General features: G+C 31.8%; 6 protein-coding genes and 2 long non-coding RNA genes across 16 annotated transcripts; 5 read left to right on the forward strand and 3 right to left on the reverse strand.

Annotated features, from left to right (window-relative positions):
* The first annotated feature begins 19,565 nt into the window (after positions 1–19,565).
* LOC143045678 (sodium/calcium exchanger 2-like) lies at positions 19,566–45,549 on the forward strand. Of its 2 annotated transcripts, none has more exons than XM_076218357.1 (10): positions 19,566–20,246; positions 29,866–29,930; positions 30,379–30,546; positions 34,975–35,159; positions 35,456–35,685; positions 41,305–41,540; positions 41,670–41,778; positions 42,373–42,551; positions 43,204–43,533; positions 43,969–45,549. In XM_076218357.1, the coding sequence occupies exons 1-10, from the start codon at positions 19,568–19,570 to the stop codon at positions 44,206–44,208; spliced, it is 2,421 nt and encodes an 806-aa protein (XP_076074472.1). In that variant the 5' UTR covers positions 19,566–19,567; the 3' UTR covers positions 44,209–45,549. The 2 variants fall into 2 exon arrangements, with proteins under 2 accessions (XP_076074472.1, XP_076074473.1); XM_076218358.1 differs by having other exon boundaries at positions 43,204–43,452.
* LOC143045680 (uncharacterized) lies at positions 37,523–40,148 on the forward strand. The gene is made up of 3 exons (XR_012968990.1): positions 37,523–38,015; positions 38,764–38,832; positions 39,598–40,148. It is a non-coding gene; the product is annotated as an uncharacterized LOC143045680 (long non-coding RNA).
* Positions 45,550–48,900: 3,351 nt separating the features above from the next.
* Positions 48,901–49,822, reverse strand: LOC143047025 (uncharacterized). Its single transcript, XR_012969371.1, has 2 exons — positions 49,716–49,822; positions 48,901–49,179 (listed from the first exon to the last, which is right to left on the reverse strand). It is a non-coding gene; the product is annotated as an uncharacterized LOC143047025 (long non-coding RNA).
* Positions 49,823–54,210: 4,388 nt separating this feature from the next.
* Positions 54,211–75,508, forward strand: LOC143045681 (sodium/calcium exchanger 2-like). 2 transcript variants are annotated; one of them, XM_076218359.1, is made up of 12 exons: positions 54,211–54,313; positions 56,276–56,963; positions 57,276–57,302; positions 68,337–68,401; positions 70,091–70,258; positions 70,802–70,986; positions 71,650–71,879; positions 72,449–72,684; positions 72,852–72,960; positions 73,711–73,889; positions 74,586–74,915; positions 75,252–75,508. In XM_076218359.1, the coding sequence occupies exons 2-12, from the start codon at positions 56,285–56,287 to the stop codon at positions 75,489–75,491; spliced, it is 2,448 nt and encodes an 815-aa protein (XP_076074474.1). In that variant the 5' UTR covers positions 54,211–54,313; positions 56,276–56,284; the 3' UTR covers positions 75,492–75,508. The 2 variants fall into 2 exon arrangements, with proteins under 2 accessions (XP_076074474.1, XP_076074475.1); XM_076218360.1 differs by lacking the exon at positions 57,276–57,302.
* Positions 75,509–91,662: 16,154 nt separating this feature from the next.
* LOC143045682 (sodium/calcium exchanger 3-like) lies at positions 91,663–149,703 on the forward strand. Of its 7 annotated transcripts, none has more exons than XM_076218364.1 (13): positions 91,663–91,897; positions 112,762–112,846; positions 125,317–125,991; positions 135,320–135,337; positions 137,083–137,133; positions 140,198–140,430; positions 140,839–141,044; positions 142,128–142,366; positions 143,214–143,446; positions 143,855–143,960; positions 145,155–145,333; positions 146,140–146,469; positions 148,470–149,703. In XM_076218364.1, exons 3-13 carry the CDS (start codon positions 125,334–125,336, stop codon positions 148,707–148,709), a joined length of 2,493 nt encoding a protein of 830 aa, XP_076074479.1. In that variant the 5' UTR covers positions 91,663–91,897; positions 112,762–112,846; positions 125,317–125,333; the 3' UTR covers positions 148,710–149,703. The 7 variants fall into 7 exon arrangements, with proteins under 7 accessions (XP_076074479.1, XP_076074476.1, XP_076074482.1 ...); XM_076218361.1 differs by lacking the exon at positions 91,663–91,897 and adding an exon at positions 107,835–107,957; XM_076218363.1 differs by lacking the exon at positions 91,663–91,897 and adding an exon at positions 109,775–109,904.
* An 8,640-nt stretch (positions 149,704–158,343) lies between these two features.
* Positions 158,344–163,366, reverse strand: LOC143045683 (Ig-like V-type domain-containing protein FAM187A). The gene is made up of 2 exons (XM_076218369.1): positions 162,326–163,366; positions 158,344–158,808 (listed from the first exon to the last, which is right to left on the reverse strand). The coding sequence occupies exons 1-2, from the start codon at positions 163,357–163,359 to the stop codon at positions 158,391–158,393; spliced, it is 1,452 nt and encodes a 483-aa protein (XP_076074484.1). The 5' UTR covers positions 163,360–163,366; the 3' UTR covers positions 158,344–158,390.
* Positions 163,367–165,228: 1,862 nt separating this feature from the next.
* Positions 165,229–194,624, forward strand: LOC143045684 (rhomboid-related protein 3-like). The gene is made up of 10 exons (XM_076218370.1): positions 165,229–165,419; positions 168,350–168,974; positions 169,570–169,593; positions 170,804–170,968; positions 182,956–183,177; positions 183,765–183,907; positions 188,521–188,633; positions 189,331–189,431; positions 190,984–191,038; positions 192,939–194,624. Exons 2-10 carry the CDS (start codon positions 168,450–168,452, stop codon positions 193,169–193,171), a joined length of 1,581 nt encoding a protein of 526 aa, XP_076074485.1. The 5' UTR covers positions 165,229–165,419; positions 168,350–168,449; the 3' UTR covers positions 193,172–194,624.
* A 9,819-nt stretch (positions 194,625–204,443) lies between these two features.
* LOC143045685 (UPF0764 protein C16orf89 homolog) lies at positions 204,444–225,747 on the reverse strand. The gene is made up of 7 exons (XM_076218371.1): positions 224,996–225,747; positions 219,035–219,196; positions 212,772–212,922; positions 209,958–210,075; positions 208,846–209,005; positions 206,925–207,050; positions 204,444–204,912 (listed from the first exon to the last, which is right to left on the reverse strand). Exons 1-7 carry the CDS (start codon positions 225,174–225,176, stop codon positions 204,692–204,694), a joined length of 1,119 nt encoding a protein of 372 aa, XP_076074486.1. The 5' UTR covers positions 225,177–225,747; the 3' UTR covers positions 204,444–204,691.
* Between the last annotated feature and the right edge of the window lie 32,388 nt (positions 225,748–258,135).

The raw sequence follows: 258,135 nt of genomic DNA on the forward strand, positions 1-258,135 counted from the left end.
TCTTGATGATTGCTGAATAAAACTACAATAAGGAACAATTTGACAATGATTGAATTTAGGAATGTCAGTCCTTTGATTATGACCTGTGTATATAGCAAAATCATAAATACACCGTTTGGTGGTGCGCCTGTCAAATGCGGAACGTACAGATAAGGTAATAGGTAACAGGTGAATATGCTATTGGTATCGGTATCGGATTAGACCCGGAACTTGTTAATTATTGGCAATATCAATTATGTGGAACACAAAAGGGTCTGGAGTGGTGTAATTTTTAATCTACACCATTGTCCTATATTAGCTATATATAGAGTCTACATTGAAGACCTGTTGGTGACCTTCTGCTGTTTTTTTTTTCTATGGTCTGGTTGTTGTCTCTTTGGCACATTCCCCATTTCCATTCTCAATTTTTATGAATTCTTTGATTTTTCGTTTTTACCCGATGTCGGCTGACAAATTGGACCTCGTTATTTTAGTATTATAGATAACACAACGCAAACTACATTTTACTATCACGAGATTGGTGCCGTGACCAGGATAAAAAATGGATTCGTCGAGAATCAAGTCTATTCGAGCTGGAAATAGAGTCGCCGTCACGAAATTCTTCAAAAACCTAGATGAGCTTAACACTGATTCGGAGATGGATATTGACATTGCAGGTCCATTTATTGACGCTATAGTGAAAAAAACAAAGTGTAATTCTTAAACTGGATGAACAGATTTTGGAAAATACATCGGATGAAGATATAGAAGTTGAAATCACAGATGCGAATGAGTATAATTTGGATCTTGAAACGCATTTACGCCGTTATAAGAAATTCGCACAAACAGTTACAAGTACATGTACAGAATTATCTCACGAAAGTATCCCAAACACACCACAAACTACTAATAGCACACTGTCAAGTCATAATAACCGCTTGCCGAAGCTAACCCTACCTACTTTTTCCGGGGATATTCTAGAGTGGCAATACTTTTGGAGTCGTTTGAAAACACTATTCATAGCAATCATACACTTACTGATGTCCAGAAATTCACGTACCTACAGTCACTTCTTGATGCAGACGCTATGAATGTCATAAATGGTTTAAACTTGTCCAGCGCAAATTATCACAAAGCCGTGGAGTTATTAGTTAATCGCTATGGAAAAACACACAAAATTGTGAACGCTTATATTAAACCCCTTTTAAATTTGCCAGCACCCTCATACACATAAGATAGTATCCGTAATTTTTCGAATAAATCCGTGGATTAGAATCTTTAGTGCCAAATAGGGGCAACAGTAGTATACCGCTGTTCAAACTCTCAAATCCATGGACAAAAAATAAAACCGGGGTAACAAACTAAAACTGAGGGAAACGCATTAAATATAAGAGGAGAACAACGACACAACACTACAATGTAGCACACACAGAAACGGACCAAGCATCAGACAAAATCCCACGAGAAAAACAAATATAACATCAAAACCAAATACATGAATTTGGGATAGACAAGTACCGTGACACGTCTTATCGCAATGTGAATTGACACTCAAAATTAAGAGAAAACCTACGACGCAACGTTAAAATGTAACACACACAGAAACGAACTATAATATAACAATGGCCATATTCCTGACTTGGTACAGGACATTTTTAAAGAAAAAAATGGCGGGTTGAACCTGGTTTTGTGGCATGCCAAACCTCCCCTTTCATAGCCATGTGAAATATAACATTAAAATGACAACTCAACACCACAGGACTACAATATAAATAAATTGGAGAATACAATTGACAAAGAAACACACGAACAACAGCCAACAAAAGGCAACAAGTTGAAAATTTTAATACGTCAGAAGTGCATTTTATCCACACAAGATCCACCAGTGACGCCCAGATACAAAAGTTTGAAAGCCGAAACAAGCACAAAGTCGAATAGCATCGAGGACCAAAAGATCAAAAAATTTGTGCCAAAAACGGCCAGGGTTTTCTGTTAGTTACCAGAACATCCTTATTATTTAGAATAATTTATACTTTTGCAAACAGTAAATTTATAAAATTATTAAACAGAAGCCGTACACGATAGAACTGAAATATTAACTAATTACAGGAAACAACTGAAATACATTACATAACCAGATATTTGCAACACAAAATGTAGACACATCCGAACAAGCCCAAACCCCAACGCCAAGTGACGTCACATTTGAATTTGTAAAACAGATCATCAAAAAATGAAAAATGACGTCATTTGAATGAATAAGATAGAATTAGGATCGATTTAAGATTATATTAGAACTAAATACTGATATGTATGGTTTTGTGGCATGCCAAACACAGATACGTATGGTTCCCTGTTAATCCCAGTTATGCTTGGTAAGCTCCCTATTACCGTAAAAAGTAATACAACAAGAGAAAACGGAAACGACGACTGGACCCTTGGAAATCTAAGAAAGGCAATACAACGTGAAATATCTATTCAAGAAACCAACACTAATAGGAGTGAGTCTTATGATATACCTACCGCAAGTTTCCATGCCGAAATTGTAAAATCGAAAAATGGGAATAACGTTAATAAATCAAAACCTAAAAACTCTTCTCAAAGTAAAATGTGCATTTATTTAGAAGCAGACTCAGGAAAGAAAATACCTTTACAGGTATTAATTGTACCTACCATAGCAGCGCCGATCAAGAATAATCGCAGGTACATTTCGCAGCAACTACATTATTTGAAAGGACTAAAACTAGCCCACCAGTTATCAGAGGATAATAGCTTTGAAATTTCTTTACTCATTGGAGAAGACCAATTATTATTTACCAGAGAAGCAGTATTGAATCAGTTACTTCATTTAATGCTTGGCTTGAATTTAGCTTCTTTATGTTCTTGAAAGGTGTAATGATGGAATCTGCCTGAAATGTATGCAAGGTATGGGTCGTTTGCTGAAATTCCAATGTAATCTTGGAATATGGTTTACCACAGAAGTTGCTCTAAATCCTACTAATGTAAACATAATGTTTTTGTCTCTGTTGGGAATAAGGCAAGCAAGGCGTTGGCTGCAGAGACAAACAATAAAATCCAGTGTGCACTAACTAGTTCACAATCTTTTATAATCGATTAGAACGTATGTATTATTCATTTACCAAAGATACAAGAAAGATAAAGACTCATCAAAATCGAGTCAGATGACAGAGAAGGTCGTGTGCTGTGTGCAGCTCATCACTACTCTGATTTTCATTTGATTAGTAAAATAAGTCCAGTAAACTTAAAAGATAAAGCATTATACCACAACAGTGTATTGTTAGATATATATATGAGGGATAAAAGAGGTTGACAAAGAATCATGTTCAGAAAATAATACGCACTACCAAACTGCTTTTCATGTTTCATGGAAATAAGGAAAGATTTGACTGAGAATACGAAAGTTTTGTCATTTATCATCATTGTTTGAAATATTCTTCCCTTACTTTCTTGAAGTTGTGGCTTAAAGATTTTCAATTCGACGACTGCAACTCAGGACGGAAAATCATAACGGCATTTCTGTTGTTATACAAAGACAATTTAAGGGTATGTTAAACATTATGTTTAGCAGCTCGATCATAATTGGGGACGCTGTTAAAGCAGCAGGTCCGTTGAACTAAAATGGTCTCAAGAACAAATTAATTTTAGTGAAAATGAGGAGCTAGCAGTAGATCAGCTTATTCATTCCATTACCCAAATCTTTCGTAGTGAGATTTATAATGGTTGAATTTCCGACTGAGCAATATCCTACATCAATTGAGTCCTCTCTAGTCCATTCATAAGGGTCAATGACTTATTCTTTAGTTAATCTTCTCGACTGGCTTGTTGTTAAAATCGTTTAAGAATGGAGATAATACTTCTGCTATACAAACCGACAGCTTAACATTTACAAAATGTATTGTTGCTAGCTATAGGAATTTATTTATATCTTTTTATATTGGATTAGCCAATTGAAATTTAAACGTCCATGGATTTCGTGCGACTTATAAATAACTGCACAGATATCCTAAAAGTGTTGTAAACCATGAGATAAGTCAAATCAATGGTGAACGTTACATTCCAGTGATGCATTCGTTCTATCTTGCTATGAGGTCGTCTGATTCAGGAGGGCTCAGACAACATTTACATAAGAACAGGAACTGGCCAGAAAGGTCCTTCCATGATAGTTTTCAATTGTCTGTCATGTGAAAATAGTACAAATTTGGTAGTTGTAACATATTTTCATATACTAAATGCTTAACTCACAAATATGTCTACAGTATTTACCGCTATGATAAAAGTGTCTTTATATATCGACTGAAGCAGGACAAGAGTATGCCATTAAAACATTGGATCAGCAGCTCTATGCGATTGCACAGCAGGGAAAATTGGTCAAGGCCTGATATTTTTTAATCTCATATTCCTAGAATTAGTGTTCATAATCCATCGTGTCGCATGACATTTATAGGGTAGTTATGGAGAGATGGAGTACTGCGAAACTTGTTGTTTGATTCAGGTGTTTATGCTGGTATACAGCCAAAGAAACGTTGACTCGGAACAAAGTTAACAGGACTGTCAGGGGTTTTACAATAATTTTTGAAGCTTTATTTATGCACTGGCGAGGACCGTTGATAATTTTGATGAAATACCGGATTGTGTTTTTAGGAATGCTTTGTTGAGTTTTACAGTGACATTTTAAACAATTCTAGCCAGCGCCAAAGCCTGGCGTTTAAACTGCAGGATGGTGCAAGTCGTGTGGTAACAAATACTGAATACTCAAACATTTACCTGCCACTTTACTGGGTCTGTACACTATATTTTGCAAAACCCAGAATGTTGTATACCTTCTTCCGTATCGATATGGCAGGCAGTATGTTAGCGAGTCAGAACAAAAATTCAACAAACGCATGAATGGTCATCGAAGTGACTACACCTGCAAGCCCAACCTCCCTATAAGTCGTCATCTGAGATCACCTGGGCACGCACAAGCTGATCTCAAACACCTTACCATCACTGTTATAGAGAACAACGAGAGTTGGTCAAGGACCGACAACTTATTAGGGAAAGGTTTTGGATAAGAGAGCTAAGAACACTTTCTTTCCCCAAAGGCATAAAGGAAAAAAAACATAAAATGAGTCACTCATTTTCCCTACCATCACTCATTTCCTACCATCACTTGCTTCCAGTAACTCAAGCTTCCGTACTGCATTCTTACAGTTTTAAGGAATTTGTTCCTCCTCCAAAACTTCAATATTGAATAAAAAATACCAGCGTAAATGTAATTAAGCATTAACATATTACTACATAGTCTCTGTTGCTATTTCATAACCTTTGTCAACTCTTATTTCCGATGTGTTAATACGCAGCCTCTGTTACTAGTAATTACTCTTCCGTTGTCAAATTTGAAATATTATACCCTGTTAGAACGGTCAGTGCAGTTTATTGGGAATGTATTTCCACGCAATCGTTGTTGTAAAAGCTTAACTGTCATCACCTTAGACATTTTAGAGTTGTACCAGTTCATATCGACATTACTATCTTTATTTGAAGCATTAATTTGCAGTCTCTGTTGTAAATAGCTATATAACCTACCAAGTTTTTTAAATTTCCCTGTTCTGTTTAAACTGTTTTATTGTATAGATTTTAAAATTTAATCAGAATAGATTGATCTACTCACCCTTCCGAAGCACCTAAGATCACCCCAGTTTTTGGTGGGGTTTGTGTTGCTTAGTCTTTAGTTTCCTATGTTGTGTCTTGTTTACTATTTTTTTTCTATTTGTCTTTTTATTTTTTAGCCATGGTGTTGTCAGTTTATTGACTGTCCCTCTGGTATCTTTCGTCCCTCTCTGATACGATTAATTTTACATCATAATCATACTTATGAAGGATATCTGTTATCCGAAATATTTAACATTTGGTCTTTGTCATTAAGACAAGAGCTGGTTGATCCAAAAGTAACTCTTTTCCTTCTCGCCGCGGTGTCCCACTAGGTGTTGACTTCTATGATTTGGAAAGTTACATTACCAAAGGGTGTTTCTATGGGCGAAGATGTCTCGTTAGAGAACATTTTTTGTTGGTTTTGTACCATGTATGACGGTTGTTGTGCCGAATAATAAATTCATCCATTGTTTCTCACTCAAACTGAATGTCACGAGTGTTACATGTTAATATACAAATTGAGTTCTCGGTTTTACAATTGGAATTTGAGTAGATGGTATAACTTTGTTTAGTAACGGAGCTGATGAAAGTAATGCGTGTATTGACAGCTTTACAACATAAGCATTTCCTTCGAACACATTGTTTGTAACAACCGGGAATTGGAGTAGGTTGCTTTATTAATAAATCAAATATTTTTTTTTTTTTTTTTTTTTTTTTTTTTTTTATAAAACATAACACATGTGATCGTTAGAAAGGCACATTTAATAATGATCGTGAGGCGGTAAACAGTAAAGGGAAATAACCCATCAATCATACATGTATAATCATGACACATGGAGTAAGGGAGATAATACAGATTAATACATGTGACAATCAATACAATACATTGGCGGTCATATAAACTTTACAGTTTGTGACCAACATATATTAATACAATAAACACAATAAACATATATACATACATATTAAACATACAAAATATCAACAGCATTAAAATTTATAACAACAAACAAGTTGTTAAGAGTCCCCTGCCCTCAGTTCTAATGACTTTTTCAAGAAGGATCCTAACTTATTTGTTTGTAAAGGCGATGATGGATTTAGTAAATAATGAATTTTTTCTTCTTCATTTAAATTATTAAAGTTATTATTTTCTGTACATATGTGATGAAAAAAGTCATTTCTTAGAGTTTTATTATACTCACAATATAGTAAAAAATGTTTCTCATCCTCTAGTATTTTACATTTATGGCAAAGACGTTCCTCTCTTGGGATTTTAAAATATCTCCCCTTTTCAATCAAGAGGGAGTGATCACTTATTCTAAATTTAGTGATTAATCTCCTTATCTGAAAATTAGATGTATTTAGATAATATTCTAGTTTGTAATCTTTTTAAAGTTTTTTATAGAGAAAAAATTTACTTTTATCATCGATGTTTTGAAATTTATTTTGAATTAAATCTTCATATCTATTTTTCATTTTTAACTTTATATCGTTTTTTATTTTATTTACATCTTTTATGTCCTTACAAGTAGAAAGAATATTAAGGTCAACGTTAGTCTCTTTAACAATATTTTTAGCATATGTATACCATGAGTAAGTTCCTGTCAAATCTAGAGACTGTGCTAGAGAAAAAGCTTCCTTTAACAATGGATTAATATTATTATTATATAGTCTAGCTAAATATAAAAGGGTTTGTGTTTTAATAAAACATTCTATAGGCAATCTTCCTAATTCAACTCTTGCTCCTAAATTGGATGCATTTTTCTTATCCCTAGAGTAGATTTACAAAATTTAAGATGCATATTTTCTATGGGGGTTTTGTCTATAAAATCAAGTTGATTAATTTCTTTTCCTGAAGTTAAGGCTCTGCTTTTGGCTCGATGAAAAGAAATATATGTATCCAAATATGTTACTTCTGAATTATAGGCCATAATTGGTTTTACTAAAGAATCAAAAAGATTATTTGCTACTTTTATAGGTAGATTATTCAATGATTTAGTATATGATTTTATTGCAAAAAATACTTTTTTTTGCTTCTTTTGTCAGCTCTAAAGTACCTTGTGATAAATTTCCATTACATTTTATCAACATTCCCAAAAATGAATATTCTGTTACACTCTCTATGGCTTTATTCTCATAGTAAATATGTGATGTTTCACTTTTATGTTTTGACTGACTAAAAATCATGGATTTAGTTTTGTTTGTATTCAAAGAGAGTTGCCATTTGTTACAATATAATTTAACGTTATTTAAACTGTTTTGTAGACCCTCTTTTGATTCTGACAGGATTAAAAGATCATCCGCAAAAAGAAGGCACCCTACCTTACTATTTATAAGCTTAATGGGACTTGAATCATTTCCCTCAAAAATTTTTACAATATTATTTATAAAGACATTAAATAAAGTGGGACTTAGTGTGTCTCCCTGTTTAACCCCTCTAGCAATATTAAAATATTCTGATACATAATCTTTATATTTTAAAGATGATTTAGTATTTAAGTATTGTTGTTTTATAACTCTATAAAAAGACTTGCCAACTCCCATTTTACATAATTTATAAAGTAAAGCAGTTCTCCATACTGAATCAAAAGCCTTTTTCAGATCTATGAAGCAGGCATAAATCTTTTTTTTCTCTTTATGTAAATATTTATTAATCAAGGACTTTAATAAAAAGATGCTATCAGCTGTTCTGTGATTTTCTCTGAAACCAAACTGACAATCACTTAATTGTTTGTCAACAATCTTGATTAGCCTATTATTTAATATGGCATTAAAATTTTTTGGTAGATTACTTATAAGAGAAATGCCTCTATAATTATTAGGGTCTAACTTGTCACCTTTTTTATGTAAAGGGATCATGAAAGATAATTTCCAAAAATCTGGATAATTACCTGTCTTTAAAATCAAATTAAAAACTTTTACAATAGAATTAATTATCACAGGTTGTGAGTGTTTGAGTATTTCATTCACAATTCTATCTGGACCTGCTGATTTGTTTACTTTAAGGTTTGAAATGACCAGTTTTACTTCAGCAAATGTAATTGGTGCATCAGTTTCCATATTCAATTCAATATTATCTTCTATAATGTTTAGTTCACGTTCCAGTTTATTTACATAGGATTTATCATATGAGGCTGGTGTACCCTGATCCTGAAAATGTTTTATGATTTTATTTTCATTCATTAAAATTTCAGGAATATCTTCTTCAATATTTGGTTTCTTTTTTATTGCCTTTAGAACATTCCAGTATTCTTTTGGATTATTTTTTAAATTATCTGAAAGTGATTTATAAAGTTTTTGGTGATATTCAAATTTTTTCTGTTTAATCATTTTTTTTTAGTTTTTTACATAATTCAAAATATTTAGATTTTAAACTTTTGTCATTTAAGTTATTCTTGATTTTATTTCCTAAATAGTTTATTTGTCTTTTTGTTTCATATACTACATTATCTGACCAAACTTGTTTAATTTTTTTCTTTTTCTTTTTTGTTGGTTTAGATATGACTTTACATGTATTTTCTGCAATAGTTTGTAAAATTTTGGATAGTTTTTCAGTTTAGTTTGTTCATGAAAAAACACATTAGTGTTCATAAAAAAAATTCTATGAGATAGAATTTTGAAAAAAATTGTGAGAAGAAAAGTTTCATAATATGTTTTAAGAAAATAAAAAAAAAACATGGTGTCACCGAACTTGTTTTCTTGCTACAAGTAAAAATAAAAAAATTCCCTATTAGCCCAGTATAAATTTTGTACTAAAAACCATCAACGCCTAGTTTTTTGCTATCAAAATGTTCCATCTCTAAATCTAAAATTTCCTTTTTAACATTTTCTGTTGATAGAACATCAATTAATTTTGAAGATGACAATTCTGTCCATTTGTATGATTTTATCAAATGCCATCTCTTCTCATCTAAACATTTCTTCATCCATGTATCTGATATAATAGAACAATTCATATACAAGTTTATTTGAACATGATCTGATAAATATGTAAAGTCATTTGTTTTAAAGTATTTTACCTCAGGCAGGAGACTCTCACTTGCAATAGCATAACTGTACTGAACCCAGTATTACACATATAAGTAAAATATCCCAGGGAATCTCCCAAAAAAAAAACGACCATTAAGTATACGAAGCCTTGAGGACGAACATAATTCAAGTAATTTATTCCCCAATGCATTCAAAGTGCTATCTTGGTTTACTCTTCTGATATCAATATCAGTTATATAGCTCTCTGGAAGAAGGTCAATACCATCAAAATTATTTATTTCATCTGAGTCATTTTCTATGTAATCTGCTTTCATTGCAGTCCTAGAATTAAAATCCCCTATTAAAATAATTTGTCCTTCAATAGAAAATGAACTAATTTCATTTTCATGATTTTCCAAGTCACTATCATAATGTGCTGATGAAAAAGGGGGAATATAAACAGCACAAAGATATAAATCTTGTTTAAGTCCAAAGAAATACTTGTCAAGCTTTAACCATAATCTATTCTCATAATCTATAATAAAGATGTCACTAATTTGTCCCGGATGTTGTTAGGTCTTCTGAAGGCCATGACTGAGGGTGAGAAAAACACGTTGTTTTTTTTCTTCAAATTTGAGTCATTTTCTATAATTGTCTATTGCTAATGAACAATGGATGACACATTTTCAAAATCAGAAATGTAGGTTACTAGTAGTACACAAGGTGTTCTGTTGACTCCTTTATTCTTATCCTTGTAGACCAGAAGTCATGGCACCAGTCTAGTCATGTTTGGTCTTACGAAAGCTGTATCAATGATTATATTATTAAATCCTCGAAGACCTAAATGTTGACCTAGTAGTCGAAGTTTCTTGATTCGCAATGCCTGGCTGAATGGGATACCACGGGAGCAGTGTTTAGGATTGCTATTTTTAGAAGAAAGAAACTGATGTTTGTCTGTTTTTTCGTATGAAGGTCCGTTATAACGGTTCCTCTCTGGATGTTAACTCGTAGTATCAAGGAAGTTTATTTTCTCGAAAGATGTTTCGTATGTAAATTTCATGGAATGGTGGAAAGATTACAGGGTTCTAGACATTCAATCAGATGGTCTTCCCTTAAAACAATATCGTCCATTAATCAGTTATTACCAGTCAGTACCATCTATATGGAGATAGAGTTTGTCATTGAAGGAGAAGTTGTTGTTCTCCAGCACTAGTTTCGGAAATGTAACAAGATATAGAGTTGGAGGATTTTTGTCAATTCGAGTGTTACATGCCTCTTCGCACGCTGCTATTCATTAGTCTTGTGGAATGTTGTTATATAAAGAAGACACGTCCATGGATGCGAATATAGTATGCTTTGGTAGAGGATTGAGGCTTTCTATATTTTTGTCGTATCCATTCATATAAGAGGGTAGTTTTTTAACATGAGGTCTTAAGTGATGGTCTACAAATTTGAAACTTTTCAGTTGGGTGACTATTCTCTGAAACAATTTGCGACCTTTATTGCCAGTTATATGAAATTTAGGCATATAAAATCGTTCAGCCTTTGCTTGTTCTAAGGAGATCGAAGATAGTTAAAGGTGTCATTATTGATATGCTTTTGTATGAAACGCCAGAACTGCCTTATGTTAAAAACTTTCATTATATGATGGTACTTTGACATTATACGATGGTACTTTGACATTATACGATGGTACTTTGATATTATACGATGGTACTTTGACATTATATGATGGTACTTTGACATTATATGATGGTACGTTGACATTATACGATGGTAATTTGACATTATATAATGGTACTTCGACATTATACGATGGTACTTTGACATTATATGATGGTACTTTGACATTATACGATGGTACTTTGACATTATATGATGGTACTTTGACATTATAAGATGGTACTTTAAGATTATACTTTGCTTTGTCAATTTCGAGTAGCTTGGGTGTCCTCTGCAATTTTGATTTTACATTTTTATATCACCAGATCAACATCAAAATTGGTATACAATATACAAGAATGAAGGACATTTATTATTTTTTTTACATTAATCAGTACAAATGCTATATCATTGATAAATCTTATAAAAAGTTATCATTGATGTAAACGGGAAACACTTATACCCTGTTATAATTTTCAATTAATCTTTTTTTACCTTAAATGTGATAAAAAACAAAATCCATAGCAAGTGAACTTTAAGAAGGATTTCCAAATATCATTCTTCAAAAAAAAAAAAAAAAAAAAATCAGTCAGCGTTTACGGTTGTCAATTACCATTTGAAAATAACTTTCATATTTTCTTTCTTTCCCCCCTATGTTTCTATTGTGGATATTGTACCTTTGACTATGGGTTGATGCTTTAAAAAATCATAAAAATTCTATTTCTCGCCGCAGTTAATTTTTCCATAGCAGATAAGATTAAAAAATTATGACAAATCTAATCATTTAGATTTTTTTAAAGAGTTAGGGCCAATTTGCCGGGAATTTTTTTCACAGAATGGCCAATTTCAACAAGTGCCGAAAGAATAAAATTTACTATAAAAACAAAAAATAAAAATGCTTTTTGATCAATATGTCGATTTACATATATTATAATATGTATGATCAATAGTTAATCTAACCCTCAAAAAGGATGAAAGTCCAATATGCGGATTTTTGGTCGTACATCTCTTGAAGTATGGTGTTGTCCTTTTGAATGGTAGTTTGTGTTAGATCTGTGGTTAATTGCTTATAAAAAATGAAGTTTGATTAAAAACCATTATCGGATAGAAGTGAAATTTTCCGGCAAACATAAAATCATTTAAAATATTGTAATATTGTAACGTAATATAAATTTATTGTTATTAGATATTCACATTCATTTGATATGCAATTGTAATCTTTAGTCTGAAGTTTTGATATAAAGATTATGGATTAATAAAAAAAAAACAATTGAAGATTCCCCTCTTCTTTGTAATCTGTTTTATAAATGGCAAACACAATGCCCCTTTTGACGGCATGTTTTAAACTTAAAGGTATACTTAAACAGGGACAAACGATACCAGAGGGACAGTCAAACTCATAAATCGAAAATAAACTGACATCACATTGGCTAAAAATAAAAAGGCAAACAGACAAACAATAGTACACATGAAATAACATAGAAAACTAAAGAAAAAACAACACGAACCCCACCAAAAACTAGTGGTGATCTCAGGTGCTCCGTAAGGGTACGCAGATCCTGCTCCACATGTTGCAACCGTCGTGTTGCTTATGTGATAACAAATCCGGTAAATAGTCTAATTCGGTAGGTCACATTCATTAAAGGGAATGGGGTTTGTAGTCACGACGTAAAGAACATATCCGATATCATTTGTGAAACGGTTATTCCATAACGGTCAACCAACTTGTGATTGTGTCCGTAAAATTGATGATTTCAACTTCACCATTTGGAACGCTTGGTTTAATAGCTTCATTGTGAGCAGCAACCCTCTATCAAAAAAATCATGATAGGAAATGCAAGCAAGGGAATATCGTATCAATTGGGAGATATATACACCGTATGCAGGTGCTGCTGGAATGTTGCTACTTAGAAATGGAAAGTTCACAATTGGAAAGCTGAAATCATCTCTTTTGTCGTAGTTTTGTTTTCAACCAACCCTCATTGTCAATTTCTAGACGTAAGTCAAGATATTAGACCGACAAAACTGTATCTGTAGTATCCTTTATCTCTAGTTCGATGGGATAGATGCGCTCAACATAGTCACCAAATTTTTAATCAGTTAGTGCAAGAACATCATCTATATAGCGGAAAATAGAGTTAAAGGATATTGCTAACTTATTTTCTTTCTTCCTAAAAAGATACTGTATGAAGTTAGCCTCATAATAATAAAGAAACGAGTCGGCAAGAAGAGGGCACAATTTGTTCCCATTGGAATGCCGACAGTCTGTTGAAAAACACTTCCTCCAAACGTAACAAGTATGTTGTCAATCAAAAAATCAAACATCTTGATAATGTCAGTTTTGATCAGTTTTAGAGAATTTTTTGTTTGAATCATAGTGATCCTTTACAAAGTAGGATTTATCCCTCCCTAAGACAAGATACTTGTATCTACGTTGGTCATTCTTTTTTTTTTTATAAAACAAAGCAATACCAACTCTTTCAATTTATCTTTTAGTTTTGAATGTGGAATACTTGTGTAAAATGTAGAAAAGTCAAATGTTTTAATACTATAACAAGATGAAAGAGAGTTAGATTGTATGTACTCTAAAAGATCTTTCGAATTTATAAGTATCCAGTCCGAGTCAGATAACTATTTTACATCCCAGCTGTTTTAGATAAGACGAAAAACCATATACAATTCATATAATCTAGTTTAGAACGCCACACAACCATTATAATATACTTTATATATTACTTTATGATGTATACCCTTTATGACCCCCGAACACGATGAGTAGATATCAAACAATGTCAACTCCCACTGGCCAATCGCCCCACATTATATCGCCAATTTATAAAACAATCGCCCTCCTCTTGTTTACCGACTCGCCCCACTTTTGAAGAAGTGTAAAATCAAATTGAACAATCAGTCTGACAACTCACTTATTAACGAAAAGGGTTTAAACACCACTGAGTAAAGGTCTGCCAACTCCTCCCACTTATAAAAACATCTTGCTTCCTTCAAGTATGTTTAATTACTGTTAGTTCGTATCCAGTCGTCCTGGTGTAATGGTATGTGTCGTGGCTTGATATGCTAAAGGTCTTGAGTTCGAATCCCAGCCTATACTCGGATATTTTTCTACGTGAATTTTGATAGATAGTCTTTTCCGTATAATTGTATAATTAATTATAAGTTCTATAGTGGATATGACAATCCCGCCAAAATGTTACAGAACAAAGGAAAGCATGCATAACAAAGAAACCCAAACTGGGGTGATCTGGTAGGAACAAAAGGAGCTGGGATGTAATCACCAGTCATGTCAGGTTATAACTAATTGAACACGATGTTTTTAAACGAGTAAAGTATTTATCAGGTGGCCGGTAGTATATAAATTTCCGAAATTTAGGTTGTTCTATTGTGTACCATACATAAATCAATGTATCTGAACTGTGTGATTGGACAAAAAATACCTGCACCAATGAAACGGAGATATAAATCCGGTGTAGAAAAATATAAAAAAAAATTAGGAATTTTTGAGAATTTTATATTCAATGCATGATAAAACACCTGAAAGCTCTAGTGGCTATATGATTATAAAGATAGCAAAAAATGTAACGGTATTCATACATATTCAAATTCGTTTTTGATTACTTAAATAAAAATATTTCAGTTAACTGTGTATGTAGAAATTTGGGTAGTGCTAGAGTGTTGTGAAAATCCTTAAGGGACAGGAAATACTACCGTGCCACCTTAAATTGTATACATATGATGTACACTAAATTATTCAACTACAATTTTATCAATAAAAAGTTGATAAATGCAACTGGATTAAGAACAGCACTTAAACTTCGTTCCAGAAAGTGGAAATTGCTGATTCAATAATATTAGTCTGATCTGTGTGTAATACTATCAAAATTCTTGCATTTGTTTAAACTGTATTTCTATCCCGAAATAGGATTTTAAAAATTGCCATAAGCGGGAGTTTTGGCTAGCCTTAAAACCACGTTTAACCCACTATTTTTCTGAAAATGTCCTATACCAAGTCAGGAATATGGCAATTGTTATCGCATAGTCCATTTCTTTGAATGTTGTCGTTCAATGTTTCTGTTGTTCCGTTTTGTTTTCTCCTATAGTTGATGTGTCCCTCAGTTTTCGATTGTGGTCCGGATTTCTTTTCGGTTATATCGATTTATGACTATTTAACAGCTGTTTACTACCTTACACATCATTAGGCTTTTTGAGAAGTGGCTAAGGGGACTTTAAATAATCTTTTGAATATGAAAGTTTTTGTACAATACAATTGATTTTTAGATAGATGAAGAATAGTAAACCCATCCAAGTGGGTTTATATGAATATTAAGATCGTTTTTAGCATGTTTTTTTTGGATCATTTTCTATTTGACCGTCCGTATTTTCACATCCGAACCGCCCATAGGTCCAGAAATTATTGATGTGTTTTTCAACATAGATTTGACCCTCGATCTTTTCCATTCAGTTTAAACAAAATATTTTATTTCACCATTATAACTACTGGAAATAAAATCTATGGAAGATCTCTTTCCATAAATATACACATGCATAGCACAAATATCAAGCCTTATTTGTGAGAAAGGAAGTGGAAGAGCGTGGTTAAAAATTATGAGTGTCAAAAGATTTTTTGCTATTTGTGTATTGCGACCTTAGGGTTGAAAAGCAAATGTCAAATTCGGAACAAAATTTTTTTTTTTTTATCTAATTAAGATGGTAAATTGTTAACAGCAAAAGTGCAATAAAACTTTGATTAATTCAAAAAATTAAATAAAAATCTAATTAAGATGATTCGCATTTATATATGGATGTATTTAAGAATGTTATTAACTTACAATTATAAATTAAAACTTATTTTCAAAACACCCTGTTTATACAGATATAAATATATATGTGTACCTTTTTCGTGAAAGCTGTAGCAAAAAAGGTAACTGTAACAGCGTCATTAAAAAAAAAAAAAAAAAAAAACGAAAACCCTAATTTTTCTAAAAAGGCTCAGGATTTTTTGTTCATACAGTTTTGATTTAAAAGAAAAATCGACTTGGTTGGAATAAACAAATTAAAAAACAATTCAAACTCAATCCCGATTTTAAATTCGTGTACGTGTGTATGAAATAAAACTGGCCTATTTATTTTACAAATTATCTGCGATAATATAAACGTCACAAAAATGACATGCATGTAACTCTGCGGTTAAAATGTTGCAATATACTATTATTTAGTCTTTCCACTTTTTGGAAAGAGCGTTTGTTTTTCTTCCGACTATTAGGTCTTTCCACTTTTCTTCTGCCGTCTGATATGTTTTTATTTTGTCTTACAACATATCGAATGGATTTTTGGCCAATGATGTTGTACAGTAATGGGGGTTTCAAAAATCACCCTGTGTGACCAAACACTTATTCTTATAGGAGTTATCTCCCCGCGTCCCCTTTTTCTTGTTATCTCTATATCTCTAAAACCGTAAAAGATTTTAGCATTCTGTTTGTACAAAATTGTTCGTCTACTCTTAAGAATGATTTTGTTAATTTTGACTTGAGTGATCGGAGGACATCTTATGGGAGTTATTTCCCTTTGAAAATTTAAGATAGGCGATTAGTTGGATGAATTCCTACATTATTAGTCGTAGAGGCCTACAATCTTTTGGTATGAAGTACTTGGTCCATTTGAAGGAAATTGAGGTCAAGGTCAAAGGTCAAGGTCATGTAATAAATTTTGAATTTTGCTTGTTATCGTTATTCCAAAGAATCTGTGACAGTAATGGATATGATGTGTTTGCCAAATAACTGTTTACAAAAAGGCACAACTTCAACCTATTTAAGTCGAAGAGTTTTGGTTAACCCTTATAGGAGTTTTCTCCCCTTTTGTATTTGAAATCAATATTTCTCCACAACCATACAAGTGATTGACCTCCAGTCTTTCGATTTGAGTTCTATGACCTTGAAATTGAGGTCAAGGTTGAGGGTCAAGGTCATATTTTAAATTTTGATTTTTTCTTGTTATCTATATTCAAAAGAAACTGCAACATTTAATGATATGATGTGTTTTCCAAATACATGTAGTTGTTAACGATAAGGCGCAACTTCAACCCATTTAAGTCAAAGTGTTTTGGTCAACCCTTATAGTTTTCTCCCCTTTTGTATTTGAAATCGGTATTTCTCTACAACAATACAAGTGGTTGACATGGGGTCTTTTGATTTGAGATCAATCACCTATATCCTTTTAATTGAGGTCAAGGTCAAAGGTCAATTTGACGATGTTGATTTTGACCTTTGCTGAAAATTCTTTCTTGTTCAGTATAAAACAATTAAGTCTTCTGCATATACCTATTAATCTAATTATTTTTATATCAATTTGAGGTACCAAATTACATCAACAAAGAGAGACATTTTCTAACATCGTTTTTTAAATTTAATTCTTATTATCGAGGTGGAAAGACCTTCAACTGTTCTCTGAAGAATTGGTTTTTAATTTTTTTTTATATTATTCATTTAATTAATTTCTCTACACTGAGTGTTCTTACATTTTTTTATACTGCCACGTAGTGTTATAATTTTAGCGGTGTTTTAAACAATGCCATTTACGGAGGTGTTTTGACAACAAAAACAAGGTTCAACCCAACGTTGTTTTCTTAAAATGTCCTGTTCAAAGTCAGGAATATAGCAGTTGTTATCAAGTAGTCTGTTTCTATGTTGTTTTTTTTGTGTTTGGTTTTGTTGCAGTTCAGTGAATCTTTTGTTCCGTTATTTTTCTCTTATAGTTGATGTGTTTCCTTAGTTTTAGTTTGTAATCCAGATTTATGTTCGCTCAATTTGGTGTCATTATTATTTTGTGGATACCAATTTTCGTGGGATTCGTGGGTAAAGGTTAACCATGAATTCAGGTATCACTCCAGTTAGAAAATAAAATAAAAAATGAGCCATAAAATGTTTTATCATCTCCTATTCCTGGATTTCTAATACATTAACCTACCTGTTTGTGTTGTACATGTGCATATGTATGTGATCAGTATCTTCGATAGATTTGATTTTCAAAAGTTTAAAGGGTGACAAATGATTCCTTTCATGTGTATCCATGGCAACATTCTGCATTTATTTACCATAAAATATTGCAAAAAAGGGGGGGGGTGGTGGACATGTCACATATCCCCCCAAAATTTGGATCAAACTAGAATTTCAATGCCTTTGAGTGATATATTCCTAATGGTCAAATTAGAAATGGGTGTCTCCACGAAAATAAATGAATACACAGTCATAGATATATGACTATTGAACAGCAGTGTATACTACTGTTGCCTTTACTTATAGCCATGTAGTACGATTAAATCTAAACGAAATGGAGTTTTATCACCGTACTAAATATTAGGTAAAATGTTAAATTCAAAAGTTTATAAAAGAATTATTTGACAACGACAAAATTGTCCATTAAAATTATAAGGAAACTAAAGGTTTTAACTCCGTCAGGCAAAGTTGACCTCAGATGAATTTGGCTTTACCTAAAGGTCCTTTTGATAATATAGCTCTTCAATTCTTTATGTATCCATACATCCTCTGCTTTCAAATATTTGGTTCCTGATCAAGAAATTGTATATTTAAATTTAAATATACAATTCCTTGTCCTGATGGATTCAAAATCAGAAAAGTTTTCGGAAGAATGAAATTCGCAACGTGTTTTTTTTTTAAATTACCAAAGTTTTAGAACAATATACTAAAACAGACCATACTTTTTTCTTTTAACTTCAAAATTGTGTCAACCACAGACTTTTTTGTAGTCCTAAGCTGAATAAATATTATACTTACTGTATCATTAAGCAGAAATGGCCACTGATAATTTTGTAGCATACTTAGGTATTTAATCGTTATCATTTCTTTATATCAAAACAAAAAAATAGTCTGTGAAATTTTAAGACTGGCTTTTTAACCAAAATATCACTACTTGCTAAACCTACTCATTTCTAGAAGACTATTCGCCTGAGTTCCAATTATCTTATAAATCTAGTGTTGTCTTATTGTGTCGTGCATACAAAATCAAATCAGTTATCAATGAGAAAATCTAAAGTTGTAGACAAAATCGTAAATTTTTATGTATCAGATACTTAATTTGTAGCGTGTTTTTATAACAACCTTCATCTATTACATACGATGCCAAACATGACACTAGCGTGTTTATTTCTATTCCTTATATACACTCGATGATTAGAATAAACATTTCTGATCACAGCACTTAATAATTTTTAGGCTATTTAAAAGTATTTAAAACATTTCTTTTACACTTATATTCATTTTTAGGTTCCAGTATGGCGAACTGTACAGCATGTACAGAGTACCTCTGCTCAGACAAAGGGTTGGTAATGCCCTTTGTAAACGAGTATACATGGCCAAAGGAGGCAAGGGCGACAATCTACTTTTTGGGTTTATTATGGAGCTTCATGGGAGTATTAATTATTGGGGACATTTTCATGCAAGGAGTCGAGGCAATCACTGGCAAAACCCAGGCAGTTAAAGTCCCCGATACTGAATCAGAAACTGGCTATACGGTAGTTGATATTAAAATATGGAACGGTACTGTTGCGAATTTGACCCTCATGGCACTGGGGTCAAGTGCACCAGAAATTTATTTGTCAATTATAGAAGTTGTGTTTGATGATTTTAAAGCCGGTGCGCTAGGACCAGGAACAATTTTTGGTTCAGCAGCTTTTAATTTAATGTGCATCACTGGCGTATGCATTTTGTCAATTTCATCAGGAGAAACAAAAAGAATAAAAAAATTCAAAGTTTTCTTAGTGACAGGCGTATTCTCGCTAGTTGCCTATTTATGGCTTTTGATCATATTAGTTGCCATTACACCCGATTATATTGATGTATGGGAAGCAGTTGTAACATTTTTGTTTTTTCCGTTGATGGTATTGGTTGCATACATGGTTGACAAAGAATTCTTCGGGAAAGGAAGTGTACAGGATTCCGGTCTTGAAATGGGTAAGTGATCTTTGAACCTAATATTTAATGAGCTAAATGATATTTTGATATTCACATGTGTTGTGCACGCGGATATGAAATATCTATATCAAACACGTTTCGAAAATAAGAGTATTGTATAAATTAGTTTGTATCGCTCACCTTTGGTTGTTGTAACCACTTTTACATTTACATTAATAACAATTACCATTCAGAGTTCTACATAACTCGTTCCTATAAGAACACTCAGTGCTCACCTGCTCACCTCGAAAGCGAGAGATCGTGGTTTTGAACGAAATATTTTGATATTGTGTTATTTGCTTCCTCTCAGTTTAGTGTGGATTACCTAAAAGTGTGAGAAAACACTTATCAGTTGTGATTAGGAATAATGTGTTTTTGTGAAGTGACTTGCCATTCTGCGGAAGTGTTACCTTGTGTGAATCATGTTTAAAATCAGGCTTAGTTTGAAGGTCTAGTACGAAGAATGATTATTTGTCATATCATACGTTCCCGACACAAATATGCATGTGGTATTTCCCTCCTATTATTTAAAATACTTCATGACACTTTTTGAGTGAGTTCGTGCTGCCCAATCTTTAGTTATCTTTGCAATGTTTTGTTATTGTTGTTTGTCTATAATTCTAATTTTTGGTCATGGTGTTAATTGATTAATTTGGACTTTCGACTTACCTTGGAAATTTCTATCTCTGCACGAAAAGGTTGTTAAACATTTTAAACTGGTCAGTCAAGTCATATTTATGATTTTAAACTTACCAACATTTGCCTGATGTCATTTTCTTAACAAAATACACAAAGTAAGAGTTAAATTAAAAATAAAGACGAAGACATGGTTTGTTAATATAACATAACCACTTATAAGTATGTAATCTTAAGAGTCATGTAACTTCGATGTCGTTTCGCTTTTTTGCATATCAAGGACATTAAAACTGCATGCAATGACACGTGTTGAGCTTTGACTTTGACGGATAAAGAAATTTCAGGAAGCACCCCAATCCCATAAAAGATACAACTTAAGAAAGTACCATAACAAATACATTGGGTCCCCTTACACGAAAAATTGCATATTTGATTCCTGCTATTGCTATTGTCACATCACAAAACCCTTTCCCCCAGATTTATAATACATTACTTTTTTTCAAAACATTTTAGCATACTTGTCTTCGCTGGCAATTCTCGATTCGATCAATGTTGACAATTATATGAGAACATACTAATTAGAAAGTGAAAAATGATTGTGAATTTTGCCGATAATATCATTAAAATGTTATCGTTTGCATAAAAAAGGCGCGAAAGATACCACAGGGAGATTCAAACTCATAGATAAACAATAAACTGACAATGCCATGGCTAAAAATGAAAGACAGACAGCCACACAGTGGTACACAAAAAACAAACCGTACCAACATTTAGTGGTGACCTCAGGTGCTCTGGAAGGGTAGGCAGATCCTGCACCACATGTGACATCTGTCGAGTTGCTCATGTTATTACATACTCGGTATTTTTTTTAATTCGGTAGGTCATATTCGTAAATAAGGAATGTGATTGTAGTTACGACATTAGGAACATATCCGACATCATTTGTAAAACGGATATTCCATAACGGTCAATCATCTCGTAATGGCGTCCGTAAAATTAAAGAAGGTATGATTTCAACTTAACTATTTTGAACTCTTGGTTTAAAAGCTTATTTGTGAGCAGCAATCCTCTATCAAGGAAATCATGATAGGAAATACAAGCTTCGGAAAACTGTATCAATTGGGAGATATATACTATGTATGCAAGTGTTGCTAGAATATTGCTACATAGAAATGGAAAGATCACAATAAGGAAGACGAAATCATCTCTTTTGTCGCAAACCTTTGGTTGCAACCGACCCTATATGTCAATTTTAAAATGTAAGTGAAGATATGAGACAGAGTAAACTGTACCTTTATCTCTAGTTCGAGGGGGGAGAGATGCGTTCAACATAGTCAACAAATTTGTAGTTACGTTGTCAAGTCTTTTTTTTATGAAACAAGGCAATACCAACTCTTTCAATTAGTCTTTTAGTTTGGAATGGGGAATACTTGTGTAAAGTGTAGAAAAGTCAAATGTTTTAATACTATTGCAAGATAAAAGAGTCTTAGATTGTATGCATTTTAAAGATCTTTGGATTTCTTTAGTATCAACATCTGATTCACGCCATCTCTAGAATATGCAGTTTCACAATAACTTTGAAGTCCGGCTTTGATTGCTAATAATATTGATGTTAATAGTTTAGAGAGAGGTTTTGGAGTGTATATTTGAAACTAGTTTTCTTTATTTTCAGATATTAAAAGCGTATTTTATTTGCGAAATGCTTTATTTGTTTTGAATGCGTTTAAATTGAGAAAAAAAAATGTTTTCCTGGATAAAACAGACTAGCAGTGTAATCATGAAAAGGAAACATGCTCCCTTTATGTTCGTCCGTACCTTGCGTCAAATTGTGTGAAAGCTCAAATATAAATATTGTGGTACTGTACTTTCTCTTATACTTTGACATTGTGATCATTAACTCTAAAGTATTAAGTATATGCTGTAGTACATAAAGGACCAAGCAAACTACTGAATAGATATGTAACCTCCGAAAACGATAATACTGGCTTACGAAGTCACAAATGTTAGGTTCATGAATTTGTTGTACGGTCTTTGTAAAGCTAAATTATATCCGGGTAAAAGTTGATCCGGAGGAAAAAATGTCACAGTTGTTGTTGTTATTTGTTATCCGGAGGAAAATATTTCCCTGGGATATTTTTCATTTGCCGTGAAATTCTATCTGGGTTGTGAACTTATTGAATATTAATTAGAATAGAAAAAAATATCCTTTACAAATACTATGAAATAATAATAGTGTATTTGAATTAAGGCTAAATTGTTAAAATAAATGTGTTATAATGGAAAATATTTTCACAAATTCTCTTTGAAAAAGTTTCCTGAAATATTCAAGTAAATATCATTCTTAAAAAGAAAGTTATCATGAAACATAAGAAAGTCATTTCAAATTTCGTAATTGTGAAATAATATCATGATTAAATAAGGTAAATGGCATACATGTAAAAGTGAGTTGTTTTCAGATCTCAGTACAAATATAAATTAAAAAGTAAAGGTAGAAACATAGTTGCATTACTACTGTTAACAGTAATGGAAGAGTTTGATTATGATGATATTTTCAACTATATAAAAAGTTTTGTCTGGGGAAAAAATGTAGTTGTTAATTATATGGAAATCAGATAAATCTTAGCATAACAATATATTGGAACAAAAGCAATTTTAACAGCTGGATAGTATTTATCTGTGAAATGTTATCTGTCTTATTAAATCATGCTGTAGGTTGTCTTTTTAAATAAATGAATATATAAAAAATAAGATTCAAGGAAAAATTTCACTATGAAATAGATTCAGGAATATATTATATTATTATCTTTAAAAGATAAATTGTTCATAATTACCTCCCTTTGATAAATTTGGCAAATTTGTTCTATGAAATATGGGACGGCAAATATATACCGGTACATACTATCCGCATAACACAGATAGATTTTCACTCCTCCGGAAAAAAATCTACCTGTGAAATACAATGTCTGGAAAAGAAATTACTGTGACAAAGTATCCTCAGGATGAAATATCACAAAGGAAGAAATAAACCATTACATATTCATATATTCGAATTCATATTATACATATATCGAAAATTATCACATTGATTATTGGCAACGCTGAAAAGTTCAATATTTGTGGAAAAATAGAAAAACACAAAACATCATAAGTCTAATGAAATGCCGATATAAATTCAATTAAATTTAACTTGAAATAAAGATTGCTTTTTCAAATATCAATTAAATACAATAGAAACATTAATTTATACAAAGCTATATAAAAGCTATAAGTTTACGATTATCTCTCTTTCTGAATATTACAATTCTTAACACTTCTCAAATCAAAATATGAACACAAGAGAAAGTCTTCAAAGTAAACAAAGTAAACATTTGTTTATGAATAATCAATAATGTTTCAATTAGAAATATCATAAATTAACTAAACATAATCATAATATCAATCAGGGACACATAATCACAATTCAATATACATACCTTAAATAAGGAAATGGCAGACAATTTCACTGTAATATTATCATCCTCTTGTAGGAAAAACACATAGATCTACCTGTGAACAATTTACTTTATCAGAACCTTTTATATTTAAAATGTAAAACACATCGTTCATAGTATAAATATTTTTCAACAATGCTTATCAATAAGTTCAATAAAACTATATTTCAAATTCAAATGATTATACAAGAACTCAAAATCATATTTGCATTTGCAAAACTTCAGATAAAAATATAGAATGTTATTTACATGTACAGATCATATTTTTTGTTCTTTTTATATTTTATAAAACTCTTTTATATCAAACAGTCATATTCAAAACCATTATAAATATTTACAAAATACACCAACCTTAAAACTTCAAATATTCTTGTTCACAAAACTTACATCCCAGCTCCTTTGTTCTAACAGGAGTGACCTGAGCCGGATGACCCCTACCAGATCACCCCAGTTTGAGTTTTTTTGTTATGCATGCTTTTCTTTGTTCTGTAACATTTTGGCGGGAATGCCAAATCCACTATAAAACTTATAATTAATGATACGGAAAAGTCTTTCAAAATTCACGTAGAAAACATCCAGTGTATATGCTGGGATTCGAACGCAAGACCTTTAGCATATCAAGCCACGACACATTCCACTACACCAGGACGACTGGATACGAACTATCTGTAATTTAACATAATTAAAGGAAGCAAGATATTTTTATAAGTGGGGCGAGTTGGCAGACCTGTATTCAGTGAGGTTTAAACCCTTTTCCTTAATAAGTGAGTTGTCAGACTGATTGTTCAATTTGATTTTACACTTTTTCAAATTGGGGCGAGTCGGTAAACAAGAGTGGGGGAATTTTTTTTTATAAAGTGGCGATATAGTGTGGGCTGATTAGCCAGTGGGGCGAGTTGACATTATTTGATATCTACTCATCGTGTTCGGGGGTCATTAAGGGTATGCATCATATAGTAATATATAAAGTATATTATAATGGATGTGTGGCGTTCTAAACTAGATTTTATGAATTGTAAATGGTTTATCATCTAATCTTAAACAGCTAGGATGTAAAATAGTTATCCCATTCGGACTTGGTGTGTCAGTGTTAGATCACACTCTGGCTTCCGGCCATCGGGGCGATCTTGCACTGACACACCGTGTCCTCGTGGGATAACTTTTAATGAGACACAACTACACCTGTCGATCAGTTATTTCACTGTGTCTAAAATTTGTTCGGACTAGATGGTATCTAACATCCGGCACTATGACGGAACATCAATGGACAGAAGAAAGATAGGTTTCTCCTTATTTTCTTATTTTTTTCATGATATCGAAGAATATATATACATATACAACTATTTTCTATTGTGATATGGAATATTTTCTACAACCGTTCTATATGGGTTTTCGATGTTTATCAAACATTTTTGATCGCTGCTCCGTCACAGTTTTGATCGATTTACTCGGCGCCCCACCATTCTAATGAAAACGTTTGGATTCATATGTCGTTTTTATTGTTTTATTGGTTCATATATACGTATAGAATGTTTTCATTACCAAACATTGAAGCATAAACGTTTTATAGTAAAACTTGAGTTCATCAAGCGATTTGTTATTGTTACGAATGTCGGAGCCACGCTTGACAGTCTCCCGAATGATGAAAACATTATAAAACCGTACAGTTCCGTTCCCACACTGCGATTTTTGTAAGTTCCTTAGAGTAAATTACGGCAGTATATTAAGAAAATCCTTGATTAATTAACGAAAAAATATCATGCAAGATAACGGTAAGAGTTGTTGTATTTATCAATTAAATGCAATTTAGACGGATCTTTACTGAATTTGGTCATACACGGTGATTCATAAGAGTACAAAACAAGTCTGTTATTATAGGTAATGATATTACAAATAATGCAGCTTTAAAGGATTAAATGTTCAAATCTCCGTCGAAAAGCATATGGACACAAAGGTGGATAATATCTCTACTTGAATGGCATCTGCACGTATTTGTATTATGAGTTGATGAAATAAAGTCAGGAATATGGCAGTTGTTATCCAAAAAGTGAAATCACAAAAATACTGAACTCCGAGGAAATTTCAAAACGGAAAGTCCCTAATCAAATGTCAAAATCAAAACCACCAACACATCGAACAAATGGATGACAACTGTCATATTCCTGACTAGGCACAGGCATTTTCTTATGTAGAAAATGGTGCATTAAGGTAGCACAATACAAAGATTTTATCACTCCAAATCAGACAACTTTAAACTGATGTTATTCATTTCATCCTTCTTTATATTTTATAAATGAGGTACTAAAAGAAAGAAGAAAGATTAATCTTTCAAATTGTGATAATTTCATTATGACATAGTTATTACATAATTAATTATTATGTAATTAGTTGCTATATTGTGATGTCCACACTTGAATGAATTTAGCTTCTTTGTTCTTTATAGCATCCCAAAATATTTTATATATTCTTGTACAACACAGCTTGACCTCCAAAACTGTGTCTCAGATTTCCAAAAACATTAATAGAGCAAATTTTATACCCAATTGAATTTAGTGGTCTCTTATCAATTTATGTTGCAAACTTCATTTTAATGAGAGAATGAAATAAAGTAGGAAAATTCTGAGACACAGTATTGGAGGTCAAACTGTGTTGGGCAAGAATCTATAAAATATTTTTGGATGCTATGAATAACAAAGAAGCTAAATTCATTCAAGTATCATATTATTATCCTATTCAGGACCGATAACTCTGTCGATAGATATTATAGGGTATATAATATTGTTGAAATCAGAGCAATCGTATTATACGACGTCTCTGTTTAAATGTATACAATAAAAATTTTTTACACGAGTTAAACTTAATACCGATTCACTGAATGCAGGGATTTAGCTAAAAATATTGAATTAAAAAAAGATAATAATAAAATCTCGTTGAATTTCCTATAAAATAATAACAAAAAATCCATTTAAATTAAATTAAAATTTGAATCATAATATTTCTTTAAAATAATTATGGAACCATAAATATTTGAATGACTTTTATATGTTCTTGAAGTTTATTTAAACTGTTAGGACCAACATTGTTTGATAGAAATATGTTTGAATATCAAGGATTGATTTGCAAAAGTTTGAAAACGGGTCAGGTTTATGAGAAAATTGAACTTTATTGAAGCATCTATGCATTTTATATGGGGAAATATAATACAAAATGGTGGCTAGTATACGTCACAGAAGTCACGTGATGCCTAACTTAGTTGGATATGAGACATCACAATATGGCAACTAATTACATAACAATTAATGATGTAATAATTATGTCATAATGAAATTATCACAATTTGAAAGATTAATTCTTCTTCTTTCTTTTGGTACCTCATTTATAAAATTTAAAGAAAGATGAGTGGAATTACATCAGTTTAAAGATGTCTGATTTGGGATGAAAAATCTTTGTATTGTGCTACCTGAAACCTGGTTTTATAGCTAGCTAACCTCTCAATTGTATGACAGTCGCATCAAATTCCATTAAATTGAAAACGATGCGCGAACAAAACAAACGGACATAATAGGTAAAAATGACAAAAATATGGGTACAGCAGTCAACATTGTGTTATAATCTTAATCATTAAAAAAACCCAATTACATAACAAAGAAGCACAAAATGGTATATAGATCAAGCATATTAGCAAAAATTAAAGACAAGAATACACAAATTCACCATAGTACAAAAACATAATGACGAGAAGTTTACATCTAGCCACGTCATATATGCATCAAAGAAACATAAAAAGGCATATAGACAAAGCACATAGCAAAAACAAAAGATAAGCATACAAACATGTTTTACAATAACTAATAGTTCGATTCTATGTATGATGGATTTTGTTGCACTTCAGTGTTTCTATTGTTTCGTAGTTTTTTTCTCTTATTGTTGATGTGTTTCCCTCGGTTTTAGTTTGTAACCCGGATTTGTTTTATCTCCATCGATTTATTTGAACAGCGTTTTACTTCTGTTGCCTTTAGTCATTTCAAAGGTACAAGGAACACAAAATTTGAATTCAAATTGATGTTGTAAATTTTTTTTTCAAATGTGAACATTTATAAATAGTCAAGGGAAAGAAGATACTTTGCATATATTTTGGTAGATTGATGTATCTCTTAAGTACCGGTATTGTGAAAAAAATATAATACAATATTTGTTGATGTTTCTTCAAAATTGATCGTGAATCTTATAGCCTATATATATCTAGTACCTAATAACTTTTGACTTTTGTAGAGTTATGAGTCTTGGAATCTGGTGAGATTGTGTTTTTCCAGTGACAATGTGGGGGCATGGGGGTATGTTAGCGTGCTCACAAAGGTTCTTTAATTTTAATTGGAAATAAAACCGCTAACAATGAATCTCCATATCATAATCCAAATGAATGTTTTTGATTGTTTGATAAAGTGTAACGTGTGCATGTTTATTTATAAATTAACGTCAATGAACAAAAATATGTACAACTGCTCTTTGCGTTTTTCTAATAAACTATCAATAAACAATTCTACTTTAAATGTAAACAAGTGGTACAATTTGTCCTGGGTCAGGAACAAACTTGTCCTCCTGGTACAATAATGTACTCTACAAGTTTACACATTTGTCTTTGTTTTGTTGGTACAATTATGTACTTAACAAGTTGGTCACACAGATCCATACTTGTTCAATACGTCACTAGTTCTCTTGGTACAATTATGTACCCTACAAGTTGGTCACACAGATCCATACTTTTCCTCCTTAACATGTTGGTTTCCTTCAAGCTACGACTGGTTTAAATGGTACATTGTGGAACCCTACAAGTGAACACACTTGTCTTATACGATAAACTTTATACTTGACACACTAAAGTTGTACAAGTCTAAAGAACAGGCACCAACCTTGTTCTTTGTTGCATTCCAATCATGAATGCAATTCTATATAAAAGAATATTAACAAGCACCAACCTGTTCTTTATTACACTTAGTAATAGATTTATATAAGAGACAACGATCTCAAATATCCTTTCTCTAAATCATCATGTACTGTACGTAGCATGGCCATCGTCTTCGTAGCATCAGACGAATGACAAAGAGCTAGGAATCGCTCCTGCTTATATACCCTGATGGAAGCTGTACCATTCTTGAAGGAGGGGTGTTGTACCAAAGTGCCTTCTTAACAGTATCTGAGTTTCCTAAGGAACACATCTTTACATTTGACCTGATCTAAAGTTTACCCGAGAAACTTCTTACTCTTTTCTATGTTTATTCAACTTTTATACAAATGTATAAAATAAGGCTTCTGCCGAACTGAAACTAATGTAAACAATCTAACCTAAGATACAAAATCATCACAAAAGCATAGAACACAAATATTAAAATATCAAAAGTGTGGTGTTTGTTTAAAAATATATTTGATTTTTTTTATTTCAAATAATTTGCTTTCTATGCTGTCATTAGCAATGCTTATGCGAATTATTTTAGGAGAAGAACAGAATTTATTGGAGAAACAGAAAGCTGACAGGCAAATTATACAGGAAGTACTAAGAGTATGTATTTATGGCACGATAATTAAAAGGTGTTCTGGTATTTTCTAATGGCTTAAAAATGTTTTGCTTAGTAATATCGCGAATGTCTACTGTTATTTTGTTCCCAAATTTTAGTATGTTGTTTGGTAATAGGCCTGTAAACGTCGTATATGTATTTATATAAGTTCTGTATCCATAGTTTTCCCTTATAAAAAATTGGCTCAATAACTACGGCATTTTACAATATACAACAATCTTTTACAAAGGAACAGCAAACAATAATACAAAACAGAAAAGACGCCAAGTGTCTTCAACATTAAATCTAGACATTGTTCTAAAGCTATAATGATAAACTGTTTCGGTTTTTTTTCTATATTTAAACATTGTTCAAGTTTTTCTTCTTGTTATCAGTTCAAATATAATGTGGAATTAGATAGAAAGTAACAATATTAATGTGATCTTTTTTTAGAGATTGCATAACAAGAATGACGTGAAAGACAAAGACATTGCTTTGCTTACAGCAAAACTGATGGAAGAAAACAAAGAACATAGCAGAGGATGGTACAGAATCAACGCCATACGATCTTTAACTGGGGGTAGTAAACTTACCCCACACATGAACGAAAGGACTGAAGAGGTATATTCACTGATATGATGTGTATAAGCACAATCTGTTAAGAAGATAGGCACACAACTTTATCACATGCTTTCATTTCTGATAACTTGATAGATAATTCTAGATTATAGTTCAGATGACCAATGATAATCTGTTTATCGCTATTTTACCTATGACGACGTTAGTCAATTTCATGTCAATTTCATTAGCAACGCCACGTGCCTCCTTAGTTTCTAGCGATAATTTTCCATCTCAAGCATGTAGCATGATATGAAAAGTTATCACCAAAAAAAAAAGATCAAGGGAAAAATGCACAAAATAGCGATAATGCATGACATAGAAGGAATCTTACCCTTTTGAAATCATAGTCGTCCTTTCTTTCATTTTATACTTTTTAGACCAGACTGATTGTTTTGACTTGTATAAACAAAAATGACATATCATATGAATGCCTACAAGACATATCTCCATTGAAAACCAAAAAGAAAGATATGTAAACAATACAAGTCATAAGCTAGTAAAGGCTTCATGATAACAAAACGTGAAGCAAACATAGGATAAAGAAAGCCGCCGAGCAGGCCTTAGCAAAAACAACACATAGACATCGATTGGATTAGAAACTCATGGTTTTGTTCATATTTGTCTATTGTACCTTGTTTTATTAAGATTTAATCATTTAGCTTTAAATCAATTTAACAAATTGAGAGTTCCGTCTAGTAAACAAGAATTGACTTTTCTTTGATTTTAAATGACTAGAGCGTCTTATATTTTACTAACATAATATCATAATTTGGTTTCACGCTTTTATTTGATATAAAAGTGCATGCTTTTCATGATTTATTTATTGTGTAATTTAAACTGAAGGAACAAGCTTAGCTGAGCAGAACGTTGATGAACCAGGGGTCTCGTTCTTTTTCTAAAGACCTTGATGATAAATATTCCGTATCAATTCACAAATAATACATGATGGTCTTGATGTATAGATTCTGCGTACTGACTTTGTTTACCTTCTTAACAACGTGTTATAATGTTTTTTTCATATATCTTTTTTCTATCGTTTATATTACTTTTATTGTTGGATTGTTTTCTGTGATATCCATTTAACGTGACTGGGTACTTATACATCCCGTCAATGGGTTTGTATTATCTTTCATTTTTGCTCGTGAGTTTTATATATGCGACTTTTTCTGTTTCGTTGGTTCTTATGACGTGACTCTGTACTTTAAAAAATCCTGTCAGTGTGTTATTGTTCTATAATTTGTCATTATGTTATATTTCTATTATAAATTAGAAAATACGTGGAACTACAAACGTCAAAATCATTTAACCACGTAGTGGAATGAACCATTTGTGAATTCTTATAAATTCTATAGAACTTTTGGACTATTTTAAATCTCGGTCTATTTCTGTTATTAATTCTAACAATACTTTTGATTTTTTAACCCTGTTTGCTAACATTGCCCATGTGAAATTTTAAAATTGTTTGTATAAACATTGAACGACAAAAATATGTGACGTATAAATTTTCTAACGTCAGACACGTGAAATTGTTTCCTTTTAAAATTGTAAAACGATGATAACTGTTGTACCTATATTTTATTTATTATGTCTGTTTAGTTCACGCATCATTGTAAATATAACGGAATTTGATGAGACTGTCGTTCAAAGTGAGAGGTTTGGCGCTATAAAACCAGGTTTAATGCTCCATTTTCTATATAGGAAATGCCTGTACCAAGTCAGCAGTATGCCAGTTGTTATCCCTCTGTTTGATGTGTTTGAGCTCTTGATTTTGCAACTTGATTAGGATTTAGATTAGATATTGACTATGAGGGTCGGTTGAATAAAAAACTTTACGACAAAAGAGATGATTTCAGCTTCCCAATAGTGAAGCGTTGGGAAGCTGAAGTCATCACTCTGTGTGCTTTACGGACGCCATCACGTGTTGGTTGACCGTTACGTAATATCTGTAATATAGATGATATCGGATATGTTCCTTATGTCGTATTTACAATCTCGTTCCCTTTACACGAATTTGACCCGGCGAATTAGACTTTTTACCATTATTTTTGACATTTGTTTGTTTTGTTGATGCGACTGTCGTACAAGTGAGAGGTTTAGCGCTATGCATTGTAATTTCAGGTTCCATCCACCATTTTCTACATTTGAAAATGCCTGTACCAAGTCAGGAATATGACAGTTGCTGTGCATTCGTTTTTGATGTGTTTTGTCATTTGATTTTGCCATGTCATAAGGGACTTTATGATGTGATTTTCCTCTGAGTTCAGTATTTTTGTAATTTTACTTTTTACTCAAACATACACTAATTCATAACGTTACCAAGCGACAAATGCAGTTTGAAGGATTGCAACGATAGCCAATTCGGGTTAGGGGCTCATCGGGAATCAGCACAGCAGCCCCAACCAGATGTAGGAAATAAGAAAATGCGTCGTCCTATTGATGTGGATGAAGCACCGATTAAAAAGGGACGGCGGTTTAACCATGAGTTTCTGCGCCCTGAATTAAACATTTAGGTGGATGAACCATAAATAACAGCACATGACATTACTTTCAGATGAATGAGGCACAGTAAGTTGCCTTATGTGAGGTTAATGAACATTTCGATGAACTACAAATGTTACCTGGTTTCAGTGAGGTTGATAAATCAATAAGCCGAACGCTCTAGATAAAATGGAATTTTGAGTATATTGATTTGTGATTTGAACACACACAAACTAGAGCAACTGGCACTGATCTGGGTCAAGATAAATTTGGATAGATTATTAAGGAATGTTATGGCATATGGTTCCTTTGGTAATATCTGCATTGTTTACTCCGAGAGGACAATTTTCGATAATTCTGATTCATTGCAGTGGTAATGATTTGTGTAACATTAAAAAATGGCAAACTTTAATACAGTATTAAGAACACTTTACATCAGTTCATATCATCATTACCAAACATATCAGTTATTTGGTCATACAATTTGCCAAGGTGAGCTTGGAGGAATGCGAGGAATAAAAAAAATTTGAGCGGTCTATAGCCTGTTTAGATCTTACCTACACAAAATTAGGGGCAAGGAAATCAAACATAATGCTTTTGAAGATATAGATATTCATCTAGTTCTTTTTGCCGACGATGGCTTTAATCTGTATATTCATGCTATTCAGTCAGCATTAGAGCTGTTTATTTTATATCAAAACAGAGTTTTATTTTATCCTGATGAATTAAGGAATGTTATGGCATATGGTTCCTTTGGTAATATCTGCATTGTTTACTCCGAGAGGACAATTTTCTATAATTCTGATTCATTGCAGTGGTAATGATTTGTGTAACATTAAAAAATGGCAAACTTTAATACAGTATTAAGAACACTTTACATCAGTTCATATCATCATTACCAAACATATCAGTTATTTGGTCATACAATTTGCCAAGGTGAGCTTGGAGGAATGCGAGGAATAAAAAAAAATTTGAGCGGTCTATAGCCTGTTTAGATCTTACCTACACAAAATTAGGGGCAAGGAAATCAAACATAATGCTTTTGAAGATATAGATATGGCTTTAATCTGTATATTCATGCTATTCAGTCAGCATTAGAGCTGTTTATTTTATATCAAAACAGAGTTTTATTTTATCCTGATGAACTTTATAACATTTATAAAGTTGTAAACAATGATGTATTGGCTGATGATGATGAAAACTTCAGAGATATTTTAGTTAAATAATGTATTCAGCTGACAAACACATGTATTTCGTTGAACAGTTCTATTGAATTTAGTACAATTTTGTTGTAAGTTTTAAATAGATAGTTAAATATATTTTGAGTTGAACATGTTGTTTATAGTTGTACTATTGTATAGTATAGTTGATATACTCCGTTGAAGTGATATGGTCGTGTTGAAACCCTATCTAATTTCAGAATTGGGTTTGTTTGTTGTAATTGTTTTGTCATGGATTGATAAATTATATTTGGTGATTCTATCGAACAATGTTTTCTTGCTTTTGGCTGAATTTATAGCCCAGTTTCCATTTCGAGGAAACATATGATGGTTCAACTTCAACGTTTCGATCTTGGATATTAATAAGACATTGTCAATGAATGAAAATTAGTTGGCCGGTTGATATAAAGTTGAACTGTCATAATAAATTCATGACAAAAAATTGACAACATTAGTTGCCTTTTATTATATTTTTTTTTATAGTTTGACTTACAACTTGCCTATAACGAAATAACCTGGAATCGTTGGACATATACATAGAGATTTCAATGAATTTGGGTTATCTTTTATACATGTATATCGGATCACAACATTTCCATGCGTTGCTTTCTTTCGAAAATTTAATTAAATAATTACCCAATTAACAAAAACAATTGTAGACAAGAACAACGAGAAGGAATACTAGATCCACTAAGAAAACATTACAAATGTATTTAAATATATTTCTCAGCTTCTAAGAACCTTGGTAGCTTGTGATGAGATGGGTTCCCAAGTTTCGTTGACAGAACTAAGTCAAGGTGGAGAAAAGGCTATCATAGAATTTACTGCTCCTTCAACATCTATACTGGAATGTGACAAACGAGTAAAGATCGGTATCGCTCGACATGGCAATATTAAGAGAAGAGTTAGATACAGGTACTGTTCTTATATCATAATGTTTCAATATGATTTTTTTAATTCGTATATGATATTGAGAAAGTGTGCACCGAGTTTTGGCATAATTGTTTTACGTTGTAAATTTGGTTCATTTACAGATTTTATTTTAAATATTTAATGATAGTTGCATATATGATTTTGCTGATATGCAATATAAAAAGCTCGCTCAACTGTCTCAATCGAATCTCGTTTGATCAAAGTCACGTTAATGTAATTTCAAGTTCTTGAAGGGGAAAATGGACAGTTTCAAATAATCAATATCAATTCTTTTAAAGGGTTGAAACTTTCGATGGAACAGCCGTTGCTACAGAGGATTACATTGAGTTCAAACAGTCTTTGGTTTTCGAACCCGGAGAAACTATGAATTATATTGAAATCGACATAGTAGATGATGATATTTGGGAAGAGGATGAAGTTTTCTTTGCCAAGATTTCAATAGATCCAGCTGAACCAGGAGTTGTTGGGAGAAGGGCTATAACTCAGATAATAGTATTGAATGATGATAGTAAGTATAAAAGTAATATATGTAATTATGATATCGAATTACGCATGATTGTATTCTTGATAAAGAACTTAGAAATACTGGACAAGCGTGTATTTATCATTCAAAAGAAAGTTTAAAAAACACAAACAATTACAGCTGTGATCAAGAATTTAATGATTTATTTTATTGAGAATGAAGCGCAAAGAACGAAACGTCTCAGACGGAAAGCAAGCCCTTAGAAATGACCGTTGTTGCTACTTTCTTAAGACAACAATGGGACTAGCATTAAAACCCGCCATTCTGAAATTGCGTTATTTTCGCGGAAAAAATAATTTGGCGGCATTTTGGAAATTTTTTCTTTTTTCAGTTTCTTACTTTCCTTTGGCATGTTTGAGGTCTTCTTCTTCTTCTTCTTCTTCTTCTTCTTCTTCTTCTTCTTCTTCTTCTTCTTCTTCTTCTGATGGTATCCAGTTATCCATCAGATTTTTGATGATTACTAACTGCTGCGCATGCGTAGGATAATAATAAATAAATATTTACAAAAGAAAAGTGCCAAAAATAAACAAATACTAACATGACATGTGGTTAAAACTATTTACATAACTACTAGGTTTACTGTCAGAAATATATTTCTTTCGATTCTCTTAAGCATGTGTCTTATTACTAAAGAAAATTATACTTAAATTGGCCGTCTTTTAACAATTACGTTTAAAAATTATGCGAAATTGTCTGTTCTTTTTTTGTTTTAGATGAACAAAGATTAAACAATATCATATAAAAAATTAATAGTATGTATCTCAAAAAAAATCAAGTGAAATGTTTGACGTTAACCAAAACTAGGTAAGGAAATCTTATACTGTCTGTGCACAACCTTAAGATGACTTAAAAAAAATCATTTATTGATTATTAAATGTCATTTTTAGGTGATAAAGGAATCCTGCAAAAGTCCTCAGAAACTGCTCGGAAATACTTTAATAATATAGATATGCATAATTATTTGTTTTTTAAATAGAAGAAGAAAAATATGAGACCGAGTCTTATTTGTTATTATTTATTTCCAGGTTTATGATTATAAACTATTTAAATGATTATTTATTGGTTTACAGTATTTTTTTATATATAATTTGAGTCCATTCATTAGAACTTGCATGGAATCAATGAGACGTCACGAAATGTATTCATTGTTATATTTAGTGTAATCGTAATAGGATTGCAAACAAATTTCCTTTTATTATGAATAATGAAGAATTTAAATTGATAATACTTTGATTATTATCTCTTTTAAATTTAAATGAAAAGGGTAGGACCATGCAGGTATCAGTAAATTAATGAAAAGGAATACCTGTTTTTGATCATTAGATCCAGTATTCATGCATATTTTGGTTACCCCTTGTATTAATGTAGTAGAAATTTCTTTCTGTGTTGATATAATTTGGTTACAACAGTAAAAATATTTAGCAAAACAAGTTACTCTTTGAATGATAATATTATGGCACAGAGTCAGAGGGCCTATTTCACTGAGTCTGAAAAGTGAAAAAATGTGTTTCTCTATTTGTTTTTTTACATATGTCTTTAGTATCAAAATATATTTAGTAAAATTATTTTATCAACATCTGGGACTTCAAGTGGCACATTTGCGTAATACAGCGTATAAAGTGGCCCAAATTTGACACAGGCTGGTTCATAAAAAGCCTCATCACATATTTTAAATTCAACATAGGTTCCCCAGAAGTTAAGAAAGAAATTTGAACTGGGTTGCGTTCAATATCGTAGCGGCTACGTAGTGCTACGTAGATTTTGACTATTGAACGTGTAGCTATATGGGACAATACCCCTAATGCGCCTTCAAATGAGGAACACAAAAGTCACGTGTAAACTAAAAATCTCTGTGTAGTGATATTTGACACATTTCTATGATAAACAAATGACTGAGCTGAACCATTAGTGTTAATTTAGAAAGTAAGAGAACACAGAATAAATGTGTAAAAACCATGGAGCTATTAAATGTGTTCAAAGTATTAAAATTTCAAAGAACCTATTGTGTTAAAAATGAGATTTTTTACCATGAGGAGCCACATCGCAAAAGGATACTCGGGGTTTGCTAAATTACGGAAAAATGAATCACACTTCGTACCCCGAAAATTTAACCACATATGTAAAAATGTCTCAGCTTCGAAACAAGCCATCATACATACACAAGTTTACGATATGGGCTGAGCAACAGAAGAAAACGTTACCATTACGGCCTATGGAGAAACAATTGCGCATATTGCCCCATCTTCTAAGAAAAGATCCAGAGATATCTTTAGATAATTTCACCTTGTACACCACAGAAAATTGTGAAAATTATGGTTAGTAGTTTTTTATTTATACCTAGTTATCATAAATGATTTAAGATAAATATTATTGATACAGAACAGCAAAAATTCAATGAAATTTTCGCTTTTAAAATGCATTACTGGCACGGGGCTGAACACTTTTTTTAGGCACAATCATAACTTTGTTTACCCCCGAGAGATCCGAAAGGAATTGTTTATTTAATTGAAAAAGACAAGAAAAAACTTACATGTAATATATATAAATTGTAAGTAAACATGACACAATATAGTCTTTGTTATGTAATTATCACTCTGGTCTACAGGAATAGCTGATAATCAAGGGAGATAACACACTTCACACGACTAAAGTGAGATACATTAGCACATGTGCTTTTATCCAATGATTTGACCCTGGTCAGTAGATATCATATGCAAATAAACAGAAAAAAACCATGTACATGTATTAAGTAAATCATGAAATACTACTGTTAATGCACACGAGCAAAACACAAGATATTGTCATTTCTCAGTGAAAAAGGGGGAGGGTCAAACCTTCTTGAAAACAATATTGCTATTCAACTACATGTATTAAGCTAGTTAGCTACTACTCATTGCTTCTAATATAAACAGTTTAAATGAAGGTGGCTAAGCCACAAGGGAGAAGCATTTTTCTTTCTTTGTGATAAAACTTTCAAGAATTAGATTTTTCTCTCTCAATATTACTTATGTATTTAAATTAAATGATAACACAGCCTGAGTAATTTTTTTTGTCTTATTTCAGTTCCAGACATATCATTACTTTTAAACATGAGATGGCAAACTAAAGGTTTTAAAAAGTCCTGAATAACTGGTAAGCATTTTGATTTATTAGGTAAGCTCTAAATTATTTATTTATGGTATTTGTGCAAATGAAATTACAGTCGGAATGTTAGAAATATGCTTATATGAAAACTGTTGCTATGGTCTTGATATTAAATGAAAAGGCTTGGTTACTGATCTTTTCGACTCAACATTTCGAGTTAAATCTTGCGGCAACTGATTCTCATGTAACACTGCAAACTCTATTTAGCACTATTTTGATCTGTCGTTATTTAATGACGCCATAATACGTGTGATGTCACAATGTTTCCTTTAATACCTCATGTGGATTTCTCACCAATAAAGGGTTTTCACTGAAATACATGTAAAAAGCCTTTTTTTCTCAAATAGAATTATGTGAATGGACAAGTTTTGAAAATTTGCACTTTATTGCACTCTAATTACATGATAAGAATGACTTTCCCAGTAGTTTTGAGGGGTTTCCACAGTATTATATACCAGATGTCCACTAGTAAGAATAGTTATTTTTTTTATTTTTTTTTTTATGAAATCTACATTTTTGCATAATTTCTCTGTCAAAATGCACTTTAAGACACAAGAAAATGTTATGGAATGCTTTAATAGGGTCTGTGTATTGTAATTTAAGGTTATCATCAGAAGTTTTGTCCTTGTTTGGACTAGTAAAGGTATACTGGAAGAAATTAATTGTACATACACGTTGTATTAAAAATAAATGAATAAAGCGATAAAAATGTCATTGCCATATAGTGTTGAAACGACTTTATTTTTTTTTCAGAAATGGACAAAAATACACAGATTTATTCAGAATGTCATACCGATGAAGATCACCTAAAAATATTTGGAAAAATCAGAACTAAGGATTTCAATATGGGACAATACCCCTAATGCGCCTTCAAATGAGGAACACAAAAGTCACGTGTAAACTAAAAATCTCTGTGTAGTGATATTTGACACATTTCTATGATAAACAAATGACTGAGCTGAACCATTAGTGTTAATTTAGAAAGTAAGAGAACACAGAATAAATGTGTAAAAACCATGGAGCTATTAAATGTGTTCAAAGTATTAAAATTTCAAAGAACTTATTGTGTTAAAAATGGGATTTTTTACCATGAGGAGCCACATCGCAAAAGGATACTCGGGGTTCGCTAAATTACGGAAAAATGAATCACACTTCGTACCCCGAAAATTTAACCACATATGTAAAAATGTCTCAGCTTCGAAACAAGCCATCATACATACACAAGTTTACGATATGGGCTGAGCAACAGAAGAAAACGTTACCATTACGGCCTATGGAGAAACAATTGCGCATATTGCCCCATATAATAAGTATTACATATATATTGATAGAAGCTACGTAGCCGCTACATAGCTGCTACAATATTGAACTCAACCCTGATATGTTGAAAAATCTTGACGCGCCGAGTGACGACCTTTGGTTTGAAGGCTTCTCATTTTAATTCAATACGATTAGTCAAAACATTTTTTATGTGAGAACTTCTAAAAAGTATATACAATTGGCATTTGTAATGTACAGCATGCTTTGATTTCATTTGATAAGATTTTTTGGAGGAAACAGGGTCGTTTCAATTGAAGAATAAATTACCCAAAAAAATGCCCAAATATGGTAGTCACATGACTTCCATTGTTGCTTTAAGAAATGGGGTCAAACCGAGGTCAGCTTTCCGACTGGTCTGTTTAGAGAATATTCACACTTCGTGATTAGAATGCTTTATTACTTTTTTGTTTATTAAACTGTTCACTTTTTATAAGCTACTGTAATGAATGAAAATTCTGGTCTAGCAGGTTTTTCAACGGTAGATTTTGTAACCTGTTCCGACTAGATATGTATACCGCGTGTTTTTAAAAAAAAATACATTGATGATTTTATTTCTGATCTAACAAACAACAAGCCTAACACTAGTTTTTGCCTTACAATCTGATATCAAATTAATGTTAATTTCTCACTCTCTCTGCACGCTGCACATGTCGTCCCAATTTATAGTAGTTCTACTCCAAATTTAATTGGTTATTAACAATGCAAATTTAGAAATAGGATCAGTTTTTAGCAGTAACATGCATTTTTTTTCTTGCGAATATTGTTTTGAATAATATTTAATTGTATATTTTTACTAATTTAGATAAATACATGTAATAAATACAGCAGCAACTGTATATAGACTAATGTGACTCACTTAATTCGACGGAACTGCGAACAACTTCGTCACTTAAACATTTAATAGCCGAACCTTATATAGTAACATTAATCCCACCCGTAAAAACAGCCAAACTTTTTTCATACATTTTTAACCTAACATCAAACTTTATACTTAGCATTACTGGTGCAGTTCATGTTATACTAGATCCCATCTATATATATATATATGTCCTACAAATAGGTAAACCCTAATTACAAACATAATGAAATATGTCTTTTTTAAGGCAGACCACAGGTAATGATGTATAATATTTTTTACAGTTAGGGACACTATAAGATTCCCGAAGCCAGCCTTTGTATTCAAAGAGAGTGTTGGTACGGCCCTAGTCCCAGTAGAACGAGAAGGAGGTTGCAAGGGCAAGGTCATTGTGAAATATGAGACCAAAGATTTGGTAGCCGTGAAAGGTCGTGATTACTGCATTGATCCAAAACAGGAAATTGTATTTGAAAAGGGAGAAGTTTCCAAAATGATTGAGATCTGTATCTATGATGACATGGTACGTTATAGATTTGGTATTTGTATATTTAACAGATGTCATGTTAGAGAAAGAAAAAAAGAAAGGAAAACAATATGTGATAAAAACGACCTAATTTTTAAGTGACATTGAAATGAATTATTTTTTTAGGAATTTGAAAAGGACGAAAACTTTGAAGTTAGATTGACTGGAGTGGAAGGCAATTGTGAAATGGACAAACGAAAAACCAGATGTGTTGTCACTATTGTGAATGATGACGGTAAGGATCTCAAATAATGCTATCAATTGGATTGAAAATATATTACTATTTAAAGTTCGATAAAATCTCGACTGGCAACTCCTTGATAATGACATAGCAGAAAAAAAATATTATTTAAAGTTATAACCTTTATTTGAGTAAAGAAGTACACAAAAAAAAACAAAAACCAAGGCATGATGGTATGAGTTCCCAAATTCATCCATTGTCTTATTTTAATTCGAGATTATCAATTTTTGATAATAATTATGTCTCATTTCCGATTTAAAGATATAATTCACAATGTTCAACATGCTTTGTGTAGTTGTTGATGCGTTTCCCTCAGTTTTAGTTTGTAACCCGGATTTGTTTTTTTCTCAACCGGTTTTGGAGTTTCGAACAGCGGTATACTACTGTTGCCTTTATTTTTTCACTGAAATCTGTTTCATAATATACCTTACCATATCATTATTCCAAGATATATACAAATTTGCTTTGATTTATATTAATCTTATTAATTTTGCTTATTTAGATAGGTTGAAGGATAATCTTTCTGATCCAAGAATTGCTAATAAAATTATTAAAAAAAAATTATAACTCCTAACATATTCATTACAGAATTTAAAGGATTCGTTGCCAGAGTAACAGATCTAACAAATGCTAACTTGGACTCACTCAGAATGTCATATACATCGTGGGGCAAACAATTCCAAGATGCAATGAACGTCAATGGTGGAGATGTGGAAAATGCAACATTTATAGATTATATCTTGCATTTCTTTACATTTGGTTGGAAGGTAAAAACTTGTATGTTACATTTGATAGTATTTATATACACTGTAAAAGATTATTTTTTTTCTTCTATTACCGAATGTATATACAAACATGCATCATATATTAATTAGGTAAAATGATTTCTAAGAAAATACGTCGCAAAAAAGAGGACACAAATTATTATTGCGAAATGTTTTGTTTGTTTTATATATATAAATGATTTATTATTTTAACTTTTCTATTAAAAGGTAGATTAAACTCACATATCCCACTTTAGTGTTGTCGGTAAAATAGGATACGAAATTTACAAATCTTTATAAAAAATAGTATTTTTTACGGTATATAAGTCAGATAATGCATATTTTAAGTTTTTTCTTGTTGTTGAACAGACTTCGGGGTGTCAGGATTGCTCAAAGAAAGACCTCCCTACGGTCGGTCTTTCATTTGATCAATCCTGACATCCCTCGGTGCATTAAGCCATTATGCGACAAGAAAAACCTTAAAATATGCATTATCTATAACATAAACTACGAAAGTCAATATGTAATGAAAATACATATTTATAGCCCCAAATTGATAGTTTTTCCAATCTCCAATTTATTTGGTTTTGTTTTTAAGTAGAAGTACAAAAATACATACCTTTGCAGTTTTCAAAATACTGGAACTATTTTTCAGGTTATCTTCTCTTTAGTTCCACCAGCAAGTATCCTAGGGGGATGGTTATGCTTTATTTGCGCTTTAATATCTATTGGAGTAATAACTGCGATAATAGGAGATTTAGCTAACATATTTGGATGCCTAGTTGATTTGAAACCGGAAGTCACAGCTATCACGTTCGTTGCTTTAGGAACTAACTTACCTGATATTTTTGCAAGTAGAGCAGCTGCAACATTAGAACGATCGGCTGACAATGCAGTAGGAAAGGTGAATGGAAGTATTGCAGTCAATGTTTTTTTTGGTCTCGGTGTTTCTTGGACGATTGCTGCAATTTATTGGGCGGCACAGGTATTCATATATTGTCATACTTTTCTAAGTGAAACTTCTGAATTCAAAAAGTAATTGACAAATGTAAAATGTTTAACAGAGGGACAGTCAAACTCATAAATCGAAATTAAACTGACAACGCCATGGCTAAAAATGAAAAAAGACAAACAGGCAAACAATAGTACACATGACACAACATAAAAGTGCATAATTTTTTTTGCATTAAACATAATCGAATGCTTTAGATTTACCAAAATTAGTGATTGAATTTCCATATAACTCCACTAAAGAAACAAAATGTTCATATACTAGTAAATAGTTATCAAAGGTACAAGGTTTATCATTTTTAATTCGCCAGACGCGCGTAAGTTTTACTTGAAGCAACATATGTACAGAATATATATGCATGACATACCTTCGTCATGATTTATATTATGGACATCTTTTTCTTTTCAGGGCAAAAACTTTGAAGTACAATCTGGTAGTTTGGTATTCAGTGTAATAGTATATTCAATTTGTGCAGTAATAACATTAGGGCTTTTAATTATACGACGTTTTACTGGTATATTTGGAAATGCGGAACTTGGTGGTCCAACAGGTCCAAAGATGGCATGTGGACTATTTCTCATCTTCCTATGGTTCTTTTATGTTCTTTTGTCATCATTACAAAGTTATGAATATATTTCGGGAATATAAACTTTATTTCAACTACTGACTAGTATATCAAATTGTTGTAGATATTGTTAATATATATTTAGTCGTTGATTTTGTTTTAAAGTTATATATTGATAATGTTCTTTCCATTAACAATCCAAACTTTTCTGATTGGCTTCCATTAATATATCCTCCAGAAGTAGAAATTAAAGAAACGGCTTCCTCCGCCTCATTTTTAGACTTATATTAAAAACTTGATACACATGGTCATATCAGTACCAGAATCTATGACAAACGAGACGAGTTTAATTTTGAAATTATTAAGTTCCCCCACCTTAATCCCACATCGTTGCCAATGTAATGGTATTGTATGTGACTGTCATACAAGGGAAAAGTAACCAAAGAAAGCTTATTGCATATCTTTCGGAATGAGCATACAGTAAAAATATTTGGATTGCATTTCAAAACCTACCTATTTAAATGCAGATTTAGCTTAAAAAAGATAGACGCAGTGGATGTTATTTTTGGTATCGGGGGAAATATCGACAAATATAAGGCAGTTTAACAAATAAGGTTGAATTAAAAAATCATATATAAAAATTAAGGAAAAAAACCTTCTATGAAAGGTATCACTGTATATTTGTACTATTTTTATAAGAATAGAACAACACACGATTATTATTGAATAGATGAGCAAATAAGCCCTAATACACGGATAAATTTGCATGTGAAATACCGATAATATTGCCCTGTCAATATAAATCGAGAGTTAATAATGCTATTCGGACACCGGGGATTGAAATCATCAGAACGCAGACGATCCAAGAGTAAAAATAGTTAAACCGTCTGATTTATTCTTCCCAACTATAGCTAGATGAAATGAATTGTAATAGCATAATATTAAGTACTTGGACGAGAAATCGGAAATGATATCTGACAATGTTGACAAATGTGAAATGTTCAGATGTGAAATTCTGTATCTTATTCACGGTAGATTTCTTAGTTTATTTTTATTAAAAGGATGAAAATCATTTAATATAAGTGTTACGAACTGGCTGTTTCTGTATTGGCCCTGTTATTGCTTCTCGATCAGCTGTGGCCCTAGACTCTTCGAGACTCGTGTCCAATACAGCTAACTGTAAATCTATAACAGGGACAATACGGAAACAGTCAGTTAATAATACTATTTTACTTATCGCCTACACACACACAAAAAATGGTTGCAATTACAATCTGTCTTAGGGGACTTATTGTTATATTATTTTTTTCTTTCGGTAAGTTTTTAGAATTGGTGTAATCTTTTAGGCTTGTAAAGGAAATGTCTTAAAAGACCATAGTTAAACCTGTACATGTGTAAGTTTGATGTATTCTGTCTTTATGTCAAAAATAAAAAATTTACAGAAAAAAAACTATGCCTTTATGAATTGATCGCAAAAACAGCTTATTAAACGCTGGAAACCGTCAGAATTATCAACATTTTGGGTACAAAATGGGAAAATTGAAACTAAAATCTATAAGACGATGTTGAACTTACCAAGACAAACTTTGTTTTTTTGCGATCAAGATGTTTGGCTTATTGCATCCTATCATGGCGTGTACTTATCATAACTTGTAGAGTTCGGTAAAACATGTTTTGATAAAGCCGATAACACCTTGAATACACACAAAACTTTTATAGATTAAATTAATGCAAAAGTAGTATTCTGATGTTCTAGGTCGTAAGTCGAATTAGAAGGAACAAACAAAAACCTGAGGGTATAGCATGGACTGACTGCAAAAGAAGCGAGACCGCGTGGCGACATGTTAAACGTCTCCTGCTATGAATCCATCACCCGCCATGCGAATTCGCACTCAGTTAAAATGCCACAATTGGTAAAATAAAGCTCACATGACTTTATTGGTATATAAAGATCTAAGACCGAGAAAACATGTTTCCGGTGAGTTGAGACGCCGACACATCGAATCAGGCAACCAATTCGTGGTGTTGACCGTAAAACTAATGTTTGCACCTGTCCTAAGTCAGGAATCTAATGCACAGTAGTTGTCGTTTGTTAATGTAATTTATACGTGTTTCTCGTTTCTCGTTTTTTTATATAAATAAGACCGTTGGTTTTCCCGTTTGAATGGTTTTACACTAGTAATTTTGGGGCGCTTTATAGCTTGTTGTTCGGTGTGAGCCAAGGCTCCGTATTGAAGGCCGTACATTAACCTATAATGGTTTACTTTCATAAATTGTTATTTGGATGGAGAGTCATACCACATCTTCCTATATCTGATCATAGTACGTCATATCCGGTGTTATACGAAAGGAGTCGAAAAATAATGATACCTTGAGTTTGAATTAAAACTTATCCGATAATTTATTGCAGTAAAAAGTTCTGAATCATAAACATTAATCTTTGATGTTTCAAAGCAACATTCATTTTATCTATTTGGTGATTCTATTAAATATTTTCAAACCTTGAGGTACAAATGGAAGTTTTTAACGACCTTGACTGGCTATACAGCACTTACACGGTCGGTACTTGAGGTAACATGGTTAATAAAGCTTGTTAACAGGAAGACAAGGGACGAAAATTGATTGGTTATAACTTCCATTAATAGTTATTGATTTATATACAATGAAATATTACGTGAAATTTTGTCTGTTATACTAGACAGGATAAAACTTTACTCATGCCAAATTTTTTTATTTGAAACACAGATAAATTCTGCACATTGTTTTGAAAAGTGCCAATTTAACAAACAAAAATAGGGAAACATCAATGATGGTATTACTCCTGTTTAGGGAAGCTGCACATGCACCTTTGACCTTGTATGTACTCTCATTTGTTAAAATTTTATGCTACCGTGAGTGTAAGTAGGCAGAGTAAGACATATATAGTGTTTTTGGGGAGCTTTACTTTACCTTTCCTTCTTATTTCCTATATTTTGTAATATAAGAAACCCTTTTACTAATTAACACTTAAAGATATATACAGTTATAGTTAAAAATGAAATTATGTTTGAAGCATTAACACCAAACTATTTACTTAAAGGAAAGCATTATGTGTCCCTTTCTGAAGAACGACGAAAACTTAAGATTTACGTAACTACTTATTGAAACATCCATGAAGTCAGTAAAATATAATCTACTAGAACAAACCCGTGATATCGCGGGTCTGTGACTGAATTACAGTATATAAATATGCGTAAGCCTTATTTTAGTATTGGTATTGTCATCTGATAAAGTCATGCCGATTATAAGATGTACAGTTTTCTCTTCTTTCAAAATCTTTCTGTTTGAAGTTTTCGACCTGGAACTTATCAATTATTGGTATTATTAATTATTTGGAAAACAAAAGGGCCTGGAATGGAATATTTTTTAATCAACAGCATTGTCCTGCATTAGTTATAAATAAAGTTGAATTCTTTGATTCGATGTTTACGTCATGCCGGCAAACAAATTGAAAACTATCTATACGCATTATTTTAAGTCCAGATTTTTAGTATTCGTATTGTTATCTTAGAAAGTCATACTTTAATTTAAATACTACAATAGGGGAAAATGTGACAATGATTGAATTTAGTGTCAACCCTGTGATTATGACCCGTGTATATAGCAAAATCCTAAATACACCGTTTGGTGGTGCGCCTGTCAGATGCGAAACGCACAGATAAGGTATAGGTAACATGTGAATATACTATTGGTATCGGTATCGGATTCGACCCGGAACTTGTTAATTATTGGCAATATTAGTTATGTGGAAAACAAAAGGGTCTCGAGTGGTGTAATTTTTAATCAACACCATTGTCCTGTATTAGCTATATATAAAATTAAATTCTTTGATTTGTCGTTTTTACCCCATGACGGCTGACAAATTGGACCTCGTTATTTTAGTATTATAGATATATACTTGATTCAGCTTGAACACTTCAATTCTTTATTTATGATCACGTTTCTTGATAGTTACCTCGTTTGACCTCATCGCAGGCAAAACAACTAGATTTTGAAAATATGCGTTCGTGATTTTGAGGTTCTGACCAAACCTCTCTCTCAGTACTGCTATGGCTTGATATTAATTTTCACTTGTGAGTGGTAATAAGGCAATACATTATGTGGCTATGCCCTGAATTTGATTTTGCAAATACGTTAACGTCTGTTAATGTTTGACTATCATGTATAATATATAAGAAAATAGATTTGGTATGATTGCCAATGAGGTAACTACACAAGAGAGCAATTGACAAAGAAATTAACAACTTAAGGCCACCATATGGCCTTCGAAAATGAGAAAAGCCAATACCGCATAGTCAGATATTAAAGGCCCCGAAATGACAAATGTAAAAGAAATCAATCGAGAAAACTAACGGCCTAATTTATGTGTATGCATCAATTATTGTCAATGATGACTCCCACTGCATACTACGGTTGATACAGTAGCGAATCGGGAAAACTGTAATAAGACCTTATTACGACATACAGACCTCTGTACGCTTCTTCAAATCCTTTCCGATAGTGGTGTCACCAAACGTAACGTCGAATTACGACGTTTTCTACATGGAAAAATGAAACGTTGAAAAACGACGGCATTGAAAGACTGAATTTGATGTTTTTTAATTCGATTGTATGTTTGTTTTGTTTATTTCCCTTTCAGTTTACGTTAATTGTTTCTTTAGTTTGTCTTTTTTTTAATGTTTGTTTGTTTACTTTTTAAGAAATATACAAAATATAAGAGCAATTCAAAGACAAAATAACTTGTTCAATTTTATTCCGAATAGTCTGTTATAAACTGCTTTGCTCTGCCAGTCCAATTATTTCTTCGTGAATGGCCAAGGACAAATCAATTTTTTTTTTGTGTTTTTCCCTTTGTCTTCTCTTTTTTACAGCAGCTATGGAATTTTTGTATTCTTTTATTCTCTCATTTTGTTTCATTTCGTAGTATAATTTATTTCTCTCACTTTTTTGTTGTTTTTTCCTTTCTCTATACATTTTCATTTTGTCAATTTTACCTTTTGATTTCATGATGGAACCTACAGTTGCAAAAATATCTTTAATTTAAAACACATCGCAAATTAAATACGTCGAATTGACGCATAAGAAAGGTGACGTTAAAAAAAGATAAATTTACGTTGAAATACGAAAAAAGACGCAGGGGACATTTTGTTAGTCTCAGAAAGTTAGAAATATTATTAATTAACTAAACGGCTATACCAATACAATGGGTACCATTTTAAAGCTTAATCCATGAGCAATCTGATAAGCATAAAGTACAAAGTGTGAAAGCTTCCCATTCTGAACTGAGATGACACAATCTAAGAAAATGTGTAAGGAAACGTTGAATGTAGAATAAGGGGACATTTTGTAAGACTGAGAAATATGGCTTGTTTGGTTTTCAAAACAAACACGATTTTGAGCAAACTTTTATACGTTGAAGTATAGTTTATGAGCCGTCTTTCTATATTTTTAAATAGTGTTAGTCATTTAAAATATTGCAATTATTTAGAGAAGAAACTTTTATATGCAAATCTAGTGACGTTAAAATCAAATGATTACAATGCTTTAAAACCTTTATTGTTTTCCGCCACCATTTTGCCTATTGACATGACTTTTTCGCCAAAAAAGACGTCACAATTAATTTGTTAGTTATGACGTTGCTGAGTGAAATTTGGCGGAATTTATGCAATGTTTGCAATATTTTTAAGAGATTACTAGAGTGATTACGGTAAAATTTTGTTACATCTTACAAGTTATTTTCATAACAATTTTGGTTTAAACAGGCGGATTGACAAACACACATTTTATAAAACGACTATCTAATTTAATAATAATAAAATATAATTAAAACGGAATATTTTGGTATATAATGATACAGTTTTGTTTTACTAACTGAAGTACATATTCGCCATCCAAATGTTAATACACGTCAAAGTAAGAAGTGACACCAGTATCGTGCGTAACGTCATAATTAATACGATCTCAATACGAGTCGACTACGATCGAACCACGATTCCACTACGTTTTCACTACGCTCTAGAATGAAATGCATCATGAAATAAGTTCTCACCCAAATACGTCGTCACCCAAGATGAAGTTTAGCATATTCAGGTCATCATTAGGTAAGGGGTCTGACTCTGAAAATCCAATAATCTTACCTTTCAAACACTACTTTAATTTTAACTCGTTGTAAATATATTGCATCCACCAAGAAAAGGAGCACTAAAAATAAAAAAAAAAACAAGGACCCAGACGGGCTTCTAATAGCAACATACTTTCAATCGTGCACAATAGACGTGTGGCACGTTTTGTCTTCTCTGAAATACTTTTGTAATAGCTCGCCATTCATTTGATTCTGTTGGACAGGGTATGTGTAAGATCCTGAAAAATATGATAAACCGGTTGTTACGCTAAGGAACTATGTTCTGTTTTAAATGATGCCGTGATATTCAAATTTATGAGACTAGGCCACGAGTATGGAATTCTATTGTTTTAATCAATATGTCACTGGTTTTTTTTTGAAATATGGTCAAACTTACGCATATTTATGAATGAGTCAGAGTTTCTTTAGCTTTTCTAAGTTATGGTAGATTTCAGTTATGTGAGTCGCTCATGTATCCCAACCCGGCAATTATAAACACAGCGTCGCACTTGCATTTCGGCATGTCGCACCTAGCTTCCAAGTTGAACAGAGTGTATTAATAAAAAAAAGACTTCAGTCAACATATCTATCTAGCTAGGTAAAATATGCGTTTATTATTATCTTACCTCTCTATACATTTCAGCATCTTGGAATGTGATCAGTTAAAAGAAACAAAGTGGAGACCGTGCATATTTCATATGCGGTTAGTAGGCGGTGCTTATTTCAATACACGGTTAGTTGTGGTGTTACATATCTTCATAATTGAGGGAAAATGAAGGTTACAAGAGCCCCCTCCCCCCCCTAGATGGTGCTCAGAATAGAATCCTGTACGGCTTCTGATTGGATGATACAGGATCGGAATTACTTTTAATCGAAAGCTTATCCAATTAGATTTAATAAATGCCGAAAATCATATTTACATTTTACAAAGTTTTGAAAATATCTTCCATTTCTGCACGTCGGAGCCATTGGAAATATGCCTTTTTCATTAAGCGGAAAAAATAGACGATCTTTTTCAACTGCATTTAAAGTCTTTTTTGCCGCATGACCATATATATATTTTTGGTTGTAGTGCGGCAAGTTGAACGCTGGCATTTCTAGTAGCAGGAACTTCTACACGTTTTCCCTTATTGTGTGTAGTCTTCGAGGTAAAATAATATGGAACACCAGTGGTACCCGATGGAAAATGCATTACGAATAATTTGCGTTCTTATAACCTGAAAGGTTTCAACAGACGAAGAAATTGATGAATGTTAAGATAGTCGGTCAGAAAAAATAAATCGTTTGTAAAATACAGTTTACCAGCGACTTAATACGATTTATCTTACCTCTTATACATTTCTAGGATTATGATTGGTTAAAATCGTCCGCGTGGAGACCGTGTATATTTCATATTAGGTTAGTAGGGAGGCGGGGCTTATTTCATACACAGTTAGTAGTGGTAAAAACAAAACGGTACAGAGAAAGAATCTTAAAGGTTCCAACAGACGAAGAAATTGATGATTAAGATTGAAATAAATTTATAAAACACATTTAAACCTAACAAGTTGTTATTGTTGGCATCTGTTTTTGTAGAAACAATGGAAGTAGTTTCTTAACTAACAGTATTGAAAACTTGCTCATTTTGATAAGTCACTAGTCTAAATTTCACACGTTAAGATAGTCGGTAAGATAAATTCGTTACATAGTATGCTAGTGAATCAGATGTAATACGGTATATATGGGGTTAGTAAATTCCATATGGGGATTCGATCTTCGCTCTTACCCCGTATGGAATTTACTGACCCATATATACCGTATTAGGTCACCAGCACGCTATGTAACTAATAATTTATGATTATATGTTGAAGTCAACCAATTACATTTAAGAGCAGAGTATCCAGAGGAACACTATCGGTAATCAACACTAAAATATAAGTACACACAACCCCCACTGGCCCGCCTGTATTACTAATGTAGATGGCCCGATGAAAGGAAACTGAACTGAAAAAATATCTCATTTAACTAGTTTTGTGATTTTACTCGTTTTGTTAATGTTCGACAAATAAGTAACGAAGCATTAAAAGCCAATTGGTCAGAAGTATTATTTATTTAATTGAAAATATGATTAGAAAATTTTTTTTTTTACAAAAATTACTCTTCAAAAACTTGAATCATTTTCAAGCAGCCTCGGGTTCATATGCAAAACATTGACCAGTGAAATGTTGATCTTAACATTCTATACATCGAATTATATTTGAAAAAAATATGAACTTTTTTAATTCTTCGGAGATTTATACATCAATTTTAAATTGATGTCATTGATATTTCTTTAATCGAACGACTTATTTCATCTCTTCTAAACTGCTGTATTTTACTTGCCTACCATACGTTTTTCTGATATTTTCATCAAGTTAGCTCGAGATGAAAAAATTGGAAAGCAAATATATATTTTTTTTTTGAAAGAAAAGGACATAGATTGGGCATGTAAGCTAGTCATTGTTCACTTTGTGTGTAAGTGCAGATGTTTAAATCCAATGAGACGATAACATGTATTCAGAGACGATTGAAATTAATCTATTTCTATAGACATGTCGGAATTGAAACACAAATTGTTTAAGACAATTACAACACAAGGTGGTTGAACATGGCAGATTTTCCAAAGCCTCAGTTTTCGGTGAAAAGGGTAAACAAAAAATAGAGCCTTCAACATTGATTACAGTCTACCATTGAACAACAGTTTATTAGTCCGTGAATACAAAAATATATATGATGCACATTGTTGTTTAAAGGCCAGCTGAATCCTACATCGGGTACGGGATGTTTTCGCTGCGTTGAAAACATATGGGTGGCCTTTAAATGTTCTAAGCTCTTTGGTCAAGTTATTGTCGTTTTGGCACATTCCCTTTTTCCATTATCTATTATATAGTATGAGATAAAAGTAATTTTTATAGCCATTTTGTTTTCGTTACAAAAATGTATTGTCCGTCCCCCAATCAACATGTATAGACCTAGTGATTCGTTCTTTTGTACTTTTCTCAGATTTAAGACAGTCGCTATTTCCTGAATCAGAATGATATTTCTGTGTCTCTCACCTTCCCTTTAAGACAATGTTGGGTCTTATATATACTCAGTATTGTATAGGATTATAGAGGTCCATTACCTTAAAGGAAATAAAGAGTTCAACTAAAACTCTACTCTTATGAGTCTATTGGGTTTTCTTTCTTTCTTAGATACTTTCCTCTATTAACAATTATGTCTTTTGCTTAATTTATATACATTAATGAAAATGTGAGGTTAAGCATGGATTTTGACTGACTCGCTGTAGAAATGTAAATCTTAAAATTTATTGGTATTAAAAAAAAACAGGTAACTGTTCATCATTCCATTAAACTTTACATTTATTCTCTGTGTGTTGTGTAATAATACTAGATGTACTTGCTAGTTGTAAAATTATTCCTCGGTACTTAACGGTTATATTTTTTGCTTTTGTTTTGTAGAACTTTAAATACAGTAAAACACTGTTCAATTTTGATCTGCAATAGATTACTGCATATTGTAATGGAGTTCAATATGAATAAATCAATTTTATCTCCAAAATGTTTTAATATGGGATGCAGATTTATAATGATCACTGTCTCAATCAAAACTTGTTTACTCTTCCAGTAGTTCAGAACTCGACATATGCTATAGATCCCTGTCTATCGTTGAAAATCCTTTCTTGATTTTGTTTTGTTTTAGTTTTTTAGTTAATGGTTCGGTTGCTGCCTCATTGCGTCCCACGTCTCCTTTTCATTGATCGGAAAGCATAATGGTTATCAATGGTAAATTTATTTGGTATATCGTGTCACTTTTGATAAAATACAGTTTCTACACTTTAAATCTATATATGCCGATATTTCATCATTTTGAAATAAAAGAATAGAGTTATCTTTCTTACCTGTTCACAACGTCATTGGATTGTGTTTTGACGACAGGTAAACAGACAGCTGGTATGGCTACATAAACACCGAGTCCATCTCATACGATATCAGGTTTAAAATCAAAAGGTAAGAAAATATAAAAAATACACACATCATTTAATTTTATATAAAAACTCATTGTCAAATACAACAGAAATAGCATGGAAAACCTTAAAAGTTGAAAATCTATAGTTTTAGAAAGTTAAAACTTGAAAATATTTTTTTTTCCATCATTTCACGTGTTTAAAATTCGGTCATTAGTTACGCTTAGAGATGCATGATGTATATTCAAAGATGAAGTAAAATAATTAACTGACCAACGAATGATATGTACTTTTTACCATCTTTTTCTGCATTATTATTTGAATTTAATTTATGAAAAGTACTAGCCGCTAACGGCTTGAAATTTGTTCTTAATTAATAATGACAGATGAAATTAACCTGTATGAAAACGAATAAAAGAATCATTTTGTATAGTGTGGAGTCCGTTGATTAATATAAATAGTCATCCTTCACTGAAGATGGCTGCTTTGCATTTATTGATAATTTTAAATAATCCGTAAATTGTATTTTTTTTCCATCTGAAGTAGAGTTCGGATATATGTATGCGTGTAATTCATATTAATTTATTGATTTACTATACATGAAAATAATATACCAACAAGAATCAATTAAGCGTCTTGCTTATTTAAACTACAAAATGCATGTTAATTGTTAATTTGAAAAAACAAACATGTCAAAAGTCACCAATCAACAATACAAAAGAAACACCTATACAGAAATTGTATTCCACACTTTAATACTGGTAATTACATACCATATTCATTATTTATACACACGTGTAATCCTTTATTAGCTATTGATTGTTCTGCTCGTTTGGGTTCTTAATATATAACGTCTTTTTCGGAAACTTTAAAAATCCTTATGTTTAAATACCTATGTCAATATTTATTATAATAGTAGAAACACGAGGTGGTATTAATCCAGTACACATTATTATGAGATGTCTTACGATTGAAATTACTCGTAATTCATGAACATTTCAGGGGGGGGGGCGTCGGCGATTAGAGTACATCGCAACTGTGCTGAGCTGTTCATTAGCTTCGGACGGGGTTTTGTCGCAAGTTTAAACGTTTCGCTGCATATATTACGAAACGTAATAAAAGTAATATTATTGCAAAAAGTATTAATCTATGCAGGGAACGACTGCAAAATAACAAGTTTGATTTATGAGAGAGATAAGGAAGAATATCCTTTTCAAATTTTATAAGTTTATTATTCAAAACTGTATTTATAAGCACAATTGGTCACTAATAAGGACCTTAAACCTTAATATTAAAAAGAAGATGTGGTATGATTACCAACGAAACAACTCCGTCAACTGGTCCCACAAGAGACCAAACGACACAGACATTTTAATAAAAAAACAACTATAGATCACCGTACGGGCCTTCAACAATTCGCAAAGCCCATACCGTATAGTCAGTGATAAAAGGCCCCGAAATGACAATGTAAAAAAATTCAAACGAGAAAACTGACGGCCTTATTTATGTACAAAAGATGAACGAAAAACAAATATGTAACTTATAAACAAACGACAACCACTGAATTACAGGCTCCTGACTTGGGACAGGCACATTCATACATAATTTAGGGTGGTAAACAATTGCTTTTTATCAAAAATATTTATAAACCTATTCGTTTGCAGAAGGCAATTCGCCTGAGATCCATCTTGGATCTTATTGTTTCGTCATACAAAGACAAAGCAGTTACCACTAAAATAACAATCAAAATTTGCAGACGTTCTACGAGAATCCTCTCAAAATCATATATTACTACGCATCAAATACTTAATGTGCATAACTGAAAACAAGTGTTTGTAACATCCTTCATCAGGCACATAAAATTCCCAAAATGACAATGTATTTAATTTCTATTCTGAATATACAAAGAATTATTTATTAACATTTCTGATCACAACCGTGAACCATTGTTATGATATTTAAAAGTATTTAATATATTTATTGTACGGTTATATTATTTTTTAAGGTTACCAGTATGGCGAACTGTACGGCATGTACAGAGTACCTCTGCTCAGACAAAGGGTTGTTAATGCCCTTTGTAAACGAGTATACATGGCCAAAAGAGGCAAGGGCGACAATCTACTTTTTGGGTTTATTATGGAGCTTCATGGGCGTATCAATTATAGCAGACATTTTCATGCAAGGAATCGAGGCAATCACTGGCAAAACCCAGCAAGTTAAAGTCCCCGATCCTGAATCAGAAACTGGCTATACGGTAGTTGATATTAAAGTATGGAACGGTACTGTTGCGAATTTGTCCCTCATGGCACTGGGATCAAGTGCACCAGAAATTTTATTGTCAATTATAGAAGTTGTGTTTAATGATTTTAAAGCCGGTGCGTTAGGACCAGGAACAATTGTTGGTTCAGCAGCTTTTAATTTAATGTGCATCACTGGTGTATGCATTTTGTCAATTTCTGCAGGAGAAACAAAAAGAATTAAAAAGTTCAAAGTTTTCCTAGTGACAGGGGTATTCTCGCTTGTTGCCTATTTATGGCTTTTGATCATATTAGTTGCCATCACACCCGATTATATTGATGTATGGGAAGCAGTTGTAACGTTTTTGTTTTTCCCGTTGATGGTATTGGTTGCATACATGGTTGATAAAGAATTCTTTGGGAAAGGAAGTGTGCAGGATTCTGGTCTTGAAATGGGTAAGTTATGATTAAAGCTTATATTGAACAATGTTAATGATAAGATGTTTCACTAATGAATTGAGATGAATATCGAAAATCTACGTATAATTTACGGTCGAACATTTTGAATGGTAACTTATTTACATTGGTTTGAAGTCTCCTTTCCAAGAAAATTACAATTGCATGACTTTTTTTTTGTATAAAGATCTATAAAGCATGAGTAAAAATCAAAATGTATACGAAGACAAAGATTTTGAAATATAACACAACCACTTGTTAAATAGACAGTTTATGATGGGAATCCATTCACACAGAATCTTATTATTTTAGCACTGGACGGCGATAACCGAGTGAAAGGTTCGAATTTTACACATGTCACTTAATGTTTTTATTTTCATTTTGTGTTTTATGTTCAGTTTTCTACATCTCACTCATTATGTATGCACAAATTTGTCTACAAAGTTAATGTATCTTAGTGGTATAGAGATTTCGTTTTAAAATTTCTTCTAATATGAATGTTGTGGTACACTACTTTCTCTTATACTTTGAAATAGTCATACTCTTAGGACCAAGCTTTTCTAAACATTGTAACTGAAAATTTAAACCGTAACGTGAAAAGGTAACAACAAATAAAGGAGCTTTATAAGTGTTTAAAGGAACATTTTTTCCGACAAATAGCATATGGACACAAAAGTAGAAAGTTTCTCTATTTGAATAGCATCTACATATAATTGTATAAACAGATTTTATTTAAAGCATATTGGTGAAATAAACAAGCTCTTTCAAAAGATACTTGAGACATAAAATTTGAATACGAATTGATGTTATAAATATTTAGTTTAAACGTGAACATTTATCAATTATAGTCAAGGGAAATAAAATAATTTGCATGTATATTATTCTGAAGTAATAAAAGAATTGAATTGAATTGGTAGAACGACGTCTCTCTGAACTATTGTGAAAAAATTAAAAATAATGCTTTCATGATTCATTTAGTTATTGTTTGTTAAAAGAAGTTTCTCCTTCAAAATAACAGTGAGCATGTTAATTGTTTTAAACATCACCCACTTTTCATAATTTCAGTTTAAAAGTTCTGGTGGTATTTTACAAGTGAATCAATATAGAAACTAAATGTGATCATTGAATGAATTATATATACTTTTGAAACGTAAATCATACCAAGATAAACAAAACAAATATATGGCAAAATGATGGTTTAGTAAGTTTAGTGTTGTTTTCCTATACGTTGTAGTGTTTATACTTTACTAGTGAATGTGTTGTTTTGTCCTGTTTTGTCTGTAGTAATTTCAGGAAATGTTCAGTGTTATTGCCAATCAACGTTGTAAATGTTAATTTAAATGATTTCTGCAATTTTTGGACATCAACATATATCTTACTCAGACTTAGAAATCAACCAATCAAAATAATGGATTTCAGTGGTATTTCGCGCATTTTTTGTAAGTGGCGAGTAAAGTTTTGTGAAATAAAGCACAGACTTAATTGTACATGTAATTTGAATATGTTACCTTTTGATTACATCTTTAGTTGGGATTCTGGTTCAGTAGAAACCATAAGCAAACGTTTATGGATAAACTTGATTGTGTTAGATACATCTTTTTAGAAAGTGTCCATAAACACAATCAGGATAGTCTTTTCAAAGACTTATTAATTATTATTTACGCCCTTTTCTCCTCTCTATTTATGTCCATTTAAAATACGATTAATATAATAAAATTAACGGTACCAATTTTCTTGCACCAGATGCGCATTTCGACAATACATGTCTCTTCAGTGATGCTCGTGGCCAAAATATTTGAAATCCAAAGCTTATATAAAAGACGAAGAGCTATAATCCAAAAGGTCCAAAAAGTATAGCCAAATCCGTGAAAGGAATCAGAGCTTTGCATGAGGGAGATACATTCCTTAATTTAAAATAATTTCTAATATTTTGTAACAGCAAATTTTAATAACACAAAAGATCCGTATTTTCATGCCAGTACCGAAGTACTGGCATAATAGTCGATTACAGTACCGTATAAAGACCCTAAACTAATTTGAAATCAAGTCAATCATAAATATTCTGAAACATTATTATTAAACCAGTATTGTTCTTTGTAATATATTTATATAGGTCGATCTTTATATAGCCCGTTGTAAAGAAGTTAATCTCACCATGACGAAAACATATAACACATTACTAATGACGTGTCACAGCTTTAAAAACATGTTAGTGTAATCTGTTGTATGGTCCGACTTTTAAAACTATGAATTCATGTTACCTTTAATTTCAATAGTAATACAATTACCGAATTGCAAAATACCCTCTTCGGAATTCATGGTTCAATCAGCTCGTCAGTTTTAACATTTAAATAGTTCCCCTCCTAGTGAAGGTTGTCACGAGGTTTACAGGACATTTTAGCGAAAAAAGTCGGACGTTTTAGCACCAAATATAACCCATTTTAGCACCAGGTTTTAAATCCATATTAGCCAAAAGTTAAATGGTCAATGCCAATTTCAGCACAAGAACATAGTGGTATGTTTATCCCTTGGAGGACCCTCTTTATATCTAAACAATGTTAGCTATTGAAAAATATTATATTTTCAATTTTTATTCCTTTGAGTTAAAGTGAAGTATTTTTTTAAAGTTAAGAATAACTCTTTACTCCTGTTAATTAATTAAGTTCGATGAAAAGGTTTCATAACTTTAACAAACATCAGACAATTGCATTTTAGAATAGATACATATTTATTGTATAATGGGCTACCTTAAAAATAAAATATGCACGTTATGCAGCTATACAAACAACATTTTAAAGTTCGAATTAAAATTATACGTCAGCATTGTTGAGTGTTTTTATGAAATAAGAATTCGAAGTGCATAACAACTCTCAAAACCCTTTAAGTAGTTTCTTACGATGTCGAAATAACAAATTTGAACAGCAGTTTTAGTTAACTGTCATGTACTACTGATATCAACACAAGACAATATTTCGCAGAGGTGCATTTTGGAGCCCCAACAATGGCTACCAGAACCGTTTCTGTTATTATTCCTCCCCCTTTAAAATACCTCAGACCTTTTAAAAAAAAAACATTTACGAAGTGCAGTTTTGATTACATTCAGAATTGACCTTTAAGTTCAACAAATTATAATAAGAAGATTTTAAGTATGAAACAAGTGTGGACACAGATGAGTGTGGATAGTATGTTTGAATGTTTGACAGTGTTTTATGATAAATGTAGTTCTATGATTTTCCTATATGTGTTATTAACTGTGTTGCACGATGACAACCAACCGGAGCATTAGGAGTATTGTTTATTTTATATGTAGTTTAGTTTTTATGTTCAAGACAGGCATGGAAGAGACACTAATTGCATTAGTTACCAAATGATTATGATAGAATATATTCCACATCTTTGATTTTGGATACATTTTATAGCTAGGAGAGCAACACATAATAGGTTCAATTTTTCGTGATTTTTTTAAATTGGGAGATGATATCTGATAACATGATATAAGGAGCCTGTAATTCAGTGGTTGTCGTTTGTTTCTGCGTTACATATTCGTTTTTTCTTTATTTTTTGTACATAAATAAGCGTTATTTTTCTCCTTTGAATTGTTTCACATTGTCATTTTGAGACCTTTTATAGCCGACTATGCTGCATTAGCTTTGCTCATTGTTGAAGGTTGTGTGGCGACCTGTAATTGTTAATTTCTATGTCATTTTGGTCTGTTGTGGAGAATTGTCTCATTGGCAATCATATCACATCTTTTTTTTATATGTATTTGCTAACTATTTGTATGGTTCTATTTATATATACTGAGTGCCAATGAAAACGCAACACTTGGTTTTTCAAAAATAAAATTTATATTAGAAATCATGATCTTTCAAAATGAATTGTTCTTGAAAATTAACAATTCTAACAATAGATCGATATCAAACAAAAATGTTTCATTGTCATTTTTCGGGCGCAATAGATAAACGAAACATCCAATGTCGAATCATCAAATCACAGTCCTAACAAAAAATGTTACAACCCTGTTGTGCAGCGCAATCTCGACAGCGCCGCGGAATTGATCATTCCGGACGTTTAATGTGATCTCGAGGAATGTTATTCCACTTGTCCCGCAAAGCAAACTCAAGCTGACTTTTTGATATTGGTGGTGGTTTTCATCGTCTAAACCATGTCAAATCTGATGCAAAATTTGCTCTATCGGACCTAAATCTGGCGAAACGCATGACTTTTGGCCAAGGCGGGTGCCAAACGTCTATGTAACCACCACTGACGATTTTTGGTCAACAGAATTCGATGTTTACGCCAGACGGCCATTAAGATGTCGGCTGTGGTGTTCTTTAACTGTTGAATTTCTGCACAAATGGTGCTTTACTGCAATTGCTTCAGAGGATCTACCGTGACTACCATTGAACTCTCGTGACCTTTGGACATCCATCAGAGTCGATATCGGATATGTTAAAGACCAAATGTATCGGTTTTGCTGAGCGTTTCTTGCTTTTTGAACCCCGGGATGTGGCTTATCATTAACTGATCCATTTTTGTTGAATTTGTGGATGATTTGGGTTATTGTAGAGGCTACAGTCTTCTCGAAATTGTATGCTGTGAAAGGCTTCATTGGATCATGCCGGAAACTGCATGTCGCTGGTTGTCAGAAAGTCCTGGCATTTACTCAGATATTTATTGCAGTTTCCTTACAATAAGGGCGGGAAAATTCATGACATTAGCCAAGCTTTAAATGACAAAATCGTGAAAATGGTGCGTATATTGAAAAGCGGTGAACTCAGTTTATGTCCGTTCAAAATAACCCTTACTTCGCATTTGTTCCAAAAATCACCCAACCGTAAAGTTGTCGACAATTGTCTTTAAAGTCATTTTCAACCAACTTTACAAAGTTCTAATATAAAATAAATAAAAATTATCAGACTTTTTTGAAAAACAAAAGTGTTGCGTTTTCATTGGCACTCAGTATATCTTTGTGGTGGCTTGTCAGTATCATTAGTAAAACACTTTAAAATGTTGAATTGATCCTCAGATTAGAAGAAATTTATTGGTTTTTAGTAATGACAATGCCTAACATGATGCTTGGGCCTGATGAGCTAGAAAGTAAGCTTCTGTGCTGTTTTCTATCAATTCTTTGATAATATCTCCTTCAAAGCTGGTGAAAGCAAAACAAATTTGGTCAATGGACAAATAATGTTTGGTTCAAACAAAAAATAAAATGCTTTTATCTCCCTGTTACTTACATTGTACATAGAAATGATAACACATGGAGACATCCTTGTACATGAGAGTTGTCTGTAAAATCTTTACTTCACAAAGAATGAATTGCATAACAATGAACTGAGCTCAAAGCAAAGCACTTTAATAATACACTTAGACAGAGAGCTCAATCCAGTGATATACTTTGTACTACAGGTCCTTCGTGAACATCCATCAACCAGAACCATATCTCAATAACATGCCATTCTACATGGTTGGATCAGAAGTCCTGAAAAAGACATGATTTTTTTTTTATCGTATTTAAAGTATATATGCATAGGTTAAAACTTTCACAAATTTGAGGTATAATTATTCAGTGTCTGGCAACTATCAATCGCTTCATGCACAAACTGATATAGGTTGAGCATGAGTGCCCTCTGTTGGAAATAAAAACATACCTCCACCTAATTTTAGTAAACTGATGAAGAAACATTCAAAACTATAAAATGTTATCCAAGACTTGTCAGTGTCTATATATAGCTATTCACCATCGCCACTGAATCAGTGATATATGTACACATAAATACATGCAAGACTAAAATTAAAGTACATATATAAGACTAAAACTGACATTCAGTCTTTACCTTCATTCCCCAAGTCCTGTTCAAATCTAATTCATGATAAAATAAAATTGCAACCAATGAAATCAAAGGCGAATTAAGTTTTAAATGATGCATATGATTTAAAATTATGCAACAATAATAACCTTCAATAGCAGACATACATAGAAAAGATCCCATGAGTTTAAAATTAATTAATTGAGTGGGGAATCCAGAGCAACCATTCAATCGAAAACCCCTCAAAGTCAAGAAAACTATACGCATGCGCATAATTTCCAAAAAAAACCTGGAGCAAGAACGTATATTAAATGTTTATTAAACGACCTAGATAGTTCTCTATTTCTTTATGGAAGTACAATCTCAAATATCAGTTTCATAAAGGTAAAATATAAGAAAAACTCCACTTCAGTTCTTATATGACAGAAATAGATTTATCGGAATTCAGAGAACTCTCGCATTTTATCAAACTGGGAATTCCCTCTAACGTGTTTCTAAATTTAGAAAAACACTAAATATAAATACTGCGTAATTCTGATTTTCCGTGTTGTTAAAAACACGCATATAAGTCAAGGGAATTATCAAACATGAAGATTATGAAAAGAACATTATAGGAAAGTTGTTAAAGTTCAATCCCTTTGTTTGTTTTTACCTTTAAAGCAAGACAATCATAAGAATCTGAGATGTTCCTTAATGTTTAGAATAAAACGATTGACGTGAGGGCAATGCTCTGAGCCACCAGTATAAGTCTACAGATTGCTTGAAAGCAATCGTATCCCAAAAATTGTTCCAATGAAGATAAAGGCAAGCCTGGAGGGGATTCATTACATTTGGAACAACTTTTCTGAAGGATGGATACGTATAAAAATTAAAATATGTAATAAGATTGCCAATAAGACAACTACCCACAAATGTTCAAATGACAAAGCAATTATAGGCAACCATACAGCCTTCAAAAATGAGGGAAACTGTCCCAACATGAAAAGTATACATTAATACAATTGAGAAGAGAAATGGCCTGATTCACAATTCCATTAATAAACAGGTCGGGAACATCTTCCCTTCAAATAAACCAGATGCTCCACAGGGCGCAGCTTGATACTACAGCAGAGGCCGAACCCTGAACAGTTGGGGCAAGTATGGACACAACATTAAAGCCAGATACAGCTCTGAATTTGGATTGTGATCAAATAGTCAAAACAGAATAGGTTTCTGACACAGAATGAATGTAGTCTAAGAACTTAAAACATTTAATATTAAATTGGACTTTTACCTATTGTGGTCCTTTATCCAAAAATCTTAATACATGGTTTGAGGCACTTGTCGCAGAAAAAAATCCTATATATAGACTTAGGGGTTGACCATTTGATATTCTGGGGGAGGGGGCAGATGGATTTGTTTTTGATCGGTTATTTATTTTTGTAATCTAAGAGGACAAATTATTCATTTTCTGCACTAGTGAAGCAAGATTTTTCATTAAAGCAAGGGACTGATTATTCATTTTCACAACTGTTTTTATGATATTCGAAAAACATACAATTTTCAAATGATTTTTTTATTATAAACAACATATTTGTGTTTCCTTTAAATTTTTATTTTGATATTTTTTTTTTTGCATACTGAATGCTATAAATTTTTATTTTGACATTTTTTTTTGCATGCCGAATGCTATAAATTTTTATTTTGACATTTTTTTTGCATGCTGAATTGATATGCACGCAGTTTCGTGTTGGCATATAAGGAGCTATGCGCCTGAATACAATTTAATTAAATATATTAAATAACTTGGAATCCTCCCCCTTTATAAGTAGAGACAATCCATAACCTCAGAAATATTAATCTTAAATTTATATAAATGAAAAGTAAGCTTCCATAAATAAAATTCAACAATGTTTCTTAAAATTGGTAAAAGTGGTATAGTCATACCCCAACATGTTGACCATAGATAGACAAACAATTCACTTGCATTCGATTCGCATTTGAACTATGTGTTTGTTAATGTAAACCGTTTCAAATGTGAATTAAACTAATTCAAATTAGTTAATGTCAATCCAATTCAAATTAGGTGTGAACTCAGTGGCGGATCCAGAGGGGGGGTTCCGGGGGTCCGCACCCCCCCTTTATTTTGGCCGATCAATGCATTTGAATCGGGACATATGTTTGCACCCCCCCTGCACCCCCCCTTTGCCCTGGGCTAGCACCCCCCTTTCGAAAATTCCTGCATCCGCCACTGGAACTCAGTATGATTGTCAGGTAGTTTCAAACTGAAAGATACTTTTAAGGGAAGGGAAAGAAACGGATAAAACCATGTGTGTTACAAACACTGTTTATTCAAGTCAGAATCCTGGATCTCAATAGTACTTTCATAATGTCAAATAAAAACATGAATATGATAGTTACATACAATGCTACATGTATTTAATACGTATTAAATAACATTTATTTTAGTGATTGGTAATTCAGAAAAATCTGAAATTCAGGCGTAAATTGAGACAAACAATATCACTGAATGCAGTTTCTAGTCAAGTGACCCGCAAACATGGAAATTTACCTTTTGAATGAAAGGAGAACTCTTACATTGAAAATGAATGATGTAAATCTAGATTCTAATAATAGCCGAAGGGAGCTCACATTCACAACAGTTAAAGCATTGCTGAATTAGTGAACAAAGCATTTTTCTCATTAACTTGAAAATCCACCTATTTTTATAATAGAAAAAACCTGAATTTTAAGACATAAATTATAAAATTCCTGATAAAAAGCGGTGCTGAGCATGCATGTAATATGCTTGAAACATATTCAAGAGGGGGAGGACAGGGGTAAGGGAGACAGGGAGAAAGGGGGTAGGAGAAAGGAGAAAAGGGGTAGGAGAAAGGAGAGGAAGGCTGGGAGAAAGGAGAAAAGTTGGAGAAAGGAGAAAAAATAAAATATCTCTACTTTTAAAAAAATTTCTAATATTTCAAGAAAAAATATCTCAAAAGGAGATGTTTTATTCTAATGGGAGAAAGGAGAACGGGGTAGGAGAAAGGAGAAGAGGGGTGGGAGAAGGGAGAAGGGTACCCCCCTGTCCTCCCCCTCATTCAAAGAATAAAGTTTTATAACTTCCTAATGTCATTTCCAAAATTTATCAAAACCTAAATCTTACTGTGGATTCCTATATTTTTCGTGGAAGTCAATTCTCCTGGATTGTTGAAAACTTGCATATTCATCGATATTTGATTTTGTGGTTTTAACAATCCAGACAGACAAATAGCAATAAGGTGTTTAGGAAAACATGACCTAAAACCTCCTTCATATAAGACAAAAATACATGGGAACTCATACTGAATGGTCAAATGTGTTCAATATGAAAATTGCAGTTAAGATGGTAAAATCACAAATCAGCCGTTTCTGTAAATGGACTATGACTTTTGAGCAAATTTAAAAGTAGTCCGAGATTACTCTGACGTCCAACGGCTGTTTTGCCAGACAAGCTGGGGCCGTGGGACGTCAGAGCTCGTCCCATATCAAAAAGTGGATATTTGCCCACCCAAAATAGATGCGCTGCTTCGCCGCTTCTGATGCCGACTGACGGCCATGGAGTTATATAAATCGGGCACCAATCTGTTCATTTTTCATTTATCTCTTCATTTATGTAAGTTTCACCTACCTGCCAACCTTTATTCTTCCATATTTTAACAGTTTTCACAGTGACCCATCGATTTCGGCATTTTGCCGTTGGACGTCAGAGTAATCTCGAACTAATTTAAAGGGAAATGACAGGGAAGGGGCCAAATATTGTTCAAGGGGAGCAAATGCCCTTTCATTTGGTATGCAGGTTTCAAAAATAGAGGGAGAATAAGAGGAAAAGTTGAGTCATCTTATTAGACTTCAGTTAAATAATGTAGACTTATATACCACTAATTTAACCCACAGAACTATGTCTAATTCACTTTGACTACTGATATGCAAACCTAAAAACAGAAAAATATATCATAAAATAGTGATTGAAAGATTCATAACACTTTGAAAGGATAATTCAGACACGTGTTACACGGGGAGCATGTTTGTTTACAAATAATAATGTCACGTGATCACGCAGACCTCACATGTTGCATCGCCCTTACAATCCACTGATACATAACCCATTATCATGCAAACATGCAACGTGGATGTGATTGGTTATCAAATAATACAGAAATAATGCATGCACAGTTTATGAAGAAATTAGTTCATCAAATAGATCGATTTTCACTTTTGACACGAATAGGTCGGGTTGACATTTCTGTCATCGGGGATAATATTGAGATAAATGGGATAAAACTGACCGTCAAAAAGGTCTAGAGAAGCACATCAGTAGAACCTTAACATTAATAAGTAATACTTACCAAAATTTCTCTAATTAATAAACTATATAACTGAAATTTCACAAAGATAACGGGTAAATAATTATGATGGTGGCGGTGATGCTGGTTAAATTGGCGCGAAATAATATTCTTACTCCTATTGCTTTACGTAAAAAAAATTTATAGAATTGAATTTGACTAAAGTTGAACATAAAAAACGTGAATATGCAAAAGCCTGGTAATATATTAATGATAAAAGTGTGTATAAATTTCTGTAAACGAATTTACCCGTATACTTCACTAAGAATTACATTTGAGCGCAAGGAGATCTTTATTGTGAATCGGTTTATTAACTCAGGGTCGAAGTTCAACATGTTTATATTAACGGAATTTTTTTGCGTTGCTTTTTAATAAATCATTGAGGCCATCTATTTTTATTACGGGTTTCCACATCTTTAAATCGGAATTATAGAAAAAATGGAATGTTGTTAGCAGAATCAAAACAGAAATGATGAACACTGCAACATTTTCAGCAAAACATAAATAGGATGGAGGATCTGTGTATTCACATTATTTGTAAAACTCTCCTTATTCATGTGAAGCGTGTGCTTTACATCGAGGCTTGTGCTTTACATCGAGGCTTTCTATGCTTATCATCGACGCCACAGTACTTCAACCAATCAGACAACGTTTATTTGGGGCATTCGACCTGTTTTAACTCAGATTTTGGAATTTCTTAATCGAAATTATAGAAAAATGGAATGTTGTTAATACATATAAAATAGAAAAAGATGAATACTATTAGTTAAAGCAAGTTTGGATGGGGTTCTGTGTATTTACATTGTTTGTACAACTCTCCTTACTGATGCCATATTTTGGAATTTCCGTGACCTAAATGGTTCGCGAAAATTAATATTTTTATATATAGTATAGTAACCATGTTGAAATATTTGATTTAATCATACTTGCCATCTTCTCATAAAATTGAGGTTTTATATTAATATTATTTTAATTGGAAATAAAATCTTAAATGTTACAATAAATCTCATCATCATAATCCAACTGAATGTTTCTCATTTTTTTGTGTTGAAATTGAAAACAAAATAACAAAGATATCAAAAGTTTGGTGCTGTTTAAAAGAGATTTGTGCTGCATGTGGTGATACATCAAATGTAATATGCAAATATTTGACTTCTTGAACTTGAACTAACACTGTTCCTTTCAATCATTTTTAGGAGAAGAACAGAATTTATTGGAGAAACAGAAAGCTGACAGACAAATTATACAGGAAGTGCTTAGAGTACGTATATATTTATGTCACGATATTATTTAAAAGGTGTTCTGGTATTGTCCTCGGAAATAATAACGTGAAAATTGGGTTTGTACTTTGTAGTTACATTGCGAATGTCCTCTCTTATATCACTCCAATTTTGAACCTGTTGCGTCAGTGGTAACAAGTGATTCCAGCAATAATTGTCTATTTCATTAATTCTGGGTCTAACAGTCCTTTGTCCAAGAACTCCAAGAGAGTCATGCATTTGCGACGACTGTCGTGAATTGCTTTGCTTTGTTACATGTTCTTGTGAACTGTCGGTTTGAACGTTCTTCTGTTGAGCGAGTGACAGAATGATAAACTTTGAATTCCAATAAAATATAGAATGGAAATAAGGGAATGTCTCGAAGAAACAACAAACCGATCAAAGAGCAGAAAACAGTTGAAAACTAACAATGGGTCTCCAACACAGCAGGAAAATTCCGAACCAGGAGGCGTGCTTTCAGCTGGCCCCTAAACAAAAAAATACTATACTCCAAAACATAAATAAACTAAAAATAAGAATCATAAAAAACTAACAAAGGCTAGAGGCTGCTGACTTGGCAAAATTGCGGCGGGGGTAAAACATGTTTTGCGAGAGCTCTGAGACAACCCTCTCCCTATACCTCGAGTCAATGTAGAAGGACATACAGAAATACGTACAGTAAAACTCCGTTTAAAGGAAGTCCGAGTCCGATGTCAGAATAGGTAACGAAATGTACTTTAATGTCCAATTCCAGTTGTCCGTGAATCTTTATCACGGAATTTACCACTTTTAATCTTCAAAGTTCTAATGTTGAAATCAATCGTACTAAAAGTTCTCTATGGTGCCAAAAGGTATAACGCTCCTCCTCCGAAGAAACACTTGTTTATAAAGATGTCCATTGGGGCATCAATACATGTAAAGTTGGGTTTAAGAAAAAGTAGTACCTCACAGAACTGCATTTAACATGAATGTTTCTATCTCGCTATTTGGCTTGCCAAGATCTGAAAAAATCGTGTTGCATGTCTGTTAGTCTCTTCAAATCCCTCGATCTTGTATCGGTCAGTTCATTCAACTGTAGAGATAATAAAAATTCAAACTAGGCGATTCCAAAGTTTGCAACACCTACAGTCTTAAAAAATGCGTATAAAAAGAGGCTAATAGAGCTTTTATACTGGGTCTTATGGTATGCAGTCTGGGTTTTTGGTTGTTGTTTTCTTCATGTTAGTGGCAAACATTTCATATATGTTTATTTCAAACATAAAAAAAATCTCCAAAATATTACAATAGGTAGGTTCTGCAATAGGGGATCGATCGGAATAAGTATGGACAATTTTGAATGCCGCTGTAAAATAATGGATTAAATTCACCAGCAAATATAAAGTTATGTATGACTTAAAGGTGATGAAGTGTATACTCGAATGAGACAGCAACATATATATATATACATGATTAATATCTTAGTACGGTTATACGCATGGCCTTTGACAATAACAAGTTAATAATACTAAACAGTGTCATCAATATTAAATCTAGACAATTGTTTCAGATCTTCTATAGTGAGATATTGTTCCAGTTCTTTCAAAGGGAGACATTTCCCCAGTTCTTCTATGTCTCTTTGTTATCAGTGTCATTGTTGAAATAGGTAGTAATCCAAATGATTTATTCAATCATTTTGTCTTGACATTTTTTAGAGATTGCACAACAAGAACGATGTGAAAGACAAAGATATCGCTTTGCTCACGGCAAAACTGATGGAAGAAAACAAAGAACACAGCAGGGGATGGTACCGAATCAATGCCATTAGATCTCTTACCGGGGGTGCCAAACTTACTCCTCAAATGAACGATAGAACAGAAGAGGTATGTATATTCATTGCTATGATGCATCTTAGCATGATATGCTAAGAAGATAACCACACACAGTTATCATATGTTTTTCATTTCTAAAAATTTGATAAACAATGCATGAATTAGCAAAGAAACCATGCCAAAATTTAAGTCTTTCCTTATCAATCATATTGAAACATTTCGACTTGTATTACAATAAAGAATTGTGGTGTGATTGTCAATAAGACATATATCCACTGAAACCAAACGAAAAGGATGTAAACAACTACAATCCATAAGCTATTGAAGGCTTCACGATAACAAAACCTGAAACAATTCGAAAATTAAACCAATGACTCGTGGTTAACGCCAATTGCTTAAAAACAGCAGTGTCTTAGAGCAACGGTAGACATCAACTGGACAGACTTATGGCATGGGTCGTATTTGTCTGTTCGTACTTTGCGCTATGATAAAAATACTATTAACAACAACAACAAACCTACAGCAGAAAATATAAAAAAAAACAAAAAAACTCACTCATAGCACAATATAAATGTCTATAGATATACTTCTCAGCTTCTAAGAACCTTGGTAGCTTGTGATGAGATGGGTTCCCAAGTCTCTTTGACAGAACTAAGTCAAGGTGGAGAAAAGGCTATCATAGAATTTACTGCTCCTTCAACCTCTATTCTGGAATGTGACAAACGTGTAAAGATTGGTATTGCTCGACATGGCAATATTAAGAGAAGAGTTAGATACAGGTACTGTTCTTATGTCATAATATTTAGAATATATTTAATTTTCATTCTTGCTATTAAAGAATGTAAACAGAGTTAAGAAGCTATGCCAGTTTTTCAAGTTTTTATTTTCCGTCATTTGTTTGCTTTTGTTTTTAATATTTCACATGTCAAATTTTATAGACGCCAATAGCATTTGGTTGATATGGAATATTAGTGTTTCAGATGTCCACGGGTATGTCCATCTCATAGCCTCAATCCCACCCGCTTCTCCTCCTTTGTGCATTTACCAGTTTCTACATGTTCTGTATTAATGAGACAGTTACCATAAGGAACAAAGAACTGAGAAACGTATTGGGAATACCATTAGTTCCACTGCAGTATTTATTTGTCTATTTATGCAAGCTTGTGGAGTCTAAACAATTTGTAAATAAATTAATCACATACAATCAAAGATTTGCCGTCAACCTCAAATTCACTTCATAACAAAAACATTAAGATATCGAAAGAGACAACAACTGTCAATGTCCCTGATTTGCTGCAGGCACATACGCATGTAGATGAATAAAAATAATCGTCCTCATCAAATCTTATAGATTAACAAAAGACACAAATAAGTATTACATCTTGTTTACAGTCCGTAGCAAAAATTGACTATTGCAAATAAACAAAATCGTTTTTTTCAAGGGTTGAAACTTTCGATGGAACAGCCGTTGCCACAGAAGATTACATTGAGTTCAAACAGTCTTTGGTTTTCGAACCAGGAGAAACTATGAATTATATTGAGATCGATATAGTGGATGATGACATTTGGGAAGAAGATGAAGTTTTCTTTGCCAAGATTTCAATAGATCCATCTGAACCAGGAGTTGTTGGGAGAAGGGCCATAACTCAGATAATAGTATTGAATGATGATAGTAAGTATAAAAGTCATTTTTATAATTTTCATGATACGGAATCAAGCATGATTATCCTTCATTAAGACCTTCTGCAGACCACACACATATTTGTTAAAAAGCGTGCTATCATTCAAACGAAATTTTAATTAAAAATATAGTTGTGATAAAGGAGAAATAGTTGACGGGCTTTTTTTATTTAGAATTTGGTAATCTAGATTAATGACATTTAATCAGCACAGAAAAAAACAAACTATGAATAATTACAACTAAACAATGTGATTCTGTAAGTCGTGATTATAATTTAAGTTTATGCGATTGTTAGGTTACCACGCATACTTTATAAGCGATCGTAAATTAAGAAAAAAACTGGTCTGACGCAGGTTTTTATTCATCATTTTGTCTCAGGATTTGACAATTGTTTTATTGAGATGAAAAATTTGAAGTTATGATCAATCTAAATTCTAACAAACAGAAAACTTAATATCAGTTTTCCCCTTTTCCACTCATATATATGTTTTTACTAGCTATTATATTCATGTTGAAACTAATGCATGATCATTAGTAACGATGTATATATTTTTTTACAGTTAGGGACACTATAAGATTCCCGAAGCCAGCCTTTGTATTCAAAGAGAGTGTTGGCACTGCTTTAGTCCCAGTAGAACGAGAAGGAGGTTGCAAGGGCAAGGTCACCGTGAAATATGAAACCAAAGATTTGGTAGCCGTCAAGGGTCGTGATTACAGCATTGACCCAAAGCAGGAAATTGTGTTTGAAAAGGGAGAAGTTTCCAAAATGATTGAGATCTGTATCCATGATGACATGGTACGTCAACAATTAATAAAAATTAAAACAAAAATCATAGTTCATGCATAATCAACAGATGTAATATTACAGAAAAATAGGTAAACTATAACATGTGGTAAAACAAAATGCCATTTGATAAAAATGACAACATAACTAAATATTCCTTAAATTATTTTTGTTTTTAGGAATTTGAAAAGGATGAAAATTTTGAAGTCAGATTAACTGGAGTAGAAGGCAATTGTGAAATGGACAAACGAAAAACGAGATGTGTTGTTACTATTGTGAATGATGATGGTGAGTATCCTGAGAGATATTTGTTCGAAAAGATGGATATCTCCCTCTGGTCATTTTTGTAACTCATTGAAAAATATATAATAACAGTTTCTATATAGATATGAGAAGATGTGGTATGAGTTCAATGAGACAACTCTCAATCCTAGTCATAATTTGTAAAAGTAAGCCATTATAGGTCAAAGTACGGTCTTCAACATGGAGCTTTGGATCACACCGTACAGCAAGCTATAAAGGGCTCCAAAAACGACTAGTGTAAAACCATTTAAACGGGTAAAACCAAAGGTGTAATCTATATACAAAACGAGAAACGACAACATTTTATGAACCGCATCAACAAACGACAACCACTGAACATCTGACTTCTTACTTAGGACAGGTGCAAACAAATGCAGCAAATTTAAATCCATCTCGATACAATCAGTGCAATAACCAATGCATGCTAGCATGAATGCAGCCCTAGTCATCACGATACATATCCAAATTCGAAAAGTTAACCTGTGGTACAAATCATATTTCATTTTTGTTTGTTCTTAAACTTAAACCGAGAACAACATACTGTGAACACTGAATCAGTATTATACTTTACCTTACCATCTCATTAACAGATGTGCAAATTTTACATCGATCCCCATTGATACTATAAACTTTCCTTATTTAAATAGATTTATGGTTGTCAAGGGTAATATTTCTGATCAATTGTTCATGAAGTTGTATTTAATTTGGTTTTTGTTTTTAAATTATTCATTACAGAATTTAAAGGGTTCGTCGCCAGGGTAACTGATCTAACAAATGCTAACTTGGACTCACTCAGAATGTCATATACATCATGGGGCAAACAATTCCAGGATGCAATGAATGTCAATGGTGGAGACGTGGAAAATGCAACGTTTATAGATTATATCTTGCATTTCTTTACGTTTGGTTGGAAGGTAAATCATTTTATGTTACTTTTAAAAGTATAACTACACCATCAAAATTTGTTTTACTGACATTTCTGAATTGTGATTTACAAATATGAATTACATATATAATTTATATTAAATGATTTTATGATTTTTGTAAAACAATAATTTCTCTAAAAACCAGGACACAAATTCGAAAATAAGGTTTTTATGCCCGAGCTGTTACCGTAGGGGGTGGTATTAAATGTTATCACTGTCCGTTTGTACATTCACACAGAAGTCTTAAACTCTTGCTTTAGATTGACTACGCTATGCCCCTTTATAACGTGATAGACAAGCGAGGGCCTCATGTGTGCCCAATAGCAGCATTATTCTATGTACTTATTCATCAACCGCTGAAACTGATATTTTTACTTGGCAATTGAAAAGGTAGATTAAACTGATATTAGCTTCGAGAGATAATGTGTGTATTTACTCCAAACTAGTTTTACAGATATGTTTTTCCAATTTCAAATTAAGATTGTGTAGTCAAAATGCTAAAGCACATACCTTCGGAATTTTAAAGATACTCGATAAGGGATATGAAATTATAAACAAAAGCACTGCTCTGGTTTCCTAATTCCAATTTTGGAATTGCTGTTATATTTTGTATTTATTGTAGCCAAACAAAATGAGTTATCTTATTACGTATGTTTACACTAAGATACTCGTTCTATTTTTCAGGTTATCTTCTCTTTAGTTCCACCAGCAAGTATCCTAGGTGGATGGTTATGCTTTATTTGCGCCTTAATAGCTATTGGAATATTAACTGCAATAATAGGAGACTTAGCAAACATATTTGGATGCCTAATTGGTTTGAAACCGGAAGTCACAGCAATCACGTTCGTTGCTTTGGGAACCAGTTTACCTGATTTATTTGCCAGTAGAGCAGCTGCAACATTAGAACGATCGGCTGACAATGCAGTAGGAAATGTGACTGGCAGTAATGCAGTCAATGTTTTCATGGGTCTTGGTGTTTCTTGGACGATTGCTGCAATTTATTGGGCGGCACAGGTATTCTTTTATTGTCATATTTGTCTAAGTGATAATCTTTTGAATTTAAAATAAGTGAATGAAAAATGTAATAAGTTTAAAATTGCATAGTTTTTAATTTAGCCTTGTTTTACAGTAAAACAATCGGAATATTTTGGATGCACCCATATATCTATTATCTGTAGATAGTTCTATGTTTTATGTGTATATCAAGTGATTTTATCTCTTAATTGGTTGAACTTTGACTATGAAATGAAAATGTTCCTATAATAGTAGGTTTTACTTGAAGCAACAAATGTTTATCAATATAACATTCTCTCGACATGTTTCATATTAAGATATCTTTTTTATTTTCAGGGCAAAAACTTTGAAGTACAAGCTGGTAGTTTGGTATTCAGTGTAATAATATATTCTATTTGTGCTGTAATAACATTAGGGCTTTTAATTGTGCGACGTTTTACTGGTATCTTTGGAAATGCGGAACTTGGTGGTCCAACAGGTCCAAAGATGGCATGTGGACTATTTCTCATCTGCCTATGGTTCTTTTATGTTCTTTTGTCATCATTACAAAGTTATGAATATATTTCGGGAGTATAAACTTTATTTCAACTATGTTATATTGTTGTACAATGTGATATTGTTATTTTATATTTAGTTGTTGATTTTGTTTCCGAACTTATACATTTTAATGAAATGAAACTTGAGAGCTGAAATGAATCCATAATTTTGACTTCTAAAAATAAAATTCAATTATCATTTTATATAGCTGATTACTATGTTTTGCAAACATAAAACCACTAGAATCATGTTCCAGTACTTTATGTTTACATCTTGTAGAAAAACAAGCACTGTTTATAAAAACAAATACATACCTCGAAGCATCTATCCACCAGAAAAGTTTAATAACAATCATTTACAATTTAAATCTTGCATTACTATTAATTCTTCGGTAGATAGATATATGATTTAGATAGTTCTATGTGCTTTACAACTATGTATTTTCAATATGATATGCTATCTAATACATGAATTTTATACACAAATCTCCGACTTAAACCATACAGTAATAAGATGGGCGTCGGATGCCTACCATAAATCAAGTGATTTTACATTTTAAATTTAATAAAGTTTTATTTATTGTAAATTCAGAAATTATTGCGTGCATTTATTATTGCGATTTTGTCATACAGATAATCAAATACTTCCATTTATCCTGAGCAAGTGCTATAATATATTCAGTGCTATTTGTATACATTTACAGCATATCATGAATATCTCTTAAATGAAACAATGCTTTTGTTTGATTCTGGATTGTACAAAGACTTGTAAACAAATTTAACTTCACCACGCTTCACTATATTGAATAAATGGAGTACCGTTGTACGGTATTTTGACTATTTTATTTTATGAATAATAGTAGTTATTTTCGATATGTGATTTTTATATTTGACCATGGGTTGGTTTGATTAAATATAACATGTATTTGAAACAAAAAATACAAGTAGACTTCATATGACCGAAAATACTACATAATCCAAACAGTTCTTACTTTTATAGTGATGCCATTGTATTTTAAAAATATTTGTGATCACATTTATGTTTGAAGCACTTGAAAAATACTCCTTGTCACTTATTTCCACTCATAGTTAAATTCTTTTTTGTTGCAAATGTTTTTTTTTATATATAAAGATAGTTAAAATGTGCGATTGAGAGGGACATACATTGTTAACACGAGCGATTGGGTATGCGATTGATGAATTAATACGTTTATTGTTAGTCAATGAGTTGTTACTTTGGTATAAGTATTTCCCGTTAAAGTTCATTTCAATTTTGTACTTGATTTCTTATTTATTTTTTGTGGGACAATAAATATTGCGTGCACACATGTTTTAGAACTTGTCTTATTAGAATATCTGCTTCTGTAGCCCAATAAGTAAAACATTGGATGTTTGTAGAAGTAATGGAATTTTATACAGTTTTATAGAATTATAATCCGGATTCTTCTTGTAGATAGTAAATAAATAGTATACGAAAATATTAATTTACAAGCTAAAAAATATAAATAATTATATTGTGTTGTATCCTGTATATTAAAGGTATCTTTTTCTATATAGAAAATGTAATTAGATTTTATCACATTAAAAAACAATGTTGAGTGTAGAAACAAAAGTCCTTTTTTCTATCTGTTTTTGTATTTGTTTTTCACAAATATAAGCTAACAGATAAATTAATTAATAATGCTTACTTAAGAATATCTAAGATACACATATAAAATACATTCTCTTCAGGAAAATTCATATAAGTGAAACAATAAAATATTCATGTTCTTTAATCTACCAGCATTATTTCCATTTTACCTCTGCTCTTAACAGGAATTGTTAAATACCTGTTTTTTTTTGGTTTAGGTTTTAACTGACGTCCCAAGTTATACATTTCAAACGAAGTTACAAAATGCAACACATATAATAAAATAGAATATAATAGTGCCAAAACCATAATTAAGTCACGGACAGTATTGCATTATAGATAACGTTAGTAAATTATATTTTTTAAGTTGATATATATATATATATATTTTGTAATGTATTTACCACTGTCTTGATTGTCTTTTTCATAGTTGTTACGATTAATAGATTCCTCATTAGTTTTAGTACACGAATCATATATTATGTTTTTTACCTTGTTCATTTTTACCTATAGGTTTTTTCCACAGTCCCCTTTCTATATATATTTATAGACATTTATTACAAATCAATGACACCGAAAACAAATTGGAAACAGATTGATTTGTTTTTCATTGTTTTATTTTTGTCGGTGTGTTTTAAATAAAATATTTTCACGAATAAAACTATTGCTAAAAATTCTTAAAATAAGATTTTTCTGTTTTGTTAATACAAAACAAACACTCTTTAATGCAATGTATGATCACTGAAAAAGGAGACTATGGAGACAAAAAAAGATGGCCCAAAAGATTTATTGTTATAAAATTGTTTGGAAGACTCCAATCTGCAATAAACTTTCAAATAATGTTTCACATTGTATAAAATAGTTTATAATGATATTTTTTGTACAATGGAACAAGCACATGTTCTAACACTTTGTTAGTAAAAGTTTATGTAATTTACCAATAAAACTTTCCTCAAGTTTGTAGAACTGTTTTCTTTATCGTTATCAATTTCCAAATTATCAATTAAAATTATTAGTTTGATACCCGACCCTTAACCTCATTAGTTGCATCCATGGAAATCTTTTTATAGCTTTTACTGAAATATTCTCTATTTATAGGAACTATTGTATGTTACCTTATCTCTAAAAAGGTACGTTAACCCAAAGAAAATTTACACATAATCATTTGCAAAAACATGACCTAAAAACATGAAACATTCACAAACAAAATTCATAATTTAAATCATGCAAATAACAAACAAAAACACCTGGCTTCTTAATGGCATGTTCCCGTGCAGAACTGATATTTCACCAGCAGCATGAAAGTCGAGTGGTAGTTACAGATGTTATTTTTTGTATCACACGTTTCTTGAAAAATCTCCACATGTACGTTATGCCCAAAATTATTGAAGCTCAAGATTCATGTATAAACGTTTGAAAGTTTGCAAACCATATTGATTCGTATTCGATCATTCAGGCCTTGAATTTAAATGTTGTTACAACAACTGTTTTTTTATATAGTTTCGTCATAAAATCAATGGTCCTGAACATGCATAGACACGAATAAGGTTCGAAACAAAATATTTTAGATTATATATCTTACTTTATAGGAATTCCTATTTGTAAAATCTGATCACCTCTTATGGCAGATCTTTTCATTTCAACTATAATGAATATTGTGTGACAGTTCAAATAGGGAAGAAATTCTGACAAATATATTGATTTGTTTTAACAGCAATATTAGATACGTTGATATGTTCTCACTGGTGATAAGTCCGAGTTTATAAACACGCTGAGACGAATTAATCACAAAGGACTTTGGCGTATTTAATGCTGTAAAAGTCAAAATTGTAAACACCTTTAGGAAAAGTTAAAACTCAAATATAACAGAAGTAAAAACAACACGATATACATTTCATGTCATGTGTCCGAAGCACTTTACTGGACCACCTTCATTAGGAACACTCAAAGTCGACTATTTGAAAGCCAATGATGTATAAGAACCGAATCATTTCTTATATGATCAAAAAGGACCTTTAAAAACATCCGAATCCAGGTAAGGTCAACATTGCCTAAGGGAGTTGAAACCTTTGTTTCTTTTTCAAATTCATAAACAGACAGAAGGTTTGATATTAATCATGTTAGTATCGGCTACTGGTTTGATGATACCATCGAGGACTGATAGCCCACCAGCAACAATATCGACCCAGGGCTTTAATTAGTTATCAAAGGTACCAGGATTATAATTTAGTACTCCAAACGCGCGTTTCGCCTACATAAGACTCATCAGTGACGCTCATATCAAAATATTTATAAAGCGAAACAAGTACAAAGTTGAAGAGCATTGAGGATCCCAAATTCCAAAACGTTGTGCCAAATACGGCCAAGGTAATCTATGCCTTGGATACGAAAATCCTTGGTTTTTCGATAAATTCAAAGTTTTGTAAACAGGAAATTTATAAAAATGACCACATTATTGATATTCATGTCAACACCGAAGTGTTGACTACTGGGCTGTTGATACCCTAGTGGACGATACGTCGCCAGCAGTGGCATCGACTCAGTGGTGTAAATAGTTATCAAAGGTACCAGGACAATAATTTAGTACGTCAGACGCGCGTTTCGACTAGAAAAGACTCATCAGTGACGCTCATATCAAAAAAATTATAAAGCAAAACAAGTACAAAGTTGAAGAGCATTGAGGATCCAAAATTAAAACATTAAACAACACGTTAGTAATGTTATACGTTTTCCGGACATATTTTATGATGGACTCTCACAGCCGAATATTTAAAAGCCAAGGATGAACAAAAACCGAAACATATGATAAAAAAAACATACAAATAATCAAAGCTAACTAAGGTCAACTTTGTCTGAGGGACTTTATGATTTCAAAATTTATAAGTTGACAATTTCAGAAAGGTTTGTTATAAATCATGTTAGTACCGAAGTACTGACTAAAAGACGAGATTACAAATACACACTTTCGATGGTCTGAACTCACATAAAAAGCAGGGAATGATCAGCCTGGTTAAAATACTGGAAAACAATGTCAATTACATCATTGTTAATGTCTGGTATACGATCACACGTTTATTAAGCCTTCCTTTAGTTTCACCAACATTACTAATTAACAAAGGATACACTGTAATCGGTAAACGTAATTTGTTGATATACAACTCAAATAACCGTAGCTCAACTATAGTAAACTTGCTGGTAAATTGAACAGCTGCTACAAGAAATTTACAGGTTTTGAAGTTCTTGGTTTAAAATTTAGGAATGGCATAGTATTGATCAATAATGTCAAAAATGTGTGATAGAATTTTACACCGGTCCGATGCGTATATAATTTCTGGTTTTACAAGGAACATGGCCCGAATGTGTCGTTATCTAGGTATCAGTCTTATCTGTTAAAGAACACCTGCCATTTCAGAGGACACCATGTCCATGATCACGTTTGTTTCAGGCAATGTTATACTGGGCGACGTTCTAGTCTATATTCTGTAAGATCTTCGCAGTGATATCATGATTCCTATGATACTGTGTGAATGTTGTCAGTTTGAACAAAATGTCTATCAGATGAGATATCGACCCAGTAGAGATAGGGAAAAGTTAACATTGAAATATTCAAACTAAAGACTTAGTAACACTAACCATACCACAAACCTTGGGTGATCTCAGGTGATCCAGAAGTGTAGGCAGATCCCGTTCAACATGTGACGCCCGTCGTTATACTCCATTAAAATACGTTAATGAGTTATCAAATTGGTAAATAACTCTTATCTAACCCTCATCAAGAAATCTCTAAATCGTAACAATCGGTCATTTAAACGTTTGCATCCCTGGAACCTTACCTAGAGTGAAAAATTGAAATTTAAACTCGTTTTGTGTGACAAAGGATAGACAATGCTGTTTCCCGTTTAAACATAACCGACATTCAAAAATATATTCAAAAACACAAAACAACAGATAAAACTTATATCAAGAGCAAAACAAATCCCTTTAAAAAACAAGGTGAGATCTCAGGTGCTGCGGAATGATAATCACGATCCTGCTCCACATGTATTTAAAATACGTCTATGTAGCTCTGAATAACGTCGTGTGGACAATCGTTTCAGTATATTTAATGAGATTCTTTCGAAATTCAGTTTATTTTATAAACTTTAGATACTGGTCCCAATGTTAAACAAGTGCAAATAGAAAGTTACATATTGATCACGTGGCGTTTTATCCTGATATCTCATTCTTAACATGCATGAAACCTGTTGCAGTGGACAATAAACAATAATTAGAATGTAAAAAAGAGACTTTTGTGCTGAAGACAGGCAAATACTGATAACAAAAATCCTTTAACTTATTGAATAGATTGCCTAAGCTGTATTTGGCAAAACTTTTGGGAATTGTTGGTCCTCGATGCTCTTCGGCTTCGTCCTTTGTTTGGCCTTTTTAACATTTTTTTTGTTCGGGCGTCACTGATGAGTCTTATGGAGACGAAACGCGCGTCTGGCGTAAATATAGAATTTCAACTCTGGTTTCTATGATGAGTTTATTTACCTGCATTGAAGACTGGATACTAGTATGTTAAACATTGAGTTAGGCGTAACGCATTATTTTGGTAAATACAAAATGTGCACTTATTAAAATTTATGTGCTTTCTTGTGCTTTCTTTTTTTCTTAAATGTATAACGGTATTCATGGTATAAATTATGATGTGTCAACACTAAACTAGTATCTATTTTCACCCAATAGTTCTTAATTATTGCGTATTTTATATCTGATACAAAACAAAGGTGTTTCGGAACAAAAACTAAAGGTGAATGAATGAATACTTTATTCTCATAAACGACATGTTACGGTATGTAACTGTTTGTTACAAATATGAACAATATAAGAATAGATCATGCACATGTAAACTAAATACAATCGCATTTTAATTTTGAAAAAAAGTCATTCATATTTAATGAAATCATTTTAAAAAAAGCATAATCAATAAAACCCGTGTTGAATTAAATAAACGATACAAGGTAAAATTGCATAATCGACCCATCATTCAGCGATTTAAAAACATATTATAATTCTTTCAAAAACACATTCACTCCTGACAAAAAAGTACACCTACACCCACTTCAAAATCGTCCATTCATTCACATTAAACATATTACTCTAATGTAAATAATTTTAACACAGATCTCCCCTATAAAAAAAAAACTATCAATACAAATGTATACATGCCTTTTGTCATTGTAAAGTTTAAAAAAATGATTTATGGAGAAGCGAATTGTAATCAGCTATGACGTAGAAGTGCAATCTATGTAATCGTTTTCATGTTTGTTGACCATAGTAACGACGAGAACACATCATGTAATGAAATTAAACGGAACACGTCATATGCCATATAATGGTACAAACAAATAATATAACGACAAAATTACATCATACAAATATGAGTACCCCTTTTGTACAGTAAATAAAGGCAACAGTAGTATACCGGTGTTCAAAAGTCATAAACCGATTGAGAGAAAACAAATACGGATTACAAACTAAAACGCACATCAAATAAGCCACTATGCATATAATATAAAACATGGTGCATATAATATACAGAAGGAAAAAACTCATTAAGTCCTTTTACTAAAACAAATCATTGAGCAGGTAGCCAGAATGAGAATTAGTGTCAACTGTACAAATAATACAACATAGCTATGGATTATAGGTGTTGACGTTGTGCATCCTGCTATTTTTTTCTTATTCCTTTAGGCCTATTTGTCTCATATTATCATTTCTCGTTTGGTCGTATGACTCTTGTCGTCGACCGGTATTTGTGCATCTGATTTTTGAGTACAGTTTGGCTTAAGTATTCCTGATGGTGGTAGGTCGAAAGGACACTTCGGAGGCATGTAATTTTCATAGTGCTATTTTCATGTTGTATACCCTCAGATTTATATTTTTTACTTAATCTGTACTGTATCTTGAAATCGAGTACATGTTATATTGTTACTTCATCATATTTACTATCAACCATAAAAAAAAACTTCTTTTTGCTGGCATTTTTTTTTTTAGATTAAATTGCATGTTTGTTTGTATGATTTAATTTAGTTGTATAAACTTTGATGTATTTTCACAGAGTTTTAATGGCTGGATCCCAAATGTTTAACAAATCACATTTTTTTATTTGAGATTTATTTATTAAATGTTATATCTCGTCTCTCTATTTTAAATGTATACCAGTGTTTAGTATGACTAATAATTTTTACTTCTATTCTCGTACTATAAAAAACAAAATATTTAATTTGTAAAAAGTATTTCTGTTCTCCATTTATACTGTATAACTTACAACAAAAATTAATACAGATTACATTTTTCTACATTTGAAAATGCCTGTACCAAGTCAGGAATATGACAGTTGTTGTCCATTCGTTTGATGTGTTTTATCATTTGATTTGTCATTTGATTAGGGACTTTCTGTTTTGAATTTTTTTTCAGAGTTCAGTATTTTCGTGATTTTACTTTTTAGACCGTTGCTTTTCTCGGTTGAATGGCTTTACACTAGTCATTTTGGGGCCCTTTATAGATTGCTGCTCGGTGTAAGCCAAGGCTCTGTGTTGTAGACCGTACTTTTACCTATAATGATTTACTTTTACAAATTGTGACTAGGATGGATAGTTGTCTCATTGGCACTAATAACACATCATCTTATATCTGTTTAGACAAACAACAGTGCAGATAAAAAAACGTACAAAACCAAAGACTGGGCAAAACGAACCAATGGTAAGCATATCTTGTTTAAAAAAGAAGGGCAAAAGATACTGGAGAGACATTCAAACTCATAAATCAAAAATAAAGTGACAATGCTATGGCTAAAAAAGAAAAACACAAACAATAGTAACAAATACATAACATAGAAAATAAAGACTGAGCAACGCGAACCCCACCAACAACTGGGAATGATCTCAGCTGCTCCAGAAGTGTAAGCAGATCATGTTCAAATGTGGCACCCGTCGTGTTGCACACCACAGTAGCGTGTGTAGTTTCGCATTTTGGCCCCGGTGGATTTTTAAAAATATAAGAATTATAGTGTGCAATACAATTCATTTTTTGGAAATTAAATTAGCCTTCAAATTGGGTTTATAGGAACATCAAGATTATGTAATATATGCATTATGAACTGTTTTCTGTATGACAGTCCATATTTCATATCCATACCAAACATTGGTCCGGAAATATTGTAATGTTTTTTTCGCTCGAACTTTAAATTTAATTTTACGGAAAAATGAGGTGACACCCATTTTTTATTTAATCATTTAGAAGATTAGTGTCAACAGTTTTAGAAATAGGATCACTGAAAGGTATGCAATTCTAGTTTGAACCAAATTTTGGGGGAATATGGGACATTTTCAACCTCATTGTTGCAATGATTTATGCTAAATAGAAGCCGAATTTTACGCAAAAAAAGAAACTATTATTATATATTTCACCATTTTAACTTTTAAAAATCAAATCTATGGAAGTTACAAATACAATGTACATGTATGACACAAACAGTTGGCGTAATGTATTAAAAAAGCCAGTAATAGAAAATGATTGAACATTTTATGGTTGAATTTTAATTTATTTTCTAACTGTGGAGTGCTACCTCGTGTAAGTACAAACCTGGTGATATGTCTAATTCGGTAAGCCACATTTAGGGAAAGGAACGAGATTGTAATAACAACAATTGAAACAAATCCGTCGTCATCTGTGAAACACATATTGAAAGCTGTCAACAAACTAGTGCTGGCATCCGTAAAATTTACAAAAGGAATATTTCAAAATCACAACTTGGAACTCTTGGCTTCATAGCTTCCTTTTGAGCAACACACCTCCATCAAGGTAACCATGATATGAAATACAATCCCTAAAACATCGTATCAAATCGGAGATATATACTCCGTATGCAGACGCAGCTGGAATATTACTACATAGAAATCGAAAGTTAACAATTGGGAAGTTGAAATCATCGCTTCGCATAAAGTTTTGTTTTCAACACTGCCTCATTGTCAATTTCGAGTATCAAATCAAGATTTGATGCATATTTAACTGTGTATTTCTTGTTTCTTTCATCCTGTGTTCAATGTGATAGATTTGTCCAATATAGTTACCATGAGAGAACATCATCGATATAGCGGAAAGTAAATTCAAGGATACTGCTGACTTTTTTTTTCTCTGTATGAAATTAGACTTATATAAATAAAGGAAAAAGTCGACAAGAGGAGGAGCATAGTTGGTTCCCATGGTAATGCCGATCGCTTCTTTTTTCAAAACGCGTCCTCCAAACGCAACAAATGTGTTGTCAATCAAGAAATCAAGTATCTTGATAATGTTTGTTTCTGAGAATGATTCCTAAAAATACGATTGGTGTTTTACATAAAATAGTATTTATCCCTCTCAAAGACAAGGACACTTGTATCAACGTAAGCCATTCTTTTTTTTAAACAAATTTTAATTTGTCTTTTAATTTGAAATGTGGAATACAAAGGTAAGTGTAGAAAGTCAAATTGTTAATGCTATTGCAAGATGAGTCTTATATTGTATGTACTCTAAAAAGAAAAATAACAAAAATACTGAACACCAGTTCAGTGATGATGAACGCCATACCTAATTTCCAAATTGTACACAAGAAACTAAAATTAAAATAATACAAGTCTAACAAATACCAGAGGCTCCTGACTTGGGACAGGAGCGAAAATGCGGCGGGGTTAAACATGTTGATGAGATATCAACCCTCCCCTATACCTCTAGCCAATGTAGAAAAGTAAACGCATAACAATACGTACATTTAAAATTCAATTCAAGAGAAGTCCGAGTCTGATGTCAGAAGATGTAACCAAAGAAAATAAACAAAATTAGACTGTTATGATATTTGAGTCATGGCTATACACTGTATGCCAAATATCATAAGTCAATGTATAAAAACTAAATAAGTGTAGACCGGGACAGTGTGTATGAGAATAAAATTCCAAAAAAGAAGAAGAATAGTTATGTTTTTGAAGTATACTGATATTTCTATATGAAGATAACTTCAAATACAAAACATTCCTAAGCTTGAAAACATGTTTGTTTGAAAATAATCATCTGTAAAGTTAGATTAAAGGGTGCTTGAAATTTCCTGACGTTTTGTCAATGGGGGGCACATATTCGCCGTTTTTACACATCTATTTAAAACCAATTTAAAATATTAAATAAATATCAAATAAATGCAGCTTTTTATAATATTTATCAAATAAATTTCATTATAGATGAACAGCAGACATTTCAAAGGTGTAAAAAAACAGAAATTTAGGCCAATCAGTCAAAAAATTACTAAGAAAAAAATCTTTGAAAATCCTGTTTTTCATTCAGGAAATTGACCGAAAAATTGTTGTCCGTTTTTCGATCTTTTGCAGTTAGTGCCGTAATTTTGTTAAAGTTTAAAAAATAATCATTTTTGTTATAAAATTATAATTTATCGGCATATTTTCTTCCATTTCAGCCATCCTTTGAAGTGTTTATACCTCAAAATCATAAAACAACGAAATTGTGTCCTCGGCGAATATGGGCCTCCCACTCTATGTTGCAAAAGTTATTTCTTTTGGGTGGATATGTGTATGTTTAAGCGCGGATTCATATAAGATGGATTCTTACAGTATGCACCCTTTTATTAATTCATTGTACAATTTAATAAATATAATAAATGAATTAAAACGCCTGATATCGTGGGTTCTGACACCGGCCTGGTCAAACTTAAGACTTAAAAATTGGTATTTGCTGATTTCCGTTAATCAATTGGCATTAAGAGGTAAGAACAAAAACTAGTTGGATCGGAGTGTCAAGTTAGGGTAATATGTCTTCCAACGGACTGTAACCTTTTAAGGTATAGCACAATAAAACTTAATGAAACAAACAACCCATGCAGCAACATGATGTCCAAAAGTTAGCACTTTGTGTAAACATGAATTATTATTGAAATAGTAACTTTTATGAATTAACTGTTAACAAAACTGTATATTGTTTGCAAAAACTACGGATAATATATTCAGGAATAAATAACCTTTATTCACAAAAAAAAAATCGAAATTTTGAGCCTTTTTAATATGGTCATTTGACATTTTTTATTCGACCGTCACTGATGAGTCTTTTGTATGCGAAACACACGTCTTACAAGCAAGATATCTTTAATTATGATGCGTTTTATTCCATTCATATTCAATACTTATTTTATTTTCTTTGACGTGTAAATATCTGATTAAAAAATAAAAGAAGCTTTTATTCTTTTGAATATGTTTAAATTCATTATACATGTAGTGCTGTTATTTTAGAAGATATATGATTGATTGAATGTTGTTTTCTGACGGTCCAGTGACAAATACTTTATGCATGCAAATTTTAACGGAAAGATATGTAGAGAATAATTTGCAAACAAGAAATACGAAGTAGCACGCGTTGTCGTCAAGATAGAACAATGGGAAGGCAGTTGACAATTACAAATAATAAGTCCAATAAATTCAACACCATGACCAAAAAAATAACTCAAGATACATAATTTAGATCATAAAAGTGTTGGATAGTTTTGTTTAATCTTGATTATTGTTACACTTACACAATTAACTAATTAAAATTGTCACATGGTGTCTACTTATGTGATATGAATAACAATGTATGTTATTATTCACAGTTCTGTAGTTTATTTTCGCCATCTGTATTTTTATTAAATGATTGTCTAAAATGTTAACTTGGCATGCCATACTTGGTAGAAATGCGGACGTGAAAGAAAGCACCTTTCACAAAAGTGTCAATGGAGATTAAAACATTCCAGGGCGACGATTTTGTCAATTATGAAACAAAATACGTATATGCACTTTTTGAGTATGAACCAGTTATTATATTCATTCACAATTACGTTCCCAGTATTTCTCTGAAGTTTATCACAGTTCCGTCTAATTTTGGGTCAAATTTCGACGGTCTGCTAAAATGTCACTTTAAATTCAAGAATAATGAGTGGAGGAATATCCTGTTTTCCTGTCTCAAATATGTTTATTTTTCGTCCTAAAGAAACTAGCCATTATTATAGCGTAGCAAGAATACATTTCCGTCGTCGGATCTAGTAAATACCGGAAATCATCTCCGGTCCGCAGTTCGGTTAAAAATTTCGATGATTCAATGAAAACAACGACGATTATTTGTCACTTTTTTGAATTTTTAACTATGAGCGTACTTACGACCCACTAAAATATTTGAACTGCATCAACATTTATGTTCAAGGAATGCCTGGTATAAATATGATCGTGGGTCGTAGGTACGCTCATAGTTTAAAATGCAGAAAAAGGTTTGGAAACTGACATTTTTCTGCCTTTTTCCAGAAGCTTGAGGTCTTTACAGCAACAGAGCATGAATAATATCAACGGAAGTTGAAAAATCTATTGATGTTTACAAAAATATAGGTTTTAAACTTTAAAAATAATGTATTATATTTAATAGCAAGTCACTTTTAATTTGAACGAAATTAGGAGGCCGTTCTCTGATGCTTATCGTACCTTGTCCTTTCAAAACGGAAAGTTCCTAACCATATGGCGAAACCAAAAGCTCAAACACATCAAACGAATGGATAACAACTGTCATATTCCTGACTTGGTACAGGCATTTTTCTATGTAGAAAATTGTGGATTAAACCAGGATTTATAGCTAGATTAACGTCTTACAGTACACAGTATGCAAGTCGCATCAAATTCCATTATATTGACAATGATACATTAACAAAACAGTCAGACACAATAGGTAAAAATAGGAAAAATAACCCAGGGGTACAGCAGTCAACATTGTGTAATCATCTTAATCACTATAAAAACAAACAAATGTAACAAAGAAGCACAAAAAGGCCTACATCAAATTTAACAACCTCATTTTGCTTTTTTATTATACGATTTAATTTATCTCTGTAAAATCCACCGTTAAAGGATTGAAATATTTTAAGGAATTAGACCGAATCCTTACCCCTGACAGACACATGGTTACATTAAATTTGACGTCACACAGGTATATATAAGATAATTGTGTCGTTCAAAGTATGACTGGTTACATAGGTACAGAGTCAAGTCAAATGGATTTCACAAAAAAAAAACCAGACTTAACAGTAAAAGTAATATTAATAAAGACAAATAAAGAATACACGTTATTCAAAAAGAATGCTATAACACGTTATTCACAAATAATATTATAACACGTTATTAACAAAGAAGTACAAAAAAAAGTATATAGACAAAGCACATAAGCAAATATGAAAGACAAGAATACAAAAATTTGTAATAGCACAATTACACAATGACTGGAATATTTTGTACAGAGCCTTGTCATATGTATCAAATAAACACAAAAAGACAAATAAACAAAACTCATAAGTAAATTTAAATGAAAGACAAGAATACAACAATTATCATAGAACAATAACCCAATGACTGGATGGGTAAGTACATAGCCACGTCAAGTATATCAAAGAAACACAAAAAGGCAAAAAGACAAAACACATATCATACGTATCAAATAAACACAAATAGACAAATAAACAAAACTCATAATCAAATTAAAATAAAAGACAAAAACACAACAATTATCATAAAACAATAACCCAATGACTGGATGGGTAAGTACATAGCCACGTCAAATGTATCCAAGAAACACAAATAGGCAAAAAGACAAAACACATTTACTAAAATGAAAGACAAGAATACAACAATTATCATAGAACAATAACACAATGACGGGATGTATAAGTACAGAGTCACATCAAATGAATATCACAAAAACAGACTAGACAGTAAAAGGAATTGTCATAAAGACAAATAAAAGAAAATTATTAATTTTTTTTCATAGACGTTATCAGCAGATATTATGTTTCTCATGAGAAAAATATAATTATACACGTATACATAATATTTCACATCAAACTCTCTAAAATGCAAAATTAGAATAACCCTTTATTAATTTCATGCGTCCTACATAATGAACTTCCAAACTCAAAACAGAGAAAGCCATGCATATATAAAGACTTGAATACATGAAAACATGTATGACCAAATCAGACCCAAAACGAAACAGTCATATATGGTAAACATTCGAAGTAATGTTGAATAATAAAGACGACAGCAGTTCAAAAGTCATAAATCGATTTAAAAAAAAAATGCGGGTTAAAATCTAAAACCGAGGAAGACACATCAACTATAAAAGGAAAACACCGAAACAACAAATACACTGAAGTGCAACAACAAAAAAAAAAAAAAACACGACAATACCACAAACATAGAAACGAACTATTAGATAACAACTGTCATATTCCTGGTTGGGTACAGGAAATTAGAACTAAAACATAAGAAAACGGTATTCTAAGTATTTAACTTATACATTGTATGGCCTGGTGATTTGGATACGTGCAGGTTTCTCACATAATTATCAATCCGAATTAACTATAAGTAAATAAGACATTGTACAATATGATAGGAGTCTTGTTTTTATGTTTGAGACAATATTTACTCGCAAGCTATGACTACCTGAACTCCCTTCTTAAGGTAGCGAACACATTTTGACGCTTATTACCGAATGGTCGAATAGTGTGCAGTCCTTTACTTCCCATTTGTAGTTTGTGGGCGTTTTGGTTTTGTTGATAGCTTGATTGTGCAGGTTTTTTCTTGTGTGTTTTACTATCATGCATTTGGTCTAGATATGCTAAGTTGATTTGTGCGTACGCAAAACTGGTTTAACTGATTGTCACAGTTTTTTGTTAGTCACCTTGATTTGTCTCTTCTTGATCAAGTTACGTTTTTGAACATCGATAAACTACTTTTGCATTTAGACATTGCCTTTATAATATTTGATTTAAATCATGCCAATGCCGAAGAACTTGCTTCTTGGTACCGAAAATACCACCGAGAACTGGCGATTGTACCAGCAGCAGTACCGAAAATACCACCGAGAACTGGCGATTGTACCAGCAGCAGTCCCGAAAATACCACCGAGAACTGGCGATTGTACCAGCAGCAGTACCGAAAATACCACTGAGAACTGGCGATTGTACCAGCAGCACCACCGAGAACTGGCGATTGTACCAGCAGCAGTACCGACTCAGTTGTAGAAGATAATGACATGATTGTTTTCTGCATAATACGTGTTTCTGTATATTCAATTCAGATGTTTTAGGGAAATTTAGTTTTTTTTAACATAAAGCGTACAGAAAATCATTGAATAATAAAATAACCAGAAGTACTAATAAGACTTTGATGATCAATAAGTATAGATGTTCTTCACAATGACATCGTAAAATATCAGCCGCGAGCTACAATGTTATTTTTTTTGGCGAGTGAGCGCAGCATTGTGTCGAGCAGCTGATATTTTACGATATCAATACAATGACAACCCCATTATCAGTTTATCGTTCTGTTACTGATCGTTTCCCCCTCCTCCCCAAGCTTGAGAACGTCTCTTTCACATTGTGATGTCGCTGATAACTTCTCATCTCCAATTGTGACGTCGCTGATATTGCCTGCTCTCGTCTCAAATCCGTGATACGAGAATTGCGTAGCGACTGAGCAGGTTGATATAGGGGTAGGAAATGACGATAAATATGCGAATCTGTCAATTTATTTCTGATTACTGTAATATAAATATCATAACCAATGAATTCAAATGAGGAAAGAGCGAGAATGCGGTCAGAATTTATTAATTTTCAACAGGATATGTTCATGGTGTTGATTAAATCGGAGGCAAGGTTGAAAGTTTTGCGGATTTTCCTGATAATGATCTCAGTAAACATTCAGTTACTTTCTGGATATAAGGTACACATTTTCAGAAATCTTTTCTTTCAGTATATTCAAAGCAAAGACAAGAATCTTTTCATTAGTTTTTGTAAAATTCACTAAGCATAACACTCTTTTACTTGCATTTAAAACTGTCCTTCGTCAAGCATATATCAAATTCTATTGTTATTGTGATGTATATGACCTTTTTTGTACATTGCTGACAGCTTTATCAATTCATTGGGATCGATTGATAACAAAGATCACCATGTTACAAATTGTAAAACAAACACTGGTATGTACAAATGTATTGGTAATATATATATTACTACCTGACGTTAACCTTCATGTTTATGTAAATCAACAAAGATTCAATGCACTGCCTTCGTCCCACCGGTGATAGACCTTTTGCCTTGAAAAATATAAATCATCGATTAAACGTCTTATGACATTGGTATAGATCAAGGTTGAAGATGCTGGCAGTGTTCAAAAAAGATTTGTTCGTTTACATTTTATTTGAATATATATGTTCTTTCATCGTAGTTTTACTTATAGGTGGTAGTGGTATTGATTATATGTGCAGGAACTCTAAGCTAACATTAAGACTACTGAATCAATTTCATAGGCTCTAAACTTAATGCTTAAAATATCACAGCAAGGTACAAAAGTATTGCATTGCGACACTGCAACACTGAAATTAGAGTCGGATATTATACTTCCTTTGGAAATGATAGGGCATACAAAAAATAGGGGTTCTTAAAAAATGCAAAATCAGTTGTTTTAATTCAATTTTCTACCAATTATTCATTTTCACCGTGTAGAACGGCACATGCGGGGTGTCGGCTATGTTTGACATGGGGTGGTAATTTTGAAGCGACGAAAAAGTAACAAGGTAAGTTCAAGCATCAAAATTTTCTATTTTTAGAACTCTCAGTACCATATAATGTATTGCACGGAAGGAACCGCAACATAATCTATTTCCTGAAAGCAGAAGCAGTCTTTTTCAGTGCTCAGTTTTCTCAAACACCTCGCCCTAGTTTTCCGTGTTGCAGATTTTGAGCCTTTATATGCAAATTTCGGTATAAAAAACTACTTTACACAGCTACCCTCCGTATCATTTATATAGAATTGTATTCCTCTCATTGACTTAAACCAAATACCAGTTTCTTAGTTAAAATTAATTGGTTTTAAAACTGTTATTCACCAAAATATAAAGTGTCGCTCGGGGTGTCAGATTTTGCGTCGCAAGGGGTAGAGGCTTGTTATAAAAAAAATACATATTTGCATGTAAATTAGTCTTCATATGATACATTTTATTTCAAACAATTTACTTTACCATGACAAAATAAGGATTTTTCATTTTGCCTGTTTTTGGTCTTATAAAATATATGCTTTTGATTTCATTCACATCTACTTTACCATGACAAAATAAGGGTTTTTTTTCATTTTGCCTGTTTTTGGTCTTATAAAACATGTGATTTATTTTCCTTTTCAGTCACTATATATATCATGGTAAAAAAAAGTCAAGGCTATGGCTCAATAAACCAAAACATGGTGGAAAATCACAAAATACGTTTATGCATTAAATTTTTAATTTTACATAATGTCTAAGCAACAATTAATCTATTTGGGCGTCGATCAGTTTGTGAAAATAAACTGATACAGTTACTAAATAAAAATTATATAAAATCATTTACGATCTCGAATATACATTTGCATTTACGAAATTGAAAAAAATATCATGGAAAGATTAAAGATTTATATGTTCATAGCATTTAATTAAGTATAATCCTATTCAACTCAATTTAAATCATTAATGATTTGATAATTAATCGGGTACACCCTTCTTCATTCATACGTGTAATTTTCATAGTCTTACGTTCATTTGTCAATATTTTTGTATTTCAAAGGTATAATATAAAACAAACAACATTACACTTCTATTCATATCCAATTATTTTTCTACTTTGAGGCTTTATTTGCTATGTTTATCAATAAAAATGCACATTACTTAAAAGACTAAAATATGGACCAAATGACATACCTGAAGTTTGTAATTTGTCATCATAACAGTGTAGGTGTGTATCAGATAGAGATCGATTTATAAGAAAATTTATTCTTTTTTATGACAAGCCTCTGCAACACGGAAAACTAGGGCGAGGTGTTTGAGAAAACTGAGCGCTGAAGACGACTGCTTCTGCTTTCAGGAAATAGATTATGTTGCGGTTCCTTCCGTGCAATACATTATATGGTACTGAGAGATCTAAAAATAAGAAATTTTGATGCTTGAACTTACCTTGTTACTTTTTCGTCGCTTCAAAATTGCCACCCCATGTCAAACATAGCCGACACCCCGCATGTGGCGTTCTACACGGTGATTTTACCGATATGAAGAAATTCTAGATTTTTTTTAATTTTCAAGCATTAATTAAAATTTAAAGTCGCTTTAGGAGCATTATTGGTGTTAAGGACGCAATAAACTACAAACAATTTATAAAAAAATGGCAAATGAAAAAAAAAAAATAACAATCTTCGATTCACATAAAATATGTTTTAGTTTGTTACCCCGATTTTGTTTTTGTCCATGGATTTATGAGTTTGAACATCGGTATACTACTGTTGCCTTTATTTATCATTTGAATTCATTAGTTTAAATATATTTTATTTGTTCAAACACAAATTGGATAAGACACAAGTCAAACAGACTTATGAAGTCTTCTCCATTTAACATTTATTGCAATATAATACAAAAATATATGTATGAGCATGCATGTATAGAATGGTATATCTGTTTAGTATATATATATATATATATATATATATATATATATATATATATATATATATATATATATATATATATATATATATATATATATATATATATATATATATATATATATATATATATATATATATATATATATATATATATATATATATATGGATCAATAGACGGAAAATTGAAGAAAAAATAAAATAATAGTAATAAAAAAAAATAAAAAAAACTAGATTTGCCATTGCAAGCAATAGCGGATGGCACCCTTCCCCCATTGCCAGGTGAACGGCAGTTATTTAAGCATTTCAAAGTCGAAAATCACATTAAGACATGCCAGTTGTCATTACAGTAAAGATTAAGACAATTTAGAGTATTTTGAAAATTTTGGATTTTTTGCTGTTTCCATGGTAACGGCGAACATTTTTAAAATTCCTAAATTATATTTCAACTCTGCACATGCCAGTGAACATTTCTGTAAAGTTTCATCAAGTTTGGTACATTTTCATTTTTTTGTAGTTTCCATGGTAACGGTAGCCATTTTGAAAATTCCAAAGACAGATTCCACTTTAACTCATTACATGTTACTTCCCCATAAAGTTTCTATGGGTTTAATATCATATTCTTTAAGAAAATGCAGGTTTAATGTTTTTTCCCATAGGGCCAATGTTAAACTTTCGCCCTGTTTCCATGACAATGATGGCCATTTTGGAATTTCTAAATGTAGTCGGTACATCAGGGCATACCAAGGAACATTTCCATAAAGTTTCATCCAGTTGGGTCTTACAATGAAAGATTTGGAATTTTGATTTTTTTTTACATTTTTTTAGTTTCCATGGTAACGGTAGCCATCATGCACATGCCAAAGTCCACTGCACAACTTATCATGATGGTCCTTATTATAGTAGAGTTTAACCAACATTGGTCCATTGGATTCCGAGAAATAAGCTGGACAAAATCGGTGGAAGAAAAATAATAAGAACTAGATTTGCCATTGCAAGCAATAGCGGATGGCACCCTTTCCCCATTGCCTGGCCAGCGGCAGCCATTTAGAAAATTTGTGCTGTTTCCATGGCAACGGCAGCCATTTTGAAAATTCGAAACTCAAAGTTAAGTCTACATTAGCTAGGCAAAATTTGTTATAAGTTTCATTAAATTTAAAGCATTTTAAAGTTTTTCATAATTTTGCTGTTCCCATGGTAACGGCAGCCATTTTGAATATTCCAAAGTCAAACCCCCGCTGCAATTTTTGCCCTCCATAATCATATACCATTTAATGTCTCTAGAATAAATTTAACATTGATGTTCTGGAATGTTCTGTGAAAATTCAAAGTTTTGACCTTTTTGCATTGTTTCCATGGTAACAACAGATATTTTGGAAATTCCAACGCCAAATTCCACATCTTCCAATGTTGCTCATCGTTACTGTGAAGTTTCATGAAGTTTGGAGCATTTTAATATTTTTGAAATTTTTGGTGTAGTTTCCATGGCAACATAGTAGTTCCAATGAGTGCCGAAATCATCCAACACCTGTATATGGCCGGCACCTCCATTGTATCAAAATATAATGGTTCTGAGTTTAAGCATATCAAAACAGTTCACCAAAACAAAAAACAGGATTTTTTCACATTTGTTTCGTTTCCATGGTAACGGCAGCCATCTTGATGATGCCATACCCCACTGCACTATACAATGTGGTGGTCAACATTATGGTATAGTTCCATCAATATTGTTCAAGTCAATTCTGAGAAATAGAATGGACAAAAAAGTGTGGAAGAATAAATATAATAATAATAAGCAGAAAAAAAGAATCGAACAATAACAATATGTCACCCCAACTCCGTTGAGGGTGCCATAACTAGATTTGCGATTGCAAGCAATAGCGGATGGCACCCTTCCCCTATTGCCAGGTGAGCGGTAGCTATGGTAACGGCGGCCATTTTGGAAATTCCAAACTCAAAAGTCAAGTCTACATTAGCTGAGCAACATTTGTTATAAGTTTCAATAAATTTGAAGCATTTTGAAGTTTTTGTATTTTTGCTGTTTCCATGGTAACGGCGGCCATTTTGGAAATTCCAAACACAAAAGTCAAGTCTACATTAGCTGAGCAACATTTGTTGTAAGTTTCGGTAAATTTGAAGCATTTTGAAGTTTTTTGTATTTTTGCTGTTTCCATGGTAACGGCGGCCATTTTGAAATTCCAAAGTCAAACTCCCGCTGCAATTTTTGCCCTCCATAATCATATACCATTTAATGTCTCTAGAATAAATTTAACATTGATGTTCTGGAATGTTCTGTGAAAATTCAAAGTTTTGACCTTTTTGCATTGTTTCCATAGTAACAACAGATATTTTGGAAATTCCAACGCCAAATTCCACATCTTCCAATGTTGCTCATCGTTACTGTGAAGTTTCGTGAAGTTTGGAGCATTTTGATATTTTTGAAATATTTGGTGTAGTTTCCATGGCAACATAGTAGTTCCAATGAGTGCCAAAATCATCCAACACCTGTATATGGCCGGCACCTACATTATATCAAAATATAATGTTTCTGAGTTTAAGCATATCAAAACAGTTCACCAAAACAAAAAACAGGATTTTTTCACATTTCTTTCGTTTCCATGGTAACGGCAGCCATCTTGATGATGCCATACCCCACTGCACTATAGAATGTGGTGGTCAACATTATGGTATAGTCCCATCAATATTGTTCAAGCCAATTCTGAGAAATAGTATGGACAAAAAAGTGTGGAAGAATAAATATAATAATAATAAGCAGAAAAAAAGAATCGAACAATAACAATATGTCACCCCAACTCCGTTGAGGGTGCCATAACTAGATTTGCCATTGCAAGCAATAGCGGATGGCACCCTTTCCCCATTGCCTGGCCAGCGTCAGCCATTTAGAAAATTTTTGCTGTTTCCATGGCAACGGCGGCCATTTTGAAAATTCGAAACTCAAAAGTTAAGTCTACATTAGCTAGGCAAAATTTGTTATAAGTTTCATTAAATTTAAAGCATTTTAAAGTTTTTCATAATTTTGCTGTTCCCATGGTAACGGCGGCCATTTTGAATATTCGAAAGTCAAACCCCCGCTGCAATTTTTGCCCTCCATAATCATATACCATTTAATGTCTCTAGAATAAATTTAACATTGATGTTCTGGAATGTTCTGTGAAAATTCAAAGTTTTGATCTTTTTGCATTGTTTCCATGGTAACAACAGATATTTTGGAAATTCCAACGCCAAATTCCACATCTTCCAATGTTGCTCATCGTTACTGTGAAGTGTCATGAAGTTTGGAGCATTTTAATATTTTTGAAATTTTTGGTGTAGTTTCCATGGCAACATAGTAGTTCCAATGAGTGCCAAAATCATCCAACACCTGTATATGGCCGGCACCTACATTGTATCAAAATATAATGTTTCTGAGTTTAAGCATATCAAAACAGTTCACCAAAACAAAAAACAGGATTTTTTCACATTTGTTTCGTTTCCATGGTAACGGCAGCCATCTTGATGATGCCATTCCCCACTGCACTATAGAATGTGGTGGTCAACATTATGGTATAGTTCCATCAATATTGTTGAAGTCAATTCTGAGAAATAGAGTGGACAAAAAAGTGTGGAAGAATAAATATAATAATAATAAGCAGAACTAGATTTGCCATTGCAAGCAATAGCGGATGGCACCCTTCCCCCATTGCCAGGCTAGCGGCAGCCATTTTGAAAACTTCAAAGTCAAAGAGTGCATCTACACATGCAAAACATCATTTTTGTAAAGTTTCATTAAGTTTGGAGCATTTTGAAAATTTTGAATTTTTTGCTGTTTCCATGGTAACGCAGCCATTTTGAAAATTCCAAACTCAAAAGTCAAGTCTACATAAGCTAGGCAACATTTGTTATAAGTTTCATTAAATTTAAAGCATTTTGAAGTTTTTCATATTTTTGCTGTTTCCATGGTAACGGCGGCCATTTTGAATATTCCAATGTCAAACCCCCGCTGCATTTTTTTCCCTCCATAATCATATACCATTTAATGTCTCTAGAATAAATTTAACATTAATGTTCTGGAATGTTCTGTGAAAATTCAAAGTTTTGACCTTTTTGCATTGTTTCCTTGGTAACAAAAGCTATTTTGGAAATTCCAACTCCAAATGCCACATCTTCCAATGTTGCTCATCGTTACTGTGAAGTTTCGTGAAGTTTGGAGCATTTTGAGATTTTTGAAATTTTTGGTGTAGTTCCCATGGCGACATAGTAGTTCCAATGAGTGCCAAAATCATCCAACACCTGTATATAGTGGGCACCTACATTGTATTAAAATATGATGATTCTGAGTTAAAGCATTACCATACAGTTCACCAAAACTAAAAACTGTATTTTTTCACATTTGTTCTGTTTCCATGGTAACGGCAGCCATTTTTTACCATTCCAATGTCTCTTGCACAACTCCACATGGCGGTTCATATTATGGTATAGTTCCATCAACATTGGTCTGCCCAATTCTGAGAAATAGTATGGACAAAATGTGTGGAAGAATAAAAATAATAATAATAATAAAAAGAAAAAAAAGAAACGAACAATAACAAGATGTCACCCCAACTCCGTTGAGGGTGCCATAAAAAAAGAATCGAACAATAACAATATGTCACCCCAACTCCGTTGAGGGTGCCATAAAAAAAAAGAAACGTAGAATAACAATACGTCACCCCAACTCCGTTGAGGGTGCCATAATTAATAAATAGTTAGAAAACAAAAATACAAAAAATTAATTGTAAAAATTAAAAAAAAACGAAAAATAAAAAGGACGAAAAAAGGGGGAAGAATTTTACTTAGATGATGATGTGTGTGCGATCATGGTTTGCTATCTAGACAATTTGAAATCTTTCCGAACCTTTAATGAACTCGAAGACATTTTTGAAAATGGTTTGGTTTTGCTCTAGAGAAAGAAGACAACTAACTACCCGAGGTTAGTAGTTCTATGTTAATTTTACAATCATTTGGAAGCCAGCGCAGACTTTCAAACATTTTATTTCGTATGTCTGAATATAATATACATTTAAAAAAGAAATGATAGGATTAACACCACAGCGGCAAGAAGGGTCAGAAATAATATTGACCCTATATAGATCATAGTTTAAGGATGATGCAAAACATCGAAGTTGGGTGAGAATTATATTCAATTTTCGAACTCCAAATTCATATTGCTTCGGTACAAATATGTTACTCTGAGGATAACGGTTTTTAGTTCAGTTTTAAATTTATTAATTGATTCCACATCACGAGTTGAATCATCATGATTATTCCAAAGACGAATGGTTGATGGAATAAAAGAATCATTAGATAATGCTAGTCTGCAGAATGAAATAATGATGTCATTTCCATTGTGAAGAGGATAGACCGTCATACTTTGTATTTTTTGGGGAATTAAATTTGAAAAATATTCTGGAACATTATTATTTTGAATATTATAAAACATTTGGATTTTTCTTCTCTCTCTTCGTTCAGCTAATGTTTCCCATCCAAGTTCTTCATAAATAACCATTGAGCTTGAGAATATAGGTAACCCCGTAACTATCCTAGCAGCTTGGAGCTGTAATTGCTCCAGTTTATTGACATAACTTACCCCAATATTATTCCAAACTTCACTTGCATACTCAAATAAAAAGGTCTTATAAAAACTAAATAGAGTTTTTCTAAATTTTTCCTGCTCAGTTTATATTTCAACTTCCTTAGCATATCTATATGTTTAGACGTGCTTAAGATAATATTATCAACGTGGGCATTCCATTTAGCATCATTGCTGAATGTAACCCCTAAATGTTTATGAATATTTGTAATAGGTATATTTTTATCATTGAATATAAAGTTCATTTCTGGGGTTTCAACATTAGAAAATAACATAATTTCAGTTTTATCTGGATTAAAAGACATAAACCATTTTTTGGACCATTCGTTCAGCTTTTCCAGATCATGGTTTATCACAGTTTCTATATGAAAAGCATCACGATATGCACAGCTGAACGACGTGTCATCTGCGAAGAGTCTACACAGAGAAATAAGTCTTTCTGCAATATCATTAATATATATTATAAACAGTAATGGTCCAAGGACCGACCCTTGAGGAACTCCAGCTGAAATACTGTAAAGTTTTGAAGAAGATTGCTTGATAACCACGCTTTGTTTTCTATCATTTAGGTAGCTTCTAAACCATTTTAACAGATTTCCATTTATACCATAAGCCTTCATTTTATGTAATAAACCATCATGCCAAACTTTATCAAATGCTCTGGAGAAATCGCAAAATACAAAACAACTTATCTCTTTCTTTTCAAGTGAGTTCAATATGCAATTATATATTTCTAACAGTTGGTGAACCGTTGAACATTTAGGGATAAAGCCCGCTTGATACTCATAAATTTATTTAAATCTTTGTAAGTGGTTGTAAACATATTTATATACAACACGTTTCATGACTTTGCCTATGCAACTAATGATTGATATAGGTCTATAATTGGAAGGTAATGAACTACCCCCTTTTTAAATAAGGCTATAACATTTGCAATTATCCAGCTGGATGGATACTTGAACTGCTGCAAGGATTTATTAAATATAATACATAATGGCATTGCATTTTTTTCGGGAAAAATTTTAAGCATCTTATGACTAATGACATCGGGGCCTGATGCTTTTTTTTAGGATTTAAAGTTTTTATAATGTCAACAATTTCACTAGTACTAATCACTACACTTGAATTCATATCACTTACATTTAAAAAAAAAATGCTAATTGATTTCAGAAATCCTTTATTATAATATATACAAATTATTTCCATTAATTTGTAATTTGATAAGCTAAAGGTTCTACTTTCCTCACTCTCATACAACCTCCTTGGTCTTAGCAACGACTTTTATGAAGGATAATACCTGCAAATCCAAACTATAGATCATTATAAACTGATTGGATTACTGCGCTTTAAACTGCTGAGGGTTTATTTCATATTCAAATTTCATTTTTGTCTGGTCAAGCATTTTATCGATGTAATTAGGATGTGAAAGATATTTTCTCTCATGTTTTTTTTTTTTTAACTCTAATGTATTATGTTGTGTCATTTAGTTTATGTTACAGTTATATTAACTCAGAAAGATATTACTCAACAGAAAATAAGTACGGAAACTTCTGTTGTATTTGCTGATGTTAAACTAGAAATTGGCATCAAACACAATAAAACTGTATCTTAATAATGTTGACTTCATTATTATGGTTTCGAATAGATTATCAAAAACACCAAAATTTACCCGTGTTTACGTGTAAAAATGAATGCGCGCAACTATAATCAAAAGATGCGCGCAAACGTAGAAATGTGTACGCGTAAATTTTATTGTAATGCACCGAAAACAACATTCAAGTCTTGTATTTACAGTAAAGTTTTGAGCACAAAACGTCAGCAAACATTTTGTTTAGATATATGATCGTATATAGAAGCCATTATAATAACACGTGCAATCAACCATTCCTCATCATGGTGTAATTTGATTAATGTAGAAGTTGATTTCAAAGTCGAGTCATAAAATGTATATTAAAAGTCAATAACTACTATATTTTATTGGATAACATTTTATTTTACAACCCTATATAATTACAATAAGATATAATTACATGTTTATGCTACGAGTTATCTCACATTTATCGTTTGTTTTCTATGTGTTGTTGTGACGTTGTCACGGGAAGCACATGTTGTCAGAAAAGTTTAATTCTTTTGGGAAATAAAATCTAAATTTGGAATGATGCCTATCGCTTGGTGTCAGCCAATCAAAAGAACTGATTTTTACGAAACATGTGATTATAATTTGAAAAATAAAATTGGCTAAACACAAATTGGGAAACAAACAACGGATTCGGGTGTTTTTTACTTCCAGAAAAACAATGAGTATCAGTATCTGTATCAATTGTTCACCACTGTGAATAGGATGACAATATTATCAACCTCTTTTGTGTGTGCTAACGTTTCGTAGTTTTGAATCAGACAGGGCTTTGATGCAAACATCTAGTTTAAATTTACTGTCCAACATAATTAGAACAAAAAGAATATTTTAAGATATAATAAAGTCATACGTTTGTCTACTGTATTCCTTCATTAAAAGTGACATTCGGGTTAGTCTAAAGAATATACCACTCTCATAATAGATTTAGACACACATTTTTAGAGGTCATTGTGTGTAATCCTTACAATTCTCAAACCACACATTTGTGTTGCTATTTCTTTTTCAATTCAGTTAAACTTGACAAGAACCTATGTTTATATTACAGTGCTAACGGCAATATGTTCTATAGATGGGAGTGTAAAACCATGCCTAGACCACAACGAAATCATTAACTTTCACAGGCACTTGTCTCAGACAAAAATGTCAATGTTATATCAAGACATATACGAAAGAAAAAAAAATCTGAGACATGTGCCTGTGTTAACGTTGGTTCAATTCAAATTTAATTATATCATTTTTGTTTTGAATTAACCATGCTGAGTCTGTGATATTCTTCTATTAATGTACTATAGCGGATAGAGGAAGCATGTTTTGTCCTAAATTTCTGAATATTATAATTTAATACTAAATCTATAAATAAACTACATGTATTGATGCTTTGACATTTGAATATTATTCAATTAAATGTATGTTTGTGATCTGGTCATTATCAACTAAAAACATTGTACACGATTGTGTGTTCATTTATTTATTATGAAGTTGGTGTATGAAACTTAAGGATGTTTGCTCCTCCACTTTTTGACTTTGTGCCAGATTTTCAGAATCCTCTGGTTTTATCCATGTATTGTCATTAAAAAAATTTGCCCACTAACCCCTACTTTTCTTTTTATAATTGTATTTCATAAAGTTAAAAAAGAGCCATATTTCAAAATTTTACAAAATTCTTGTTATTTTTTCATAATGTTTGAAACAAATAAGGTGCCAATGTTAAATATATGAAAAATCTAGAGAGAATAATTTCCCGCCAAATTTTCAATGGCTTATATCTCGAAAACGAGCACACGGACCCTCCATTTTTTCTACTTTTTTTGTTTCTTTATTTATATACTATCAATCTATAGAAGTCTTTTAAAAAGCTTGTTATTTTTTAACAGAGTAGCGAACATCCTTAACTGTATGTTGCTGCACTGCCATCATTTAGACAGTGTAATGTTAATACGGTAATATGTGTTACTTCTTTTCTGCTTACAATTGCTTTTATCTTTTATTATACATCTAAAAAAGAGTAAATTGATAAACCGTAAAGAAGGAGTAAATCAATTTTCTGTATGTTTTATGGTATGGTCTTTTATGTACCTTTTTGTAAAAATTATAAAAGAAAGATTAGGCTTAAAATTTTAACATAGAACACTTATTTCTGAATTGTCTAACCTCAAAATCAATAAGTTATCCGTTAATTATTAAGAAACTGTTCAAGCCTCGGTCATACCTTAAAGCCTCGGGCTCAATTTAAAGCCTCGGTCACACCTTACCTGATAGCACGAACGGACTCCTAACGGATGAAAATAAACGTTGTTCGTTGGGATTCCGTTGATGTACTGACCAAATAAAAGGACGCGTAACGAATGCATAACGGACACACACCGGATATGCAACATACGAGAAACGGAAACGTAACGGCCAGAACGGATGTCGAACGTTCATCCAACGGACGAGTACCGGATAAAACGGACACCCATCGGAAGCGTACCGGATAAAACGGATGAACAAGATATACAGAAAATTAAAAGGCGACAATAATAATACCTGTAAATTGCACAAATAATCAAAATGTTTCTGTGTAACTGGTTTTGGTTTGTTCTTCAAAAAGTCGCCAAAGGTCTGAATAAGAGCTGCTTGATTGTGAGGACGTGTCCTTACTCTAAGATCGATTATGAATAATAAGAATTCATGAACCTTAAAATATGTAATTGGCAATTTCTGACGCGAAATTTTCAATTGACATTTATCCATTTCAGATCCGTTCATTATCCGTTTTATCCGTTATACGACCGGTAGGAGTCCTTTTCACATTCGTTCAACATCCGTTTTATCCGTTAGAAGTCCGTTGGTGAATTTATCTGCCAGACCTCCAACGGATGTATAATGGACACGTAACGGATACGAAACGGAAACAAAACGGACAAACCAGACGCCTACCAGACGTTCAAAGGACATTTCATCCGTTGGACGTCCGTTCAAAGTTTTGAACATGTTCACCGGACAGAACGGACGTCGACGGATACAACGTACGCTAAACGGACATGCAATGATATGGACGGACGTCTAACGGATAAGAACGGACGTCTAATGGACATGAACGGATTGAAAAAAAAAGTTATTCGTTAAGCCTCGGTCACACCTTAACGGATAGCTCGAACGGATGCCCAACGGATACCTTTTTTTCAATCCGTTCATGTCCGTTAGACGTCCGTTCTTATCCGTAAGACGTCCGTCCATATCCGTTGCATGTCCCTTAAGCGTACGCTTTATCGGTCGATGTCCGTTTTGTCCGGTGGAAATTTTTGAGCATGTTCAAAACTTTGAACGGACGTCCAACGGATGAAATGTCCGTTGAATGTCCGGTAGGCGTCCGTTTTGTACGGTACTCGTCCGTTTCATTTCCGTTTTGTATCCGTTACGTGTCCGTTATACATCCATTGGAGGTCTGTAAGATAAATTAACCAACGGACTTCTACCGGACGTTTAACGGATTAAACGGATGTTGAACGAATGAGAAATAGACTTCTACCGGACGTATAACGGATAAAACGGATGATGAACGGGTCTGAAATGGATAAATGCCAATTGAAATTTTCGCGTCAGAAATGCCAATTATTGGTATGTTAGATTTCTTAAGGTTCATGAATTCTTATTATTTATGATAATCGATCTTAGAGTAAGGTTACCTTTTCACTATCAAGCAGCTCTTATTCAGGCCAGATACTGCCCTTTTGGCGGAATTTTGAAGGACAAACCAAAACCAGTTACACAGAAACTTTTTGAAGATTTATGCGATTTACATGTATTACAATTGTCGCCTTACAATTTTCCGTATATCTTGTTCGTCCGTTTTATCCGGTACGCTTCCGTTAAGTGTCCGTTTTATGCGGTACTCGTCCGTTGGGTGTACGTTCGACATCCGTTCATTCCGGTACGTACCGTTTTTCGTACGTTGCATATCCGGTGTGTCCGTTATGCATTCGTTACGCGTCCGTTTTTTTGGTCAGTACATCAACGGACTCCCAACGGATACCAATTTGTCAACGGACAACTTTCATTGTCATCCGTTACGTAACTGTTTCATCTCCATCAGGCAAATCTGATCTTAAATGATTTTTGCTGCTATTTGGGTCTTTTTTTTTTTGTCATATAACTCTTCAACTGTTTGGCTTTCTTCTACATCCTTGTCTTTAGAATAAAATGTATTCGGCTTTGAGCGTTCCCAATGACAATAGATCTATAAAATCGATTAGAACACATGGAGATTATAAAGTGTTGTTTCATTTGCTTGCCACTATTAAACTTTAAAAACTCTTTAAATACATTAAATACCATTATGATTATTGTTTTACTTAATAAAACTACACTATAAAATTTGAAATATCAATAGAATACAAAAATTTATCAACTTAAAGATAATTTGGTTCAAACCGGGGCAAGCAGCCGCTTTCTGTATCGACTCAAATCACAAATCTTCACAATATGACAAAGAGGAGTATATTTACAAATTAATAACAAAAGTTGTGACTTTGAAACGCAGAACAGTAAGAAAAGCGCTAATCATTAGCTTGATAGTAAACAACTTAGTTCGGCTGACTGCTGTTGGAATGAACTAAGTTAGTGTGACTGCTGTTAGAATGAACAATTTGATGTGAATGCTGTTAGAATTAAATAAATTGGTGTGACTGCTGTCATAATAGACAACTCGATGTGAATGCTTTTGTAATGTACTAAGTTGGTCTGACTGTTGTTAGAATGAACTAAGTTGGTGCGTATGCTGTTAGAGTGAACTAAGTTGGTCTGGTCTAACTGTTCGAATGAGCTAAGTTGGTCTGGTCTAACTGTTGTTAGAAAAAACTAAGTTGGTTTGACTGATGTTAAAATGGACTTAGTTGTTTTGACTGTTGTTAGAATGAACTAAGATGGTGTGAATGTTGTAAGAATGATTTAAGTTGGTGTGAATGCTTGTAAAATGAACTAAATAGTATGAATGCTGTTAGAATGAATTAAGTTGGTGTGAATGCCGTTAAAATTAACTTAATTGGTGTGACTACTGTAAGAATGAAATAAGATGGTGTGACTGTTGTTGGAATGCTGTTGGAATGAACTTTAGTCGAAGAGACTGCTGTCGGAATGAACTTAAGTCTATAAGACTGCTGTCGGGATGACCTTTAGTCGAAGAGACTGCTGTCGGAATGAACTTTAGTCGAAGAGACTGCTGTCGGAATGAACTTTAGTCGATGAGACTGCTGTCGGAATGAACTTTAGTTGATGAGACTGCTGTCGGAATGAACTTATGTCGATGAGACTGTTGTCGAAAAGAACTTTAAGCGATTAGACTGCTGTCGAAAAGAACTTTAGTCGAAGAGACTGCTGTCGGAATGAACTTTAGTCGAAGAGACTGCTGTCGGAATGAACTTTAGTCGATGAGACTGCTGTCGGAATGAACTTTAGTTGATGAGACTGCTGTCGGAATGAACTTATGTCGATGAGACTGTTGTCGAAAAGAACTTTAAGCGATTAGACTGCTGTCGAAAAGAACTTTAAGCGATGAGACTGCTGTCGGAATGAATTTTAGTCGATGGAACATTGTATTGACAAAGTTACCACGTACACAGATTTCCTTCCATCTAAACAAACTAAATGATCAAAAGTTTAACCCTCAAATCTTCAAATCTTGATAGCGGTGAGTTTTACAAAATTTGGCAAACATTACAAACAGAGAAGACTTTTGAAAAAAAATGTTATCATTGAAGAATATACTCAACATAGTAAAATAAATACCGGTACTGTGTTGGTTTTGGTAATTCAATTTGTGAAGCCAATTTGTACATTTCTTTTAATGTCAATTAAGGCGGTGAAAGTGTGAATAATAAAAATCCCAGTATGGACTTATAAAGGATTAAACCTGTGTATTTACCGTGTAAGATGTTTATATTTTTAATTCCATATAGGCTTTTATTACTTGATTAGAATTGGTTGTGTATATTTTTAGGCATTAAACCATTGTTTATCCAAAGTTTTTGAGTCGGAATGTATTTGGACGGTCTGGTATTCAAATCTTTTTAGTAAAGGTAAGCAGATATTTTTCATAATTTTTTAAGATGACTGAATTTCTGGTAATAAACTGTCCATTTAAGTTCAGGGTCAAATTTTTGTAGGCCACGTTGAATTATTAAGTTGTCTTCAGCTGGATGTATAGTATGTAAGAACTCTATAACTCTTCAGAAAACATACTATGAAACATAAAGTTCATTTGTGGAAGCTAATTATATAACCTACGTATTTTCTTTAAGCTAAATGATCTATGACAAATATCTATTTTGCAATCCATAATTTACAAAGGAAGACAAAAATAAAACAATGTGCAGCTTGCATAGCTAGTTGCAAAGTTGTCATATGATATAAATATTTGACTCATCACTAAGGATGTGTGATCAAACGACGTTCGAAGATAATTGTCTCATTCGTTTGATGTGTTTGAGCTTTTAATTTTGCCATTTGATAAGGGAATTTCCGTTTTGAATTTTCCTCGGAGTTCAGTATTTTTGTTATTCTATTTTCTATCTTTGTTTTAGGTGAGTTGGCTATTTATTATTTCATAACTACCGTCAGCAAACTACTTCGATGATCTTACCACATAAGTATCACTTTCATCTGCGTTCATTTTTTTCAGCTTTCTACTTTTCAAAATCACATACGTAATTTTTCAGCAAGCGTTAACTTTATTCATACTCAATTTCAATAGTCATCATTTTATCAACGAGGAGACAACGTCACAAGTTGGTAAAATCTATAGATCTGCAAGTATGATCATATTTGTGTCATTGAAATAATTATAAGTTATGTTTTTCTAAAATAACTGCCTCTATAATGTACAGATTTTTAATCAATTAAGTAAAATAAAGTATTCCAAAACTTAAGTCTAACTTGATTATATTCTGACAGGACATTATCTTACAGTACAAAATCAACACAAATGGAAATGTTTGAATACAAATTATAAATCATTTCGCCAATTTAAATATAATCATGAGAAACACGATAAAAGCGAATAACTGTTGCTTCGAAACAGTGTTGTTATAAAAAGGACGTTTACTTTTTATTAATTCTACTAGCATCTGAAACAATTTGCAGTCTTTTGCACACTTTTGACCTGGAAATATAATTAATAGTATGTCCTAATTCTTACCAACACTAACAGTGACACGTGTATGAGGTTTTGAATAAATTCTTGAAATCTTGACACTGATTGGAATAACGAACACTTGACCCTAATTAGTGAAAGACCATGTTTAATCAAAATTAAGTGTTAAAAATACAGCTCGTTTCTAAGTTTTCATATAACTGGCACTCGTCGATACATGTTCCCCTATATCGATCTTGTCATACAAGCAAGTGTGTAGGAAATCAAAAATAGTGTAATTATATAATTTTAACAAAAGTAAATTAAGCAATAAAAATATAACAATCAACTGTTAATTTCATTTTGTAAATGTAATAGATTGAAACATGATATTAAAGTTAATCGGATTATGTTTTAAAGGAAAAAAATGACATTAAGATTTTTTTAAATACAACATGATGAAACTATAATATTATAAAAACGGTAACTTTCGCTTTATTTCTTCTGCTATAAATGTGATATGAACACATAATGAATGAAATTATATAAAGAAAAATAGAAAACACACACACAAAAAAACTCTTTATGAATATACATTTCTAGCAAAAGCTGCAAGTATTTCTTGTAACAAATCAAGCTTAGTGTGGACACAGATTAGTGTGGATAGTATGGGTGGATGTTTGACAGTGTTTTCTGACAATGTTTCTACGTTAAACTATGACCCACGCAAAAGTGATCGGTGTCGTTTATTCAATATTTGGTTCAAAAATTTAAGACAGTCATGGATGAGACGTTAACTGCGTGGATTACCAATGCTTCTGCTTAATTAAATAGGTTCCTCGACTTTGCTTTTGGGTAGCAGCATAAAATCAAAAGTAGGAAAAGAACACATAAGGTAAATTTCTGCATGACGTGATTCTTATATGCGAAATGGTTGAACCTGCATGAAAGGACATTTTGTAAAACTGTAAATTGATTACATGTATATGTTTATGTTTCTGAGATTAGTGTGATGTCAATTTTTAATGGACAAGTACACACTTATGTTTAGGGGCCAGCTGAAGCCCGCCTTTTGGTGTGATATTTTCTCGCTGTGTTGAAGACCCATTAGTGGCTGTTTTCTGCTCTTTTGTCGGGTTGCTGTCTTTTTGATACAACCCCATTTCCATTCTCAATTTTACAGACCAACGATACAAAAATCAATATATAAAAGACTAGAACAAACGTCAAACTCTAAATCGGAACGAGTATTAACATTTGTTTATGTCACCACCCTTCTGTTTTACTAGTGATGAGTAGAATAGCAAAAGGTGTACAGAAGAATGTTATCAGAAATGCACTTATGCTGTAAAAAAAGATATAGTTAAATGCTGTAAAAAATATAGTTAATAAAAAAACAAGTGTACCATGAAATAAGAATGATACATAATAAAAACATCTTTTGTGTTTATGTAAGTCAACTCCAATTTAATATTCGTCGGTATATTATCAGAAGAACCTAAATGAAACAATATTGCAATAATTATTGTAACAAGTTGCTCAAATCACTGCCGGCTAAAAATAAGGTTAACAATCGCGACAAATTGTTTGCTGACAAAAAGATTTGTCCAGAAATTAAATTTCATGTACAATAACAAACATGTTTATACTTATATATACTTAGGTTGTTGTAATGGAACGATTGTTTCAACCTTATAAAGTTCTTCACCGGTAAACAGTCCAATGTTAGTCGTTTATCTAGCCTTGTAACAATGAACTAAGATAATAAAAAACTTTTTTTAATAGTTTCAGTCAGAGACATAAATACGTCTCTGTTTCAGTGTACTTAAACAATTCATAAATTGCTACAATGCATAACAGGGTTAAACATTTCGTCATAGTTCATACATCCGCATCACCTATAAATCATACTCACATATTCGCGTATCGTCCTGAAAATGCATGTAATACTTGCCACTGGACATTTATCAACCAACACATTTCACGTAAAACATTCCCGCCTGATGTAACGATAATGTTTTCAATCATTCATGCTCGACGACAAACTGAATAGTTCATTGATAGAGTTATTCAAACCACTTTGTGTTTATGTGATTTTTACTGCATGAAAACAAGAAAATATGGTATGATAGCCCATAAGACAATTATCGACTGAAGACAAGAGACAAGGATACAAACAATTTCAAGTCACAATATGATCTTCAACAATGAGCAAAACCAATACCGTATATAGTATGCTATAATGGAAGACAAAGACGGCAATGTTTGTATGTTAAAAGTTTGATATAAAATACAATTAAACATAAGCATAAACTGCTAGTTCGGTCGAACGATGTCAGGCGAATTAAACCGAATTCATTGTCAAATTTTGAACCTCTTGTTGGAATGCAGTTTAACTTCAAACCAGTTAAGATAGTGGGTTAAAGCAGCTGCTTGGAGATGCGTTACTGACATAGTTTTAAACATACTTTTCTTGATTCAATTTTGAAATTTTTCAGCAACAACCTCAGTCAAAAGTTGATTTTATATGAACTTTGCAATAACTTTTTTTTAGGCTATTTTAAAATAATATCGGTCTTCGCATATGCAACTTTACACATCTTTGGCTTTCACAATTCTGTGGATTGAGAGTTCTCTGCGATGAAAATTAAGAACAGAAAAGATGCGTCGAACGAACCAAATTTATAAAATTAATTTCTTTTTTTGAAGACTAATTAAATTGAGAATGGAAATGGGGAATGTATCAAAGAGACAACCCGACCAAAGTGCAGATAACAGCCGAAGTTCACTAATGGGTGTGATAAATAACCTTTTCCTCATCTAAGTTATAATACATAGTCTTTATATTGTACACCTATGCATTTTGTTTTTGGAAAAGCATTAATTATGTATTTGCTAACCGACTCATCTATATTTTTCCGCTATCAATATTAGACGTCAGTCTTTTAAACAACTGTTTGAAAGCAAATAAATAATCAGAAACAATACACCAATCTTCAAATATTGATCTTTTATTTTGTTTTGATTAATGTCAAATAGTCAATTAAATATTTATACTTTTAAACCCGATGTTTTATTTCAGTATAATTTACCGCCGGTTTCAATCCTTGAGTTACTCGCATCGATAAACTGTTTTGTCTTTGTTTTGTTATGTTGCTAACTAGCAACATGCTTTTTATTTTTAATGTTTTGTCAACTATAGATTGCAAACATTTAAATGATGGTTTCGCATTCCAGAAGTAATTAATAATGTAGAATGATCAACAGTATATTTATTTGAATAACTCGTTAAACAGATAAAAAAAAAATAATAACAACAACACCAAATGGGAATGAACACAAGAACGTTAAGTGACCAAGGAAAATTCTATAAATCAATATAAAATTAAATATAAAAATGAATAAAGATTTATCTAGAAGCATGGAACAACAGCACCATCAATAAGCATTTTACATAAAGGTATTCATCCGTATCCAAAAATATCCGATCCAAGAAAATCTAAAATGTACGTGTTGAAGTCATCGATTACCAGTAATCATTGCCAATGAACACGGTAGTGCTATTTAACTATAATTGTTGGATTATCGGCACCATGCCTTTTGTTTATATATATATATAAAATGATTTTGCCTGGAACAGAACATTTATCAATTAGATTTGAATTATTTAGGATACTTTAAACCAGGTTATATTTGAATAATCAATGAACGAATTTAGGATTGATTCAACTAAATAAACATTTTCATTTCAGATGGGAAGTAAGATTTAATGCAGAATAATTCTAGAAGTTCAGTGCTGAGATTATTGTAAAATTATTCTATATCATTATTTTGCAGGTAAGTGGTAACTTAAATGTGATGTTTTGTTATTAAACGTTAGTAAGGGAATGCAATACTATAGATAATGCTCAGAATATTTATAAAACTGCTTAATTCTTTTGCGTTTGTTCATTTTTTGGGGGGTCTCACTTCACATATCATCATAGAAAATTAAAGACGAAACCACGTGCAGATTAAAAAAGATATTTGGTCAGTGTGTTTGTGACTATATGAAAAATGCCTAAGCCTTCCATTTGAAATTTGTTCCCCACATCAATAAGCTAATTTGCCACATTTGTTTTAAACCACGTCTGAAATGAAAGATTATTCAGAACAAACTACATTACTTAGTGGTAACACCAGACATTATTTGGACTTCATATTGGTGTTTCAAAAAGTACTAACCCAAAGAGGGGAGGACATATGAAAGTAGATAGCAACCATCACTGCCGAAAATTTGCGCTTACGAACATAAATTGAATAATCAATACATGTCGAGCATCTCTAAGATGACTGACGACTTATTTACGGTTTCATGTTTCGGTGGTGTGTTTTGCTATGGATTTTGAAACGTATTCCGAGAAAAAATGTCGTTCTGGTATTTCTTTCTCTCTAATTTTAAAACACTAACTACATTTCTAAGACTGGTCTCTCTAATTTTAAAACATTAACCAGATTTTTAAGATTAAATATACCAGAATTAAGTATAACTTACTTGCTGTGCTCCTTTTTACATCTGCTGCAAGCAGAACTGGGGCATATATACATGTATTGAGTTCGTAATACTTAAAGTTCTTTCTCCCTTTCAGTTCTCAATGAATTGTATACAGATATAAATTATAAAAGAGATTTGTATCACACATATCTTGATAAATTTTAAACCAGTGACTGAATCGGAAATTTTAATCGGGGTCATGCCCCTTGGAGGTATAATCGTGTAAAAATAAAGTTTTAAAAAACATATGCTCTCTCACCCATTCAGTTCTTGACATATTTTGATGGGAAAAGTATATGAACAATCGAATTAGAATAACAGTGCTGATTGCCATTTTGTAGGAGTTATGCTCCTTAGAAATATTGTTTTTACAAAAAGCATATAAGCGGTACCCCCATTGAAAGAAAATATAAGACAGGTTTATAGATGTAAAATAACAACATCTGTGGAATAAGTTGAAGGACGCCTCCGGGTGCGGGAATTTCTCGCTGCATTGAAGACCTGTTGGTGACCTTCTGCTGTTGTCTGTTCTATGGTCGGGTTGTTGTCTCTTTGACACATTCCCCATTTCTATTCTAAATTTTATGCTAAACTATTTCCGATGGATAACAGTTTTCAAGAACATCAAAAATATTCAATTATTTGAAAAAATGGCTTTTGAAATGGAACTTGTAAGTGGCCCAATGATAATAGTATGAAGATGGTCATTGAACTATTATATTTGTTTTTCTAAGAAGTTTGACTAAGGATTTTGTTCTAAAGACTTTTTCTTAGGACAAGTTCTAAATTATATCACAATCAATTTCTGTTAAAGGGTTAGACGATTGAAAAATCAGGAAATAAATAATCAACGATTGAAAGTTCGTGCATTGCATTATCTTCTTCTCCTTGCACGAAACAGCATTCTAGTTTTTATATCCCAGTATTGCGTTGCTATGATGTTTGATAATTAATTATTAAACAAAACCATTACCAATTAATGTAGAAAAATGTAAAAAAAGAGGCTCGTTTCCGTATAAATCAGATAATGCAATTGTTACGTAATTTTGATTAAATATCAATTTCATCAACTATTCCATTGGTGCATTTTCCAGAAATAAGTGTTGAGATCTCTCATATCCGTCTTCTAAGCGTCCGTGTTACACAATCAAATGACGTAATCTCCCCAACAATTATAAGATTTCTTGACAAAATTCCATGCTATGTAGTACATAAGCAAATTAATTTAGATTTGTTGGTAAAATGGAAATAAGGGCACTCATTTAATAGCACATCATCTGAAAACGCTGAACGAGTCCTGGAAACTGCTTTTTCAATAAGGCTTCCAAATTTACCACCATTAACAGGTTAGTTTTTGAAATTTAAAGAATACGTTCATGTCGTTAACTCTCTATATTTGAAACTTCAAATCGTAAGTATCAATTTGGAATTAAATATAGTATAAAGGCGGGAAAATAAATATTCTATTTTGAAGATTATATATAGGAAGTTTCAAATTCGTTTATGTTTCAGTCGATCTTAACCCGTTGGCCTATTTAACATTTTTAAGGGAGAACGCTGGATAGCTATCTTGACTTCCGGTGAAGTCGATTGGTGCATAAAGGTAACAACAGCTTATCTTGGACGATGTGTCATCCATCTTGAATTACAGATGATAACTTATTAAGTGTTTTTTTTATCTATATTTTCGATCACTTTTCGTTCAAGATAATGAAAAATTGAAATTTATACTTTAAACCCTCTCCATGTACACTCGAGATTTGCATCGATATATCATTTGTTGTAACTTATTGATAGGCATTTTTCCTGTCTGGCTAACATTAATTTAAAAGTAATTGATTTCTTCCATTTCAGCTAAATGCCAAAAGTGATGAAACGAAATTTGTAATTCTTGAATTGTTTTATGGCATCTTGTGATCATATTCTGTCAAAAGAAAAGGGTTCTTAAACATGAAACAACTTCTAGTATTCAAAGAATTTTGCAATATTAACTTTGGAACGAATAAAACACATTTATTACATCAGATTTACGTAATACAAATGCTTAAAGCAAACATTCAGCTTTGATTTTGAGTCCCAAGAATAGCGACATTGGAATCCTTGGAGATGGCGGTCAGTGAGTGCAATCTTGAACACGACCCATCCCTTTTCCAACGTATTACTAGGAGAAACATCCTTCAAAGATGTAGAATTAATTTCTGTGATTGAGAGGGTTTTTTAAGGATAAGGACCTACGATCCTCTTTACAATTTAAAACATTTTCAATGTCATTCGAATTTTACATTATTCAAGGGACGTATACACTCGCGTGCATATCTCTCATTCATTGTCCACGTTGCTACACTTTTGGTCTTTTTTATATCAGTTTTTCAAACTTTGTATTAAGTATTTGATTTTCAAATAATTTGACCTCTCGCATCACTGCGTTTATATTTATTTACGATTCTTTATCCGGTGTTGACTTTACCTTTTGACCCTTTTCGGTTATATCAGCTCTCCAAATTTTGTATCATGTATTCAATGTTCAAATAGCGTGGCCCGAATAGCAATCTGATTAAAAGTCGCATATACCGTAACTCGCTTATTCATGTCATGATCTCTTTGAAAAATCGAAATCTATATCTTCTTCACATTGGCAAGAGGTATAAGAGGAGGGTTGATAGCTCACATGTTTTATTAGCCCTTCTTATTTTGGTACCTTTTCCAAGTCAGAGTCTTGTATGTTTTTTAATATCAGTTTATAGATATGTTTTGGAGTTTAGTGTGACGTTCATTTTTATTGAACCTATGGAGCCAGCTGAAGCTCGCCTCCGGGTACGGGATTTTCTCGCTGTGTTGACGAAAATTGGTGGCCTTCGGCTGTTTTCTGCTCTTTGGCTGGATTGTTGTCTTTTTGACACATTCACCATTTTATTCTCAATCTTATTGAGTAAAATAGGTACCGTTAATATTATTACTACCACTGGATAGATACCTCTGCTGATCCACTGTGAGTCTCAGAGAGTATCATCAGTTCAATAGCTCAGTAACTTCTTAAAATAAGGAATATATCTGCATGCATAACACTGATCCCTGGTCTTGATTGGGCTAAATGAATTATGCTAATATGATGGACAATGGTTTATAAGCATAAATCTAAGAATACAAAATCATTTAACTTTTCTTTATATTATAATGCAATTTTGAAGTCGATCCAATTATTTAACCATAACTATCCTATCCGTCTTCAAAAATGAATAGAAATATCTATTTTCATTCAAGGTAGTACCTTTTATTTTTGCTGAACAATCTTTTGACGTCATTCGATTGATAAAAGTTATCCTATTAAGAAGTTAAGAAACTATAATCAGTAAAGAACAATGCATTGTTTGTATCGATAACGGACATACCAACTGATTTCTTCTTTATTATATTTGATCAACATAAGTGAGGACGTTCATGTTCAACAAAGGTAACAGCATTTTAAACGTTGATTTTTGTTAAGTTGCAATTAATGTTTTAATCTTTTTTAAGAAGATTAATGCAACACAATTTTATTTTCTTTTGTAAAGTAATTAGATTATTTTTCTATTTTAGTGACCCACTTATGATATTTCTAATGTTTAATTCATATTAATCTACAATTGATCTTCAATTTTGAAGACAACATTTTGTGATTGAAACTTCTATATAATCATTAATATTAAAAAAGGACAAAAATAATCAAATAAAAACAAATGAATTGTCTAAGATGTTTTATCTACCCAAATCATCAGAATATGTCCCGATACAAATAAACATACGATTCAAAATAATTGGAATTAAATAACGAATTCATGTCATGGATAAAAGAATTGATCAGAAAACAAAAGAGATTAGAGAGATACCAAAGGGACATTCTCATTGGTCGAAAAAGAACTGACAATGTCATGGCAAAAAAAACCCAACCAATCAAACAACAATATACACTACACAACATAGACAACTAAAGACTGAGCAATACAAACCGGGGGTTATCTCAGGTATTCTGGAAAAGTAAGCACATCCTGCTTCATATGTGGCACCACACACCCAGTGATGTTTTATTCGGTAGTTAACATTTGATGAAAAGGTAACGTGATCATGGTTACTAAAATTGGAAATAATTAACATTGTCACTATGTTTTTTCAACGAAACTTAATATTTCTATTTTAAATAATCACATTTACAGTTGTTTTTGCCATAGAAGTTTCAAGCTAGTAAAAGGTGAATGTTGTATACTCTACCCTTTGATATTTTTCAAGATATATCTACCAATTAGATTAAAACTGACAAAATTACACCCAAAGTTGAGTGAACTGATTGAAATATAATTCCATATATAGTCGACCGTATTTGATAAATCTGAAATCTATAGTGTTCCTTTATAATAAACGAACAATAGATTCTGAGATCAAGTAGAATAATAAGATTTCAAAGTAAAGTCATAAATCATGCTTCCACAAGATATTCAAAACTTTCTGGGAACAGTTAGTCATACTGAACTAGTTAACATTGAATAAAAAGAATATTTGTAACAGTTTTTACCAATGGTTTATATTGATTGAAAGTTGAAATACCTTTTGATCTCGGCTTTACCACAAAAACAAACAAAGTACCATTTATAGTTGAAACAAATTTAAATGTTTTAGAAATATAATGAATAATAAATAACTTTCAGGGTGTTCTATCTTTTATATAGAAATTAATATCCTATATGATATTTCAGTGAGCAATTATAAATCTATTTGACGTAGCTTAAAATCTTTGCAGAAAGTAAATATTCCATGATGATTTATTTGTATGAACATGGTAAATGTAATTAATACAGTTTTGTCTCTAAGGTGACAAGGAAAATATTTAAATGAAGAATTATTAACCAATTAGCCTGTTTGCTACCGGTCTCATGAGAATCCTATTTGAATTAGCTAGTTTTTATCTACAAGAATCATTACTGCATTCTCATTCTATGCTTTATCAGAAAATTTAATGGCTTTTTTCCCATTGAAGTATCTCCAACAAAATTAGACACAATCAGACACTATGCTTTATTGATATGATAATGGATGACATCGCATGTTTGGTTTTTGTCTGAATTTAAATTCATGCATCATGTTTACATAGTCCTTTGACTATAAAGATTTTTGTTGCTCTCTGTGTTTATTTTCTTAGATATTTCTGACTCACATTCTAAAGTTAGTTTTAATAAAATTAACGGTACCAATTTCCTTGCACCAGATGCGCATTTCGACTATACATGTCTCTTCAGTGATGCTCTTGAAATCCAAAGCTTATATAAAAAATGAAGAGCTATAATCCAAAAGGTCCAAAAAATATAGCAAAATCCGTGAAAGGAATCAGAGCTTTGCATGAGGGAGATACATTCCTTAATTTATAATATTTTCTATCATTTTGTAACAGCAAATTTTAATAACACAAAAAATCCGTATTTTCATGCCAGTACCGAGGTACTGGCTACTGGGCTGGTGATACCCTCGGGGACTAATAGTCCACCAGCAGAGGCATCGACCCAGTGGTAGTAATAAAATTTTATTTGATGGTTATCAAAAAGATGATGTTTACAGTCATATGTTGGCAACCTACCCATAGTTGAGGGGTGGTAGAAGGGGGTGTCATCCCAAGTTTTCAAAAAAAAAAAATTAAAAAAATTAGGCATTTTTTCCCGGATTTTGAAAATTGATCATTAATTCTGGTGTCCCGAAATATGTAAATTCCTAATTCTCGCGAAAATAAAGCCCCAATCCCGTATTATCTAATACATAAAGACCAAATCCCGACGTCCCGAACACGGTCCTTCCGCTTTTCTTTGTTGTCTGTGTCAGATTATGTCACAGGTAACGGTTTCTCTCCATGTTAATAAAAGATACTGTTATGCAAGGGAGTTTCAAATCAGATTGATAGAAGATGCTTTCGTTGATTCTAATGATTTTGGAAAACTTCAGCACAGTTGGAAGTTCTATGGCCCAATCTTAATTTTCCTATGCTCTGTATTGTGGAATGTTTTTCATTCTTTTTATTTCTTTTGTCTATTGTGTTTGTAATCAAATGATATATACCAGGCTCAAAAGTGTGTACGCCAGACGCGCAATTCGTCTACAAAAGACTAATTAGAGACGCGGAAATAAAAAAAAAATAAAAAATTAAAGGCTGTAAAGTACGAAGGTGAAGACTTTTGAGGAATCAAAATTCGCAAATGTTTTGGCAAATACAGCTTATGTTAACTATTGCAGGAATATAAGGAAGATCGACTGGGACTATATATAGTCCATTTCTATTTATTTTGGAGTTTGCTTTTGTAGTATTTCAGTGTTTTTGTTGTTCCATTAAATTGCTCTTATAGTTGATGTGTTCCCTCTATTTTAATTTCTTAACCGGTTTTGTTTAATGGAATTAGGTAGCAATAAACAGTTAGGAAAAATATTAAAATTTGCCCTTATAAATTTTACCATCCCCTTTTCATTGCTTTCTTTCAATATCAAGCTTACTGTTTGTGTCATATATGGGCATATGTATGTAATCAGAATCTTCCATAGATTTTATATCCAGTATATAAAATGGTAAAATATAATTTCTTTTGGGTGTATCCATGGCAACAATCTGAATTTATTTGTTATAAAATATTGCAAAAAGGGGGGGGGGGGGAAGATGTCACATAATTCCCCAAAATTTGGCTAAAAGTAGAATTTCAATCGCTTGAAGTAATACCTTTTCTGAAACTGTGTACATATATCATTCAGCAAATCCAATGAAAATCATATGTCTTTCGTCTCATTTTTTGTAAAATTGCGTCAAAAACTTCGTGTAAAAAAAGTGTTTGTAAACATTACATTAATTTCTGGACCAATGGCCGGTATAGCTATGAAAATACGGATTGTCAAACAGAAAACAGCTCATAAAACATGTAAAAAATAATCTTGGTACTCTTATAAACCATCCCCGAAGGCTAAATTAGCACTCAGCTGTCTAAAAATGAATTTTATTACACAATAAAGGCAACAGTAGTATACCGCTGTTCAAAACTCATAAATTTATGGACAAAAAACAAAATCGGGGTAACAAACTAAAACTGAGGGAAACGCATTAAATATTAGAGGAGAACAACGACACAACATTAAAATGTAACACACACAGCAACGGACTAAACATTAGACAAAATCCGACGAGAATAACCAATATAACATCAAAACCAAATACATGAATTTGGGATAGAAAAGTACCGTGACACGTCTTATAGTAATGTGAATTCACACTAAAATTCCTATTTGAAAAATCCACAGGGGCCAAAATGCGAAACTAAACTCCTAACTGTGTTATGACTATTGAACAGCGGTATACAAAATATTGCCATTACTAATAAAAACGTCAGAAATTTAGCTATTGCCATCATACAGTTGTTCGGTACAGTTGGATCTGCGTGACGTGTGATGCAGGCATTGTGTGTGATGATATCCGTGTGAACGCAACTGTGACATTTGAACTACCTTTAGTATATTACCTTTTACACAAATTTATGAACTCTAATTACTACCAATTGTTTTCTGTACTCTATTTGTATATTAACTCTTTACTCTGTTAAGTATATTAACCTTTTACATATATTGATGAACTCTAATTACTACCAATTGTTTTCTTTACTCTATATATATACATTTTGAACATTTGTTACATTTGGTTTATGTCCCATAAAGAGTTCAACTCTCCTATCTCTGCATTTATTCTATATATTCATTAATTTCAGACAATTGAATACACATAACCAATGGCTCGTACATTTTTTTAAAACAATTTACTCAATGCTAAATTCAATGTTTTTCACATCATTCAATTCAAAATTAAGATAATGACAAACAAGATTTTTTTTCTAATAGGGCGAAGGCTGCGTACCAATAAATAAGTTTATCTCAAGTCATGGTAAATTGAATGCCCAAACTTGTCAGTGATTGTTACTTTTTTGTCTTTGGCGCCTCACTGAATCTAATGTTGATTTCAGATCTCCAGTTGTTTCTTTAGAATTCATAATTCGTTACTTGTCTCTAGTGTATCTTTATGATGTTAGCATTTCAAAAACTCTAGGTTTCTTTCAACTTATGTTGAAGATGTCACTATACGAATTCAAGTTTATTCACCTATAAGTTGATTTTACCTCTATACAAGAGAAGCTATATAAACGTGTTTTATATTGTCATTTGATAGAAAACTTTATAGATGGTAAATCGATTCTATCGAAGTTTTCAATCGTATTGTGTTCTAATTTTACGAATCTTTTTGTTATAATGAAGGACTATAAGGCTGATGGAGAAGATAGTATGGTCACTTCTTTCAGCTCGATCGGTTACTGTTCAACACATAGTATACGACAAGTTCTCTGTAAAACGTCTTGCTTCTTAAACGCTTTGTTCTTTGAATTAATGCATTTAAGGAAAACTTGAAACTTGACACAACGGCCAATCTTCCAGTGCTCATTATATCTGCTCATTCATGTTTTGATTTAAACTACGATATCTTCCGAAAAGACAATTCTATTCAATCTGTTCCTTTAAAATATCTTTAAATGTTGCCTGTCTTATTAATGTTATCACACATTTTCCATTCATGTATATGTATTATGCAAGTGACGTAACATATGTAAAAAAAAGTGTGACAAAAATACTGAACCCTCAGGCAAATTAAAAACGTGATGACAAAATCAAACTCTATCAATCAAATGAACATTTGAAAACAAGTGCCGAATTCATGACTTGGACAGTTATTTCCAAACAAAATTGTGGTTAAATCCTGTTTTTTTTTTTTTAACTAGCTGAACCTTCCACTTGTATGTGAGTTGTTCATTGTTCCATTAAATAAACAAAATTGGGTTAGCAACACAAACAAACATAATAGGTTAATTTGACAAAATTAAGATCCAGCAGACAAAACTGTTTAAACATACACTACAGACAGACAACACAAAAATGGGTAAATGCTGGTATGAAACAATGGACATGGTGCTTTAATATTTAAACTATACTGATCCAACGCGTAACGATACGAGTAATAAGGACGTAAAACGACTTTTCTAACCTTTTTCTTAAAATACATTGAACTTAGTCAATTCTAATATGATTTTCGGATCTGCAAATGTACAGAACAAACAATAACTAAGTTCTATGCCATGAAAACATCTAGTACAAATAATCCTTGGTTTTTGATTAATCAAATACATTTTCTCATATTTTCCATTGATAAATTGAGAAATTATTGAGAAATTGACTAAGGGTCCACTGTTCCACTTGGTCATAAATTTGCTTAGATATTAAGTTAGTAAGACATCTTTGGCCTTCAAAGTTTTGGGATTGAAAATTCCTGATGAAGTGCAATCACCAAAAGCACTTCAAATGCATCAAACTCATGACGTGATGTTCTCAATTTGCTTGCATGCACCCCACCTGACCAACTATCAATTCTTGACCATTTTTATCAAAAGATTATTTAATTTAGATCGTTTTTAGTACGAATATTTACCTTATCTCAGAGCTTACAGTTTAAACTTCTCACATTCTAATCATATACTTTTTACATTTTTTTTTAATATACATAAATCTTCCAGGCCAAAAAGAGCCATTAGCGGACCTCATTTTAGAAACATTATTTAAATATGCATTACTTTGACTTTTGATTTTCCATGTTGAACATAATTTCGCATCATTTCATGTTCTGCCTAGTTAAAATTGGGACACAGGACATTTGAGCGAAAAAATTAAAACTACTAGGGGACATTTGAGCGTCAACATTAGAGCCCATTTAAGCGCCGGATTTATCCGCTCATCTGTATTTTCGATAGCCCATTTTAGCGAAAATTTACCTTTTCCTCGATACTATTATAAAATTACAAACAACAACATATATTAATACGAAGTAAAGAGGAATGTGCACCACAATCGAGAAAAGATAAAGAGAAAGAGCAGTTCCTAATGCAATTCTAACAGTATTGTACAGGGGTATATCTAGAGTCCACTACGTACGTTCTCTAGGTTATAAATTCCAGACTAGAACAGACTTTTAACATTTGATTTAACATTGTAGACTTTTAGTGTTTTATTTTAATTGAAAAGTTTTATATTGTTTTACGTTGTGCTGCTTGAGTCTGTTAGTGCTGTATTTTAATGGACATATTTTATTTGTTTTATATTGTGCTGTCTTGAGTCTATAACACATTTTTTAATTTATTATATATAATTTAGTCACTTTTTAGTGAATAAATTATATATAATAAAAAATATTTCGCTAAAATGGGCTTTGACAATTTTAGTTTTCGCTAAAATGGGTTAAAATTCTGGCGCTCAAATGGGTTCTACTTTGGCGCTCAAACGTCATCTTTTTTCGCTAAAATGTCCTATCAATGCGCTGAAATGTCCTCCGCCTTAAAATTGCATGTAAATTATTCTATTTCTATATATCATTTTATACGTTCATTATCGACCATTCTTTGTTATGTAAGACAATTAAGAAAACATATGAATAACATATTAGATATTGAGAAGTTTCATTTGTATTATTTAAAAGTGTATTAAAAGTCAAAATAACAACGGTAAATAATATATTATGATTATAATTATAATCATATTATAATACGAATAAGATCGTTTGACTATGTAGACCGAAAAGCAATAATGCATGATGAACTATTGGTTTAAAATTTTATTCGCTTGAAATATAAAGACGTCACTATATTAAATCATTTGTAATGCAAAGTACTTATATGTAGGAGTCCATTATAAGTATTATGAGTTTATATAGTTGATCTTTATTAAGACAAGGGAGCGTGGTATGATTGCCGAAAGCAAAAATATCGAGAAGAGACCAAAAGACGAAAATGACAGCTAACGTTATCTCTAGATTTAACGGCGAACCAACTGCCTGGAATGTTGAATTGTGTTCTATCAAATCATAGAAAAACATCTTGTTCTCATGCTAAATCATATGAAGTTTTCGGTTTTCTAGTCTTAAAAAGAATATTATACAGAAAATCGAACTATTAAATGGAAAATCAAAGGCATCCAAATATGATCAGCTGACAGAAACCGCTAGTACAAAATGTGATTTCAAAACAATGAATTTGGAGTCAATGAATTGATGTTCAATCCAAGCATGCTTGATTACAGCGCTGTTAATGACTAAATCATGACTCACATCGTTATATTTTTCGTTTGATTTGTTTGAGCCTATTATAGATGGCTATACCATACGGTAAATACAGACAACAGTAGTATATCTCTGTTCAGAAGTCATAAGTCGATTGAGAGAAAACAAATTCGGACAAAATAAAATCGACGAAATCCCATCAACTATAAGAAGAATTAAACGATAGAACAGAGCATTGAAGTGCAACAAAAACAAACGACAATGTTACATACATAAAAACGAACTGTCAGTTAACAACTGCCATATTTCTTACTTAGCACAGGACATTTAAGAACAATGGTGGGTTGAACCTGTTTTTTTTTTGGCTATCCGAACCTCCGCGTTTTATGGCAATGTTTAATTTTCTAATCGGCGAAGATTGTACGGTGCTTATTCATTTTCTTATATTTACGTCGTTTGAACTCTTATATTGCATTCTTACCACATCTTTTATTTTTAATGTTGGTGCAATAAGATTACTTTTCGAGTCAAGTTAGAATAGAAACACCGTTAATTCGATGACAGAACTGTGTAAAACAAACTGTCAAATAGCTTTTCGATACTATTTACTTATTTTTTATTTTTATTTTTTAGATTGAAACGATGACAAAATGAGTGATTGTTCGGGACTTGTACTGCCAATTTTCAACGAATCAACATGGCACGTTGGATTAAGAGCCACGTTATATCTCATTGCAATGATTTGGTGTTTTCTAGGAATAGCTATTGTAGCAGACACTTTCATGTGTGCTATAGAGAAAATAACGAGCAAAACTAAAGTTGTAAAAATAGCTGATTCTGACGTGAAAGAAGGCATAAGGGATGTAGAAGTGAAGGTTTGGAATGACACTGTAGCTAATCTTAGTTTACTTGCTTTTGGAACAAGTGCACCAGAAATATTACTGAATGTAATAGAAATATGTGGAAATTCATTTAAGCCTGGCAAGCTTGGACCTGGCACTATTGTTGGATCAGCTGCGTTTAATTTATTAGTTATAACTGCAATTTGTATAGTTAGTATACCAAAAGACGAAATTCGTAGAATCAATGTAATACCGGTTTATGTAGTAACGTCTGTTTTCAATCTCTTTGCATACGTATGGTTAGCCCTAGTGCTAATGGTAATAACACCTAATGTTGTAGACCTGTGGGAATCCATTGTAACGTTCTTGCTTTTTCCCGCGTTAATAATAGTGTCGTATGCTGTTGATAAAGGATGCTGTTGCACGAAGAACAATAAAACATCGTCTGAAGTCGAAATTGGAATTGGTATGTAACTTTTTAATAATCCTAGAATAGAGAAAAAAATGCCCCCTTTTGCTGTATAAAAACAGTCCAGTGACATACATTACATGTAACTATTTTTCAACAAATGATCTTTTTTGCACAAACAACACGTAGTGTGCACTATTATTTCATTTGTGAATAGTATCATAAGTTCCAATGCAACAACTACTCAAACTGATTTTAAGTGTTCGATGAACTTGTTTCTTTTGTATATGATAATATGAAATTGAAATTAAGGTGCATTAAATATTCATATTGTATCAATTTAAACGTTGTATATTTAATCAACGTTTTCCTCAAGAGAGAAAACCATTAGTTTTATTAGAATAGTCGATAAACTATTAATATCATTTATTAGGTCTGCAAGACAATATATTGTATTGTGTTACAAAGTTATAAACAAGTGAAACTATTACTTACATAAGTGTTCTAGTGACCTATTACGATATTCATGGGGTCAGAAGCTCGAATCCCCATATGGAATTAGTTGACCCCATATATATCGTATCACGTCACTAGAACACTATTTAACGAATTTATCTTACCGACTATCTTAACATGTGGTATTTAGACTAGTGGTCGTGTAAAGTGATCAAGTTTTCAAAACATTACAATTTACTATTAAGAACCTACTCCTATTGGTCTAAACAATACCTACAATAACAACTTGTTATCTTTAAATGTCCTTTAATAGTTATCAAAGGTACCAGGATTATTATTCAATACGCCAGACGCGCGAGACTCATCAGTGACGCTCAGATCAAAATAGTTATAAAGCCAAACAAGGACAAAGTTGAAGAGCATTGAGGACCCAAAATTCCAAAAAGTTGTGCCAAATACAGCTAGGGTAATCTATTCCTCGGATAAGAAAATCCTTAGTTAAATGTGTTTTATGAATTCATTTTAATCGTTCATCAGTCATTTCTTCGTCTGTTGAAACCTCTAAGATATTTTCTCAACACCAATTATATTCCTAGAAATTAATAGGAGGTAAGATAAATTTATCGAAAAACTAAGGATTTTCTTATCCCAGGAATAAATTACCTTAGCCGTATTTAGCACAATTGTTTGCAATTTTGGATCCGCAATGCTCTTCAACTTTGTACTTGTTTGGCTTTATAAATATTTTGATATGAGCGTCACTGACGAGTTCTATGGAGACGAAGCGCGCGTCTGGCGTACTAAATTATAAACCTGTTTATACTGTACAGTTTTATTGATAAGAATTGAAAATCATATACGCATCTCCACCTTTTGAAGGTTTGATAGAATGTTTCTCCAGAGTGATAGCGTAAAAATTAATTCGTTGAAATTCGTCAAAAGGTAATATAAAAACACAACTTCTTTGCATATGTGAAACCTTTATTAGACATATAAAACCATTTTATTCATGATATAACATGATAACAAAGATATCTCTTTTATGAATTTCCACTTCAAAAGGGCACATTTTCAAATTAGAAATAATGAAAGTATATTGTCTTGTTAGGGCCACCTTTTAATTAACTTTCTCAACACACTTTAGCATATTTTACAATTTGATATTTCTAACTCAAAAGCAGTTTCGGATGTAAAATCTGATTTTATATGCAAATAATCCATCATTTTATTTCAGTACTACAATTGGCATTGTAAAGGCGTCTTAACAGCCTTTTTATGTTTAGTTGGCACAGGATACTAGACTCAACAAAATCAATATGATCTGCAACATTAAATTTTTTCTGGGATTTATATTGTTACCGAACCAATTGTTTGCTAAAAGTAAAAGCACTTATAAGAGGTTCATTATGGGTAACATAAATATAGTTGATTACAAAATAATGAAATTGAATCTAACAAGACTAAAACCTCGTCGAATAAATTTCTATGAGAGAAAATACATTTTATAACAATAAATAGGTGTTAAGAAATGCTCTTTATTGAGGAAATAAGTGTTCAGCAATATTTATCTGATTAAAAACCCCAATGATATATTATCGGTATTATACAAGATCGATTCTGATAACGAGGCTTTGATATTGATGGTTTCATGTGAGGTATTATTTGTAAATCTATTTCAACGTGACAACCTGCAATGTTTGTTTGTTTTTGTCAATTGTCTACGATATAAAAAGGTGACAAGTAGCAAGATAGACGAGCTCTTTTGCACTGATTTCTTAGAAGTGTAAATGAAACGTGTCGTCACATTAAGGATAACGGAAATTCCATTATGATCACAATCCTCAAGACTCTTGAGGGTCATAAAATATTGATGAGCGCGAAAGTCTTAAATACTCGATCAATGACGTTGCACACCATAATGTAACGAGGTAGCGTAATGGTAATGTTCCTTTTTAAGTGAAAAGATAAAAAGGATAGGGCAACAAGGACACATTATACAACAAATAACATTATCATCGAAACAATTGCTTAATGTAAGAAAGCAAATGCATGAACACACCATAAAACAATGACTAAATGCATCACAAAATATTGATTTAAAAGAAATTGAACTGCAACACCTTCGGATCACTTTAGATCACTTCCGTTTTTGTTGGAATTTCGCGTTGTTAATTCTTTAGTTTTCAATGGGTTGTTTTCTAGACCTATTCGTCTTTTCGTCATTTTTGCTATGACGTTCTAAGCTTTTCTTCGACGTGTGAGCTATGAATGGACCTCTTTTATTTAAGGAACTGACGTATAAACTCATCATAGATAACAGGATTAAACTTTGTATTAACGCCAGACGCGCGATTCGTTTACAAGACTCATCAGTGACGCTTGAATCCCAAAAAGACAAAAAGGCAAAATAAAGTACGAAGTTGAAGAACATTGAGGATCAAAATTCCTTAAAGTTTTGCAAAATACTTCAGTTATTGATTCCCTTGTATATGTTGGTTACTTAGTTAGTTTTTACATTACTGTTTTGTCTCATTGGTTGTTATAACGCTTCAAAATGTGTTTAATGTTTTAATCCTAAATACCATGTTTTCTCTCGAGCAGAATCGAAAAGAAGTTGTTTGTCGAAATGCGCATTTTGAAATAAAGTAATACTTTTTTTCTGTCAGGAAATAGTTTGCCCCCTAAAAAGCTATAAATTAAATAAAAAAACAACCTTAGATTAAAAAAACAAAAACAAAAACAAAATAAAAGAACTTAAAGTAGGCATATCAGGTCAAACTTTTGTAAGTTATATGTATGAAAACATATGATCTAGCTTAATTATTCAAACAAAATCGGGCGTGTTTTTCAATAAACTATCGGCATTACCATGGGAAACAATTGTGCCCCTCTTCTTGCCGACTTGTTCCTTGAAATGACATAAGAAAACGCCTATACTAAGCCAGGAATAGGACACAGTTGTTTTTCCATTCATTTGATGTGTTTTGTGTGCCTATGAAACAACTCTCAATTCAAGCCACAATTTATAAAAGAAAACCATTACTTTTTGATTTTGAAATTTGTAAAGGGATATCTGTTTTGAATTTTCCTTGAAGTTCTGTATTTTTGTTATTTCACATTTTTCCTCATAAAACAAAATGATGTTTTTAATGAGACAATTTCTGCCTTGCTCAGTTTAACAAAACAGTTGACCGAAAAGTCACCTTTGGAGTATAAGAAATATGGTCCTAACTAAATTTAAAAAAAGAATCATTCTGTTTCTTGGTCTGTATCTCAATTGCTACTTTAAGTACATGAGTTTTTTTTTGTGTTCGGACGCAGTGGCCTTATAAATATTTTGATATGAGCGTCACTGATGAGTCTTATGTAGACGAAACGCGCGTCTGGCGTACTAAATTATAATCCTGGTACCTTTGATAACTAATTATAATGAAGACACATCATACTTAGGAAAGATTATCTAGGAATCACTTTATTTATTGGTACGTAGTTAGTGACGTTTTCATTTCATTTGTTTTACGTTCTTAATTAGATAATTGGAGATCAGAATTTTTTCTTATGTTGACAAAGAAGGTTTTACAGTGAATCAGGAAGTAAAGATCTGTTGTGAGTTAACTTTGTTTTGTATTATCCTATATCTTTTTGATGAGATATATAAAAAGAGTCAAACGCCGAAATATCATTGAACTACGTAGAGTACATAGTCTATGCAAGGAATAGATATGAACGAGATAGATAGATCAGTTCTTCTATCAAAATGTCGAAGCTTTCAATAAGGCTTTTTCTAAATAAAATGACAGATATATTAGAAATTGATAAATATAATTATCTTGTTGATCATTCATTTATAAATTTGAAAGTAGCACAATGGGAACACTTATGATGGATCCCCAAAATATGATTTATAGAAAATAATTTGCGGTTGGATCCTGTTTTATTTAGTCTGAAAAAAAGATGAGTTTGATTACACTTTTTTTTACTATACTTGAAATAATATCTACATAAACATGTCGACCATTCTCTAGAAATCGAGAGATCGGAGATTGGCAAAACACTTTATTTTTATACATCTAAATATGCGTTGTGGTATTCAAATAAAACTGTTATATATGAGTAGTAAATTCAATTCAACGAACTTTGTTAATGTCTTCACGGTCTTATGTTTATGTTTTGTCATTAACTGTAATGACATGGAATGTGTGGTAGAATGGAATATTGGTTTTAGATTGTTTCAATATAATGAACAAAAATAAACAACACTCTTGTATTTTTAATGATACATTTTCAGTTAAGGTTCCACTAAAGTCCAAATACAGGACACTACAGGAATATATGAACTTTGTCTGTATTTTTCAATCTATAATGAATAAAGTCCTACACTATGCGAACATATGTATGAGTAGCCGTTCGTGTCATTGGCGGTATGAACATACCGTATGAAATTTTCAACTCGTTGGTTTTGACTTTCAACGCGTTGTTTTTATCTTTCAACGCGTTGGTTTTTATTATCAACGCGTTGGTTTTCATTTCAACGCGTTGGCTTTACTTTCAACGCGTTGGTTTTCACTTTCAACGCGTTAGTTCGTACTTCATACGGTATGAAAAACCAACGCGTTGGTTTTCAATTCCATACCGTAAGTTTTCTACTTCTGTCTACCAATCAACATCCTTGTAACAAAGTACAATCTTGTCAATCGTTCGGACGGACTCGAGATTGTTGTTATGTTTGGTGAGGTAATATATATTATCCGTTGTTGAAGATAATTACTGACTTGCAACATTACTACACGTAGGGGAGACCGGGAGCGATATTTTGATTGATTCGAGGAAGTGGTGAATTATTGCAGCCGCATTATCACTTCAGATACAATGGACGATGATACATCAGAAAATGTTCGAGGAATGTACACATGTTTGATATATGTTTAGGGTAAATAAAAACTTCATGATAGTTTTGATAGTCTGAGTTCTCGTCAGAGCTTACATTCAAACAGTACCCACTACAAAGAAAATTATTTAGTTGGAAAACTCCTCAAAAAATTATAATTTTCCATATAAGCAATAACAAATGTTTTGTAGAAACATTTATTTTGGTTTTTTCATAACCTACAGTTCACAATATTAGTTATTGGTATATGAAACCTGGGAATTAAGGAAGAAAATTTATTTGGCCTCACATTGTCATTCAATTTTTTCCATAGTTTACATGTTATGTGTTGCTATTTATTTTCAAACAATTGCATTAAACTATCAAAGTTGCATACTCGTCCATGCAAGTTCGTCCATTTGGGATATTTTGTTTTTTGTCCATGGATTTATGAGTTTTGAACAGCGGTATACTACTGTTGCCTTTATTAGTCATGTAGCAGCAGTTTATTCGCTCTTTGAGACTATGCACATCAGTTTGGTACAGATCAAGCTTCTTGTACATCCAGAAGTGTGAATGGAACGTAGGGAGTAAGAAAAAGAAACACCCCAAAAAGTGACTGACTCTACATGCATTGGGGAAAAGAAAAAGAAAGTGGACAAATTTATTGAATTTGACCCACGTCCTCCTTCACTGAAAACTGATGACAGCTCATCGAAAAAAAAATGTTTTCCTTTACAATTTACAATATCATTACTGTGGAAAAACTATGTGGTTCACTCTCCTTACTTACAATTATGAAAACTATGCAATGAATATCGACACAACATTGTATCTGGAGACAAAACGAACAGAGTTGTTGCATAACGTATCTGTATATGGTATTGATGTACCATATGAAATAGTTGAAAATCAAAGAAGTATTGAATGGTTCCACCAGAGAGCAATGAGGATAACAGCATCAAATGCAAAGTCTGTGTCCACACTAAAGAAAGAATCTTCAGTGTTTAATAAACAGAAGAAAACAATGTATAAAAATGATCTGATGAAAACAAGAGCTATCTATGACTTCGAGCATGAGAATGATGCTTTAAAAGATTACGCATCAATGAAGCATAAAACAATCTCTTTTGCTAGAAGTTGCACAATGTGGTTTATGGGTTTAATCCGAAAAACCCAAAGCTTGCTTGTAGTCCAGATGGATAAGTGAGGAATGTTTCTGATAATGGAGAAGATGATTTTGGTTTGGTGGAATTAAAATGTCTACTTATGCTTTCAAAGTGATCCGTAAAAGACTTTGAGAAATGTTTATCATAATCTCAAGTAACAAATGTTTGCCTTGAACGCTTACCCAGTGGCCAAATAAGATTAAAAAGAAATCATGAATACTATTTTCAATTCAGATGCGATTAGGAACAATGGGACTGCAGTGTTGTGATCTTTTTGTTTGGTCTGAATCATTTCTTATTGCCATTATTATATGCGTGACAAAAACCTTCGTAGTTTCTTTCTCATTTTCTGTTTATCTGATACAAATTATAAGATTATAGATACATATATTTATTGCACAAGTGGCTTCTGAAATTAACAAGACAACCAAGTACAAAAATCATTTGGAAAACACTGGCTGGAGCGATAATGGTACAATTCGTTTGCAGGATTCTGTATTTTTTCATTCTTTCGATTGTCCGCTCAACATGAATACTGTGTTTTGTAATGTCATTGGTGCTTGCTTCTTCTTGTGGTGTAAATTTAAATAAAGTTAATAAAACAAAAAACAAAATACTACAATAAAGAATACAATTCATCAAAAAAAAAAAACCAAACACATTAAAAGTAAATTTATTTAATTGTTTTTTTTTCATAAATCACATGACTAATTTGATGCATTTTGACTATATTATTTTATATACTTAATGATCAGAAAAAATAATAAACAAATTCTAGAATATATTTATATACATCAGTTGGAAAAGTGGTAGCAGGAATGGATCAGGGTCAGCATCTATATGACCTTTTCCACCAACAAAATGTTTATTGCATATGTATACATCCTTTTTTACTCTGACAGTAAAGTCGTCTTCTACATGCATGTATCCACATGTGTTTTTTCTCTGTCCCTCCATGGCTTTGGAAATCGTATAAATTCCACACCCTCTATGTAATTTTTGTGTGTATAACGTGAATCACTATTACAAGTACCATAACAGCAATGTTTTGTTGCACCTTTCTTCACCAAATCATCCATAATTTACGTTTAAATACAAGTTACTATTTTATATATCAGACTTATTAAAGTTAGTTAAAACAAATAAAGTTATTGTTTGTATAGCATACTACTATAGTGTATTAATACATATGGGAAATAAGTTTGTCCACAAGTGAAATTGATTAATCAGTATGTAGATAAGGTAATCTATAAATAGAATAAACAGATAATCTTATCCTATGCTATCTCAAGAAAACTCCGGAGAATCTCCGAATAGTGAGATGACGACCAGATATTTTTAGAAAATACTTTGTAACAAACATTTTGATTGATTGGCAAAAGTACAAAACTTACGGTATGGAATGAAAAACTTAAGGTATGGAATTGAAAACCAATGCGTTGGTTTTTCATACCGTATGAATTACGAATCAACGCGTTGAAAGTGAAGACCAACACGTTGAAATTGAAAACCAACGCGTTGAAAGTAAAAACCAACGCGTTGATAGTAAAAACCAACGCGTTGAAAGTAAAAACCAACTCGTTGATAATAAAAACCAACACGTTGAAAATTTCATACGGTATGTTCATACCGCCAATGACACGAACGGCCACTCATACATATGTTCATTTAAACATACTAAACATATAAACACTGTGAAAATTGTAAATAAACTTGAAATTTTTATGTTGTGGGCAAACCGGTTTTGGGGGTAAACACTAAATTTTCCAAAGAATCTGGAGGCTTGTGAGATGACTTAATTTGTTTAAAATTGGTTTAGACGAATATTGTTATATGTAATGCAGTACAAGCTAGTGTTTATTTGTCAAATAAATATGTTTCAATGACATTTTTGTCCAATATCTGTATTGTACCTTTGATGTTCGTTCACTTAGATACACGAAATTAACTGAAACCCGTAAATCAATACATTTTCATAAAAATCCACACTAGCTTGTACTGCATTATAGGTTACAGTATTCATTCATACCAATTTTAAACAAATTAAATCATCTCGCAAGCCTCCAGATTCTTAGGAAAATTAAGTGTTTACCCCCAAAAACGGTTTGGCCACAACATAAAAATTTCCACAGTGTATATGTTAAGTATGTTTAAATGAGCATATGTTCCCATATTTTTTTCACTTTATTCATTATAGGTTGAAAACTACCGACAAAGTTTAGATGTTGGTGAAGTGTCCTATATTTTGACTTAGTGGAACCTTAAATCATTGTATTTTCAGTTTGAAACATTTGTTGGTAAACTGACATTTTTTAGATAAAAGATAAAAAAAAAAAAAAAATACAAACTTCTTATAAAATAAAACTATACAGAACTCGTCTAAAAGCTTTAACGTAAACGCGATTCAATCGAAACTTGAATTGTAAACTGAACCTTTTTCTCAAACTTTAACTCGGCGAACTTTAGTTTGATTAGAAAAGTATCACAAATTTTAATTTTCTGTTTAAATTTCATATGATATAGTTCGTACACTATTATGTGTATTATTCGTTAATTGTTGAAAGTTAATAGTATATTAGCAAGAGTTAAGGGAATCTGTTCAAGGTTTATAATTGTGATTAATCAAGGAGTGTAAAAAAAGGTATTATCACAAAAATTCTGAACTCCGAGAAAAATTCAAAACGGAAAGTCCCTAATCAAATGGCAAAACCAAAAAATCAATCACATCAAAAATGACAGTGTTGTGAAAACAAGTGTGCATTCCTCATGACTATTGAAAAGTGGTATACTACTGTTGCCTTTATGTCTTACGTCAGCAGTTTACCTAAAAATACTCTCGAATTATGTTGATCGTTCAGCAACATGACATGATACCCCTCTACATTCATTTCAGGACCTAAAGCGGTAGAAGGTAAATAATTGACATCATATATTAATCTCTTTTTATAATACTTCCTATTTCCATTAACAGTATAGACATGGAACTTGTACAAGTTTTTTTTATGAATTTCTCTCTATATCTCTGACTAATATATTTACTAATTGTTTGCACACAAGTAGATGTTTAGAATACTACACTTTAGTGGTAAGGAATTGTTGCGAATATCTTTAATACTTAATATTGTTTGGACCGAAATCATCTGGTGACTGGTGCATTTCTTGGCATTGCAAACGTTTCATTACCACTTTGATTATACAGTGGGAAAATAAATTAAAAACCAATGATTGTTTTTTTCATCTTATTCTGCAGTGCGAAGGTCTAGTCGTTTGTTATAAGGCATCTTTATAAACCTACTTTAAAATCCTATCTGTTACTACAAAGCATTATATAAAAATAACGAACTTTCAAATTGTACTCGACCAAAAGCTATCATTTACATTTTCTGATAATCAAAATAATTATTGAATATGCAAAAAGAAACTGTCCATACATTTGTATTGATAAACAAGAATATGTTTTGAAGACAGAAAGTAAAGTTTTATTTAATTTCTGATGTTATATCATTCTTGTGTCAAGTAATATGCACTCGTTTATAATAACTGATTTAAAATGTACATGAAATCCTACATATTTTCCTTAATCTGCAACGTAAATATATATGTGCTTATAAGTGTTAATCGCTTAAATATGAAGTTTTTTTATGAAATGCCTTTCTTGTTTTTAACGAATCTTATAGGTTAGAAATACCACTAACTTGAAATGGAAATTAAAAGAACCTTTGTCAGCATACCGATAAATTGATGATTAAAGGTTTTTTATAAGGTCATATTTTGGGGTTGTCAAATTGGAGCAATATCAGATGTCGATGTCATTTATTATACCGTATTATACTGTTGTGTTCATTGTTGTGTGAGTTAAACCCTCTTTTAATAAAGTCTGTACACTGTGAATACTTTCGAAACAAATTATTTGAGATAAATAAACGCCACACGATTGGGCAAAGAGTATACTATGAAACAAATTGTCTATGGGAATGAATGGAATTTAAAACCCTAAAAAGTTTTTTAGACAAAATTCAAACATGTTAATCCTAATATCTGACAGAGAGATGGCATACGAAAATTAAATCTAAAAAAAAAAAAAACAAATTCAAGGATACCCATACATTCTCCATCAAAATATAGCAATGACAATTACAGAAATTGTTTATTCAACTTATTTTGATGGAAACCAATAATGTTTGTCACTTATTTCCATGCGTGTTAAGTATCATACTTCAATTTCCCTCACCAATTGATAATTCTTAATATTGTTCTGTATTGTTATTTCCTAAAATAGAACAGTTGTCATATTTGTCGGCATACTTTTTTAATTATATATATGTGAATCAAGGGTATAGTTAATTAATAAAGAATGAAGCAAAAAGGTGGTAAAGATAAACCACAAGCTTACACCACAGTAGAATTTGCAGCAACTGTTCAACCACGTCAATATTTAATGGAATATCAGTCTAGTTGAACATAACTGGTGCAATGTCTGACCTACATCTATATATACTTTGTATATTCACATTTTTAGCACGAGAATTGTTTTGCACACATGCACATTTCTATGCCGAACGCATATGTTTACCTTATGATAGTCTATTCTTTTCAGCTGCCCATTTATTTTTTAATTGTATATTCTCGTTCACTTTAAAAGTTATTTTTATATAGGTGAAAAGTCGGATACAACAATAAAGGATGTAAAAGTGCGAATCAGGATAGGTATTAAGTCTAATGAATGCATGTTTATCCCCCATAGAATGAAATGGAATGCTCCTTTTAACATGTGCATGTTAATTCATTCAGTGCCGTTACTTGCAGATCGGTTAATAGTGTATGCGTTAACCATAGTTATTATTTGCAGCAGATTGTATTCAGTATGAGGTATGGCTAATTCCCAATGATATTATTTCACTCACAAGATATTAACAACACCATTATCACATTTTAAAAAGAAACGATCATAGATTATATCCATGATATCAGACAAGTCTTATAGTGTCAGCAGATATATGGACATTGAAACAATGTAAAAATGAAGGACAATCATTACTTTTGATAGTTTCGTTTTCTTTTGAAATGGCATTCACGTTCTATTCTTTGGCGATAAATTCTCGCACAGTCTATTTATCTATCACAATTCAAGTTTTGACCAATTTGAAAATGAATCCTTAATATTCATAATGTGGTTTTATGTTCAGAAATACAACATTATGTTGATTCAGACGGAAGTACACATATGAAGCTTTATATTGTTATATTCAGTCAAGGATAAGTTTTAGTGATAATGATCCCTGTGTGAAATATTTATTGGAAATTAGTCGTACCTATTTGTATTTCATGTAGATGGTTTATACCTCTTAGAATCAAATTAGTTAGTCTTAGATTTTTTATCTTTCACTCTCTTCGTTATGTTAACAATATTTCTGGCAGTGCAGAATCTAAATACTAGAAGAAAACTAAAACTATTGTTATCTCACTTTAACAAATTTTAATAAAAAATTAAAAAATAATCTTAATCTCGGTAAAAACCAACAATATTTGAATCATTATATGTATTTATATGTTTGAATTTAGATTCTGCACAGAATCTCTGCATGCCTCAATAGTATACTAATATGATTTCTGTATATAAATAGATGATCAAATTGTCATAAATCTGCGTCTATAATTTCTGGTAAGATATTCAAAGTAGAATTGTTATATTGATATAATTATAAAGTCCTGCAACAAAGTGGTATATCTGTTATGACAAATATGGTGTATAGATCTTAAAACCAATTATATTAAGGATTGTTTTCCAATGACGACCAGTTAAGTGAACATTATATAGATACGTTTGGTGATATATCAAATGTTTAAAAAAAAATTATAGGTAAATAAAATGTTTTGAAATAGTTCATTAGATCAATGAACAGGTTTTGAAGTTATTCTTACATCAAGTACTATTTTTGTCACCTCATCACTAGTTCATTGCTTCTCTTGTACTGATAATGACATTACTTTTAACTAAATGCGAACTCAAATATGTGTGTTTTAAGAATATAAATAGAGTTGAAACAATCGCCGAGTTGTAAATGTTCATATTTGCGTCAACTCAGGATGGTCTGATGCCAAAATGACCTCTAGGCATGCAAACTGTCATATTACCGAATGGTTTTTAAGACATAGACTGTTCATCTCTAAACTTTAAGGGCGATTGGATTCCCTGGGCAGTTTATTATTTTTCAATGAATAAAATCAAACCCAATAGAATTGAAAACATCTAAATGGCAGAAAAGCTGCGTGTGACTCAAGCCAAATAAAATTGTCTTGTAAATAACAGTAAATATTTGAAATCAAATATTTACCACTAGAACTGCAACTTTTTGTATGAGGTTTCGAGAAAAATATCTGCTTTTATCACACATTTTTGCCTATGTAATTCAGACTTAAAAGACTGAAAATATTCAACAAATATACAACAAAATGTTTCCATATGAAAAGCATAAATTTGTAAAATTTTATTAAAATGATTAGCTTGTTTTTGTTTTCTACTAGCTTCTATGATTAACATTAATGGTACAAAATTTTTATACTTTAAACCATCTTCAGAGAATATAATTCAATAGTCGGGCATACAATCTCTGTAATTATTGACTTACCAAATATACATGGAACATAATTGACATGTTTTAATTGGCTTGTAAGGTTAAAATCAAAAGGTTAATATCGGGGAAAAAATCGTCTCATGCTTTGAAATTGCAAAGTTATAATAAATCGCGTTAATAATTCAAAAATCTTTATTAACTATGTACCAGCGATAATTGAAATATCAACAACATGGAAAGTACATCAAATTTGCTTTCTCTTGTATCTGTATGTATTTCATTAAATAACATATGAATTAATTATAACCGAGAGTATATCCTGTTAAGGCAATTCTTTACCATCGATAAAAAAAAGCCCTTTTGATAAAAAGTTCATTATTGGTAATATAGATTTGGTTCGAAATATCAACTTTAATGTTCATAACAAGATTTTTTATATATATCCGCATATAATTTTTGGTCCTATAGAGATTTTCGACAGAAACAAATCTGATAATGAAATTTTGCATCATTTTATCAACGCTTGATACTGTCAAATATACAAATTTGAGTTCCAATGAACTTATTGGTTTTTTTCTGTTGCATCATCGATATAAAAAGTAAATGGCTAATTCCTTTTTTTTATTTTTATCTTAATTTAAAACATTTGCAGCATTAATCTCAACCAAGAGACAAATTGAGCTGTTCATATTCCCACCAATTAAATTTGACAAATAAGTAAGTAATAAACCGAGGGATAAAATCAAATATTGCAGGCTAATAGGGCTTTTCGTAAAAAAAGAAATTATTCATTTGTATTTATCTCGTATTATTTAAGGTAAATGCAGAAATCAGGGAAAACATATTCGAGAACTATTCTGATTCATAACATATCACTTCAAAAACTTTCCTTCATATATGTCGTCTCTCAAATGGTAATTGTTTTTGTATTCAACAGTGGGCAGAGTCAATTCAGAATATGAAATGTTCATCATTTCTACAGCTGTCTACGCGAATCCAAAATATAATTTTAAGACATATGTATTTAGTAATTTTGTTTCATAAAAGTTGCGTTGTTTTATAATCATGTTTAAATTGAATATAAAAATTTTGGTTCAAGTATGTAATCTATTAATACCCACATTTTCCTTCCTTCAAACATAACCCTATCATCAAATTTGGTATAAGTATCTTAATCTATTCTCACATTTACATAGATATTGACCACTGTCCTGATGCAAGTGAAGAAGAAGAGAGAGCAGAAATCATTCACCTGGCGAAAGAATTAGGTAGAAATAGGGAAATATCAGAGGAAAAAGCAGCGAAGTTGGCCGCTGCTAAAATCGCTCAAGGAGAACACCATAGTTCAATGTGGTATAAAGTAAATGCCAGGCGAGGATTTTCAGGAGGCCATAAACTTATACCTAAGATCAATTCTACACTCAAAGAGGTTAGTTTCTTACAACATTCTTTTGCTAATCCACAAAATCGTTGAGTGAATGTGCATAATATGCCGGAAATTTTCATTGTAAATTTTTCTAACTAAAATACTAGAAAATAAAAGAATAGTAATAAAAAATAAGCATTTCAGATCCCGCTTATGATTTTAAAGCAACAGCTATCGGGGGCTTGGTCTCTTAAATTGTTTCATTAAAACAACATGTTTACTTTTGCGGAGAACAAAAATTGTGTTTGAGCTTTATTTCAAGTGAATGAATATGTATGGACAGCTAGAGAAAGTCAAAGTAATGGTATAATTTCACCACTGTTGTGTGTTGTGTTGTGTTGATTAAATTAATATTAAATTAAAACACAATTTATCTTTTTATTGAATCTGTGGATATGCTTTTCATTTCAGCTTTATGAAAATGTAAAAATGAGGCAGTCTCAAATGTTGTCCGACATAGCGTCTACTGCAAGTATCAATTTCATCGATCTCAGTGATGGAGGAACCACTGCTGTAGTCGAGTTCACAGCTTCCTCATGTGCCGTTCTTGAAAATGAAGGCAAAGTCAGAATAGGAGTTAGGCGTATGGGAAGAATGGATATACCTGTTACAGTACTGTAAGAGCGATTGATGTTAACTAATCAATTAGTGTAAAGCAAAACATTTAACTCAAGGATTCATTTTAGTTTCCACAGTCAAAGAGGAGAAAACTTATAAGTTGAAAACAAATTGTCAACGACATGGAAAAATTAAAAAGTAAAAACGACCAATGGACAAATAGTAATATACTAAACACGAAATATGATTCTACTGAATCACCTAAATATTTTATTATCCCTTATCTCTTTATCTCTTTGTTTTGTGATTACAGCTTAACACCAAATTGTCAAAAGTCCAGTGGTAGTAATGTTTTGGCATGATGATTAATCTAAATAAGGCAACAGTAACTATATTTATACGATTTGCATATCTCACAAGTCGATTAGGACGACATGGAAGGCAATAAACAAAGTTCAAACTGTCGCAATATATATAAGAACACAATCGTTAATGTTACAGATAAGACTAGTATTCATGTATCTTCAGACCTAAGACTGCGAAACATTTCGCTAGTGAAATGCGACACAGATATATCTCATCGGTCAACCAATGATTGTTGATGAATGTTAATCTTAAGGAGTAAAGATTTCAGTCTTATTCATATAATCGTTGGTGCAGTTTTGTATTAGGAGCACACCCCTGTTAATAAAGTCGATAATGTTAAAACATGTTTGAGCATAACACCAGCCCAGTAGCCAGCACTTCGGTGTTGACACGAATATCAGTTATATGGTCATTTTTATAAAAAAAAGTATGAATTATTCTAAATACTAAGGATTTTCTTATCTCAGGCATATATAACCTTATCCGGAATTTTGGGTCATATTTGAAAAAATGTCAAATCTTTATTGAAGTCGTACGCTTTATAAACATATAATAATAACACTAAGTACTCCAATGTTGTTCGATGGATACATTAAACAAATAACAAAACCTAGATAGCAGTGAATCTCTGTTTGGCTAGACCTTATCTTTCATGAAACAATCAAGAAGTCAATTAATACTATATGAACGATCCTAATGTATAAATTAAGTTTATCCTTTATCATATATGTCATTGTTAACTTGACATACATTTGTATATTTTTTTCCAATTTCAGAGTGGAAACTATCGATGGAACAGCTGACGCCGGTAGTGATTATAAACCATTGAAGGAATATGTAGAATTTGCACCCAACGAATCATTACGTGAGGTATATGTTGAAATTGTGGATGATGATATATGGGAACCAGATGAATTTTTCTTCATTAAATTATATCTTCCAGAGGAAAAAAAGCAAAGCGATGTCGTCATTGGGAAGGTCTCCATAAATCAAATAACTATTATTAACGATGACGGTAAGACTATTAATATAGATGGCAGTGAATTGTCTCGAGAGAAAATATATATGGGAAATACAACTAACTAGTCTTTTTATATACTTTAAGACTTTATGTTAATGTTTAATTCCTTGTTGTTTTACCTGTCTGTCTGTTGTTTACTGCAGCACGCATTGTTCATACTTTTTGAAACGGATACATGCGTTTTAAGAACTTGTTTTGATATTTTCTTTATTAAGAGTAAAACAAACTGTTTTTGTACTGTTTTGTATACGAATATACCTACTACTATAATCGTTAACAAATGGGACTGGTTATATTCATTACTACCTGCTCATATCTTTTCGTCCTACCAATAAGGTAAATATGGTCGAATTACTTAATCAATTTATACTCACAATTTCATTTCCGAATAACTATCTCGTTCAGTTTAATTATTTCCAAATTGAAAATCAAAACGTTGTGATGAAAGTTTGGCCCGACATTTTTACCGAACTTACTATCAATGTTAAATAACAGACTAAACGGGTATCTTTTTATGAAACAATGAGAAAACATGTCACTAGAACGTTGAGATAAACAAATAGCATCGGTCAACCAATACCAACTAACCACCATAATTATATTCAAATTGAAATACCTTATTGGTTTCACAACCTTCTTAAATACTAGTTATCAAAAACCTCATAAAGGTAAAATTTCATATCAGGTTGATATTGTTTGAATATACTTTTAAAATGTATGAATATGTATGTAAAGGTTATAACATAATAAATGAATATAGTAAGTCAACGTAAAAAGGATCAACAACCATATAGCATTGTCAAAAAAATACTATATTCGTATATTGTTTTTGGCATTTCAGAACCTGGGAAATTTGAATTTTCAAAGCCAAGTTACATTGTTCGTGAAAGCAATTCAACTGCTCAAGTAATCATAAAAAGAATAAACGGAGCTGATGGGTCAGTATCGATCAAATGGAAGACAACTGATATGTCAGCGAAACATAACGTTGATTTCATCGGGGGACAAGGAGATCTTACTTTTAACCACGGAGAAACCAGTAAAACATTGTCTTTTGCCATTATGGATTCTATGGTATGATTTTAGATTAAATCTAGTTTAGAACAATATACTCTTATAGATTTAAAATTGTGCTTGTTATATACTGTAAGAATTCCCTGAACATAAAATAAAAGGGAACATCAAGCATCAGAGTGTGTCCTTCAATTAATCTTAGTACTAGTTATTTTAAAGACTTGTCACGCCTCCTTAAATCATAAAATAAGAAAGCAAATAATAATATAGGACTTGAGTAATGGAAGAACTGTGAATGCAGATTCTACTACAATTACAACATTATAATTGGCCAACAATTAATTTAAAAAGGAGTCCAAGTGCAAAACATTACTAATGAATAGTAAGCCCAAAACAATGGTTTACTCAATACAAACATTAACATACATAAAGTAAGAAATGTTTAAAAAAAAAAATTGCTCTTTTCAGTTACCAGAAAGGGATCACAGTTTTCAGGTAGAGATATTTGGTCCTGATGGAGGGGCTCAAGTTGGAAAAATAGGGAAAACTATTGTTACGTTAGTCACAGATGCAGGTAAATACAATAAAACATGTAACTCAGATAATTTGAAGCCTCACGTTGATTTCAAATTCAGTTTTCATAGGACTGACATTGACAAATGCGTTATATCCAAATCTTTTAAAATCGGGGTTAACTCTTCGAAAACCTGATAATATGCCTTGTGTGTACTTAATCCATTCATCAGGTTTTTCTTTACACATGAATTTATTTGGGAATGAGACAAACATATAATCGTCTACATATAATTCCTCAATAGCTCTTGCGTTCATTGCTTCTTGCATTTTGTAAATATATATTATTAAATATATTATCGTTGTTACTGTAGTCCATGATAACGTTCAAAGAAAGAACGATAATGTCTTGGGAATGGTTTGAACGGTTTGAATTGTTTTATTGTACTAAATCATGAATTGATAAGTTGAACCTCATAAAAAATTCTGTTTCTTGTAAAAATGATAATAGACGGCTTGGTTCTTTTCAAATTTTAAGAAAAATCAAATACATAACTTTGATAAATCTAGCAAAAGATAGGCCTTTAAACTTTTTTCGACTGCACATTTTTGTCTGTACTCAGAGTAAATTTCTTGGTGTTAATACACCCATAGGTGTTCGTCTTTAATGAAGAAATTGAATCTGAATATTTACTGTTTTTAGCGATTTACTCAAAGCGGAAACGAGGATTTCGGCAGAGTTCTGGTAATCAGTGCTATGGGTTTTTATTCAAATCTATATAGAATGGAGAGATAACTTAAATTTGGAATGACATCATTTTTAAACGTTTGTGACCGAAAAATTAATGTGATAATTTAAACAGGTCTGTCTAAAGGGTTAACGAACTTTTTCAACTTTGCTCAACCTTATGTTTCTTATTTTTTTATATATAAAAAGTAGAATAGCATAAATGCCAAGAAAAATTTAAAACGGAAAATCCTCTATTAAATGGCAAAATCAAAAACTCAAGCAAATCAAATGAAAAGAAAACAAATGTCATACCTGACTTGGAATATACATTTCTTCTGTGGAAAATAGTGAATTAAACTTTCAATCTTATCTTAAAAGCAACTTAAAGTTTTTTTGTGTATAATTTGATAAGATTTCAGATAATTTAAATGATACAGAAATATGTGTTTTGGCTTTCTCGTGATAAACTTGAAGCGTAATATTTGATTTATGTGACAATTTTCTTTAATTTATTTGAACTTTCAGAATTTGACGGCCTTGTGTCAAGAATTGCAAATCAAACAAAACAGAACCTTGACGGTATTCGTCTAGATACATCGTCATGGAAGCAACAGTTTCATGAAGCCATGAATGTCAATGGTGGAGACATAGATGAAGCTTCTGCGTTTGATTATATCATGCATTTTCTCTCATTTTTCTGGAAGGTAATTCTATTATTCTACTTTGTACTATATACTGCAATAACTCTCTGCCAAACTCATCCTGCAGCGTCAGCTATGAAAGGCCACGAAATGACAAATGCCAAACAATTCAAACGAGTAAACTTATGTATGTACAAAACATTGAACGAACAACATATATAATATACGACATCCAACGAATCACAAGCTTCTGACTTCGGACAGGCACAACCAGGTTACAACATCTTTAAGCAAAGTTATCCTAAGACATTTTTATTTATTTTCATTATAAACACTTTTATTTATATGCTTTTGATATTATTGACTTTCCAAACTGTTGGTCGTTATAGCAGCTGGTGAAAGTTACAAGTATTCAAAAACACTTATCATTCGAACTGATATCGAAATCATGTTTTTTTTTCTTGAGGACGCTGAACTGTTAAGATTTGAAATACTATCAAGTTATCAATTGTGAATTCAAATGTATTTCAACTTGATTCGTAAGCGGATGATACCTTCGGAGATCAACAGTTCAACTGAAGTGTTATATAACAAGTAGTCGAATATCAATTTAAATACATCACTATTACAGTAAAGTTCATGTCTCATATATGGTAACCTGCACTTTAAATACTAGAAAGGCTTGTTGGTAACTACGACTAAAGCATGGAGTTACCTGTAGAAACTCTAATTTATCTATCAAATACAAAAAAATGCTATAATTCTTTGCAGATAAAAACAGATTTTAACACTGAAATTATAATATAATAATGTGGTTTCAACAGTATTTCATTCGTTAACTATTTTTCTTTTTAAATTTTTTGTTACAGGCGTTTTTTGCATGTATACCACCTACATCTATTGGAGGGGGATGGGTAACATTTGTTGTTTCATTGTTAGTAATTGGCCTTCTTACCGCCGTTGTTAATGACCTTGCTACAATATTTGGGTGTTTAATTGGACTAAAAGACACTGTTACAGCAATCACATTCGTGGCACTAGGCACAAGTATGCCGGACACATTTGCTAGTAAGCTTGCAGCAATCAATGAAAAATACGCAGACTGCTCAATTGGAAATGTCAATGGAAGTAACGCAGTAAATGTTTTTCTGGGACTAGGTCTCCCTTGGCTATTAGCAGCATGTTACTGGGAAGCGAAGGTGAGTCTATATGCACAAATAAGTAGTTCATTTGAGTTTCAAACATCAGGTTTATTTAATGAAACATTAGAGGTCGAATTAAAACAGTTTTCGTACACTATATCGACAAATATAAGAGTTCAATTACGTTTTCATGAAACAGAGAAAGTACCCTTTAATTTTATTTATGTATTTTTACTTTCCAAATTAATCTTTGGTATGCCTGATACAAATTTTGTGTTCAAAATATGATCTTCAACAATAGTTTTGGTTCGCAGTACTCTTCAACTTCGTACTTTATTTGGGTCTTTCGCTTTTTCTAATGAAGTGTCACAAAAAGGTCATTCCCAGATGAAACACGCCTCAAGTGTTAAAAATTATAATATTGATATCTTTGAATTTGTTTTTATAAAACATTACGAGGACCATTGACAAAGTTCCTGACTTGTAACATACACATAAATATGTGGCGAGATATTTGTATTTTTAGTATTCAAATTCTTTTAAAAGCTACATTTCACTCTTAATCATAAAAGTCAAGAAAGATAGTTGACGAGATACTACTTAATATTACGTATTAGTGGAGTTTTTATGACCCTTTGAAATCATGCAGTTACATAAAATGATGACTTCCGGCGTTCGAAAAAAAAAATCTTTTATCTTGAAAAACAAATAACCTTCGTCGCTCCTGCTCGCATGATCACTTCACACTTGTTTGTTTATCGACGATAAATAGACAAATCTTATGAGGAATCACATTTTGACTAATTGGGTCTTTTTTTAATGAAAATTACTCAAAGGACAACAACTCTGAACCAACCATTAGCAGGTGAAAGATAACATGGATCATTCAATGCTTAAATCATCTGAACACAAAAATGTATATGATAAAATCATAGATTATCAAACACCTTATTGATTCATCGCATCAAAGAGGGGGTTATAAACACGGCAATAATTATCTACAATGAAATATACAATATTTCCTAAGTTCATAAGATTTAGAAACATCTATAGTGCTTTCTTTATCTTACCTCCTATACATTTCTAGGAATATGATTGGTTAAAAGCGTTCTCGTGGAAACCGTGTATATTTAATATTAGGTTAGTTGGGAGGCGGGGCTTATTTCATAAACGGTTAGTAGTGGAGTTACGTCCCTTTATATTCCGTATAAGGTAATAAGGAGGCGGGGCTTATTTCATACACGGTTAGTAGTGGTGTTACGTCCATTTAGAAAAAAAAAAAACAAAACAGTACTGAGAAAAAATGTTAAAGGTTTCAAGAGACGAAGAAAGTGATGATAAAGTGATTCAGATAGTCAGTAAGATAAAATCGTTACATAATGTGCTAGTGACGTAATACGGTATATATGGGGTCAGTAAATTCCATATGGGGATTCGAGCTTTGCTCTCACCCCATATTGAATTTACTGACCCCATATATACCGTATTAGGTCGCTAGCACACTATGTAACTAATAATATCAGGTCAGGAATATAACATGATATTATTAATTTGTTTTATGTGTTTAAGCTTTTAATATTGCCATTTACTCAGGGAATTTTCGTTCGAAATTTTGCTTCGCGTTCGGTAATTTTGTTAAATTACGTTTGTTTTTTTATATTAATGATAATCATGATAACAATAGAACAAAAACAAAACGACGACAAACAATTGCAGGAATGACCCTTTATGGACCTTTAATTTAACTTGAATTTCCGTATTTTTTGTTGAATGCTGAAGACGGAACTCGTCTGTCCTAATTATCAACAGGGAGATTCGAATAGGAAGGTGTTACACATGTTGGTTGTAATGTATTCAAGTCTATAAACTTGAATCGTTCAATCAAGTTAATAGAAATTTGAAGAATAACAAATACCGAACTCAAAGGAAAATTCATCAAGGAAAGTCCGTTATCAATTCAATGAGTACAGTTATGATGTCAATATGTGTTTCTATTATACAAGTTATGTTATTGAATATATTAATCTAACGAGTTATTAACGTTTTTTCTATTTCAGGATATGCAGTTTGATTACCCGGCTGGTTCACTTGGCTTTAGTGTGGTTATCTATCTTACTTGTGCTTGCGTAGCAATTTTCGTTTTACTAGTGAGAAGGAAAATGTCCATGTTCGGTAAGGCTGAACTTGGTGGACCTGTAAAAGCAAAATGGGCCACTGGCTTTATTGTTTTTATATTGTGGTTACTTTATATAGTCGTTTCGTCACTAGAAGCATATGATCTGATTGAAGGTTTCTAGATGAAAATTATATATACAAGAGCTTCAAGCTTAATTGAGTTCTTAAATAAAACATATGCAAACAATAAGTGTTATATTTGAATCTCACACTTTGTTGAAAATCGCAAATTTCAATTTTAATTTCAATAGAATAATAAAGATATTAAAAACCAAAAGCAAAATTGAAACGAATCGAGTTATGAATAAAACACTTTTATTTACATCTTGAACTTTTCATAAAGGGAATACTTTTTTCAAGCTTTACCAATTACAAAACAATGTACTGTATATTGAATGCGAAATTATTGCGTTTGAACATGATCTTACTTTGGTACTTCGTACTGTCACTTTTCTTTGATCTTCGAAAATTTCCATGCAAGTTAAAATGGAGAGATTAAACCCTATATGTATAGTGATACCGGATACTTTAAGAGTGTTCATCCTGTTATTGATGTATTTTTATCTTTTTAAAAATCATTAGTGCTACATATGTTTTTAAAATATCCAGTTATAAGTATAAACATGTTATAAATAACGTCAATAATAAGCATAATCCTGATTGTGAACGTTATTTCTTATTTACTTGAAACAAACAATTGTTGTATTTTTAACATGGACTATGACCAGAAAATAAGTTAATTGTGATACAAGATGTTTTTTTACTCATTTATATAAATGTTATCTCTTTTTTCTAATATAATTGTTCATATTATGCAAATGATATATTCATGCTTGTTTAATTTTTACATCCGTAAATTAAAAGTGCGTCTTTAAAACTTTAATATACATGTAAGAATTTACTTTTGTTAACTAAGCAATATACTTGGATTACAGAATTGAGTATTAATGTTAAAGATCTGCAGCTCACATGAAGTGAAATAGTGATGTGATTAAAAGTCTTTGACAGAATCCATTTTTGTTGCATATCGCTGCAGTATTATCTGTGATAGAATCTTCGTCTTTATATTTATAACGAATGTTACTTTGACTTCATTTTATTAAAAAAAAGTCAGTCTTTCATCTTTATTCTTTTCTTAACAACCAGTGTTTATGTATTGTTTGTGTCTGAATTTCACGATTTATTTTGCTTAATAGGCAAATGTTTATTTTTCGCTTGTTGTACACGATTGCAATTTCGACAAAACGTTTCAATAACATGGGTTAAAATGATATGATCAGGATATGAGGTTGACTTGACTGTTTTTGTGATATACTTCAATTCAAGTTCGATGGTATAGATGCATTCAACAGTTATCAAAGTGTATGACTAATTATTATTAGTGAGTGGACATCACCTTTAAAGCGAAAGTGAGGTCAATGATTTCTTCTTTTCAATCTTCCTGGGATTCTCTTGTAGGTGTCAGACCACCAATTACTCCCTCCAATCTAGAACGTAAAAGTAGCCCTACTCTGACACAAAATAGTGCTTTTGATGTCCTTGTTTACTTAAACTAACCAACAAATTTGCAGAAATGAAATTTTTGGTGAAAGAGAAATATATCTTGACCATTTTGAGCAAAAATTTACTTGTCTATGAGTTTGCATTAAAAATTGAGGATTAATGCGCTCCATAGCAGATTAATTTAAGATTTCCAGAAAACCAGGGGTTATTTTTGGAGTCCCTCTGTTCAAAGGTGAGTTATTTTGTCAAAAGGCTTTAAAGGTATGGTGAAAATTGGCATGTAGAAAGCTGATACATGTACAGTTCAAGATATACCTGGTTTCTATAAAGTTAAACTTAAGGTAAAATATTTAGAAAGCGGTGAAAATTGCAAAATTTGGTTGAACAGATAGGGATTTTTAATTGGTGGTCTGACACCTGTATAAAATTTGTCTCATATGAAGACAAATCAGCATGAAAAGGAATGCCGAATGGTTTTTGAAAAACACATCCTACAAACGCAACAGATATATATGTCTGGTCCATACAACAACTTAAGCATTTTGACTGTGTAAGTCACAGATATTTTTAGTTTGAATCAGAGTGATTAAATTACAAAATATAAACAAGATACCTATATCTACGTTGACTATTCTTAAAAAAAAAACCCACACAAAGTAAGATTATTTCTTTCAATGTGATTTTACATTTGAATACTAATGCAAAGGCTAGCATTGTCAATTTTTTTTAAAATACTGTTGCAAGAGGAAACATGCAGAGTGTATTCACTCTAGAATATCTTTGAATTTATTGGTATCGACATATTGTTCATACCTCCCCTAGAGTAAGTAATGTTGAAGTAACTCTAAACCCCGTTTGACAATAAATAAATGAAGGAATCACATCAACTGAATAAAGAGCGAGAACGGGAGCGTCGACAGAGTAAGCATCTGTCGATATGCTGCGATACCTGCTATGTGAGTCCACAATAAAGCAAAATATCATGCTCGGAAAAACAACACAATCAGTAAAATTACTGATTAGGACTGCTATTCTATCCAAAGACTCGTGTAGATGATGAGTTGAAATACAGACATGGAGTATTTTGAGTAGGAATGCATGTTCTATATTGTGTGATAAATACTCTATTGTTGAAACCTATCGACCTGCAAGATTCAAAATACAAGCATGTATGATATCGAAAAGATTAGTCTTCTTTCCACTTAATACATCTAAACTATTTAAAGAAAAACACAACACAAACTTATGTTGTTGACTAGCTCGAGTACTGCATATTGTGAGCTGCCGATTTAATAAGACAAATGATCAATATAAACATATCGTGAAAACAATAACATCTTTGTTCAACAAAAATATATACTCATCAATGTTGACCTTTTGTATTAGAATAACTGAATAAATGAATGTTTCGTGGCCGCCCAGGAATAACCCTTTTAGGAAACCTGTGTCCTTTTGTCCATGCCAACGAAACTCTAAGTGTTGGACCTCACTTATCAAATGAGAAAAAGAAAAACATAATTTTGTTTGTTAATATCGAAATAGAAAAGAAAGCGAGTCATTAGGACTCAAGGGCTTTGAAAATGTTTGGTACAAATGTCTAAATACGATTACGTTTGTATAGCCAATCAACCTACATAAAAATCAATATATTTATCAAATACAAAATTATGCAAATCTTTTTTCCTTAAAAAACCCTTAAAAATACAATGTTCACAGTACGAAGTACAGGCTAGAATTAACTATATAAAACAGTCACTTTACAACCTAATTTTTTGGCGCCAAAAATTCCTACGCCTACACGTACATGTATTACACATGCGCAAGAAGACAATCAATTCCCGTTATACTTATGTGCCTCGGGAATTTTTTAGTCTTCTTTCCACTTAATACATCTAAACTATTTAAAGAAAAACACAACACAAACTTATGTTGTTGACTAGCTCGAGTACTGCATAGAGCAACAAAGATAGAAAAATAAGAAAATAAATATACTACAAGCCTAAAGTATTAGATACGGCTAACCTACTTTCTACAGAGTCGGCTACGTAGCCGTCTTTGCTTGAATCACTTTTCCACCTACCATGGCGCTTCCAGCACCTTTCATTGACACCTGAATTTGCCGCCATAGTGGCACCACCATACCTAAGAGAATGCAACCCAAGATTCAGTTCAGGTGCAACTAGTCTTAATCTCTTAATAACACACTCCCTAGCAGTAGTGTAACTAATAGGTTTGTTAATACTAATTAATGCACATTTTTTCTTACTTCTGTACAAAGGTCGAAATAAAAACATATCACTATCCAAAACTAATTCAGCTAAACTTACATATCTAAAAAACATAGCATAAGGACAAGCCAAAGTATGACCTTTACAAATTAAAATTTCATCACCTGATCTGTACTGATCAGTCTTACTTCGCCTAATCTTAATAACTAAATGCTCTTCTTTTACGAAAAAATCGTTACATCTAAGCTGACTTAACTCATTAAAACGTTAAAAACCACTGAAACCTAGAACATAACCGAATTAAGATATCAGTAGTGACTGGGTCTTTCTTATTAACAACAGGTTTAGCAGTTCTTTTAGCTGATTCAACTAAACTTTCAACAAAAGAGTTATTTGTAGGGTCAATTTGACCACACATTTCATGCGCCCATTTAATTGAATAAACAGCAGATGATACCGTACTGTACGTTGATCCGGAATCTAACAAATTAGACAAATATAAAGCAATATGTATAGGCGAGGCAGGCATTGAAATTAAACAATGTTTACTAACAAATTTTTCCCACTTTAAAAAACCATAGTAATATTTTTTCACAGTACTGTCACTTCTTGATCCCAATAAATGTGTAGATAAGCTGGCAACCGAACTGTACAAAGGGTGAGTTTCATCAATTCCACTATGTACCACGGCGTCACGTACAAACTGTTCTTGCTTTATTCCTGTGCAAAAGAAATACTACAATCAAAATCTGATTTTAAAAGCAATCATTGCAAAATTCAAAAGATTTACTCCAAAAATACCATTATTACCTCTACCTCTTACAATTAAGTTTTTATTTGTAAGCCGCATTTTACTCTCAACAAAAGTGCAATTCGAATTGTGTAATAATGCCCAGAATGGAGCTGATTTCCAAAATGGAACAACAAGAGTACTGTCCGCGCTATCGTTGCATACTTTTCTAATGACCTTGGCTATCAAATTTGGCGGTGGCGCCAACCAGTTATTTTCTCCTTGCCAATTTTGCGTGAAAGCGTCAATAGCTTCAGTACCTTTGCACCAACATTTTGAATTAAACCTAAAACATTTACTGTTATAATAGGTAGCAAATCTATCTATAGAATGTTTTCCCCAAAGCTCATCAAGCATGTCAAACACCTCAAAATGAATTCCCCAATCATCACAATCTGAATATCTACTTAAATTATCAGCTATTGTGTTTTGTTCCCGAGGAACCCATTGTGTCTTAATACTTATATTGTTTTCTGTGCACAATTCATTTAAATCGCAAGCAATCTCTTGAAGATCTAACTTTCTACTACCGTTCTTAATTATGCTTGTAACGTTTTTATTATCAGTATTCAGTTGAACTGTATGATTTTTCAGCATTGTAACAGAACTTTTAACTACTCTGCTTACTGCTTCAAGCTCTCTCCATGTAGAGCTTTTAACACTTTCAGATACCGACCAGTTACTAGTCACAGTTATCAAACTGTTATAAGGAACTTCTAGACCACAATCAGTCATTTTCATAATACAATCAGAGTCACAGACAGACTCTGTATCAGCTGGGACTACATATCCCCCAAAGCCGACATCTGATGCGTCAGTATACGCCACAAAATCACAAAAATCTGACTCATGCAGATTTAAACCCTTTCTATTGAACTTTCTTAAGTTCCCAAACCAAAAATATAGCTCTTCAATAGCTACAGAATTCAATACTACAAGCGAGTTCCAACTTGCTCTCATTATAAGACAATTGTACAATTCTCGAGTTCTAAGTCTACAAACGTTTCCCATTACAGACATCATTGATACTATCTGTCCAACAATACCAGCCACAAATCTAGCATTATACAAAAGCTTGCCTTTACCTACACTTTTCAATGTTTTGTCAATAACCGAAAGAAGTCTTTCGACTCTCTCCTCGGTAATACTCAATTTTCCAAATTGCATTTCCCAAAATAACCCTATCCAAGTAATATTCTGTACAGGCAACCATATACATATATCTGGTTGTCGCTTCAAATTGCCAACTAAAACCTAAATACTTTCTGTGGTCTGGTAATATCTCTATGTGATGATAAGCACTTTTTAAATCAAAGCGAAACAGATAATTTCCTTTATTGAATAGTTGCTTGGCAACTGACCCATCTTCAAACTTAAATTTAAACTGATGTATGCACTCGTTGATATGTCTGCAATCTAGAATCAATCTAGGTTTTGCTGATCTGTTATATGCTACCGTTAGCGGATTTACTACATACGGTATTTCGTGTACTTCTGAAATACACTTCTTATCTAATAATTTAGAAATTTCACCATTTACAAAAACAGAATTATCTAAAGATGATTTATTATTTCTGAGAACACAACTGTCTGGAAGAGTTTTAAATGGTATACCATAGCCTTGCTCTATTACTTTTAAAATGTACTCACTTGTACCAGTCTCCTTCCATTTGTGTATTGCCTTATTTAATTTACCTACTGGTGTCAAAACATTCACCTGTAAATTTAAATGACCAGACGTCTGGTCATTACTCTCGTCATACCTGACTGAACCGTTAACACAATTGACCATTGTTTCGTTTACCTCTTTGAGAGCAGAATTCAATAAACGACTCCCCCTTCTAACTCAAAATTTGATTTGTAACTCAAATCCCAAGCTAAACTACAACATTTATCAAAAATTTTACTTAACTTTGGTCGTTTCTTTTCAGGACACTCATTCTGCCAATGACCAGGCTTGTAACAATTATAACAAACACCAGGCTTCCTTGATACTGTCTGTCTATCTCTGCTTCCACTGGAACTCGCTGGTTTTACATAAGGCTCAGCGCGGGATCTCCTCTTTACTCTGTCTGCTTTGATCTTCCTTTCCGCTCTGTTTTGTGCTCGAAATATCTTTCTGTCATCTTCTGAATCGTCCGCCAAAGGATTTGCGGTATACTCCTGAACCAATTTCCACCCACATTCTGAAGAGTCTGCCATCTTTACTAATTTTTGCCGATAATTTAAAAGTTCAATACCTTCAGATATCTTCTGTTTAGCCCTCGCGGCAGATGGGTCTTTTGGCTCGATAACAGCTTCTGCTTCTTTCAACGCGACAGACACTTTCTGGTTGAACTTAAATTAATCTTCACAACTTTTCCTCTGAAATTTGTAACTGTCTGTTGATAAAAGGTCATTGTGAATACGGTTGAACTGTGCGTCCGAACGTTCCTTCTGTTGCTGGTCATAAACTTGAAATTTAGTAGTAAATAAACTGTCCAACTTAGATAAAAATTCATTCTGTGATCTATTTACTTCTTCACTAACGATACGCTTCACATTATTTTCTAAGTCATCCATAGCGTGACGGTGAACGGCACTCACAAAATACGATGTTCACAGTACGAAGTACAGGCTAGAATTAACTATATAAAACAGTCACTTTACAACCTAATTTTTTGGCGCCAAAAATTCCTACGCCTACACGTACATGTATTACACATGCGCAAGAAGACAATCAATTCCCGTTATACTTATGTGCCTCGGGAATTTTTTATTCCACCAAATCGTGATAGTGGCCGTAAAGAAAGGTAACAATAGTATATACCAGTCTTCAGAAGTCATAAATCAATTGAGAGAAAACAAATCCTAGTTACAAACTAAAACCGACTAAAGGTAATTAGTGACGTTGTCAGTCGTTCCCCTTTATATCTCTGTTTGAGCAGTTTTCTGCAAGGAACACACTCTTTCCGCACACTTTAAAGGGCACATACATGAACCTACCGTATCAATTGAGATAGGTAAACGCCATATACGCTGCGGCAGGGGGTTTGTTACTGCTGAGAAAAGGAAGTTGACAGTTGGTGGGGTTCGTGTTGCTTATTCTTTACTTTTCTATGTTGTGTCATGTGTTCTATTGTTTGTCTGTTTGTCTTTTTCATGTTTAGCCAGGCGTTGTCAGTTTATATTCGATTTATGAGTTTGACTGTCCCTTTGGTATCTTTCGTCCCTCTTTTGAAAGGATGCAATCATCACATGTATCGAAGATTCAACTGTGGTCATCCTTTTGAGGGCATACGATACAGTTACAGCTCTAGGAGGTAATGACGTTGCTAACGTAAATTGTTATTTTAGACTTAGACTTATCGGGAAAAGATTCAGTTTTCGACTGATTTTTATCATTCAAACTGATCTAACTTGTAAACGAGTTCATGGACCCCTTTTTTTTAAATGCCATTTGGTAAGATTACGTAAGAAGATTATGTGGGCCAATTTTCATGAAAACGTCAATAGTGCATTTTTTTTTAATTTGATAAATATACAGCAAAAAATTACGGTTTTTTTTTTACATTCGTGAACATTTGATAAATATGAGTTATTTGAAAAACAAACTGCACAAATTTACAGGCCATTTAAATAAAACAGAATTTACAAATAATTTAACAAAAACTTACATCATGTGTTTATCTTTTAAAACAAAAAAGTTATGTATGTCTGTCGAAAGGAAAAATACGTCAACAAATCCGAAACTTTGAGCTATAAATATATGAAATTTGGACCTCATTTTACTCAAAAAGTAGCACATGAAGGTATATTTTAAATTACATATTTGATTAAACCAGGCAAAATACGGCCTTTATACAAATTGTCAGCAAAATTCAAATATGAAATCAAAACTGTATTGTATGCCCTTAAGTCCATAGCGTGGAAACTATTCAGACGTTTTATCTCACACTCACTTGGATATATGAGAGGGAGAGAACTTTGCAAGATATTTTATTGTTTTTTTTTTTCTTGAGAAGATTTCATACGATATCTGCTTCATATGAGTACAAAAAAACAAGTTCGACAACAGGGATGCACAATAAGCTCCAAGTGAAATGATATTCCACCAAACCTAACACAATAACGTATTTTTCCTGGGGTCAGAAACGTGCTTAGTTACATTTTGGTCTTTCAAAATAAATAAAGCATGAAGGGTCATAGAACCATTCATTTTTTTTTCTTTGTCTAATTATCACAACGACAGTATAATCAGTCTTATTTTATTCAGAAAGAGTATCAACATCTTTTTTCTTTTTGCGTAAGTCCATTGCCTGTCATACTCCTCCACTGAATTCATTAGTGTTTTCGTGTAGTGGTATCCATTTATGAAAATAAAGGCTCACCATATATCGGTTCTTTCAGTTTGAATAAACATTTTCCCAGTGAAGTATGGTTGTTTATCGAATTATATATAAGTGGTAAACTAGCATAGGTCCAATCAGGATGTTTAAACTTGAATTTGTTAATATAGTGATCATGTAACTCGTGTTAAAATAAATTTTTGCTTACAAGATGTGTGGTATATGTAAAAGATATGATAGGAATAGTCTAATCTTTAAGACAGAGAGGTTCTTGCTTGAATTTAACAGATTTATGGTGCAGTATATTACCTAAACGTACATCATCGAGCTTTCTCCATTACATCAAGTCCATTGCAAACTGGTCATAAAAGTATGTAACTGGATATATTGGAGATAATACAGTAAGTTTGTATTTGAAAAATTTGTTAATCTTAAAGGTCCAAACCTAAATGATCATGAAGATGACGCATTGTCATTGATAAAGAAGAGAACATAGATAAGTTTATAGTTCTGTTTACAACAAGTCTCATACTAACCATCTCCTAGAGATCTTGCCCTGATTCCTGATAATGCGAAAAGCGAGACAGTTTCTTAATATTCAGCATTGATTCTCAACAAATCGTTTCAGTAATGTGGGTAATTCAAGTTCGATGGCATAGATGCAACTCTCACCAAAGTCCGCAATTGTTGCGTTTTCTTACACTTAGTAGATTCTACTACTGGCAATCTGTTGTCCTCTATTGTGATGACTAACGCTTTGTAGTCTTTGGTGCGCATTTCTTTTTCTCCAATCATATCTTGCTGACAATTCAAAAATAAGTTAAACTAAACATGATTCGTTAATGCAAACACCTCGATTTTCCTGAAAACCCGCAAACAGGTGACTTTGCCGTTGTTTTTGGTAAAACGATTGTTTATTGGAGCAAAACCAGATATGTTATCTCTTTTTTTTTCTTACTTTGTTGCGTTTTTCTTACGTGCCTTGTTTCCAAGTGTACATATGCAAATAAGTGAAAGACAAATAATGGTTAACACAATGCCTGTTGTGGTTATAATCTGATGAACTTTCGGATCAATTCCTGTAGTGATTATCAACTTAACTGTACCAACTAATTTCGCCTGAATCCAGCAACTATAAACAGCGGTATCACTTTTCCGTAGTCCCTTTATGTGCAAACGATTGATAGTATCTATATGAACCCGTCCACGTGTTTGTCCTTTAATTGTCAGAGGATTAAAGGGAATTGATCCATTCTGCCATCTTATCAAGCTTTTTTTCTTTGAAGAATTTGGACATAACAACACAACTCGTTTTCCAGTGTCTGCGTAAGTTACCTTCCGCTTGACCATCGGTGGCAATGTAGGCTTACTTCTGCAGATAGAAAGAAAGTATTAAGGAAATTAAAAATGGACATCTTGTTTTGGTAACCACAAAAGTCTTACGGACCTCTTTTATTAAGTTAAAATGGGAGTAAACACAAGAAAATGACAAGACATTTTCATACTTTGCCGGCTGTCCATTATATATATTCTTTAATTTGACCAAACCCTGCGGTATATGCCACCGAGTAATATTCCAAGCTACAAGTTTTGTACCATATGACAGAGTTTTGAAACATGAGAAGATATGTCTTATAATATGTTTTCAGAAATTAAAAAGAAAAAGAACGTGGACTTCATTCTTTTTCTTGCTGTATACAGTTTCTGAAAGAAAATAATCTTGTTCATTCGATTATATTTTTTTAGCATTTAATTGATGAAACCATATAAATCAAAGTTTAAAAATAAATTGAAGCAGGTGAAAAATATTCTGTATATATGTAAAAACAGTTACGTTCACTTAAATTTCTTTGCCTAAATAAATGATCTCACAAATCAATTTCTGTCCAATATCAAAATTTGCTTATTTCATTTCAAATTAGTACCAAACTTTGAATTTTGCTGTTATTTGCGATCTAAAATGTCGAAAGATTCCCGTACAACGTGAACCAAATTTTAAAATTAGTTTGTAAATAAAAGACAATACAGTATAGGTTTAACACTGGATTTTTCATTTACTAGTGGTTAATAATTCATTTTTTTTAAATTTGCACATTAAATGATTAAAACATTGTTAGAACACTACGTCCAAAAAGGCATAAATCTGTGCTGCTGTTATTGTTAGTATAGATTACAATGGCTTTTACTGTGATCCTGGTGTAAACTGTATCGTGGGAATTGCGCTCCTATTGGCTTGAATACAGTGCAATGCCAACCCTAAATTTTGTGATTACCGGCTTTTCTCCAGCTTTTTACATTTAGGAAATAAGGAGCCTAATAGCTTTCAGTGCCACAAGTTTCAATTCATATCAGTTTCTCAAAAGTAAATTTCACAACACGTTTGCAATTTTTAAAAATAAAAGGGAATAACTTTAGAACAGTTACGGCTCAGTTAGTGACTCACTGCCTAAATTCGAAATTTGCCTGCTGGTTTTAATTCTTAGCATTGTGAATGAGTTTCATAAAATTTGCAAGATGCAGAATTGAAAATAGAACAGACGGACGGAGGACAGAAAGACGCAAAAACGGGCGGTCATGAGAAACACTAAATGCCTTCATTGATTACAGCGGGGGCAAAAACATTCTGCTTATGATTATTGTCTTCTGCAAAATTATTCATAATTCAGTAATCTTGGGCTAAGATGCAGTCCAGCACTGTTCAATGTTATCTTACCAGGGTACCAACTGCTTAGGTCCAGGAAAACAAACAGGATACATCATAGATTTGATAAAAATGTGCATGCAACTTTAACACATTGAACTCTAACTAACTGAAAATCGAGAAAAAAAAACAAATGAAATTTTTAGTTTAGTTTTAATATATTTATTTATAGTGGATTTGGGAGACAAGTTATTGCAACTTGTATTAACCCCTTTCAACTTTGTGGTTCCGAGTGCTGCCTTGTTGCGGCATTAGCCTGTTCTTTTTCGAAAATCTACAAGGGTGTCTTTTACGTGCAAGAGATATGGCTCTCTCTTAACACGGGTCAGCCATTTATCGTCTCCTTCCGACGGACTATCATCGTTTCTCAAGACCATACTCGCAAATGGTGTCAAGGGAGAGCCGAAAATTCAGTCCCTGAAATTTTCTCCCCGGAGCGGGTATCGAACCCGGGACAACTGTGTTAGTAGTCCGACGCACTGACCACTAAACCACGGCTCTCATATTGGAGCTTTTTAATAGATTATTAAAGAGAATGTTTTTACTGAAAAATTCAGCAATTGTATACAATTTAAATGTATGCTCTAAACCAAGAGAAGATATTTTTCTTAATCGGTTGCACCGAAACATAAGGTAGGCATACTATTTCGGCCACTGGACGTAAAATAGATTTGTAAATAGATAAATATTTGTACTCGACTTCCATATTTTTTAAATAAAGTTTAGGTATAAATAGTAAAAGAGAAGCATGGTTTCGCATTTTGATTTTACATATTTGGAAGTTATTGTGCAATAAAATAAATATTTATATAACTGAAGAATAACATAGGTTTCAAAGTGGTTTAGAATATTACACGAAACACACAGGCACTTGTCTCAGAAAAAAAAAATCCTATATACCTTAATTTTTTTTTCTGAGACAAGTGCCTGTGTTTTATAATTAAAAATGAAATCTGATAAAAATCTGATGTTTAACTTGGCACCGTAAATAAAGTATAAACTTGTAACACACACATTTTGCACTTTTGTACTTTTCCAATATTGTACCATAACACAGAAAGTAGAGTCAACAGCATTCATTCGAATAAATTTGACAGGTTTGAGAGGAATCTGATGTGTTGTTCGGTTACTGTCTTATTGACGCATATTTCCTTTTATTCATACAAAAATAAATTTTTGTTAGGAATTCAGTTGGGTGTTTGTTTGGATTGTCTTTCTTATGCTTTTACAGATTAGCATCTGCGATTTTATGAGATTAGCATGTATTAAATTTGCAGCTTTATTCAAGGTCTCAAAGGATTAATTAGTAATGAAATGTTCATAATATATGACGAACTGTGAGAATCTCAAAACACACGCATGAAACTACAATCCAGTATTTTCTAGTTGCTGAATAGTTGAAACCACATCAAGGTTTTACAATACCAAACTATATTGTACGAATATAACATATGAGGTTGTATTAAAATAAAGTAGTGCTATAATAAATTTTCCCCCTTTTTAACAGGATTTCTCATGGAAAATATTGGTTATTGATTTGGTCATTTACGGCAAGTGGACAGGCAGATGGGCGGTTCGACTGGGTGGGTGCCAAACAGTAACCGTGTAATACTTCAAAACGCATTGAAGAAAAATCTTTTCAAATTGATAGATATGTGGTTTCCTGTGACTTAATGAAGGTCAAGTTCGATTTCGACGATTTTAGCTTCTATCATTGTTGAATTGTGGACCTTCAAGTAGCGGGAAATGAAAGCTAGATTGATGCATTTCTGAACCCCACAATATTTTTTTCTTGATAATGTTTAGGGTCCGGATTTGCCAATATCATTTTAAAGCAGGCAAATCTGGTTTGCTGTCAATCTGACAACCGCTTAATTTTACACAAGGGGACCACAATGCTGTCTTAAAACACATTCATTATGTGCTCATTATGCGTTTATTATCACTGAACTAACTAATATATATTTGTTTAGGGGCCAGCTGAACCCCTCCAGGTGCGGGAATTTCTCGCTGCATTGAAGACCTGTCGGTGACCTTCTGCTGTTGTCTGTTCTATGGTCGGGTTGTAGTCTCTTTGACACATTCCCTATTTTCATTCACAATTTTATCATATTTTAAAACTTGTAAATTAGTCCCTAAAATTAATTTAAAGTCCAAAACACGACCATAAAACTGAAGACAAACTTACTTTAAAGAATAAAATCCGGAATCAATTGTTTCTATAATTTTTCCATTGGAATCTGTTATCGTTAAAAATGCAGGTGTGGTGGGGCATTTCATGAAACAGTCGCCTAATATTGTTTCGCTTCTTCTGTCACGTATTTCCTGTAATCTCTTCACCCCTGGTGGTAAAATTGTAGAACGACATGGTATTCCGTCAGGGTATAAGATAATCATAGGAATGTCCATTGGTTGTATGGGTTCATCAATCTCAATTTTATTTACCATACAAATTCCTACTTTTCGTCTTTTACCAACCCTATTGCATTGGTTACAATCACTCCATTCGGACCATAGCGTAAACAATTTTAGGTTGTGGTCAGGTAATTCATGCTGTGGTAAAAGATTCTTAATGTCACTCTCTGGAAGAGTAATCCGTTTTTCCCTTTCGATCACATCCAGTTGATAAATTTCTATATATTCTTGAATATTTGATTGGACACAAAAATACTGACCACCATCTACGACATCAACATTTAGAATAACCAGCATCTTGTCGGAGGTAATTTTTACCCTCTTGCTATTTTCCACATAATCCAATTCACCTTGTTCCGCTCTAAGTTGTTGCCATTCTATGTGGTAGCTGGAAGGGTCTTGGTCCGGACGGAAGCAAGAATGACAAGTCATTTTGACTGTTTGGCCTTCTAATGCTAAAATTGCTTTTACATGAATTTTCTCCGAATATGCTGCATTCCTTTCCTCAATACATTTATAATAAGCACTGAAAACAAGCTTAGCTTCCTCTGGAGTAAATCGCCATCCCATTTCTTTGTATGCTTTATAATCTGTTGCGCGTTTCTCCCTCTTTTTCTCGTTGGCATTATGAAGATTCAGGGAACGTATAACCAAATCATCTTCTTCTTCATCAACCTCAATATTATCCGTGGGAATAATTCGCAAGTATTGGACTATAAAAATGGTTACGGCAACGCTGACACACCATATTAGGACTGATATTTTCATGCACATCCATTTTCTAGCGCTCACGTCTTTGCTACTCATTGTTTATCTACATGTGACGTCATATGACTATGTCGTTACATTTTTTATGCAGCCTTCGATTATATCGTGTGTAGTCATTTCGCGATATCGTCCTTAACTATTTCGATCATAAAAAGAAATAACAAATCAACCAATAGCTAGTTGCATTGTCCCTCCATTTGTTTATAGATGTTACTTCAGTCATAGGTACATAGGGACAATTTCTTTAAGCCCTACATCTTGTTTTCAAAATCCGTTATATGTTTTCTATTTATAAATTTATTTCGCGTTTTTTTTTATTTAGGGAATCACTGTAATATTTTTTCTGTCTATGAAGAAATAACATAAAAATTTGGTGCACACTGAAGAAGGCGCGTAGCGGGTTATTTAACAGTGTGCACCACATTTTTTATGTTATTTCGAATAGACAGAAAAAAATATTACAGTCATTTTTTATAATTTAATTCTAAATTCCATTTTAAACCATGAAAAAAACGTTGATGACGTCTCAGTCACATGACTAAATTATGTCTATGGGCTGATAACAAAATAACGTCAGCTAATCAGAAGACGCGTTACATCCAAAATTAAATTATTATTATATAAACATGAATATATTAGAAATATCTCAGTGCATTAAACATATATTTTTCATCACTTATAATTTTTTAATCGGTCTATCGCTCCAATTTTTGTTCATAATAGTCTGAAAGAAAACGTATTGGTAATAAATTGGAAGTGGCCTTAGCCATACCTGCTAACTGTCCTTATTTGCAGGGGATTTTTCCCCAATGGAGGCTCAAAACAAAACAATCATTTTTACCAATGGCATAGGATTGTAAAAGTATGAAGGACCAAATAAACAACAAACAAATAAATTTGAAGGCGCTAAGTTTAGGAAAATATCGAACCTAGACCGTTACCCGCCCATTTGCTGGTGCTCCATTACTACTATCCCTCAGTTTGGCAATAATTAAGTATTGCATGATTCAAATTTTATAATTTGTCTGTAAATTTTCATAAAGCTGGGGTTGTAACATACTCAGAAAAATCTAGCCCTCTTTTTTTTCCTTCCAAATAATTGTATTTTAACATTCCAGTCGTTTGGTATCTAGTGTACTCCCCGCAGGCTATTCAAGATGAGCTGAGCGTATGGAAGCCTTATCATATTTCAAATGATAAAATTCCATTAAAAAAAGAAAGAACAGATGATTTTTTCATAAACAAAAAATACGATAAAATTTGTCTGAAGTTATACTATAGTACTGAAGTGCTCATTCCCCCCTCTTTCTCATTCCTGCCACTACTCATAAATGTGTTTTTCTATATTTTGTTGTTGTTTCTTTATTCTTTAAAGTTATAAAGTACGATGTGAATTGATGGCAATGAGAGTACGTTTGTTATTCAATTGTTTTCTAGTGTAAAATACATTGAAAAAAAACTGATCCTTTCTCTACAATTTGAATTTAAATAAACAAAAGTGTTGGAAAAGTAAGCAACTTTTACAGAATTGCCCGCTACCTCAGTACATGCTGTAACAACTACAATGTTACTTTATTTCATTTCATTCTAAATCATTTTTGTTTTTATTCATTTTTTATTATGCAGGTTTTTTTTTTTGTAAAGTCTAACATTCTATTTGTTTTTTCTAACTAAATCAACCACAACGTTAACAGTAACTTTGACACCGAAAATTAATGGGTTTACTTTTAAGGGGAAATTGAATCCGACATATTTTTTGTTCTGTATAAATATCCTTCTCTTAACACAGTGCTTCCGTGTCTAATTATTTTATTAATAATACGTCCTTTTTATTCTCTTCAGATCTATACATTTAATATTTTCCTCGCTATTTCTTATTTCTAAGAACATTTCCGATGTCATCTCATGAGCAAAATATCGCTTATTTCTCCTTCACATAGGAAATCCAAAGCCTATCAGCTGGAAAAGCAACCCGTCTTATTTGGAATGCAATTCCATTTTCGAAGTTCACGGCTTCTAGTCTCAGTGTACTAATAGACTCATGGATTATGTATAAAACCGCATTGTAATTAAAACAACAATAAAACCGACAACACATGGTAAGCAGACATTTTCTCTCTTTTATTTGTTTGTATTGATTTTGACGTTCATTTTTCTAATCTTGATCTGAACTCATCAGTGTATTGACAATCATGAAGTGTGTCTGAATATGACAAATCATTACCGTTTGTTCTATATTTAGAATAGTTCATAAATATTTTACACATCCAATTTATATAGGGTTTCAAATTATAGTTATATATTCACCAAATATGAGCTTTTTATATGATCAATTAAAACCATGAACTAGGTCGCTTTTATTTTCTTGCTTGACATCGAATTTTGCTTTCTTTTGGGAAAAAAGCATGTCTTATTTATTTTAAATTTAAAGCTTGTGTGTACAGAAACAACCATTTCTGATACTTCATTACAAAAATAGTTAAAATTAATCCGTTTTAATGAGGAATAAAACGATTGCAATTGATATGTTGGTTTTCCGAGATTTTATTTTACACTGTTTGCTAACATATACAACCATAAACACAGTAATCAATATCTCTACTTCACATGCTGACTAATTCTGATCAAATTGATTTTTCTGTAGTAAAATGACCACTGGGTTATACCTCCGCTCACACAGTAGAATATTATATTCTGAAATTAATATAAAATATATTTCTATTGGCGTTTTCCTACGATGTCCAGTGTATTTGACGAGTAATTTCATTGGTATGGTCATACAACTCTAGTCATACAAATTTTACACAGAAAAATGAATTCTCAAATTTTGAGGATTGATTTCATACAATATTAAAATATTAAACTATTTTTGTTCATCAATGAATTCCATTTTCTATTCTCCTTTTGGTATTTAAAACTAATCTTGTTTAAAAGTCAAAATGAATTTCATGAAAAGTAGAAAAGATATAAGTGACATTGTATTTTTTAAATGTAAACATGCTCTGTTATTAAGACAAAGTCAATAATTGGTAACTCAGCATATGATAATATGCTTACTAGTGTAAGAGTTATTTTGATTTAGATTCTACCCTTTATTTTATATTAATAGGGTATTTTGAAAATTGTATACAAATTGGATATTTAGTTGATATTTTTTTTTATTGTTAACAATAGTTTGAATAAAACTGCATGTCCTATGGTCACAAAAGGGGAAAAAGTGGTGACCCTATCCCTGAAGTGGATAAAAATGCTATGGTTTGCACCGGTCCCACCTGCCTGGTAAATTTTGCCCGATCCCTAAATTAGCAAGGGATAGTTTTCTGTAAACCACAGCATATAATTGGTTTTTTTTTTTTTTTTTTTTTTTGGGGGGGGGGGGGGTTGTGTCATAAATTTCAGGTCATATCGAAAGATTCTTATAATTATAATCTAAATATTGACAGATTTGTGATTATTCAGTATGTCTGTCGTAGATATAGAAGTCGGATTGAAAGTGCAAATTACATCAATAATCTATTTCCTTTGAAGTGGCACAGCTAACTATCAACTTGAGGGCTTTAAAACGGAGAATTATTCTTTTGAGATGTCCAACGTACATAATCAATTACCTTCCTGGTGTGGTCCACCGAGTGCTCTAAATGTCCTTCGATATTTATTGTGCATTAAGTGGCGTATTTTTTAATTTCACCCAAGCCCATGATATATTGATCTCTAAATTACCTTTTTTTGGGCTGGTTTTGAAATTGGAATGTTCTCTTTTGAATATTCGTTTATAGGAATTATAAGAAATGGCTTTTACAGTGTTATTGGGATCGATGTTTCTGAAATATTTTGAGTATACATCTTACGCTTGAAAAGTTTTCGTGCATGGGAATTACAAAACCTTTATATTTCCATTATTCTTTGAACTAATAAATAATCAGTGCAATTAACTATCATTTTTTTTTGTTACAAATATCCTATAGTGCATGCTTTCTTATTTTTTACAGGCATATATACCTTTTGACTTATGTCTTATGTATTACATACAGTAACATCACAAACGTTTTTTGTGGTTTTTTTTCCATTTTTTGGGAGAGCGGCGTATGTCACTTCAAAAGAAAATTACGTCTCGTACGGTTTCCTCCGTGCGTCGTCCGTCCGTTTGATAAAAGGGCGCCTTATTTATTCAAATAACTTGTTTGCATATTTTCATACTGATAATGTTTTTGTAAGAACTGAACAAGTTTTTTTTATTGAAGAATGATATAAAAATGCTAGCTATGTCTGAGAGGAAGCTATGGGGCACAAACATATATCGTAATATATAAGTCTCATTGGCAATCATACCACATCTTCTTTTTATATAACATGTTTGTATGAACATTTTGGCGTCTGAAACTACAATATGGAATGTTTTGAAACTTTTAGGTTCGTTGTAGACAATATGGTTTCCTGCAGATGTCTGCTTCAAAATGAAATATGATGTCGGTTTTCTGTTAGATAACCGGTTGACACCCAATTCCTACTTTCTCTTCATTTATCCCCTTACTTGTCGTCATATAGACTTTTTGAAGTTGCCTAAGCCATCCATCAACAAACCAATTCTTTTTGAAATAATTTTTAATTTTTAATTTTTAAAATAGATTTGTTACATCAAAAATATTTTTGTGAAATATTCTTGTTTTCATTACTATCCACTAAAAGGAAAACAGATTTTAATAGAAAGTCTCACTTTAGAAATATTAATTTTCAAATGTAGCACAATTAATAATCAAGTAAATGGTCACGTCGTTTTCATTAGATATAATGCATTTGGTGATTCGATACAATGTACATCAGAGGATTATTAAATAAAAAAAAGCCCGTACAGGTCAGTTTGCAAATATCCACTGTAGCATAGATTTTATGGCAAACAGTATATATATCACGAAATAAAATCTCTTATCAACAGTGCTCCTGAGCACGCAATCGTTTTTGATTTGGAATACTTTACAAGAATCCTCTAACATTTAATCTTTTTTAAATGATGTTTCTTTCCGCATTGCAGAATGTACAATCTATTAACGGAAATACTAAACAGTTCGTTCCTACAAGTGAGGGAAGAGATAATGATTTCCTGAAAAAATAGGACCAGTAATATTTAAATTATGGCAGTTCATAAGCCGAGAGTTGCATTTAAAGATGTGACACCAGGAGATGAAAAGTGTCCTATTCCGTCGGTAACACAATCAGTAGACGGCTTTGGGTCATCAACTAAAACTACCCTGCCCACCCTGCCTTCCAAGCCAGCTGTAAGACCAAAACTACGACTTAATCTGCCAGGTCACCAGCCATTTTTACCGTCTTCATTACAGCCGCCAATAACTGACTTCCGGTTTGGTGATTCGGACTTAACCTTCAAATCGAGGCGAACACCCGTGTTATCAATAACTAAACCTTACATACCAACGACGTCAAAAACAAATGTAATTAGTCCAGTGTTAGAACCTATAGCTAAACCGTTGCATTCGTCTACTGTTGGGAGACATGGACTTGAACTACACTTCGATAAAGACACAGACTATTCCAAGACTGAGGTGTTTTCGTCAAGACGGAAAAGGTCAAGTGCTTCAAGAGAACCTAATGACATCGACAACGCATACATAGAGTCCCTAAGGAAATACCAAGTAGATGTGAGTAGTTTCTTAGTATTTACCTAATTGCTTCTTAAATAGTGTTACTTATTGATTATTTATATATTTTAAATCTGTCTAGAAGTTGAACAATATATCTAAATATCACTGGGTATACAGTTTTAATGTAGTTTCCATAAATAAGACGCTACACAATCAATAGAAAACAATCAGCAAATGGTAAAATGGTAAAGAAGCATTAAAATAAATGATCTTTAGTTAGTTTATCATTTACTAGTACTTATTTACACTTTCCTGTTATTAGAAAAGTGGCTAACTACCGAAACAAGTCTATTTCAGAAAGAATAAGGCAATAGAAATGAAAATTTGATTAGCAAGACAACCTCTATAGCACCTTGATAGCTCATATTGCTCTAATGAAGAGTTAACACTTTAAAGATAGCTCTTTTAAACTCAATTAGCTTAGAAAATAATTTATTTATTAATTTAGCAGACTAATGCCTTGTGTCGAACTTTGAAGAGAAATTAGCTGTCAAACGAAGTATTTTCTTGTAAGAAACAGAAAAGCTCGATTGTTCTTAGTGCGGTTTACTGTTGCTTATGTCCTTTAAACAAACTTATTTTACATTTTCAGAACTGGAGACATTTCTTTGAGTGGGTAAGTGTAACTTGACTACTAATATTTTTTTCTTTTTTTAAATTACTGTTTTTATTTTTCAACTTATTTGATTAGATACACAAATAATTGTTATAGGAACTACTCTTTTAGCTGAAGTGTATTTTTTCGAAAATAGAAACATGCTTTTGTTTTTAAATTGAAGTGTTTCTGAAACGAATGCTAGTCACCGTTACATAATATCGGATTCTGATGGTAATAAGCTTCGAGTATACCAAGTATCAGATTTTTAGACTTGAAGAATTATGTCAGTCTCAGTTATAACATGATCAACACGACGGGTGCCACATATGGAGCAGGATTTCTTACCCTTCCGGAGCACATGAGATCACCCCCAGTTTTTGGTGGGGTTCGTGTTGCTTATTCTTTAGTTTTCTATGTTGTGTCATGTGTAATATTGTTTGTCTGTTTGTCTTTTTCATTTTTAGCCATGTTTTTTTTCCGCTTATGAGTATGACTGTCCCTCTGGTATTTTTCGCCTCTCTTTCAGAAGGGTCCAAATTCAGACAGAGGGTTGGGCGTCCGTTAACATGTTTAAACACGCTATATTATTTATGTGTGTCCACGGCAACAGTTGTAGATACATTGTAATTTATATTGAAGGCTTAAAATGTTATATTGTTTATGACTCATCCATCCCCGTTTTAAATGGATAAACTCTCAAACTTAGCATAATTTATTTTATGTAGAAGGCTATCTTTGAGTATGAGAAATTCTCATTTATATGTTTTACTTCAAACGGAAAATGGACGAAATTCAAGAATCGAGATGCATGAGCATAGTTATGACAAACTTTAATCCTGGCATTAAAAGATTGTCGTTGGTGGCTGTCTATTATATATGTTTATTTTTTGTTTATTGTCTTGTACGTTTGTTCACGCCTTCGGTTTTTCTCGCTTACATTTTATCATGTCGGGTCTTTTTTAGCGCAGAAGACAGTATGGGTTTTGCCAATCGCTAGACCGTACAATTACCTATCGTTGCTCAAATCTACTTCATTTGGTCTCTGATGGAAAATTGAATTGTACAAATTCTTTAAAATGGTATTTCATTGATAGAAGAACACAATGGCATCCTCAGTTTCTTCATTTCTTTATTACTTCATTTTCATATCTAATGCCTGAATTTTCCATTTGCCTTTAAAGAAATGTTTTTTATGTTTCAAAAAGTCACATGATATTTTTTTTATTAGCCTGGCAGCCAAAAACCTGGTGAGATAAGAGTTGAAGAAATTCGCCGGTTGTTGAGGAATCCTTTATTTGTCAAAGATATGGAAACTCACACAATTGAAGTTTTGCAGATGAAGTGCATGGAACCTGAGAGACGTAGTATGACATATCAGGAGCTCGTAGATTTGGTAATAATGTAGGATAATTACAATTTATTGATGAATAATTGTATGTCGTCTTGTGCTGTTCCTTTTTCAGATATTTTATTATCTCTTATTTACATAAAGCTATTGCAAATGCATGTTGTTCAACGAATCAACGTCCTGTTAGTGTAGGGTTTGAATTGATCAATCATGCCGGTTGATTGTTACGAAACCAATGATTAGTTTGTCAGGTTTGTTTTCTGTCACAAATTGCTTGATCCTAAATTTCTTTAAGTTATATATATAGCACGTCATTTACGAATTCACTTATTTAATTCTCGAAAAGCATAGCTTTGAGTGGATTAAATATGTTAATGAGTAAGGCGTGTCTATATATAGTTTGTAACATTAATGGGCTATGACACATGTTAAAGGTTAAACCCTAACCAATAAAAAATTTCTGCATTTTAAGATACGTCAATCAAATAGTGGCGTGATACTATATCTGATTTCAGAAAATTAATGTCAGTTGGTTTTGTTTGTCTGATAAAGGAATGTTTAAAATTCAAAGAATTGTTGCTATTTGATTCATACTCGATAGTCAATTATTTTTTCTTCCCAAAAATTCTTGAAAGGGGTGTGGTTGGGAGAGAAAAAAGGAAAAAAGGGGGGGGGGGGGGGTAATGCAAAAATTAATTCTATGATTATTTGCCATCAAAGCATAAAAAAATCTTGTAGTTTCAAAGGACGTTGTGATAAAAAGGAAACATATCCCCAATACCAATTCTGAAGGTAAAATCAAAATGTTCTTTCGTTCCCCAAAACTGGGGAAGATCGGTTAATTGATGTAAGGTCCAGGGACAAAGGCTTGAAGCTTGTTCAATACACGAAAATAGAACTTTATGGGGTATGTTTTCCATTCTTCGAAAAAGATATTCTGATCCCAAATTTGATGAAAAGTTTTATTTTATTCTGGTCAAGCAGATGACAAAAAATTCAATTCTGAATCCAGATTTTCCCCATACCTTATAGTGTTAAATATTGAAAAAAATAATTTGATTGAAAGCGTTGAAAAACTAAACAAGACTAATCGTGCTTTGCGAAAACAAATTTCCGACTGAAACAAAAAAAAATATAGCCCCTTGGAGTTCAAATGGTTGCTCCCTAATTATTACCCCAAGGAGGCGGGGCTAGACTGTGCATTAACAACTGGTTAAGCTCCGCCCATTCTTTGCTTTTCAAACGAAAAGTTCTCTACGGCGGGATTGGAGAGTGAAATAACTAAAACATTATTCAGTAAACGCACTCTGCTAAAAATAACCGAGATACCTCACCAGAAGATCAAAGGAAAATTTACCATTCAAGTTACAAAAAATCATTTATCACTTTTGAAAATCAGAAAGTAAAGCTCGGTTTTTGAAAAAAAGGAGTATGAATGTATATTACTGAAAAAAATGACAAGGATCAAAGTTTAAGAAAAAAAACGTTTGTTCCGAAATAGAAATTTATGTCCCCCAAAGAAGGAATGGTCGGTGCATAAGCCTTACTCAGATGGGCGTGTGATTAACGAGTATGATTGATCATATCTTATTACTGTATGGATAATTCAAAAACTTTAAATGCGCCCTGGGAAAAAACAGCGACGATCAGTTGCTCTACCCATGTACATTTAGCTGACGAGCGTGCGACTTGAGGTAAATGATAGAGGAATGTACTCATCCTGAGATGGTCAGGTTATAATGCTGTTCAGCATTGAACTAATTTTCCATTCCGTTTAGATGTTACTGTCATTATACACTCCACATGACCAATCGAATGTCCCGTTTTGATTTGATCTAACACCTTTGACTGCTGCAAGATACATGTATATATGTTTGGAATTTGATAGGAAAGGAGAATTGCACATTAAAGATCGGCTACGTGCGCTTTGTTGTTTAAGAGAATGCCACGCTCTTTGCTGTTTACGGTAACTCATCATATTGCAAAAAAAGCCCCATTCGCCATACCCATACTTTCAGTGATATTCCTATTAAATCAAAGCCCGGTCGTTCCACCTTGCAGAGCATTCCTATCACATGTATTTTAAATTTGTTCTCTACCCGAATTTAAAGAAAAATTTAAGCAAGCAACACTCTATCAGCCTTGCTAATTTTAAATTGATTGTCGCTTGAAACATAATTAGTATTTTGCTTCAGCAAGCAAGTGTATGTATACATATTTCCGGATGCATATAGTATACATCGATGTATTATGCATAACGTCTTTTGTCCTTTTTGATCAATATTACGGAACAAATAAACTTATATTCATATCTGAGAATGATGATTTGGTTTAGATTCACAATTGTTTAATATGAGAAGGAAATAAAAATAAATTTAGATAATAAAAAATTCTATATATTCTATATCTTTGTCTAATTCTGCCAATAATTTTAGTCTAAGATATTAAATCTCAGAAAAATAATTAAGAGACCCTTTAAAACAATGTGAAACAAATCTTTATTCATTTATACTTTATATATGGTATTTGTTTAATACAAATATCCTTATATATTGTCATCGACAGATACTGCATATGTAAAGTTCTACTGTTAATCGCAGCTCGATTTGGGTAAGACTTTAATAAAGCTTATCATTTGGTTAATAAAGCTTATCATTTGGTATCGACACCTACCTTTGTTAAAGCAGTTTGTATGAAAATAAAAAGATGTGGTTTGATTGCCAATGAGACAACTTTCCGCCAGTCGTAGTCTTTTTGGTTTTGTATTAGGAACTATTCATTCGTGTCATGCTCAATAGACTAATTGCACCTAGTTTGAAGCGGTCGGATTATTTGACACTTTCGAGAAGCAGCCATTTTGATTTGATGAAGCAAACACATTTAAAAGCATAAACGAGCAAAATGTTAGGAAATGCTTTAAAATAACAATGTTGTTGATGTATATGTGACATCTCATTTTCCCTATAAGTGTAGTCTTTGTTTGTTCATTGTCTATTTTCCTTTACTCCACATGGCTAGACATGGCTAGACATGGCTAGAAAGAAAAACCTTTGGATGTATACTTAGAAAATGCTTTTTGGCAAAACCATGTGATATTCATTTAGATAAACCAAATATCAAAATTATATATTTATGATTACAGAAGAGGAAATAATTTCAAATCATGGTACCACAAATCATATATGGCAACATCAGTAATTCAACAAAATAAATCTTCCTTTACTAATATAGAATTAAAACAAGTTAAAAGATGATTGCTAAACTTTATATTTTGGCTTTTTGGCTACCATTAAAAATTCAAAGTCTCTACTGAATTGTAATAAAAGATAAATATATCTTTTTTTCTGAATTTTAATGACCACAATTCCCATCGGATACATTGACAAAAGGACAAGGTAATTGTTAAAGCAAGTCGAGCAATGTTCTGTTATGGCATTGAATAACTATAATTGTAGAGAAATTCCCAAGGCATGTTGGACCATTCTTATATAACGTAAACAATATTAATTAGTAATGAATTCATCTAGTTCGACAGGTATAATACCTTTTTTTTTATTCTAAACATAATTGTAAATTAATTTTTAATTTTTTTTTTCAAAAAATCTTGAAAAAGTCATTTCGCTTTGTCGTGTCCCCAGGGATGATGGGTAAATATAAGAATCAATTCCGTTACGATTATGTATTCATGAATTTACTGCGTAACTTTGAAAACATGAAATGGACCGTTATTGACGGGAAATCCAAAATTATAATTGTCACCTGGCATAATATCCAATATTTATAATTCTTTAATTTGCATTGTGCAAAATATCTGAAGTTTAATTTTTAATTTGCATTTGGTGATATTCTATCTCTTTATTATAAAACATTAGATTTCGGATTTGCAATCTCATTTTTTGGTCGGTCTCAAAAACAGAATCATGTAGTAGGTAAGGAAATACCTTTATCATAAATGATAAACATATTTTTCGTGATAACAAACAGCATTAAAAAGAACAACTGCAAAAAATAATTGAAAAATTCGAAATAGTTGTAGTTATTAAAAATAATAATTATTATTCATTTTCTGCATCATTGTAATCATGGAATGTATTTTGTTGGGATTTAATAATTCAGAAAAATAAACGTTTTATAAATAGATAAATTTGACAACGAAATTATCGCTTCCTTGCATATATTTATACGAAACTGTGTTTTTAATATACGTTCGTATATATAAGAAGCAATAAGAATTATAAATTTGAATTGGGCGGAGGACGTTTGCGTTTTTGATAGGACATTTGCGCTTTCAAAAAAAGACAATTGCGCTTTCAAAAAAGACAATTGTGGTTTTTTTCTACAGGACAATTGAGATTTATAATCAAAACATAAAAACATTATTTAATAGACCATAAAACAGCACATTCATTTATTTATATACAGCTATGTGTTGTTCTCTTCATTCTTTCAATGAGTTGTTAAGTTACTTTCCCACTGACCCTTAAGGATTCTTCTGTTTTGGGGGAAATATTAATTTTGATAAGTCAATGAGAATTTTGAAAGTTACATTTTATTCTGTAAGCGAAAAGAAAAAAAGTAATATCTAGTATTTTAAAAAATATCAAGTAACTCATATAATTTAATTTGTGAAATAAACACAATCTACAGTGTCGCATATAACCACCGCACTTAAAAAAATAATACCATTATTTGCCAAAAAAGAGATTTTTTTAGTAAATACAAAGATATGTGATTGTCTTTTTTAAATAGAGATATATGCTTATAAAATTTCATATTCAACATCCAAAAAGTTCAGTGTTCTAAATATTCTCTTTATAACGGCCTTTCTTCAACGTAAATATGAACAGCAGATGGTAATAACAATGATTCTTATCCACAAACTAAAGGAATCTCAAAGAAACTATGATAGAAGAGTACCTTGGACTTTCCACACTATTGACTATAGAATGAACATACGAGAAAAACAGTTTTTATTTGAATTGACTGCAGTAAATCAGGTTAAGATTACTAGTCAACTTATACAGATAATAAACAGCTGCGCCACGAGCGCATAATACGCCAGTCGTCTTGTGTGTGAAGTTTTATGCAATAATTTCAAAAAGTTTATGAGATATGACACGCGACAAGTGAAAACTCCCCTACTTTTTTTTTTTTACAAAAAACTGTTGTCAGGTCATTAAAGATTGCATATTTTGGCGTTAATATTGATTCACTTATAGGGTCTTTACATCGGAACTATATGCTATGATGGTATGATACTAAACCCCTAACGGGAAGGATTGTGCCTGATGTTCATATGATGAAATCATAATCTTTCAGTCAGTTTAATTGAAGTCTGGAGCTGGCATGTCAGTTAACTGCTAGTAGTCTGTTGTTATTTATGTATTATTGTCATTTTGTTTATTTTCTTTGGTTACATCTTCTGACATCAGACTCGGACTGCTCTTGGACTGAATTTTAATGTGCGTATTGTTATGCGTTTACTTTTCTGCATTGGCTAGAGGTATAGGGGGAGGGTTGAGATCTCACAAACATGTATAACCCCGCCGCATTTTTGCGCCTGTCCCAAGTCAGGAGCCTCTGGCCTTTGTTAGTCTTGTATTATTTTAATTTTAGTTTCTTGTGTACAATTTGGAAATTAGTATGGCGTTCATTATCACTGAACTAGTATATATTTGTTTAGGGGCCAGCTGAAGGACGCCTCTGGGTGCGGGAATTTCTCGCTACATTGAAGACCTGTTGGTGACCTTCTGCTGTTGTTTTTTTCAATGGTCGGGTTGTTGTCTCTTTGGCACATTCCCCATTTCCATTCTCAATTTTATCAATTAAAAATAAAATTTTGAATCATCACCAAAAGTTGTACAGATCTTTAAATTTAATATAACTAAAAAGTGTGTAAAGTTTTAAGCAATAATCATTAATTGTTTTTAAGATACGGCGCGACATGTGACCCCTCCCCCCCTTTTTTTTTTACAAAAAAACAAACTCTTGTAAAGTTTCATGAAATTTTGATAAGTGGTACTCAAGTTACGGAGCGACATGTGGACGCCGGCCTGACAGACAGACAGACGGACGTTCGGATGCCGGACATTTGTATATACCATAATACGTCCCGTCCAAATTTTGACGGGCGTATTAAAAAAAATGCAAATGTCCGGCCAATTTGGGTTGAGATGTACGTATCAAGGTTAAAAGCGCTAATGTCAATATTGTTTTGAGTGCAAGTGTTCTGTTGTGTTACGTGTAAAAAAAAACGCCAACGCCATGAGCCCAAAATATGTGAATGTATTTAAAATGACAAATATCATTCAAAATTTACTTTAAAGAACAATTAAATAAAAGAGACATTATTTTAGAATAAAGTTGACGCACTCCTAGAAACTGTAACTTTCTTTTTGCTGGAAAGATGCAAACGCTTATCTATAATACTAAAATTACGAGGTCCAATTTGTCAGCCGTCATCACGTAAAAACGACGAATCAAAGAATTCAACTTTATATACAACTAATATAGTACAAAGGTGTAGATTAAAAATTACACCACTCCAGGCCCTTTTGTTTTCCACGTAATTAATATCGCCAATAATTAGGAAGTTCCGGGTCGAGTCCGATACCGATATTAATAGTATAATCACCTGTAACCTATTACCTTATCTGTACGTTCCGCATCCGACAGGCGCACCGCCAAACGGTGTATTCAGGATTAATATGCTATATAAACGGGTCATAATCACAGGGTTGACACTAAATTGTCAAATTGTTACCTATTGTAGTATTTTAATCCGTAAGACTTTCTAAGATAACAATACGAATACTAAAAATCTGGACTAAAAATAAGTTTCAATTTGTTAGCGGGCATGACGTAAAACAGCGAATCAAAGAATTCAACTTTATTTATAACTAATATAGGACAATGCTGTTGATTAAAAAATACTCCATTCCAGGACCTTTTGTTTTCCAAATATTTAATATTACCAATAATTGATAAGTTCCAGTTCGACGGGTTCAAACAGAAAGATTTGAAAGCAGAGAAAATTGTGTATCTTATAATCGGCATGACTTTATCAGATGACAGTACTAATACTAAGATAAGGCTTGCGCATAGTTATATACTTTAATTCAGTCACGGACCCGCGATATCACGGGTGTGTTCTAGTATATTAAAGAAATACATCAAAGATAAAGTATAATAATTCTTATATGATTTTCATATTAGGGAATACGTTGATATGATTAGTCGAGAGGACTTCCAGTAGATGAGTACGTTGGTTATTTTTCGATAGACGACGCTGACCGAACTTCTTTTCGTAACCAATGTAAACAAGAGGGCGGCGATAATAACACCGACGTTAACAAAACTTAACATACGATTGACCTCCTTGGGTAGGACTGCTACGGATGATTCCGACAACAAAAGTAGGCGTGTTATACACCATTGTGAAGATAAATCAATTAAGATTTACGAAATAACAAGTTTTAGTGGGGGTTACAGCCGAGAAATCGGCATATAACGGAATTTCGTCACCGCCTGACATTTTTCTAAATCGCGAGTTAAGTACCTTGTGTTATATAAAGGTATATAGGGATTTTTTTTCTGAGACGAGTGCGTGTGTTTATACACCAATAAATGCCTTTGAAAAGGCATTTAATCCCGGCTATAATCGATACAAAAAATATATTGCATCTATATATATATCTATTGAACATCAGCAGTCCTAATATCTGAGAGTATTTGTGTTTTGTGCAAAGTAATCAGGTCTTTCTACTTTTCGTGGAAAGACCTTTTGTTTTTCTTCTTCTGATTATTTTTTTTTCTTCTGCCGTCTGAGATGCATTTTTGTCTTACAACATATCGAATGGAATTTTTGGCCAATGATGTTGTACAGTAATGGGGGTTTCAAAACTCACCCTGTGTGACCAAACACTTATTCTTATAGGAGTTATCTCCCCGCGTCCCCTTTTCCTTATTATCGCTATATCTCTAAAACCGTAAAAGATTTTAGCAAACTGTTTTCACCAAATTTTTCGTCTACTCTTGAGACTGATTTGGTTTATTTTGACTTGAGTGATCGGAAGACATCTTATGGGAGTTATTTCCCTTTGAAAATTTAAGAGGATAAATTCATACGTTATAAGTCGTAGAGGCCTACAGTGTTTTGATATGAAGTCCTTGGTCCATTTGAAGGAAATTGAGGTCAAGGTCAAAGGTCAAGGTCATGTTCTAAATTTTGAATTTTGCTTGTTATCGTTATTCCACAGAAACTGTGACAGTAAATGATATGATGTGTTTGCCAAATAACTGTTTACAATAAGGCGCAACTTCAACCTTTTTCAGTCAAAGTGTTTTGGTTAACCCTTTTAGGAGTTTTCTCCCCTTATGTATTTCAAATCAGTATTTCTCCACAACCATACAAGTGATTGACCTCCGGTCTTCTGTTTTGACTTCACTGACCTATGACCTTGAAATTGAGATCAAGGTCAAAGGTCAAGGGCATTTTATAAATTTAGAAGTTTGGCCAAATTACTGTTTACAAAAAGGCGCAACTTCAACCTATTTCAGTCGAAGTGTTTTGGTTAACCTTATATGAGTTTTCTCCCCTTATGTATTTGAAATCAGTATTTCTCCGCAACCATACAAATGATTGACCTGGGGTCTTTTGATTTGAGATCACTGACCTATGACCTTGAAATAGGTCAAAGGTCAATTTGACATTCTAGATTTTAACCTTTGCTAAAAATTATTTTTTGTTCATAATAAAACAATTAAGTCTTCTGCATATACGTATTAATCTTATTTTTTTATATCATTTTTTAATTTCATTCTTATTATCGAGGTGGAAAGACCTTCAATTGTTGTCTGAAGAATTGGTTTTTAATTTAAATTTAAATTACAGTTCTTCCCAGGCAAAGCAATTTATTTTTCGCACAGTTATTTATTTTTTATTCCTTCCCAGGCACCCCCCACCCCCCCGTTCTTCCAAGGCAAATGTATTCATTTTCAAAATCCTCTTGTCAACATCTATCAACGTGTTGATGTTCATTTTGTACGACATCACCTGAAACTTCTTGTTTCATTCGCCCACATTATTACATAAAGCAATGAAGTACCCAATAGACTATTTTCATATTATCAACTTTTCACTTCGGATTATATAATTTATTATTATTTTTCTACAGGAAATCTTACATACATTAAGACATACTCGGTCAAGTAAAAGCAACTCAAAGAAGTAAAATCAAAAATAAAATCGTTGCAATTTGGGTGTAGAGTTTACTAATTTCAGATGATTTTATCGTGTATCGGCGAAACGACGGAGGATATTTTAGCGCATTAATAAGACATTTGAGCGAAAAAAATCTGACGTTTAAGCGCCAAAGTAGAAACCATTTTAGCGCCTGATTTGTAACCCATTTTAATGAAAATTAAAATTGTCAATGCCCATTTTAGCGAAATATTCTTAACCCTTTATAATATATAATAAATAAATAAAAACTTTAATGGACTCAAGACAGCACAATGTGGAGGATACATTAAATACAGCACTAAATGTCTAAAAGATTGAATCAAATGTTATAAGTTCCTTCTAGTTTGAAATTTATACCCTAGAGAACGTACGTAATGGACTCTGCATATACCTCATGTACAATACTGTTGAATTGCATTAGGAACTGTTCTTTCTCTTTATCTTGTCTAGACTTTGGTGCATATTCGTCTATACTTCGTATTTTTTATATATGTTGTTGTGTTTGCAATTTGATAATAGTATCAAGAAAAACGCATATAGCTGGCGACAACTATAAAATTGCTCATTATATTGGGCATGTAATGGCTCTGGACCATTAATTGTTCGCTGTGAATTACACTTAACTTCTGCTCAAAGCTTAGTGAGTAGTAGTTCAAAATGTTTTTCTAAATTGTCCTTTGCCCGTCGTGTAAGCTATAGAAAACCTTAAAACAGTGAATGTCCCCTATTAAAATTATATCGATGGTAAGCTTGATTCTACTTCTTTAAATTGCTCTCACTTGACCGAGTACCAGGATGTCCAGCCACAGAGAAGGTAGCCTGTCGAAAAATATTATATCCGGAGTCAAAAGTCGTTTATATTAATAAAAAGTCTCTTACTATTAAAACTTAATGATCGAAAATTATTTTAAGGAATGACTGTAATATTTTTCTGTCTATGAAGAAATAACATAAAAATGTGGTGCACACTGATTAACGCGAGTAGCGGTTTATTTAACAGTGTGCACCACACTTTTTATGTTATTTCGAATAGACTGACAAAATATTACAGTTATTTCTTATAATTTAATTCTGAATTCCATTTTAAACCGGCGTAAATCATGAAAAACGTTGATGACGTCAAAATTGTGTCTATGATATGATAAACAAAACGACGTCAGCCAATCAGAAGACGCGTTACATCCAAAATTAAATTATATTGATATGTTCATGATTTACGTGTCCTTTTCTCTAGTAAGGTTTCCTCGCGAAAATAGTGCCAAGCTTTGAAAAAATTATTTTGTCGTTTCCACTGAAGGCTTATTCGACTAAGGTCTCTAAAAACTGACATATACATTTAATTCCTTGTTATGTATATAATGGCTATTCTTCTTAATCAATTATTATGCACTATATAATATTTAAAATTTTGTCTTTGGGTTTTATGATGTTTGCTCATGTGAACTTTTCATAGTTTTTTTTTAAAAGAATTTAAAAAGAGATGAAAATGTCGGTATAATAGTATAATTTGCATTTTTAAACAGTTCATTGTAAACAGTTCATTGTAATAACTTGATTTATTGGTTGAACAAATGCTTCAAAACATTTTTGAGTTCATGCAACATACAGCGTTTTTTTCTCTCATAACATATGCAACGTACAATAACACCACACTATAGCAAGACATTTTATTTTGTAATAGAGTGGTTGTTATCGGTATCGCTATTCAAATCATAATATTAAAAAAAATGTATTAACTAAAATTAAAAGTTAGCTGTACATTTTGTGTAATGGACAATAACTCTACAGTAATATGAAATGATTTACCGGCATGAATATATCCTCAATAGAAACATTATATTTTTGTGTCAATGGTTTAGGCTGTCAAAAATTGGCTATACATTACAGAATAATTGACAATAACATTAAAAAAAGATGCGTGGCAGCTCAAGGCTGTTATCCTTTCTATAAATCAATTTCAAGGTTGTCAGTTTTATTTCTGAGTATTTAGAGTAAATTAGCAATTACAGCAGAAAACGTATTGAGTCCTGTTTTGGAATGACCGAACCTTATATAACAATAATTCTTTACACATTTCATTCATTGATGCATATATCGTATCTCCTTTTATGCATGACAATTAGACAACTCTCCACAGTAATATTTCAATTGTATAAATTGCCTTTTATTATCTTTCACATTTTGAAACAAATTTTTATCTTTCTATATTCTAAATTGTGTGAACTGTCGTTTTTATACATCCTAATAGTCAGATATTTCAAAACAATACGTCGACGAATTATTTTCTTAAGCCAACTTTTCAAAAGATTTCCTTGACAAATCCAATATGCCTTAAATATTATAAGATTTTCTTTTAAGTGACATTTATACAGAGAATTTTATAATTAAGAAAAAAAAAATGAAATTGATTTTAGAATTGCCGATGACCATGATCTGCATAACTTCCGACTACTAAATGTAATATGTGATATCGATTAGTTTTCGATTTTACGATATTTGATTATATACTCTGTAAATAAAACAATTTTCAATGATACAATTAGCAAACAACGCCCCTTCGATTAAAAAACATATACCAATGACTAACGAAACCATTTAAAAAATCAATAATTATTCATCTACTATTGTTTTTATTTGATAAATAAAATAAAAAATACTATTCAAAACATGATAAGGCATCGTTTATTTATTTTTTTTCGTCACTTTTTAGAAAAACCTTAAACTATATGACAATCGTAAATATGAGTAAGACCTACATGAATCACTGAATATTGTTCTATTTCAATAGATGAGTAATAAAAGAACACCAAGTTTTAGACTAGCCGTTGATGGTCAGAGTAAAGAAACACTAGAATGTTTAAGTAGAAAAGATAGAACTACCTTTTTTCAAGTGATGGTGCGTGCAGTAGCCCGAAATTTTTTGACAGATGACGTTGAAAGACAGTATTATGCAGATAGATATAATTGCTGTCCACCGCCGATATTTGTTCCAGTCATAACACTTATAGAGGTCAGTCAAACAGATTTTGCTATCACTCAAAATTTTATTTTCTATATTTGTATATGGAACTGTGCGCCCAATCTCTGAATCCTTGTTATTTTGATTTAGTTAAAAAAGATAAATATGGATGCAATGATACAAATGCTGTTTTAATTGTGAAACTCTATTTTGAATGTTTATATTCAAAGGTTTGAAAGCTTATGAAATATAAAAACGGACAACACCAAATTTGATGCTTGAAGTTAAAGGTTTGCTGATAGTAGTTTAAAGATATATATTATACTAAAATTTCAAAAGTTGTCTCCGGTAATTCATGAAAATAATAATGTTAATACTATTGAATTATCATTTCTATTGTCAAATTAATTTTACAAAATATCTACCGTGTCAATCGTGAAAATAATTTTACTCTTGATAACATTATGATTTCATCTCTTAGATGAAGTTCCAAGAAATTTAAAGCGTAATTCAACAGTAAACGTCATACTGACCATTCTTAAATTTGCATATCAACAATCAATATGATATTTAATGTAGGATATTGGATAGACATCTTTATGAAAAAAACTCATGCAAGTAATAACTTTGCTTTTTAGATAGCCTTATTTGCTTATTACTGTGTAGAGAATGGTAATATTAACCATAATGGACCATTACCAGTAGAGAGTGTGCTTATCTATAGACCAGATAAGCGAGTAGAATTCTGGAGGTTTCTATGTTATACCTTCATACATGCAGGGTAAGTATAATTTTGTCCTCGCTTTTACACTACTTTATATTTAAGAAAACTTTATTTTCCCATGTATATTACGATTTGCATACAAAAATATTTTGAAACAGGTGCTTAGTTGCAATTTTTATGCCCCACCTACGATAGTAGAGGGGCATTATGTTTTCTGGTCTGTGCCTCCGTTCGTCAGTCCGTCAGTCCGTCCGTCCGTCCGTCCGTCTGTGCCTCCGTTCGTCCGTCCGGTTAAAGTTTTTGGTCGAGGTAGTTTTTGATGAAGCTGAAGTCCAATCAACTTGAAACTTAATACACAAGTTCCCCATGATATGATCTTTCTAATTTTAATGCCAAATAATAGTTTTGATCCCAATTTCATGGTCCACTGAACATAGAAAATGATAGTGCAAAGTTCAGGTTAAAGTTTTTGGTCAAGGTAGTTTTTGATAAAGTTAAAGTTACATCAACTTGAAACTTAGTACACATGTTCCCTATGATATGATCTTTCTAATTTTTTTAATTCCAAATTAAAGTTTTGACCCCAATTTCACGGTCCACTGAACATAGAAAATGATAGTGGGAGTGGGGCATCCGTGTACTATGGAAACATTCTTGTTTTTATATACTTTGAGATATACCAGTTACTTGTAATAAAGAATAACCAAAAAATCCAGAATCAATGTTTATCAATCAATGTGTATTAAAAATTAAAAGTTGAGCCTGTTTAAAATAATACTTGTCTGCATTTATTTTGCTATGTAATACATTATTGGTGATGAGCTACCCAAGTATTCACTTCATGCTGCATAGTGAACGTTTGGACATCAAGTTGAATAGTTTATATGAAAACAAGGAGATGTTGTATGATTGCCAATGAGACAACGTACAATGCAATAAATTCCAAATAACATTCGTTGTTATACAGGTGTTTTTTACTCATTAAAATGTGTAAATCTGTCGTTTGAAGGTTTTTAGCTGTTGCATTTGTATGTGCTTTTTCTGTTAGGTTCGAAGAAAATCTAGTTTATCACTTCTTTTATCCACGTTTAGTGAATCGCACGTTTCAATTATTCTGCTTGGAAGGAAAAGAACGATAACTCAATACAATTTGTCCAAAAACTATTTCATGTGGATCGATTTCCAGTTGTCTCCCTTCTTTGAGTTGAAAGCAGTTTTTTCGTCTTTGCAATTTATATTATAGTAACTTGCAGACAAAAATCATTCTTATTATGATTAAGTCATATATATATATATATAACATCTTCATGCCTTATATATCATGTACTGTAGTACGCCGCTAGATTAAAACTGACGTGGATAGGTAACACAAGGCCAGCGAAAGCTCTTTTTATGAGAGCCCAGGTGGTCGTGTGGTCTAGCGGGACGGCTTCAGTGCAGGCGATTTGGTGTCACGATATTACAGTAGCATGGGTTCGAATCCCGGCGAGGGAAGAACCAAAAATTTGCGAAAGCAAATTTACAGATCTAACATTGTTGGGTTGATGTTTAGACGAGTTGTATATAATATATATATATATATATATATATATATATATATATATATATATATATATGAGTCTGGAAGATTGTGTAACAATACCGATAAAAAGATGGAAAACAAAACACTAAAAAGTGTTGAATATCATTGCACAAAGATGGAAAAACTGAACAGATGATATAAATTATACAATAATTGCAAATATTTCGGCTCAACAAATGGCCTTCTTCGGTGACAAAAGTTTTAACAATAATGAGATATAATGTATAAGGTGTAAACATAGATCACTAATAATACAGGTAAGTTTTGGTCGATTGATTTTAATCCAAAATCCTGAATATAATAATATAAAAACTAGACTGTAAATTTAATTATTTCTTTCTATTGATTCCATCTGGATGGAGGACACCCAGTGTTTTTATCCAAAACCTCTCCCGATTTTCTCTTTGCCTATTTTGCCATGTACAATCCTGTTCGATCACAAGGATCTTCATGTGATCAAAATCTTTCAGATTGTGATCTGGTAACCTGAAATGTTGGCTGACAGGAATATACGGTTTTTTTGTGAGGTCACTCCTGTGGCCATTGAGGCGTTTGTGAAATGGCTGCATAGATTCACCAACATATTGGAGACCACATCTAGGACACTCAAGAACGTAAATCACGTTTGAGCTTTTGCAGTTGACATTGCAAAAGATCTTGTATGTCTTTTCTGTGGTCTTACTGTGAAATGTTGATGAATGCTGCAATTGGTTGCAACATTTGCAGCGCTTGTCCCCACAAGGCTGACAATTACCTACAGTATGGTTAGGTTTGGAAAGGTCAGCACGGACAAGTATATTTCTCAGGCTGTTAGGTTGTTTGAAGGCAATCATGGGAGGCTCAGGAAAGATTTTGGATAACTTCGAATGTTTCTCGATTGCTGTCCAATGATCACGAATGGTCTTGAAACTATTTCTCAGGCATGGATGGTAGGTGAGCACACATGGGATTCTTTTACTTTTCTGTTTATCTTTGTAAGTTAGCAGACTGCTTCTGGGGATGGATTCCGCTTTTCGAAAACTATTTTTGATGTTTTTGTGTTTATATCCCCTTCTTTTTAAATGTCCTTTAAGCTGCCCCAGACGTTGTTTTGCAGTGTCTTCAGAGGAGCAGATTCGCCTTATTCTGAGAGCTTGGCTGTATGGAATGCTCTTCGTGCAGTGTGGAGGATGGCAACTTTCAGGCGACAAGTATTGATGAGTATCTGTAGGTTTAGAGTATATATCTGTGTTTATTATACCTACAGAGAGGGTGCTAGATGTATCAAGGAAGTTTATGGTGGAATTAGATGTTTCATGGGTGAATTTGATGGTATTCTATACGAATATTCCCCATGCGGATGGTATTGAAGCATGTAGAGAAGTTTGGGACTCTCGATATCCTAAAATTCCACCTACTGATTGCTTAGTTGAAATGCTTACTATGGTCTTGAAAAAGAACAACTTCACATTCCAAGGAGAACACTATTCACAGACAAATGGCACTGCTATGGGTACAAAAATGGCTCCATCTTATGCCAATATATTCATGGGTAAATTTGAAAAGCAACTGCTGGAGTGCTCCATCGAAAAACCGCTTTCCTGGTATCGATTTATTGATGACGTTGACATGAAATGGGACAAGGGAGACCAAAAATTACAAACTTTTATAACAAATGCTAACAATCAACACCCTACCATCAAATTCACCCATGAAACATCTAATTCCACCATAAACTTCCTTGATACATCTAGCACCCTCTCTGTAGGTATAATAAACAGATATATACTCTAAACCTACAGATACTCATCAATACTTGTCGCCTGAAAGTTGCCATCCTCCACACTGCACGAAGAGCATTCCATACAGCCAAGCTCTCAGAATAAGGCGAATCTGCTCCTCTGAAGACACTGCAAAACAACGTCTGGGGCAGCTTAAAGGACATTTAAAAAGAAGGGGATATAAACACAAAAACATCAAAAATAGTTTTCGAAAAGCGGAATCCATCCCCAGAAGCAGTCTGCTAACTTACAAAGATAAACAGAAAAGTAAAAGAATCCCATGTGTGCTCACCTACCATCCATGCCTGAGAAATAGTTTCAAGACCATTCGTGATCATTGGACAGCAATCGAGAAACATTCGAAGTTATCCAAAATCTTTCCTGAGCCTCCCATGATTGCCTTCAAACAACCTAACAGCCTGAGAAATATACTTGTCCGTGCTGACCTTTCCAAACCTAACCATACTGTAGGTAATTGTCAGCCTTTTGGGGACAAGCGCTGCAAATGTTGCAACCAATTGCAGCATTCATCAACATTTCACAGTAAGACCACAGAAAAGACATACAAGATCTTTTGCAATGTCAACTGCAAAAGCTCAAACGTGATTTACGTTCTTGAGTGTCCTAGATGTGGTCTCCAATATGTTGGTGAATCTATGCAGCCATTTCACAAACGCCTCAATGGCCACAGGAGTGACCTCACAAAAAAACCGTATATTCCTGTCAGCCAACATTTCAGGTTACCAGATCACAATCTGAAAGATTTTGATCACATGAAGATCCTTGTGATCGAACAGGATTGTACATGGCAAAATAGGCAAAGAGAAAATCGGGAGAGGTTTTGGATAAAAACACTGGGTGTCCTCCATCCAGATGGAATCAATAGAAAGAAATAATTAAATTTACAGTCTAGTGTTTATATTATTATATTCAGGATTTTGGATTAAAATCAATCGACCAAAACTTACCTGTATTATTAGTGATCTATGTTTACACCTTATACATTATATCTCATTATTGTTAAAACTTTTGTCACCGAAGAAGGCCATTTGTTGAGCCGAAATATTTGCAATTATTGTATAATTTATATCATCTGTTCAGTTTTTCCATCTTTGTGCAATGATATTCAACACTTTTTAGTGTTTTGTTTTCCATCTTTTTATCGGTATTGTTACACAATCTTCCAGACTCATATAATTTTTCCTGTTTGTGTAGTATTGTCAATTTTGATGATCCAATACCTATTAAGTTTACTGGTTGGTAGATTCTTATAGACTCTATATATATATATATATATATAATTCATTGTTATTTTTCTGACTTTTTAGATGGGTACATTTAATCTTCAACATGGTAGTCCAGATAGCGGTTGGGATTCCTCTAGAAATGATACATGGATGTCTTAGAACTGGTATGGTGTATATGTCGGGTGTTTTAGCAGGTACTGAACGCAATAAGTTACAAAAACACTTAATAACTTGTTAAAATGATCCCCTATTGTAAGTGTAAGACCGTTGCATGTAGAAGATTAAAAGACAATTCAACATATGATAGACGAAACATTGTTTATGTTCGAATCAGAAAGAAGTAAACAAAGTAAGCAATTAAATGTGAAAAATTGAAAGCATTATTTTTTTTGCCTTTGATGCTTTTTCTCTTGAAGTTATTATTATTAAGTAAAATCGTTAACTTAATTTAAAGTAATTGGCTATACATGAAAGGTGTCTTACTATTCATTAAACAAAAAATTGTCTCGTTCATACGGGATTAAATCAATGATTGACACCTTTTGTACACAAAAAAATGGCATAACAAATTTCGTGTACTCTTAAACAAGCTTGTCTTTCAGAACCATGAAAAACTCTGTCGTGTTGAGTTGACTATCACTGGATATCTTCATAAGCATTATTTTAACAGGATTTGTCACATTATAACTAAAAACTGTTAGTTTCTGTAAATATTAGGCATATTTTTGGGATAAACAATTTCTTTTTCTAAAGTATATATCTAGCAGTGTAAATATAGTTATGTAAACTTCGCCAAGAGAAAAGAAAACACTTAATAGCGAAAACAAAATGAAACTCTCTGCAAATATAGTCTGCGTCAAGTATTAATCAGTTATTGTTCTTAAATGACAGGTTCCCTGGGAACATCAGTATTTGATATGGAAGCATACTTGGTCGGTGCCTCTGGGGGAGTCTATGCATTACTGGCAGCTCATCTAGCAAACATTGTTTTGGTAAGTTTTATAAATAGACTTTTAACTAACATTGTTTTTGATTTGTTTAAACACATATCCCTTGCACTTACAGTGTTTTTTGTGTGTTTGAAAAATATAGTAGACATTTTCTGTATGGAAACATACTAATATTCCGAATTCTCGTATTTCATAGAAATTGCAGGCTTGTATTGTTCTTGACTATTTGACTTCATCAATCACCATTTTTTGTGACGAAACTTCTCTTTGATTCTTAGAGTCATTATTTCTAAACATTATAACTGTCTATAATCTGTAAAAGGTATCAAATTTCGGAATTAAAATAAACAACTATGATAGTTTTATTGTTAAGTTATCGTATCTTTGACCCGCGTTTCCTTTTTATATTGGATTGAAATTAAAAGAAATAGGCCCGAAACATAACTTCACTTATTGTTAGCCGATTTGTGCCCATGTCGAAATATACTTTTACTATGGTAAGAGCTGTTCGGTCGTCCTTAGACAATAACCGATTGTATGAGGGAGGCCGTTAATAATTTTTGGGTCTATAATTCAGAGTTTGAGGAGGCAGCCGTTATTAATAGAGTCAAATTTGGAAATATTATTGCTTTCAGACATTTTTCTTAAACGACATGTCTAACTTCTATCAACGTTATTGATAATTATGCCCATATGGATTGAGAAAATTCCTATCAAATTGGATCAAAGGTCACAAATTGACCAAAGCTATTGTAAGGTGGAATTATTGGGGGGGGGGGATTGTCTCAACGAACGATATTATTTAACCAAGTCCAATTTTTACCAAATTCAATTTAGTAATGCCCAATTAGTTGACACACTCACCCTACAGATTTATTAGTTTGTATCTTAAAGGTCAAGGCAACAGCCGAAATTTGGGCAACAGTTTGGTTTTTCGATGTTATCTAACGAACTAAAAATTATCTAATGTTCTCAACACTTAGCGAGAGAATGACAATTGGATAGAAGTAGACCCTATTAGTTTTTAAGTCTGTAGATCAATAGACAAGGTCACACTACACAGAAGTACACTGAAATGTTTGGAAAAGCTTTGTTTGGGGACCCTATTATTTGAGCAATACATCACAGCTTTTCTACTTTTGTCGCCAGACTAAGGCTTTGCTGTACTTGACATATAAATAGTCTACGTCAAATAAACAAAATCGGAACTGTGCTCATGTACCTATTGTGCTTTTGTAATTTGTATAGTTCTTCAATTCAATTTCATAAAACTTGAATTGAAATTTATCTGCAGATGTTGATTAAATGTCAATATCATTTAAATATCAAAATAATTCATTTATCTTCTACTACATATTATTTCAATGAATTTCTTTATCTTCAACATAATTTTGCTAATAACATGGATATTCTAAAATATTTGATGAAAAGAAAGCTTTATTGTTTAATATATAAGCAATATTTACGAAATATATAACTGAAGTTACCTTCCCTCCATAATCATTTACATATGTGTTTTTGGTGAATCAATAATAATATTAATTGCATTTTACGAATAATGAATAATAAAAATACATTACTCCCATGTTTACAGAATTATTCAAATATGGAACTTGGCATCGTGAAATTGGCAGCAGTATTGATAATTGGTAAGTATCTGATACCGGTCTTAAAGAAACTAGGTTAAGTTTTTTTAAGTCATTATAAAAAATTATTTTCGACTTCCCTTGTTTATCGAAATGAACCTAATTTGTGTTTAAACCTCTTTGAATGAACATCCCTTTTATATATATAAGACTCTTAAGTGCAATGGTCACGCTAAAGTGCGATGGTCACGCTAAAGTGCGATGGTCTATGCTAAAGTGCGATGGTGTCTCACGCTAAATGTGATGGTTGTTTTTTTTTAGGTATTCCATATTTGATAGGCATTATAATTTAACAATAGTCTTAAGTGAATGATTCTAAAAGACCGACCACGTAATAATTGTTAAAAAGGTAATTAAGGTGTCACAAAATACTATATTTCTTGTAAATGAATTTTAAATGATTCGGGCGTATTAATTATTGTGATAAATGGTGCAGATTGCCGTTCACACGTTGTAGTCTATGACTTATGGGAACTCCTTCCCTTACAATCATCCTTGTAAATTACTTTATCGTCCCAATCGCACTGTAGAGTCCTACATATATATAAAGGGTCTCTAAATAAAGACAACATGAGTTCAATAGTCATAACTCGATTAAGATAAAAACAAATCCGGGTCATAAACCAAAACCGAAGGCAACACATCAACTACAAGAGGAAAACAACGGAACATAGATACACTGAACTACAACAAAAACAAACATAAACATACATAGAAACGGACGATAGCCTATCAAAAGTGGATCTTTTTCTCAGCAGTGAGCGATCTAAGGAGGAATATCTTTAAGGAGATGTGATAATTATTAAGAGTAAAGCTTAAATGGAAGACTACTTAATACGCCATTTGGTTAGTGTTCTCACCACTCATCAACCGCTTATTGACACTTTAGGGTGGATTCTATAATCGTTGAATGTTCTATCTTGATATTTAAATTTTTATAATTGCCTGAGAATAATTCTTTGATACTAATATGCTATGGTTGTTGAACTCATCTTTCGGATATGCACCCATAAAGTCATGAAAATGACTGATTCCAGGTTACAAACAAAGCAATTGAAAAAATCTGCAAAATAAGATTTAATCTAGTTTTCTAATTTTTTATGTCATTCAATACACATTAAACAAGGATGTGGGTAATGCATGACTTACAGTACCGAACAATTCATTTTAGATTAACTATTCTTTCGTTAAGCATACGATAAATTGTATCTATAACATTTCAGAATGTTTTTATGATACACGACATGAACTTAACACAGCAATGTGAAGCATGAGAAACCTCAATAACGACAATATAATTGCATGTTAATTGTATTGCACTTATTGAATAAATGGCAACTCAACATTACAAATATTTAGAAAAAGACTGATGATTAAACAATGAAAAGCGATAACTGATGAGTGTATAAAACATAAAACATTTCATTAATACTACTAAGGTCTGAAATCCTACCCAAAATAGTTTCTACCATAAGTTCACTTCTTAATTGAACTGAGCACAGCCGATTCAAATGCAATCGTACAATAAGAAAACAGAGGTTACAATGTTTTTTTTAAGCTTTCGTTTAGTGAAGAATAGATCACGCGGCATCTATCATATTTTAACGATAAGTATACAAAGTAAAATTCCATTCTCAATTTTTAAATAAGTCTGCTTAATATCAGGACACATATCAAGAAATAAAAAGTCAAATCGCAAGTAATAAAGTAGAATTCGGTCAAAAACAATGCTACCAAAAAATATTATTATTATAATAGTGAATTCTTATTTTTAAAATAGTAACAAAGCAATATTTCATGCATACCTTTAGGTCCAAGTGTCAAATAAATGAATGGACTAATAGAGAAAATGTGTAAACAAATATTTCACATAATGCTGATTTCAATATATGTTGTTTTATAGCAAGTGCAGATGTTGGGTTTGCTATATGGGACCGCTATTCATCAGAAGTCAATGATGCGCCTGTAGGTTACACAGCCCATCTGATGGGAGCATTAGCAGGACTGACAATAGGGCTTGTAGTTCTGAAGAATTTTGAACAAAAACTCCACGATCAGTACATTTGGTCGATTGCATTAGCAGTCTATCTAGGTTGCATTGTGTTTGCTATTTGTTGGAATGTGTTGTATTATTGACAAAAGTGTGGGCTCTTTGTCTATGGCAGTAATGACATATCAGACCAAATTTAGTAGCAGCTTTAAGAAGGCAAACAGAAGATGTCTTAAAAAGTCAGACTTGTTTTCGATTCATTCGAAAGACGATTCCGGTGAGGATACAAGTACGAGAATTTGATGTTGAATTGTTATGAAATGCAACTATACCAAAGAGACATTACTTATATCTATTATAAGTTTAGTACAAGTACGATTCAATGATATATTTATCAAAGGTTTATGAAGTTGAATAATGTTATAAATGATAGCTTTAGTGCACGTTGACGATTTAACTTATATTCATATGATCACATTTTTTATAGTAATTTTAGATTATAACAATCCTTACCTTATCTTCATGGTTCACTGATTTTGTTTGTTTAGGTGATGTCATCCGTTTTATTATTTATGCTTTTAAATCATTTGAACATAAACAGGTCTGATAGTTAGAATTTTAAATTAAAATCGCCCTCTATTTTAAATATTGAAAGATTGAAATGTCGAGATGTAAGACAATCAATAACAGGACATATCAATATACTAGTGAATCCAAAACTCTTAACATTTTCACATACGATTACCCTGTTGATAAAGATTTTCATATGGTACAGCATTCAACCATTTTTGTATATCTGATTACAAAATTAACAGACTTTGTTCTCTTTCAAAGTTAACATCTGGCTTATATAAATAAAAATACTGTTCTCAAAAACTATAAATCGGCTTATACTTAGAGAAATGTAGTAGTACCATTGATTTTGGGAATGATCCGCTATGAGATTCGTTAATATTTGATTCAAAATCTGCTCTTCTGTTCCAATTATATTTGATAAAGAAGTACTTTCGTTTCAGCTGCACGTCACAAGGATTTTAAGGGACCAATGTACTCTTTTGTTTCATTATTTATGATATCGAAAATTAAACTCAAACAGAAGTATAAGGGAACCATATGTTTGTGGAATCAGAAAAAAGTGACCTAACATTAGATTGCTAAAGAGACTATGAGTAAACTGAAGTTGCTGCATCATTTCCTATTTCTAAAAAAATAATACTGTACATGTTTTTTTAATCGATGCAAAATAAGCTATCTTCTGGCATCATGAGTGACTTTTTATATCCCAGATTACTATATTACTCATTTGCTTATCAACAAATGTGAATTCAAACGTGGGAAGAGCTGTAACTGTTCTTTGAGCAATAAGATTTTAATTCTCATATGGATTATTTTCAGAACGCTTATTTTCAAGGTTTATCCTAAAGATCATATGTTTTAAATGCAATTGAGTGTTAAAATATATTGTTATCATAGGAAAATTAATTTAAACTGATAGATTGATATTTGTTTCTGAATCTGTTTTATGCTCTTCTGACAAAATCTATTTTAATTTGTTGTTACTGAGTTGTATGTTTTGTTAAGTAAACTATTAAATTCACATTTCTTGTTCTTTTGACTGCTTATAGAAAGTATTTCAGTGGTAATACAATGTTTCTGTAACTCTAAGGATTTATTTGACATTTACTGATAAATTCCGTGTGTATTCATACAAAGTAAATACAACAATAGAACATTCTAATTTCCCCATTTTCATATTTTATAAATAAATAATATGGTTGTTTTTTTTTTGTTATTTTGTTGAAAAAATAAGTTACATCGATATTAAAAACATCTCACTTGATATGCTTGGCAACCTTTGGAAAATTCAACTGTTGATTTATTGCAGTTGTCCTCTAAACACCCAGTCTACATTCTACCATCATCATGATAATAAGAAGATTGTCAATAAGACAACTACTCAAAAAGACTAAAGGTGACAACAATGTGTACAGGTAAACATTAAATGATGGCAGCATATCAAACAAAGAAAAGAGAAACATAACTTGTTAATTTGAAGTATAACATTAAAAGTAAACAAAAAACAATTATGGAATACGACAATCCCTTGATTACAGGTTCCTGTCTTTTGAGTGCTCAAGCCGACCTGCGACAATTGTGTAACAACTGGTTATATTGGTAATATTTCATGTTTTTCATTCCAAGCCCAGTATACTTAACACCTATTAAATTTGATCGTATACTGTTTCACAGACAAGCGAAGCAGAAAAAAACGAGTACCATGGTATCCCATAATACTACCGTGGAAGCATGTTGTATAGAATTATATCAAAATACCGAATTCCAAGGAAATTAAAAAAAGGGGGAGTCAATATGGAAGAACTGGCAAATTCAAACGCTATCAATCAACTGAACAAGTAAAAGAAACAACTGCAATATTCCTGACTTAGTGCAAGCTTTTTTGTCGAAGAAACTATAAGTAACACCTGGTTTTATAGCTGACTTAACCACCTACTTGTATGACAATTGTTTATAGTTTGCAACAGATTGACCTGAACATCGATAGATCATGTCGCAAAGCATTCATGTGTTAAAATGCAAATAAAAGAACTCTTTATCGAATGTCATCACTTTTGATTTACACTTCATTAAATAAAACGTTTCTGTCATTGATTTCGATAGAAATTGAAGATACAGATTCAGCTTATCAAAAATTCAGACGCTCAGCTTTTAATTTTTACATTGACACTCTTTCCATTACAGAAATGGAAGTTACTTAACACTTCGGTGCACTCAGATTCGTTCCCATATGAAAGATTTTGTCTCATTTACGTAAAAATATAAAGTAAAGTAATTCGTATTACTTATATACAAGTATTCGATATAAGAAAACATGGTAGATCCAGACAATTGATTTGCAAATCGGAGGTAGATTTCGAGGAATTTAATAAAAGGATCTGACAATGGATGGATTGATTGATTACTTGTTGCTTGTTAAACGTCCAACGGCAAATACCCAAGCATATCAAGGACGAGAACAAATACTACAATAAGTAGGTTTTGCAAGATAGGGTCATATTAAGCTCCTCCCAATATTGGTACTCATGCATCCTTGATTTCAAAAATTTGACTTTAGTCGTTACTAATGAAAGTAAATCCGTACGAGATGTGCGAAAGATACCAGAGGGACATTCAAACTCATGAGTCGAAAATAAAATGACAACGTCATAAATAAAAAAGAAAAAAGACAAACAGATAAACAATAGTATACAAAAACATAACATAGAAAACGTAAGATTAAGCAAAACACGAACTCCACCAAAAACTGGTGGTGATATCAGGTGCACCAGAAAGGTAAGCAGATACTGGTCCACATTTGGCACCCGTCGTGTTGCTCATGTTAGTACTAACCCTGTAACAAGTGTATTTCTGTAGGTAACATTCGTGAAAAGGAACAGTTACGGCATAACGAACATATCATCTATCATCTGTGATATTCCATAACGGCGAACCAACTCGTTATAGCGCCCGTAATATTTACGAAGGGATTATTAAAACTTCACTATTTGGAACTCATGGTTTAATAGCTTCTTTGTTAGCAGAATATCTCTATAAAAATAGTATAGAAAATGCAAGCCCGGAAATATCGTTTCAATTGGGAGATATATACTCAGAATGCAGGCGCTGCTGGAATGTTGCTACATAGAAGTGGAAAGTCATTATGATATATTTCTATTATGAATTACAAAATACGTTGAACCATAAACGTCAAAATCATACAATCGCGTAGTGGAATTTACTATTTGTGGATTCTTATAAATTCTGTATGTAACTTTTGGACTATTTTCAATTTCGGTCTATTTCTGAAATTTATTCTTACATGCTTTTGATTTTTTAACCCTATATGCTAACATTACCTATTTTAAATTTTAAAATTGATTGTATGCTCATTGAACGACAAATTTATGTGACGTATAAAATTTTCTGACGTCAGACACTCAATTCAATGAATGTGTTTGTAGATAGATGTTTTTGTTTTCTCTTAAATTGTTCCTTTTGAAATTGTTATACGATGATGACTGATTGTAGAATTAACTATTTGTGGATTCTTATAAATTCTATACACAACTTTTGGACTATTTTCAATCTCGGTCTATTTCTGATATTTATTCTTACATACTTTTGATTTATTAACCCTACATGCTAACATTGCCTATGTAAATTTTAAAATTGTTTGCATGCACATTGAACGATAAATTTATGTGACGTATAAAAAAATTTCTGACGTCAGACACACAAATCAATGAATGTGTTTGTAGATAGATGTTTTTTGTTCTGTTAAATTGTCCCTTTTCAAATTGTTATACGATGATGACTGATGTACCCATATTTTGACTATTTTATTTATTGTGTCTGTTTGGTTTACGCATCAATGTAAATATAACGGAATTAACGAGACGGTCATCAAAGTGAGAGGGTTAGCGCTATAAAACCAGGTTTAATCCACCATTTTCTACATTTGAAAATGCCTGTACCAAGTCAGGAATATGACAGTTCTTGTCCATTCGTTTTTTATGCGTTTTGTTATTTGATTTTGCCATGTGATTATGGACTTTCCGAATTGATTTTCCTCTAAGTTCAGTATTTTTGTGATCTTACTTTTTTTCACAATTGGGAAGCTGAAATCATCTCTTTTGTCGTAAAGTTTTGTTTCAAACCCCCTTATTGTCAATTTCTCAATGTAAGTCAAGATATGAGTCAGACTAAACTGTATCTGTTGTATCGTTTATTTCAAGTTTGGTAGGATAGATGCTTCAACATAGTCACCAAAGATTAATTAATTAGTGAGATGACATCATATATTATATAAAAGTGCTTGGGTAACATACAATTTAACAAGTATTATTTTTAATTTTTAAAATGAACAGGCAAACAATAATCAGGAAAAAGAATAGACAGAACCATTACTGATGAAACACAGACACTAAATAAAGTATAGCATAAAAGACAACTCATAAAACCAAACTAAAAAAGCAGCACAAAGAAATGTATAAACTCAGGTGCTCTGAAATTGTAAGGAATTCAAGCTCCACTAGTGACACCCGTCAACTTGCCGATGGAAAGACATCATCAGTATCATTTGGTGACAAGTATTAAAAAGGACAATTTGTCAGCTACAAAACATCGAGCATATCGGTGAGCATTTATGATACAAATATTACGTAACGGTCCGCCACTCATAATGAATTCCGTAACGCTTTCGAAAAAATTACTTTACTTGTAAGAGCATATGTTTCGTTACCGATTGGTTCATTGATTGGAAACACTAGTATAGAAATGTCACAAAGTCAAAGCTAAAAGCACCTATTTCTTCATCAATTGTGGTTTTTTAACCAACGCTCACTGCTGATTTAGTCTTATTTTGATTTCATGATATAGATAGTCGCCGTACTTTGAAATATTTAGTAAAGTATCATCAGCTACAAAGTGAAACGTCGAGATGAGAAATTGGGCAAATTTCTTGTTAATTCGGGAGTCTTTATAAAACGTTCATGACTAAATAAAAGCTTACGATTACATGACGAAATACACATTAAACCATAAACAACTTTATTGTAAATCAAAAATTGTCACACTTCTTGGAGATAAATTATTACATGACTGAAAGGTTTGATTCGAATTTGTTTTCATAAAACGAGATATTTGTATTGACTGTGACCACGATTTTCTGTGAAACAAACATACATGTGTTAGAGGAGGGTATTTTAAATGTGTTAATACTATTGAAATAAAATGTACTGCAAGGTATCTGTTATATTTGAAATATTCAAATATACATTACCCCTAATGAGTAGATTTATCTTTCGTAATTTTGGGTTCTAAATTCTCTTCAACTTCGTGTATCATATATCCTTTCTTACTGGTTTAATTCGAGTGTCATTATTTAATAGATAAAACGCGCATATGGCGTACATAATTTTAATCCTGGTATCTATGATGAGTTTATTATCGTTACTTCGAAGCACAGTCTTAGTTCATACTTAAATAGCTGTTTTCATTTTTGCTAACTTGATATCCATACTTTCTTATACTGAAATGTTAGCATGAAAAAATTACTTCTTTGAAATAATGTAAGTCATAGCTTTAAATGGTAGGCATTCCTGTTTCCGATATTTGATTCAATTTAATGACCGATTATCATTCATTACATTTAAAACATCCCTACGAACAGACACTGAATCAATGTATATTATATGTAGTTCAAAATCCTCATTGAAGGACAATGTCTGTATAGAGATGTACGTCAAAAGAATAATTAAATGACTTTAAATTTAATATCAAAAGGCGTGTATGGTTTATTTTGTGTACATAATTTGTTTGTTAATTCCCAAATACTTATGAAGAAAGACAAGTTACCCATTACAATTCACAATAAAACTCGATGTACAAATAATAACAATGTTGTATGGATGAATGAATGAATAAGAAAAATAAGCAGCAGATGATGAGAGTTTTATTGAAAAGTTCCCGTCAAATGTATATCATGTAAAGCGGAAAAGTAGAGGTCAAGGTAGTTGACCGATATTCTGTTCTTATAAATCCAGATTTTTTTAGAACACACAAAAAAAGGTATAATAAATTATAAACTGAAGAATCACACAGACTCCTAAAGGAGCGAGACTCCCAAAGGAGCGAGACTCGGTTCGTGACAGACTACGATTTTCTTGCTATGGGTTTATTTTGAAAATATATCATGAAATAAGCTTTCAATTTGTAAAAGTTCTGCATAAAATTGTAATAACATATAAAATGTTACACTTGCGAGTTTAAAAAAAAAGAAAAAGATTCAAAAAAGGAAGGAATGAAATGTAAAAAAAATAAGCAACATAGTGAAAAAAGAACAAAACCACGTTCCCGAAAACACTTCCCTGAACAATAATAAAGGCAACAATAGTACAACGCTGTTAATAACAATCGATTGAGAGAAAACAAATCCGCAATACAAACTAAAACTGAGTGAAACGAATTAAATGTAAGAGTAAAGCAAAGGAACAACAGGAACAATGGAGCGCAACAAAAACAAACGCCAGCATACTTAAGAATTGAATGCTTCTTTTTGTAACTTCATTGGTGTGTAAAAGCGTTGACCGAAGTACATTTTGTATGAAGCGCGGAAGCGAAAAACAAAAAGTTCCAAAAAGTTGTGCCCATTACGGCTAGGTTTTTTCTGTCTGGGATAAGAACATCCTTATTATTTAGACTGATTCATAATTTTGCAAACAGTAAATTTTTATAAAATGACTATATAATAGATATAAATGATAAAAACGGCGACTAACTTCAAAATAAAAACGGATAGATGAATAACCTAAACCAGTGTATATAAAGTGCGAATCCAGCTAGTTCATTTTTACTGTTATATGCGGGTATGTCTATTGTAGAATAAAGGATCATGGGAAAACTGTATTTGTTTACGTTTTGAAAATATCAAGTTAAAGGATTTTAAGTAAAGTTTTAACATATTTTCATTGTGATATGTCTTTATAATATACAAACATAGCATTAAAGTTCAAATAAGTGTTATAAAAGCATCATAATATAGCATATCGATTATTGAAAGCGATCCATTTTAACTATAGATGCGATGAATTATCACTGTTAGTGCAGTCATTATTAATGTAGAATTTTCAAAGATGCGAGGAATTTTTATTGTAGAATTATGTGATGAATGCACTTGCAACAAATGAAAAAAAACTTAGTTGATGACTTTAGGATTTATGATACATGTATTTTCAAATTGAAATACAAACTCCTCATTCATTCCTCATCAAATATATAGCTTTTCAAACTTGTAACAAAAGCGATTCTCAAAATGTCATATTGTATTCTTACGATTACGTTTCTCCTTGATTTTAACATATATAGGGAATCACTGGAGCGTGACAGCAGGGGGCCCTCTTAGGCAGTCAGTGGGCCCCTACTTATGAAAAATTCTAGATCCGCGAATGGATACTATCGCAGAGGTAAAACCATGCACATTTGGGTTATTGTACACGAAATGCATGCTACAATTCATTTTTGTTGATTTTAGACCCTTTGGAACTCTATGTGGGCTATTTCAGCAACTAGGCAAACAATCCCCAAACTAGATACACGGTTAGATTCAGCATGTCAACGAATTCCAAATATCCATATTAAAGGACTTTTGTCTATAAATTTGGACCCCACAAAGTTGAAAAAGGGACCAAAAATATAAAAAAAATGCATGCACTGGATACATTTGTTATTGAAGGCATGACTGTAACAATAGGATGAATATACAAAAATATCTTATTCTGGGGTCTCATTGGGGGGTTCTGATCCCGGATCCCGCTTACTGTTTTCGCAGATTCCCGTATTCCGCTTACTAGTATTGTTTTGTCAGATTCCCGCATCCCGCTTATACTATGCAGTTCTAATTTTTTGTAATTATCCGTGTCCCGCTAGACTTCATTTCCCGTTTTTCACTACACAATCATTTGACTTTCACCTGTCACGCTTGCAAAAAATCGGCAATCCGGCGTGACGCTTAAACCCAAATACGACCCACTATTTTACTCTATTTTGACTCATATTAAACCCATTATAAATATATTAAAAAAGTAGCGTAGATTTTTTTATCCCTTTTTATCCCATCTCGTTTCGTTTTTGAGCCATATATAGATGTCGTATGTGACAATGAGACAACTCTCCATCCGAGTCACAATTTATAAAAGTAGACCATTATACGTCAACATACGGTCTTCAACATGGAGTCTTGGCTCACACCGAACAGCAAGTTATAAAGGGATCCAGTGTAAAACCTTTTAAACGGGAAAACAAAGGTGCAATCTATATCAAGATGTAGTACGTAATTAGTGGTGAAGTGTCATGAAATGGATAAAAAAATAAGGATAAAGATCCCTATACGCTTTATAAGAAACTAAATGGAATACATTTGAAATAAATGTTATTTCTATTGAATTTATTAGAGTGTTTTAAAACCAAACTTTCCTCCGTAAGTTAAATTTTATCAAATCTTTCTCTTACTTTATCTATTGTTTGAGCAAGTCGGCTAAATTAAGGCTTTACAGCTAATTTCCTAATGCATGTAAAGCAAAACTTTGGTTGGCTTGCTTGCTTTGTTTGTATAATTGTGTATACAAACTTTGTAAATAAGATTGACATTTTTAAACAATATGACTAGGCATAGTTTAAACTGTATTTTTAATATTTGAATTAAATTGGGTGTTATCATAATGATTATCCAATAAAAAAAAAGCAAGCAAATCAACTAAAGTCTTGCTCTACATGCTTAAATAATTACATTAGATGTAAGTTTCATTATGATACGTTATTCTGATTGGCGAACATGTTATTCCGTAAACAATTGCATCAGACAATAACATTTATCATGCATGATAACACGAGGTCCCACAAAAAAGTGCACAGGTGAATTAAATAAAACTGGATAAAAATCGTGTTTTCATGATTTTAGCTAAAAAAATGTAATTATAAGTATTGAATACTTCTTTTTGAAACTTTATAGGGTTGTAAAAGCGTTGACCGTGCGTACATTTTTAGAATGAAGCGCTTCCGCGCTTCATACAAAATGTACTTCGGTCAACGCTTTTACCACCCAATAAATTTACAAAAAGAAGCATTCAATTCTAAAAAACCAGCATATAAAAATTCACAACCGCGTTAGCTAAATCGATAAACGCACAAATTTAAGTGACGACACATTTGAATTTTCTAAAACTTGATTTCCCAAAAATAGGATAGAATTAGGATAGAATTCAAGATTAGGTTTGTAATGTTGATATAACATTTATTGATAAAAATGAAAATTACAATACTAATTGATATCAAATTGTGGTAGTAATGAATTTAGTTGAACCGAACTAAAATCTAATAAATGAACTGGATGATTAATTATCTTTACCATAACACACGAATATAACAGAAAAAATAAGACTTACAACTACAAACGATAAGACATTTGACAAAATCCGATGAGAATTACAAATATTACATCAAAACTTAATACATGAATTTTGGATAGAAAAGTACCGATAAACAATGTCCATTGTGTGAAATCTTGGTCTTGACCAATCAATCATGGTTGGAATTCATGTTCAGCGTTCGTTGTCATGACAAAGCAATTGTTTGCAAATAGCCTCTTCTCCGTGCATTTATTACCATGAGTTGATAAGGTCTTTTTAAATTATTTTCATTTTTGAAATTAAAGTTTTATTAACTCTGAGCGATGTAACGTCAAAGAGATTGTTTTTAATGTCGTTCGCCTTTACTATTGTTTGATTGATTGATGGTTGGGTGGAATTTTGTCTTTATTTTCTTTAGCCGTAACGCTTTTATAAACGAATGAGTTGAAAACTTTAAACATTTTTTGCAATTAAATGTATAATAGGAAATAACAATTGACAAACGTCACGACGTTATTAAGTCCATAAACATTAAACAAACTTTCTGAAACAATGTTTTGTCTTTCTTTTTTGTTATCATTTCTTCAAAATAAAATTAAAATGATTTTTCTTTCTGTGTGCGTGGTTTATTTTAATTTTTAGCGTTGTTTGGTCCTTGTGAATACTAACCCTGTCATAATTAACTGTAAACATTAAAAAACCAATGTCTAGCTTGTTTTTGTAATTATTATTTTGTATTTCCGACATGGACTTTTCAGTTTGCTTAAAGGTAGCAAAATTTCAAATGACATAACTTCAGATAATCAAAGTTATTCGTCTGAATCTCTGGAATTGTTTTCTTTGTTTTATAAAACATTCATTTTAGATGTATTTGATGTATTAGGCACTTTACTTTCTAAAGACAAGCGAAAGATACCAAAATCGAAAATAAATTGACAACGCCATTGCAAATAAAAAAGAAGAAGACAAAAAGACAAACAATGTTAAATCAAACACAATTAGAAATAAATCACATGAAGACTGAGCAGCACGAACTCCATCAATATTCAGGATGATCCCTGGTGCCCTGGAAGGATAAGCAGATCCTGCTCTTCATGATCCACCAGTTGTTTTCTTCATGTGTGTACAAACATGATCATAAGTCTAGATTCGGTAGGTCACACTCATGGAAAAGGAGGATAATATTTAGCGTAAAATATCAGTCGTCATACAGATTTTTTCAATGCGATCAACCAACTCGTGGTGGCGTCCGTAAACATTTCAAAGGCATCAACTTCAGCCATTTAGATCTCTTGGTTAAATAGCTTCTTCTTGAAAAGCAATCCTCTATCAAATATATTTCATTAATGAAATATTACTTATAGACTTAAGTATTGGAATATTAAGAAAAAGTAAAATGTTGATATACAGTACAATCAAAAAGACCATTATGACACACATAAAATATTAAGATAGATTTACCATGATTAAGCATTTATTCTGTAAAAATAATCAGTTCAGATGTTCCATTTGAATTTTTTTTTAAATCTATTTTTCATTGGAAATATACCATAACATTTATCTATTACATTTTTGTCTTTAATACATTGTCCAATTAAATAAGAATATACAATTTTAATACAATAATTTCAAGAAAATAATTGTCATTTCGAATAAGCTTTTACGATTTGCTTACAATTGGTAAGTATTTGATCACTTATGCTGTCACGGATTCGCTTGGAATGCCATATATTCCAACATGTATCTGATATATTGTCCTTGTGCTGCAACTGCCACTGCTGTTCGATGACTAAGGCAACCATCTCGAAGAATTCTCTCTTCACGTTTGTGACGAACATGTTGTACAGCCGTTGGTGGCATGGACGGCAATTTCCATTTTTTATGCATGAGTTTTTTGCTTCCTTGTAAGTCTGGTTTTCTGTACTCTAAACAAACAACATATGGTTAAATATTTTAATTACTCATACTTGAATACAACAGTAATGGTTACCTTGAAATTCATTATAATTTTTTGTTGAATTGATCTTTTATTGGATTTTTTTTTATTAAACTAGGTTTAGTTTAAACATATTTTCTTGTCCAAAAACATTGACAGTAGGATTAGACACAAGTTTTGCAACTTAAAACGTCTTCTCCATTACATACAAATAATAAATAACCGAACAAAATAAAATACATAATAATAACATCACAAACAATATTCATATGTAGACATGAAATTAACAAGAATTTAAACGACATGGCTCATCGATTTCTAAAAGTCGAGTTGACCGTAAATTTATTTATGATAGACCTAGTAGGTTGTTTTAATCTTGGAATAAATATTAACTCAAAAGGTAAGTTATTATTTTAAAACAATTTAAATAAATTGTTGGTGTCAACTGATAGGACTTTATAAATAAAATCAAATTGATGATCCATGTCTATGGGGAAAAACTAACAATTTCATTTTAAGTCAAAAAAAAAGTAATTACATTATTATTGTTATATATTTAACAATAATGTCTATACACTATGAAAAGCGATTGGTCTCTTTGAAATAATTCTGCATTTTTTAAAAATTAGCGTGTTTATGTTCAAATTAAACATATCATTATCGTACATAAAGGTTCCAAGTTCTTAGGTTTAGTCATCCATTTTCTACATGAGGAAATGCCTGTACCAGATCGGGACTATTATAGTTGTTTTCCATTTGTGGGATGTTTGAGCATTCGGTTTTGCCATTTGTTAAGGGACTTTCTGTTTTAAATTATCCCTGAAGTTCGGTGTTTCTGATATTCTTTTTTAAATATTGTTTTATTCACAGAAAAAATCAAAACTCTTTGACTCAAACAATTTCTGAAATACCTGCATTAATACCATCTGATACAGAATGACAGCATTTTATGCCATTTCCTTCCCAAAACGATAAACATCATTTATTTCTATAAGGCTGTTTAGTGTTCAGACTGATCAAAGTTCACATGCAAAGACTTTTGTATGATTCTTTATTCTATAGACGACAGTTATCTGTATAAATGGTACCTATGAGACCTGAGAATCAACACGCTCGTATTTAAATGACAACAGATTTAACCACATAACAATGGATAAGACACATTAACGTAGTGAGAAATACGTTTTTATTTGGGCGTTCGTTAATCTTTTTTTGTAGTAAATCTCAACTCTAAATCAAAATAATAGATCATCAAGTTTTTCTTTGTATCTAGTTTTCTTTCACGCCATTTTCCTTGTAAACCATCCTAGCTGTTTTTATATCAATGAATCTTTCATTAGTCAGACAAAACGTGATACTAATGAGATTATTGCAAGGTTCATTGAAGTTAAAGCTCTTTCGACACTTAAAGAATTGAAAAATAATCGATTGATATGTTTAAAATTGACCAATTTCCGCATTTATATTTATTCCAAATTATTAACACGAAAAAAGACAATTTTGCTATGTGAAAATTAGTATTGTTATCATCATCGTTTTTAGTCTATATTTCAACATCTCTATTTATTAAACATGCTGCAGCTAGAAGCTTGGTAAAGTTTTTCTTGTCTGTTTTGCTAGTTTAGATATAATATTTCTACAGTGAATGTTTTTTTTTAATTTATATACAATGTATGTGGCATGTATGTCAGTTTTTTACATTGGTTTATGCCACGGTTTTAAATTGTTTACTTCTTGATAACAAACTATTGAATGATGAGATGATTTTAAGATCTGCTGTAAGTGTTTGTCTCAATATGGATATGAAAGTATATGCCTTTCAGAGTTGTAATTTGCATAATTTGTAACCATTTAATCACCAACATAAAATAAATCTTAGATACGTTTTAAATGAAATATTATAGTGATTAAGATAAAAACAACATCACAACTTCACACAATAAAAAAGGCTTAAAGATAGGATTTTAACAGGAGTTTTGTAATTGCTGAAAAAAACCCTACCGACTTCCCACTCACGAATTGGATTCCCATGATAACACCCTATAGCTTTATTTTGCCAACTTAGCATTTTTCTAAGCCAGTCCGAAGAGAAAAACTGTCTATATCCGACCATTCCACACAACGCAGCTGAAATGAAAATGACATTAATAGAGTATAAACAAAAATTAAGGTTCAAAATTCAAAAAAATAATACAATGGGATAATTTTCTGCCCATATCAAATACATAATGCAAGAAAATGGTTTTGATCTCATATATTGGAAAGCAAAAACACATTGGCGATTGTATTTTGATCTCTAAAAATGTATGCACAGGGTAAAATTATATATACTGCACTTCTTACTGGTTTACATGTTTATAATTTTGAATTCACAACTGTAATTCTTTGAGCCGAATTGAAAATGTAATCCCAGAATATTATGATAACAATGACATAATAATATTCAAAATTGACAGTTTACATTTTTTAGACTGAAATCTTTAAGCAATATTCAAAATAAAAAAGTGAAGCAAATTTATACACAGCAAGTTTATCATCAATACTAACATATACTTAAAAACATTAAATATAACCAAGGTGTCCCTGTAGACAGGATTCACATCATAATTTAAATCAGTTTGAGCTATTGGATTTAACATTGGACCCCTTGAGTCTTTTAAAAATCAAAGCTTTATTGCTTTTTCGATTCAAAAAGAAAAGAAACAGAGGAGAAGCCAAGGATGCAATTAAAACAATGGATCGAACACAACCTACACCATGATCAATCAAAAATATATTATAATCAACTTTACACAAAATGCAGCACACAACAATCTGAGCAACAAAAACACCGGGGATTTACTCAAATGAACTTAGACAAAATTCAAATTCAAATCCCTGTTGCACATGAACATATTATAAAGTTTAATACTTAAATGAAAAAGTCCAGAAAAAATATAGAACAACAAAATTTACTACAGTACTGTAAAATTTCTATCATACAGAGTAATTAGCTGACAAATCAAGCTGACGCTAACCCAATGGTGATTTTTTTGTAATTATGTTGTTGGATTCTCTTCGACTTGTGAATTTTGATTGACCATTTAGTAGAATATCTTCTACATCTTATTAGAGTTCGTGATTTTAGCATATAGAATCCGAGTTGACTGCTTGAGAATGTGTTACAGTAATAAACTAAGATATTTTGATATTAAATAACAGAGAGCTGTTAAGATAAATGCCTTACAAATCGCTGAGGCACCAGACTCCCACTTTAAAAAAGGTTTTGTAGTTTCTCAACGTGAAGAGGGTTACAAATATACATATTTTGACTGTGGGTATAAGAACCGTATCTATAAATCTTTCTCTATATCTATATATAAACTATTGTTTAGTCTGAATTTGTTGTTTCATCAACTATTCAATTTTGCATTATTTGTGGATTTTTAAATATTTTTACTGCAAATCTCACTGGAAAGATTTTATCTGGTCTATTTAAATTTGTACCGTTATTGTTATCAATGTTTTAATTTTCCATCTTCATTTATCATCTTCAATTCGGAATGCATGTCGATGGAAATCTGCAACCTTTACTATACCATAAAAGGGCATTAAGTCCATTTCAGAAATGTGTATACTTATTTAAATTCTTTTGAAAAAAGTTTACGTTCAGAACAAGAAAAATACTTCAGTTGGTCTTAAGACACTTAACTGTCTTTATCGTAGAGCCATTAAGCGATGTCATCACCTCTCTGCTAGTTTCTCTTTCAACAAACATTAGAAAAAAATGAACTCAAGTTTTCTAATATATGAAATCAAAAGATGCTGCCAGTAATGATTGCATTTTTAGATAATATATATTTGTTTCAACGATAAAAAAAAATGCTGTTGTTTTACTACTCATGCAGTAATGTCAACAAAATCAAAATATTTGCGCCATTACCTTGTTCCATAAACAAGTCGTGTCTGTCTTCTGGGAAATTCTGTTCTGCAATTAAGGCAGCTTCGTTGAGAATATTGGCACAGTACGTTTCTCGGAGTTTTGCTACTGATTCTTGGTTGTGTGTGAGACGTTTTAGCTCCATCTCTGCATGACATCCATGCTTTTAAAGGAAAAGGATAATCTTGTAATTTATATAAAATATAATGTATTTCTTACATCTAAACAAAGGTGTTTCCTCCCGGCAGTCCATATAATAACAATGTAACATTGGAAAATTCATGCAGATAGATAAAAAAAAAACTGATCGTTATAATTTTTCTTTAAAAAAAGGCAACGCCTATTCACAATTTTACTTTTTCTCATTTCCTTTTTATAAATACGATTCGATTTAAATACAGGACATGTGTGTGCTCATTGCTTACAGAATACGTTACAAACAATTAGTGTTTACTCCACACAGAAAGCCAAATTAATAAGCTTGCAGGCCTCTTATAATTGTCACCAGGGTTGGGTTTTTTTGCGTTATCATGTCACAAGATATTTGTATTAGAATTATTCCATCACGTATTTATGCGTCCAATGATCAGCCGCGTACACATATTTTCCTGTTGACATATACATGGTTCCATTCATTTTTTGTTGATAACACTTATCTTATCGTATTCACTATCCTTGAATGTTTTCCAAGTTCTTAAGAAACATTGTTTTATTTCCAGTATTTTCATTGGATAGAGTTTACATAAATTTCCGAAATCACAGTGATAAAGGATGCCACTGCTGTACTTAAGTTTTTTTTCGGAAAAAATGAAAAAAGAAATTATGCTGAATTTCGCATAATTGTATGTCCACTTAATTTTCCATTTTGAAAAAGAAATATATCATATATAAAAAGGTTGAACTGTGCACTTTGCTAATTCTGACCTTAAGCTTAATATCTAAAAGTCAAAGATGGCTGTCACTGTAGAATAAAGACGTTTGATATAGAGCTATATGATAGGAACATAGAAATAGATCAGAAGATTTTATGCATATTCAAGAAGAGAATATATTAATGTAATATGAACAAATTGAAGAAAAAAATGAGATTACTTCAAAGAAATCATATCTTGTACCTGTTCTCCTATTTCTAGGTAAAAGAGTTCATGAGTAAGTGAGTAGCCATTGTACAGAGGTTTTGTCATCTTCTTCCAACATTTGTCTGACACATCACAGGGAACATTAGACGATTTCCTGCAATAAATACAAACAGTTTCTAAAGATTTATTATACCGCGTGAACAACGAAAGTTTTTTTATATTGCTTAATCCCTTTTTGTTGTCAAAAACTATATTATATATGGTATGCTTTTTGTTTTTAAAGTGTTAAAACAGAAGAGTATTAATGATTTTTAACTTGTAAATATGAGATCGAATGCATTATGAATTATATGGATCGCATTTTTTATGTGTCATAACATATTTGAAAGATATTTTATATGGAGGCTTAAACGAGATATATACAATTAGTGGGGGGAAGACAGAAACAAATTTCAGGAACCATTGGTATAAAATTTCCTATTTTTCAACCTATAAATTGATATTTAAGACATTTAAGTCTTAAATCCTTCCTTTTACAGTTTTTCTGTGACAAAAATCTATATTTATTTGTCAGTTAATTAGATTACATGTGATATTGTTCGTCTTCCATTAACCAAAAAGATGACATTCTGTGTAAAGTTGATGGTAATCTAAAATTAGTTTTGGTTGATCTCATCACGTATAAAACCAAATGAACGTGTATCACATCGATAAGACAGAAAGAGTTCCAATATTGACACTTCATTAACTTCTTAAGTCTCCTTAATCCTCCACTGTCAGGAAAGGGCACTATCATAATGTCAGATACTTGTTTATTTTACAGTAATATTGTCTTTCTTTTAGCTTTTCATCTTTAATGTGCCTTAGTTCATGGCTGTTTTATGAGCGTAGAAAATAAGTTTTATTCGGAAACAAATATTGTTTGTAATTAAAAGATGCTTTGTGTTTCGATTTTTTATTACTTAACATTTAAAATTGTAGGTTTTACTCAGTTCTTGTTTACTGCCTAGGTTTGAAAAATAAAAGTATCGGGAGCAGGAAATCTCAAAGAGACTTAAACAGAACATCTTTTTTTAGTATTTTAGTAATAGAAATATAAACGGGTAAATTGAATTAATATTTAAAACAAATAAGCACCACACGCACTTGGTGAAACCTATATTGCAACGGCTCAACGCTCCAATCTCGTATGTTAACCTTTATTTCACAATGAGGTTTATTAAATGGAGCAAAAGCTCACACATCAGTTCATGTTTATGATGTTATTCTTTTGGTTTTGTCTTGCAACGTAGTAAATTATTATCATAAAGCTATCTATTCAATGGGCTAGAAATTCAACTAAACTGCATTTTGTCCACTAATTAAATTGAGAATGTTTACGAGGTTTTATTTTCACATATACCCATCCGTATGAAAATTGAGAGAAAAAAATGTGTCATATCATCAAACTATATAAAACAACTGTAAGGTCACACGAGAAAGATTAAATGAATTTTCATTGTACCATTCTCCAATTCTAATATTTACCATCCCAATTTTTCCGACGTAGTCGCTATAGTTTCGGTTTGTGCCCTTTGAACTTAAGGACGCTTAACTATGGCAACAGAATACGCATGCTCGAAAATCCTTTCTGTGATTGGACAAAATGCTGTCATGGTGGGTGATTTGGTTGTGTTTGAAAAAACGTCTCGTTAATTATATCGTGATGGAAAGCAAGTGAAAAACTATAAATATTTAAACTAGATCTTACAAAGATTTATATTTTTATTAAAATAATTGTTTCTCCAATAGCTCTTTGTATCCGTGACAGCTGTTTATTCGGAACAATTATATAATTTTTAATGTAAACTTTGGTGTACGAACGTACATGACTTTTAGAACGCACCTACGCATGTGAGATTTCCGCGATGTTTTGGTGAATGTAAACAGAAAGATACGAGGACCGAGAATACTGCACACAGAGAAAACGTTATTTAAATGGTATCTTTGTGCTTCTGAAGGTTATCGAAATGATAGTTTTAAACATATACTCAAATTTAAATACGTCGGATATCTTTTTTAAAGATAGTTCTTGTTGAAAAAGAGCTTTGTTTCAACTAGAATATTCAATGAAATATACTTTAATTTGAATGTCAAACAAGTATCAAACACATTGTCATCTGTTTAACTACATGCGTTTTATTTACTTTAATTTTGATTGAGCAACATGGTTTTCGTTTTCATTTGAATGATACCTTACGTCAAGCCTTAGGAGGAGCTTTCATACAGATCAATAGAAAATTTGTTGTGAAGAAATGCATATATAACCTTTCGCTAGTTTCTAAACAGTAGTTTAACGATATTCGAAGACTTTGCCGCATTTTTTTCAAAAGACATCAAAGTTGCTTAACTAGCATTCGTTTTGTCTTGTGGATAGTTGTCTCATTAGCACAATAATACCAAATCTTTTTTTATAATTATTGACATTTTTATTTTGAAGTTTCCGTACTTTTGTCGTATCTTTCTGACAAATGGATATACATCCTTAAAAAGAAATGTAGAAATATCAATGGTTTTGAGAAAGCTCTTATCGGTAATTCTTCCTATAAGTTTTCATTATTCTTTTTTTTTCAATTTTACAATTACTTTTGTTTTCATTTTAACAATAGCTGCTTCTCTCTAAGTCTTATGAAAACTCTTCTAGTAACAGATATGTAGATGTTTCGCTCATAGATGAAGACCATGCAATGACCTGTTGTTGCTAACACCATTGTACTTTTGGTATTAGGTATATATTTGTCTCATTGGTAACCCTTTCAATTTAAAAAAAAATATTAAAAATTCTGTATGTAACGGTAAAAATTGCTATACCCTGTTCCAAAAAATTCAGCTAAGCAGTCATCAGACTGGTTTTCATGAAGTGATTCTCCTCTCTTGTATGGCCAAACCTCCACGTCTCCACTGAAATCTTTGCTGGGAAAATCAAGCTCCCAGAATGTCTTTTGCAATATTGTTCCTATTTCTAAAATAAAATTAAAAAAAACATCGTGGTAGAGCTTGTACTGTTATCAATTATATAATTATCCTTTTTGTTATATCTACTGTTGCTGAGTTGGTGGTTGTGGTTGAGTTTTGGTTGAGTTTTTCTTTTTTTTTTTTTGTTCGACTGACAGTATTTCACTTTCTCTTTGTATACTCCAGGGAAAAAAGGCATTATTTCTAAATAGCTCAATGAGTAAGATTTTTTTTTGTAAAGAAGCTTGTATGACCTCCTTGGTTTTATCAATCTGCTGAAGGATAGCAACAATCAATTATCAATATTCGTTGTGTAGTGGAGGAAATAAAACACAAGTACATGTAAAACATATGTACTGTTTGTATGATAATGAAATTGATTATTCAGAACTATGAAATCACTATGAAATGTATGATAAGGAGGATAAGGAAGTCAATTTGATATAGCCATTAAAAATTGAAGTTGATGGCGATAATCCCGTTTGAAAACATCGTCTACTTTCCATTTATGTAAACCTAAAACATTGAACTAAAAAGTAATTATAGCCTTGTATTAGGTAGGTTTCAAGCAAAATTATGCAATTAATTGCATTAAATTTGAGATCAACAAAACTGTTGGTGTAAAAAGGATTACTTTTATTTAGATGAAGAAAAATTCATTACCTTTTAAAATTATATAATAACCCTCAAAATAGATCAAGTTTCTAATTTTTCCAGTCATTCCTGACATATGGTGACCGAAGGAAGCCCTATAAAATTGAACATTTCAAAATTGTCTTATATGGGACTTGTTGTAATAACATTTGTTTAAACCTAAAATATTCAACTAAAACGAATTATAGTTATATCTAAAATCGAAAAAGAAATTTACCAATACTGAATTCGCAATCTAATTTGATTTCGTGGTATGAACGTAAATATATCATCACTTAAAAAAGATGAGCGTTCTATTCGTTTTTTGTGTTTTTGAGCAATTATTAAAATCCGTACTCGTGCTGATTTTTAACTTTATTATCATTTATCTATCAACCAACTACATTTGTTAAGTGAAAATGTTAATAAACTTTTAATTCCAAAATTCATCATTAAATATTAAAAATAGCAATTTTATAAATGGGGGTTTTAATGAACAAAATATTCATATGTTTCTTCGCTTGAAAATGACAAAATTTAATCTCATTATCATTTTTTTTATTCCGTTCATTTATTTTATATTAAACAATAAATTTTCGTGAACAATTTTATTAGAAAGTTATTATTCAACAAAATTTCATAGAATTCCATAATTTAGATATTTCGATGAATATACCAGGTTATAATGTAGACAGAGCTCATCCTTTCTGAGAGGAGCATCACTTTACAACTCATTATAGCTCTTCAATAATAGTTTGGTGACATGTCTTACCTATAGTACAGGTTAAGCTGAAAATGATGTTAGATACTCTTTATGCTAATAAATAAAACAATTAAAAACTTATGCGGAGGAGTCAGGTGTTTGTGCTGGGTGCGGTCGGTTGTAATATTTTTTTTATATATATATATTATATATATATAATAACTGTTATCCGTTTCATGAAAATAACTGTGAAAGAATCCAAAAATATGCAATACCCATATTTTTTATCTTTGTATTCATATCCTAAAACAAGTATACAATCGAGAAAAACTTACAAAATCAGTTTTTTAAATATTATTATACCAGTATATGAAAATTTAGATAGATGCTTGATTCAAAAACATCTAATTTACTATCAGAAAATAATCATTTATTAAAACTCAATTTACCCAATACAATTTTATAAAAGAATGTTTGACTTCTATTAATTTTGAACTTAAATGAAATCTTAGCAAAGTCTGCAGCTGTCTTACGGTTAATCAAGAAAATTATCTTGTAAAAATAAGAAACGATAATAAAGAATGGCGACGGGATTGTGAAAGACCTGGGATAGGACAATGAAGGAAATCTAATCGTTTTCATTTTGCCTTTTTCTAATTTGTTCCTGCTTTTGAAATTAAAGCATACTTTTCATAGACTGTGAAGTACAATTACACCCAATTGCATTTTCGATCCGATACCAGATATTTCAGTCGCAATGTTTGACCACAAAGGATTATTCTTTCATGATCATGTTTCTATTTTCCGAATGACAACCGCGTAGACATGTAAAAACAATAACCACTGCATTCTGATAACCTGGATCCATTATGTCACAAAGGAGCATATTATATCAAATCATTGCATGAATTATTTTTGACGATTTTTAATGGTATATTGAATTGAGACTTATGTATGTCTTCGTTAATTGATAGTTACATTTGAATGAAAACATTTGCTTAATTCTATTATTCACAATATATAAATAAATGAAAATATGTCCATACTTATTTACTGCATGCTGTGACTATGTTAATGCACTTGAAACATTGGCTTACATTTAACAGTGCTTGAACCGAAAAACCTGTTGGTAAATTTAACAATCAATGAAACGTTTTGTAGCATTTTTATTGTTTTGATCATTATTTACAACTAATTTAGAGTAGGCTGTTTCCAATATTCCGGATATGGACATTAATGCGACAACGTCAAGTATCATGAATACATGCCATCAAAGATGAGAAGATAGTATCTTACATTTGTTATAAACAATGATTCGATGCCATTACCATAGATTGGTACTAACAAATCAATATCAAAGCAAGTACCTGTAGTAATTAATGACGTCTCGTGCCATTATATTACATTTATTTCTTTTAATTGAAGCTTTTATTTTTATGTTTCTCTTTATTTTTTATGCTACGTTTTCTTTATTTTTATTTTTCACGAAGACATATTACAGAAACAGATTCTATAAACTTGTAATTTTGATCTAATGAGATAATACATCGGTCTCTATCTCAGGGTTCTCACTGAGGCGAGTCAACGTGTCCTGAACTCATGAAAAATCTGTTTGGACTTATTGTTTGAAAAAAGATGCATCGATATATTATCAACTGACCACATGTATCATCGTTTTACTACAAAAAGATTTAAAAACACCTATATTTGATGTCATTAAATTGCTCTAATATTTTCATGATGACTGAAATTTTATCTTCTAAATGTTGGACTCCTCATGACAAAAAATGCTGAGTTACTAGACTCGCATTGACAAATCCGTAGTGAGAACCCTGCTTATTAAAATGGGATTTATGACTAATAATTGTCACTATTAAAAATATACTGATATCAATTCTTTAATCGCTTATCAAAAACTGTCAATTTAATACCAGATTTTGTATTGTCAAACTTTTTATACTATGAGTTACCTAAAGAGAAGGTAGACATTTTACATTGTATATAAATTATGTTTTCATATGGCTGCTAGTGTTTAACATGGGGAAAATATTTTATAAATATGTGTCCTGCACTGGTGTATGGAAGGCGATCGCGTGTTTTTCTATCAGCGAATCTGTTTAAGTTCTATTCCATTCTTGCTGGATTAATTATGGTGCCATTTGCTCATCATTCATTCAAATATTAATATTATGGGTCCAGTCGCGTTTGATAAACACATTACAAGGATTAATCGTCAGACGCGCGTTTCGTGGTTTGAATCTAATTACAGTTTTATATAATGTCAACCCTGTCAATTCAAGCTACTTTGTCCTTGCATTAGACGCCAACCTTTCTTTTACGTTTTGAACTAATGTTTGCAATGAATATAGCTTGTAATTTCTAACAATTTATTTTTTTTTACGAGAAATTTGGACTTATAAACATTACAATTTATATTGTTTTGAATATCATCATACCTGTACATCACGTTATCCGACAACTGCAGATATCAAAATACATATAAAACTGTTTGATAATGAAATTTTATATCACCTTATTAAACATACAAAGTTTTCCTGGATATATAATCTTAGGCAGCATACTTTAATGCTTTAACATATCAATACACATTTATTTTTAGTTTATCACACGACTAATGCCTCGTGCAGTTCTTTATGTACTTCTTGCAACAGAAAATGTACTTTCACCAATTTAACTAAGATATGCCTTTTAATCCTATAGGGAAGTCTCTGTTATCCCACGTTTTCTGAATATAATCAAATATGTTTTTTGAGATCCATGCTTATCTGTTTTTGGTAATCATTGATATAATTTCTTGGTGATGTTAACACAAAGTGTTTGATCCTATAGTTGGACGAATTAAGAATCTTGATTGTGGTACTTATTATTTCTTTATTTTAAAAATTTATTTTTATAAAATTATCAACAATCACCTGAAGTTGCTTAATAAGGCTTTAAAATTTTGCCTGTTACATAAAGACAACTTTCATAATTATAACAACCCTTTGAAAATGAGGGGACATATTGTTATTCTACGAATTATTCTTCCACACTTTTTGTCAAGCTTAGTTTTCGGAGATGACTTGAAAAACATTGATAAAACTGCTCCATAATGACAATCCCCATGTGCAGATGTGCACCTTGGGTTTGAAATTTTCAAAATGGCCGCCGTTACCATGGATATGGCAAAAATGTGAAGAAAAAAACAGAAAAATGGTCAAAATTACATGAAACTTTCAAAACTTATAACTAATCATTCGAAGGCATGTCATCCATCTTAAGAACTTTCAAAATGGCTACCGTTGTCAAGGAAACAGTCCAAACGGGAACAAAACGCAAATGAATCCTTAATTAATTAAAAAAAATCAACCGTTATAGATATGAACCCAAACCTGTATCTTCGTTACAACAGTATGAATTGTAGAATTCATTGCCGTTGGATTTTAATGACTGCTTCTGTTACTATGGAAATAAGGCTAAAAGTGTAATATTGACCCACATGGGAAAAACGTCAAAGTAACATTTTCTGACAAATTTCAAGCTAATTTCCGATTAAATGCTATTGAAATGTCATCTGTCTTTAAAATTTTCAAAATGGCCGTGTTGCCATGGAAACAGCAAAAAACAAACAGCATTATACACCTCTCACTTTTGAGACCAATTTCTGTAATCCAGAGTATGTGCGATCAAAAACTAATCTGTACTGCAAAACATCTTCTAGAATATGCCAAAAGGAAAAAAATACACAGTTTAACGTGCTTCTATTCTATACAAAAATCGTGTTTTGAAGAGAAAATCGCCACTGAGAGGAATAGAAAAACTAAAAGTACATATAAGTGACATTTCTGCACTGGCATTAAAGATTCGGTAATCAAACACCTGCTAAAATATACACATTAGCTGAAATCAATCGATGAGCGTGTAATTAAATCGTACAAGATAAGATATTTGTATCGTGTGATACGCGAGCTATTGAAGAACAAAATGAACAGTTAGTATGCCGTTCCGTCAATATATATTCATGTTGTCTGTTCCAAGGTCACCCCTAAAAAGACTATTAATGTACTAAGTCCATGATAAAATACTAGAGTATCACGTGATGCCACCTTCTTCCTCGCACGTGTGTCTAATTTAATGATTCAAAAGAAGTCCCAAACTATATATAGACATCAATCGTATTCTGTGAGAAAAGAAAAAAGGTTGGGGGATCAAAGGCATGTATAATGGATGTGCCATTTGACTTTCGTACACTCAAAATGGTTGCTACTACCGTGACAATGTCAAGTACTAGATGACATCCTCCGTTATTACTTGCAATAGCAACTGTACTTTTTCTTCTTACTATGTACATAACCATTTACTGCGAAAGCTGATGGCCAATGTGATCAGTCATGCAAACATATTGATACGTACAAACTTCAATTTTTTTTAATTTTCAGCGGTTACCACCGTAAATCGAACAGAAATTAGTTTTGACTGTATAGAACATTGAAACTAATCAGTAGTTGGACCCCTGGATTAGGTAGCCAGTTTACTTAAGAACTTAAGTAAGTTATAAGCTCGAATAATTCAATCCCTCTCAGTGTCAGATTTTCGCCCACGCGTACAGTCATTTAGAATCCGCGGAATATAACGACTGAATTTTTTGGATTAGTAAGTTATACATTTCTTCCATCTGTTATTATGATAAAATGTTCAAATTATTCATTGTGCCATTCATAATGAAAGCCATCAATTAAATATCGCTTCCCTTTATTTTAATGTATGCCATTACTATACGTACTCTGGTAGTAGTAGGGTGTAAGGGAAGCTATATATGGTATTGCTTTACTGCTGACTTTCCCGGCTAGTTCAGTTAATTCCTTTAGATTTATAAACAAGTTGTTATCAACTACCCAATTCTGTGGATTACTTTGTATTCTTTCTATAAGCACTGACAGTTGGCCTGAAAACATATGAAAAAAACAAATATTAATATCAGGAAAACTTATATTAATAATATTTTTTAATATCTTTTAAAATCCTTTTTGTAAGTTGAACATGACTTGTTTCTTATCATTAATTATCATAAACACATAACCAATATTTTCAAAATTATAAAAATCATGTTTTGCAAGACAAAACATCAATTAGTGCACATCAAGTGAATAATTTTAAATACATCATAAATGTCTATGGAAACATGACCTTGTACAATGTCATAATATACGTATCGATAGGTTGTTGAAGCATTAGAGTTAACTATTGTTTAGGACTTCATATTTAGTTTTTTTTATCTAATGATAACAAAATCAATGTAAATACCAATAAAACAACATTCAACGATCCTTTCATACTGTTAAAATGATAACTTTTTAGAATAAGTTTTCTCAAAGGATCGAAAAGCTTACATGGATCGTATTTGAGTTAACGTGGTCAAAAACATTTGACAAAATTTGTATGAAGTAAAGCCGTCTAGCGGAGCCACCTTTGATGATTACATCAAGGGTAGTGACGAGCACCTGTTTCTCTTATTTGTTATGCGAATGGTCACTGAATTAGATAGTGATTGTAATGACGTCTCTAGATAGAGAAATTAAAAGTCAAATTAAATTTTCAGATGATCTTTAAAGTGGTAATTACTATGACATGGTTTGGTTAATACATTACGCAAGTACATTTATATTTAATTGTATTTCATTTTGTTCATTGATTTATTTATTTGTTCTTATTTGTACATACTGGTTATTATCTTAACTCACTATAGTTGAACAAACCTTGAATATGTTTTACCTTATTGTACAGTATCGTCAATGTTAGACAATCCGATATATGATAGTTGGTTGTTTTAATGAAACTCTTATGTGTACATTATATAAATGGTATTAAATATTCGTCTTGAATTGATGCCAGCATTAAAAGAGCTACATGTGTTGCACTTGCAGAATTTGAACTAGATCGGTATAAAAAGCTTTTGCAACACCACCAGCTTTGTGCTGGGCATATCAAATCACTCGACCAACTCATCTGTATATAAGGAAGCCTTCGTTAGTCTGGTGCAAGAAAATTAGTACCGTTAATTTTATTACTACCACTGGGTCGATGCCTCTGCTGGTGGACTATTAGTCCCCGAGGGTATCACCAGCCCAGTAGCCAGTACTTCGGTACTGGCATGAAAATACGGATTTTTTTTTGTTATTAAAATTTGCTGTTACTAAATGATAGAAATTATTATAAATTAAGGAATGTATCTCTCTCATGCAAAGATCTGATTCCTTTCACGAATTTGGCTATACTTTTTGGATCTTTTGGATTATAGCTCTTCATCTTTTATATAAGCTTTGGATTTCTAATATTTAGGCCACGAGCATCACTGAAGAGACATGTATTGTCGAAATGCGCATCTGGTGCAATAAAATTAGTACCGTTAATTTTATTAGTCGGTAAATGCCTTTTATCTTCTGTTTAATCTTATGTTGTTTTAACAGTACATGATGTATACTTGCGCAGCATTTTATATAAATGTATTGTATAGATGTATCGTTAAATGCCTTTACAGAAATACCATTTCCAGGCCACTATGTATTTATACTATGTTTTAGCATTGGTTTAAGCCAACGATATTAAAAACATCTTAAAATTTAAAATGCGGTATTCAACCATTTATAAGACAGTTGTTGTTCATTCGTTTAATGCGTTTTATCATTTGAATTTGCAATTTGATTAGGGAGTTTCCGGTTTTAATTTTCCTCAGAGTATTTTTGTGATTTTACTTTTTACAGTATAATATGCCAAGCTCTAAATCACCTCGTGTATAGAAAAGTTAGCAGTTGTACTCTATCTTATATCAAGCCTGATTAGTATTTAGTATTTACATATTTAAAGAAAATATAAGACAAACAATAACAGAAATGAAACATGGGATAGGCACAAGGAAATCTTTTGAAGAAAATCAATGTTCTTGGTATTTAACACTTCACATTTATTTTTAGTTAAAACAATTAAAATTAGTCCAAATCTAGACACGAAGGATATATTATTCAATGCAATCCGTTCACAGTTTTGTATTTTAAAATGCTATCAAATTGAATCTTATCAGAAGAACTTAAATACAGTGGGAGTTATTTCAAGTAAAAATTATAGTGTTGAACTGAAACCCACCAACATAAGTGTCATTTAAATTATGAAAACGCTTACTCGATCATTGATCAGTTAATGAATCTTCGTGAATATTTAATTACGAATTAAATTCTGCTGCTAGGCGATGTTGTATAAACGCCAATGAGACTTTATAAAACGGAAAATGATGAACAAGTATTCACGTCATAAGTTAAAAATTGCCCAGAGTATCTATTGTGAATATTTTCAACTGAGATTCCCTAAGATTTACCATCAAAACCCAATTTTTGGATGACAGAAGGACATTCATATCTACCGACACTATTTTTGTGATTATAAACCTTGAGCTAACACGGAAGCTTGATTTTTTTTTATTAAACGGTCCTTTGTCAGCTCAAAATCAATTTTCCTTTTGAACTAAAAATTATCACAAATTTTGGGTTAACCGGTGACATTAACACAACTACATGTGAAGGAATACTAGATACAATCGTTTATCTTTTGGTTCTCACATCATGCCCTAGTATGTATTTTCAAATCGTCTATTGTTTTATTCGTGTATGAAAACGGCGTCAACAATGCATTAACACATAAGATTGTGCAAAATTTGAAGAAAAATGAATACAGATAAATTAACCTCTTTGTTGCGTAAGAAATACAAAATACAAAACAGAAACAGGGTACCAGTATAGTATAATTATAAAACTTGTAAATAAGCTTTTATCATAAAAAAAAGAAAGAAATTAGATTATCATGAAACCTATTTGCTTCATTGACAGTATATTGTATACATATATATCTTTAATTCAGTTTGGGAACGTCTTGATCATTTATGGTCCTATACAGCTATACAGCTTTGTTGTTTAAAATTAATTTAACCAATTTTGTTAAAAATGGCATGTTTTTTTCGTAAATAGTCATAAAATGTTGCAAAATTCTAAAATTGTTTAGTTATAACAAATTTTTTGTTATTCATTTATACATTCAATATATTTGTAAATTCGAAACATCAAACAAGTATTGATGAGCTGATCAAACTGAAAATCCAAAACCTAGAGAATGACGCGGAAAATAGCTAGAACTGTACACGACCATAATAAAGTCAAATGTTTAAATATAATCACCGAAAATTTTGATAAATACACATGCGTATGTTCATGCCGAAGAACTGATCTACTAGCACGTGATAATGTCAACTGTCCTTTACGATTCTAAATTTGGATCAGTAATATCGTCAACAGAACTGTCATAGACAATTACGCATGTATGTTACTAGTAAAAGAAAGGAAAACTCACTACTGAAAATCAAAACGTGATGTTTCTTTTGAAGTAGGAGGCTCAGCCTTTCTCTATTGTCAAATAATCGATGAAAAAGAAAGTAGAACACTGTAGAAAAATAATCTAGCATATGTGAACTTTGATAGGCATTTCGTATTCACAGCTTTTACTTGCAGATTACTTTTTTGTACAAGTCAACTAAGCTTTTATAAAAACATTTTGTCATCTTTAATACTGTATTCGATGTCATAGCTTTAAACATACCTAAAAAAACTGATTTGAGAAGATTTACAAGAAATAGAGACTAATTAAGACTTTTCGAGTCAACAAAACTAAATCAATGATAAGATTTTTCCACCTATATTTTTTCTTAGTCATTCCACCTACATTAGTGGAGGTAAAATTCACATGGTTCATATACCCATGTATAATAAAATTGAGAAAGGAAATGGTGAATATGTCAAAGCGACAACCACCCGACCATAGAGCAAACAACAGCCGAAGGCAACCAATGGGTCTTCAATGCAGCGAGAATTCCCGCACCCGTAGGTGTCCCTCAGCCGGCCCCTAAAATATGCATAATAGTACAGTGACAATGGACGCCATACTAAACTCCGAATTATACACAAGAAACCAAAATTTAAAATCATACAAGACTAACAAAGGCCAGAGGCTCCTGACTTGGGACAGGCGCAAAATTGCGGCGGGGTTAAACATGTTTATGAGATAGTTTGCTGAGCGAAGAACAGGCTGTATGTATTTATATCACATGATACATGATAAAAAAAAAAACACCTAAAGGAACTTTCATAGATATCAGTTATTCTACATCAATTCTATCATTAAGATAATTACAATTAAGGAAATAAAATAAAACACCTGTATACATCTATTATGTCTTCTCAAGAAAACCGTTTCAAAATGTCTGGAAGTTATTAAAGAAAGCATACAGATATGAAACATTATTTCTATGTGTTAATCTGAATGAATTATGAGTTTCAGAATACAAAGTTCAAAGGAATTATTTCATTTGAAATATGATAGGATCAGTATTTGGTCATGAACATTTTTATGAATTTTTGTAGAAAACTTTGAATATCTTGATTCTATTGTTCTTACATCCTTTATATATTTTTTCTTTATTTTAAAGGATTTTTCATCATAATTCTACTTTTGGAAAAATACATCTAATATCTAACATGACAGTTGAAACTTCTGAATATTTTATGGCTGGGGAAATCTTTGTTTAATTGTGAAATTATATTTCCTACTACAGTCTAAAATAGTAGTTATCAAAATTACATCTGATTTTGAAAAATAAATGAATTGAAAGTATATTAAAAATACATGATTTAATCCCACTCGTATATGATGCCATCTCCATTCAGCCATGGGTGTTTAACGCATTGGCACTTTGGGATGGTTCTCTAAAACGACAGTAAATCTGATATCAAAGACCCTATCTCCAGTTTACATCGCTTTTATTCTTTTGGGAAGTGAATGCATTACATGACTTTTATCAATACCATTTATCATATATTTGATATGACAGCTTTATGACATAATTAGCATAGAACTCTATATAGTACTGGGAAATAAAGTGTTATAACTTGTGCATTAATAACATACCAAATCTGACAATGTTTGTAATAATAAGAGTCAAACAATTCTTTATACACCATGAAGAGGTCTTATCATGGTAAATTTTATAAATTACAGTATTTATGCTTCGCAAATGTTTTGGTGGACGTTGCAATTTCTAAATAATTATTTGTTTATTTAACGATGAAGATACAAAACACAAAATTTTGTTATGCAAAATCAAAGAGTTTAAGTATTGTTTCTATAGGTAACTTAAAGATGTTAAAATCATGCTTACACCAAATATAGGTGTTTCTTTTTGGTGTTATTTTCTTTTTATTTCGTATAATTTCTTAATTCTGGCTACCCCAAATTCGCTTTATGTTCTCCAGATTTATTCGTTCACAAAAAACAATCGTATTCTTCTTGATCGCTTCGTTTTTTTTTCTTTTTCTGACAAATTTCCTTCAAATATGACATTAAGATTTTATCACTAGAATCCCCCCTTTTTCTAAAAAAATCTTCGTAAAATAAAATACGATATACTGTTTATTCAATACTTTAAATTGTTCAATAATGGTTTTGTCTTATGTAAAATTTTGGCTGAATGTCTATACGTTATTCTATATTTTTGTATAGCAAATATTCAAGATGTAAAATAGCTATCAATAAAAAAAAAAGTAACAAAAAATAATAAATTTGTTTGCTTGTTAAATGACCAAGTAAATGAAGACAATTACCGAATGACAAACATCAACTACATAGCAACAAAATAAAACAATCTTACCTTCTACCATTCGTGTCCCAATGACAGCATCCAAGTTTATATTCTTGTGTTCTGAGTAAAGAAATTCTAAGGCTGATTTCAGCGAGGCTAATGTTTCATATAGGAGTGCACTGGTTTCATTTGGAACTGACGCATTAGAAAAGCTAAACAAAAACAAAAACAAAAACGAAAATAAGGACATACTGATATTTCTGACATATGTATTAAAATCGAAAAGAATCCTTTAAAGTTTTATTTGTTTTTTCACGAGGCGCGTAGGATTGTCTTCACTTCGATTGGGTAGCGTATACGCGTCATTCGATATTCTATTAACAGCTTATCAAATCGCTTCAAACATTTTTCTCACAGTTTTTTTAATCCTATGTAATCTGATACATTGTCTTTTATAATTTTATCCTCATCTGAATGAACATGAATTTTTTGAATTTTTTACTTCGATGTTAGTATCTTCTGTCTGAGATAATCCTGCTTCAATATGATCACCTTTAATTTAAATGATACATAATAGAAATGTATCGTCACATCTTTGTGATGGTAGCCCCTCTGATAAAATAAAACAGTCCCTTAATTATTTGTAAAGTCAGTTTATTTTTCTCTGGCGGCTTTTAAATCGTTTTATGTTAATTCTACGAAGTATTTCAGTTTATCACGATATCTCTTATTTATTTCCTAATCAATGCTTGATGGCTGAATCTTTCATGTCACAACAAATTGTCATATTCACCATCAATTTACAAATCTGTTATATATCACTGCAGGACTAACGTTATGGCGGTGATAATTAAATGATCACTTTGGTTGGAAGGTGTACATAACAAAAGAAGACAATATGATTGCATGTTAACAATAGATTCAGTTTTATCATGATAAAATGGATTATTTTTGATTTACTAAAGGGAATTTATTTACAAATGCTGCGACATTTCTATGTACTAATGAAAGATTTTACATATAATTTTGATAAAAACTGGTAAATTTCAATTTTCAATATTGATTCTCAACTCCATCAATGATATTAGATATTGATGTGAAATTTATAACCTAAAAGGTTAAACATGTTGTATGTGATCCTAAATGGACTAAAACTGTTAATTACACTGGGAATACAGTTATAAGTTTTTATTTTGCAATATTAAAATTTCAACAGTTCAACCAAATTTCTAATATCGATTACAATTTAAACTTCCGTTTTTATATTGATGATTTAAACAATGTTGAAATCCACGGAAGAGTCTTTCAATTTTATATTTTGATGGTACTTAAAAAAAATTACGAAATGGAAATGCAAACAAATTTATTACATTCGACAGTATCATTTTCTATTTGTTTAAATACGAGAGATATCAGAAGCAAACTAAATGTCTAATGTGGAAATATAAACTTTAGACACTGAAAAACCTGCGGATAATAAGAAAATTACTTAATGCCACAAATGTTGTTATGTCGTCTGTTTACCATTTTGACATAAGGACTCTCAGTTATCAAGATCAAATTCTATAAATTAAACAAAAAATACTCTATAAATAGAGAATGGACAAGTAAAGGTTATCATTAGAACAAACGTGAAGCTTAGAATTAAGAATTTTTATTTCAAGACAGTTATTCTACAGGCGAAAGCTATCAAGAATTTTAATTGCTTTCCAAACTGTACTGCTAATATATCATGAACTTCAGTAAAATAGCTGACAGTGTTATCCGTCAATAAACGTTTAACTGTCGTCCAGGATCTTTAAAAAGAAGACCATGATCATTTACCTCGTATTTTATTCCCCTTTTGTGTCTTCATTGTTTCATTCTTTTTTTAAAAATTGAAATTAGGGTGACTTAAAAAAAAATTGAAAACGACAAGAAATTTTAAAGAAATTACATTTTACAGAAAAATGCAGATAGAGCAGCCATCTAAAAAAAATCCAAATGTGTGCAAAATCGGATTAAAATCATCTATGCTTATCGATAGGAAACCCTTTGCTTATTCAAGGATTTAAACACATCCTTGGTTTAAAAAAAGATCAATTTTTTTCAGAGTTACATGTTGACTGTTAAATTTCCTACCTTAAATTTCCGATTGGTAAACTAATATATTTTGAAAAACCGAATTGTTTTATATTTAAAATCCCGAAATTACAATGACAGATATTGAAACTTGTGTTTCCGAATCAATTTTTTGTTCAGCTGACACCTTGTTGAACATTATTCTCTATATCATTCAAGATATATCATTGTATAAGTATTACCTTGACTCAAGATGAATATAAACTTCAATTTGATAAATAATTATTATACAAGATATTCATTCTATATCATTTATGACTAGATTTGTTTGGAATTAAATTACTTTAGATCACTCAGTACGGAAATTACGCACCAGAGATTGTATAAAGTTATTATAAATCAATTTATTCCAGGAAAGTCATATTAAAGCACTCAGGCTCTTTTTCTTTAACTGTATTTGACTATTTCAGTACGGTTTTTTGACGAAGGATATGAACGGTAGGTGACCCAAGGTAGACGAACAATCCTCATCAACGGTTTATGATTTGTCCCAGAAGAGATTTAGATCAGCATTATTGAATAGTGTTTCATCATTTACATCTCTTTTTATTAATATTGATGTTCGTAAATACAACTGTATCAAAACGTATCGCAGTTCACATTTCTATTAGCAATCTACAAGAAGTTTTTTTTTAAATTTCTTTTAAAATAATACGAAATACGGTTTACATATCTATGAATATGAAGAATGCTTCATAATAGAATGCATTTTTTTTCGCCTGTCCCTAGTCAGGAACCTCTGAAGTTTGTCAGTTCTGTATGATTTCTAATTTTATATATTTCGGAGTTTAGTATGACGTTCATTATCATTGAACTAGTACAAAAAAATTTGGGGGGCAGCTGAATGACGCCTCCAGGAGCGCAGTATTCTCGCTGTGTTGAAGGACCATCGATTTCCTTCGGCTGTTTTTTTTTTTTTTTTTGGTCTGGTTATTGTCTCTTTGACACATTCCCCATTTCCGTTCTTATAATAAAATGAAACATGTTTACAGTTTAACCACATACTGCATATAGAGAAACCTCAACGAAACTTTCTTCATATGATCCCATGCATTTCCAACCTACTGTAGTTAAGTTATTGTATATGAAATGATAATCATTACTCAGTCTTTGGTTTTTTATGTTGTATTTGTGTTTTGTGTACTGTTGTTTGTCTATTTGTCTTTTTTTTTACAACCATGGCGTTGTTAGTTTATTTTTCATTTGATTGTCCCTTTGGTATCTTTCGTCTCTCTTTTACCACAGGTATGAAAACAAGAGACGGCATTTATTAAAGAGACATTTCAAACTAATAAATTGAGGTGAAACTTACAAATAATGCTATTACCTGTACCAAAATGACTTCTGTCAACTTTCTGTTGTCTGTAAACAAGTCATATTATGTTAGGTTGCAAATGAAAAAGGAAACTTAGCACTTCTTCCCATTTACCTACCCATTATTTCAATGTTAAACCTCGTCAACAATACCATGGCTTATGATTAAAAAGTGAAATACCGACGTCTATAATGTCATACCATATAAGTTCAATATTGCAATTATGACCTGTCGTGTGCTAAATGAACATTTTGTCCATTATATCGAACAAAGAACAAATATCTTTAATGAAACAAATGCAAAACAAAAATAGCACATCCTGTTGTCCATTTGAGTTGTGGTTCAAAGGGAAGCAACGTACAAGCATTTTCATAATGCATACCTTCCCCAGCGCTATTAACAACTAATGTCACGAGAAATATAAGCGATGAATTGATGCTCAATTACTTCAACACGACATCATTCTGTAGACATACAGTGGAGTTCAATGTACGTCAATTAATTTTTCATTAAAACGGGAGAGTATAATCCGCTATTAAATCATAAAATATGACTTCCGTGTAACCGAATCTTATAGATATATAGTATAAATCATTTACTTAGAACCGTTTATCATGCTACCAGAGGAATAGCACTACAATGAACAAGCTTCCGTTGTTTCAATCGTTTAGAATGTACTTCAAGTCTGTGTTAAGCAAATGATTTTGTACTGAAAAATATATTTGCTTTTATAATTGTTTTTTTTTTCAAGTCATGGTATATTCCGTTAAAAAAATATATAGAATATTCTCATTAGATTATTATCATTATTTTTTCGTTTCGATTTCCCTACAAATAGAATTATTAATAATTCATTTTGTTATGTATGCCGTTTCATTACTTTTTAGTATATAATGACAATGTTGTGAAGGTCATTTCATGTTATTTTCAAATGATTTTTTTGTGAACATTTTTATATCTCGTCAAAACAAACAGATTTGAATTCAAAGCAAACAGTCATGATTTGATATATTAAAATACATCTTAGAAGAGAAAGCTTTTAAGTTATGAAACTAATATATTTGATGAGCTCTCAACAGATATTCGTTTAACAAGTGGATTTCGCTAGTTTGTGTTACTTGTCATCATACGTTTACATGAGAGAACAAACGAAAACCATTTTGTTGAAAACAAATCCTGCCGCTAATGAAGGAGCATTCACATAGAACGAAGTTGCACATAGTTCTAAGTAAGAACAAATCTAATTATCAAATGTATAAAATCATATTCCTAGTATGATGCAGGTATTACCTCACGATAATAAGCTCACGAAAGTTATTGGTATTTAACCAAATGATCAGTTTGAACGGTTGTTTTACTAGACACTTTTGGTGTATACGTATGTAAATTTACGGGAAATCGTATGCTCGTATATATAAAGAATTCATTTGGCTGTTTCAGGAAAAACTTATGCGAAACTGAAACCAGAAAAAGTTTTATCCCCGCACGGTATTGTCGGTTTTTCATTTCAGGGCCACAGATCGATCCACCTGATAATCATATTCCTTGGTGATTTTTAAAAAGGTTTAAAGAAAGCTACAGTTGTAAAAAGACGGTGTGCCTTACTGAAATTTGTTATAAGTTATTGTTTTAGACAGTTTTCCATTGTTTAATTACTTTTTACTGGTCAAATAGTTTCTTGAGGTGAAATCATTCTTCCTATTGGGTATTTTGGGATACTGATTTTCATGTGACGAAACTTATAGACTGAATATCCAATTTCAAATCTTGATAAATCTTACCTGATTTTTGTATTATTTCCGGAAATTATAGGATTCATCTCCTTAGTGTGTCTTACTGGGTATAAAATTACTGAAAACGGATGGACAAGCAACAGCCATGGTGTACCCTTGCGATATAATCTTTTGAACATAGAAATCCTTGTGGATTGGTTTAAGATCACTTTTTGATCTCCAAATCATTCCCTGTAATTCAACGAAAATTTCACCAGACATAATTGCATTTTTGTTAAATCCTAAAGGTGCAATTATAAAGGAGGCCAAATGAACTTAAACATAAAAGCTTTCTCAATTTATTTTACATGAGGGAGTTCTATAATTTGAGTAGAATTAGGTACCCAACAATTCAAATGCATGTCTATAATCATACCATATCATATGTTAAAAAGAAAAATCTATGATCTTATTAGACAGAATAGTAGTTTACCGATGTCCGATCTATACATTAAAATCGTTAAAAAAATAGCATGAACTCAAAAGAGTAGTCAGACCGATGCGTCGACAGCATTAACGTATCCTGCAAAGCATATATCGAATCTACGCTCAGTTAACATTTCACGATTGGGAATAAGACACAATCGATAGATTTAAAGATCCCACGGCTATTCTGTTATCTAAAGAAATAAGATCGCTAAAACATTTCTCTGGTGAGTTCATACACACTGTTTCGGCCAATCAATTCGTGAAAGTCATCGTATATCTTATGTCGAGTCGGTTTTAATAGTCTTCCCTCATAGCTCTGTCAAAGCAGTTTTTGTGTCGAAGCTCATCCTTGTTGTAGATGTATGTATAGTGTGAATATGAACATGTTTAATGTGTTTATTAAGATATGTATACACCATTGGCGCAGAGGGTTTTGAGAAAATAAAAAAAATTGGACAGTGAGAAATTTGTTAACATCACGTTTGTCTTATTTTTTAGTTTAATGTCATCCACATCAATATCAAGGAAAATAACAGGGATATTAATCCTACCAATTAGTTTCGGCAGTATCCCTTATTTTAAGTTCACTTGAATATGTGAGATGAAAGCACTCGCTGAAAAGTGGGATTAAAAGTGGCAAGATATAATCAGTTCTAACATTAACACGAATTTAAAGAACTTTGCTAGATACTTCTGTCTTTTAGAAGGTCCAATATGCTTTCTGCTTCATATCAGTACAAAAATAATTCGGCTTGTAGTTGTTCAATTTATCCCTACTTGAAAACTATATATAAAAAAAGAAGATGTGGTATGATTGCCAATTAGACAACTCTCCACAAGAGACCAAAATGACACAGAAATTAACAACTATAGGTAACCGAACGGCCTTCAATAATGAGCAAAGCCCATGCCACATAGTCAGCTATAAAAGGCCCCGAAATGACAATATGAAACAATTCAAACGAGAAAACTAACGGCCTTATTTATGTTTATAACTTTATATTGTTATAGTGTTGTAGGGAGCAATATTTAGAGTGCCACTAGTACGAAAGTTAATGATTACCCTATGAAACACACAAGTTCATTCGTGAGTTTGTTTTGGGCATTATTTTTTTCTATGAAATGTTTCATGAGGGAGTTAAAACCGTACGTTGAAAGATCTTTGTCAACTTATGAATGCATTGTGTAATTGCAAAAGTATGTTGTAAATCATGTCGGCAGTAGAAGAAGTAATTAAAACCTCATTTTCCTTATATTTATTTCGCAAGCAAAGTCATTTTCTTTAACTCTTATAAGAAAATAAACGTATGATATGATCATAATTGTATGCAATATGTAAATAGATTAATCATTACCAGGTACTCTCGAGACCATAAGAATGGACAAGCTAAACGTTCGAGAGCATTTGAAACATTACAAATATAGCTCAGTGTCGTCTGAGTATTTTTGATGTTTTGACAACATTTTCTCATATTTTTGAATATCTAACAGTTTACTCATGATTATGTTAAGTTGAAGACTCCAATCTTGATACATGTTTTCCAATAATTTGTATTATCTAGTTATTACGAAAATGAATAAGAATAATATTTAAATTAAAGGATCTATGTATATCTACATGCGCTGAATATAATAATATATATATTTTAGCAAGGTATTCATTCTTTTGATCCGACAAATACAGCTTGCAAAACCCTTCAATTTTCATATAACCCTGGTATAAAATAACATATGCAAACAAAACTTATCTATTTTATTTTTAGAAATTACCTGTGATAATACAAACGTGACAAAAGTGCGTCACTTTTTATGACGTTGATCCATTCATGTGACGCGCAGTTTTTATTTTGTTTGTTGTGTACAGGTATGATGTCGTATATTCATGTAGGGTGTTCATTGTTATTCTGCGATTTAAATGTTGTAATGTACTGTTATATTATATGAGTGTCCTTGAGTTTATCTATACTGTATTACTACGACGTAGTGTTGTCATTTAAGTGATATTTTTAACTTTCCATTTATTAGCGGAAGGTTTGGCCAGCCATGAAACCAGATTCAACCCACCATTTTTCCTAAAAACAAATGGCCTGTACCAACTCAGGAATATGGCAGTTCATACCTACATTCAGTTGGCTTTGCTTTTGTTTAGTTCAGTGTTTCTGTTTTTCAGTTGTTTTCGCCTTATAGTTGATGTGTTTCCCTCTGTTTTAGTTTGTTACCCAGATTTCCTTTTGCTGAATAGAATTATGACTTTTGAACAGCGATATACTACTGTTGCCTTTATTAATATGATCATTTCTATGTGAATATTTATAAAACTGTATAAATTTCATGTCAGAGTTCATTAAAGACCTCATATTGTATAATGGAACCTTCAATTGGCCCATAGACATTGTCCGATATGTTTGGACTTCATATTGATTACTAAATAATCAAAACTACAAAATGCTATTGTAAACCGAATTCGAACAGGACACAACAAACTTAGCAGTTTCGTTAAATCTTATATCTTCGCTAATTCCGTGAAATTCGAGAGAAAAATAATTGCTTAGATATAAGAAGATATGGTAGGCGTGCCTATGAGACATTACCCCCCCCCCCCCCCCCCAAGTCACTATTTGTAAAAGTAAAACATTATGGATTTGGATATTTTGTATAAAACAGAAAAAAAATAACCTTTTTTTCTAGGACAATTAATTGACATTTTCAGTTTGTATATACCAGATTTACGTCTACACGTTCTCATATTAATAATTGACATTTGATGCTTTTGTAAAGGTGTGATGGTCTCGATAGTTATTGCTTTAGTTTTGATTGTTACGACTTATTAATAGAAATCTCGTGTACATTGATAACCTGGTTTTCTAAGTCCTTAAACTGGACAATTTGTTAACAGTATTTTTCTACCTGATTTTGTAATTCTGAGATATGAATTATATGCCTAAGTTTCATTATTATTTGTTTTCAAGTTTTATACTTGTTCAGGTTTGTTATTTACTGTTGGTGGTTTTACTATTTGAAATGAAAAAAGTTTGATTCTGAGTTTTGTTGTACTTTTGTTTGCTGTATTTAAATTGTAATATATTAAGATGTCAAAAATGAAATTACCCACGTAAATAATAAAAGCGGACGTTATATAATCGGAACACATGCATTGCTAGTAAATTCAATGTATACTTATGCCGCCTGCAACCCGTCTGCTTCCAAGCGAAATATAAAGATGCACCATTAATTTTACTTATTATAGTAGCGATCAATTTTGCAAAAAAAAAGCCTGGGGGAGTTGGAACTATAAGGTTGTTTTTTGTACTAATTCCTTAATCTATAAACCAAGGGATTTTAGAAACATATGTTATCAATCATGTCAGCAATGAAGTACTAACTACAGAGCTGATGCTACAATGAGGACTAACAGACAAATGATGCTGTAGCAACTTGATGAGGAATTTTCAAATCAAGGTTACAAACATGAAATGATTGGTTCACATGAACTCCAAAAGAAGCGTAGACAAAGTAAATAGTTATCAAATGTACCATGACTATAATTAAGTACGCCAGACGCGCGTTTCGTCAACATAAGACTCATCAGTGACGCTCAGATCAAAATAGTCATAGAGCCAAACAAGTACAAAGTTGAAGAGCATTGAGGACCCAAATTTCCAAAAAGTTGTGCCAAATACTTTATTAGACAAGGTAAGCGTCTTCTGCCATGCATGTTTCACCCGTCATGCTTGTTTACATTAAGTTATAATGTCGTTATCTGGAATATGATAAAAACGGTAAAATTACAGATAAGACTATTCTACTGATATCTAAAGATCTCAGACAGCGAATATATATCGCTAGTGAGTTTAGACATGGACATATCGGTTCCTTTTTTGGTCAAACCAATGCGTAATGGTGACTGCTTACTAGTGTAGTGTCTATTTTACTTGTTCTTCCTAACAGAATATTGCAAAACATGTCATCTGCTCTTGACTGTCTTGGAAAATCGAACATACTATCTCTTGGTATTAGTCTTACATCTTAAATAAAGGCAACAGTAGTATACCGCTGTTCAAAACTCATAAATCCATGAACAAAAAACAAAATCGGGGTAACAAACTAAAACTGAGGGAAACGCATTAAATATAAGAGGAGAACAACGACACAACATTAAAATGTAACACACACACACACACAGAAACGGACTTAAGATATTTCATGCAAGTCGTAAGTTTTTCATTGATATATACTTTAATTTTGATTGTGTTTTTTTTTTTTTCATTATAATTTTTGTTATACTACTGTCAAAATTTAAATGGAAGCTTTTTATGCTGATGAACGTTTACAATCAGATTTATTTTTTCAACATTCTTAGAATACTCAAAATGAATTGGTGTCCGCCTGTTTTTGCATACAATATTCTCTGTTTTTGCATACAATATTCTCTGTTTTTAACTATCCATATAGGCATGTAACTTTATGAAAGAAGGCTGTTAAAAAAGGAGTCATTTCGCCAGAAGTTTGGCTGCATGTTTTCTTACATGTTTAAAAGCTTTAGAATATTTCATTACCATGTTTTACGCTGGTCAAATGTAGTTTTCAGTTTATAAACATCAATAAACCATCGATGTTTCCTTGATCATAGGTGCTCACTAAAACTAGATTTTTTTTATTTTTGATTTTGATTTTTTCCTTCATTCAAAATGTACTTGACAGATTCTTGCTTTAACTGATAGATGCGAGCATCAATGCGTCTGCTATTAAAAACCCAACGTTAAGCTGCAGTTTCATGTTAGGGAAATGTGATCTTTGAAATATAAACACGGATGTTTGGTCCGGACATTGATACAAAAAAATATCACATATCTATTTAATGATTAATGAAAATTCTGTTTGGTTTGATAGTATTAAGTAATAAGATTCAAATTTCTGATGTGAAGGACCTTAAATATGGTCTGCAGATCATATATTATCTCGAATATTCATATCTATGGATAAATATAATCTGAAATCTAATTCAAATCTATAATTATTTGTTATGTCTCAAATTTATTACAAAAAGTTGACTCCTAGAAAATTGAAACCTAATAGCATATAATAAAAAAGGTAAAAGGGATGATAAATTACTTTCTGTGAATACCGAATAACCACAATTTGTTTCTGGTAATGATTGCGCTACGTAGCAATTACAAGATCTAGGTTGTTTCATATAATAAAAATGTTCCAAAATTATTAAGAAGCATAGTAAATTTTTATGGAATTCATGAAACCTCAAATTACATTTTGTCCTAGCTGTTTTCTGAAATCTCGACAAAACATTCAAATATTGTTTTTACTTGAAAGAGGCGGAATGTACCAAAAGATATTAATACCAATTGGTCAAAAATACTGATTAACCCATTATAAATCCGATCATAATTCAAATTCGATGACGTAAAATACTAGGAGAACAGAATAGGATTATAGTTACGACAGTTCAAGATGATGACGTCCGTAAAACTTAAGAGGAGATCACTTAAAATTTACGAAAGAGAATGCTCAGTTCAATGGCACAATTGAAAGCAGGAATCAGATAGGTATCTTTAATCCTGAAATATCGTATCCCATGCGAGATATATAGTCCATAATATGCCAAACTCCGAAATATGACGTTACTTAGCTAAGCTATTAAAGTCAACGTAGCGTAGCACAGAGGACGTTACCACTGTTTCGGAGTTTGATAATATCCAAGTTCTATTGGAATGTTGCTTTATAAAATTGAAAGTTTGTAATTGAAAAAAAATTGTTTGCAATTTGTATGCTTAATTATAATTGATAATCGACATTCACTGTCTGTTTTCTAGTTATAAGTAAAGGTTTACATAATTTTTGATCGTATCTGTATTATCCTTTAGTTTATGATCAAATTGATAGATGCAGTCTACAAAGTTTTGAACTATTCAGTGAGAAGATATTCTGTATTGAGGGAATGTGAATTCAAGGATGATGTTTGTTTCTTTTTGTCTTCTTCAGGAGTCTGTGGTAATCTTAAAGCATATGCATTAGATATACTGAGTTGTCATTTGAAGCAAAAAGTACTACAGAAATGTATGATTTTTTTTAATGTACTGGAAATTTGAGTTTTGGGTATCATAATAATTTTGATACTTTATCTCATTTTGATTTCTCCAAAATATTTTTGTCAGTACGCACCTTTCATGAATTGATTGGAACAAGTAAAATTACAAAAATACCGAACTTCAAGGAAAATTCAAAACGGAAATTCCTTCATCAAATGGCAAAATAAATAGCTCAAGTACATCAAACGAATGGAAAAAAAAAAACAACTTTCATATTCCTAACTTGATACAGGCATTTTATCATGTAGAAAATCGTGGCTTAAACTTGGTTTTATAACTAAACTTATTATTTGTATGACACTCGCATAAAATGCCATTGACAACAATGTGTGAACAAAAATACATAGATACAAAAGAAAAATGTCAAAATGGGGTTACAGCAGTCACCATTGCGCTATAATCTTCAATATTATTAAAACAAACAAATATGTCAACAAAGAAAAACATAATGACATATAAACAAAGCATATCAGCAAACAAAAAAGACAATAATACAATAATTGATTCCAGCACAACTCATTTGTGTATGCAAAAGTACCGAGCCACACCAAAAGGATATTACCAAAAAAAAGAAATGAATAGTTTTAAGGTTGTTAATTTACAAAGACAAATAAAAGAGCACTAAAACACGTTAATAAGACGATAAACATCGTCAGTCTCTAAAACCTATGCTGCATACCAATATCATTTCAATCGTTTCAATTCCAAACATATTTTAGGACATTGATATCAGTGTTGCTTAATCATAAGGAATCCATGATAATCAACCATTTTGATCAATCTTCATTGTCCTTAGTCAAAAATAAAAAATCCAATGTAGTATTTATAGTTTTGATACTATAAAATAAAAGCATCAGTAGTATATCGCTGTTCGAAGTTGTCGTACTGCTTAATTTAAGAAAATTTTCTACTAGGTATGAATGGCTTCATCAAAGTTTCAGAAATTGAATAATAAAGTTCTTGCAAAATAAAAGTTTATAATAAAATTAAGAATAGAAATGGGGAATGTGTCAAAGAGACAACAACCCGACCATAGAACAGACAACAGCAGAAGGTCACCAATAGGTCTTCAATGCAGCGAGAGATCCCCACACCCGGAGGCATCCTTCAGCTGGCCCCTAAACAAATATATATACTAGTTCAGTGATAATGAAAGCCATACTAAACTCCAAATTGTACACAAGAAACTAAAATTAAAAATAATACAAGACTAACAAAGGCCAGAGACTCCTGACTTGGGACAGGCGCAAAAATGCGGCGGGGTTACACATGTTTATGAGATCTTAAACCTCCCGCTATACCTCTAGTCAATGTAGAAAAGTAAACGCATAATAATACACACATTAAAATTCAGTTCAAGAGAAGTCCGAGTTTGATGTCAAAAGATGTAACCAAAGAAAAGAAACAAAATGACAATAATACATAAATAACAACAGACTACTATCTATCAGTTAACTGACATGCCAGATCCAGACTTCAATTAAACTGATTGAAAGATTATGTCGTCATCAAATGAATATCAGGCACAATCCTTCCCATTAGGGGTTTAGTATTATACCATAATAACACATATGAGAAGAACATAACCCGTGTCATGCCAACAACTGGTTTTTAAGTAATTGTGTTTAGCTCCGATGCAAAGACCCTATTAGTGAATCAATATTAACGCCAAAATATGCAATCTTTAGTGACCTGAAAACAGTATCGTAACTATATCCTTTCTTAATAAGTCTATTTAAAGATTTTTGTTAGCTTCTGGGAAGAAAACTGAAATTTTGGGGCTTTTTAAAGAATATTTCCATAAAAAATGGATGTGAAATACCTGAACGTATAGGAAGTCTACATGTTGAGCTATATTTACGAATGATTTCCTTATACCGATGATAAAATTTAGTAAATGTTTTGACAAGTTTGTGATATCGAAAACCCTGGTGTAATAATTTTTCAGTAATACATACATTTCTCTCGTTAAAATCTAAAACATTGTTACATACACGGGCGAATCGAACAAGTTGAAATATATAAACACCGTAAGATGGAGACAAGGGAACGTCACCATCTAAAAATGGATAATTAACAATAGGAAATGAAAAATCATCCCTTTTATCATAAATGATATAAATATCACGATCGAGGAAAGGGCAGTGGTCATTGTTAGTATTAGCTTTATTTAAAGTAAGTTCAACAGGATAAATTTCTGTAGTATACGTACTGAAGTCGTCATTATTGAGAGCCAAAATATCATCTAAATATCTAAATAAAGGCAACAGTAGTATACCGCTGTTCAAACTCATAAATCCATGGACAAAAAACAAAATCGGGGTAACAAACTAAAACTGAGGGAAACGCATAAATATAAGAGGAGAACAACGACACAACACTACAATGTAACTAACACACACAGAAACGGACCAAGCATCAGACAAAATCCCACGAGAATAACAAATATAACATCAAAACCAAATACATGAATTTGGGATGGACAAGTACCGTGACACGTCTTTTCGCAATGTCAATTTACACTTAAAAGTATTATTAAATTTGTATATCATATGTTGTTTCGATGGGTCTTTGCTGATTTTTGTCATAAATTGTAACTCATAGCAATACAAAAACAGGTCCGCAATAAGCTGTGCACAGTTAGTCCCCATTGAAATTCTGATAACCTGACGATATACAGAATCTCCAAAGCTAACAAAAATGTTATCTAGTAAAAATTCAAGGGCAGATATAGTATCAAAGCATGTCCAATTGACATAGTTTTTTGTTTATTGCTACTAAAAAATAACCTAAAAGAGTTTGAACATATATATTCACATTCTGAATTTTTAAATGCCCATTTAATTAGGTGTGTGAATTTTTTCTTAATGAGAATCTGAGGCAATGTGGTATATAGGGTAGAAAAATCAAAACTTTGAACAGATTCAAAATCACCAATATAAGCATGCAATTTATCAAGTACTTCCAACGAGTTCTTGACACTCCAAAAGTAATTAATTCCACTATTTTCGAAGGCCTTATTTGAACAATTTATTATCAGGTGTTTGATTGTACCAAGTGTACTGGTAAGAAGAATACACAATTTAGTTGTTGAATAATGGCTTGAAGACCAAATTAATGTATATTTGTAACGTGTTTTGTGTAGTTTCGGAAGCCAATACATAGTTTGGACTTTCATTGTATTTGGTTCTGCTTGTAAAGCGGTAGCTAAAAGTTTATGTTTGTTACAGACTCCGTTTTCTGAGAATGGAGTCAGTTGGAATGTTGGTGAATTGGTGATTTCTTTTTGCAGAACCTCAATGTAAAATTTACGTCAAACAATAATAATGTTATTAGCAGCTTTTTCGGCCGGGACAAATCAAATTCCTTTGCTTGTTCTTTTAGTTTATGTTTGATACGAGAAATAGGTTTATTGTGGGTATTGTTAAGAGTAGAATGTTCTTTAAAATGTTGAATACGTACATCAACTATGTTCATTACTGAATTAAAAAAAGAGTCCAAATATTTTTTTGTCAGCTTTTTCCTGTTTTATCCAGTAAATAAGTAGATATTCAAATCATAAACAAGTGGTCATTTCGATGGTATGTAATAAACTTAAATAAAAAATCAAAACTCGCTACTGCTATATGAAAAAGTAAAATAACAAAAAAAACCAAACTCCAAGGTAAATTAAAAAAAAGTCCATTAAATGTCAAAATCAAAAACTCAAATACGTCAAAAGGATAGTTCATACTCCTGACTTTGTACAGGAATTTTTCTGATTTAGAAAACAAATACAAACCTGGTTTTATAGCTACCTAAACCTATCAGTTGTATGGCAATTTATATGTATCACTTGTACAATGTAGGTGATTATCCCCTGTTTCTTCATTTAATTTTGATAATCTATTGATCATAAGATATACACATTTTTGTCTATAGCATTTCACCCTAACACAATGATTTTATACTTTGTGTGCAAGTTTTCAATCATGATTTACCACAATACCTTATATCCAGTTTATCTTAAAATAAAGGATCATGATTATGTCCCTTTGAAATAATTATTAAGATATTTGATACAAAAATAGTTTCATCTACGTAATTGTTTTTATATGAATTGTCCTCCGATGGGTACACTTTGAACAATTATATGTACATAGAAGCAACTTTTCCAAATGTTCTATTCGACTTTATTGGATATAATATCACATTTATATCAATCATTGTAGTTGGTAAGAATGACGGCTCAAAACTATAATCATTTCAACATGAATCTCAGTGCATTTTTTTTTAGGAAAAAAATTTAATATGAAAAGCTTTCAAATAATATTATTAAAATGAATTATGCTTAATTTTTAGATGCTCTAAATTCTCTGTAAAATATACGACAAACGGCAGTATTTAAGACTACATTCACGTTTTCCGGCATATCTACTAGACCAATATTAAAAACATTTGGACTTTAAGATAATGTGAATGATGAGAAATTGTATGATCTGATACTGAGTGATATCACACGATAAAATTAAATGCTGAATTAAAACTTTCAGGGGTAAACTGTACGCAAAAAAATGATTCTCAGGCTTGAGTAATTGGCATTCATGAAAGTAATTGGTCATTCTTCAAATCATTAAATGTTGTTATGTAAGTATTTTTACAACATTTCATAAAAAATAAAATATTCTCTCGCTTTAGTTAGATATATGTTGCATATATTCACAAAAAGAAGTAAAGTCAGTTAGTGTAGTTTGGTTTTTCTGTAATACTGCAAATATTTCTAACTCTGTTAAACTTCATCGATCATCATCAGATCATACCCTTCAGCTGGTGTTGTAAATTTCCGTGATCATTGCAGATTTAAGTAATCATTAAAAGCGTCTAAAATATTTTCAGACATGCTTGTCAAAACCTGATCCGATTAAATCAATCTGTCAGCGGTTCATTTGACTATTTGTATCAGTTACTTGTCATTTATCTTAATGACGTGTCTTTTGTGGTGATGACTTTGTGTCAATCAAGTCGTTTCTTGGAAAATTAGCAGTATTCAGAGTGCAACAATTTGCAAAAAGGAAGTTGCAATTTATTTTGGTTAATTGGTTCTTAATAAGTGAAAATCCATTAATCTGATCTTTTTATTATCGCTTATGGTATCCAATTATAGTTTGTTATGAGTTATTTAAAAATAGAATATTTTCCTCCTGAATGAGATTTGCACATTTTTGAAGGCCTAATGGTAAATTGGTTTCAAAATTCCTTATTCAAATGATGAACTTATCCTTAATATTTCAACATTAGTCATTTGTGTTTTCGGCGTTGTTGATTTGAAGCAGTATGGATTTTTTTTATCATATAGTAAGCAAGAGTTTGAATGAACAGTGACCTTGTTATTTGACCTCTTCTATATATATATATTTGTTGGATCGTGATGTTTTAGCATGGTCCATGTGATATCTCCCTGCCTTTTCAATCAGAGATAAAACAATCAGTTCGTTCAAAGTTCACAGTTTTAATGAATTTATAAGGTTATGTAAACACTCAGATGCAAGATACAGTGGCATGCGATATACATGTATGTGTGAAGGGTGGTTAGTGCTAGATCTAACTTCATTATATAAAAAAATATAACCTGCGCATTGTCCGCTCTATTTATCTTTAGAGTATTGATAGATAGATAATCTTGAGTATGATTTTTTTAAAAGTAGACAGAAAATCGTCATATATAGTTATGAAAGGTACCAGGATTGTAATTCAGTACGCTAGACGCACGTTTCATCTATATAAGACTCATCAGTGACGCTCAGATCAAAATATTTATAAACCCAAACAAGTACAAAGAGTCATATTTTTTTCCTAAAGAATATATCGTTAGATCTTTCGTTTTGTTCATATTAAGAGCAATTTAAAAAACAATTGGTCAAATTGGTCACACCTTGCAAATTCGAAACTCGAAATTTCGAATAATTTTCTTCTTATAAAATAATAAATGGAAATTATACTTATCCTTTTGTTTATGATAAAGGGGACACCTGTTTAATTTAATCTTTATAGGAGGTTAGCACATGTTGTCTTTTACATGTAATCCCACATATAAAGACATATCATTTGACAAGGATGAGATTTTAGCAAATCATAAGTCCTGCATGGCTTCAATAAACATTTACATTGAACACCAAATCGGAGGACTTACCTTGTTTGTATTGGATACCAAAGCTTCATAAAATTCCATACAAACAACGGTATATTGATGGTTCATCTTCATGTTCCACTAAAGAATTTCCATTAGTTTGACTAAAACTTTGTCCGCAGTGAAAGAGGGTCTTCAGAAATACTGTGAAACTGTTTACTCGCGTAGTGGTATTAACCATATGTGGATTCTTAAAGATTCTAAAGAACTTCTGGACAATTTTAAATCTCGGTCTTTTTCTGAAATTAGTTCTATCAAAACTTTAGATTTGTCAACCCTGTATACCACCATTCCCAATGTGAAATTGAAAAATCGCCTAAAAGAAATAATCCACAATGCCTTTCAACATAAAAATGGTAGCATACGCTATAAATTTATTACTTTGGGATATCATAAGGCATATTTCGTTAATAGTGAAAAACATAAAGGTAAAACATGCTACACAGAAGAACAAGTGATCAGTATGCTGCAGTTTCTTATCGACAACATATTTGTTGAGTTTGGAGGTAGACTTTTCCAACAAATTGTCGACATTCCTATGGAAACAAACTGTGCGCCTCTTCTTGCCGACATTTTCTTATTTTCATATGAATCGGAGTTCCTTCAGACACTTGTCAAAAACAAGAGGATCAAAGAATCCAAATTATTTAATTTCATTTTCAGATATATTGATGATGTTCTTTCCATAAACAATCCGAACTTTTCTGATTGGGTTCCATTAATATATCCCCAGAACTAAAAATTAAAGAAACAAAAGACACGGCTTCCTCTGCCTCATTTTTAGACTTATATCTCGAATTGGACTTACACAGTCATCTCAGTGCCAGAATCTAAATCAAACGAGATGATTTCAATTTTGAAATTATAAATTTCCCCCACCTTAGTAGCAATATAACAACTTCACCTCCATATGGGATATATATTTCCCAACTTATTCGATATTCAAGAGCTTGCAGCTCCTACTCAGACTTTTTTAAACGTCATCAGTGTCTGAGTAGAAAGTTGATGAACCAGGGGTATTTCAAAGAACGTCTCGTCCTTTTTTCTAAAAAAGTTCATCGGAAGGTACCAAGACATTGTTGACAAATGTTCCGAATCCGTTTCAACTTCACAAATGATACATGATGGTCTTGATGTATAGATTCTGCGTACTGATGTTGTTTATCATCTTAACGTGTTATATTGTTCTTTCGTTTGTCTTTGTTCTATTATTAATATTACTTTTACTGTTGGATTGTTTTATGTGATATCCATTTAACGTGCCTCGGTACTTAAACATCCCGTCAATGTGTTTGTATTATCTCTCATGTTTTGCTGGTATGTTATGTATATGCGACTTTTTGTGTTTCTTTGGTTCTTATAACGTGACTCTGTACTTTAATAGATCCCGTCAGTATGATATTGTTCTATTATATGTCATTATGATATATTTCTATTATGAATTAGAAAATACGTTGAACCACAAACATCAAAATTATTCAATCGCGTAGTGGAATGAACTATTTGTGGATTCTTATAAATTCTATATAACTTTTGGAATATTTTAAATCTCGGTCTATTTCTGAAATTAATTCTTACATACTTATGATTTTTTAACCCTGTATGCTAACATTGCCCATGTGAAATTTTAAAATTGTTTGAATATACATTGAACGAAAAATATATGTGACGTATAAAATTTTCTGACGTCAGACACGCCAATCAATGAATGTGTTTGTAGATAGATGTTTTTGTGTTCTGTTAAATTGTTCCGTTTACAATTGTTACACGATGATGACTGCTGTACCCGTATTTTGTCTATTTTATTCATTATGTCTCTTTAGTTCACGCATCATTGTAAATATAACGGAATTTGATGAGATTGTCATCAAAGGGAGTGGTTTAGCGCTATAAAACTAGGTTTAATCCACCATTTTCTACATTTGAAAATGCCTGTACAAGGTCAGGAATATGACAGTACTTGTCCATTCGTTTTTTATGTGTTTTGTCATTTGATTTTGTCATGTTGGATTTTCCTCTTAGTTCAGTATTTTTGTGATTTTACTTTTTACAAACACTTAATCATTTACAAAATCTATTCTTAGAAAATAACTATTTATGATATTTGAAATAAAGTTTGCAAATGAATAAAAAGTAAATAACTAGATATGTAAGTAATGTGTAAATTGTATGTTTCCCACCTGAAAATTGAAGGTTGCAGTTACCGTGCAGAACAACTGTAACTCGTGTTTTCTTAATGAACTTTTAATGTATCATCCCTGTAACAGTCGTAAAACTTGCATTTCAATATTGTGTGAGTTTACAAATTATGCATTTATAAACTGTAAAATGTACAATGCAATGAAATCATCTAAAACAAGGTTTTAAACGACCTTGACTGGCTATACAGTCCTTGCACGATCGGAAAAAAACATGTTTGTGAATCATGTTTTGTGCATCTTGTAGTTCTATTCTAATCTTAATTTTTCACACTGTATCCAATGCTTCCTTTCTTGATTATAATCTGGTTGATAAGCCGGGATTATCACAAAACGATATTGTGTTCTTACCAAAATATCGATGACAATTGATCTTAGTTAAAATTATATAGTTATATCACATAACAAATGCTCTTTACTAATAGTTGGTATACTATTTCATGCTTTCAAAATTACCAAAAGGAATACAGTGAATATAAGTGTCCATTACTTGCTAGATTGTGTGGTAAGTTTAAGCAGTACAAGTCTGGCACCCAATTGTCTAGGATTCACATTGATTAACAATGCAAAAAAAGCTGTTCTATATGCTAATGTTAGACAGTCTATTTTATTTCAATTTTCAGTCTCATTTACGAAATTAATTCCAATAAGTATTACAGATTACAAACATTCAACACTTTGTCTGACCACTTAGTTCCGAAAGGTGAAGAATAATTGAAATTAATTTGCTTTGTTTTCAAATACAATTTCAGTTATTTTTATTTGAGTTAATCTATTAATCATATTCATAGTAGTAAATATTTTTTTTTTATTCATAACTGAAAGGATAAATTATTTAAGTTCTACTAAAATAGTTAATACCATAGAATAAGGAAAATCTTCATTTTGAGTGGCACCAAAAATGTTCGAGGAGATATATCATTAAAAACCATTCTATTTAAGGAATCATCATCTGCCCTTGTAACTAATGATTTTAATGGGAAGATATCATGAAAACAAGAAATAAATTTAAGTATTAACCCTTGGTTACCCTTCTACTCATCAATTTGCTGTCATTATGTTTTGATCATAACTTGATGGCCTATCAATAATTACTGTTTAATAATCTGTCAAACAATTTAGCTTTAATTTGAAGAAATTGATGCGAAACATATTGTTAAGTTGGCTATAATTTTTGGCTTATTAAAACTATATATTGATTTGCTTCTTATAGCATATCGTGTTGTTTTGAAAATCATAAAACTTGTTTTATTTTTTTTTTTTTCAAAATGAAGAAAAACGTGGATTAAATAGAAGGCTGTTTGATATTTACTTCTTTCACAATTATCACACTTGTGGCCATAACTCCTGCTTTTTTCACAAGTGCAGCTGTAGCTGGTTACCTTTACAAAGCACTTCGTCCCTGGCTTATTGCGTGGTTCTTGATTTCTTAACGTTTGGTTTACTGTGTGTTGTTTTGTTGCAGGAATTTTGTGTGCTCATCTTCTGGTCATGGGGTTGTTTTCAATTTATGATTTTATTTCCGCCCTTTGAGTCTTCACCTTTTTACCAACTTAGTGAAGTCCCTCAAATCCGGCATTTCGCTACTGGTTTTGTCCCCTCGGTTGTTGGCGTAGATTCTTGGGTTGCTTACAAAAGTATGGTCAATCAATTACTTATTCATTTTTACCCTTCTGCATAACTTCTCTTATTTTGTATTGCTCATGTTTAACAATTAGACAATTATTGTAATATTTTGTTGTTCTTTTTCGTCATCAATTTTTTTTTGTATAATAATAATCAAGTTATATATAAAAAGTGCAAATGTTCAAGAAAGACCAATTAATTGCCACAGTTGGAAAGATAAAAATAGCAGTTTTATCAAGGTTCCATACTTAAACAGTTAATTTTATTGCTCAATCGAAAGGCATGGAAATACAATAGACAGGCACTGCGTCAATAAAACAATTTATGGAAATACTGCCAATAAAAATATTATCATTCAAATAACTAGTGTATGATCAGTTCCAGCTAGCCCGAAGCAAACCGCAACTTCCAGCCGCAAAGTATTCTAACATGTATGAAAGGTCAGTCACTGACATGGTTCAATGCCATAAGTATTTGTTTACTGTCTCTCAATTGCCAATATTATAGTAATTGTATCCATTTTTATCATAAAGTGCAAACTACTTGAAATTCAGAACGATTACAACACGAGAATTATTGACAAATTTTGTTTACAGGATGCTGTAGAGTTTCGTATTCAGATTTTTAAGGAACTCCTCGGGGATTACCGCCTTGGTTTTTTTTTTCTTTTTTAAGATTCCTAATTCTGTTTATTTGTATAACACTTTTTATCTTTCTTTTCACACGCTTCTGTTGTTTTCATGACATCCTATGTTCACGATTTTTAATTAGTGAGTGTTCCCTTTGTGCATTTCAGTTACTTATTTCTCACTTGTGTACGAATTTGTTATATTTCCATTTACATTCTAAGCAATCGTGGTCATTTCGTAGATAAATGTTCTGGTATGGTAAGAATTCTGAAAGACCATGCCCTAAAAAAACATGAAAATGATTACACCTATTTTGAAATAATTTTAATTGATAATAAAGGTCTGGCGTATCAAATTAAAAGCCTGGTACCTTTGATAATTATTTAGACAGTGTTAAACAATGTTTCAAACTTTTGTTACATACCAATTTCAACAAATGACACACTGAAAATTTTACCCTGCCGATCCCAAATTGAAAAAAAAATAGATGCTAGAAAAATGTGCATGCAATAGAAACTTCATGAGGTTACAAGGAGAATGTCATAGATCAACGAATGTTCGAGACAATGACTGGGCGAGTTCGTTCATAATGATGGTTCCATTCTGATTTCAATGTTCGTTACTTTGGTCTTTAGAATACTAAGTTGTGGTTAATTGTTTCCTGTGATGTCATGTCGTGAGAAACTTGCATCAATTCGAGTCAATTACTGAAATTATCCACAGATTTATAATACGATGCTGTAATTTGACCAAATTAGTTTTATAGCAGTGTTTTGCATTTTCAAAATATTAGTGATTAAATTCCACCTTGAGCTGGGTTTATTGTTATGAAAATGTCGAATATAGAGGATTGCTGTTAATCTTTGTCGGTTTTGTGAATTAAATAGTTAGTCTTTATGACAGCCATTTAAAGTACATTTTCTTATGCAATTTTAAATTAAACAGATTTCTGTAAAACTTTAAGCAGTTTCAAAATCGACAAGTTTCAAAATAAACGAAAAATGTACTAGAATAAATATGCATGGTCAAGATTCGAAAAGGATTTCATGGCCAATTATCAAAATAGACTAATTATGTTACACTTTCCGAATAAAGTCCATGTTATCATTCATCTGTCCGTCATTATCGTTCTTCCCACTTTTTTGTGACGTAAAGTCTTATGTCATTTTTGGGACTTTCTTACTCATATTCAACATTATCTATATTAAAACCATGTTTACAAGTGAGAACTTTAGCTAGCAAAAGAAAGGCCGGTTTAATCCACCTTTTTCTACATAAAGAAATATCTATACCAAGTCAGGAAAATGACCGCTGTTTTCCATTCATCTTATGTTTTTAAATTTTTGATTTTGGGACTTTCGTTTTAAATTTTCATCGGAGTTCAGTATTTTTGTTATTTTTCTTCTCACTTCGAAGGACATTTCAGGAGAAGCCGTCTAAGTTGTTTACAAAATTTATGAACTATAGATTAATACTAAAACGTCTTTAAGAATGGGTTGTGACGGAAAACACAAACTTATTTGAAATCGGATTCCAATTTACACAGATTTAATCCTTATTATATTTCTCTTAAATCGAGAAAGATGGTAAATCAATATAACTTCAATATACAATTGTAAAGTGCTAGTTTTTCCTGCTTTCTTTATAAACCAAACTAAGCAAGGAAGATTGGCAATAAAAAGATTAGTATATATTTCCAATGTCTTTCAGGCGATCATAGATAGTATTAGGATTAATTTGTCGTGTCTGTTCAAACTTATACTCGCTTTTACTTTAAAGATAAAATGTTTTTAATGAATAAATGAAGATTTGTAGTGGATAACAAAAGTAATACCGTACAATTTTTATGTTGCCTTTTTTTAAAATACAAGTCTGGAGAAAAAAACACATCTCAATAACAACTAAATGTAAACAATATAGAACATACGAGCTAAAACACTTTTGTAAAGATTATAAACAGGGTAGAAACAACTATAAATGTATTATCAGATTTTACATTTCCTTGCAATCATAAAAACATATCCTTCATTTATTGTAATAAGTGAATGCTTATATAGTGTTCATCTTTAAAGGGCTTCAATTCGGTATCTTTTTTGGTGCTAAAAAATCAGTTCATGTCATAGTTTATGTGAAACTCTCTTTTGTATTTGTGGTAACACGTTATGGATCGTTATATGATACGGTTTAGCTTCATGGTATTTTATATAACGGGTTACAATTAATAGTAAAATCATTTGGCATAAAATTTAATTCTTTGAGCAGGTGACAGCGTAATAATAGCTCTGGATTTACCATAAATAGACACAGAGATTATCGTTCACAAATATGTTTACTGCATACACGATTTATTTAATTTATTCTAAATGAAAATTAAAAAAAAAAAACATTTTGCTTAGATCTTGTGCAATCAAAAGTATATTTCTATAACTATCAACAGCATTGACTTCTGAAAAAATGAGGAGCAAACCGTCTGTATATTCTTGAATTCAAGCAGATTTTTTTGCATGAACCCCCTGAGGGGTTCATGCTTATATATTGGTGAGTTTTGGATGTGTCTATGGGCCACTCGATATCTCTCGGCCGGAAGTCGGAATAAAATTCTCGGAACGTCTCGAATGTTGTCGATTATTTATACAGGTATTAATCTATGCTTTGGCTACGCTAATCTGACTTAGTTTGAATATATAAACTTATTTGCCTTTTCACAAAACATATATATGTTTTGATAATAAGCGGTGTGAAAGTTTCTATAAAACAACAACGCTATTATATTTGTTTTGTAGCGATCTCTGAATATTCTGTGTGTATCTAGGTCAATTATAACACAGCATTGTTCAGTGGCAGGATAACATGCGTGAAGAATTAACCACGTAATATAGTGTATTAATAATTTTATCAATGACTTGGGAGATAACATTTTGGTTTAAATATTTTTATTTATTTAAATCGGAAAACAGAAAGATAATATGATTTTAACAACAATGCTATTATATTTGTAACAGTTTTGAAGTGACCTCTGTATAAGAAAAGCAAAATGAGAATGTTAAATTTGATGTATGCCTTTATGTGCTACTTTGTTACATTTGTTGTTTATGTAGTGATATTAAGATGATAACACAATATTGACTGTTGTACCCCTATTTTTGACATTTTTACTCTTTGAGTATGTTTGTTTTGTTCATGCATCGTTGACAATGTAATGGAATTTGATGCGACTGTCATACAAGTGAGAGGTTTAGCTAGCTATAAAACCAGGTTCAATCCACCATTTTCTACATTAGAAAATGCCTGTACCAAGTCAGGAATATGACAGTTGTTATCCATTCGTTTGATGTGTTTGGACTTTTGATTTTGCCTTTTGATTTTGGATTTTCCTTTTTGAATTTTCCTCGGAGTTCAGTATTTTTGTGTTTTTACTTTTTTCTGAATATACTGTGTGTATCTAGGTCAATTATAACACGGCATTGTTCAGTGGCAGGATAACATGCGTGAAGATTTAACCACGTGATATAGTGTATTGATAATTTTATCAATGACTTGGGACAGAACATTTTGGTTTAAATATTTATATATTTAAATCGGAAAACAGAAAGATATGATTTTAAAAATTAAGTTAGTTTCAAAGCTGTTAAAGAAATATATAGAAACTATAAACTGTATTTATGTTTTTATAGAAACTAACAATAATTGAAGTCAGAATATTTGCAATTATGAGAGGGGCGTAAAGAGGGTATCTGCACGGAAGAACGCTAAATAAAATTGTTATTCACGATGAACGAATAAATAAAAATGTCTTGCACATTAATTGATCTTTTTTTCGATTTCACGAAAATGATGATTTAATAATGGACCTTTTTCACCGTTGCATGTGAAATAAAAATGGCAAAACACGTTACGCGTAAATAACCCTTTAATTACCACACTCTTAAGAATTTTAAAGTAGTTTCAATATTCATTTGTAATTGAAATAAATATTTAATACCTATAAGACTTATAAATTCTTGCATCTTAAAAAAAATGTTGATCAACAATAATTATTTTTCTACGTTATATTTAATTCATACAGTTTTAGTAAGGTTTTAAAAGTAATTGTTATGTAATATATCCATAAAAAAGAAAGAAAGACTTGAAGACAATTTAGATGAAATGATAGAGGAATTATTAAAAACTTGAATTTTGTTTTTGTTTATTGATGGTAGTTATTAGAAATTTCGAAAAAGAATTTTGAATATGAATTTATTTTTATTTAATTTCAATTATTCTTTATTTTTATTTTTTGAATAACAGTTAAAGTCTAATCTTCAAATACTGAATATTATTTTATGAATCATATGTATGCATTAATAAAAATAAAACTATTTTCCATTCATGAATATGTTGTCTTTGTACTATATATTGGACTTGATTCAGCTGGTTATTGAGTATGCAAATTTCACCAGTTTTACAAAAATAGTTGATAAGAGGTAGATTTAGCAATGATTTGTATATGTTTATATACAAAGCAGCAAATTCATCTTGAACATGTTTTATTGCTTCTTCCCAAGCATACATACATTTGGTTTTTGATGAATAGGCAACTCATTCCCAACATACTGTTAATTCAGAAATTATTGACTGCATTTAATGTGATTTTATCATTTTAGAATAAAATGCAATATTATTTTGCTACATTATGAAAAATCCTGTTTAACTCTTATAAAAAAATTAAAAATGCTATAAATAATTGTGATTATAACCCTGTTACATCTTGCAATAATAAGAGCATCACAATAATTTTTGAATTTACAGTATTATAAGCCTTATTTGTGAAAAGTGGTTACTATTTTTTGCAGGTGGTTATTCATTTCGTCTGGTGTTGTTGTTTCATTGGCCACGTATTAAAATTGTATAGAGTTACCAATATTTATCAAACCATGATATCCCTGTCACATTCAGTAAGTATCTGCCTGTAATTCAATGGTTGTTGCTGTGTTGCATGATTGATTTTTCGTTTCTTTTTGGGTACATTAATCAGGTCGTTCCTTTTTTCGTTTGTATTGTTTACATTTCTTATTTCAAGGCCTATTGTAGCTGACTGTGGTAGGGGCTATGGTTTTTTTTTTTGATGAAGGCTGTTTGAAAATTTATAGCTGTTAATTTGTGTTATAAGGTCTCTTGTGAAAGAATCTCATCGAAAATCACACCAAACTTCTTTTCTATATTTATTTGGTTTACTTTTTTCTTGAAGGTATATCACAGAACAATTCCTATATAGTAGATATTATAAGTCATATATCAAGGTATTTTGACAAATAACCTAAACCATATTCAAATCTGAGGTCCAGAACTTTAACATTTATTTATCTTATATGTCCTCATTGATTGCATTACAAATAAAGTGTGTATGATTGTCACAGACAGCCTCAAATAATTATGCAGGATAATTAAAAACTTCCAGGAAACAAATTAAATCGATATCAATTTTTAAAAGTCAAAATAAATTAACCGCAAAAAAAGCAACCTGAGGATTAGACGTATGTTGCAGAGTCAATAAAATTTCCCTTAGTCACTTAGAGTTTGCAGAAATTGGGAATTGCAATAGATCAGCAATTTGTACATGAAACACAAAGTAAAGATTAAGTAAATTCATTCACATGTGCAATAATCTACCCACTATTACATATTTTCAATAATGATGTGACAACAAAACTCATTAATATTGATTAATATCTCATTCACAGTAAATTTGTTCAAATCAAAAGCAAATAAAATCAACTAATGTTGTTGACCGCTGTCAGCAGTTGTGGGTTCATGTATTGCTTTTCTTTTTTTAAAGAAAGCAACTTCTTTTAAATGATAGAATAAACTAAGTTTACAACGTCCAACCTTAATTCCAAGTTTCGTAAATTCACATGAAGTATCTAAAAGAAGTTGTAGTATGAGTGCTAATGGTACATCCAAGTCCAAATTTGTTAAATTAAACTATTATAGGTAAAAAAACGGCCTTCAACACTGAGCCTTGGTTCACACTGTACAGCAAGGTAGAGAGGGCCCAAAAAATAGTGTAAAACCAAATCAAAACAGGAAAACCAACGGTCTAATTTATTTAAAACCAGAAACGATAAACACTTATAAACCACATCAACAAACGACAACCACTGTACATCAGGTTTCGGGCTTAGGACAGGTGCAAACAAATGCAGCGGGTTTAAACGTTTTAATAGGCGCCAACCTTCACCCAACCTGAAACAATAGTGTAACATCACAGCATAGAAAAACACATTTAAGGAATGACTGTAATATCTTTTCTATCTATGGAGAAATGACATTAAAAATGTGGTGCACACTGAATAACGCGCGTAAAGTGTGCACCACATTTTCTATGTTATTTCCAATAGACAGAAAAAATATTTGTCATTTCTTATAATTTATTTCCTAATTCCATTTTAAACCGGAGTAAATCATGAAAAAATTGTTGTTGACGTCACAGTCACATGACAAAATTATGTCTATGGGCTGATAAACAAAATGACGTCAGCCAATCAGAATACACGTTACATCCAAAATTAAATTATTATGAAATATCAATCGAAATACCCAATAAAAAACATATTAACAAAAACAAGTGAACATACACTGAATGAATAAAATTGATATGTAACACAATGTAAATACAAAATTAACTAAACTAGGATGTTAGATGTAAACAATTAAAGAAAGACAATCATAAGCTGAATATTTTGATGGCATAATTTTAGAATGATGTATGCAAAATATATCAATATTATGTATTTTTAACTCGTACTGTATATAAATGTTATATATCAATAATTTGTTGAATCATACAGGTACTTAAGCTGAAGTATTAAAGTTCTCTTATTATATTTACCTCTTAATGCAGGAATAAACAGCATTAATGTGTCAATTTTAAACTTGACCACTGGTTCATTTCATTGAAATATACTTATATAATTGAGCCAAAAATCAGACATGTATATTTTAAACATAAGTAAGTGATATTACTCTCAATCTTACCAAATCAACGTACGGTGACCTATAGTTGTTAATGTCTGTGTCATTTTGGTCTCTTGTGGACGGTTGTCTCATAAGCAATCATACCACATCTTCTTTTTTATATTGTTAAATTCATCTTCTTCCAGTTTTTAGGATATATGATTAAGGAACAACAAACCCCTAATGTTTCAAATCAAGATCAGGATGTTATGACAAATAAGAAACATCATTTTATCTTCTACAGCATAACAATTTTGTCATTTTTCTTATCCAGTTTCACACCATATTCAATAAGGAAACTCGTTCACACAGACATTGATAGATAAGGTCATCCTTCAATCAAAATCAGTATTAAAAAAGACCTTATTCATAAATGAATTGCTCTAGATATCAATGTCTAAGTAAAAATAAATATACAATTTTTATTTTTTTTTTTTTGTTACAGTATCAGTTATTCATGCATGAATTACATACATCATATGGAAACACATGACATAACGCCAGACGAAACGCGCGTCTTGCGGATTAAATTATAAGCCTGGTTCTTTTGATAACTAATAACATAAAACTTTGTAAAGTATAAGATAAAAGAGACTGTTTGTCGGCCAGTTTGCTTGTTTGTTGTTTTATTTGTTTCTTTGTTAATCCATCTATTCATCTACCATTCCTACTGTAACAAAATTGAAAAAAATGCATTATAAAACAACCCTGCGTATTATGTTTTGTTGAATAATTCTTAGGTTTTCAAGCACAAAACAAAGAAAACAAATATAGAGAAAGCGAAAATGAATATCCTATAAAAGTAATTAGATTTTTTTTATTTCAATATAGTATATCTCGTACGTGTGCATATTCAAAGTTTGAATTTGATCTTTTTTAGAGCTTTAATAACAAGTTCGTGTTGTGGTTTTTATAAATCATCTGTTGTATTGGTGGTAACACGTTATATGATACTTTCTATTTCTAGATACATGATTTCTAATATTACAGTTTTACTATCAATCCGACTACTAGAAAATCATGTGGAATACAATGTAATTCTTTAAGCATGTGAGAGTGTTATAAAACACAAATAGACACAGGGATTACTATTCAGAAATATGTATCTGCATCCACGATGTATAGAATTTTGGCTAAACAAAATAAAAAACAATATCGCTTAATTCCTAGGCAAATAAATGGTATATTTCCAGAGCTATAAACGGAAGTGACTTCTAAAAAACCGTCCCAATATTCTTTATTTCTTGTCAGTTTTTCTAATGGGAAGAATAACCTACCTCTAATACGTCTTTCATAGAAAAAGTTATTTTTTTAGGGTTTTTTTCAAAACCATACAAAAGAACACAAAGGACCCATTAACAAAACTATTTTTTTCTGTCTATATATATGTTCCGAGACCCCCTGATTCACTCTGGCGACTGTTGAAGTCAGTGTAAAAGTGAAATGTTGCCTGCCAAAAAAAGGATTAGAAAAATGAGAATCTGTCCATTTTTCACATTTCATCGGTTGAGTATGAAGAAGCCTCTGTCCAAACTTCGTAAAATGATATAAAGATTTGATAAAGATATTGACATATGATGTCTAAAACAACTTTAATCCCATACAGTATCCGGAGACATATATAATCATTAAATGTATCTGCTTTACTGCAAAAAAAAAAAAAAAACAGACGTCCGCCGATCATTCCAATATAAAGATCTCAACAACAACAACTAGGACATAAACATTAGGCAAAGGCCCTGAACTATGAAATATGGGTTTCATGACTTTCTTCTCATCATAGATTTGTATGATACAAAGATGGAATCCCTTTACTAAGATGTACATACAAAGCATAATATTACTGGCAAATAATTGCTGAGATGTGAACATTTTCAGGGCAAAATTCTACAATGTTAAATGCCACATAGATGAATAGTATGTAACTTCAACTCATACTGCATGTATATACATGTTATCTATCCATTATTTGTTGAGGTTACTGAGCTGATCCATTTAAAGTTCCCTTATCATATACATATTTTAAGGGTTAAATACAGAACCCATCAGCTATGTAAGAAGATTTCCATTTCAAACTTTATTTCATTGAAATATCATGACTCAAACTATTGAACCAAACCTCAGTCTGTTTTGAATATGATTAAGTGGCACTACTCTCAAATTTACCACATCAATATCGTAAAATTCAAGTTAAGTTTCAGTGTGAAACACCTTCTTACAGTATCAATTAGTGAGACATGGACTTCATACATTCTATGGATACACATAACATTAATATTTCAGGTAAAAGAGACTGTTTGTCAGCCAGTTTGCTGTTTCTTTTGTTTATTTGTTAATCAATCGTTACCTCTTTAATTCCTACTATTAAAAAAACTTTCTGAGGTTTTCGAAGGAAAAACATAGACAACATATAAAGAGAAACCGAAAATAAATATCATATAAAGTAAGGATATTTCATATGGTTGGTCTTGTATTTCAATGGTGCAAAACAGTATGTGTGGGAGTGCCAAGATTTTTTATGACCCACCTACGATAGTAGAGGGGCATTATGTTTTCTGGTCTGTGCCTCCGTTCGTCCGTCCGTCCGTCCGTCCGTCTGTGCCTCCGTTCGTCTGTCCGCTTCAGGTTAAAGTTTTTGGTCAAGGTAGTTTTTGAAGAAGTTGAAGTCCAATCAACTTGAAACTTAGTACACTTGTTCCCCATGATATGATCTTTCTAATTTTAATGCCAAATTATAGTTTTGACCCCAATTTCATGGTCCACTGAACATAGAAAATGATAGTGCGAAGTTCAGGTTAAAGTTTTTGGTCAAGGTAGTTTTTTTAACAGCTTTGATACTATTTATGCACTTGAATTTTTACTTGATAACATTTTTGTTCGCTTTGGAGATTCCGTATATCGTCAAGTTATTGGAATTCCAATGGGGACTAACTGTGCACCACTTATTGCGGACCTGTTTTTGTATTGTTATGAGTTACAATTTATGACTAAAATTAGCAAAGACCCATCAAAACAACATTTGATACAAAAATTTAACAATACTTTTAGATATTTGGATGATATATTGGCTCTAAATAATGACGACTTCAGTATGTATACTAAAGAAATTTATCCTGTAGAACTTACTTTAAATAAAGCTAATGATAACAATGACCACTGCCCTTTCCTCGATCTTGATATCTATATCATAAACGGGAAGCTTAATACAAAAATTTATGATAAAAGAGATGATTTTTCATTTCCTATTGTTAATTATCCATTTTTAGATGGTGACGTTCCCTTGTCACCATCTTATGGTGTTTATATATCTCAACTTGTACGATTCGCTCGTGTATGTAACAATGTATTAGATTTTAGCGAGAGAAATTTATGTATTACTGAAAAATTATTACACCAGGGTTTTCGATATCACAAACTGGTCAAAACATTTACTAAATTTTATCACCGGTATAAGGAAATAATTCGTAAATATAACTCAACATGCAGACATCTTATACGTTCAGGTATTTCACATCCAAAATTTTATGGAAATATTCTATATAAAGCACAAAAATGTCAGTATTCTCCTCAGAAACTAACAAAACCTTTAAATAGACTTATTAAAAGGGGATATAGTTACGATACTGTTGTCAGGTCATTAAAGATTGCATATTTTGGCTTTAACATTGATTCACTGATAGGGTCTTTGCATCGGAACTAAACACATTTATTTCTTAAAAAAAACAGTTGTTGGCATGACACAGGTTATGTTCTTCTCATATATTTTATGATAGTATGATACTAAACCCCTAACGGGAGGGATTGTACCTGATATTCATATGATGAAGACATAATCTTTCAATCAGTTTAATTGAGG

This window comes from Mytilus galloprovincialis, chromosome 9 (assembly GCF_965363235.1).
Source record: "Mytilus galloprovincialis chromosome 9, xbMytGall1.hap1.1, whole genome shotgun sequence".
Taxonomy (NCBI): Eukaryota; Metazoa; Mollusca; class Bivalvia; order Mytilida; family Mytilidae; genus Mytilus; species Mytilus galloprovincialis.

Coding starts and splice junctions, on each gene's coding strand:
- LOC143045678 (XM_076218357.1), top strand. CDS start 19,568: ATGGCGAACTGTACAGCATGTACAGAGTACCTCTGCTCAGACAAAGGG. Junction 41,779..42,372: donor CACTATTGTGAATGATGACG/GTAAGGATCTCA, acceptor TATTCATTACAG/AATTTAAAGGATTCGTTGCC. Junction 43,534..43,968: donor CAATTTATTGGGCGGCACAG/GTATTCATATAT, acceptor TTTTCTTTTCAG/GGCAAAAACTTTGAAGTACA.
- LOC143045683 (XM_076218369.1), bottom strand. CDS start 163,359: ATGAGTAGCAAAGACGTGAGCGCTAGAAAATGGATGTGCATGAAAATA. Junction 158,809..162,325: donor TCCGGATTTTATTCTTTAAA/GTAAGTTTGTCT, acceptor TTCTATCTGCAG/AAGTAAGCCTACATTGCCAC.
- LOC143045684 (XM_076218370.1), top strand. CDS start 168,450: ATGGCAGTTCATAAGCCGAGAGTTGCATTTAAAGATGTGACACCAGGA. Junction 170,969..182,955: donor ATCAGGAGCTCGTAGATTTG/GTAATAATGTAG, acceptor CTATTTCAATAG/ATGAGTAATAAAAGAACACC. Junction 183,908..188,520: donor TATACCTTCATACATGCAGG/GTAAGTATAATT, acceptor CTGACTTTTTAG/ATGGGTACATTTAATCTTCA.
- LOC143045685 (XM_076218371.1), bottom strand. CDS start 225,176: ATGTCCTTATTTTCGTTTTTGTTTTTGTTTTTGTTTAGCTTTTCTAAT. Junction 212,923..219,034: donor TACACCCTACTACTACCAGA/GTACGTATAGTA, acceptor ATTTTATTTTAG/AAATAGGAACAATATTGCAA. Junction 207,051..208,845: donor CGACTTGTTTATGGAACAAG/GTAATGGCGCAA, acceptor TTTTCATTTCAG/CTGCGTTGTGTGGAATGGTC.
- LOC143045681 (XM_076218359.1), top strand. CDS start 56,285: ATGGCGAACTGTACGGCATGTACAGAGTACCTCTGCTCAGACAAAGGG. Junction 68,402..70,090: donor TTATACAGGAAGTGCTTAGA/GTACGTATATAT, acceptor GACATTTTTTAG/AGATTGCACAACAAGAACGA. Junction 70,987..71,649: donor AAGAGAAGAGTTAGATACAG/GTACTGTTCTTA, acceptor GTTTTTTTCAAG/GGTTGAAACTTTCGATGGAA.
- LOC143045682 (XM_076218364.1), top strand. CDS start 125,334: ATGAGTGATTGTTCGGGACTTGTACTGCCAATTTTCAACGAATCAACA. Junction 141,045..142,127: donor GATATACCTGTTACAGTACT/GTAAGAGCGATT, acceptor TTCCAATTTCAG/AGTGGAAACTATCGATGGAA. Junction 143,447..143,854: donor TTGCCATTATGGATTCTATG/GTATGATTTTAG, acceptor TGCTCTTTTCAG/TTACCAGAAAGGGATCACAG.